The sequence below is a fragment of the Cupressus sempervirens genome, chromosome 6 (assembly GCF_028749045.1).
Source record: "Cupressus sempervirens isolate cs-2001-9-10 chromosome 6, ASM2874904v1, whole genome shotgun sequence".
NCBI classification, from domain to species: domain Eukaryota; kingdom Viridiplantae; phylum Streptophyta; class Pinopsida; order Cupressales; family Cupressaceae; genus Cupressus; species Cupressus sempervirens.
Window position 1 is genome coordinate 613,219,930 of NC_143123.1, and position 288,358 is coordinate 613,508,287.

At 34.9% G+C, this 288,358-nt stretch overlaps 1 protein-coding gene across 2 annotated transcripts; it reads right to left on the bottom strand.

Moving 5' to 3' along the window:
• Window positions 1–28,526: 28,526 nt before the first annotated feature.
• LOC149553730 (mitochondrial adenine nucleotide transporter ADNT1-like) lies at window positions 28,527–236,959 on the bottom strand. Of its 2 annotated transcripts, XR_016353148.1 has the most exons (9): window positions 236,419–236,959; window positions 152,748–152,796; window positions 132,506–132,669; window positions 78,484–78,521; window positions 70,834–70,946; window positions 70,571–70,684; window positions 29,503–29,847; window positions 29,016–29,350; window positions 28,527–28,916 (listed from the first exon to the last, which is right to left on the bottom strand). XR_016353148.1 is itself a non-coding variant. In XM_089789094.1 (8 exons), the coding sequence occupies exons 1-8, from the start codon at window positions 236,634–236,636 to the stop codon at window positions 29,267–29,269; spliced, it is 1,125 nt and encodes a 374-aa protein (XP_089645220.1). In that variant the 5' UTR covers window positions 236,637–236,959; the 3' UTR covers window positions 28,527–29,266. The 2 variants fall into 2 exon arrangements, 1 of the variants encoding a protein (XP_089645220.1); XM_089789094.1 differs by having other exon boundaries at window positions 28,527–29,350.
• Between the last annotated feature and the right edge of the window lie 51,399 nt (window positions 236,960–288,358).

Below are 288,358 nucleotides of genomic sequence, written 5' to 3' on the forward strand. Positions count from 1 at the left end.
TATCAAAGTTGTCAACCAACTTATAGCAAGTGACATCAATAAACAGTAAACATGAAATTAATTTGCATCATCATAAGCATCCACACAATTATTTAACATGGAAACCATGTAAAGGGAAAAACCACCTAGGAACTGGCAACCCAAAATTTTCACTTTTTTGAAGTGAGCTATGTTAGGACCCAACCTTCTTAAAGGTTACATACACATTATTAATGTGACCTTCTTAGAGGATTTTCACCAAAGATCGTCTCGACCTTGCTCATTCTTTGACACTTCTAAAGAATGGCCTTCTCTAAAGGACTTACAAAATAATCAATGAAATGTTACCATGTAGGATTTTAAAATACTATTAGGTCCACTCAATTAAGATATTTTTCTGCTACAATGATTAGAGAGTAACAATAGAATGATTTTTTAGGTTTAGCACTACCTTGCTTGTTCAAATATCTTCTTCACTCAATATTTTTCTTATGATCCCTTATTGGTTGACTCATACACTTTACACATCAACTTAGCACTTCCTTTGCTTGATCTTCTAAATATTGTTCTACCCAATTCTCTTTCTCTCTTCATCAACTTAATCAACAACAATCAACTTAATCCGTGATACCAACAATAATAGAAATTATGTTCATCCTTTAAAGATAAAATCTTATTTTGTTCCTCTAAAATCTTCTAGGTTTTGATTCTTAATCACAATCACTATATCTTCATCAAGTTCATGTACATTGAATCTAGATGCTTGGGAAATATACTCTCACCTTGAACTTTGTGTTCTCTTTCCAATTGTTAAATCTCCTTCACTAGATATTCTTTGAATTTCACCAACTGTTGATCTCAAACAAAATTCATCCTTATCTTCAAAAATCCTTAAACAATATTTATTTTCACCAAATGCCAGCCTTAGATTAAATCTTTTCTTAAACTATTCTAGGTCTTTTTATTTTTGTTTAACATTACATCTTACCTAGTCAACACTAGGCTCGACTAACATTGAAACTTCTCAATTGACACTAAACATCCTTCATTTCTTCTTTAGGTGCTCACTGAAAACTATAGTAATTTAGTTAATATTGTAGTTCTTCATTCAATGACCGAACTATTTTATTTATACATGATTACAACACTTAATCAAATCATGTAACATAATCAAACCAACATTAAATTATTAGAGACTAACTCATTCAAGTTCCCTTAAATACCATACACTTATCAATACTTACATCATCATACTTTCTTCAAAGCCTCTTCATCAATCAATGATATGGCACTCTATTGAATTAGCATAATATCTAACCAACTAAAGCTCAACATCAATGAAAATATAACAACTGATATGAATCTTTCACATACATTAACAATATTATTAGTTAGGGCTAACAATATCCCCCTTTGGCATTGATGGAAACACATAAACATATAATATATTATGTTACATAACATTACATTATGAAACATCAAATACCAACACATCTTCATCTATCTGACTTTATTTAGGTTCATTGCAATAGATTCAACATTAGGTTCTTCAACTCCATCTTAGTGTTCACATTGACATCTTCTCCCCCTTTGGGTGTACTCCTCATGTTCAAAAGAATCACCAATCAACTATGCAATTACTTCCCCCTAGGATATCATCTCAATATCTCTGACTCTTTCACTTTTGACAATAATCTTCAAACACTCTTGTTTTATAATCATGCTTCCAATCACTCGCAATCACTTTCAATCACTCCCACTTTGACAACAATGCTAAAGGTGACTATAAGTTTCAATGAGAAACCTATAAAACCTTTTAGTAATACCTTATACCTTGATTGTACTAATTTCATCTATTTCATTACAATTGTATTCACAAATTTAGGAAACAATCCCTAAAGAGTGAACTCTTGCATCAACTTTATTAAGATATTCTCATAATCCATGAATGTATGCAACATGCATATTCTCCGAGTGAATCTTGGATAGGGGAAGGACCTCTAACCTACCTCTCAAATACTCAAAAGTATCCTTGGGCAATGCTTTTCATGTGAATATATCTACAATTTTTGCCTTAGACTTCACATAGTCTAGTCTCACTTGTTTCTCTTGAACTTTCTCCCTCAAGTAATGATACTTGATAGATGTGTGTTTGGTTTTTGCACACATCACAAGATTCTTTGATATGTGTATAGAACTTATGTTATCACAATATATAATAATATGGTTGGTGACTTATTATTGCATACCTTCCAATAGTTTCTTAATTCATACAATATTTGAACAATTAATAGTAGGAGCAACATACTCAGCTTCAAAAATAGACAAAAAAAAATGACTTTGTCTTTTGCTCAACCAAATAGTCGATATTTCTCCTAAAAGAAAGCTCCACTACTAGTAGTCTTTCTATCATCAATATTTCCTACCTAGTTAGTATCAGTATAAATTCTAAGCTCAAAATCAACTTGTTTGTACCATAGTCCATACTCTTATGTTCCTTTCAAGTATTTGAATATCCTCTTAACTTTATTCATTTTTTGTCTCCTTAGGATTAGATGAAGATATAGCAGCTATTCTAACTGCATGTAAATATTAGGTTTGTTGTGTAAAACATATTGTAACTTCCAAATCATTGATATGTATTTTGTCTCATTCACTTTAGCAGTGTTTCCTTCCTTGGATAATTTGCATCTTGTAACTATAGCTATTTTAACTAGCCTTGACTCATCCATACCAAATGTCTTTAGTGTGTTCTTTATGTACTTAGATTGGGTCACATATATACCACCTTGTGTTTGATGAACTTGTAAAATAACCAAAAATGCAATCTCACCAAACATTGACATCTCAAATTCTTTTCTCGTTTCATCAAAAAATGATTTGCACAACAAATCATTACCACCAAATATTATATCATCAACAAATATCTCAGCTAAAAGAACCATTGTGATATTGCTATCAAGATTTAACTGTGTGATTTTTGAGTCAAACTCATTGACCCATGTTTCATGAGTAGTGATTCAACATGAATACATCTCTCATGAGAATAAATGGAACACTTAGCACTCATTGGATCTAGGTGATGCTCATAGGGGTGAAGCACCGGGACTTCCCAGGAGGTCACCCATCCCAGTACGACTCCAGCTTGAGCGCACTTAACTACAGAGTTTCCTCCATGGTTAAACCCAAAGCTTGCAATCCAGCCCTATGAGCATCACCTAGATCCAATGAGTGCTAAGTGTTCCATTTATTCTCATGAGAGATGTATTCATGTTGAATCACTACTCATGAAACATGGGTCAATGAGTTTGACTCAAAAATCACACAGTTAAATCCTGATAGCAATATCACAATTGGACTTGCTGTGGAAATTATCTCCTACTTATTAAAAGAACCATGTTTTTAGTTTTATATAATATTTTATGTGTTGATGCAAATGAGGTAATTCTTTGATAAATTTCTCTTTGAATGATTGTGCAAGTAAAAATGGTAAGTAGTTAATGATGTGAACATGAATCAAGGTTGTCCCTTAAATACAACAAACTTAATGACAAGTGCAATGCTTGATCAACACACAACAATCAGCAAGAAAAATTAGGTTGATCCCAAGTTTAAATCTAAATATTCAAAATTCAAAATTAATTCCAAAAAATTATAATATTGACTTATACTAATCTTTAAAAAATAAGAAATACAAATGAAAATATTAATAATATTAGTTTTTTTTTTTTTCATTTTAAGAAAAAACATATTTTGCAAATTTAAAAAGATTTTTAATACTATGTGCAGTTAAAATCAAATGAAAGACAATTTTTTAAAATAAAAAATAATTGTTTATATACTTATCATTCCATTACAATAACCAAATCAAAATTAGTTAAAATTTAAAAATCAAAATTTAAAAAAAATTGATTACACTATATGCATACTTGCTTTGAATCTAACTTAATTGATTGGAAACGCTTGATAGAAACTTTAGGCATCTATAGATTGAAATTTAGACATTTTTCATGTCTAAATACATAGATTGATACTTAGGGCCCCCTCCACAAGGAAATCCCGTTGCAACCGACACAAATTAGTTGACTTTGGTTATTCTTTTTAAAAAGAAAAAAAAAACTATACATTATAGATAAAAATGCGGATCTAATTTAATTGAGGTGGAATTTGACATGTAATTTTTTTAATTTGGTTTGGACGTGTTGAAACAATAAGACACCCACTTACAAAAGTAATAGATAAAATAATCATTTTTTCTTATTATTATTAAATTTATTTTCCCGTGCTTTATACACGCATTTTAAAAAGGAGTCAAATTTGTGTTTTCATTGAAAGAATTAAAGCCATCGATCACTTTGTTGAAAAGGAAACATGGTCACAAAGACCATGATGAATTATTGGGAAAAATTAACTAATTTGTCAAACTTTGAATATTATATTATTATTATTATTATTATATTATATATCCTAGTGTTTTATGATTTTAGTTTGTTTTCAAATGTATCTTATTTTTTAATTATTTGAGTTTCATAAATCTTTAAACTTTAATAATACTATTGTTTAAAATACTCATTGGGAAGATTTTTTCTCAATAGAAGACTTAACGATTATCTTTTCATAAAAGATTAGCTGCACCTTATACAACATATAGCAAAATTTCAAGCAGAGAATTCCTTATCTAAAATTAGGAATTCAATCTATTAGTTTACAGACATTCCTCTTATTCAAAAGTTTTAAAGCTTGGAAAAAACTGTTCACTAATAGTTTTTGGTGACTCTGCTAGGTAATGAGATTGAAAAGGATCAAGTATGAACTTAAGATCTCTGGTTCTATAGACTAGCTTTGAGTAGACCTAAACTGAAAGAGACACAAAACAGGAAAGACACAACAGAATGACCAAAAAAGCAACAAAATAGGGGGAAATAGGTATTTACAATGAAGGCGGCAAGGAGACCTAAAACTTAAAAAGCTTTAGGTCCTGTCCATTATAAGACAGGGGAAATCATCACCATTAAGATATTTCAATTTGAATGCATTAGAGCCCAACTCTTCTAATATGACAAATGGTCCCTTCCACAAACTTTCAAATTTGGTGTGTGCTCCCTTAGGTTCTTTTCTTTTATCCCATAGCAACACTTGAGATCTCCTTCCATGAATTTTTGAGGCCTTGTTTTCTGATCAAAAATCTTCTTCACCCTTGCTTGATGATCTATAATGTGATCTACCAATTCTCTTCTCTCCTCAATCTTTTGAAGGTACAATATGTGTTTTTCAATAGAATTGGAGAACACCTCATCTTCAATTACTTTTTGCAATTTTAAAGTAGCCAGTTCTAAAGGCAATGACTACTATGCTTCAATTTCATAAACCAACTCAAAAGGAGTCATGCCAATAGCTCTCTTGGGAGAGTTTCTATCAACCCAAAGTGCTTCATACAACTATTTATGTTAGTCTCTCGCTCTTTCATCCACCAATTTCTTCATGATATTAATTAGGTTTTTGTTTGTGGATTATGCATGCCCATTGCCTTGGGGAAAGTAATTAGAGGCATGTAATAACCGGATACCATGATCATAGCAAAATAATTGAATTTTTTGAGACGAAAAATTGTGTGCATTGTTAGTTACTATCTTTCTTGGTACCCTGAAGCGAGTCAGAATATTTTTTTGTTAAGAATTGACATACTACCTGTGACGTTGTGGCTTTCATAGGAATCACCTCAACCCATTTGGTGAAGTAGTCTGTGGCAGTGAGAATATGAGTATGACCGACACTGGAGTTTGGGTCGATTGGACCTATAAAGTTCAATCCCCACTGTTGAAAGGGTTCTTCTATAACCATTGGCTTCAAGGGAAGAGCAACTAATTGTGGTTTACCAATTAGCAATTTACATTTTTCACAATTACCTACCCATTTATAAGTAGATTTGAACATACCTAGCCAATAATATCCACTCCTTAAAATTTTAAAGGCAATCACCATGGATGAAAATTGTCCTCCACAAGCTTCGTTATGAAAGGTTCTGAGTAGCTTCCCATGTTGATTGGTATTCACACATCTCAAGAACATACCATCAAGGCCTCTTTTATACAAGATATCATCAAAAGATAATTGTTAAGTTCTCTATTGAGGGAAAATCTTCCCAATGAGTATTTTTCTAAAAATAATGAAAAGTTTAAACAATCAATTCATAAAAGGGAAAAGAATGTGCAAATTGAAAAACCACTTAAATTTTATAACCAAGATCATCCACATGATTAATCCCTATAGGTGAAAATGATTTAGAATCCACTTTTGTCACTATCAATTTGAATTCTGTCAACCTCAAAAGCAAGACTCTAAATTGAAATAAGACAATGTAAACCTTTCCACAAATGACCAATCTCCTCAAGGATACAAACCATTACAGAACAGACAATATTATCTATTCTGAAAAAACTTCAACACATAAAATTGCAGAATCTTATATTTCCTTATCACAACCAAAATTTTGCGTCAAAGTTTTCTTTTCAGAATGCAAATATCAAATCCAAAAATATTTTTGGTTTTTCATTCACCGAGAGAGTTCCCTATTTACAATAGAATTTCCTACTTTCAAAGAAATCCTACCCAAGTAGTTTCTCTACTAACCTAACTCCCTTTCTTTAAAGTCCATTTTCCAATCCCATACAAATTTTTCAAAAATACCTCCTATTACAATGATAATTAATTCTCTTAAAGAGTTAATCATTTTAAATCCTCTTTCCAATTTGCCCTACCAACAATAATAAAAATTAATTCTTTAAAAAGAATCAACTATTTTAACATTCCTTTTCAAATATAATTTGCTCCATCAACTTACCCAGTTAACTCTTTTACTTTCACCCTCATATTATTATAATAATTAATTCTTTATAGAATTAATTATGTGAGAAATTAATGTTAGTTTCAATTAATTTGATATATAGTTATTTTGCATTTAGATGTGACAATATTTAACTCTTTTAAAGAATTAAATATTATATATTGCAAAATAATCTTAAAATGATTTTTGAAGTTTTCTATCTTCAATTTTCCCACACTATTGAGTTAAGAGGAGGGATACTTAGGGTTTTAAAACCCTAGGTAATAGATAGAAACTTTATGATTTTGTTTATATCAAAAATAAAGTTTAAAGTTTTGATAGAAACTTAGTTTCTATCGAAACAAGCTAATTAATGGTCTTCTCCAAATGTTAGAAGATTTTCAATTTTTTCATGGCTTCCATGTTCAATTACTAGGTTCAGATGGAGCATTGAAGACATGTTATTTTGCATGATAGAAGTACTCTAAATGAGCTTTCTAATGACTATGAATTTGATACATTTTGAATTTTTTAGGTATATATATTTTTACGTGAATTGAATAGAGGTTCATTATAAAAAATCTCTATATTAGATGCTCATGGAAATATAGTAACTAAGAGATTTTTTTTTTGAAAAATAGCTATAGTCTTCATATTTGAGTCCTCTTTCAATTAAAAAAAGAAAATTTTGAAATCAAGTAAATATATAATAAGTTACATGAGTCAAAAGCCACATATGTCCAAATTAGTTTTATGTCAACTTTAAACTCCAATAAAATGTGAAATGCTAAGGATAAAGACATCAAACCACCTGTACGGTTTCAATATGGATGTTAGTCTAAATTTGAAAGAATCAAATTGTGTGTGTCAAAAGTAGTGCCACTCTTTCAAAATAAGGTTTTTGATAACATACTAATTTTCTTGGGAGAAAAAATAATTCCAAAAAATCAATTCAAAAAAAAATTAAAATATATTTAGAATCTAGATAGAAAATCCTTAAAAACTTTAATTTACTTCGTCTTTAAATTCCTAACTGTTAAATGGCAATTTGCATTTGAAAGTGAATTTTTTCTCAAAAGTTCACAATTCAATGTCAGTTTAGGCAAACAAGTGTAACTTGTTATTGTGGGTCCACCTAGTCTACATGATCTAGAAAATATGACAAGGAATGAACTGATATTGAACCTGAGAAGGGTCAACAAGCCAAGAAGCAAGAGATGAAATTTGGAAGATTATTGGTATGTATCTTTTGTTGGAAATGTAGTATAGACTGAGTGACTGAGAGGGGGGGTGAATTAGGAACCAATAAAACTTATACTTTAATTCACCAATTAAACATTCACCATGTAATCTAATCTAATTGCATTCATGAAGGACGGAAAGCAATAAAATATTCATAACACTTGACACAATATTTGGTAACCCAAAAACCTTCCAAATAGAAAGTAAAACTAAGATTGGGATGATAACCACAAGCTTTATTACTACAGTATAAAGTTAGCCTATTAAAGCTTACAATTGATCACTTTTGATGATCTTCCCTATTAGGAGCAATAACGACTACTAGGTCCACCTTGTAAAAGGATTTACAACATACAATGAAGTATGCACTCTAATAGGAGATTTGGAAAAGATTGTTAAGTCTACCTAGTTAGAGGATTTGGCTAATACACCTGTTAGGATGAATCAGTCATTGATCTCTGATCTATAACTCAGTTTGTTGAATGACATTTCTTTGAAATACAATGATCACCAAACTATGATACATAAGACTTTTATTTTCCTTATACTTCTTGTAACCTTCTTAATTCACACTTATACTGCTTTTTCAATTCACCTCTATGTTATGATTCCTTTGGATATGAAAAGATATATATATATATCAATCCAATAAATTACCTTCTAGGCCAGCTTAAATACCAAATTCAAACAATATTCACAAAGTCAGCTCACTTCTATAACTTGAGTTCTAAAGACCACTCCGGTGATGTTCTGATACTTGACAACACTTGTAAAACTTTGGGACTAGGTTGATGTAGATGCTCGGTCCATATTGATCACTTGGGGTAACAAGAACTCAATTAGCACTAGATGACTTGACGAACACTAAAGAACTCAGTAGACTTAGTTGACACTAAATGGCTTGGTCAATACTACCTTTGTTCACTTCATTAACATTGTCAGCTTGGTAGACACTACAAAGCTCAATTAAAACTATACTTTGCCTCAATTGCTTGGTAGACATTTATGAAGCTCGACATGAACTACAATCAAATTGATTAGCTCAGTAGCAGCTAAAACACTTGGTTTGCACCGCTAGCATATGATTAGCTTAGTAGAAATGTAACCAACTAACTAAGTGCTAAGTCACTAATAGGAAAATGATTTTACCATCAGGTCAACATCTTTATCTATGCATAGAATGATTTTTTGGGAATCAATAAAGTGAACTAGAATCTAGATAGACCAATCATTCATCATATTAATGAATACATAAGTTAATTGGGAGAAAAGTTCAATACAATGATGTGGACATATTTCAAATAATTTTGGGAGAAAATCCAAGATTAGGATTCCACCTCATATTGTGGAAAAATATAAGAATGATATATATTTTCTAGTAAATACAAGTTTATGTATAATCAAGGTTGTAGAGTTGAAAACATCATAGATAGTACCCGTAGGCTATCAAGTGAATGAAAATGAATTAATAACAAGAATTCATCAATTACTAAGTCTTCCTAAGGACGTGGAAGCAAATAGACTTGAAACATATGAAGAAGTGTACAAAAAGATAGCATTAGAAAAAAAAATCAAAAGACGAAACAGCTAAAGGAAGTACAAACACAAAATGGTAGAAATCCACAACAACACCTACAACATATGATAAGATAAAGAAGAAAATAGCTAAGATGCATGCTACCAACATAAGACCTAGAGAGGATACACCTACAAGAAGAACAAGATTTAAAACTGCAAGGGCTACTAGATCTCAACCTAGAAAAAGGACAAGAAGCCAAACATCAACCATTACTAGTACAAGGAAAAAGAAGAATTAACCTATTAAAGATAAAGTAAATATTAAAATTCCTAAGTCAGCTACCAACATAGTTGAATCAATAAAGAAAGATGGAACTATAAGAGTTATACATGAAATAAAGTATAGACTATGGTTGAATGAAGATAAAAATATCATAAAAGATGCAATACTATCTAATTTTAAAAAATTCAAAATATTTCCAAATGAACTTAGGTAGAATATTCTCAAGGAAATACTTGACATAATCAAGGTAAGATGGGAAGAGGTTGTTGAACAAGAGAAGGAGGGCATAGACATATCATTAATCATTACTAAACAAGAGATAAGTGTTGAATAAATTGATACAACAATGGAAAAGTATAAAAAACATATTTTCTACAAAGAATATAACTACAAACATATTGGTAGGATTAAATCAAGTAGTAGAAGATGAAGCATTGTAAATTTCAAAGATAATTCTTGATCCAAGCATACTAAAAGAATAAGAATTTGAAGAATCACTACAACTTGGATAAATGTATGAAATGAAAAATATAATTTAAAAAAATGTTAGAGATGAAGTAAATATTGATTTAACATGGGAACAAGATGATTTTTATACAAGTATTGATATGTCAATAGTAGAAGATATTATTGAAACCGAATATGGATAGGAAGAAGATCAACCATTGAAATTCAAGATGGAACTGATCATGAGAAAATAGAGAATATTGAGGAACAAAAATGATTAGAAGTTAAGGACATAACAGAACCAAACACATGTACAAGTTATAGAACTGAGGAAGCACAAACAATCGATAAGACCTACATCCAAGGTACCATCAAGAAACAAATAGAAGGTACCAAGAAACAAAAGAGCAAATGGTTGAAACAAAAGAAGTAGAATTTGCAAGAACTTTATAGGTCATGATTGTGATTATAGATGAACAAGAAAAGAGAAAAAGAAATGTTGAATCAGATGAAGAGGATAAATATCTAGACAAAGACCCTAAATATGCCATTTTGAATGGAAAGCCAAAGGAATTAAGCTAGAAAGAGAAATACATATTTGTGAAAAAGTTTGAAGAAAATATTAAAAAGGACAAAATGCAAAGAAAGAGGTAGAAGAAGAGAACTATGGGGAGAACTATTGAAACATTTTTTGAATTACTACTAGACATTGCTATTAATATGAATGAACCATTCATTGATCAACTAAAAGTATTTATAGATATGTTTAGACATATCAAAACACAAATATAAAGTTAGAAAGAACAATGGATAGAAGTTGCAGAGAAAATGGGATAATAAGCTACAACAAAAAATTGTAGAACTTATGACAACATTATCATAGAGAATAAAGGAAATAAAATAAATTTTGATCGAAGCTACTAAAATATATAGGAAGAGGTGTACTACTAGATATTTTAATGGAAATATCAAAATATTGTATATGATAAGACCTTTCATGAATATGATGCAAAATCAATTAGGAAAATCCATAGAGCTACTTAATACATTAGGATAGAGCCCTATCGAACATGGAACAAAATAGGTAATAAAAGTTACAAGCAATATAACTACATTGCACCAACTCAAACATGTATGGAGAAAAAAATTCATGCATCTCAATGACAAGTACAAAACTACTTTTTATAACAAATGAACAAGTCTAGTGCCCCAACCTACACAATGTTTGATATGATCTTTGGTATTGTTGCCAAAAAAGAGGGAGAAGAATGAAAACTTCGGATTTGAAACAATCAAAAAGAGGGTGAAGTAGAGTAAACAAAATTTATAGGTAGGGAACAAGAGAAGTGACACTTTACAGGGAGAGAAGTTAAGAGTTAAGAGTTAATCATAAACATAGGGGGATCAATATAACAGGATCAGAATATGAAGAATACATATAGCAAAATTTGACAATTTTTTTGCCATCAATATTAAAGGGGGATATTGTTAGTTGAAAAAAATATCTACAAGTTATTTATGAATATTTTGAGATTACTTGTCATTTTTGGTGAATCATAAAGGAGAAAAAGATCACTATTAAGAAGTTGAGGCAATAGGTGAATTGGTTAAGCACACATGTAAATACATAAGTCATATTGGAGAATAGAAGACACTATCAAAGAAGGAAGAAAGGAGAAGTGTTATCAAAATACTAGAACATAATAAAAAAAAAGGAATACAATTGGATCAAATGAGTACAATCAAAACAAAGGAGAAATGTCGATGAAAAACAAATAGAACAATTAGGTGAACAAAGGAATAGTTTTGAACGTTAGAGGCACGATCATCAAAGCATAAGATTCATTGAATCTAGACAAAAGAAAAAGTGAAGGACATGATTCAAGGAAACATGTAAATTTATTAATAGAAATAGGTAAAGTGATTTGAGAGTTGAATTTGAGGAAGGTTTAGCAAATGAAAATAATTTTTTTATTGGGGATGACGACACAAGATATAAGGACAACATATAAAGGTCAAGATGGTTTATGATAGATTTAAGAAGAAGTCTCATGGAACCCTAATTAGATTTAGGAAATAAAGGACAAGGAAGGATATAAATTTAACTAAGGAGAAGCTGAATATATATGATACGAGAAAGAATGCCAAGAAAAAAAAGGAAGTGAAGAACAAAGTTACAAAATTGCGAAACAATCAAGAACAAAGTAATTGCAGAGCAAAGAAGTGTTGGCATGAATGCTTAAGGGAGATTTATGAATGCCTTATAGATTTTTTTTAGAGATTATTGAGTGTTGAGTTCTTATGTGTTGAATTTAGTACTTTGTATGTCATTGATTGTTGGAAATAACAATGGGAAAGTAAGTTTTGACAGGGGGGGTGAATTAGCACTTAAAACTTTTACCTCTAAAATATATCGCCTTCACCTATCTCTTAACTTAACATGTAAACTGAAATAACTAAGCATGCATTGCATCAATAGCATAAATTAAAGAACACATAACACAATAAATTGATTACCCAAAAACCCTCCAAGGACTAGAAGGTAAACTGGGGTGGGGATGACACCCAAAAATCTTCACTACTATAGTTGTAAAGTGTAGCCTATTGTGGCTACACCACTTTGATCATAAACTATGATCTACCATGTGACAGGTATGTCCTATTAAAGGAATGAAAAAGACTATTAGGTCTCATCTTGCTAGAGGATTTAAACTCATAATAAAGTAAGTTCTTGGTTAAGAGATTTACAAAAGCCTATTAAGAGATTTACTTTGTATCACTTGTTAGAATGATCCAACACCTAATCCTTCAGATATCACCTTACTTCTTGATGTCAAATATCCTTTTTAATGATTATCTCTTGATCCTCTTGATCGTATCTATCTTCTCTAACCTTTCATTACTTGTTTGTATTCCTCTTAGACTGATTCTTCATTGTAAAACTTTGTCTTAGCCATCTTCTCCATGCTACCTTCACACCAAATACTCTTTTTAGTATCCCCCTTCGTCACATTATGTTACCCTCAGGATTTTCTTTTTTTATAAACATCATGGAGATGAAATTAGGTTAGAATCAACGGTTGTGGTTGATCCATATTTCTGCCTAAAGCTTCCCTTAATCCGATTGGTTGCATGCATAGCATAGGGATGTGTAATATGACTCCCTCCTTATTCCTTATAATCAAAAATTCATGTTAATGTTAGCCAAAAATGGATTACATAGAAGTTTGTGCCATTACAAATATCTATGACAAAAACTAGTCACTCAACATCAGTAGGCTCTGATGCTCAGAATTCACTATGCTCTATTTATTGATACTTGACTTTTGAATAACTCGGCACACTCTATTTCCTCGGCACCTGAATCACTTGGCACACTCTAACTGCTTGGTACCTAAGTGAGTTGGTACACACTTTCTACTCAACACATATTAGTGCTCAGTATTACTTTTCATATTACTCGACATATATTATGAGGATACTTATGCTTGGCATGCTCTATTCACTCGGCTCACACTAATTACTCAGATCACTTATTCACTATTGAATAATGACTAAGTGTTTTGTCACTGCCTTGTCCAAACCAAAATGAGATTGACAATCTCCCCCTTTGACATGAGTGGAAATAACACTTTTTCATGGCATATACATACTTGTCTCATGCATAAGTCAGACAATGTATCTTCTCTACTCAGCTTGTATGCAAAAACTTTAAAATTTTAAAATTTGCAAAAATGTTGAAATCAACTTGTGATTTTACTCCACCTGAGTAAATGCTTCACTTTTTTTGTTTGACTCCTCTTGAGTGATTATCTTCCTTGACAAAAATCTTCAAATTTTCAATTCAAAATTGTATAATCCCCCTTTTTTGACACTATGTCATGTGGGTAGTACACTTACAGTGTGTTTGTCCAAAAATGGATTGTGTAACTCCAAAATAATCTTCAAAGTTGTATCCCAATTATCTATTGTTGTATCTAGAGATTGAACTTGGATTTCTAGTTGTGCATCCAAATCAACTAAGCCTTCATGAGTAGAAAGATGGGAATCTTTTTTCATCAATGTTTCTACATAGACTAGTTCCTTTTTCAAAACTTCCATGTGAGGTGTTAGCATGGATTGAATATTGATCAAAGTAGATCTGATATTTGCATCTTTGACTTGCAACTCAAAAAGCCTACTCTATGTCATCAGTAACCTCTAAAAGTGAAATTTATTGTTGCTCAAAGATTGGTTCAATGTGGTACATGTGAGTTGTAAATTTCTTTGTAGTTGGTCAATAACTTGTTGAATCTCCTTTGGGAATAGGTCACATTGTAGAGCTTTGTATATAGAGCTAAAATGTACTCTAACACCTTTACATTCTCCATCTTGGTTGTTAAATCAACTTATCTAAGTGCAATAGCACTAGATATCTTTTGTAGAACCTTTGTATAAAATTTTCTTTCAGACCATTTTAGCAATTTTACATTGGTCTCTAGGTCTTCATCCTTAATCTTGTCCACTATTTTCAAAAGTTACTCTATGATAGGCATGTCTACATTTGTATCTGGGAGATTCAAAGCATCAATAAAATATCTTTAATTTCATGCAAAACTTTCTTTTTCTTGTGCTCCCTTCTTAAGATTTCTTGTATTTTCTTCCTTTGTAGATTGTCTTGAAGAATGCTCATTTATTCAATTGTGATTTTTTTCAGAACAAACTTGGGTAAAACAATCACCTCATCTAAGCTTACATCCTCAAATGATGTAGCATCAGCACTCTTGGGTCTGTTGGGACTTAGCCTTGATATTTGCAATGGAGTAGCTCATGTACTCATCCTCTAAAAAGTCTAAGTACTGAGAGGAAGTGTAGAGACTGGTAAAGTGACCAATGTCTATATGGAAATTTTCTCCTCAGGTGCAGCAGTCAACTTCTCCTCTTCTTCACCTTGTGATGGTGGAGTGGGTATAGGACTAGCTTCCTTACCCTTTTTCACTTCATTTCCATCCTTATCAATGATCACAATGGTTCATAAAATTTAATTTCTTAGACTCAAAAAACTTGTAACTGATGGTTGTGTCTCTATCTCTTTCATCTGAATGACTATATTAGGCATTGCAAATGGTGTCTTCGAAGCGTCATCTTTCTTTTCAAGGTTTACACTTTGATCTATTTGTAGATTGCATGATTCTTTATACTTTACTTCTGTAGCTAATGGGGGCACATTTGGTGTAGCTTGTTGGTTCTCCTCTGTAGTTGCAATTTCTACCTTCTAAATCTCATTGACTCTCACTAGTATTGGTTTATTGCATGGATTTGTTGCATTGGTAGAGTCTTGTTGCAATTTCTGCAAATCATCCTTAGTCAATGGATTAACATTCTGAGATGTATTAGCAAGAACATCTTTAATAATCAGAGAGTCCTATTGACTCTCTTGGTCTTCATGTGGGGGACTGGTGCCCGAAAATTGAACATCTTGAGCATCTTATAGTTCTTCCTCAGCTACTTCTTTTGTTTCCTCTAGAATACCTTCCTTGACTATCTCATCAGTTCCTTTCTCTTATTTTCCTTCCTCTACTGATGTGGTCAACCCATAGATAGCTTTCCATAATAGGGTGCTCACGTTTACAACCTCCTCTACTGGTTTCTTCAAAATATGAAATGCTCAGTATTTTGGAGAAACAATCCCTTTATGCTTTTCCATTTCCTTAGCAATCATCTACTTATCCAAAGCAGGCATAACTTGGGCCAATGTAGCCTCTATAATTTGTCTTTTAGTTGTTAAACTAAATTTCACTTTTGCTCAACTCTATCATCTAGGATTTTTGGTATAGAGTTAGTAATCTCTATTGGAGTGGTCTTAAAAGTATCCATCATATCATAAATAGCCTCTTCTAGATTATGTTTCTCCTCACTCCCTAGCTTCAAAAAATCAATATGTGAAAAAATAGATAAATCTACAATGGTCTTTACATTTTAACATAAGTTATCAATGTTAGATGAGAGATTGTGGCTTACCACTTGGAATTGACTTAAGTCATATGACTCAGTCTTCTCTCCATCTGAGTTCTCTTGAGGTATCTGCTTCCTCAAATTCTTGGCAGACTAACTCAACTCTGCTGTGACACTCTCTCTTTTGTCTTTAGCCTTTGTCTCTTTGTTTTTTGCAATGGCAGCCCTTGTGCTTGACCTTGTCAAAGGTACAACTAACTTTTCTTGTGACTTCTTTGGTTTTTCCACTGCCTTTTGCTATGTTTTTTTCTTTTTTGCTTTTCCCTTGGATGCTTGCTTGACATCATCTTCATCATCATCTTTATCTTCACCCAATCCTTGTGTTGGTTCCAAAGGTCCTTGACCTTCTTTCTCTTCTTCATCTTCTTTTTCTTCTTCTTAGGCTTCACCAAATTTTTCTTTAAGCTTCTTCACCATCTTTTTTTAATTTCTTATAACTGTAGCAGTCTTCAAGTCTATGGTGATCCTTGAATTGGCTTCATCATAATCTCCAAATTGTGTAGTATCCTTATCAACTTCTTTTGCCAATAATGTAGTAATGGTTGTTGAAGCCTCATCAACATTAATTTCATATGGTAAGGGTTTTAACCATCTAACTCTTGGTATAGCTACATGTACATATGTGTAATCGGCATCAACTAGAAAATAGACATCATTATAATGTTGTTCAACTAGTGACATAGGAATTCTTGACCTCTATTTCATGGAATTCTTAAAATATTCAAAATAAGTAGTCATTACAGACTTAAAATTATCACCCAATTGCTCAATGAGATCTCCTATCTGTTGAGTAACAGATCTATTTGTCTTCCATGAAATCTTGCCAAATGTAGGAAAAGTATTTTACACATAAATGAATATGCACATGATGAGTGAGACAAACTTACATTGAGAGTTCTTGGCCTTCTTGATAGCTTCCAATTTTTTTGATAGTTTTTGTAGCTATAACTCGAATAGGTTGTAGGAATGATCATGCTTCACAATCTTGTAACCTAGGTCGACCGCCATACAAGATACATTTTTTAGTCAGCTAGATTGAAAGAGCTTGTGTGCAATCACTCTTACTATAAACACTACAATAGGATCTTTGATTGTATCAATAGGCATTCCTCATTTGTTCCACGCGGCTCCAATGTTCTTCTCGATTGTTTCCTTTGCATCATTTCTCATACTTTTCAATCTATCTAGGGTAGGATACCTTGATACCTTGTGAATGATTCTCTTAGAGATTATGATAGGTCCACCTTCCAACCATATTTTATTGTCATGTATTCTACTCAACACAATCCTTATCCATTTAGTCTTAAACATTTGCAGGAAATATAGGGCACACGTCAACTGTTTCTGCTCTACAATATGGTTTTCTTCCCTCAACACACTATTCTCACACAACTTTTGATAAGTTACTCTGATTTTCAAGCACTAGCCTCACCTACCTTGCAGGTATAACAACATCACACATCTTGGACCATTAAAACCTTTGGTGGTATCATACATAATGCACCAGATGGATCTCCTTTATAAATGATCGTAGGGATGACATCAAATGGAGGCTTTCTCGAATCATTGCTAACTAATTAAACATTGAAAACCTCCTTCCTTTCTTTCCTAATTGTTGTTCTGCATTTTTTCACCACAAAATGTAGGTAATACTACAAAAAAAATTCAATCTAGTTCGCATCTCTTTAAGTTGAATTAGTTATTCAATTTCTTAATATTGATCAATCAATCAAATCCAATTCGCATATCAAATTCTTTTACTGAAGGCTTTCATCAAGTCTTTTTCATTTTTTTGTTTGTCGACCCTATGCTTGATTTTTGAGGCTTTCATCATCATTTTCTTTGTTTTTGGGTGTGTGTTTGTTGGTTTTTGGTCCTTTGGTCTTTCTCAAGTCATTGCTTTTAGTTTTCCCTTTGATTTAATCTAATCTAGAGCTTAATCAGAGGTGTCAGTCAAAAGATGTGGCCATTTTAGTGCCCACAAAGTGGGCCGTTTTTATGCAACCACACGAATTAAAAATATCATGTAATATTTCTAATTTGAAATTCGCTTTTTGAAAAATATAACTTAAATTCACTTTATGTTATGTTTTTAAGTTACTTTATCAATTAAATTTTCACTTAAAGTAACTATAGTGCACTTTATGTTATATTTTTAAGTTGAGTTTACTTTTTGATTTTTCACTTAAGTGACTATATTAACTATATGGTTTCAATTTAATTTTTAACATTTCAATAAAATGCCTAGTAAACATTACTTATTAAATGATATTTACATGTTATATTGTTACTATGATATGTAATTATGATTTATGTCTCATTTAAGCAATACTTTGTTGAAATTAAATTGACATGTTCTAATTAACTCACTCAAAGTCATCAAAAGGGGACTTTTTTCTTGTCATTACATGAAAATTTCAACTTAGAAGTATAAAGTCATCAAAAGTGAACCTTTTTTATGCCATTGCATATAAGCTCACTTAAAATATGCAATGACATCAAAATGGTGAGCTTTGCGTTGATATGTATATGCATGTTTTAAAATATGCATTCACCCCCAAAAGGTGAGCTTTTTTTCACATCCAAAATGTGAGTTTTTAAAACATGCTTTTACCCCCAAAAGGTGTGTTTTGCATCTTGGCATGTTTTTAAAATATGTAATGACCATGAAAAGGTGTGTTTTGCATAAAATCTCATGTTCTTACCCTTCCAAAACTCGTATTCAAGAAAACACATGCAAAGAACTTTCAAGAACCCATTTTTGAAGATTATGATCGATTTCCTTCATGGTTTTTCTTGAAATCTTCTCCAATAGGGTCATTTTTTGCTAATCCATCAATTTTCAAACAATGAATATGGATTTTTCTTGCTAAAAAACACTATTTTTAACTCCTTTCAAGGGCATGTTTTGGAGAAAATCACCAAAAATCCATCATTTTGGATCATGTTTCGGCAAGAGGAGGAATCAATTTGGATTTTTTAGTGATTCTCATTGCATCTTGGCTCACGTTTTGGCTTTTGGAAGCCAAAACTTTTTTTTTTGCATACTTTGGAGAATCATTTTGTTTACAAAAATATCCCATGTGCATGACAAAGTCAAAAACATTGGGATTTTGATCCATTTAAAGGTGCATTTTTGGCATTGGTCATTAAAAACACCTCTTTTTCTACCTTCTCTGGATTCCCTTGGAAAAGTTTGAAAAGGTCCAAGTTTTTTGAAGAAAATTTCAATTTTGGAGCTTCTCCCTCCTTCATTTTTGGTAGTTAATCATCATTTAAGTGAACATATTATTGTTATTTAATTTGTGCTTATCTTACTGATTTTATGCACATTTTTGCTTGATGATTGCCACTTGTTGAAATTGATGCCATAGAAATGTATTTTTTCTTTTAAAATGATGAAATAGTTCATTATTATGTTTTTGGTTTTTCCCCAAACTCCAAATACGAAATTGCATATTGAAGTGCTTTTCTTGTTGACATGTTTGATTCATTTGCCAAAGGTAGATTTTTCTTTTAGAGTTTTTGTGTTTTGTGTGCTTGCTTTTCAGTTTTCTCCACTATGGAAAAGTTGTAAGTTCTTTCCCAAGAACTTGAGCATGTTTCATTTCACTCCATCTTCCATTTCATGTGAAAGCATCATTACATTTCATTTCCATCTTTCCATGTCACAACGCTTCACATCTCATCCGTTATCGGCACTTACATGTAAAGCTCATCCTCCATCTGCATTCGCATCTCATCTTACTTTTCATCCCTTATTACATGTTGCACTTACATGTAATCAATTTTCCATATAATGATGTCTTGAAATCCTAACTCACGTTTTTGAAAATCAACAATCTTATTTGCATGCATTCCCATGAATTCCACCTTCATGCCTTAAACAATATCCATCTCCTTTCATTCTCACTTCACCTACCATTTTCCATCCAAATACATATGCTTTCCCATCAAGAAGGCACGTTTTGAATCTCAAGAAGCAACAATTCATTTGATCTTCAACTTAAGTTTGTGTGGGAATGCGCAAGGCACTTTTTAAAAAAATAAAAAATTAAAGGTGTTGATGAAAAGTTATCCTAAGTTTACATCCAGACACCATCAAGAAGGTTTTCAAAGTGTTAGAGATTCTAAAATGTGTCAATCTACAAAAGAGAATTCACGACAACTTGAGTGAGAAAAGTTTAATCACATCGAGTTTTCAAATTGCAGCAAACAATTTGTCAAAGAGAGTTAGAGGCTATCAAAAGACATAAGACCATGGTTATCAAGGTGAATACAGTGACACAAAATAAAGGAACTTATGATCCTATGATCATCCATGATTACATCACCAAGTACAAGGTCCTTTAAAACAATCCCTAGGATTATTTCAATTCTCTTTCATCTTTCTTTTTCCTCTTTCATGTTTGTAAATGAAGAGGATGCATTGCATGAAAATATGTAATTAAATGTAATGTGAGTCACATGTGCAGTGCAAGTTGCATGTGCAGTTGCATGTAACCTAATAATTTATCTTCTAGTTTGACTAGGTCAAAGTTTGTTGAGTTGCTCCCACTTTTTCCTCCATTTTTTTCTCAACTCTTGTGCCTATATAAAGGAGTTCCCCCTCATTTTAACATCATCTTTTATCTTATATTGTATGCAAGAGAGCTCTAGAGAAATTGCAAGCAAAATTTTGTTTGTGTAGCGTTATTTTGAGAGAAAAATGAATACAAAGGAGTAATTTAGACTTAAATTTGATTGAGTGAGATACTTGTGTGAGTTAGAAGCTTTGTTTGTAATTCACATAAATTATCTTTGATTCATGTTATCTTGTGTTCTTGATAATTGAATATAAAAGAGTTAAGAAGCAATTAGAGTCGGAGCTTTCACTAGGAGCAATTGTGGAAATATATAACTAGAAGCTTTGTATATAGCTTATATTTCTTTCCTAATTCGCAAGATAGTTAAGATATCTTTACTTTTAGAAGTTTTTGTGCCCTATTAGTAAAGTTTTTCCATATTGAAGTATGACTAGACCTAGAGCCAAACCAGTACACTTTTAGCTAGCCTTTGAGTTAGTGTTGGTTTATTGTTATCACCATTTCCATCTTTAAATATAAGTTTAGTTAGAGATTTCACCCTTCCAATTACTTGCTCCATGAGTAAGTGAATTCTTTCTTGAAATTTAAGAAGATAGAATATTGGTAACACCCTTTTTTAAAAATATCTTGACTTCTTGCTTACCTTGAGGTGATCCAAGGAATGGTGAGAAGGGGGAACCTTCCCTTTAAGATAAGAGAGACTGTCTCACATGTTGTGGCTGGTCATCCTATTTTGTGACTGGATTTTTACCTAAAACTATTGGTTGCAAAATATCCACCCAACATTGACTTCTATTGAAGAACTAGCTTCCATTTCAATTTGTTGAGGTTTGCAAAACATGAAATAGTGTAACTCAGCACAAGTTAAAAACCTTTCACATCTACTAAATGTTGTCGAGTTGCAGTAGAATCCCTTTTGCAAACGCTTGAATCTCCTTTTGCAAATCACCTTTATGCTCTTCAAACCATGGTAAGTGAAAAATGACTTGAAAATCAATTATATAGCCATTAAAACCTTGCATTAATTGCTTGTTGCTTATACAGCTATAAGCTTGGTCGATAAAAGGTTTCCAGTATGCTCAACTAACATAGCAACTCAACTATCACTAACATTTCTCTTCTACTTGATAGTCACTGCAATACCTTAAATGCTCGACAACAACACATAAAATAGTATAACGATAGATTGTTTCATACTTGTAATCACTTCATTGCATCTTGATTCATTCTAATATTGTCTTTTCATACCTTAGATATTTGGAACTGACGTAAAATATATTGTTTCAAGTGTCAATTCCACACATACCTTTGATTTCGTAGTTGGTGGTGATGTGATCACTTGATCCATTGGATGAAGTGACCTCATCTTGGATTGAAGTTTTGCAACCTTCCTTCTTTTTCCATGTCTTGTTCATCTATATCTTCACCTTCTCAGCATCAACCTTTTATTTACCTTTTTTGAAATCACTGCTCAATGTAGGTGACCAAGTTGGACAATTTTTTCTCACATGATCGGTCTTAAGACAACTAAAGCATATAACCTCATTCAACCATCTATTGTAATTACCTCTGGAATGTCTCTTTATGCAATTTTCAAGAAGATGACCATACTCACTACAATAATGACAATTGCACCTTGTATTGTAATCCTAGTCATAAGTATTCCCATGATGATGTACCTTGGTTTTCTTGTTTGATGTCCACTTAGGTTTAGATCTATTTCTATATCCCATGCGTCCATACTTTTGATAGTTATAATATTATTCTGCAAATCTTTGAGTGTTGATGGTCTTAGTCATGCATTCATTTGCTTGATGTCCTTTCTTTTTGCATTTATGGTAATGTCCCTTGAATTTTTGCTTAGGATTTTGATTTCCAGTGTTTCTCCTATAGACATGTGATGTGTGACCCAACTTTTTGAAGTGATGACAAGTGGGCTTGATGTTATTTTCCATATAGTTCATTTGTTCACCACTTCTAGATGATTATCCTTTCTCGGTAGTAGAATAACCCAAACCAGTAGTGTCATTGTTTGACCTTGGTGTTTCCATCAGTTTTTCAAAATACTTTATGGCTTCACTGGGCTTCTTAAGCTTCTCTTTCTCAATCTTCAATTAATTCTATAGTAGGGTATTCTACGTTTCCAAAGTTTTAATCTCAATGTCTTTCCTATTTAGTTCTTGATTTGTAATCATTAGTTGATTCATTAGATCTAATTAAATGCTTGATAACTTTTGCACATTTAATGACTTCTCCTTAAGTCTATTAGCTAGTAGTCTTGTGTCTTCTTCAATCATGACTCTATCTTCTTCAAATTTCTTTTCTAGTACACTTGTCTCACACAACAATACCGACTAAGTTTCTTGTTCCCTTTTCAGATTCTTGACTTCTTCATTTAGGGCATTTTTGTTTTCCATGAGATCTGCAATAGTTGCATCAAATTAATTTGAGTTTCTATCCTCAAATAATCTGTAGTGTCTTCTTCTTGATATTGAGTGTCATTTTGTTGAATGGCCAATTCCTTTCTTCTTTTCAATGAATGTTGCAATTCATCTCTTGTCTCCTTGAGTTGATGTAGGGCAAGCTATATTTCAATCTTCTAGTTCTCAATAGTCTTTCCCAATTTGTAGACTTCCATCTTCAAGATATTACCTCCAAAGTTGTCAAACTTTCCTTTCTAGAGAACAAATCTTTGATATCAATTATTTGAAATAAAAATGGAAAAGAAAAGTTCTAAGAGGGAGGGGTGAATCAACACTTTAAAAAAAAATTCTCTAAAACATATCACCTTCATCCATCTCATAAATTAACATGTGAAATGAAATAACTAAGCATGCATCACATCAATAGCATAAAGTAAATAACACACAACACAATAAATTGATTGCCCAAAAATTGTCCAAGGAGAAGGTAAAACTGGGGTGGGGATGACACCCGCAAATATTCACTACTGTAGTTGTAAAGTGTGGCCTATTATGGCTACAATGTTTTGATCATAAACTATGATCTATCCTATGAGAGGTCTACCCAGTTAAAGGCTTACAAAATAATGTTAAGTCTCACCTTATTAGAGGATGTAAACTGGCAATAAAGTAAGCACTCAGTTAAGAGATTTACTACGTATCACATGTTAGAATGATCTAGCACCTAGTCCTTCAATTAGCACCTTACTACTTGATGTCAAACCTCCTCTTTATTGGTTATCTCTTGATCCTCCTAAGAAAATCAATTTTTTCTAACCTTTCACTGCTTGTCTCTATTCCTCTAAGACTGATTCTCCATTGTAAAAATTTTTCTTAGCCATCTTCTCCATGCTTCCTTCACACTAGAAACTCTCCTTAGTATCCTCCTTCACAACATTAGGTTACCCTTAGGGTTTCCTTCTTTTATAAACATCATGGAGAAGAAATTAGGTTAGAATCAATAGTTGCGGTTGATCCATATTGCTGCCTAAAGCTTCCCTTAATCTAATTGGTTGCATATATAGCATAGGGATGTGTAATATGACTCCCTCCTTATTCCTTAGAATAAAAAATTCATGTTAATGTTGGCCAAAAATGGATTACATAGAATCTTGTGCCATTACAAACATCTATGACAAAAACTATTCACTCATCAATAGGCTCTGATGATCATCCTTCACTATGTTTTATTTACTAATACTCAGCTTCTGAATAGCTTGACACACTCTATTTGCTCAGCACCTGAATCACTCAACACACTCTAACTGGTTGGCACCTAAGTGACTCGGCATGCACTTTCTTCTCAATACTACATTTCATATGACTTATGCTCGACATGCTCTGTTTGCTCGGCTCACACTAATTACTCAGATCACTCTATTCACTGTTGAATAATGACTTTAAGTGTTTTATCACTACCTTTTCAAAACCAAAATGAGATTAACAATGTCAATATATCATCTTTTTGGATAGTTTTGGCTGAGTAGTAGTGATAGTAGTGTTTGGTGAGGTTAGTGATAGTTGAATTCATTTGCGTTATGGAATTTTTGCAGAGGACTATTTGTAGGATAGTTTACAAGAAATTGTAATTTTTTGTTCATGATGTATCTTTTCAGCAAAGTTGAAGCTTGGTTAGTGAACTTTGACTTTGGTCAAAGACGTGTTGGTGAACTTATGTTCAAGATGGTGGAATTTGGTTTTCACTCTATGAATAACTGTGAAGGATAATTCATGGATTATTCTTTAGAAGCTAACTGAGTTTTATAATTGATGTAAATTGTAATGTAACATGTAGAGCCTAATTGTAATATGTTATAATGGTCCTATATTATTCATTGTACATTTGGGAAAGCCTCAAGGTTGACTCAATCAATTATTAGGAATTGGTATAGAGGAAAGTTCTTTTCTTTGTTGGAAAATATGCATATGTGGTCATATGTTATTGATGTTATGTTATGTGACATTTGGATGTGGATTTGTGAAGGTGAGAGCAGTATTTTATGCTAAGGATAAGTGGTGGAATATAAAGGAACTATATTGGAAATATAAGAAGTTTCAATCGGTTCATTTTTCTTGGATAGGTTATCCTGAATTGGTTAGTGAAATTTGTTCTCAAGAAATCACTCTTCACATCTTCTCAACTCTTCTTAGCCTTCTACTTAAGTTCACCAATCAATAGCATCAAAAATTTCTCCAACCTTTGAGGTCTTCACTAGCTCTATCAACCTCAACAACCTCTAAGATTAGCCCTTGTACCTCCTTAAATAGGTAATTCTAATATTTTTCACTTAAACACCATCGTAGATCTTAGGGATAGGTCAAATTCAATGAATCATTCCAACATTTCATCTCCTCTTTTCTCTTCTAGAAACTTTCCAAACTTCTTCTTGAATCCTTGCACATAAATTCACAAACATGGTTTCCCTTGATTCAAATGTTTGTCGTCATCCATCCTTATTTTCTACATGCTTTACATATTCCAATAAATCAACTTTGTTGGCTGAAAATCATGAATTCCTCATAAACTATCAAAATGGTGTCCCTCAAACAACACTGTGTTCTAATGCTCGATTATCACTGGGTCACTCAATCACTCCTAACTTTTTGTTTTGTACATATATTGACACTCAACCAATATTGATGATTGGTAAATATAAACGCTCAATCAACACTTCTTCTACTTGGCACATATTGGGGCTTGATTGATACTAGCATGACTAGGCAAATATTGCAAGTTCCTTAATCTTCTGCTTTGTTGCTCAGTCAAGCCTATGCATTTGGTCAATCTTTGATCACCTCTTCAAGGAAAGGAACCTTGTGAGAGCAAGGTTTCTTTCCTTTTGTTTGAATTATTTGCACCTCTAGTTGTTGATTTGGTCCCCTTTGGTGATGTGATCCCTTCTCTAGTCATTATTTCTCTTGATTTATTCCAACATTTGGTTGTTGAGTTTCAATATTATCAACATTCTATTTCTAGTGATGGTGTTCATTCTCCCTTTTTTAGGGTTCCACCACCTCACCTTTTTGGTGGGGACCATTCTAAAACTATCCTCTAGACACTAGGCTACTTTAATAATAATAAAAACATGTCCTCCTAATATATAAATATTTCATTTATTTGTCCCTGAAATTAATGTTCAATTTAAAGGCACAAAGCAAAATAGTTCACAAGGGACCAATTGTGAACCCCAACCACATTGAAAATGTTTTCATGAGATTATAAGGCCGAGAGTTTAAAAAACGACTTATAATTTTTGGACTACTTTTTGCCATGCTACATGTATACATATCATGATTCATCAAGTCACTTTTTATTTTTGGGAGGCTCTATTCAAACATAGTTTGGAAATTTGGAATTTTCTTACAATGAACTTTTTATAAGGTTATAAAACCATGCAAAACCTTCAACCATTGATTTTTTTTTTTAGTAACACATTACCAAGTTTTCTAGATAAAATTGTGCTTCACATGTACTATATCAAAAAATGAAAGTGGAAAGAGATGGGATATAGATGTATGCACAATCAAGAGTACATTTTATGGTGAAATAGGAATAATGTTGCAGTTAGTATTATAAAATAAATAAATACTTTAAATATACTCATTTTTCTATTTTTTTATGTTTACTTAAGTTTTGGTATTTTTGAAAATTTTACCCCTTCACCTTAATTATGATAATAATTTATTTTTTTCCTATTTCAATTTATGATGATAGGAAAAATACTTTTTAAACTTTTTTGATAATTTTACTTATGTAGACTTGCAATGAAACAAATAATACATGTCAATTCCACAACACAATAAAAACATGTACCTTTTATAAATAGAGATGTAAATAGACATACTTTGTAGGAGTTTTATAATTGATGCTTCATTTTACTAAGAAGGATATGTTCTAATTATTTATACAATAAATCTATATAATATATTTTACAAATCTTGGAAATAGTGTTGAACAAAGATATCTTTGCTACAAAGACTTCTACTTTTTCATACACTTCCAAGAAAGGTATATTGTATTCAACTATTCAATAACCTAAACTTTTAGTACTTTATTATATTTAATAAGCGACAGCCTCCTAGAATAATTTCAAGATGCCAATCAATGTGGCTTTTGGAAACAAAGATTGGAAATTAAAACCTTTTTTTTAGATACTCTAAATTCTCCAAATACATTAAAAGGGGGTTGTTTAGATATCTAATTGTGTAATGTTCCTTTTCCATAAACCTCTATAAATGTCACTTTATTGATTCGATAACAATATAAAATATATTTGAACAAAAGGCTCATATGTGAAGAAATGGAAGCAATTAAGAAAAGGCTCATATGTGAAGAAATGGAAGCAATTAAGTGCTTAGCCCAAAGAAAGTTAAACAAATTTCTAATAACAAATTTTATATAGTTCATCAACAAAGATTTATGAGTTCATAATCACAATTTAGTAGTCATTTTGAAAATTGAATCTTATTAATATTTTAATTCCTATTTCAAAAAGAAAATGAAAAAATAAATTTGAAACTTGAGTCTAACCATTATTCACTCACAAAATCCTTCATTTCTTAAAAACAAGGACTTGAGATGTGCAGCAAGGCAGAAAAAACATTTCTACATGTCTGGTCATCAATTCCCTGCATGAATAACTTCTGCATAGCCCCCATGGTATACAATCTATATGTATCAAGGAAAATCCTTCTTTCAAAGGTTGATGCAACAATATGCTTACCATACAAACTTTAAACACATTTCAAAAGGTCTTATATCGCACACTTTTACAGTAGCTCATAGGATATCTTTAGATGAGGCATACCGTCAATAATCTGTTCTGGGCAAGTTAAACCTGCATGCTCTAGAAAACTTGCAAGTAGCTTTTGAAAACTTGCTAAGCTATGATTAGGTCCTTATGGCTAATTTCTTGGTCAAGCTTTTTCTGTGAAAAAAATTCCACAATTTCTCCATTTCTTAGCCTTCCAAGTGTTTTGTATTGTAACTTTTCTCTATAGTCTGCACTGTGATTTAATGCAATTTGTTCAGCTCCAATTGTGAGATAGGAAATTACTATATCAAGTTTAATCCAATGCAACATTCGAAATTTTGAGTATCCAGTTCATTTCAATATGTATTCTCAGGAAATGCAATTTCTTATGCTCGTAAAGATGATCGATAAATTCAGTCAGACAGAAACATGTTACTCTGCAAGTAAGAGGCTGTAATGTTAAATAAAGAAAAACTGAAAAGTAAACAAAGTATAAAATTTTACAAATTTTCTAGCCTTTGGGCCTTGTGAGAGTAGAAGCCCTCATGTAACCCCTTTTATCTTATCCAAAACAATGTAATGAATACTTTCTGAAAAGTACATTTTGGAGAAGAATTAAACGAATAGAAAGAGAAAACTGTCATTTTGGAAATTTATGTACGCAGGTCATCATGTAATAAGGGCTACCCATGTAAGAAATAAGAAAATGCTAGAAATGCAACTGTTGTTTGGATTTTAAGTATTGCAAAGGCTGAGATGGAATTGTTGATGGCTGCTACATTCTGGAAAACTGCATGTTTCAGAACATTGAATGAAGTCCCAAAAACCCTGTAATCCAGCAATAGAATGCACTTATTCAACAAGGATAATGGAAATCTATATGACCATACTCAAATAATAAGACAAGATGGAGCCTACAATGCATACACTCTAGGCATTAAGTTGGTGATCCAATAATGTTGAGGACTACTGGCAGCAACTTATTTCCCCCATTAATAGTTTCAACTCTTATTGCTCAAATTGAATGGTCTGAAGATGACCTTATCAGGATTCACAGCCAAAAATGTAATTCTCATCCCTCCCTCTACAAACAAATGCCACAAACTATCTTTCTGAACATTGACAGTGGTCTGTCTGCTCAAACAATAATTGATGTTGTGATCAGTGAGAAAATCTTCTTAATCTGAAATCTTGAAATCTACACCCATTAAATCTCTTAAGACTTCATATGTCACAAACGCAATTGCTATGGAAGGCACCACCTGCAAGATAAGAAAATGCAACTTGCTGAAAAATTCTCTTGGTTGTCATCTTTCAATGATTGGCAAAAATTAATCATTAAGAAACCATAGGTAAACATAATGCAAAATAATCATTCAGAGAATAATTGAAGTTCAACCTATATAGGACTCACCTTAACTGAATTTGGAACCAATCCCCTGTACAATGCAATAAACCCTTCATTCTGGACTGTTTTCCTAAATGCATCAACCATCCCAGAGTATTGGACAGGCGCTGTAATTCTTCCATCTCCAGTTACAACAGGAGCAGCATCTTTCCATCCAACCATTTGCATCCTCCTGCGTACGACATCCAAAGGATAAGCCACAGTCTGCCCAACAGTTCCTGCAGCGGCTCCACATGCCAATTTAGTTACCACATTCAACTCAGAGCCATCTGACAACCCAAAAGTTTTGTTCTTTGTCAATATGTCCTTGAGAGTCTCATACACAGCAAAATTCAATCCAACATATGGAATCTGCACATTATCAGATGTCAGCTCCACAACTCAAATGTGTCGAAATATAATTTAGATGAGTGAACAAACTGGTATTATAACATTTTACTGAAAATGGATATTATACAACAAACTATCTTAAATCAACAATTAGGCCTTGCAAATCAAAGCAAAAATACTATCTCTTAGTCAAACCCATATCAATATATTTTCTTATAAATCAAGACCAACAGACATACATGTACAACATACAAATAGTTCCGATCGTACAATCTCTCAACCTCAAAATGTAAAGGAACAGTTAACCTGCTACCAAACTTCCTATTAACCAAATGTTCAAATAAGTACTTAAACCTCTACACCAGCCTATGATTTATTTATTACTGCAAGATATTCATAAACAAATAATACAAAAAACATCATGCATTTCAATTTTGTTCTCCAAATATGCAAGAGCAAAAGAGATTTGGAAAAGCCAAAGATGCTAAACATTCTTCCTGTCGATAAAATGAGGTAAACATGTCCAGATTTCCAAGCATATAAGTAAAAAGCTTAGTTGCCTTTGTGTAGTATCCTTCCCCAGAGGCAGAGGTGCAGGCATTCGATTCTGATGCACTGCGGCCCTGTTGATGTGCACAAAAAGCGCATCCAGGATTCATTGGGGATCCTTAGTTGAGCTTGCAGAGTGCATCTGAATGCCTTGGATGTACTTCTTGTACTCATCCACAGGGCGTCCAGGAGCATCCAGACGCCTACGCGCAGAAAAGGCCCAGTCAACCTTTTTTATGACACAAAAACAACTTAAAAGCACAATAGAACATGTACAATATATCATTTTTAACATATTTTTTGCTCGTAAAACCTGAAACAGTCCTAAAAAAGGTCAATAATGCACTTCTTCTCATTTTGTTTGCAGCTGGGCTCTCTTCTCATTTGGTCTCCATTTTCACATTTCGAAGGCAAAGTGATTATTTTTTAAGAAGCTCGTTCATGGGTTGTCAGATAGCTTCCACAAAGGAGTTCTAAGCATCTAATGTAAGCATTTGATCCCATTGTTGAGTCCTTTAATGAAATGATTTTGAGACTTTGATGAATTTTTTCAAGTTTGGGAAGAAATTTTGCAAGTTTGTTTCATTTTTTTTAAAGAAGTAAAGAAACAAGTTTAACTATGTATTTTAATAATTTTCTATCATTATTTTGCACTTGTATGCTTGATGTTCATAATTGTTTTCTAATTTAAATAGATTTTTCTTGTAGTGGCAAGAAATTAGATTGTATTATGCAAGAATGACCAAACGCTAACTTCGAAATTGATATTGGGTATCCTTTATGGAGACATACCACAAGATTATCACAGGTTATAAGAGGTGGATCAAACCATTCAATAGCTCATATTCTCGGGTCAAACTTCATTTTTTTCACTTGTATGCTTGATATTCATAGTTGTTTTCTAAATTAAATTGATTTTTCTTACAGTAGCAAGAATTAGATTGTATTATGCAAGAATGACCAAACAACTTCAAAATTGATATAGGATCTCCTTTATGGAGACATTCCATAGATTATCACTTATCACAGATTACAGGAGGTGGGTCATACATTTGGAAGTGTAATATAGCATTATAAACCATTCAATAGCTCCTATTCTAGGTTCAAAGTTCATTTATGGGCCCTTCTGGTAAAGAAATGGGAATGTGCAAAGGAAACAAAGATGGGAATGGAAGCACTAATGCACAAATAGCAAGATTTATAACAGAACAAGAACAAGCTGGTAAATGGATTAGAAGATTAAAAAAATCTTCTTTTCAACTTCCATCTAGTAAGAAGAAAAATACAATTGCCCACTAATCCAATTGCATCCTCCAAACATCCATTCTTGTGAGTACCTATACAAAAAGAGGAAGAGGAAGAAGTAGAAATCATCGTGTAAGATCCCTCCTCGTATGTACTTGTTAAATATGAATTCATTTGTTGAATCTGTTATGGGAAATCAGAACAGATATGAAGTAATGTTTTGTGTTGTGAATGTCCTAAATGAAATTTAGAGCAGTTGATATATCTATGTTTTAATACCCAGTGATTCAAGAGCTACTACATTATCTCGACTATTGAAAACTTTAAAATTTCATTAACGATGATATGAGGTGTTTTCACCCAATGATGATGACGTTGATTATGGTACCTCGATGTTCAAAGTTTTATGTTTTCAGATATTTGGTTTAGTTATTTAACGCTTTATGAACATGTGTACTAAAGTAAGTAAATGCAAAATTAACACATTGATTATGAAATTTTAATGATTGAGAATATGAGTAGAGCCTGATAAAACAATTGAATTACTTGAAAGATGAATGTTTTAATTTATGAGTTTTCCCTGATATGCTATATACATATATGCATGTGATTTTTTGGAGCTATTGTTGTGTGCAATGAGTGTGCAGGGTATTTTAGCAGAGAAAACCTAATGGAGAGACGAAACTGAACCCTATGTACCATTTGTGGAAACCCGTTGTTCGTATTTTATTCGTATCATGAGATGTATGAATGTATTGTTCTGTATTCAATAAATGTTAATGTTTTGTAATAGTATTTTTATAGTGTCACTCAACACTCGTGGATTGTATGTGCATTCCAGCATGCTAGTTAAGGTGAGCTGAGTAACCTATAGACCTAAGTCAGACTAAGTTAGTGACCTTCTTCGCTAATCTATTTTTAATCGAGTTTAGTTACCCCTAATCCGGATTGGTGCTTAATCTGCTTTTTGAGTTGTTAGATAGTCCTAAAAATTCATAGCATTTGTTTGGTCCCAAATTAATTCCTTAGGCCTAAAAACATGAAATCTTAATACCCAAGGGGTATGGGTATGGGTTGGGGGCATTTTCCACCCCCCAGCCCCTTTTGTTGACTTTTATGGTCACTCAAAAACCCAATTTTTGCTTTGTTGCGAAAATTGAATGATTCCATCATGAGTTGGATGACCTTAACTCCACTTTGAGGTTAGCCTTAGGTCTAGTTGTGTTAGAAGCCTCTAGAACTTTTGGGCAAGTGTGGGAGTTATTGCTTTGAGAGGTGGTTGAGTTTAAGAGATTACTTAGAGACAATTTTGAGAGGGTTTGGGTTGTTCACCCAACCTCTAGTTTTAGAGGGATTTTCAGAATTGAAGGAAAGGAGAGGAAAGCTAGCTCTTCTCAAATTTGTTCATTGCCATAACCTGTTTTCTTGAAGGTAGGAATACTTTACCTCATTTTGGTTTCATGTAGTGCTTCATGTTTCAGTTTTATTACTTATGTATGTGTGTATGTGTGTTGAGTATGTTGGGAGGGATTGGAAACAGTTTTTCTTCAATGTTTTTCCTTTGTGTTGTTTGAATTTTAAAGTTCTCTTTCATGGGTGTTTGGCATTACTCACCCTCGGATAGGGCAGAAGTGGCCATTTTCGGGAAAAGGTCTTCAGTTGGACTCCAACAGTGTAGAGTCTCTTCTCAGGACGAGAAGAGGGAGAGAGGGTAGGGTGTTATGGGCCCCTACCTGTCAGCACAAACCATGTATGAGTTTGGTATGTAAGAATGGAAGAACGGAAGTTCTTGAGTTATAGCCCCTATTGGGCACCTGTTTTGGTGTTGTGTCTGACATCTCCTGTTGGAAAAATCCACCTTCTCCCAAGTTTTGTTTCAATGTCGAATCGGTTGTGAAAACCCGATATGGAAATGAATGTCTGATTTTGTTCCTTGTTATGCTTGTTTGTCACCTGGTCAATTTTCATTCCCTCCACAATCTCAACGATGCATTGCAGAAAATGATATGGATCCCTTGATAAGGGCCATGAAGGAAATTTAAATTGATTGTTGAAATTAAATTATGTTCGAGATTGAAATCCTGTGTAAAATGTATTTAAATTTATTGTTGAAGTGGCAATGAAGTCGGGTTTTCTTCCTAGTTCTTTCCCGGCGGAGCCTTTGAATCAGGTGGTTCAAAAAAAAAAAGATAAATTAAGTAATATCCTTGCATATGATCTTTCTTGTGATTTAGTTTATACGCATATGTTTATCGGTAAACGGATGCAATGGTGTTTTACCCCTCCTATGGCATTCTTATAGTTCAAGTTGTATTCATTGGGATAATGCTAGTTAGACAAAATGATGATAGATATAAATTGATGCAATTCGATACTATATTGTGTTTAGAAAATTTAATGATATGATTAGTACTTCCTGGATATTTCGTGATTATTAGAAAAGAAAAATAAAATAAAATGCACCTTCATTATTGAGTCAACATAAACAATAACCTCTAGGTTATAACTCAAAAAGATGAAATAGTGCCCTTTGCCATGAAAATATAATTTACAATCAAATTCTACACTTCAAAAAAAAATGGGTCTTAAGAAAAATTATCATTCTTGGAGCTAAAAAGCCCTCTGCCCTTTGTATGGGGGAAGTTGATTAAATCTCTTATAACAGAGAATATTCTTTTAGATCCTTTTTAAATATCTTGATACTTTTGTTTATAATAAAATCATATAACTATTAAATCAAAAAAATTAAATTTAAAAAAAATGGAAATAAATTAAGAAGAGATTTCCTATCCTAACCCATGTCTATCCTAACCAACCCCATTGTCAATGCATTTATAGGAGTGACATCATCCCTCTAACCCTATACTGACCCACATGGCATTTGAAAGAGGACAAGTTTGTTTGATTTGTGCTATGGGAGGAGTAATGCTATGTGAGGAGGTCAAGAAGTTCGGCGCCCAAACACGTGTGGCGTCCTAGCCCTGAGCATCTCTGCCATGAAGCAGGCCATCACCCTTGGGCAGCGCACCCTGCACTTGGGAAAGCGTCAGGCCTTTGGGAAGCGCTCCCAAGGTGAAGGTAAGGGAGGGCGATGTGAAGGGCGAGGCCCTTTAAAAGTTTGCAAGTTTTAAAAAATCAAGTCCCCTCCCAATACCACGTACCATGCTAGAAGGCGACAACATACTATCTTGGCTGCAAATTTCCAACCTCGGGCAGCATGTGCAATCACCTTGGGAGGCGCTTAACAGCCTTGGGTTGTGTGGAAGCCAAGTGAGTGGCTAAGGATAGAAATCAAGGAGTTTGGGAAAGTTGGCATGTGTGCAGTGGTTAGTTTGGGGTTTTTGGTTAGTAGGGTTAGTGACTAGGTTAGTTAAGGGCTAGTTAAAGTTTTGGGGTTAAGTTAGAAAGTTAGTGGGGTATGGGTAGTTAGTAATGATTACTTTAGAATTTAGTTTTAATTTTTTTTTGTAGTTAGAATTTAGATTTTAGTAATTAAATTGTTTAGTTAATGATTAGGTTAGTAAGATTAGTAGCAAGGTTGCTTTAGTAGTATGTAATTAAGTTGCTAAATAAGTATTAGATAGAAGTTGTGTTTAGTATTGGCAAAGTTTTTAGATAGTTTTTAAATGATAAGTTATTTAATTAATGTGTTGTTTTTCATTATAAAACATTAGTTAGTTTAATATTTATATTGATTTGTAATTTGTAGTAAAAATTGTTACAAAGCTAGGAATGTTAATGTTTTATTTAAATGTTAATTTTATTAATATTGTGAGAAATGTGTTTATTTAGAATAGATTATAGATTTAAATTTTAGCAGCTTAGAGTGAAGTTTCAACAAAGTTTAGTTATTATTTTTGATAGATGCTAAATTAGTAGTTAGTTATTTAGAATTTCGTTGTTTAGATTAGTTAGTCTTGGATTTATATAATTTCTCATTAGAATGAATTAAAAATGTATATCAATCGACATTTGACTGGTTGAAATTGTATATTTGTTAATAAGATGTTTTTTTAAAGTTTTCATTTGAAATTTTATAAGTAGATTATAATGATAATAATATATGGTTGGAAATTAAATTAAATTAAATTATTCTTTAAAAAAAAAAAAAATTGGTGTGTTTTTGTCCTGAATTTTGGGCATGACACATCGGTCACAAAAGAGGTACATTGGACACGAAATTTAAAATGAAAAAAGGAGAGCTTGTTGATCAAGTCATTGTGTGTTGCCTCTATGCAAATGATATTACTTGCAACTTGGTGAGATAATCATATTGGAAGGAGATAGTGGCAGCCATCAATAAAGCACTAGCTGATTACATAGGTTCCAAGTATGAAAAGGTGTGTACCACCCTATTGCAAAAAGAGAAGACTTATGTAGAGAAAGAGCTTCAACCAATTAGAAATTCTTGGAAAACTCTGGATTTTTCTATAGTTTCTGATGGATGGAAAGACATAAAAAGCCAGCCATTGATTAATGTTATGTAGTGTCCCACAAAGGGGCAATGTTTTTGCAGGCACTTGATTGTCAATGGGAATTTGGACCATGCATCGTACACTCTCTCAACTTGGTCATGCAACAAATTGTCCTCAAATAGATTGGGTAAAGCAAATATGTCAAGAGGGGGAGGAGATACAAATGTTTGTGATGAATCATCATATGTGACAATTGGTATTCAGATCATTCTCCAAATTGGATTTGCTGAAAGTAAACTCAAATTGTAATTACTAAATTTAGCATATTTATTTAAATTTAAGTTTTTTGATAAATTGTATAAATATTTGCTTAACATTTATTGACATTGTTATTAACTTGCTTAGGTTGTTGAGGCCCGATTTGCATCTCATGCTACAAGGGGCAATGAGCCAAATGGTTATCTCCAACCAATTTGGTATGTGGACAGCTTTACGTTTGGAGAGTGCCCAAAAGGTCAAGGCATTGGTCTTGGATGACGGTGTGCTCATGTGCAACTTGTATCAGACTTCATTGATCTTGTCATAACTATGCTCCACTTTGCTAATACAAATAAACCTTGTTGGGGGAATGTGTATGATGGCATAGACACAATGGTCGAGAAGGTAAAGCTTGTCATACAAACACATCAAAATGACCCCACAAAATGTGAAACCTTGTGCAATAAGGGGGAAAACATCATTCATCATCTGTGGGAGAAGATGACCATTCCATTGCACCTCCTTGCATACACCCTATCTCCGAGGTACTATAGTGAGGTAAGTACTTGCTATGCCAGATAGAATAGCACCATATGCTGATGAAGAAGTTGCTATTGGGTGGTACAATGTTTTTGCACAAAAAAGTTAGTACAAAATTTGGCTTATTTGCCTCAAAGTTACTTGGTCCAGCTGCACTAAAGAGCCAAAACAACATGGAAGCTATCATATGGTGGTACCCATAGTTGGCATAATCGCCGAATAATCGGCGAGTTTTTACTAATCGCCGAGTTTTTCTCAGATTTAATCGCCAGAAAAAATCGCCGACTAATCGCCGAGTTTTTGCAAAAAATCGGCGAGTTTTTCAGAAAAACTCTTTTTTAAATTTTTTTTTTTTTTAATTTAAATTTTTTTTTTTTTTTTTTTTGGTTAAAAAAAAAAGGCAAAAAGCCTATATATATTATGTAAGATAGAGAGTTACAATATGCTAGTAGAGCTAGGAAGAGGAAAATGTGATTGTAATGATGTTTTTACTTCTAGTTTGACACAAATTATTTACTATTATGCTTCCCGCCATCAGCATTCAGCATGAGAATGTGATTTTGTACCCACTATGCATTTATATATATCTAAAGAACTCATTAGATGCATCTTCTCATTGAAATTTGCAAAAAAATGTATTTTGAATTAAATTTTAGCGGTTTTTTTAGGTTCCCGAGTTTTCCCGAGTTTTTTTTTTAAATGGCCGAGTTTTTCCCGATTAAACTTTTGGGGGGCTCGGCGAGTTTTTGGATTTGGCAAGTTTTCCAACTATGGTGGTACCTCTATGGTCAACCATTTAAGCATCTACAACCTCTTGCAATCAAGGTCCTCTCACAAGTAAGTTTCTTTTGTTTTTTGCTTACCACTCGTATTTTACAATTCTTTAATTTGCTCTTCATTTTTAATATTTATGTTTAATTTTGTGACCGGTCAGGCTCAAAAAAAAGATGAAGACTTCGTATACATTCATACCAACTTGCATGTTTTGTTACGTAAGGAAGATCACTACAAGGAAGGCGCAGTGAGCACAAGGGTAACATTGAGATGTAGAGCCTGAATGTGCAAAATTGGATGCAACAATTCAAGATATTAGTATAATGGATGATAACAATGATAACATCATGACACATGGTGCATCTAGCACAAGTGAAACCATTTTGGCTTCAAATGATCTTGAACTTGCAATAGTTGAAGCACTTGGAGAGGATGAGGATTTTCTTGTGAATTCATATGATTCAGATTTAGATTAGTGAATCTTGAATCTTACATCCCTGATTGATGAACATTGAATCATGAGCTAAATTTTGATTTTGTAACATAGACGTAATATGATATGACTTATTAATTATTTCACTTTGAACTATTATACTATCAAATGATTAAATTTTGTATAAGCTTCAACCAAATGATTACAATTGATCAAATGTTTGAATGGTCTATTGGCCTTAAACATTTGATATCTATCCTACACTATTATTATCATGGAACATTACTATTATTGATAATAAGAAGTGTGTGTGCATTGATGTTTTGTAGCTTTTGTTGAATAAATCCTATCAGACTAAACTATTGAAGATGAAGATTTATATATATATATATAATACTATTAGGAGAAATTAATATAATAATGATTCAAAGATATTAGATGTATATATATAGTTACATAATCAATTGTCATTATATTAATCTCATAATAACAAATAGACATGTCTAATGAAGGGACATGTCTCTCCTTGTCTCATTCTCAATATAAATGCAACAGAGATTGCTGCATCTGAAAAACACATAATCACAGGCAGTGCTATTACATTTACAGTGATCCTAAACTTAAGATGGTATCAAAGCTAGGCTGCAAATGTGAGAAAAAATAGAAATAATATGAAGAAGAAAAGAGTAGACTGCAATGTGTAGTCAGCATTCAAAATCAATTAAACAATTTAATGTTCAACCCACCATTAATAACCAATCAATATAATATATTCTTCAGTGTTATATGCAAATAAAGCAGCATCATGTGCATTGATTTCAATTCTAACACACATTTTAAGTATAGCGAGTGGCCATTATTACTCTCCCTTGAAAGGGTATCCTTACGTGGTTATCCGCTAAGCTGAGCCATATACTATGATCAACATGACTCATCAGCACCCACATTAGCATGATGTGGAGTACAAACGAGAAATATGAGCAAAGACAATGCAGGAAAAGCACGAAGTAAATGAATTGGAAGTGTGTATATATATGTAAAAAAGGGTAAGAAGAGTGATACCCCCATGTCGACCTACTATCACATGGGTAAAATATATGTTTGAAATTATAGGTGGCACACGTCATACATTACCTTTGTGGGTGTTGAACAACTTATGAACATCTCTATAAGATACCCCATGTAGAGAAATGTGAAGAATAAGTATGTAGAATAAAAAGTAAAATCAGAAGTGAGTGTGAGGCGGATAACAAGCAGAAAGAGTAATAAAGCAATATGCATATATGTATAAAATCAGATTTCAATTTGATATATGTGTGTGTGTGTGTGTGTGTGTGTGTAAAGAGCAATGGGGAGAGAATAATAATATAATAGAAGGTTATGCACATATATATATATATACAAATTTAGTGTTTGTCTTGGAACTTATTCAAGAATACTAAAGAAATGGGAAATGTGTAAGTTCCTCACTATAATATCTTACGCAGATTTGAGTAAAGGATGCAATGCAACCTATATCAAGGATGATGATGTGCAGATAAGTATTTATTATCCTTAAGTATTATATTTGTCTACTTATTGTTGCCTCTCTCTTATTTCTATTTCTAGATACACTATAAGAGCTATTTGCCTTGATCTTTTCCTTTCTCTCAAAGAATGTTCTTGCAGGAAAAAGAAGACTGATATCAGATTCAGAGAATCTGACAATTCATGAGAGATAAATTTGCACAAGGAGGTCAAAAGGTCAGTGTTTCTTCGTGAAGGAGAAGTTCAAAGTACAATCCCTTGTAATACATTCTTCTCTATTAGAGAGAGAAGTTGAGGTGAAAACCCTTATGCTTTGTTATGGTTCATGGTGGATGTCATGACAACACCACATGAGAGTTTTTGTGGTGACTTTATGTAAACTTTTGATGTCATGTGTGTATGGACCTACCCCCTATGTACGTCATGAGGAAGTGACGACTTCCAAATGATTATCACTTGAATTTGTTAAAGTTATTGGAAGTTGACAATCTTACAATAAATTAATCTTCTATTATGATGGATACCTTATGATGTCTAAGCAGATCATGATAGATTATATCTTGCACGGTGGATTAATTTCCTTAAACAAACCATGAATATAATGCTCCCATGGTAAGTATTATTGAGGATATGTGTGCACATACCCTACGGACATTTTGAATATTTGGTGAATATCATGCGACTTGATATTCAAAAGGCCATTACTTAGAGTTCTTGATGAATATCATGCAACTTGATATTCTGAAGCCATTACTCCTGATATCATGAGATGATATCTAATGGTGAATATCTTCTAATAAATATTATGCTAAGGTAATATTATATCTTGTGTTTATCCTCCCTAGCTAAAGAGGGAGTATTGATGTTTTATAGCTTTTGTTGGATAAATCACACACACACACACACACACACACACACACACACACACACACACACACACATATATATATATATCACATGATAATACCTTAAGAAAATATTATTTAATAGCTAATGAGAATTAAAGAGACACGTCTCTTTATATTATATACATATTTATTGAGAAGGTAACTTGAAACAAAAAGAAATCAATAAGTGCTACTACAAGTTGTAACAAGCTTAAACTTTAACATGGTATCAGAGTCAGGTTCCTTTCCACCCTGTGAGGTTTCACAAATAAAGGAAATGGTTGTCTCTACCAAGGTTGATCGACAAAGCTTAAAAGTTGCAAATTTTGGAGTAATCTCAATGACATTTGAGCTTCGTCATTTCTTGCAAACCAATGCTCATAGATTGGAGTTCGCATTAAGATTCTTGTCTGATTTTGGGTAGACTACTACTGGTGTTTGACACCTGTGATTGGTCAACACAAAACCTAATCTAACTCTATGGGTTTCTCCATTGTGTATATGCATCTATTGGCAACATCATTCTTTAAATTCTTCTTGTTCTTGTTGGTTATCAACAAGTGTGATAAAGAAGTTTGAAACGAAACACTCACGAAACTGCCAATGATGTCCATTGTGATGTGGAGTCGTCTCCTATGAGACTATCAAGTTGGAGACTATGTCAAAACGAGGATCTTTGTAATGCATGCGTGGGTTGGGAAGCCAAGCTCTTTGCCTTATGTGGGTGCTATATCTTTGAAGATTGTTGTGGTTGTGTGCTCTGGTGCAAGCTTGATAGACAAAAGTTTATTAGCTCTGAATATAGAAATCGAGCTCAGCAGTGGAATCAATCTAGAGCTGTGATAAAAAGAAATCCATGCCGCACTATTGGAATGTCTATCGTGGATATGTGGGGCTAACTGCAAGAGTTGGAAAAAGCCCATTATAAAAGTAAGCCCATATCTCTCAACATAAGAGACATCACAATTGTGGTACGTGGTGGAAACAAAACATTGTAGAGCATTTCAATTAAAAGGCTTTGTGGTTTTTTTTAATAGATGCATGCAATGGATGCAAAGTGAAAATACCAAACTTTATTAAAGGATTTACATCTCTGACATTATCTTTGTAGAGTCTTGTGGCCGACACATGAAAATATGGAAACATGCAGCAAACAATGTCAACAACATCACAGAAACATTTGTGCATTAATATGGTCATTAAAGGCATAAGACCAGTTGTTACAGATTAAAGTGAAGTGCGCACTATCTGAAGTGGAATTCAAGATATAAGATCATATGATTGCAATGTTACGATGTGCATAAGAATACTTTTTCACACATTACAATATCACCATGGAAAATAACATTTGAAATATATTATAGGAGGATAATGTTCATTGTGGAAGAGTTTCCAAGAGTGATACTCAAAAGGTATGCAAATCTGCTATGTGGGTAAGGAGCATAGAACACTAGAGTGAATGTATTTTATGAATATTCTAGCTATGGTATAGAATTGGACAATATTGCTAAGGGATGCCATGGCATGACACCTTACTCTCAATTCTTGAAGGATAATCTGTGAACTAAGTTTCAATCGAGGATTATGTTGAGTCAAAAGATATTAATCAATTATCCATCCTACTAGAAGTAGATGTTAATTATCATGTTCGACACTAATGTTAGCTTAACTGTTATGTAAGAGTCTTGCATCGTGTATGGAATGAACATGGATGGACTCAAAATATTTCTCATAAACATGTTACTCTCACAAGCCATAACTTGACTTATATCGTGGGTAGATTATATAACAAGCTATGTTTGGAATCAAGTCAATATTGTTGGAAGTTAAACTCTCAGCTATTGTGTAGAATAAACATAAGAAATTGTAAGCAATGGAGAAGAGGGGGTGGCAACTACTTGCAATCTACCTCTTGACTTGATACTATCGAGAGACCCACTTTTATCATCAACATCAAGTTTGTGATTGAATATTTTTTTTTATGTTTGCAATCGTAAGAATGATCAAACATTGTTAATTAAAGACAATGTGTTAAAGATATGATCCATTAATCTGTTTTGTAACTTGTAATAGCACTTGTGAATATTTTATGTGTTTTCCAAGTTACTATATGAATGAATATATATGTGATATAAAGAGGCATGTCTCTTGAAGAGACATGTCTCTTTAATATATTAACATACATTAGTTATAGTTATGACACAAGTAATATACCCTCAATATATATATTATATATATATACTCTTAACATAAGTTAATTATTCCTTATATAATATTTGGCACATATTATTTATATATCTCATATATATAATATAATTTATCCAACAGCATTATAACACTAAACACTCCCTCTTAATGAAGAAGGATAAAACACATAGATATTACACCATAGGTAATATTTCAAGAATAATACATATAGGAAATCTTTGATCAAAAGATTTCTAGTATATGATATCATATAAGTATTGGCCTATTAAAATATCAACACATGATATTCACCAATTACTATTTGATATCGTATTAGGTAACATGGGCATTGGCCTATCAAAACATCAATCAAATGATATTTACCAAGTACTCTGAGTAATGGCCTATCAAAACATCAACTAAATGATATTCACCAAGTACTCAATGCAGTAATCGCCTATTAGAATATCAAGGCAAGATATTCACCAAGTACCTAAAATATATCTATACATACAACTTGTAGATAGTCAAATTAATGACATCTAACACCTAGTTGTTGATTTATAAGATAAAGCCTTTCATGATTTATTTCAACATTTACACAAAATGTATATCATGATACAAGTTATTGTAAGGTCGTCAACTTTCAATAACTTCTCCAAATACAAGTGACATCATTTGAAAGTCATCACTTCCTCATGATTTACACAAGGGGCTGGCCCATACACACATGACAAAAAAAGTTCACATGAAGTCACCACAAATACTGTCATGTGGTGTTGTCATAACATCCACCATGAAACATATGAGAGAATAAGGTTTTCACCTCAAACTTATCTCTCATAGATAAGAATGTAAGATTGCACTTGGAACTTCTCCTTTACGAAGAAATACTAACCTTATGACCTCTGATATTAACTTTTCTAACCTCTTAATACAAAATTCTCTCTAATTAAGAGTTAGAATCCCACTGAATCAGTACAACCAAGATCATCAAAAGTTTGACTGAAGCATATTTTCTATCTGCTCCTTCTCTTTGTCCAGGTTGGCTCTAACAAACTGTCAGAGTCCCTCTCATAATCTCAATCATCATGGATATTCTCTTCAATAGCCTCACTTTATCCAACCTAATCATCAGATGATTAATGAATACTAAATCACAACTTCTTCGAAGCTACTATCATAAGATTGAGTCTACACAATATGAAATAAGTACCAACCATCTTTTCCTGCAAGAACATTTTAAGGATAAGAAATACTAATCTGTACAACTTTGATTTTAATCGCTACAAGAAAGGATGGTTCAAGTGGGAATGAAACAATGGTTATTGTTGTCGGTAAATTCTATATTGCAGCCAACGGGTAGAAGTGTATCCGAAAGGGCGCATGACAGTTGAGTCACCCCTTTGAGAAAGTATATATACACCCTCTGGAAGGGACTATTGAGACATCATCATAATCATATTGTAAGCATTGGAGTACATATTGCGTATATGAATAAAGTATTTGTTATGTGTTATATCTTATTGTACTACATGTTATAAGTATCCATTTACCCTATACAGTAAACATTTGGCGTCATTGCTAGTCGAACCTGGAACAAAGGAAGTGTTATGAAGATTAATGTCGAATATGCTTTAAAAAGATAGGAATAAGATAAAGGATAAGGATGAAATACACACAGCATAGGAAGTTTTAATTTTAGCACAACAGGCGGAGCACAGACAGAAGCTTTAGCAACTTACCAACGAACACCGAACGAGTGAAGGAGCACAGACGGAGTGAGTGCATTCACCTAGCAGATTGAGGAGTGTTGAGGAATTTCTAGAAGAGACACGACAACGATTGAATTTGGTGGAAGAGATAAGGGAGGAGTTCCTTAACTTGTATACGCCGAGGGTAGAGAATCCGAACGAAAGGGAAGTAACTCGCATGTCTCGAAGTGCCGAAGGAGCATGAGCGTGGAGTGAACTCTTCATTCCCGATACACCCGATGAATGGATACAAGCAGAGAATTGAACAACTTCGCTTGAGGAAGATCTTTTCTCACCGGGTATCACAGTTGTCCAAAGTAGGGCAGTCGTTCGAAGCAATGCAGTTGTGTAGAATAGCGCGGGTGCTCAGAACAGCGCAGGTACACAACAAGTACCACAGAATCAGAAGAAAGTAACAATGGTAGGACCAAAGGAAAAATTGCCAAAGTTCAACAATGATGGGATGGCAGATCCGATCAGACACTGCAAAAACATACGAAACAATATGGACAAAAAATGGTGTAACAGACCAGATGACTAGATCCGACAGTTCCCGACCACCCTGCAGGGTGTAGCGATTGATTGGTTTGCGAATGTTGATCCTTAGAAATTAACTACATGGGCGAAAGTTAAGAAAGAATTCGTAGTAGAGTTTCGATTACTAAGGGACGATAATGAAATCATAGTAAAAACATATAGTACGAAGTAGGGAAAGAATGAAATGATTCATGTATATGCAAGAAGGCTAAAAGAATTGGTGGGGAAAATGGAGAGCCCACCATCGGACAAATTAAAGAAACGATGATTTGTTGAAGGGCTACAACCGACACTAAAGAAGAGAATGAAGAATGTACCTCCAACATCGTACATAGATGCATATAATCGGGCAATGGATCTCGAGAGAGCAAAAAACGAGCAAAAAGAAGCATAAATTGTCGGAATCAAACGATTCGTCTTCCGAAAGTAGCAACAGCAATGAAGAATCAAATAAGAAAGTTTAAGCATTGCAGAAGGATATGCTACGGATGATGGAGTTTAAAAATCTGAAAAAGAATCTTGACTCAGTAAAAGGGGAATTGTGGTGTACGGATTGTAAGGAGGGCCACACAAAGGGCTCCTACTTGAAAAAACAATTTTGCAATATCTGCTAGACTGCGGGACATTCCACGAAGGAATGCCCGTTCAATATCAAGATGAAGGGACACCAGCAAGTATTACTAATGCAGAAAGTGTCTACTGCAGGAGCAAGAACGAACACAAACAATGATGCAACCTCAAGAGGTTATCGGAACAATAACCGACGTGGACGAGGTGGTAATAATCATAATAACAACAATGGAGGTCGAAGTTGGATACAATACAACTTGAGTGGACGGTCGACGATACAATGTCATGTGTGCAACCTCTAGGGGCACTTTGCTAAAGACTGTACCACAAAGGAAACACCACAGGTGTTATGTAGATGGTGTGGTCCGAGAGACCACAAAGATTTGAAATGCCCGAAGCAAGAGGTGAACCTATTAAGCATTGAAACATATGATGAGATACTAGCCATCACTCACGAACAAGCAAAGAAGGTAATATACCTAGATGCAGAGGAAGAAAAGAAGAGGTTGCAACAAGCACGAAAGGAGTTGGAAAAACAAATGGAAACGAAAAAGCTACAAACCAAAGACACTGTCGAAACCTCAAAGAGGAACCTGGCAAAACAAAACATGATAAGGCAGGTAATGCAAATGGAAGTTCCTATAAAATTAAATGACCTTACAATGCCTCAGTTGCGGATGACGATACTGAACTTGACACCACTCCTGAAAGCAACGGAAGAGATAGGAAAGGATAGTAGTAGAGTGACTGCAATAGACCCAATGCTATTGTCACTCACTGCAAGAAGACATCCCGGAGTAGTAGAGATGGGTATCTTGGGAATCGTACTCACGAACACAATTGTCGACGGAGGGTCAGGAGTAAATGTACTACTAGAGGATATATGGAAAAAGTTGGGACAACATACGTTGTGGCCACCCACATTTCAATTACTCACTGCAGATCAGCACCAGATTAAGCCCTTAGGGACCCCAATGGCATAGCCTGTAACTATCGGCACACAACCATTCTTACTAGATTTCATGGTTATTCCATTAAAAAGAAAAGGGTACAATGCCATCCTCGGACGAGGTTGGCTGGTGCAGGCAAAGATGAACATGATTGGAAGCCAAATACCTTGTCCATGGAAGGCAGAGGCCAGAGATTTATATTCGACCTGCACACACAAATGGTAGGTGAGGAAGCAAGGTCATCAAATTCCAAAGGCAAAGGCGAAGGTGACGACGAGGGAAAGAAGAAAATGGAACCTGACAAGGAAGGAGTATTGAGACTAGGAGGGTCAAATGATGACGACCTGGACACGGTGAATGACTTACTCCATTGGCAGATGGAGGATTACGAGCTCTTTCTAAGCTGTAACATGTTGGGAGTCGAAGAGGGAAAAGAAGGGAACGATTTTCAGGAGGAGTATAGCAAAGTAAAGGAGGGAGAAGCACATGTAGATGAAATGTCAACGCATACGTATAATGATGACAAACCTATAAAGTATGAAGAGCCTACAATAAAAATGATGAACTTAGGAGATGAAGCCAATTTGAAAAATATCTTTGTGGGAGATGACTGGAATTCAGTCCTAAAGGCAACATTCAAAATATTTATAGAGTACAAAGACATGTTTGTATGGACATATAAGGATTTGAAAGGAGCACTGCCAGAGTTACGTGTCCACTGGATACTGTTGATAGAAGGTGTAGTACCCATACGGAAGTAGCCATACCGGATGAACAAAAATTATGCCGCACAAGTCACTGATGAGATCAACTGGATGCTGGAAGAAGGAATTATTTTTAGGTGCAAAAGGGTGAATGGGTATCACCGATTGTGATATCTTTGATAAAGGACACCACACAGATAAAAATATGCGTAGACTTTGACACATAACTGCAGTAACGATTAAAGATCCATTTGAAGCCTAACTGCAGGAATGATTAAAGATCCATTTCCGATACCATCCGCCGATACCATTCTGGAAGAAGTTGCGGGGCATGAAATTTATTCATTCATGGATAGGTTCTCCGGATACAACTAGATATCCATGGCCGAAAAAGATAGGGTGAAAACAACATTCATAGTGGAAGATGGAGTATATGCCTATAACAGGATGTTCGGATTGTGTAATGCTCTAGCAACATTCCAAAGAATTATCCTACATATTTGATAAAATGTCTGTCGAAAACTTTAAGGCATTCCTAGATGATTGGTCCATTTTTAGCACAGAGGATAAACATATTAAACCACTCGGAGAATGCATGGAGAGATGCAGACAGACAAGACTGGCACTGAATCCCAAGAAGTGCAAGTTCATGGTGCCACAAGGGAAGCTATTAGGATAGATAGTCTGCAAAGCACGATTGAAGATGGATCCTGATAAAATCTGTGTAATTTTGGATATGCCAACGTTGACAAGATGTATCAGAAGTAAAATCATTCCTTGGACATATTGGATACTACCAGAGGTTCATCAAGAACTTTGTGAAAATATCCTACCCGCTGGACAAACTTACCTGCAAGGGCGAACTGTATAAATGGGAACCGGAGCAAAATGAAGCTTTCGATGGACTAAAAACGAGGTTGGCCACAGCACTGATCCTAGCTTATCCGAACTGGGATAAGGAGTTCAACCAAGCCAATTAATTTTGAAGTATAATGGGTAGAACGAGATCAGCCCAAGAAAGTTCAAAATGAAGTGGGTAGGGCCATACAAGATACGCGAAGTTGGCGATAATGGAGCAATCAAATTATGGACGTTGGACGGGAAGGAAGTGCTTGATGCAATGAACGGGTCAAAGTTGAAAATCTACCATGAAAGAAATAATGTGCCTCTGCATCCGAACAACTCAAAGAGAATATAAATAATAGATAAATAATGTATATATGTAAAATAAATGTAAATAAAGTATAAGAAAAGAGAAATTATAATATGTGTTGGAGAAAGAGAAATTATAATATATATTGGAGATTGAGAAATTATAATATGTATTGGAGCAAATAAGCTAAAGACTATAAAAGAGATAAACAATAATATGTAAAAAGGGAATATACCATACGGTATCAAGAGCAAAGGAAGGCATTCAATTCCTAATACTGTACAGTATCAAGAACAAAGGAAAGCATACCATACGATATCAAGCCAGAGAACAGAAGGAAATATGAATTCATAATGTACGGTCTAGAACAGAAGAACATTTCAAGAAAAAGATATTGTACGGCCAAAAAACACATCGTACCGTACGACATGGAAGGCAGATAGAAGGAAAGACCACCGTACACCGTACGGTAGACAAGGGAAGGTCTCATACGGTAACAAAGAAGCATAAAGGGAACAAAAAAATTACTATATGGTCAAAGGAACAAGTTAAGACAAGATATAGTACACAGAAGCTGAACCGTACAATCATAGGAAAAGAGTTCTTAGTATCCTTCAAACACCATATAGCCACTTCAGGAAGGAGTTAAGGGAAACTTCGTACATGAGACATATTGTACGGCTAGCTAGAAGGTGACTGTGAAAAGGTCGTACGGCTGTACGGAAAAAGGGTGGGCTAAGAGCAAGAGGCATAAGAAAGCACAAGTGCTGCTGTCTATTACACCTATGGAAATGATTAAGGAGTTGTTCTAAGGAAAAGAGTGAATACTGTATGGTCTTGGAGGACACCGTACATAGTAGGGAGAAGGCACTAGATAGGGCAACCAGAAGATTAGACACGACTGAAAGGGAATGAAAAGAGATAACCGTACGACAGAGTGAACAAGATATATCATACAGTGATAGGAAGTAGGAAATAGTGTTAGGTTGTACATTTGTATGGCAAGCAACAACTAATCCATGTGGGAGACAAAATACAAAACACAAGTAAAGAGCAAGGAAATTCGTACACATAGATGGAAAAATCGCCGAATACTCGGCGAGTTTTAACAAATCGCCGATTTTTTCAGCTTGGCGAGTTTTTCACCACTTAACTCGCAGGTCTAAAAACTCGGCTGCACCATGTTTAATCGCCGATTACTCGGCGAGTCTTTTTCAAAAACTCGTGAATTGCTTGATTTTCAGATTTTTGCTTAATTTTCAGCGGGAAAAATGCATTAATCTGTTCCTCAATGCTTCATAAATTTCGACAATGTAGAAATGCTTAGTTGGAACGAAAAGGGGCTTATAAAATTTGTCAAATAATTTCATTTGGTCTTTTCAATCATGGAGTGCATACTGACTTTTACATAAAATGCTAACACAAAAGAAAAATATCATAGTGAGGAAGTAGTGGAGCATTACATTAAGACATGCATATTCTAGCATGTATTTAAAGTATTAATGTATTAACAACTGCTAGAGATTGAATGCATGCCTATTCAACTATCATTGTTTGCAACTTTGCACAATAAACTGCATTTTATTGCAATCTTAATCTTTTTTAGCTTCAGTTAAATATGCATTTGATGTGTATTGTATACTCTGCTGAGTCCAGTTATGTTTTAACAATTTTAGTTTCCTTGCAGTTTGATAGCTAGTTTCTTTGTCTGACTTCTCCATGCATTTGAATGCATGACATATCTCCTTATTAGATTCATTAGGTAATAATATCTTCTTCTATTTTAGTTCATCCACAGTCAAGACTTCAACTGCCTCTCTTTATTTATTGAAGCTACTGATACAGCAGTTTGTAAGCAATTCAAATCAGTACAATTTCAATTCTTTTAACTTCGCAATTTAATATCTCTGCTGTATGCACAGTGAGACCAATCTATTGAAGTTTTTTCTCTGTATTCTGAAATTGGTTGTGGAATTCTTTTCTGATTTAATCTTCGGCATAGCGTAAGAGCTGTTATGTTTTTCTTTTGTATTCTCTTTAATTAACTTATTAGATGCATCTTCTCATTAAATTTTGCAAAATAAATGTATTTTTAATTAAATTTCAGCGGTTTTTTAGGTTCCCGAGTTTTTTTTTTAAATCGCCGAGTTTTTCCCGATTAAACTTTTGGGGGGCTTGGCAAGTTTTTGCATTTGGCGAGTTTTCCAACTATGGTCGTACATAGCATGGAAGCAATAAACTTTGACAGTAAAAGAACCTGCAGGATAAGTGGTAACGAGGGGTGAGCAACTGACCTAACTGTTTTTTGTCTTCTTTATGCGAAATGACAAAAAGGTGATAGTATGCATTTAGCGGGAAAGAGAGTGCAGCATTGATGGATTCTTCAAAGGCAAGAGGAATAAAGAAATCTGAGGTGCTAGAAGGACATTGGTGCTGTCTGATGGATTTAGTGAAGAGTGGACTCACTGGTTCAAGGAGGGCATCAAACATTTCATTTTTGCAAGTAACCATGATAAACGGTATCATGAATGGCATAGTGTATGATTGGACATCCTTGCTGGTTGAGTGCATGCAAGAGTTCATGTCGTTGCAACACTACGCCATTGGTCTATTTCTTGATGCTACCGCACAAATGATACAGAATGATATACTAAAAATCAAGCCAGGTCCGAAAAAACCAAGGGGGCCACTGATTATGCGGTGGAGGCACCTTGATACTCCTGGAGGGTAGAAGGCCATTGCACATAAAAGAATGCGACAGCAGATAAAAAGTGTTGAGCACGGGAACACAGATAGTGGGAGACAGGACACCTCTTCCAAGGACAGTGACTCAAAGGAGGAAGTGGAGGACAAGGAGGATGAAGAGGAAGTCAAAGTTATTACAGCACCGCCCCTACTATTTCCAAGGACCCTCACAGCTACTTCCAACTTGCACTTAGTCCCCGCAGGCGTTTACATTCCTAGGTTCAAACAATTTAAGCAACCTATTGTCATGACACTAGTCACTGTAGCAGCCAGACCAGTAGCATGGCTAGCACCACCGCTAGCAGCACAACCAGTAGTAGCACCTTCAAGGAGTACTGAGTCTTCAATCGCAGTACCTGATACAACCGTACCAAAGGTAGCCACGGGTTTATCTGGAGGAGTTGGCAAAGAGGGCTTGCCAACCATACCAGCGGCAGAGGCTAATATAATTGTTCCAGAGAAGAGATGGACACTCAGGAGGGAGTGATGGAGATACTGGCAGTCGAGGGTTTGAGGACATCGAGTGTTCATTTCGAGATAGTGGGTTTAGATGCAATGGTTACCGTGGATACAACATTGTTAGCATCACCTGAGGAGCCAAACAGGAAGAGCAGAACTTAGAGGTTGAGAACGTACCTAAGTACGAGGTTTCACCATACACCAACACCTCGAGCATCATACCTTCACATACCTACGCAAGAAGTTGCTCTGGAGGAAGATCCTCTACAGGTGGAGCATCACCAGACACTGATTGATAGACCACCACCAAGTGTTGTTGAGCAGATGGCAAAAGCAATAGAGACAGCCATGGGTGCCCAGCATTGTTAGCATCACCTGAGGAGCCAGATAGAAAGAGTAGAACTTAGAGGTTGAGTATGTACCTAAGTACGAGGTTTCACTTATACATAGTTACACTGCCCTGGGAGACGGGGGGATGAGGGGACGGGGGGAAAAGTTTCCGAGACGGGGGGACTGAGGGGCCTTGATTTGGGGATGGCGGGGGGACGGCGGAAGGGGACAGGGGAGTGGCAGAGGGAGTAGGGGTGTATATACTATACAAATGATACTTAAAATGCTAGTTATGAAAAGATGTACGACAATTATACAATATAAGATACACAGATGTAAAAAACTTAAACATTGAACATTGCACTGAAGTTTTCAACTAGAATGTCATGATTCATGATCAAATAAGTTATAACAAACAAACAATGAACATTGAACATTGAACATCAAAAAATAATAAATATTAGTCTATATATCAGTCTTCAGATCAATAGTATGAGTATCTAGATTCTACTATCTAATAGTAATCAATGATCATATGTGTCATGACTCATGACATAAAGATGATTACAATAAGTATCATGTACCATGAGTCATGATATCAAAATAAGTATTTAATGCAAACAAAAACTACAAGTCTCCAAGAGTCCAAATCAAAATGCCAAATCAATGATCAATGATCATCCCCTGGAGGTTGAAACTCATCACCACTGGAACTATCAGTCTCTCCAAGATCAAGAGCTGAAAAGGGAACACCAACTAGCCCTGTGGCTGGATCTAAAGCATCCTCCTCATCAATCTGCGATGGCTCCTCAGGCTCTACATCCCATCGTGATGTTGGGCTTTCCTTTTACACACTTGTGGTGCGGTCATTGATACGCAACACACTGTGTACAGCCACTAGCTTCTTTGCTCTTTGAGAGGTAAGTCTATTCTTCTTAAGAGAGTGGATGAAGCTATATGTAGACCAATTCCTCTCAGAAGATGAGGAACTAGAAACTTGAGATGGAAAATAATTGGCCAATGTAAGGCTCGGGAATTAGAAGTTGAACAATGATCATTGAACAATGAAAAGTTAAAAGTTGAGGAACTAAGTACCTAGGACAGCAAATGAATAGCTAGTGTGGTGGTTGTAGATTTCGGTCCATAAGCTGACCACCATAAAATGGGATCCTCTTGTGCCATAGTCTTGATATCCGCCTTTGCCACTTGTTTGTAACCCCTAAGAGTAGCAAATTTGGTCCACTCAATGTGAACCTTAGCTGCTGTCTTAGGGTCATACATCCTATCTATGCACTTGAAGAACCCTCCCTTCACCTGAAAAAATTTAAAAAATACAAATTATTAGCAAATAGAAGAATCAAGATACTAGTAATGTAAATGATTTTAATTTATAAAATGATAAGAATCTAAGTCCTAAAGTGTTATATAATATAAATCACCTCATCATCATGAAGTGGTGTAACTCTACCAAGCCTAGTCATGTACCACCTCGAATTCAATGCATATGCAGCCATGTGTAAGGGTGCGTTAAGTTTGTCTCATCTACGCTGAATAATAGGCCAAATGTGATCATTGTAGAAAGCTAATGTGGGGTCCTTCTCTCGCACAACTGCCCTCATCTGCCCAAGCATAGAATCAATGCACTCATACACCTCTCCAAGTGTGGGCACATCCCCATCTCCATACCTGATCACCTCAAAGACTGGCCTAATAATAGAAACAATGTATTTTGCATCGCTCCAAAATACATCACTCTTAACTATATCCTTCACCCTCATCCCCTGCTCTGACCTGGAACCATCCCACCTATTCCATTCATTCGTCATAACCATTAGTTGCAGTGGCTCCTGCAACTCAAGCATTCTCTCCAAGAGAATGAAATAGGATGCATATCGTGTCTCAACTGGTTTTAGGAACTCCTTGTTGGCGAAGCTCCTAAACAATGCATGTGAGGTGTGGTGGTTGCAGATATACATCTGCACATCTCTAGCATCACTCACCACTCCCTTTATCCAACTAATCTTCCCCATGTCCTTTAGAGCATTGTTCATAGCATGCACACAACAAAGAGTCCACCAAATATGTCGATATGTGGCCTCAATAAGCCTCCCTGCAGCTCTGCACACATGAGCTGCATCTGTCACTACTTGGACCACATTTTGTGGCCCAATCTCCTCAATGGCTTCCCAAAGAATTTGAAACTGAAAATCAACATCTTTTCGATGCCCTGAATAATCAACCACCCTAAGAAAGAATGGGCCCTCTGTACATGTGACTATGACATTGATGAGTGGATGGTGTCTAATGTCCGTCCACCCATCCATGACAATGCTGCACCCCAATTCCTCCCAAACAGCCCTCATGGTCTCCATGGACTCACTAATCTTGGCATACTCATCATCCAAGATTTTAGTCCTCAATTTGTGCTCACCTGGTGGCACATATGATGGTAATCCCTCCTTCGCTACTTTTTGAAATGCCTCCTTAAAATAAAGAGACCGAGCAATGTGAAGTGGAATGCCACTGGCAAATAACATTCTCCCAATGCATGCATCTAACTTCTCTCTCATCTGGGCTGCAAACAATTCTGCTATAGGGTTGTTGTCACTAGACTGTGCCCTGCGTTTCCCATTTCTCGTCTCAGTTGTTGCTACACCTATAGAGCTATAATTAGAGGAAGGTGCGGAGGCTGCCCCTAGCAATGAAGTAGATGAAGCTCTATGTTGTGGTCTAGAAGAAGACATGCGTCAATGTTGTTGCCCCTGTATTTTTTGCTCATGCACCTCCTGTATAGTCTGAATCTGTTGCCTACCAGCCAAAGTAGTAGGCACTGGAAGGCCCAAGTCCTTTGGAACTCCCCAAAGCTTGTTGAATTCCATTCTAATCTTCAAGTTTTTGGATTCACTCAAAAACTTACATGGTTGGACACCTTTACCTGTCCAAAAGAGGAAGTGTGCATTCACACAAGTGATGCTACCATACCAATCTTCAGCACAAATATTGCATCTCCACTTTCTTGTGCCACCTGTTCCTTGTCCGCTTGTTATTCTAGTGGCAAATTGTTTTAAAGGAGATTTTGGATCAAACTTACCCCTAGCCCATTGTGCCAAAGCTGGGGAGGGGCAATCAGTAGATGGAGTATCAGATAGTATAAAACTAGTACCCATGGAAGTGGAACTAGTTTGGGCCCCTTGCTGATTTGGCCCAACTAGAATCGCAATGTCACTCTCATGGTCACCCCTCTCAACAGTGTCATCATCATCCTCAGCCCCAACCTCAAGCTCAGGCTCAGGCTCATATTCTGATTCACTACCACTATCTAAATGAAATTCCATCTCATCATCACTATGAGTATTCATTGTGACACTGCATTTCACAAAATGAAAATACAAAAATTAATAAAGCTAAATTAAAAAACTGTAAAACTAAAACATCAAGAATCTTAATCTATTATTGAAATTTATAATTTATAAGTGATAATCATAACCATAACAAAATGAAACAAGTTAGAACCAAAGAACAAAAAATTGAAATAGGCAAGGCTTATTGTTTATTAATAATAATATAAATAAATAATTTTTTTAAAAAAAGTATAAAACAAAAATTGACTTCAAATGGTTCCGTAGGATTTGGGCTTTTCTGAGCTGATTTCAGTATGTAAGAAATAACAAAAAAAGTTAAAATATATATATAAATAAATAAATTTTAATTTATAAATTTTAACTTTTTCTGTTATTTCTTACATACTGAAATCAGCTCAGAAAAGCTCAAATCCTATGGAACCATTGGAAGTCAATTTTCGGTTTATACTTTTTTTCTTTTTTTCCTAGATATAGTTTAAAGAGAGTAGAAGTCGTTGGTTTAAACAATTGAATATAGACATTTCAAAGAGTCTAGAGATAATAGAGGTCGTTTAAACAAACAAAAACATTCATAAACATGCATTTCAAAATCATACAAATACGCTAGAAACCCTACCTTTTGCTTTAAAAACTCCAACAAGATTCGGTAAACCCGGAACCACCCTCTTCTTCTTCTTGCTCCTAGGCTCTCCTTTTTCACTTGCAAACACTTTCTTCACTCTTGCACAAACCCTTATCTCAGCTCTTCACTCTTTTTCTTCTTGCTGTTGCAAACAATGAGAAATGCAAATGTGAATCAAAATGAAGAGTAGAAGGGTTTTAAACAAAGGAGGAGAAATGGATGGGCCCCACAATCCAATACAATAAATAAGAAACATTAAAATATTTTAAAAATGAGTTCAACTTTTTAATTTTTTGTGTTTTTTTTGCTTACCGTGGGAGACATCCAGGCGTCCCCCCACAACGAAGGAGACTCCTTAGCATCCCCCCACACCCATCTCAGAGACATCTCGCCGTCTCCGACAGCGGTGGTGCTTTGAGTGGCGTCGCTCGAAACGTCGAAACGCCGTCCCCCCATCCCGGGGACATCCCCGTCTCCGAGACGGCCCAAATTTTGGGGGGGACGCATCCCTGTGTTACACTGACTATACACCAACACCTCAAGCGACATACCTTTACATACCTATGCAAGAAGTTGCTTTGGAGGAAGATCCTCTTCAAGTGGAGGAGTGTCACCAAACACTGACTAATAGACCACCACCAAGTACTGTTGAGCGAATGGCAAAAGCAATAGAGACGGCCGTGGGTGCTAGCAGCAACACATAGTGGGGCCAGAGACAACAATAAGAGAGGTTATGGAGACATTCCTCGCTGATGTAGTGACTCTGGCTCGCCAAGTGGTGGCCTCTACACAGACAATTGCCCTGGACTCGGTGGTAAAGGACCTAGAGCATGTTGTATCCTTCATGAGGGTAGCATGTCCAGCAGCCTTCACAATTTTCTTTGAGGAGCGCACATGGCCGAGTGTAGAAACTATGAAGATGTGCCAAGATTGGGCCACTACAAGAGGGATGGGTATGGAAAGCCGTATAGAGGCTCTAACTAAGGAGACAGTTCGACGACACAAGGAGGCTTATTATACCCTTCGGAGGAGCCAGGTCCACCAGGCAATCACAGAGAGGGCTCGGGAGGAGTTAGCTGCCAAGGTAGCAACAATGAGAGGAGAAATAGATGCAGAAAGAAACCTGAGAATCTGAGCGAGCAGTACTCTTGGCTCGACAGAGTCAGCTACAAAAGGTGACAACAGAGAAAGAACAGGTGGCAGATGGGAAGGAGAAAGAGCTTGAAGAGATTGCTAGGATGATGTAGTCAGCTTTGGAGCTTCAGATGGAGGCTGAAGTGGAATTGAAAGTACGGAAGGAGCAAGTGTATAAGCTACGAGCAGAGCTCAACAAGCTTAGAGCATGGACGAGTACTACACCAAGGACACATATTGATGTAATTAATTGCTTTTGTTGTAATTTAAGTTTTGTTGCAAGGGTTGTCTCTATTTTGTCATCCAGAGATGACTTTACTTTTTAGTGAGGGGATGATGTTGTCGGTAAATTCTATATTGTAGCCGACAGGTAGAAGTGTATCCAAAAGAGCGCATGACAGTTGAGTCACCCCTTTGTGAAAGTATATATACACCATCCGGAAGAGACTATTGAGACATCATCATAATCATATTGTAAGCATTGGAGTGCATATTGCGTATATGAATAAAAGTATCTGTTTTGTGTTATATCTTACCGTACTACATGCAATAAGTATCTGTTTACCGTGTACAGTAAACAGTTATAATTTTCACCAGAATGTAAAATTCCCACTCTTATATTCTTGAACAATTTTGCATTGCATCAAGTATGACAAACTTTTTTTTTATTCACCAAATGTTTCATGTAACTTCAAATTTCCATTCTTATACGATCTCAATCTTACTAGGTTGGTCAATTTGTCTTTACGGAGTCACACATTATTCTGCATCAATACCCTTTTGATCTTGAACTAGATGTATTAGCATCCTCACGTAACTATATTAAGAATCCATTCCCCCATTCTATTAATTGTAAAGGATCGCAAGTAGAAGCCACACAAAATCAACCCAAGAACCAATGGGTCACACATGCATCAAGCTTCCCATAGTACATTACACTAAGCCAGACACTGATTTGATAATATGGGGTTCTTTCCCACTCATAGGCAACACACAAGTTGAGCTTCTCAATGTAGAGCGTGGATCTCACATAATTGGTTTCATTTGGATCAAATGTCACACAAGAGTCACTCTTCTCAGCACGCACCTGCATCCGATTTGAGCAAAGAACAATAAAACCCCAAGCTCCTCTATAAATTTGTCATCCACAACTATATAGGTTGCCACTCCAAAAAATGAGTATCCACCAAAAATATCAATGTTGCTTGTAATGCTGGTAGGATCTTCATGTAAATATTAGGGTTATCAAATCCAAATTCTTCCATAGGTATGTTGTGATTATCGAACCCATCTCCTATGAACACAATGATGCTCACATCAATAATCACCAATCCCTATATGCATTTAGCAGAATTCCCCTCAAAAGTTTCCAAAGATGGTATTCATTTTCTCTTAACAATAATCGCCTTTAGAATAGATTGAGATGTAGATTATCTTACTCGATCCTCAGTATCCACACACATAATGAGAATATTGTTGTATTGATTTGCCATACGAAAATCACAAGCCAATGGTGTTTGAATGAAATTGTTAATTCTTTTGGTAGCTTCAGTCAGTTAAACCTATGAACCAATATAAATATACATACATAAATACATATAAGTGTATCTATATCTATAGCTATATATAAGTGATATATATAATATATATATTTATATTTATATGTATATGTATATGTATATATATATTTAATATATGAGATATTATATATATTAATTATTTTATTAATTATAATGGATAGACATGTCTCATGAGGAGACATGTCTCTCCATGTATCATTTGCAATACATATAAGAGGAGACTGATGCATTTGAAAAGCATTTAACAAAATGGCAATGCAATTACATCTGCAAGCGGTCCTAAGAAATTAACATGGTATCAAAGCCTTACTTGCAGATGTAAATCAGAATGAAGGAGTTGACAGTGACTATTCATGTTGATGAACAAAGGGTGATTTGTTGATTCAGCAAAATGACTAGTTAGCAAACAAAACATTGATTCATTGCTTGGTGTGACTTCTGAAACGATACAACATAGGATTGACAGGGTTTGATACAGACGTATACTTGAAGTCTTAAAAGTATGTCCAAGTGTACACTAAAGATTAGTGAGTTATATACATGGCTTGTAACAAAGATTGATATAGGCCAGAACAATTTTCTTCCAATTGCTTCTCTTACTATTTATTGACAAAGGTGAAATTATGATCTGCGTAAGACCACATTTTAATATGATTCTATGGAGTATGCATTATAGAGTATTGAGAAGGAAAAATCAGTCAAGTCATACAATTATGGAGGCCTGATTGTTATTATATTTTATGACAACACTCTGCATAAAAACCAAACTGGATATAATTGATCATTGGGAAACATTATTGCATTCATTTTGCCTTGCAGTGATGGGTTATCACACAGAAATAAGGTGTAGATTGAGTACAATGTTGGTATGACCATGATTAATATGCTTTCATCTACCCATATGAAGAATTATGAAATAACGAGTTGGGTCGCAAGAGGTGATTTGCAGCATTTCCTACTAACCCAATTGCCGAGATGAAAATGGAGGATATGATTATCGAGGAGAGGAGATGACTTCAAATATCGAGGCTACATGTTGGATAATGGCAATACAACAATTTGAAAGCTTCCACGAATCAAATTCATAAGCTACCTAACCCTGCTCGGAAAATTGAGAAGCTCATTTTACTACTGCCACATATACAGAGGGACCCACCATGTAGGTAAAGTAATAAACAAGGTATCTCGCATAATATGAACATGAGTTTCAACAAAATATTTTACTATTCCCTCCAAACAAGGTACGTAGAATTATGTAAATCTTTATCATTATTTAATAATCTAAAATTGTTAGTAATATTGTGAATTTCTAATATTCTCATGAGGAATATAAATGGAATGAAATTGAAATATGATTATAAGTATTGGTTTGAGTTAATAATAAATAATAATGTCATCTTGAATAGAGTATTTATCTTATTCTAATGGAACAACATTACACTATTATGATTATTATGAATATCTGATTATTCGTCATATTCTTATTATTGAATATTGTATCAATCTTTCTTTTGTATACTATAAGAGCTAGTTAGCTTATCTTTTCTCCTAGAATATTATTGCAGGAAAAGGGAGATTGATTTCAGACTCAGCGGGAGTTTGACACCTTCAAATGTAACATTGGATGAACAATTACGAAGATTATTCAGAGAAAGTCTAAAAGTCCATGTGTGTGACTTCATGTTTTTAATGGGCCTACCCCCTATGTACATCATGAGGAAGTGATGATTTCCAAATGATCATCACTTGTATTTGCAGAAGTTAATGAAAGGTGATGATCTTTCAATAATTTAATCTATTATGATGGATATCTTATGATGTTTATGCAAATCATGATAGATTATACTTTGCATGTGGATGTTCATATGGTATGCATTATGAGAATGCCTGTACACATACCTTATGAACATTTTGAGTACATGGTGAATGTTATCCATATTAATGTTCAAGAGGCCATGACACAGAGTACTTGGTGAATATCAAATGAGTTGACATTCTTCAGACCATTACTCATAGTACTTGGTCAATATCTTGCTACTCAACATTTAGGAGGCCACTGCTCAAAGAGTACGTGGTGAATGCCAAACGAGTTGACATTTAGGAGGCCATTACTCCCAATATCTATATGTTACATTGAAGTAACATATGGTTGTATGTTTATCCTTCCTAGCTAAGAGGGAGTGTTAATGTTTTTGGTAGCTTCAGTCGGTTAAGCCTATGAGACCAATATATGTGTGTGATATATAATATACATATATATATATACATATATATATTTATTATTTTATTAATTATAATGGATAGACATGTCTCATGAGGAGACAATTCTGTCTATGTGTCATTTGCAATACATATAAGAGAAGATTGGTGCATTTGAAAAGCATATACCAAAATGGCAATGCAATTACATCTACAAGCGGTCCTAAGAAATTAACAGAAATGACACAACTTATGTGTTTGATTTCCTTATCAAATGGATAATACCCTCCAATGCAACAAGTGATAATATTCTTTCACGATAATCATAGCAAGTTTATATTTAGCATAGTTACACTGCCCTGGGGGACGAGGGGACAGAGGGGCCTTAATTTGGGGACGGTGGGGGGACGGCGGCAGGGGACAAGAGGGGTGAATATATCTATGCATATGGTACTTAAAAATGCTAGTTATGAAAATATGTATTGCAATATAGGATATAAAGATGTAAAAGAGTGAATACTTGAACATTGCATTGAATTGGAACATCGAACATTAAACATAAATAGTCAAATCCACAAATAGTGAATATTAGGATGTCCCCATCCTCGGTGGAGGTGGCGGAATCTGGTGGCGCCGCTGGGGATGGGGAGACGGAGTCCCCAAGTCTCCGGTGCATTGAAGTCTCCGAGACGTCGGGCAAAAGGGGGGGGGACGCGTCCCCTTGTTAGTATGAATTTAGTCACCGAGAATTAATCTAGTGTAAAATCACCATTTCTTTCCACTTCTTTCAATATCGTATGTGATTGTAGATTGGATGGTGAGGAGTATGTTGCTGTAAATTGGAAAGTTAGTACTCATCCATCAAAATAATATATCTAAGAGATATATCGGCAAACAATATATTCCACACATGATATAGTCTACCAACCATACAACTTAACAATCCAATACTTTGTCCGCTGTAACTATGTGATTATAATCCATGAAGTTCAAATCCCGCTCATGTTCTATTGCCAAAAATTCTAAGTTCTTTGTTGATTGAATCAATATCTTCATCTGATAGAGGATCAATTGATGATAGCGATTGTTTCTTGTTGTGCGAAACAAGAGTTGACCCCTTGGTTAATTCATGCCTCCAAACCATGGATCCCTTGTAAATGGGAGGTGTTGAACCACGTGAGACTTGAGATTCAGGTGAAGTTGGATCCTCACTGGCAGCACAGTCATGGGAATAGTGATGAAGAACATCTGACGATTTACTGGATATTGTGGGAATCTCTTCTATTGCATATGAAGAAAAACCCATTTTCATCAACCTGAAATATGACTTCTTCAAAGAGACCATGCATAGTTGCAAACTCAACTTGGGTGCAACAAGAAAACATTTTGGGCATGTTCACGACCAAGTAGTGAGACCTCAAATATTCCAACCAAAAATTGTCTAATGAGATTTAATTGCCTTCATCGTATATTGAGCACTGAAAGCCAATGAATCAATACAATTCTTTAATTGACCTCTCAAGAACCAATAAATTAGTTGTGTTAGAAATTTGACATTATAGCTTTGCATGATATGGATTCTATCTTTTCATGGTTGTATCTTTATTCACATTGCCTTCTCTATTGTAGAATCAAACCTCATGTCAACAAGAAGTTGACATAATGAATGCATAAAGCGTCCTTGCCTATGATGTAATACAAATTCTTATGGGACACCAAGTGCAAAAATGCAGAATATCATGTATAAAAAACCAAGTTATGAATTGTATGAACATATTCTTTGCCAAGTTGGCTCTCTATAAGGTTGAATGTGACTTAGTGTCTCCCCTGCCAATGAACATTTCATCAAACAAATCATGTGTATTATCTGTGTTGTCACAGAGATAGAAAGATGGATACAAAAATTGAAGGAGAAGCAGCTTTTGAGACTTCATTTCAAGTGAGAGAAGAAGAGGAGAATGATGTCGCCCGTCTCTTAATGTCTCCGAAACATGAACCATTCAAGGAGAGTGTTCACATGGCTCCCCTTCAATCGGATCCACAGTCTTATGACCAATCTGAACTCTTCAATAATTATACCACTTGGAATACCTCGCCATGGCATACCCCTTAGCAATCATTGGAAAAAAAAATTCTCTTTACACTTAATATGTCATGGCAACATGATAAATAAACTCAGACCGCCTTCAACTATAATGGTTCTCTAAATATGTAGCAGGAGTTGTTATTGGTGGAGTTATTCAATCTAGATAGAAATGCTATGCTTTCTAGACAGCATAAAAGGCTTTTCAATAGACATTAAAGACGTACACTCATCTGTCCATCCATATACTAAATGTGACAACTCCATAATGAAGCATTAGACGAATTTTATGAGCCTATCAAAATAGAATGCTCCAACCATGATAATTTTTGAGCCAATCATTTGAACACAAATTTCCTTTAACCATGTCCCAGGATCAAAAACTGCTCTGATACCATGTTAAAGATATGATCCATTAATTTGTTCTGTAACTTGTAATAGCACTTGTGAATACTTTATGTGTTTTCCAAGTTACTATATGAATGAATATATATGTGATATAAAGAGGCATGTGTCTTTAATTTATTAACTTACATTAGTTATAGTTATAACACAAGTAATATACCCTCAATATATTATAATGGTCATATATATATAGACACACACACACACACATGCACACACACACACACTCTTAACATAAGTTAATTATTCCATATATAATATTTGACATATATTATTTATATATCTCATATATATAATATAATTTATCCGACAGCATTATAACATTAACACAATGAAATAGTGGGGCGTTGTTAACTAGTGGAGGATAGTCAAATAGATTCCTTGTCTACTACTTAACTAGAACTGAAAATAATAGGTCACACAAGCTTTTGCACACAAAAGTATATATCCGATTAGGGGTATCTATGTTTATTGGCACTCATGGCAAGAAATAAATTAATGCCAGTAAAATTTGGAGATTTGTTAATTTGGAAAACCCATTAAATATTTGGCAAGTAAAAAAAAGAACAGAAAGAAGTTTACCACATTTGATGTGATGCAAAATTGTTCAACAATATAAGAGTGGAAATTTTACATTGCGGGGGGTAATAATAACCAATGTTCAATTCCCATTTGAACCATCAGAGGGGAGATCTCAAAGAAGAGACACTATCAAAGTTCCAATTTGAACCATCCTTAGAGGGCAAATGATTCAAAAGGAGATGCCTCTCAAACAATCTGAGAAGGCTTTTTCTGATTTTATGTATAGGAACCTTCATTGAAGCAACTTGTATCAAGGATATGCAGGAACGTTCTTGCAGGAAGAGAAGAATAGCGCATTAGGAAAGCTTCTGAGGCATTGTTGCAGCTGATAACATCCAACATTATGAAATAAAGTCAAGACAAGGGGCTCTTCAGATGAGAGAGCAAATTGCGATGAGATTTGGCTCCAATATCAAGACGGTCATATAACTATTTTCTCCGAAACTTGATCTTATGATAGTAACTCCAATGTCTTCTAGGATCTAGCACCTTCAGCCACATATGAATCATATCAGATAAAAAGAGACTCTTGAAGTAAGATAGCTTTGATGATTGAGATTATGAATACTCTTATATATCAAGAGGGAGCTTGACATTTCATTAGGTGCAAACTTGGACGAAGAGGTCAAGAGGTTGATAAATGTACTTAGTACCACATTATCTTAATATCTGATGTTGCTAAGCCTGAGGATAAATCTACACTTTAGTAAATTCACTCTTGTTGCTATGAATCAAGATATGCTTTCATGACAGAGGGAGCAGATAGAGGATATGCTTCAATTTACGTTTGAGGATCTGGTCACATTGATTTAGAGGGGGTAGACCATGTCAAAAAGAAACGGTAGCAATCAAAGGACTATGATTCATGAGATAAACTTCCATATATGTAAGTTGAAAGACCTTTATGTGAATGCCTAAACCATAGATTAATACCTCAAATGCTATACATTAAGAGTACATTATCACTAAAGATCTAACAACCAATATTTTCTCCAAAGCCTTTAGCCAAAGTGAAGTTTGCACACTGTTGAAGACAAGCTTAGAGTTATGGATCACACCCCTTACTAAGAGGGAAACTCAACATCAATGATTGCCTAGGATGTATCATAATGCATCTCTTCTTTATGAGAGAAAAGCTTGACGTGAAAACCCTTGTTCCACCATTTGGGAATATTCATGGTGAACCCACCCTCTTGTTGGCATAACTATCAAAAGTTCAAAGGACTAACCGGTGGAGATACCGATGTAATCAGTTATGACTAAGTTGTCATTGATGTCAAGGAAAAGATAGATGTCGAAGATGTCGACCGGTGAGGCATAATGAGCACATAGGTACGACTCTAGTTAACTAGTGTAACCGAAGGAATGAGAACAAAAAAAGGCACTGATAAAGGATCACCACCCTTGGACAAAGTCATGTTAAGTATGAAGAATGATGTTAGGAATACAAACAAGGTTGGTTGTGTGACCGGTAGTCATGAAGAAAGGTTAAGATGTGATAGTAAGAAGAATCTAATGGCAAGATACCCGTAACTGACACATCACAAAGCTGATAGAATGTAGTCGACATTGCATTTAATGATGATGGCACTATCACATCGAGGACAATAACAGAATTCAAATGTGAATTCTTTCCAACAGAGAAAGTCATCGAAGTCATAGAACATTCGCGACTACATACATGATACATTTGACAAGAACAGTGTATGACAGTAACAGGAGTACAAGCTAGGCATAGGCTTGAGAATTCAAAATTTGAATTTGCAGATTAGGGTTTTGAGCAAAGCACATAAAGATTATATAAGAGAATGTTGTCCCAAGGAAAAAGTTAGATTGCGGATTGAATAGAAAAAGTGCCACAGAGCCAAGCTAAGAGTAATCTCAAAGTGAGAAGGGTGATGTTGAGAAGTCATGACCAGAGTGTGAAAGAGTGTGCGACCGTGTCTAAGTTGCAAAGTTGACGGAGAGCAGAGAAAAGTTGCAAATAGGTCCGAGGACCATCAAAGTGATATATAGACAAGCTAAGTAAAGTAGTTATTCCCATTAGATCATTCCTTGTAATCTTCTAACAGAGATAAGCTCTTGATTGGGCAAACTTTGTGAGGATTGTTTCACACACTGTGGTTTCTAGGAGATAAATACTTGTTTTATGTAATACTGTGTTTGTCTTTATTGTTTTGTTTCAACCTAACCGCTTAAGTTATAGCTATCACTAACAAGTAGACTAGTGTGAGGAAAGATAGGTGATAAAATCTTATCTAGGACACACTGATTCACACTCCTCTCAGTATATTCACCTATGTGAACCAACATCTCTGATATGGTTCGCAGTGGATTTCATGTGAGTTATTATATGATCTTGTGAAAACTTCTTGCAAGGTCACGATCTTTCAATAAATTTACTTGTGGTTACTAATGTAAGGTGACCATCTTACCAATACATTAACATTCTATCATGATGGATATCATTTCCTTGATGTCCTTGGAGATCATGATAGTGCATATCTCATGTAATTGAGTTAAAAGTTTCCAAGATATAGCATGGTGTATACTATGAGACTTAGTATATGGAGACACCATGTGCAAATAGTTTCCTCAATATGCAACATGAGACTTGATGCCAATGCACATCCTAAGGAAGATATAAGTATGTATTGTGAATATCTTTTGGTTGATATGCATGGCTGAAACATACTTTTGATGATAACATAAGATAACATCTAAATAATGGACCTATGTTAGATATCTTCTATGGTAGACATCATGAGACATGATGTCAATGCACGTACCAAGAAAAGATGAGTATGGTGAATATCATATGGTTGATATTCTTGGACATACCATACTCCTAATGTTACCATGAGGTAACAGTTGTACACTATGTTGTTTTATTTGGATAGAACAACATACCTTAAGAAATACATTACCCATCATGATCATATAATTGATTGGAAACTATTACAGGTGAGAGAACTAGGGGTGGTAGAAATAGAACCACTCAGAATACTCGAGGTGTGTAAGCTACACTTACAAAATCAAGAGGTGACATAATGTAAGGTCCAGTGGGATCACTATGCAGAGGATAATGCCACTTGGGAAGATTATCACAAATTTTTCCAAAAATACCTTCCTCTTTTCTCATGAGCTGGAAACTGAACATGTATTTTCTTTTCTTAAATTAAACTGATTAAGTATTGTTTAAAGTTTTTTGTGATATTCATCGGGGACGATGAAAAATCTAAAGGGGAGGCCATGTTACATCCCAAATTTTTGACCTAATTTTAAACTTGTTCATAATCGTTGGATTTAATGAATTATTCTTTCATGATCATGTGAAATAGGCAGTTATTTATATACATTGTATTAACTATTAATGAAGATCGTTGTTAACCATTATCTGTTATTAGATGATTAGCAATTGCTCAATTTAAAATAATGATTATTATGTTTATATGAAAATATTATGGAATTATTATTATGGTGAGAGCATTTTCATGGGTGACTGTAGGAGAAGATGTAGAGGAGGGAAGCATTGCTAAACAAGATCATTAAAATGGGATGTTCGCTTAGTTCAGTCATCAAGATCAACAGGTATGACCTTAAACTTCCTTGGAAAGGACACAACGACTTGATCACAGGATACATTTTTGGGACTACATGAGCTATTAAGAAAATAATCTAAGTCAACATAAAATAATCTACTTTAAAATATAAAACATACCTCAAGAGATTTTTAATTGATCTTCATCATATTATTATAATAAATACTTACATACATACATATAAATATAAAAATGAAATGGCACCAATAAATTATAATAACGTAATTTAATGATGTCACCCCGTTAATATACTTACATGAATATATATGAGTATATATTATAATATTGAATCTTATAATCCTTCCAACTCTTCTTTTCAACTTTTTATTTTATTTTTCTTTCCCACTCTTTTCATTATCGATTTATTACTTGGAAATTTGAATCGACTATAATCTTTTTGTAACCGATGGGAGCCAAGAAGTCATGTTCGCTCTCCATTTAATGAAGTTGAGAGGGAGAGACAAGATCACCTTTTTCCTTGGTGCCCGAATTTCTTCCTACCTTGCTACATTCCAGATTTCCCTTGTTTCATTTACCAACTCGTCCCTACGTTGTTACGATTGCATCTGCCATTGAAACATCTTACAATCTGCCATTGAAACGTCTTATAGTCTGCCATTAAAATGTCTACAATTGCCATTGATACATCTTACCATCTTTCATTGATACATCTACTATTTACCATTGTTAAAAACCTTGTTCAGATTGTGTGACTTCAACTTCAAATAATTCCGGCTAGGATGCTGAGGTCAAGCGCTGAAGAAATTAAGAAGCCGATCAGATTGCAAGTTCCCCAAAGGATACATATCAGGTCATGAGTTACCCTTCTATATTTTTGAATGAATATTCTCCTGCAGCCGGCTAAGCTTAGGAGTCTCTTTCTTTAAGACTATGATTATATTATGCAATTTGCTGACTATACCCTAAGAATTTTAATGAGCTTTTCTTTTTATTTTTCATTGTATCCAGAACCATCTTTTCGAGTAGTATCTCTTAATAAGGAGTCTCAAAATGTGTAAAAACCTTCATGAAGTTACTGATAACAATAACAAGTCTTATGTTGTCTCAAATTATGATAAAAGATAATTAGGAGCAGATTACTCATAACCTTTCCAAAACACCTAAGATTCACCGGCAATATAGCTATGATATGGTGAAGAGGTGTAAAAGGGCTGAGTGCTCATAATTTTAATATGCCTGGGAATCACCGACTATGTAGCCAAGTATGATGAAGAGGTGGAATAAATCTGCAAAAAAACAAAAGAGAAATCAAACAAGAATACCTTAAATGAAATATATTTAATAGCTCATGCTCATCTTTGTTATGAATCCTGTTGTCAAGTCTAGCGGTGGTGATCGGGTCGTTGAACCCAATCAGAAATATCCTTGGCCAAGGTAGTTTATAGGCATGTTTGCCATCTATTGATCACTCAATGTCAGTAGTGCCAGTTATGTAAGCATGTTCGTTTCATAACTGAGCGGACACTCAAAACACCAGGATGCTCAGGTGGTTGGACTGAACATCCCAAGCCCGATCCTGAGGTAGGGAGGGCCATTCTAATTTGATAGAATATGTGGGGATAAATATGGTCCGAAGTTGGGAGGTTAAGCCTATGTCAATGCTTCTCCTCTCACCAAAGCCAAGGCTTGCACAACCAACTAAAGATCCTCCAAAGATACTTGTATGTTTCTTTCTTTTCTTTCTTTTCTTGTTAAGCATTTACTTTACTTGTATACAATTGATCGTTAATGTTTTTATTTCAGCTGAACATGAATACAGTTATGAATAGTTAATCATTAACCTAGTTGTTACAGTTGATCATGAATACAGTTATGCTAGTTAATCGTTAATTTATTTATTTCAGCTGAATATGAATACAATAATGAATAGTTAATCGTTGATCTAGTTATTTCAATTGAACATGATTTCAATTATTTTTTGTTAATTGTTAAAAGCAGTTAATGTCATGTGAAAAGGATTCAGTTATCTATATAAATGTTGGGAGTTTTAGTTTAAACCATCTTTAATTTAGATATGAAAATCCGTTTTGTTACATTGGGAAACACAAAATGTCTAATTCCTCTGTGAAGCTTTGGAGGGAGTCTTGACTAAGGTGGGTGAGAACAATGTAGTGCAAGTGGTTACAGATAATGCAGCAAATGAATGTTGCTACAATTAGACTATTGATGGATAGGAATCCCTTACTTTTTTGAACTCTATGTTTTGCTCATTGCCTTGAGCTCATATTGGAGGATCTTGGCAAGATTCTATGGCTCAAAGCATGTGTGGAGATAGCAAATAAACACTTGTGAATTCATATACATATTCCACCCTAGTTGCAGATGAGAATTCATACACATATTCCACCCTATTGGGCTATACACAATCATAAAGTGGAGGATGCCTGATTTTTAAGGCATATTTCAAGTTTAAAAAATAGAACTTTTCCTCTTTTTATACTTATAATTATTGAAATTTAAGTTGGAAACAAGATTGATTTGTTTTCTTTTTCTCATTTTAGATGTATGGTGGGAAAGATTTGGTGCTAAAGTGCCAAATCATCAAAGGATTGTAGTTCAACCATGTAGTGCTTCAGCTTGTGGGTGCAATCGGAGTATGTTTGAGCACATACAATAGACTATCAATGCAAAAGTTGAATGATCTAGTCTATGTTCATTACAACCTTTGCCTTCACCATTGATGGATTTTGGGCACTGACTTATCATCCATTGCATCACAGGAGGTTGATGCACAATCCTATTGGATTACAAAGGTTGAGGATCCTATATTTGATTATGGGGACCTTGATTGGGTTGACCAGGTGAACAGAGAGGCAGAGGCTATAACCATGGAAGAGGAGATTAAAGCATGAGCAGAGAGCTTGGACGTTAGTCTGACTGTCATTGAGACACAGACAAATGTCATGGCTGCATAATCATCCAAGATATATCTTAGACACCCACACAAAAGGGCTGAGTTATGTAGGCTTGTCTAAGCCACAGATTTATAGCTTTTATATTGATATTAAGACAATTTGGTAACATCCAAACAGAGTACGCCGTAAATACAAGTATATCATTTAATTTGCCAAAAGACTTTAGCAACATGTAATTGTTATATGCCAGGAAACAGAAGTTTCCAAGTTACTTAAACTCACCACTCCAATGACTGATGGTAACCAGCCTTTATATACTGCCTTTGGGCCTTCCTCACGAATAATAGTTGACAAGCCATGGACCAGACCACGATACTTGTTAGGAGAGTTCTCTGTCTGCACTTCAAATGACAACCAATATGTAAATACTACCGCCTAGCAGCTAAAAAGACATCAATGCATGAGCTTACAATCATTTAAATTTCAAAATGTGAACATAAAATCGTGAAGAACATCTGAAAGTAACTTTTATATGTTTGATATACCTGAACAGTCAGTCTCCCACGAACCATGTCCATTGGGTATGTAGCAGACATTGCAATTATTCCAGCACAAGCCCCTGCTGCAAGGCGGGACAAAGGTGTGTGTTCTGCATTTTCTGTGTTGTGCACTTGAATTAGCTCTAGTTCACTAAAAAAGCTCACACTTCATTTTGGCATCAAAATGAGAAACCAAACAATATATTCTACCACTGCATACATGAAATAGAATTTGAAAGAAGAATTTTTTTGACATTTAATTTGTAGGGAAAAAAAAGTGTACCTGGAAAGCATAACACAAAAATGAAAATAGTTAAATAATTATTACATTATAATCAAAGAGACATAAAATGGTAGTAATAATTTAGAACTACTGTCCGCATCTTTAAAATACCACCAGATGACAGAGCCATTTATGCAGTTCTCAAAAAATAAACAGGGGCAAGGTACAAAGAAGATTGCTATAAATGCCATGATAACTCTGGCTTCAAAATATATGTGATTGATATTGTCCTTCTAAATTGGCTAGGAAAGATATAATTTGATTGAACGGATTTATGTTGCAATCATTTGAGGGGGGCCTTCAGAACCATGTGTAGAGGACATTAAGCTCATTTATGACCCTAAATTAGAGAATCAGAAAGTTATTTTACATTAGCTTAACAGGAAATCATTTTCATTGATCAATAAAAAATGACTAAATATATCACTTGAAATACAGTTACTATTGCAATGAATTTAGTGAGAAGTAGAACACAATTTTGTACAGAAGTCCATAAAGGTATTGATGGTTTTGAGGTCATTCTAGCAAATTCGAGTAAAAGAGTGTAAATAGATTATTCAAAAGAATAACATAAAACAGAGTATAAAAGAAAGAAAGAAAAAATTAGAATATAAAATAGTCTCATCCACAACAAAACTGTAATAGCTAGTATTTAAATAATATTAAAAAAAACCTTTTAGAATATAAAAACCAAATTTTAATCATTCAACTGAACATAAGTAAAGTTTTCCATGACAGTAAATAAATTATATCTCATGATAGATTGCTGATTGTTGTACAATTATAATGATGCAAGAACAGTCATGTCTAGGTAGTAGCAGAAAAAGAGTAACAGAATATCCAATATTCATCTCTTTGACCATGTGTATGATTGTAATAATCAAAACAAGACATCTAAGGTGACAATAGAGTTGCAGAAAGCATTACTTTGCAGCCTTTGATTGTTGTTTCAATAGCATAAAAATAAGAACTGCATACATGCAAAAGTAAATATGTGTTGATAAATCATACATTGGAACATCCAGTGCAATAACACATCAACTTATGTATAGAGGCAAGTGGCTAACTTGCAGAATCCAAATATTGCCAAATAAACATATGAAATAGAAGAATTAATAACTCAAACGATGGCAGGATACAGTCCCTCTGTATAGAGAACTACATGAACTGAAAGCCTGCAGCACTGATCGAAATGGATTATGGAAAATCTATTTATGACCCTCTCATTGGCACTTGGAAGTCTAATGTGTCTATTCTTTGCCATCCTTGGTCTCTCGTAAGCTAGTTGAGGTCTTCCATGGTGTGCCAATTCCAAGCTTTGAATGAGAGTTGTACAAGTGTTGCTTCCAGCAGTCATGTGCATGACAAGGAGGTGACATTGCAGGATATAATTAGCTGGGGAGAGGCTACTGGGTACAGGGTAGGTAGTTGTGGCAGGCTGTTGACTTTTGGTCATTAGTTGTTGCCCGGTTCTATTGTAAGCTTGTAAGTTTTTCAAGATTCGGATCATCATTTTTAAATCGCCTTGCAATTCTTTTAGGTAAGCACACCCCGACAGATTCTGTTATGTAAGACTTGGAAATAGGCATGAAGATCACTCAATGAAGATGATGGTTTGGTAGGCTATGGGCATTGGAGAACAAGGCACACAAGATATTTTCAATTTGGGATAAAGTGAACATCAGGGATATCTTTGTTCAATACGACAAGTTCTTTAGAGACACAAAGTAAGCGATAGCTATAAGGGCCAAGACAACTGAAAACTTCCTAGAGTGCAAGTGACATTTCCAAGTGCTTTGATTCAGATAAGTATTGAAAACCATTAATGATAAATGATATTGAAAATATTATATGTATTGTTTTTACGTTATTGAACTATGTAATTGTGTTAATTATAGATTTATTTCATTTTGTAATGTCCCCACTATTAGGGTTATCTTGGAAAAAGTAATACTTGCAATATATGTCTCAATGTTCAACAATAATAAGTTTAAACATACTATTCTACCGTCTAACTTGACCCCAAACTTAAAGACGCCTCTAGATTGGGTTTCCTAACCCTTAGTTATTCTACCTTCTTCTCTAGAGCACACCCCTTAAGGTTCTTCTTGGATGACACATCCTCTATCCAAGGCCAATCATATATGCATATGTTGACATCACCAGAATACTTTGGCCACTATCCATTTCTCATTTTGCTAGTCATACAAGGTTACTCATCTCGCACTAGCACGATAGCCATTCATATGAGTATCTCACTTCCTGCATTGGCACTATGAGGTTCCATTTATTACTCATCTAGCCATTCATACGTGTAAGGAAGCAAAGGTGCGCGGAATTGCTTCCTATGCTAATCTTTGAGAGGACGATTATGCAAATTCAAGTAACTATTGCAAAGATCTCAAGAAATGCATAATAACATAATCAAAATAACAAAAAACACACAACACAATGATTACCATGGGGAAACCCTTCCGGGAGAAAAACCCCACCCTCCAAAACTCGCACAATGTATTATCAAACCAAGATGATTACAATACACTTGCAATGCAAGTTCTTACAGGAGCGCATCACCACAACTCGAATTTGGAGGGACTCCTTCTAGCACCAGTCTTGCAAACTAAACTCAATTACACAAACAACTCCCCAAGCCCTCCTTTTATAGTGATTTTACAACCTGGAAACCACTTATGATTTTACAAAACCATGAGCAAAACTACCATGCCACATGTTACCCATTTTTGACATTTACATTTCCAATATGGAAAAACAACCACGTTAAAAATAGTAATCCCGTCCACAATTTTGTCTCTTAGTCTAAACCCCCATAAAAGTCACAAAATGAGTCATCAAGGCTCTAAAAATAGCCTACCTATATTCTACTAAGGACAAGACTCATTTAACAACTCACTAACCACTTTCCAATGCATAAACAAGTGGAAAACTTCCACAAACAAATTCTGAAATTTTCCAAGAAAGGATTGCAAGGTTGAGACACATGTTTCTCAACAATACGGGGTTATACTAATCTCTTGAACTGGCACAATAGCCATTCACATGAGGATTGTAATAACCTCTCGCACTGGCACTAAGAGATTTCTTTTATCCATTCATATAGAAATAACCTCCACTATATACTGGCATGCAGCCATTCATATAGAGATGGATGAAATTTTTATACTAACACTAGGAAGTTTAATTAATTACTTAGATTCATAAAGAATTATATCAATATCTTGCAATATAACGACTAAACATGATATCAAATTATTAAATGTTATTTTGAATTCAAATTTAATAATATATATAGACACACGCACACACAGTCTAATTAGTAATGGTTTTAAGATACTCTTTAATTCGATGGTTTGGAAGGGATTTAATTATCATTTGTCTTCACTTGCTCCTATGAAACTTGCCCTCTTTATTTCTTCCCTTGTTTATTATGTAGGTCCCTTGTTCTTCTATCCACATGAGTTGTGCCTCCTTAATATTTGCCCGTTTTATTTCTTAATCATCACCTTGGAGTTTGTTATGTCTATTGGCTGATATTTGTTTCTTCTTTTATTTTCATTCCCACTTTAAATGTTTTTTTTTTCCTCAATATTTTGTCTACTCCATGTCCATTCCTAATTGTTCTCTATGCACCTACATGGCAGGATTTATTTCATCGCCGGTGGGGTTGGGTGATATTCAATGTCGAAGAGTAGGATTCTATATCGCCTAACTACCCGTGCGAAGGGTCGTGACATATAGTAATGTGGGATCACCTTATTAGATAATAGGTAAAATGTTTTTTGTATTTAAGACTTCAGATATCATTAATAATTCTTAGCAATTTAATAATTGATTATTGTGATTAATTATATTAACTCCATCAACCATAAATTATTACTTTTTGATAGACATTTACTTACATTGTCCAATATTAATATTATCTAATTAAAGTGTCTTTGAATTGTATATTGTTAATTAATTTATTATATTATTATTTAATAATCAATTAGCTATGGCATAAATATTATTTTGGTCAATACAAGTAGGAATTATCAATATTAGATTCTGTTAAGGGGGGATATTAAAGTCCTAACCTCTCAAAATTGCTTGTCCTCAAGCAATTACAATTTTTATTTCATACATTAGATCTTAAGGAACTCTTAGAACTTGTTCCATTTCCCTTGTTTGAATAGTATATATGAGTAATTCAATTTTGATTATTTATATGCTAATGAGATGGACAAATATAAGATGGATTCCTATTTAACGTTTTGTGATTGATTGAACATTATTTATGATTAATTTGTGTTTAATGTCATACAATGACAATTCATAATGTCAAGGTCACTTCACGTTAAGTGTACTTATATATTAGCAAACTTCTTTTACTTACCCAAATCTTTGAATATTATCAAACTTATATATTACTTTCTCTCTAATAGATAGGTTGATCAGTTTGTCTTTACCCCACAGGATGTCAAGATCATTACGATATCACTGTAATGTCCCCACTATTAGAGTTATCTTGGGACAAGTAATACCTACAAAATAGATGTCAGAGTTGAATAGTAACAAGTTTAAACCTCCTATTCTACCCTCTAACTTGACACCAACCTTAAAGAAGTCTTTGGATCGGGTTTACTAACCCTTAGTTCTTCCAGCGTCTTCTCTAGAGTGCACCACTTAAGGTTCTTGGATGAGACATCCTCTATCCAAGGCCAACCACATATGCATATGTTGACATCATCTAAATATTCTGGCCATTATCCATTTCTCATTTAGCCATTCATACAAGGTTACTCATCTCTCGCACTAGCACAATAGCCATTCATACGAGAATCTCACTTACTGCACTAGCACTATGAGGTTCCATTTATTACTAATCTAGCATTCATATGGGGTTATACTAATCTCCTACACTGACACAATAACCATTCATACAAGGATTGTAAAAACCTCTCGCACTGGCACTAAGAGATTTCCTTTATCCATTCATATAGAAATAACCTCCACCCTATACTAACACGTAGCCATTCATATAGAGATGGGTGTAATTTCTATAATAACACTAGGAAATTTAATTAATTACTTAGATTCATGAATATTTATATCAATATCTTGCAATATACCGACTAAACATGATATCAAATTGTTAAATGTTATTTCGAATTGAAATTCAGTTATACATGCATACATACATATATGTGTGTGTGTGTGTGTGTATATATTCTAATTAGTAATGTAATGTTAAACCTATATAATACATCTCTTTCCCTAATAATGATAAGGATACCTTTTCTTATTAACAAAACCTATTATTTAAATGATAGCACATACCTCTTATTATTCACCCCTATAATTTCAGGTTTTTAAGATCCTCTTTAATTCAATGGTTTAGAAGGGATTTAATTATCCTTGTGTCTTCACTTGCTCCTATAAAACTTGCCCACTTTATTTCTTCCCTTGTTTATTATGTGGGTCCCTTGTTCCTCTATCCACGTGAGTTGTCCCTGCTTAGTAGTTGCCCATTTTCTTTCTTAATCACCACCTTGGAATTTGTTTCCTCTTTTATTTTCATTCCCGCATTTAAATGTTTTTTATCACAATGATTTTTTTGCTCCTTGAACATTCCCAGTTGTTCTCTATGCACCTGTTCTTTATGCACCGTATGGAAAGATTTATTTCATCGCTAGTAGAGGTGGTGATCTATTCAATGCCAAAGAGTTGGATAATATATCGCCAAAGTAACGAGAATCGGAATCGGATTGAAATCGGCAAGGTTGAATCGAATCGTGAATCAGCCATGAATCGGCGAAGAATCGGCAAATTTGAAAAAACCCTTTAAATTTAGAGATATTAACAATTTAAAACTTATTTCATGCACCCTTTATTGAATATAACTTAAACACACTATAACATCATCAAATAGAAGTTAAAACATAACATACATAAACATGGAAGTTTGGAACATAAAATCCATCACATACGTAACTATGTTATGTAAAATGTAAATTGTAGGCTAGCTGAAGTAAATAGAAATCAAATGATCATAACGATTCAAATTATAGAATGTATGTAAGATGAAGATCCATAAGACATCAAATTATAAATGTATGTACAAATCTAAGATGAAGATCCATGAAAGTTTGAAACGTATGTCTGTCAGTGATTCTCTTCTTCTCTCTCACTTTTCCTCTCTTCTACTCATGCCTAACAATTAGAAGGCCCTTTAGGGTTATAACAAAGAGGAAAGGCTAAAAAGAAAACAATAAAAATATGTTTTTTTTAAAAAAAATTGAATGCAACTTTATGGCTACCACGGCCGATTCATGATGGAGATTCATGCAATTTTTGGCATGAATCGACGATTCAGGCGATTCATCCAAAAAATCGCCAATACGATGCAAGATTCACAAAAACTCGGCTAGGTTGAATCATATCGCGATTCACACGATTTTAGGGCGATTTTTGGAACTATGTATATTGCCATATCATTAATAATTTTTGGCAATTTAATAATTGATTATTATGATTAATTATATTAACTCCATCAACCATAAATTGTTACTTGTTGATAGACATTTACTTACATTGTTCAATATTAATATTAGCTAATTAAAGTCTTAATACAATTTGTCTTTGATTGTATATTGTTAATTAATTTATTATGTTATTATCTAATAATCAATTAGCTATTATATAAATATTATTTTGGTCAGGTACATGTAGGAATTATCAATATTAGATTCTATTAAGAGAGGATGTTACACCTTTAGAGTTTTTACTAAGCTATTACATGTTTTGTTTACATTGGTTATTTATATCTATTTTAATGACATTAGATTTAGTAAATTATTTTAACTCTAGTAATAACTATATCTAATTGAGCTGCTTGTATTTAATTGACTTTGGGGGTGGGTGGGGCGGGGGCGGGGGCGGGGGCGGGGGCGGGGGCGGGGAAGCCATCAAAATAATAATAATAACTCATATATAAAATGACCAACAAAGGAAGCTTCATTTGCAAAAGTCAAGCATGGATGAACAAAGTTGTTCTGAGATTGTAAAATAGTAAATACACCTGGTGTAGTTGTTCCTATAAACTTATTTTATCGTGTTAGTATGCTTGTTTAATGCAAACCAATGGATAAGAAACCTAGAAATATGCCAACTAATAGAGTACCTTGGTATAGACTACAACAAAAGCTCTTGATATGAATATATTTTTCCATTAATGTAAATCATCATCAGATACCAAATAAAGTGTACAATAAAGCTCTTTTACTTTTGGAATCAAATGTCAGAGCCAAATTCACTTTTTGCTGAAAATAAATGGCATAAATTGATAACCCTTGTGTACAGATATTTTAGTATCTTACCATCTCCTGTCCGTCGTCTATAAAGCCACAGGATTGAACTGCAAACCAATAACATAGAATGAATCAATAAATATGTAAAATAACTTATATAGTGTACTAGTCACTTTTTTAACATTCATTTTTTTGAATTGATACAATTCAAAGAAACATGAATTCAATCACAAAGTTTCACTATTTTAGCGAAAGATGACCATATTTAGAATAAAGGTTTTGAAAATTACTAATTGGATACAAAGACTCAACCAACAAATGAATATTACTGCATGCTATATGGTATATAGAAAGCATGAAAAAAGAATTAATGGAAATATTTATAGGCTTCAATTGATCAAATCAGTTTAGTGGGACATGTTAGCATTTTAATTTGTCTTCTTTACACACAAACCAGATCAGTACATGTTACAGTTTTGACATCTTCACATTATAAGGGGAAGCACCCTTCTTTATTAAATTAAGAGCTTAGCACTGTAAACAACGGAAACACTCTGTTTCTTATGGCTCTTGAGCAAAGGCAGAAGGCTATTAGGCACTTCTGTTTGAGATGACAGATTTTTGTGTTTTTCTATCTCCAATGCAAGCACTACACTAGCTGAGAGACATCACACTTTGAAGATAATACAGAGAGATAAATACAAAGCTTAAAATGGAGCAAACACAAGATTCAACACACTGAATATAGGATATCGTATTCAATGAACCTATTTGACTTTTCAAATCAACATACACATGATCACACAAAAAGCTTCAACGGTAATTTTAGGAGCATGTACTCATTAAATAACTATATCCCATCTAGGTGCATAAAGCACTTAATTTATAAGGCTTACAATATTTTACATGCAATTTATTCATCATAAATAAAATACATGCAATTTATTCATCATAAATAAAAAACAACCATTGAAGTTCCTACATCAAAAAAAGTTTGCTTGCAATCAATGCAAGTTCTATAAACAAAAAAAAAAGAGGAAACCTTAAAATAGATTTCGGCAAAAATATACTCTTGAAAATAGAGCTTTTAAAAGTTAATCGAAAAATATACAACACAAAAATGGTGATAGTTAAAAATAGTGACTCTGAAATCTTGTCTGACATGCCTGGGGCATGGTAGCAGCAGCATCCTGGCTATACCAAACTCTTTGAGATATGTTAATGAACCTATGAGTCTGTATACATCAGGCCTAAGTCACAAGGGTCAGGTTCAAGTTCGAGTTCAACGACTATGAAGGTCGGATGAAGTTCGACAAGTAAAAAAAAATCGAAAAAAAATTGAAATTAAATTTGCTTTATGTAATTTTAGAAAAATAAAGTTCTAAAATATGTAAAACTAAAATAAACGATAATAAAATGCAGTCTTTATAAATAAAATATAATCTTTAGTATTTACAATTTAAAAATAATTAAAAAGTGCACTAATAATAAATTAATTAATAATCATAAATAGTTTATAAATATTTTACAGATTAAAAATAAATAAATATACATGTTTTCCTAGATTTAACATACATTAATGGAATATTTTATAGAAAATATATTAAGTTTTCCTATATTTTATATAAAACATATGAAAACATTAAATGTAGAAAAATATAGGATAAACATTTTATTGAAGTAATTGAAATATACAAACTATAAATGTTTTACTACATTTAATCTTTCGTTAATAAAAACTAATGAGAATAACATTTATTATTTATGATTAAAATCTTATAACATATGAAAACCTAATAATACAAATACTATTTATTAAAATATCTTATCAAAGATTAACATAAACAAATAAGAGTCTGTGTGTCGTCGAACATTGAGATAGCAGAAGCAGACCATGCTGGAGCTGAAAACGCAAACCACGCTCGAGCTGAAAATGCAAACCACAGTCGGAGCTGACATCACAGGCAAAACTGGAGCAGCAGATGCCAAATGCCAGATGCCAGATGCCAAACACGCAATCGTTTTGACCTTTTTTTAGCAGAGAAAGGGCATGATTGAATACGTTTTTTTTGGCCAGAAAACTCTTAAATATAGTTGAATATTATATCATTTCCTGCAAAATGACAAGAAAACTGCTCCATACGAATTTAATGGCGAACTGGAGCGATTTTTTAATTTTTTTAATGGTTTTGCCAATTTTCGAATCTGAAGCCGAAAATTGGTGGACCCTGTGAGGACCCTGCGACTTAGCATCAGGGAATAGCGTAGAATTCATATAAAAAATTGAACATCTTGGACATAGTATTAGAGCATTAAATTATTAGGAATCATAATCACAATATTTATATATTGTTCTAAATATAAGGCTTGCCGATTCTCTAATTCAGGCATGCAAATTGGATCCATGGATTTGTGAAAAGAAAAATCCCATTATGATTCCTAAGGATTCGTGTGTGTAGAAATATACATAACTCTAAAATTAAAGCATTTTATAGTATGAACCTATGATTCTTAAAACCTTGGCCAGCACGTGGATCCTCACAAATTCACGCTAGATCCTTGATGATTCAAAGGATTTGCGCCGATCCGGACAGGATCCTTGTTTTACACTGTGGATCCGTCCAGATTCGGGGGCCTGCAGATCCAGATGGATCCACAGTATAAAACAAGGATCCTGCCCAGATCGGCACAAATCCAAATCCAGATCAGATCCAGACCCAAATCTGGCCTGCTGGGCATGAATCCGGCAACTAAGGTTTTTTTTTTCTATAGGTAAATTGTGGAAATAGGACCCACTCACAATATATAACAAATTAAATTCAGACCTGTATGTCCCCTCTTCTTCGATTGGATAATAAACTTATAACCTCTTGATCTGCACTGTATGAAATCTTCTCAGAATTTGAACTCTCAATTATTAAGTTATATCTTATCTATTATAGCAGGACTACTTTCCCAATCCTAATTTATATGTTATGATGTCTGTGTACTTTGTTACTTAATCTCCGTGATACTGTAATTTTAATTCTTATACTCGTTAATATCTTCCCTTTGGATCATTGTCTTTTTCAGCCCACAGATGAATTGCTCTGAGGGGAATTGATTGAATGCTTTTTTTTGATATTCCAATAGCTTCTCTTGGTGTTCGCTATTCAAATTCATGTTGTCTGTCTCTGCCTTTAAAAGATTTCCTTGTTAGTCGTCTTGATTGCTCTCAACTCTATTTTGTTTGCGACTCCCACTCATATTGCTGCTTACTTGGCGGTGACTTAGTTTGTCGTCTTTCTCTTGTTTGTGCATGTGTTAGTTGCTGCCACTTACTTATGTTCTCCGATATCCCCTAGTTTTATTATCCTCTCTATATATCTTCCAATAAAGAAGTTCCTTTTTAAGAGGCACGCCTTATCACATCTTAAGTAACTTACACCCATTCATGACAACTTTTTTTGTTATGGAAATCAGGTATCTTTGTGACTTTGTTTCTAACCTTGTTCAATGACACTTGTCTAACTCTTCTGATATAATGGTAACACGAAGAATACAGTGAATATGTTAATAGCGATCCCTTAATGACATGGTGAATAAGAAGAAGCAATGCATTTAGCAATCCCCCTATCAGATATTAACAATAATACTTTGTATTTTCATGCTAGCTATTAGTGTCAATACTCTCAGTAGTCTATTGTCTTCCATCAGTGAGGAGAGGAGTGTCTTATCTGGTCCTATCTTATTTGACTGTCAAGAGAATTCCTAAGATGTGATTCAGAAGTGAATAACTTCCAACGCCTCCCCTTTAACTGATCTCCTATTGAGTTACTAATGATTTATCTGAACCATGGCTTAATTAGTATTGGGATCGATTATAATCTCGTGCATCCAGGCGAGCTTAATAGAGTAGCATGTTGGCCATGTTATTTGTATTTCATGTTGGAGAAAATCGGATTGTTCATCATATTTACCGTTCTGCATATTTACTTGGTTTTGAGGATCGCTTCAATCTTCTATGCCCATGGATTATAAAGACTCTTCTTCCGTATGGGTATTGATATAATTGGCTATCAGTTTAAGTAAATACCCAGCCATCTGCTTCCTAAGGACGTATCAAGAATGAGTAGGGTCTTTGCATACATATTTCGTTAATGATTGCTGTTATTAATAATCTGCATATTATTATTATTATTTATCTCTTCTCTGAATATCGTCACCTCTTATTAGCAGATGTGTGATATCTATAACAATCAGTTTTTATTTATATTTGATCTATTGGTGAAATTGAATGGCTCCCAAAGAGCCCACTAGAGATCAAGTCTTGCTGAGTGCAAGGCTCCAACATCATAAGGGATGAGGCCGGGATTGTGCCCCGGGTGATTTTGATGGCATGGATGCCCCTCAGTCCTTGGCTCTAAGCTGAAGAGGTTTTAGGAACAAGTGGGCCCGTATAGGGTTCCTAAAATGTCTTCGCTGGTTGGTAGCTCGCAGGCTTCATGCCTCGCTGGGCTGCCTCGCAAGTCTGAACCCTCCATCAAAAAAAAAGTATTGTTTATTATTTCTTTGGCCATCCTTATGAATAAGGTTTTATTTGTTCAACAAAGAGTTCAAAGGAGCTATAGTCCTTGTCTTTTGTGGGAAATAAAATATAGATTTATGTTGTGTAGAAAACAAGAGATGTTCTATCTGTTAGCATTCATATCCAAGTTAATGCACTAATTATAATTAAATTAGAATATATATAATTAGATATTAATATTTTCTTACAATTAGTTTAGAACTTCAGATAATTAATATTATTTTTATATATTTAAATTAAATATAATAATTGCATAATTAAAATGATTTATATAATTTAAGTTTTAAAACTTTAATAAAAATAAAACATGAGTAAAATAAAACTTTTTAATCAAGATTATAAGCTCAATCATCAATGTTTATAATAATTGAATTTAAATATAGTGAAAATCTTAAATAAATTAAATTTAAAAAATAAAAACACACTTCAAATAAATTATTTTAAAATAAAAAACTTACACCTAAAATGAAACTTGAAATCTATTAAGAGTTAATATATAATACATTGTGAAGCTGAAATTTTGATTTTTCTGCCTAAAATTATAAGTAAAACTATAAAATGAAATTATTAAAAAGGTAAAATAGTTTTAAATTGCATATGTGATATGTGATATTTCATAGTTTTAGATTAAAATATAATTATAATTATTTTAAGAATTTTTTAAATCAAATAATTAATCATTTTTTTAAATAGAATCATAATGCAGATTTATAATACTCTTAAATTAATATAATTTTTTTAAAATAGATACTACATTGAAATATTGTTAGACTTCTAAGAAGTAAAAATAAAAATTGTCTTATATTACATGCAATATATAATACTAAACAAAACAAAATATAGATATATTTAAAAATTGTGTACTATTTATTATAAATTGAATAATAAAATATATTTAAAAAAGTTAAATTTGCAATTAGTGTATAAGAATAAACTATTTCATGATTTAGGTATAATATAAATGGTTGACCATTGAAATCTAACTATTTAACCAAACATTTTAACTATTACATGATTGTTGTATATATATTTTAATAAATAATATAATATAGTTTATATCAAAAACATTTTTTTAAGTTTTATGCACATAGATGTTAATTGAGTATAAATTAGGTGGATGTGTGATGTGAAAGAATCGATATCCTCCACATAAATTATTATTTGTAAGCGTAATGTTCAAGAATCTCCAAACCATATTTGGTGGAAAGTAATAGATGAAATGGGCTTAAACAGTTACAATGGTGGTGTAATGAACGGATTGGATGTTTGCAATTTTGCTTTTTGATTTTATTTTTTAAATCATCTAAACCCTAGCAAAAATGCTATGGACCAATCAAAAAAAAGAAATTTCTACACAAATTATTTTTAAAATCAAATGGTCCCAAGCATTATGGATCAATAATTTTTTGATATTGGAAAATTTTATGAGATCTGCCTTATAGATAATATGTTTGTTATTTTATTATATATGTATTATAACATACATATGCATAAGATATATATATATATGGCCTAAGATGAAAGCCAGCATCTTTTTCCATTCCAAAGACCAAAAAATTTTCAACAAAGTATGGCCTAGATGAAAGCCAGCATAGATTTTCGGCTCGGATGGAGAGGAATTGTTATGGACCATAACAAAAATTGGCTTCTTAATTACCTCAGAGGCCTTCGATTCCTACATTGAACCAGGGGTTCTTTCGAGGACCTGAACATATTGGATTTCATTTTGCCAAATTCTCATAAGTACAGCCGAGAGAAGACAGCTTTCGTTCGGTCTCCAACAATTGAGCAAGTTGATATTGAAGAATTCAACGATCTCATCATGGTTTTTTGAGAAACTTGAAGATCAAGCTTCCTAAATCTTAGTTCAGTGCTAGGGATTCGAACAACATACTATAATCATCAATTAATTCTGACATTTCAAAACTTAATTAACATATTCTTTTCTCAAGTAGCATTTTCATCACAATATGGACTGGCTAAATGTTCCCGGAATATATTTCACACTGATCTCATATCTTCTGTGATCAGGCATGGTTCACATCATCTCAAACATAAAATTTAACAACTAGGATTACTTTCACCTTATAAAGACTGAGATTATTACTTTAGAAATTGCAAGATATTAAAAAGTGTGGGTGGAACTCAACAAAAGGGCTCAGTTATTGATCTTTCGTCATTTTTTGCAATGGCGACATTTAAATATATACACTATCACATATAGGCTTTATAACATTAATGAAGGGTATTGAAAGTATAAAACAAAAGGAAATTCTCCAGTTCTTTCTAAATTAATCATACAAATTCAGGCTTTCATAGTTTTACACCCGATGGGTCTCTTTAACCCAACTATGTTTATTCATATGAAGGATGGTCATGGGCAATCTAAAAATGTATAAAAATTTAATAACACTCACATAGGAAGATTTTAGTCTCATAGTGTATGGAAAATACTTTCCCATAGATAAATGATATAACTATTTTGATGCTAACATAACGCTAACCATTTCCTAGAGTAGTGGCTATTAATGAACTTGCAGATTGGTAATGGGTAACCATAATATCCAAAAATATGTCCAGACTACACTTTCGAGCAATCATTTGCAACACACGGGATACAATTACTTCTTTAAAGAATCAACTCGGAAGTGTCGTCAAACATAGCTTTTTACAATAAACCCCGACAAAGGGAACCAATTAAAAAACTTTATGTAACAGGCTTATTTGATTGTAAAGATGAAACATACTAACTGGGGTATACCCCTTTCATTTATGTAACAATAATTGGACCTTGGTCCCAAGGAAAACTGGAGGTTTTCTTCTCCGTTCTTTCCTACCAATGCCTTTTTGAACGGAAAAAAATTTGTATTTTAGTTTCATATATAAAATATAGGGCTTCGGCCTTTTACTAATCCAAATATATATATATAGAGAATTACATTTAGTTTTTTAATTTTCTTAATAATTAAATTTTGTTTTTAGTTATAATATCATATTATTTGTTTATTTATTTATTTATCTTAATATTTATTTATTTGTTCAATTAACTTATTATTTTTAAACTTCACTCAGAAATAGAGGGCAAATCATGACCCAAGAGTGGAGAGCACAAAGAATCAAAGCTCACAAAACATCCTAAAGAAAGCTCAAGAAACAACTGGAAAATTAGAAAACAAGAATGACAATAAAGGAACCAAGCTACTGCAGTCCCGAGAGACCAAAAGTCATCAAAAGTTGACCATCTTGCCCTTTTGGCTAACCTCTTCCTCTTGCTTCTAGTGACAAGGGCATCCATAGTCCATTGAGTTCCATTATCAACCACACCCTAACCTTCTATAGGATACTTCTCTACTACAAATTTGTGCCCTTTCTTCTTCCTTTTGATTGGTAAATTTGGTTTGAATATGGCACTAGTAGTCTAGGAAATGGAGAAATTCTTGAGAGGGAAAAGGCACTAAATTTAATGTCTCCATTTTTGCTAGCATCGAAGTTTCAGGTATTAGCCTATTATTGTGATCCTCGTACGCTAATTATTGTGGATAGAAGGTCTTCTGAGGCAATGGCTTGGCTTGGGAGGGTCTTGTCTTCTCCACAATTCAGTAAGCTATAGGTTGGTCTTCATTTGGCTTAAATTGAACTTTCTTTGGGCTTAGTTTGTGCACTTACTATTTGTGGTAAGTTGGGTGTTGTTTGGGATGGACCCTTTCTATTTTTGTAAAATGCATTTGGTCACATGGAGAAATAATAGGTATAACTCCTATTTCAAACGTCATATTTAAATGATGAGTATTTTGGGAGTTATTATATTTTTAGTGGCCAAATTATTATTAATTTATTAAATGGTTTATTATAAAGTTAAGTTTATAATTTCAATTGAGTTATCATTGGAAAGAGTTGTTTATTAATTAGTTAAGTCAAATCAAGTGAAAGAATCTAATGGAAGCTTCTAATTAATGTTGTGTGGTGCAGCTTCTTGAGTGAAGTTGCATTTTGGCAACAAAAAGGTCATTTGGAGGTTATAAATACAAGCCCATTTGTTGAGAAAAGAACGCTTGAATATTTATTTTCTTTTGTTGCCTTTGTGGCTTTCTAAGGTTGTGAAGTTTGTGCCCTTGCTGAAGTGTAAGGGTTTGTTCTAAGGATTTGTTATCCGTTGCTGAAGTACAGTGGAAGATTGTTTGAAATTGATAGTGCAAATTACTGCTGTAAGTATAGCAATTTAATTTGTCTTCTCAACTACATTAACTGTGCAAGAGAAGATGATGTTTGTGAGTGAACTGGTCTGATTCGAAAAGGTTTGGAGAGAGAAATTATAAGTTACGGACCTGCATTTTCCCTTCGAGTTTGATGTTTTCTTTATTGAGGCAACGTCTATTACATGCTAACTTTGATTTGCCTTAATTTGGAGGGAGCATACTGTTGTACATTGTTCCTCGTACAAATCTGCTGCAATTTGATGTCTACAGTAGTCACCTACAAGTTCTTCATTTAATTGTAACTTTCATGAGAGTTGTAGTTATGCGTTTCAGTCATTGGACTGCATGCCAAATGTTTGTAAAAATGTCTGTTGGTTGTAGATGCACATTTCAAAAGCTGAAATCATATGTATGTATTTGAATGGTCAAAAAAGATTGCATTTGTACTCTAGCTTCTTTGTTTGGACATCTAATAACCATTTCCATGTGTCTAAATAAAATTTGAACTATTACAAGCAAGTGGAAGTAATCTAAAGGTAAAAGACAGTGAGATAGAGATTTCAAGCAAAGTGTTTGACGAAATGTCAAAACATTAATCTTGTGAAGAAAATTTGATGTTTAATTAAGCTATCACCTGTTGAGCGTTATTACAACAAAGTTGTGGGGATATTACCCACTAGAAGAGGACAAGATCCATTGGGAATAAACAACCCCAAGAGCCACACTCGTCGATAGAGAAGAGGGAGAAACCGAAGGAGAAGAAACAATCGTAGGAGCCCCAGGAACAGGACAAGACTTTGAATTGGTGAAAATGAATTTACCTAGTTCTACCAAATAAGATCTTCATTTGGGGTTCCAAACTTTCGAAAACATTTTCTCAAATTGCAAATTATCTAGGACAGCCAACACTCTTGTGGCCAATCGTATCACAAAAAAGTATCTGAAGGGAAGATTTAAAAATTGGGTCCAAGTGCCATGGGAGGAATGAATGGCAACAGAATTGATGCACAGGTTTTGAAATATCAATGATGGTGCACACCCTTATGTATCTTTCATGGGATACCCCTAAATCAACATCCATTGTTGTCAGTAAATCTATATTGTAGCCGACGGGTAGATTAGTATCGAAACGGTTGCACGATGGTTGAGTCACCCTTTCAGAAAGGTATATGTACACCATCCGGAATGGATATAGGGATCATTATAATGAATCATATTGAATATTGTAGTATCTTCTGAATGCATGCGAATAATAAAAGGAATACTTCTCTATTACATGTTCTTGTCTATTGTCTGAATGCATTAATAAACCATTTACCTTGTACGGTAAACATTTGGCACCTAGACCCCTAGTCAATGCAGTTATCAATTGTGGGAAGTGTGACTAGTTGATGAGACCTGGAGCTGCTATAGGCATGGAGGGTCTATTTGCCAGAGGTGGAAAGAGCACTAGAGCAAACCTTTCGAGAGGGGTACTACACTTTGAGGCACTCAGAGTAGGTGTTGGACGGGAGGTTGTCTTGGTGGATGCATAGAGAGCTCGAGAGGAGCTGATCATCCAGTTGGAGGCAGTAGAGCGACACTTGGCTCAATGTACCCAGGAGTTGGAAGCAAAGAAGGTGGCACGAGTGGCTATTGAGGTCAAATTGGCTAAGGTGACAGTATTGCGCTAGCAGAGGCTACAGATGCAGCATGTTTTGGAGACCAGTTTGGTGTAGGCACGGTACGAATGTGAAAGTGGTGTGATGAAAACAAATCTATCTTGTTATAGTTAGTCAGTTAATGTATTATGTTTTGTTAATTGTCGTCCGGAGACGACTTTTCTTTTGGGGGGGATGATGTTGTCAATAAATCTATATTGTAGCCGATGGGTAGAATAGTATCGGAACAAGCAGGTGACAGTTGAGTCACCCCTTCGGAAAGGTATATGTACACCATCTAGAATGGATATTGGGATCATTGTAATGAATCATATCAAATATTGTAGTATCTTCTGAATACATGCGAATAATAAAAGGAATACTTGTGTGTTACATGTTCTTGTCTATTGTTTGAATGCATCAATAAACCGTTTACCCTGTACGATAAACATCCACCTTCACAAAAGAACAAACTTTGATTAATCATATTTCTAATTAGCCCAACACCTCACATAACAAGAGAAAGATTATACAGTCATATCCATATGGGAACAAATGTGGTTTTGGCAGTAGCAAGGTCAAAGAAAGGAGATCAAGGAGAAATGAACAAGCTTGACTTGCCATAAAACCAAGGACAATTCTACATCACATGAAATTGATGGATTACACCCTATGGACTCATATTTAGTGTCTAAACCTAAGAAAGCTTAATAATGTGTGTGAAAAAAAGACATATCGCACAAGGATAATAAAAAAAACCTACACTACCATCAAATGAAGACTTTTTCTTTTCTTCTAATATTTTGCCAAAATTATTTATGTTGTGAGCTAGAATGTTCTAAAATTTTGTCCAGATCCTTAATGGCACACTGCAAGGGTTATTTTAAACAATTCTTTTAATTGTGATATTGCTATCAGGATTTAACTGTGTAGTTTTTGAGTCCTACTTATGAATTCTTTTAATGTTTCAAATGTTTGGATGGAAGCGCTAATGTCACATGCTTTTGGCAACAATGGGCATTTTTTCCCCTTTTGGAGAAATTGGTTAAGGTGCATACAATAGTCACTTTTAAGCAATTTTGAGCTGTTTCGACAATTCGGAACCACAGGTGATCTCTTTGTTATAGCTCCCTGTATGGCTCTATGTACAACTTCATGTGTCAAATCCTCTTCCTCCCATACAGCCAATCCACATGGCCTCCACCCATATGGCCTTCATCTATACAACCCCCTAATGTACGGCCTCCTCCATCTGCACAGATGGCTCCACTATCAACTTTGGCACCATTCAATGTAGCAGTCATTCTTGTAGGGGTATGAATTCTACTACTTGAGATGTCTCCCATACTTCATTGTTTTGGTATCCCATAGCTTCATTTTCTCATGCTACCTCATGTGCCTTTTGTGCCCTAGTGCGGTCCCTACTTCACGGTTGCATGTGGAGCCCTTCATCCTCCAAATTGTCACTCTCCAAAGAGGAGTGTTTGTGTCTCTTCCGCTTTTGTTTCTCCCTCTTCCTCCTCGGAACTGCCAACCTCCTCCCCTCCTTCCTCAGTGCTTGTTGTAACCTCCTCTCTAACCATTTTCCTTAGTGATTCTAGACTAGTAGCAGTAAGGGTGTCAAAATGGAGCCACGTGCATGGTAGGCTTGTAGGGTTCAACGCGGTTGGCTGGAACAAATTTCCTCATGTACTCTGTTGGTCTGATTTTTCACAATATAAAAAAATTTCTGATATTTGGATGAAAAATCATTTAAGTCTTTGAATTATGTAGACTAGGGCCTTATTTCAAGTGATTCTGAAGGTTTTTAGATTGCTCTAATTGTGCCTTGTTCCATGTGTTGTATTTTCCTTTTAAATTCTTAGGGTTTGTCTCTCAAGTCATCCATGAAAAAACACTAAGTATGTGAGAAACCCTTATGCTTGTGTTTTGTGTTGCCCTAGTCTTTAAAAAATTCAAAAAGGTATGATTTCAAATTTATTTTGGCAGGGCATGTTTATCCTAAAGGTTTATTTACGTCAGAATAACCTTTTAATCTTTTGATAAACTTTATAGAGTTGTTTTAATTGCTTTATTTTATTGAAAGAGGGGCCAAATCACAGTATATTTTCATCAACCGTGGATCTTGTTTAGATCTACGGTTACCGCATTCCCGCATTATGAAGATGTGAGGTTTTTAAATATGCGGGGAAATGCATTTGTGACACGTAGTCCCTGCTGACGTTCAAAACTCAGTGCGCCGCAAAAGTTCTTGTTTGCCAGAATTGGTCAGAACCTTTTTGCAGACTTGTCAATACCCTGTGCACATTTTATTTTCCTGCGCTATTATTGGTTGTTCAATAAAAAAGGTTTTACCTTATGATCAAAGTTCATCTACCGTGGATCTTGTTTAGATCTACGGTTACCGCATTCCCGCATTATGAAGTTGTGCCATTTTTAAATAATGCGGGGAAGCAGACAGTTGACACATAGCACAGAGTGACATCATGGGCCCGCCTTTCTTAGAAAAGTAATAGTAGTGTGTCTTTCGTGGCAAGCTGTCAAATGACATGGAACGCAGAGGAAGTTTCTTATGGGTCCGTTCAATTGAATAGATGTGCAATCATTACAAGATTTGATCACCGTCGATTAGGGTAAGATCGACGGAGCCCGCATTCCCGCAATATGGAATTGCTCGATTTTTAAATAATGCGGGCAAGCAGGCATGGTGGGACCTGCACTAAGCTTTAGGAAGTACGCCGAGTCATGCCACGTTGGAAAAGATTAAATGTAATGAAGCGCGCTCATTGGTGGTAGGTGACAGGTGTGCCAAGATGGAAGTGGCAATTGTCATGGGCGCAGAAACTTTAATTACTGTAATTAAACTTGTCAGAGCACATGGACTAAAAGGTAACTTTTCATTGATCAAGTTAGTTCAGTGGGCCGCCAAATAAAAAGATCTTGGTTCACCGTCGATCAGGGTAAGATCGACGATGTCCGCATTCCCGCATTATCAAAATACGAGGTTTTTAAATAATGAGGGCAAGCGGGCTTCTAACACGTGGCCGGGGGTCTCAAATTTTTTAAAAGGCTTTTTACTTTTGAAACAAAGCCGTCCGATCTATGGGAAATCAACGAGTAAAATTCAAATTTCAAAATAAAGCATGAAAATAACGGTTGCAGGAATTAATATGATACAAAGTTTCCTTCATGCGACCTCAATGCTCTGATATAACATATAAATTTGCCATTATTGATGCACAGATTGCAGATTTTCTCAAAGTGAAAGGATTTCCAGAGCTAGGGCACAGAACTCCTCAAGGACTTCAGCGAATTTGCAGAGAAAGTTGCAAAAAGAAGAGCAGATCTTAGCAGGTAAGTGATCTATAACCAGTGAAGATCAAGAATTTGCTGAGTAAGATTTAGAAATGCCTCCACGAAAGAAATTTTCTGGGCAAACTGAATATTCAAAAAGGGGTGTGCATGATGATTTTCTGGAACAATTTCCTTTGTCAATACATGAGATAACTAAGGGGAGGGAGTTGATTCCTAAAAACCCTAGAGTAGCCATAGAAGAGGGTTTCTATGACAAGGCCATTGGGTACAAGATGCTCAGGTCTCCATGGGAGGTTTGGAATTATTCAGAAAATGGTTTTCAAAGCGAAGACTAGATAACCCTCTGAGCAATGTCTAGGAGTTTGATATTGGAAAATTAATAGTCCCCACAGTTTTCTTCGATAGTGATTTATTAGTGGACTTGGCCAAGAAGTATGATCCAATTACAGGGTGGGTAAAGAATTATGCTGGAGTAAACCTCTTTAGGATTTGCCCTAAATTAATTAGAGAAGTCTTCAACCTTAACTCTAACCATGCTATGCATGAAACTATTGACATGGGTGACTTTCAAGCAAGGTATGATGCACAAAAAATTTACTTGAAAAAAGGGCTGCTACAGGAGCATGCTGCTAGAGTTGGTACTTTGTCTGTGATTACTACTAGCACCCCAGAGCCACTACTGAAAAGACATTTTAACATTAGGGCTCAGGCATTATATATTTCTCTTTGTAAGATTTTTGGAGTGGATGAAGTAGAACAAATCCCAAGCTCAATTGTCCTCATAATGGCTCAAACTCTTCAATATGGAATGAGCACTATTCTGGATTTCGCAACATTTCTTGCAAGAGAAATTCACAATGGTTTGGTGGGGATAGCAAAGGGAAAAGTAGATAAACCTTTCTGTGGGTATTCAATGCTTATGTATATATGTTTGCATAAGGGACTTGCCTTCTTTTCCAAGGGTATGGAGCTCGAGACAACTAGGGATGGAGAAAAGAATCCAGTACAGTTATGGAGTGTGGATATGACCTCAGAAGCCACAGATGCCAGTTATGTGAGGTTTGATAGGTATTTTGCATCAAAGCTAAGATTGCTTTTGAGAGGAGACAGCCCTAGAATTCCACAAGCATTGTTAGAATTGGTTAGACCCAAGGACCATACTAAAGGGCTACTTGTCAATCATAATTGGGGGGATATAATTCCCTACAATGTTTCAACAGTGATAAGAGTATATGGCTTTTTGGGAAAGCCTCATGTGCTACCATTTCATGTGCCTTTGAAGAGTAGGAAACCATCCTTTCATTTTGTTGAAGTTGGGTCCAAATGGTTTACTTATATAATTGATAATGGGAATTAGCTGATCCTTAGGTCATGTGAGTATTATCATTCTAGTATTGAACATTTTGTTGTTCAGTAGTTTTTAAACACCAACATACTCTAGTGCTACTTGAGTGTGTTACGCCTATAAGAATAGGGCAAAGGTGTGGTGCGACGTGTAAAAAATTTTATGCTTCAGCTGCAAGAAATCCTTGATGCATTCAGACAAGACTTTTACCCAACTATAAACCCTCCCATTAGTGAGGACATTCATCAACCTTAGCATCCATATAGCAATTTCCAATGCATTCATTGCTCCTATAAGCTTGTTTTTAAGAAAATCCATTATACACTTCCATTCCAGGAAAGTTATAAAAAAATTCTTCAGCCCCTTGCTATAACTATTGGTCCACAAGTTGTCCCATTGTTGCTCGGTGAAGTCAGCCCTACATATACTTCTTATCTTCTGTAAACCTCTTTGACAAGGGTTTCATTGCTGAATCCCCTTTGGTTGGTATGCCAAAGACCTTGTTGAACTCTTTGGGTGAGTACGATATCACCGTTGCCTAAACAAAGCACCTAATGGAGAACTTGTGAGTATTCTGGTCATATTCATAGACCTTAGTGAGCAAAATAGACTTGAAATCCTAGTTGATGAACATGGGCATAAAGATGATTTTATCTACCTCTTCTTTCCCAAGTGAATCCTTCAAAGGGTGGTTATCTGAAGTGCTTTCCCACCAGGCCCTGCACTCACTTCCTGTCACACTTTTAAACATTTGATTCTTTGTGGTAAGTTGTTCACCTTTTTGCATTTTACATTGAGCTTTTTTCTTGCTAGAAGTAGCCACGGTTGTTTATAACAGTTTCTTCTTGATTGCTACATCTTTATAGTTAATATCATAGCTACCCTTTTGGGGGTTTCCAAAACTACCTTTTACCATGGCGCCTTCTCCTTCTTGAAACGCCCCTCTTAATTCACTGACTATATGTTACCATCCTTGTTGTTTGTTTAAGCACAACTTGTAATGTTGTCTATATAATCTATATGGCTAGGATTATTGAATATGGTCAACTTTTTTCTCTATCACCATACATTGTATGATCCCCTCCACCAAACTTGCTTTCTCCTATCAATCTATACACAATATGGTCTGCTTCTACCTTTTTGTCTGTATGTTGTGTGATCACCTCGCTCCTTACACCTTTACTACAGTATTGTTTCAATTTACCTCCTTCCTCCATATGTCATACATTGTACAGTTGATGTCTTTGTTGATATCTTTGATGTTACTTGTTTTTGTAGTATTTCCTCTACTCGTTCCACCTTTGTACAATCCATTTAATTTTCTTAAGGTACTTTTTCTTTGTTCTTCTTGTCATTTTATCTTTTACATCTATCGTTTCAACTTTTGGCCTCTTTTGAAGTTCCTTAAATTCTTTGCTTCAACCACTTTTTATGCCTTTCTCTTCACCAGAGCAAACTAATGGAGGTATTGTCATTGATTTCAAAGATTGAACAAAAAGAAGAGTGTAATTTCCCTTCTCCAACTTTTATGGAAAATAAGTACACTTTACCGAAGATTGTCTCTTTTATTAAAGATTGGATATCACTTTGTGAAATTGATGATCATGAGAAAACAATGCCCTTTAGAAGAAAATGAATTATATTTCTAGAATTGAGATATGTTATCTTTCACAATGATTGGTTGTTATTTCTTATATGTAGATTTAATCTTACAACTATGATAATGGTTGTCCTAGCCTTAATATGCTATAGATATCTGCTTATATTTCTCTCTGACCAACAATACGTTCCTTTCTCCAATATCTAAAAAAGACTATAATTTATTCATTTGTTGGGGTGGCTATTTTCCTATATATATTTGACACCCCTCCAAGTCGATGACTTTCTACACTTAGAATATATATATATATATATATATATATATATATATATCATTCACAAACGTTCTCTATAATGGGGGGGTTCTTAATATTGTTTGCTATCACACCAAATAACTTGTGTTCTTATGCTTACCATTTTTGGAATGTTTGGGTGGGATATCACAATGCTGCATTAGATATTTGGTGTCATCTATGTTCTTTGCCAGTTGCTCCCCCCTCTCCAATGTGGTTTTCTGGTCAAAAAATGCAATTTATAACCACCTATATAATGGACGTTTATTGTTTAGCTAAGGCATATATCTAAGATTATCGTCTTGTAATCGTTGTTGACTGAGGTTCCAATCCAATTTAAATAACCTAATTCCCTCTTCCCCCCACACACACCTATTTCTGTCTGCATCTCCAATATATACGTGTGATAGGAGTGGATTTGAAGGGACACGACTCATCAAATCTTCTCAAATATTTTGAATACTCTCTCCAATCGTTGCTTTTCCAAGCAATAGACAACTTAATGAATGTCTTCTTTGGTTTTGGTGAGTTCTTGTCTATTCCTCCTTCCACTACTTGCATAACTTATGAGTAGTAATCTCCTCTAATCTATGCTATCTATAATCCTATTCCATCCTTCGTATGCACATGGCTACTATAGAATAGTAATGAATGATTGAATTCCTTGAGTTACTACTAACTATCAACGAAACATCTCCAGTTTTGGGTGTCGCTATAATTTCATTCCCACGGGGTCATTTGTTTCTTCTTCTATTACTTTCCTGTATTACAATTCAATGCTCTTGTTTCTTGTATTATGTTCGTTCTCTGTATTGTGTAAAAGTATCGATACTACTAGTTTATCAATTTATTTAGATATGTATTATACTTATCATTTATAAAGTGATTTGTTACTAACTTTTGTATTAATTTAAATTATTATTATTTACAATCCATTTTGATATTATTAATATTAATACTTCGACTCAATTATTATAGCTTTAACTATATTTAAGATTATAACTATATATTTCTTATTATTTTAATCATTTAGTCTCATATTTAAATTATTATTATTGTGAAATGCTATTCTAGAAGGGGGGGCATTGCAGTCCGCCCTTCACAAAATTGCTTGTCCTCAAGCAATTCAAGCCTTCCAAAGTGAGTGGTGATTTTTAATATCGATATACATCCACTGATACTGAAATGGTAATTTTAACTTTATGTTAGAAATACGATACCTTAATAAATATAAACTTATCAATTTAAAATATTTCATCATATTATTCAATTTAAAACAATTCAAAAGATTAATTTATCTTGATTTGGTGTAGCACTTCCATGCTCCTTACTATGACTTGCCTTGTCCCATGATGAGTCCTAATGAGTAATCTTATAATTTCTCAAAGAGACTTTATCTCGTCTAAGACCTTATGGATACCCTTTAAGAAAATCCATTTTTATAATCCTTAAGAGAGACTTTATCCTAGCCTAAGGCATCTATGGATATCTATTCAGGATTATCCATCTCTATATTTCTTGGGAGAAACTTTATCCCTTCTCAAGCCTCCATGGATATCCCTTTAGGATGATTCATCTCTATTTAATCCTACGGAGAGACTTTATCTCTCTAAGGCCTCTATGAGTATCCCTTTAGGACGTACTCATCTATGTGATTCTTGAGAGACTTTATCTCATCCCAGGTCACTGGGGATATCCCTATAGGAGTAACCCTCTCTTTTTAATCCTAAGGAGAGACTTTATCTCATCCTAAAGCCTCTTCCTTTTGGATTACCCATTTCTATACTCCTTGGGAGAGACTTTATCCCTTCCCAGGCCTCTAGAAGTGCAAGATCTTTTTGTAATTTCATGCAAGGAGTTTTTGAAAGGTTTGAGTTTAAACGCAACTGAATATTTGCTTATTACAAATTTTCATTTTGATTTAATAATCAGTTGCTTGTTCACACATCTTACTTGTTGATCCTAAAAAAATAGGTATGAATAGTTTGAATAACTTGAAGTGAATAAATTCCTAATTTCTAAGCCATTTTATTTCCCTTCTTCTCTAGCATTCCTTGCAATTTCATTCTCAAATTTATGCATCAAGTTGAATTTCTTTAAAAGACCATTGCTTCTCTCCTTCATTTTGTGTTGGGATACTATTGAGATCTCTTGGATCATGTCTTGCTTTCTTATGCAGCTCTTTTGTTTCTCTCTTGGATGTTGCTTTTGTTCTATTCATTTGATTCCTTTCGCTACACTTGTGTCCTGATGCCCATGGTTCTTTGCACAACTTTTTGCTTGAGAAGATCCTTGTCTTGGCATTGATGCCCAACACTCCACTCCCCTTTGCAGAAATGTTAATGTCATGGATCTTTAGCAAATGTTTACACTCCTACAAATGATCCTATTTGGGTAGATTGCTAGAAGAGAAGACTTATGGATTTCGGTGTGTCTTCTAATCTGCCATCTAGCCCTCCCTTATACCTAACTCAAGGGGCATGTTCGTTGAATAGACATGTCCCTCTCTAGGTCGGTCTACTTGAAAACATGATTGTTTCCTCAAGATTGGTGCCCATTCCAAGAGTTACTAAGGGTTAGTAACTAACTAACCACACTAGTAAATAAGAAGGCTTATAAAAGCCACAAGGAAGATATCGATTTGTCTAGAGGGGACAATATGTTCTAGTGACCAATACTTAAGGGAACTCATGCATCCAGATTAGACTGATATGAAAATCAGAACACTTGTCTCTTCAAAGTTACAAGGAATTAACACTCCCTCTTAACTTGATAAGTGATAGAAACATATCTAGCAACATCAATAGAGATGACTAAGCATAGATATACACTCTACCTTTCTGAATTTCAAGCATGATGTATCGTTATACAAATGATACCTAAAAGCACATCATATTACAACTCTTGTAATATGAGTTATCACCAAAGCTTGTGATAACAGTATTGCATAGAATGCAATACTCAGGATAAAGACTAAAGAATAATTAAATTCTCCCTTTACCCAAGTTGTGACATCTGGAGTTTTAGAAATGTCACTGTCACAACATGATCTTGATTTCGTCCAAAATCTAGATTCTACCAGCAATCCATTACTAGAATGCCTTACACAAGATAAAATCCGGAGAATAATTAAATTCTTCCTTTATCCAAGTTGTGACTCATAGGCACACAACATGATCCTGAATTAAGATCTGCCAGTACACTGGATAAAATCCGGAGAATAATTAAATTCTTCCTTTATCCAAGTTGTGATTCATAGACATAGAAATGCCTCCATCACAACATGATCTTAAATTCATCCAAATTTGCCAGTAGTTCTCTACTGGTCAGAACATTATCTCAAAGAATGTCACCTCTTATAATGTCTTTATACAAGTGTTCATTATTTCAGAGATCGTCACCTCTTAAATAACAAACACAAATGGTGAAGCCCCATAATAGTCAATATCCTGACAATAATATAAATTATCATAAGAATACAAAACAATTCAATCATACCTGGATCTTTCCTGAGATTATCACTCTCAGAGAGGTTTGATAAGAATACCTACTTTCTAATTTTCAATACATAAGGATAAAGTCTAGAGAAAATTCTCTCTTTATCCAAGTTGTGATTCACAGACATCGAAATGTCTCTTTCACAACACAATCTTGAATCTATTCAAGATTTGCCAGTAGTCCTCTACTGATTTAAAACACCATAAGATCATTTGCTATCACTACAAATTCGTGTTGGAGGATTGTTTTCTATTATTGAAAACTAATGTTGCAAGACTGTTTGTTGAGAAATACTTCCACACTATGATGTTTATAAATGTAGGCCCATCAAATGGTTGCTTACTTTAGATTTTCCACACTCCTACTGGATATCAAATCTTCTAAGCTCCTTATTCAAGGTTGCCTTGATGAGATGTCAAACTTCCTCTGAATCCAAAATTCTTTCCTAGAAGAACATTCTTTAGAAAAAAAAAAATCAAGGCATATACTCATCTTATAAAAAATACAAATGAAAGATATTATAGACATAAGGTAAAAGAAGAGCTCAAGTACAATAGATACTTATCTTTCCATTATAACCTTGATGAAAGCTTTTGTACTTTATGAGTACACACCATCTTGACATGGTACACTCAGTCTGAGTTTGTATAACCTAGATCCTAGGGAGTCAACTCGATCTTCTAGGTACTCTCTCTAACATATAACCTTCTTATAAGATGATACTTATGATTCTCTGCTACAAATTCTTTATTACTCGAGAATCAATAAAGCATGGTCTACTCCCTCTGAGTCAAGATTCACCATTGCAGATCATTTAGCTTCTCCTTTTGTCAGGAAGGCATACCATGCTAATATTCATGATCTTAGTGTCACATCATGATGTCACTTTATTCCCTCCTTTCTAAGAGAACCAATACTAATAATCTGAATAGTCATAAGGTTATATAGAATGCATCTTTTCTAAGTCCACAATCATTAACACTCCCTCTTGGACTTGAGGGAAGATCAGAAATGCCTTGAGTAAAATGTTTATCTTAATGATTTGTAGTCTCATGATGTAATCTTTATCCATGTGCATCTCATTAGTGATTCTATCCACGAGTTATCTTCATTGATGAACTCCCTCTCAAACAAAATAATCGAGTTTGTCTAAGATGATAGAATCATTTGTTCTTATTCCAAGGTTCCCTTTTATAGTGGATCAAACTTATTCTGAATGGGAGTTTCCTTTCAGTAGAGCGGCATTCGGCTTACTCACTGTAAATTCTCCAAATGTCTCCATATCCTACGATTAAAAAAATCAGACTCTAATTCTGAATCTTGATGGATGCCAAGAAAACTTTCTAACTTGATGCCATCTCCCCTTCTGGAAGAACACATAAGCAATTACCAAGAACTGACAAACAATTCCATATACTATTGATCACAAAATGGAATTCATCAATCAACCCGGTACATCAATCAATCATTACCACTTATCTTCAATCATTCTCTTAATCTGGTTATGTTTTGTTGGTTTTACAATGGGTGTCGATTAAATGAGACCATTCCCACAAGTCTCACCATTTCACATATCAAAAGTGGCTCTCCTCTTTGCTAGTTTAGCCCGACATATAGCATTCAATATTTTTCAAAATACTATTTACTTTTGAAAAACTTTTTACCATTTCATGTAAGACCCATATGTTACTTTTGAAGAATATATGGTACCTTAATAAACTACTAATTTTGTTTTACACCTGTCAATGATCATCTCAAATCTGTCTACAGCCAATATTGATAATGGAGATATTATCGTTTTCAAGAAATTTGTATAAAGGCAATCTACAAGTAGGACAAAAGTCAAATTCATTATGCACATCGATACTTCAGATTTTGCTAAATGTTATTACAAGTCAAATAGGCATTCAATCAGTACACATGCATACCGAATAATTTTGCTCTCCCTTTTAAATTATAGCTTGTAAATTAAACAAGGTCTTTTCCTGCATGTAGTTGTATCCCAAAATTTTAATTTACTGACATGCCTGGTTTTAGATGTGTCTGTGATCACCTTATATATATATATATATATATATATATATATATATATATATATATATATATATATATATATATATCTGGACATAATTGTCGTCTTGGCAAAAACATTATTCAGCCGGATCATATAGTTCCTATCTTAGCTGCGTTAATTTCATTAAGAGACGTGCATATTATATACTTACACAAAGGGAATATATCCAAGTCTCATGACTTTATACCAACTCATCACTCTGGAATGAAGAACCATGCAATTGAATAATGAAGCGCTCACTGTTTCAAAGGTAACAACCGCTTGCATTTATATGAAGGTTTCTAACCCTTCTTACTGCTCCATTCTATGCGCACATTTGCAAACATTTCACATAATAAAACCATACTTTCTTGGGGCATTTTCAGCGGGTCTAGTACCTATTTAAGGAGAAGAATGAGCACTTGTTGAACAGAAGAATCTGATTCTATTGGTCTGCGAGCAATTAGGAAGTCAAATCTGATGTGGCGGGTGGAAGTACATTCACCTAATTTCCCAACATTTCACATTGGTAAGAATCATATTATGTTTTAGAGAATCGTCACCGATGGACTCATGAACAAAATATTTCTTATTATTATTCATATCTTAACCCAAGTCTTCTTGAGTCACTCTCAAAACTCAATTTAAATCTTATATTAGAATAGAATCTTTACATCCACAAAGCAAATATTTCCATCTGCAAGCATTCTCCTTATTTTCTTCGTTGTGTTTAATGGATTGTGATATGATAAAGAGATGTCACTGTTATGACAGTATTCTTAAATCGATGTTGACTTAAGTAGAATCGAGCCTTCAATAATCGTTATTGATTACTCCCTCATTATCTGCCCGATCAAATTTCTCTAGACGTTGCTAGTCTCCAATCTTATGGGCACTCGGTATCGTGTATATATTCTGTTATCTTCTTTTCTTACAATCAATGATGCCGACCATGATTCAAAATTATTTGCAAGCAATCGAATATGGAAAAATGGGGATTTCCCAAAAGATGCCAATACCATCTTGCCTATTTTCCTCTTGCTCCCTGCGTTAACTTTGGACCTTGAGTGGAACTCCATTTCTTACGTCAATTTATAATATTCTTTTATGGTTATCTCCATTTTCTTTTCCTTCTCACATTTGCAACTAGGCTTTGATACCATGTTAATGTCATGGATCTTCTGCAAATGTTTACAATCCTATAGATGATCCTATTTGGGCAGAATTCTAGAAGAGCAGACTTATGTATTTCGGTGTGTCTTCTAATCTGCAATCTAGCCCTCCCTTATACCTAACTCAAGGGGCATGTTCATTGAATGGACATGTCCCTCTCTAGGTCAGCCTACTTCAAAACATGATTGTTTCCTCAAGATTGGTCCCATTCCAAGAGTTACTAATGGTTAGTAACTAACTAACCCCACTAGTAAATAAGAAGGCTTATAAAAGCCACAAGGAAGACGCCAATCTGTTTGGAGGGGACAATATGTTCTAGTGACCAATACTTAAGGGAACTCATACATCGAGATCAAACTGATCTGAAAATCAGAACACTTGTCTTGTCAAAGGTACAAGGAATTAACAGAAATAACATTCATTTTCTTTATGATTTTTTCTTGAGTCATTGTTTCTATGTTCTATCGTTGCTGAAAAATTTCTTAGATCTTTCATTTGAAGGATTTGATTCTACCATTTTTGTTTTTCTAATGGCTTCTTCCAAGTTTTGTGGTTCATGTGGTATAACAAAGTGCCTGGTGGAGTCTTTTAATCCTTCTATAAACATCTGAGTGAGTCTCTTTTGGGAAAGATCTGGAACCATAATTGATAACTCTTGAAATTTACGACCATAGTCTTCCGCTGTTCCAGTTTGTCAAAGTTGTGTTAGTTCTTGGAAATACCATTCGATGTCCTTATCATCAAATCTGTTCATGAGCTTTTGGGAGAATTCTTCATTAGATTTTAAATCTTTATGTCCCAATGAGATACGCCGATGGGTACACCAATCATGTACTACTCCCTCTAGATGCACTATAGTGAGTTGCTAGGCATCTTCTTCCATCAAGTGATTTAGAATAAAAAATGTGTTTAATTTTTCTAACCATTGGCGCGATGTAATCTTTTCTTAGCCATCAAAATTTGGAATCTTTATTTTGTTGATATTGTGTTTGAGTTCTTCCTTTACAATCCTTCTAGATGTCTCCCATCATTTATCATCACAAAATTCTTTGAATGATACCACTTCTCTAATGTTAGGTTCTAGAGCTACATATGGCCTTGCAATATCTTCAATCCTAGTCATTTGTTGTTCTATTCCCTCTTCTTCTCTTGGTAGCTCTGCTCTATGTAAGAATTATGGTTGTGGTAATCCGATTGCAGAAAACACATTCTTATTTACTAAGTGAGGGAAGCTAGTCTCTCTTGCTTGGTTGGGTTGACCTCTCAAACTGTTGATAGAACTTCACATATCTTGCAATGCTTGGAGAAGTGCTTTATTTGATTTTTCTTCCATTTGATCGAATACAGTTTGGTTGGTTTGGTTGTTTTGCTCCTTATAGGATCTCACCTCATTTGCTAAGTCATCCATTGTAGTTTTATTTGACCTCCTCTTGTAAGTTTCCATAAGCCTTCATGCACAGGATGGTAGGATTATGCTTTGATACCACTGTAATGTCCGTTCTCTGATTATTATGGAAAATAAAGACACTTTACTGACGATTATCTCTATTATTGAAAGATTGGATATCACTTTGTGAAATTCATGATCATGAGAAAACAATGCCCTTGAGAAGAAAATGAATTATATTTCTAGAATTGAGATATGTTATCTTTCACAATGATTGGTTGTTACTTCTTATATGTGGAATTAATCTTACAACTATGATAATGGTTGTCCTAGCCTTAATATGCTATAGATATATGCTTATATTTCTCTCTGACCAACAATATGTTCCTTTCTCCAATATCTGAAAAAGACTATAATTTATTCATTTGTTGTGGAGGCTATTTTCCTATATATATTTGATACCCCTCCAAGTCAATGGCTTTATATATATATATATATATATATATATATATATATATATATATATATATATATATATATATATATATATATATATATATATATATATATATATATATATATATATATATATATATATATATATATATATATATAAAACAAATGTTCTCTATAATAGGGGTGGTTCTTAATATTGTTTGCTACCATACCAAAGAACTTGTGTTCTTATTCTTGCCGCTTTTGGAATGTTTGGGTGGGATATCACAATGTCGCGTCAGATATTTGGTGTCGTGTATGTTCTTCACAGTTGCTCCCTGCTCTCCAATGTTGTTTTCTGGTCAGAAAGGCAATTTATAACCACCTATATGATGGACGCTTATTGTTTAGTTGAGGCATATATATTAGATTGTCGTCTTGTAGTCGTTGTCTAAGGTTCCAGTCTGATTTAAATAATCTAATTCCATCTTCTCCCCTGCCCCACACCTAGTTTGGTCTGCATCTCCAATATATACGTGCGATAGGAATGGTTTTGACGTGACTCAACTCATCAAATCTTCCCAAATACTTTGAATAGTATCTCCAATCGTTGCTTTTCCAAGCAATAGACGGCTTATTAAATGTCTTCTTTGGTTTTGGTAAGTTCTTGTCTATTCCTCCTTCCACTACTTATATAATTTTTGAGTAGTAATCTCCTCTTAATCTATGCTATCCATACTCCTATTCCGTCCTTTGTATGCACATGGCTAGTCTCTAAATAGTCATGAATGATTGAATTCCTTGAGTTGCTGCTAACTGTCAATGAAACATGCCCCAGTTTTGGGTGTTGCTATGATTTCATTCCCAATGGTCATTTTTTTCTTCTTCTGTTAGTTTCTTGTATTACAATTCAATGCTCTTGTTTACTGTATTATGTTCATTCTTTGTATAGTGTAAAAGTATCGATCTTACTAGTATATCAATTTATTTAGATATATATTATATTTATCATTTATAAAGTGATTTCTTACTAACTTTCATATTAATTTAAATTATTATTATTTACAATCCATTTTGATATCATTAATATTAATACTTTGATTCAATTATTATTATAATAATTTAACTATTATAGTTATAACTATATTTATGATTATAACTATATATTTCTTATTATTTTAATTATTTAGTCTCACATTTTAATTATTGTTATTGTGAAATGTTATTCTAGAAGGGGACATTACACCCTATGAGTGTTTCCATTTTTCGACTAAACAGTTACTATATTTAATGTGAATTTTATGATCCCTATAATGACTCAATATTCCATTTTTTTTAATCTAGTCTTTCTATTTGTACAACTGGTCACACTTGTAACACTTATTATTTTGAATATATTTAACTTGCTCTTTTCCTGGAATATAATTCTCCTCTTCGATGATTTCCGGCTTTTGACTCCTTCCCACTATTATCACAAGTGAACGTCTACTGCTACCAATTTGTTTAATATCTGAGCTGACTCCTTATATCTCTCCTTGTTTTAGAGTGCGTATATTATGTCCTAATTGTCATTTTTCCCTCGACCGATACCCCCAAATGGTTGACTATGATTCTTTTATATATCTTTCCATTGAATAGATACAAAAGACATGTATATTCCTTGCACGTGATCGCACCTTTACAAAATGCTAAGGGATTACTATTAGTCATAACTGATTCTTAATTGTCAGTCGAAGGCTGTGAATGTAAATTAAATTTATATCATATTTGATTGAATTCTAATCTCAAATTTATTGTCTGCATATTCTGATCAGAATATGATAGTCTTGATAAGTTTCAATTGTGTGTGGTATATATTCAATATTTATAAACACTGAATTTGCAAGATATAATATCAGAACTCACAGTGAAAGCAGAGCAGTATGAATATTCACGTTCTCTTGCCTAGCCGATTAAGAGCATATATATGGTTTGAGTAGACTATGTCTTGAGTGGACGTGTCTCCTCAAAGAGGAGACAAGTCCACACAAGACATGCCTCTTCCCTAATCAGTGATTTGTTTATGCAAACAAACTGATTACCAATCGGTGTCAGTTATAATTGGTTTGAACTTAATCAAAACCTTCAAACAAAGACGCTGATCTCCAAGAGAATTTAATCAGACTTCAATCTGATTACATATATGCAAGTAAGCAGTTTACATGATCATGACTCGATCAGTATAAGAATATGAAATGTTATATAATAGATTTGTATGAACAAATTGATATGCTTGGAGGAGAATACAGATTTCATGGATGGTATAACAACCTACATCTAATATGTGTATGAGTGATAAGAAAAGTGTATTATGTGTGCATGTATGTTATTTAAATATTGTTCAATTTATCTGAACAAAGCTAGTCAGCAACACTCCCTCTTAGCTAGGGAAGATAAAGAATCTAAACAAGTAAATATATATCATAATAGGCTAATCTATTGTGAAAAAAGATATCGCCTAACTCGTGATGTCGGAGGATACAATATGCTCAAGAATATCATGTCACGTGAAATTCTTCTTATATATATCCAAGTTATGGTATGTGCATTGACATCAAGTCTCATGATCTTTACCATAACCAATCATGGCATATCCATGGAAACACTTATCCACCATGACTTTCTCATAAGGAACAAAATGATCTTCAATTGATATCAAGTCTCATGATATCTGTCAAAATGTCCAAGAGATACTTAACTATCATGACATGTTCACGAATATCAGGTCACATGATTCATCATGATAGGGAACTAATCATTGTAAAGTCATTACCTTACAATGATAGACACATATTATCTGAAAGATCATCACCTTTCAATAATGTACACAGGGGGCCCATAAAGTCATGGAGTTGAACACATGACAATAAAAGATTTTACATGGAGTCGTCTAAGATTCTCTCACATGGTGTTGTCATGCATGACATCCATCATGAACCAAATCAAAGGATGGATCCACTATGGCTCAGTCCATAGGATGAAAACAATGGCTTCCACCTCAAAACTTCTCTCTCGAAGGAAAGAATATACAAGGATACAAATAATAGATCGCTGATGTCAATTTCCTTTTCAGCTAAGGCTTCATCTCCAACGCATCAAGCTTGTCCTTGAGGTACATAGAAGTTCTCTCTAGCATGAGGCTTGGCGAGAATGTCAATCATCTGTTCTTCAGTGATAATGTATCTCAACTAAAAGTTAGAGAAACCATCTTGACATGGTCTACTCCCTCTGAATCAATATCACTAGATGTCAACAAATGTGGATCCTTAAATTTTTCCCTTTGTCACAGAGGCATGTCCTGTTCATATACTCCAATCATGGAAAATATCTTGCTCAAGGGACTCATCATCAAGCACATGATTTATTTATTATTTTAATAATCACAACATTGTTCACAAGAGAAACTTTCCATATACAATTGTACTTGTCTTATTCCATAGTAACGTGAATGAATGTAATAAATTGTGGCTTTATCACCAAATTTGGCTACATCAGGCATTCATGCTAATTTGGCTTCCTTTTAAAGCTCCAAGTACATTCATCAACCTCTTGACCTCCTCGTCCAAGGTTGCTTGTAATGCAATGTGAGAGTCCGTCTAAATGCTATTTTCCTCTTCTTCGAAAAAAAATTCAGCCATCAACTTAGTCCCATAACTGTAAGCATTTAAGTATCCATCTATCCTCGAAGAACAATTAAATCAGTTCCTTTAGTTGCTCCCTCTTGTCATAGAAACATATCCTTGTCATAATTCCAATCATAGAGGGTAATTTTCTTTTATAGACTCACATCTTCCAGCATGATCAAGATATACTAAGATCCAAAACCACTTTGGAGCTACAATCCTAAGAATTGAGTTCTCTACAATGCCTCGGCAGCATACCTAATCCACCATTCTTCTTTTCTTGTAAGAACATCCCTGGACACAAAGGGAAAGATCAAGGCAAATAGCTCTTATAGTACAAACATGAATAAATATAAGACAGTGTCTACAATAAGCAAATAAATGTAATACTTGAAGGATAATAAATACTTATCTGTGCATCAACATCCTTGATATAAGTTGCTTCCAACGAGGGTCCATAAGCAACAAATCAGAAAACATCTCCATATAAGCATTTTTCAAACAATGGGAATGGAACGTTGGTTATTATTCCCCCCCACAATGTCAAATTTCCACTCTTATATTGTTTGAACAGTATTTCAACATATCAAATATGGAAAACAATTTGAACAAGAGACAAATGTTAAGAACCACTGATGAAATGAGAAAGTATTCACTTTCCATGATTGTTTCATCTAACTTATCAAGACTTCTGCATTCCAGTGTAATTTTCAAAGCCTTTTAAAACTATAATATTCAAAAAAAAACATTAAAATAACTTCAGTAACCATACATATCGGTATTAAACTTCGTACATATTAGTATCCACACTTTACAACAGCAATCAGAATACAGAGCTTTGAACAAATGATGTATTCCACATTTGAGCGTCAAATGATCACAAGTATTGCAGGCTCTCTAGTAACGCTAAATGACAACATGAACAACAATCACATACACTGTTCTGCAGTACTGCAAAGAGAATATAGTCCAGAATGTTCCTCTACATGTTTTTAATGAAATCATCATCCCTATTGGCAATAGTGAAAACTGTGACAGTCATCATCCTTTAAGATCATGCTCATCATCAGAAACTCCAATTTCACCATTCTACCATGTTTCACAGCTCTAGAGACTGCCAGAGCATACAAAACTCACTTGTTGATCTATGTCCTATTGCTCATTCTAATTTCATCTAATAATTTTGAGCCTTATAAGATGTGTAGTCTACAGAGGCTCCAAGTGTTGTGTTCACTTCAACATATACACAACATCTAGTTCTTCAATGTCAACCCATAATGATAACTGAAATTGCTGCGCTTATGTTCTTTAGTGTTAAAGGCTAAAGCAATCTTTGATTGAATACAATATGCTAGTCACTGTATGCTTAAACACACAAAAGGAGATGCACGAATGCTTTGTTGTTATTCAATAGACTAATTGCTTCTAACATATGGTAATGACTTGAGGTCACTGTTTACCATCTATTTCTTGTTCCCAACTCCTTTCCCGGGACTTGCATTTATCTCTAAGAACATACAAGTATTTCTTTGTACTAAACAATTCTCTAATCACAAAATTTCTCCTCGCAAAAGTAATTACTATTATTTCATTCTATGCACAATGCTACTGTTGTTCTTAACAATGGAAGTTGGGCTCAATACTCGACTACACATTCCAGCAATGGTGCCTTATACAATGTTACAATTAAGCATAGTACTTAGATCATTATCACCACTCCCATTGTAATACCAATTTTACACGGTATAATCTTTATCGAGAAACTCGTGATTTCTCCCACCTAGACTTCACCAGAATGGCAGGAATTTTCCAAGCTTGGTTTGGACAACTGGTGATTTCCCAGTTGGTGGGTATTGTTTCAAAAAATTTTGGTTAACAAACACAGGGATGCCCAAGGACGTGACCATACACCAAAGAGGGAGTAACTGAATAATATGCAGAGGTAAAAATAATGCCGAGCGTATAACAGGGACTCACAGAGGCCATGTGCACACCTTTGAAATAATAACTAAGCAGAACCAATTACAATTCAACTAAATTTAAGTTGTGTCAAGCAACCTCTCCTTATTTTGACGTTTAAAATGCCACCACTACAAAAATGGATCTGCTGCTGCTGAAAGATTGACCATAAATGCAATGCATCAAAACCTTGAAGGACAGACCAATGGCAAAAATATAAGAGGGCCAATTAAGAACCTGTTGGAAAGATCTCACCCAAGATGAAAGTGGTCACTAATTTATGCAACCCACCAAACAAATATGTTTGTAGAGAATAGAGGCGATGGAGAGATGAGTTTTAATACACATTACCCACAAAGAAAATGTAGAGCTCCAACACTATAAAAGGGTTATGGCTAAACTCCACAGAGAGGTATTTGGTCATCGCACCAATAAAAATAAAAACTCTAACTACTGGGGTATCATTGGATGTGTTGGCCCTACAATTGTCGCACCAAGAAGCCTTCCTAAGCCTACGTGGGTCTTATTTTATCCGTCTTGTATGAAACTCACAGAAACATTGCCCCAATTTGTAATGCAATTGGTTTCAAATATATCGCACACAATTATTTTATAGCCTCTACAAATAACAGTCTCTGCACACAAAATGCTCAATGACAAACTTCCATAAGCCACAATCACCCTCTACAACTTCACCCTCTACAACTTCTCCCCTTTAATCCATTATTCGGTTCCTCCTCTCAGATTCTTATAAAACTAAAAACAAATGAAGTTCAATTAAAGAATGAGGCGACTATAACTTCCTAGGATGTGACGAATAAATAATTCATGTTGCCTTACAATCAAACTGCTACCATGCTTTGCTACTGAAAATGTATCATCTCCGTAAAATAATAATTTAACAGACTACATGCAGAATGACTTAAGCACATTCTTTCTTCTCTGAAATATTAAATTTATCTGATTTGATTGATTTCTAATCTCTGATTTATCAGAATATGATAGTATTGATAAGTTCCAATTGTATGTGGTATTTATTCAATATTTATAAATACTGAATTTGCAAGATAAACTCGCAGAACTCATGGTGAAGGTAGAGCATTAATGAATTTCGATGCTCTCTTGCCTGGCCAATTAAGAGCATATATATGGTTTGAGTAGACTATGTCTTGGGTGGACATGACATGTCCACTAAAGACATATCTCTTCCCTAATCAGCGATTTGTTTATACAAACTAACCGATTACCAATTGGTATCACTTATAATTAGTTTGAACTCAATCAAAAACTTCGAACAAAGATGCTGATCTCCAAGGAAATTTAATCAGACTTCAATCTGATTACATACAAGCAAATAAGCAGTTTACATGATCATGACTCAATCAGTATAAGAACATGAAATGTTATATAATAGATCTGTATGAACAGATCGATATACTTGGAGGAGAATACAGATTTAGTGGATGATACTATAATAACCTGCATTCTAATATATATGCATATGAGTGGAAAGCAAAGTGTATTGCGTGTGCATGTATGTTATTATACTATCGTCCAATTATCTGAAAGAAACTAGTCATCAACAAAGGCAATGAATTTAGTAATTATTCTCTCCCAAATTTGTAATTTATTACATTGCTCCATATTAGTTATTCTCTGATAATTCATGATTCCTTGATTACTTACCTTATTGATCTTCACTGAACAAAATTAGATCCGTTTGCCAAGATAATTATACGTCTCCATCGATAGCACCACACAGAAATATTGCAATGGCCATAGAGGTCTATGTCACTAAGGCATTGTAATTCTGAATATATTAGATCCATTTGCCAAGATAATTATAGGTCTTCGTCGATAGCACCATACAGAAATATTGTGATGGTCATATAGGCCTATGTCACTAAGGCATTGTAATTCTGAATATAATTGGCGGACACATGGCTGGACATTGTGAATATAAGGGAGTGAGCAACTTGTTAATTGTTCACTCCCTTGAATTTGTTTGTTAATATTGTAACTTCAATCAGATTGATTAAATCATAAGATATATTGCTATGATTCTGATTAGTAATCATTAGACAATTTGTGTGTGTGTATGTACGTATATATGTAAAGTATATATGTATATATGTGTGTGTGCCTATGCATGTGTGTGTGTATGTATATATACATATATTACATATACATATGTATATATGTATATATGTATAAGTATATTTATGCATACATATATATATATATACCTATACATATATATGTATATATATACACACACACACGTGTTTATACATACATACATGCATACATACATACATATGTATAATTATGTATTTGTACATATATATATGTATATGTATAAACAACTGTGTGTGTGTGTGTATAAAGATCATTTACATATCGGATGCTCCTTAAGAGCAACAATTACAACTTATTCAAGCTCCTTTCGAGCAATCACACTAGAAACAACAATCAGAAGACCAAGAATCACAACTTAGAATCCACTTCTTACAAATGAGATGAATACAACCAATAGAAGACCAAGAGTCACAACTTTGAATTCCACAAAGATGTCCCTCTTGGGATTTGAACCAAGGTGTCCACAATGAGAACTCATTGCTTCAACCAAGCTAAACACCTTGGACATAAATACGTACATATACGTATATACATATGTATACATATATGTGTGTGTGTATACATACATATACATATATACACACACATATATATATATACATATATATATATATATACATATATGTGTGTGTGTGTGTATACGTAAATATATATACATATCTATATGTATATATATACACATATGTATATGTATGTGTGTATGCGTGTGTGTGTGTGTGTACATGTAAAAGACAATTGTCTAATAATCATAAATAATGAAACAATGTGTTAATAAATAGATGTGACCCATGCAGGGACATGTCTCTCCTTGTCTCATCCACAACATAGATACTAGAGGTCACTGCCTTTGGAACACACAGAAATCACAGGCAGTGCTATTACATTTTCAGCAATAATACCTTAACATGGTGTCAGAGCAGGTTCCCTCTGGGAACTGGAAATGTAGAATGAAATTTAATCTATTGAGATTTGACTGGGGGCAAAGGTACATGGAGGCCTCTATTAGAAAGTTGACATCATGCAAGCCATAATTTTAACAATGACTGCAGACTGCATTCGAGATTCATATTCATAGCATGGTCTGTGTTGGCTTTGTTACTCTGGCCTTGTTTTAGGCTGTGAAAGGAAAGGAGTTGTTAGCTCATGACATAACATTTGCGAACATTGCCAAAGAATTACAAAGACAGTACATAGAGGGAGAACAATCTGATAAACTATGGATAACAGCAGTTATATTGAATAGAATATTACATTTGTGAACATACAGAGATTGGCCATGTTCACACAGGGAAGAATTAAGAGGATAGAGAATGACAGCGAAGTATAGGAAGGTATGTCAAAGTAGATTTTAGCAGTCAACAAAGGCTACAGCAATAAGAATCTTACGAAGATATGACAGACGACAAACTCTAAGAAAAAGACGCTATCAAACATACATGACAGGGAAGCCAGGAGTAATGTTAGAGAGGCCCATTCATAGTACACAGTCAGTATTACTGAACGGAATGGACGAAACATTGCCATCAATGTAGGGCTTAGAGAAGAGACATATAATGGAACATTCATATGAGAATACATAGTTATTGATAACAATAAAGATTCGGCACTGCTTTGTACCTACTTGGCATAACTCCCAATAAGAGTCTTACAGAGATAAATGGCACAAACGCACCTATTCAACAAGAGCGAGATTTGATCATTTGGGGATTTGTTCAACGATACAAGCATTGGAATATATAAAAGATCTACCCATAAAAACTCTTCCTCTTGATCACAGAGGAATGTTTCATTTTTTCATGGAGAAATACTACTACACATTCAATCCAACATCATAGAATGAACAGGACTTAATTTATACACAGCCATCAGTACACGGGATATCTGAAAGGACGAAAGAGGTTTAGGGTGATAGCAGATCAAATAAAGATGCAGACCATGCAGTTGCCATTTATTCATAGATATATTTAGACCTAGCATACTATCTGACAGGGAGTTGAGTATTATTAACTAGTATATCAACAATGAGGACTAGCGGTTAAGACTTACAATACTCATCAGTAATAGTGATGGATTAATGAGTGATAGCATTAAGAATAACAAGTATGTTCATGAGATGGGACGATTAGTCAATGAAAGGAATTATACAACAATCATATAATATGTTTTCTTTCACTAGATCCAATATAGCTATTGGACCAAAATTAGGAATGTTGAGTTATGGCAATAGAAAGAAAGTGGCGAAACGGACTACTGTTTATGTTATAACTAAGGGCATACAAAGTTTTGGTCACAACTCCATGTATCTGTTTGGAAAAATACTCTCTTCGTAAAGATTCAATTTTTTTCAAGGTCTTATTCCTGATTATGTGAATAACTCTTGTGGCAGTAATTATTTGGACTCTCAGCAGATTGCTACTGTTGCTATTATTTTCCAGAAAGAGGTCACAATCACTCTCTTGAGTATATATCTAGCATAATATTGATCAATCCATAACTGCTATGTTTTTAAGTGGATCTGCAAGTTAAATCTCAGAAGTCAACAAGTTTGATGTGGATAAACAAATAAAGAAAGAGAAGATATAGAATAAGATTATGGAAACTTCTGTAAAAACTTGTGATGATAATTGTTTCTCATGGATGAGTATCTAAAGATGTGAAAAATGTAGTTCAACCACTTCTTAATCGCTGATGGAAATGACTGATTATGATAGTGATGTTATTGTCGACCAGAACTGAGAGCTCAGCCTGATCGCTTCTTTTGCGTCCTCCCATAGTTCAAATAGACAAAAGTTTTGTCTATTAAAGGAAAAAAGGGGGTTTGCCATATTTCATGTGATGCAAAATTGTTCGACGATATAAGCATGGGAATTTTATATTGTGGGGATTATTGATTATTCTTGACATTATTGATTAGTTTCTAGTATTGTGAAGAGAATTTTGTAAGGATTGATGACAATTCGTCCCTGATAAGGGATTATCATTTAATGAGCTGACCAATCATGATGCAATTTTATGTGTCCTTTAATCATTGACTGTACGGATTAGAAATGGGTGTCAAGACTGATTTTGATTCTATTCCTTGTGTATTAAGGGACATATTTTCTATCTAGTATAGTTATTTAAAGAACTCTAAGATAATAGTAAACAAAGGTATTAAGCTTCATCATAGTATCAACTTCAATACATGCTAATTTGTATAATGTTAAAAAAATCTTTATTGATTATTGTTTTCATGAATTAATTTATATTTGTGGTTATAAGAATTTGATATCAACTATTATTTATATATTTATTATTTGTAATTACATTATTAGTTATTATTTATATGTAGATTTAAAATATATGTATGTACTAATTTCTTTGTATTGATATTTGTATTTTTATTATTATTATTACATTTTATCATTATCATTATTATTTATTTGTCTATTAATCTTATTTGTATTATTTAACATCGAATCCTATTTGAGAATAGAGGATATTACAGTCCGCCCTTCCTAAAATTGTTTGTCCTCAAGCAATATGATCCTTTGGTAGGTTGCCCTCAACAGATAGGGTGCCCTTAGCGGTTCTCCTTCACTTACAGCATAGTAGGGTGCCCTTACCTCAGCTCTCTCTTAAATGCTGTTATAATGGGGTGCCCTTCGCAATTCTCCCTTAATTGCAACCTGGGTCTCTTTCGCTATAGGGTGCCCTAGCGATTCTCCCTTAATTACAGACCAGTAGGGTGCACTTATAGTGGTTCCCACTAATAAGCTACTGCAATAGGATGCCCTAACAATTCTCCCTTAATTCCAGCCTCGAAAAGGTGCTAACAATAGGGTGCCCTAACATTTCTCCCTAAATGACAATGCAGCAGAATAACCTTATAATAGTTCATCTCACTACTACTATAATTGGCCAACACTTTGACTTGTGAAATATCGCGATATTCGTGTTATATCACCGAAATTTTGAAATATGGATCCACCAATCACATGTTGCTCCTTCTAGATGGAGTATTGCGAATTGGCAAGCGTCTTCTGCCATCATAAGACTTACAATAAAAATGTGTTTAATTTTTCTAACCATGCATGAGTTGTAGTCTTCTTTGATCCATAAATATTTGGAATTGCTACTTTGTTTACTTTGTGTTTGAGGTCTTCATTTACATGTCTTCATTGTTTCTCTCTTCACTTATCTTCACAAAATTCCCTATATGATAAAAATTCTCTAATGTGAGGTTCTAGAGTTGCATAAGCTCTTGCAATGTCTTCAATTATATTCATTTGTTGTTTTGAATTTTATGATCCCTATGGTGATTCAATATTCCATTTTTTTTAATGTAGTCTTTCTATTGGTTCGATTGATCACACTTGTAACACTTATTATTTTGAATTATTTAACTCTACTCTTTCCTTGGAATGTAATTCTCCTCTTCGATGATTTCTAGCTATTGACTATTTCCCACTATTATCACACATGGACGTGTACTACTACGATCTTGTTTAATATATATGTTGACTACTTATATCTCTCCTTATTTTAGATTGTGTATATTATCTCCTATTTGTCTTTTATTCCCTTGAAAGATGCCCCTAAATGGTTGGTTGACTCTAATTCTTATATCTTTCCTTTGAATGGCTACAAAACACATGTCTATTCTGTACAAGTGATTGCACCTTTACAAAATGCTAATCAAGGCATTACTATAAGTCATAACGGATTCTTAAGCATTAGTCTAAGGCAATGAATTTAGTAATTATTTTCTCCTAAATATATAATTTATGATTTTGCTCCATATTAGTTATCCTCGAATAATTCATGATTCCTTAATTAGTTACCTTATTGATCTTCATTGAACTAATTACATCTATTTTCCAAGATAACTATACGTCTTTGTCAAAAGCACCATACAAAAATATTGCAACGGTCACAAAGTTTTTTGTAGTCATAGTAATTCTGAATATAATCGGCAAACACATGGTTGGACATCGTGATAGATTTCTTAAAAGAGACCCTTCTTATCACAGCTTGTTAATTGTTTGCTCCCTTGAAATTGTTCCTTAGCTGATGACACTATTGATTATTTTCTAGAATTATGAAGAGGACTCTATTAGGATCGATGTTAATTTGTCCCCAATAAGGGATTGTCATTTAAGGAATCAACCAATCATGATGCAATTATGTGTCCCTTATTCATTGACCATATGTATAGATTAGACACGGGAACTTTGATTCTATGCATTCTGTATTAAGGATGTATTTTCTATCTAGTATGGTTATTTAATGGGCTCTAAGATAATAGTAAACCAAGTTATTAACCTTGATCATAATATCAACTTCAATACATGCTAATTTGTATAATGTTAGAAAAATCTTTTTCAATTATTGTTTTCATGAATTAAGTTATATTTGTGGTTATCAATATTTGATATCAAATATTATTTGTTATTATTTTTTTCTTTTCTTTTTTATGTATCTCAAATTCTTACTTTTATCCCTTTCGGTGGGGTATATAGCTTGTCACTACCTTTATTCTTTTGAAGGAAAGATAATTTGTGTTTTCGATGGTTCGAAGTTTACACTTGGCAGGAGATTAATGCCGCATAAAAATTGCTCAGATCCTTGGCCTTTGGGAGTGTAATTTAAATGTCCTTCCTTATTCTCCATGTACGTTTTTCTACCATGTAATTACTCCTTGTATTATATGATTTGGAACTCCACTTTAATTCATTGTATGATCATTATGGTCCACAAGGTGTGCCCCTTTAAACCGAACCATCTTTATCCTTTATTAATTATAATTATATATTGAATAGTAACGTCTATTAATAATTTCATATTACTGGCAATCTTAACTAATAGCAATGATAATTTGTGTTGATATGGCTTATATATATATATATATATATATATATATATATATATATATATATATATATTATCGATAATGGGTCGAAGCATAGATTAGTTATTATTTGTTTAAGTTAACTATTATTATATGTTAAGCTAAGTAGGCTCGAGCCCAAGACCTCGGGCATGAGAGGCTCACAAGTTATCGTTGTGGTGTATGCTCTTGCCTGATATAGTTTATTAATATTAATACTATACTATTAATTATGTTGATTATCAATGGTCTATCTATCTACATTGGATATACAATTTGTATTTTAATTAATTATTTATATCGATAATTTGTGAAATATATATGGACTATTTATTGAATATATAAACTGTATTTTAATAGACTAGTTATGTATATTGATTATAATGGACTATTGTTATCTAACATTAATTAATTGAACATATTATAACACATTTGATTAATTCTTATCTTAATCGAGGGTCATTACAAATTTGCAAGAACAAGAAACTAGCTTTCTATTATCTCCAATAAAATAGAATTACAACATTAAGAAATATGACATGCACAACCACATTGGCATTTTCGTTACAGTAATTTGTAGTACAGAGCCACCGTCTACATTCTCAGAATTGTCCTAGACAACCCTACAAACTTCAATATATAGACAATTTTTTAAACCACCCAAGAAGGTTCTAGAAATTTGAAACCTAAACTTTGGGGTTGACCATCCCTAAAAAATTATTATTCATATTTTATTACATTAGAGTAGGTGCCATTGAAACTCAAAAGAAAATTTTAAGGAATTTCATTTCATTCTATTTTAGGTAGCCCAACTTTCAGAGACCATAACTCATCGCCAATAAATGTGATAGACTATTATAAACCCATTTTAGAAACGCCATGAACCACTCTACAACACTAGACTCGCACAAGCTTCAATTAATTGAGGTTTTTCTTCTTTCCAGAGCTTATAAAGCCTTCAAAATTGAGTTCAAATCTTTTGTACCTTACAGCCAATACCAAAAAAAGTCAACAGCTTCAAAACTAGACTTGATCTTGCAATAAAATTTTATAGGCAGGCTGATATATCCAAAATGAACCTCCACGGAAGTAATTAGAATCACTTGAGCTCCACTGACTTGCTTACCAAAAATTAGTAAGTTTCCAAAAATAGCAACTTTGCACTAAGATAGCACTTGTTGACAAGAAAAAACATAATATTTTTGGGTGATACAAGATTGCCTATATATCCAGCCTCCTCCCTTGACAGTCACAATAAATCTTTAACAGTCTTACTTTCCATTTGACTATATATTCTTCATATGTCATGTTTCTTGTGCTTCTGCCAACATTACTATCCAAAATATCTTCAATCTCTTATATAGTTTTAGAAGTAGTTGAAATATTCCAATGTGCTTCTGTGTTCTCATCTTTATCACTTCCTTCATGATACGCTGACAGAACCGAACTATTAAACACTAGTGAAATATTGAGCTCACTAGGCAAGTCTACTTCATAAGCATTTTCGAATCATGCTTCTTTAGTATTTTGCATGGCCCAAACTTCTTCATCCTTAACTTATTATATATTCCCACTAGAAATCTCTCCTTCCTCAAATGAATCCTAACTTCGTCTCAAATCTAAGATTCCTTATACCTTCTTTTCTCATATGCCTTAGCCTTGTACTGTGTGTTCGTTTTAGTAATGTGTTTCCTCACCTCATGTAAATTATTCAAGTGTTCTGCAAAGTATTCAGCTTCGGCACTACTTTTGTCCTCTCTATCCAACTTCCTTAATTTTGAAGCATTTATGGGGCTTCTTCCATATACTATCTGTAATGATGAATTACTAGTGCTCCTATTGACAGGATTATTATATGCAAATTCCGTCTATGGTAAAATCAAATCACATCCCTATGGTTTATCTCCAACCAAGCATCTCAGTGGGTTTCCCAAACTTCTATTCACCACTTCCGTATGTCCATCAAGTTGAGGATGATGTGTTGAACTGAAGTTCGATATGTCTTTAACTAGATCCGCAATGTTCTCCAAAGATACCCAATGAACTTGGCATCTCGATCTAAAACGATGCCCTTTGGTAGACCATGTAGTCTCACCACTTCTCTAAAAAACAATTATACCACATGAACAATATCATTACTCGTCTTAAAAGGAATGAAATGTGTCATCTTTGAAAATCTGTCTACCAACACAAGAATTGAATCGTCCTCTCTGAGTCCTTGATATGCCCAAAACAAAGTCCATATTGATTTCCTACCATGATTTCTCCGATACAGGTAATGGCTGATATAACCCTGCATTCTACTTGGAATGCACAACTGACTACCCCTGAATAACATACCATCTAGAATTATGACGTCCAAAAACTTGGTTTTTTCTAGAGAAACAGATTCGTACAAGCCCTCCAAGTTTTGCCAAAGTCAGGATCCTCAAGGTACAAACTCTTCTTGAACTCCTTGAACCCAACAACCTTGGTTTGCATCTCTGCCAACGAAATGTCTCATGGTACAAGCATCTGCAACCATATGAAACTTCTCACTCTTGTGTTTCAAAACAAATGTGTAACTCTACAAACACTCAACCCATTCAAATGCCTTTGATTCGACTTTTCCTGACTATTCAAATATTGATAAGCTTGACGATCAATAAAGAAAACAAACTCCTTAAGACAAAAGATAATGTCCCCACTTCCTCAATGCTTCAACTATAGCATAAAATTCTTAATCATAAGCATAATATTTTCTTATAACATCATTAAACTTCTCACATAAATAAGCAATGGGTTTACCTTCCTAACTCAAAATACCACCAATAGCATTACCACTAGCATCACAATACACTTGAAACACCTTATTAAAATTTGGAAGTGCTAAGATAGGTTGTTCCGCAACTTTCTTTTTCAAGGATTGAAAACTCTTGTTTTCTCCTATAGTCCACTTCAATTCCTTCCTATCCTCTCATTATTTCAGTCAAGGGTCCACAAACACTATTGTAATTTCTGATTAACATTCTCTAAAAGCAAGTCAAACCATGAAAAGATCTTACCTCCATAGCACTCTTTGGAGTAGGTCATTTGATGCAGGAGCATCCAGAGGTATAAGGGCAATCCTATGTCACCCAAAAAATGTACTTATACTTAGTTTCTGTTTCATGTGTTTGCATTTTTGGACACCCATTTGGGTCAAATAAAGGTTCCAACTCTCACAGTTTCACTATCAGTGAGCTAGAAAATCCTAAAAAAATAGGAGCATGTAATTGGGCCATCATTTTGGTAAACTGGAAGGTGTGAATTGGCCAGATGAATGTAATTGTGATTTAGAACATTCCAGAAAAAGAATAAGGTCAAAAGGCCCCACGGTTTGAAAGTTATTGCAGTTTTTCGAGTTTTGGAGACCTCCTAAGAATGCTTCAAAGTCAGGTTAGGGGCATTAAATGACCTCGAAAAGGGCTGAAAAATGGGAGACGAGCGAAGCTGATCCATAGGACTATAGAGCGCTTTGAGAGCTTTCCGAAAATATAAACGGTTCGTCAATCGGAGCTACGGTTCAAAAGTTATGCCTCCCGAAAGTTCGGTTACCGTTTCTGAATTCTTCTAGATTTGCGTCGACCTCTAACGCAGCTTTTGGAACCTTCTATTTGGTTGGTGGATGCCTACTAGCACTTTCTAAAATGTACTCCTAGTCCTTAACCCTCCGGGGTCTATTTAAGGAGATTTCTAGCATTGTAAAAGGCAGTTTGGAGTGGAGTTTGAGAGGAGGTACTGAAAGGAGAAATTATCTCCACATTTATGCTATTGTAAGCCCTTAGGGCATGTTTTGAAGTTTATTTTCTCTGTACTGAATATACTAGCTTATTTTTCAGTTAATACAATTTCCCTTTTCTGTTGTGTCCATTCTGTTCTTAGGTTGTGTACCCATCAAGTGGTATCAGAGCTGGTTTTCCTGAGTGTGTAGACAGAGCGCTGACTGTGAGGTAGTTTGCACCAAGACTGTGTGGTTGTGCGTTTGAGTTAAGAAGATGCCTCCACGAAGAGAGCGTGGCGAAAGGGCCAGAGCTATTAATCCTGAGGAGGTTAGAGCCCTCCAAAGGCAGGTACAAGCATTGCAGGAGGAGCTCCGTAGAGGAGCAACTGTGGCCGCAGGTGATGAAAGTGAAGATGACAACGAAGAAGATGAAATTGGACCAAAAGGGGAATTTGACGGAGAAGTTCTGAATCATGCAGAGGAAAGGCTTTTTAGGGCCATTACTAAGTTTGGGAAAAGACCTACAATTGAAGTGAGTGTATTTTCAGGAAATCTGAAACCAGATGAGTTGATCGATTGGATCAATGAACTGGAAGAATACTTTGAGTATGAGGATATCACGGACCCAGATAGGGTTAAGTTTGCAAAGGCCATGCCAAAATCTGGTGGCAAGAGGTTCAATTGGAAAAAAACAAAAGAGGAAGGGAGAAGATCACAAGATGGGATCGCATGGTGGACAAATTGAAGAAGCAATTCATTCCTGTGGACTACGAGCTTGATTTGTTTAAGAAGATGCATGGGTTAAAGCAAGCAGAAAGATCAGTCCAAGAATATACAGAGGAATTTTACCGACTCTTGATTAGAGCGGGGCATGCAGAAGCAAATAAGGAGAAGGTTGCTCGTTATATCAGTGGGTTACGACCTAGCATCCAGGAGGAATTAAGTCTGGTAAGAATGACCAGCGTTGAAGAAGCATACCAGTTTGCCCTACGAGTTGAAGAGAAGTTGAATAAAAGGTTTGAAGGAAGACAAAGAGGGCGCGGTCAAGGAGGAAGGGGAAGCGGTAGATCATCTGGAGGCCGCAATGAAACCCAAAAGAAAAATGAAGATGTGGGTACTAGCAAGAACCAGAGGAATGAGGGTTTCAACCGCTCCCATTATCAAGACTTTGGAAATCAGAGAGGAAGAGGTAGAGGACGTGGACAAGGAAGAGGACGCTTCCGTGGTACCTGTTTCCATTGCAATGAAGGTCATCGTGCCTTTGAATGCCCTCAACGACAAGGAAGGACAGATAGGAGAGCTGAGGGCCAAGCTAGGGTTGCTCATGTGGATAAAGATGCACAATCATCACATTCAGAGGATGCAAAAAGAGGAGAGACCTCAGTAAATGAAAGAGTCCTACTAAGTGGTGAGATTGAACCAGGACAACGGAGGAGTTTGTTTCGTACCAGATGTAAGTGTGAGGATACATGTTGTGACGTGATCATTGATGGTGGTAGCACTGATAACTTGGTATCAAAAGAGATGGTCACTAAGCTGAAGCTCAAGAGGGAGAAACATCCCCAGCCCTATCGGATTGCTTGGGTGAAAGATGATTATAAGGTCCTAGTAAGTGAACAATGTTTAGTAAAATTCAAAATTGGGAGTTACCATGATGAAGTTCTCTGTGATGTTATTCCGATGGATGTTTGCCATCTATTGTTGGGTAGACCATGGCAGTTTGATAGACATGCAGTACATGATGGACATGCAAACACATACTCTTTGACAAAGGATGGAGTTCGCCACAAATTGAAACCCATGAAAAAGGAAGGTGAAAAGGTATGTAGCAGTGCTAGGATTTGTCTTGTTGATGAAAGGAAGTTTATAGATGGCATGAAACATCAACATATGTGCTATGCTTTGATTCCTAGGAAAGATAAAGAAGGTAGTAGTGAAATACCACTTGAAGTCTCAGATTTACTAGTGGAGTTTGGAGATATTATCTCTGATAATGTTCCAAATGGATTGCCACCAGTAAGGCAAATCAGTCATCAGATAGATCTGATTCCAGGAGCTAGTTTGCCTAACAAGGCTACTCACAGGATGACTCCTACTGAAACAGAGGAGCTAAATAGACAAGTTCAGGAGCTGTTGAGAAAGGGCTTGATTCGAGAGAGCCTGAGTCCATGTGCAGTACCTGCAGTACTCGAACCAAAGAAGGATGGAGAGTGGAGGATGTGTACAGATTCTCGAGCTATAAATAGGATAACCATCAAGTACCGGTTTCCTTTGCCAAGGATGGATGATCTTATGGACTACTTGAGTGGAGCTCAATACTTCACAAAGATAGATCTGAAGAGTGGTTATCACCAGATACGGATTCGAGAAGGAGATGAGTGGAAAACAGCCTTCAAGACCAAGGAGGGTCTTTATGAGTGGTTAGTCATGCCCTTTGGATTGACGAACGCCCCAAGCACCTTCATGCGGCTCATGAATGAGGTACTTAAGAAGTTCTTGGGAAAATTTGTTATTGTCTATTTGGATGATATTTTAATTTTCAGCAAGACTTTGGAAGAACATTTACTGCATATTCGTAGTGTCCTTGAAAGACTAAGGGAAGAGAAACTGTTAATTAATCTGCAGAAGTGTAACTTTGCAAAAAGGGAGTTAGTCTATTTGGGGTTTTTTATATCACCCAAAGGTCTCAAAATGGATCCGGAGAAGGTAAAAGCCATCTTGGAATGGCCTACTCCAAGGTCTGCTACTGAGGTAAGATCATTTCATGGTCTGGTTAGTTTTTACAGGAAGTTTATTAAGAATTTCAGTGGCATATGTGCACCCCTAACTGATACAATAAGAGGGGATAGAAAAGAGTTCAAATGGACTGCAGCAGCTGCGAGAAGTTTTGAATTGCTGAAGAAAAAGGTAACAGAACAACCTGTGTTGGCACTTCCAGATTTTAGAAAGGTTTTCCAGGTGGATCGTGATGCCAGTGGCAGCGCTATTGGGGTTGTATTAAGCCAAGAAGGTAAGCCTATTGCATATTTTAGTGAAAAATTGAATGATGCAAAGAAGAAGTATTCTGTTTATGATCAAGAGTTCTATGCAATAGTTCCAGCCTTAAAGAAATGGAGGCATTATTTATTGTCAAAGGAATTTGTTTTGTATACTGATCATTAGGCATTACAGTACCTAAATAGCCAAGGTAAATTGAATCAGAGGCATATGAAGTGGGTAGAGTTCTTGCAGAGCTATACATTTGTGTTGAAGCATAGAAGTGGAAAATCTAACAGGGTTGCAGATGCACTAAGTAGGAGACAGTTGTTGCTTACAGTAATGCAAGTTGAAGTAGTTGGGGTTGATGAACTCAAGAATTTGTACCCCGAGGATCCTGATTTTGCTGAAGCATGGAAAGCTTGTAAAGAACCTGTTGCTGTAGATAGAACCAAGTGGTTAGACTATTTTATTCAGGATAGCATGTTGTTCAAGGGTAGTCAATTGTGCATTCCAAGGAGTTCCATGAGGGAAAATCCGATTAAGGAGAAACACAGTGGAGGGATGGCAGGACATTTTGGTCGAGATAAGACCATTGCCATTCTTAGAGAACATTATTTTTGGCCCCAAATTTCACAGGATGTGAAGAAGTTTGTACAGAGTTGCCAGGTTTGTCAAGTTGCCAAGGGGTTTAGTCAAAATACTGGCCTATATCAGCCATTGCCTGTTCCATCAAGGCCATGGGAGGACATAAGTATGGATTTTGTTCTTGGATTGCCAAGGACACAAACGGGTAATGACTCAGTATTCGTGGTGGTTGATAGGTTCTCCAAAATGGCACATTTCATTCCATGCCACAAAACTCATGATGTTGTCCATATTGCAGACTTGTTTTTCAAAGAGGTGGTAAGACTACATGGTCTTCCAAGAAGCATAGTTTCTGACAGAGATACTAAATTTGTGGGGTATTTCTGGAGGACATTGTGGAAAAAGTTAAGAACCGACTTGAAATTCAGTTCCACGCATCACCCACAAACTGACGGCCAAACAGAAGTGGTAAACAGAAGTCTGGGCAATTTGCTGAGATGTTTAGTTGGGGATAAGCCCAAGGGATGGGATTTGATTCTACCACAAGCAGAGTTTGCTTACAATAACTCTATAAATAGGAGTACTGGAAAATCACCATTCCAAATTGTATATGGGAATAGCCCAAGGACTGCACCAGAATTAAGGAAGATAGAGCAAGGGGAGAGGACAAGTGCTGAAGCGGAAGAATTTGCTGAACATATCAAGCGTCTACATGAGGAGGTTCACGCACACATTACCAAGATGAATCAAGAGTATAAAGCTAGGGCTGATCAAAGGAGAAGACATAAGGAATTCCAAGTGGGGGATCTAGTCATGGTGCACTTACGAAAAGAAAGATTTCCAGCCGGTACTTACAACAAGCTGAAAATGAAGAAATTTGGCCCCTGCAAAGTTTTGAAGAAACATGACTCAGGAAATGCATATGAGGTGGAGCTGCTAGAAGGTATTCACATTTCTCCCATTTTGAACATTGCAGATTTAACAGAGTATCATGATGATGGTGCAGATGAGGAGCTAGTGTTAGAGCCATGTCCGATTCCTGCTTCTAAGAAGGAGGAGATAGAAGACATTCTAGATTATCGTGTGGGTAGGAGTACCAGAAATAGGCAGTATGAAGAGTATTTGGTCAAATGGAAAGGACGACCGATCGAGGACTCAACTTGGATTTCAGCAGCTGAGGTTTCCCATTTGGGATTTCCTCTACCATTTATAAAGTGACAGGGTCACTTTTCAATCTACCCTGGGTGTCTGATGCAGGAGCATCCAGAGGTATAAGGGCAATCCTGTGTCACCCAAAAAATGTACTTAGACTTAGTTTTTGTTTCATGTGTTTGCATTTTTTGACACCCATTTGGGTCAAATAAAGGTTCCAACTCTCACATTTCCACTATCAGTGAGCTAGAAAATCTCGAAAAAATAGGAGCATGTAATTGGGCCATCATTTTGGTAAACTAGAAGGTGTGAATTGGCCAGATGAATGTAATTGTGATTTACAACATTCCAGAAAAAGAATCAAGTCAAAAGGCCCCACGGTTTGAAAGTTATTGCAGTTTTTCGGATTTTGGAGACCTCCTAAGAATGCTTCAAAGTCAGGTTAGGGGAATTAAATGACCTCGAAAAGGGCCGAAAAATGGGGGACGAGCGAGGCTGGTCCATAGGACTATAGAGCGCTTCAAGAGCTTTCCGAAAATGTAAACGGTTCGTCAATCGGAGCTACGGTTCAAAAGTTATGCCTCCCGGAAGTTCGGTTACCGTTTCTGGATTCTTCTAGATTTGCGTCGACCTCTAACGCAGCTTCTAGAACTTTCTATTTGGTCGGTGGATGCCTACTAGCACTTTCTAGAATGTACTCCTAGTCCTTAACCCTCTGGGGTCTATTTAAGGAGATTTCTGGCATTGTAAAAGGCAGTTCGGACTGGAGTTTGAGAGGAGGTACTGAAAGGAGAAATTATCTCCACATTTATGCTATTGTAAGCCCTTAGGGCATGTTTTGAAGTTTATTTTCTCTGTACTGAATGTACTAGCTTATTTTTTAGTTAATACAATTTCCCTTTTCTGTTGTGTCCATTCTATTCTTGGGTTGTGTCCCCATCATCATTCAAGGATAGCCTTCACCTTCTTTGGGTCAATTTTAAGACCTTTTGCTAAAACTACAAACCTCAAATACACTAACTCCTTTTTCACAAAACTGCACTTCTTCAGATTAATCAACAAATTTTTCTCCCTTAACTTCCCAAAGACCCTACGAATATGTGTTATATCCTTTTCCAATGTCTTACTGAAGATCAAAATATCATCCAAAATTACAACAAACTTACCAAGAAACTATTTCAATACCTCATCCATGAGCCACAAGAATGAGCTGAGTGCATTTTCTAGCCCAAAAGGCATGACTAACCACTCATACAAACCATCCTTGGTCTTGAAAGTTGCCTTTCATTCATCTCCTTATCTAGAGGATTTGGTGATATCTACTCTTCACAAATATATTTGTGAAATACAGAAATCCACTCAAACAATTCATAATATGATCCATCCTTGGCAAGGGAAATCTGTACTTGATAGTGATCTTATTGATAGCTTCAAAATTTGTACAAATCCTTCATTTTCCATTTTTCTTTGGTACTGATACTATTGGTACAACATGGACTCAAACTCTCTCAGAATCAACCCCTTCTGCAATACATCTTGTACTTGTTTGTTCAACTCTTTACTTTTTATTGTGTCGCCTTACTTGGCAAACTAGACCCTAGAATCAAGTCCATCTAGATCTTTCTTATTGGTGGCAATCCATCAAGCATATTATCAGATACAATATCTTGAAACTCATCCAACAAATATGCAACTTTTGCAAGGATATCTTCTACTTCCTCTTTACCAACTTTTGGAATTAAAGCAAAACACATCTCATACCTTGTAGATGTTGAAAATAGAAGATATTGTTGGCACTTGGAAGTGTTGTAGAAAAATTGTACTAATGTCAAATTTTGTCATTAATGTCAACATATGTTCTTTGATTCATGAGATACTCAAATTCTGTACATCGCAGGCTAGTTATCATTTCTGTTAGACAGAGGTTGACAAATTTGGATATACAAGCTTACATTTGTGTAGAGGAATGAGTGTATATAGTATATACATCATGTCTATGTTCATTGTACATTATAATATATGCTAGATGAATTATAGCTGATTGATAGCAAACCAAGGTGCATGAAAGCATGACACAGAGAGTTGCAATATTTTTGTCATATCATGATGGCGAGTAGGAGTTAATGCTAGCGAGCAGGAGTTAATGTTGGCAAGCAAGAATTAATGTTGGCGAGCAAGGAAGATGGTAGAACACTTATTCATGCGAATATGTTCAAATTTGAGAATCCTTTCGCTTACTTTGGAAAGGTTGTTGATGTGTAGTGTGCAATGCATTTCACTGGCAGCCAGCGAATAAGCGTGTGAATTATCACTGGCAACTGTTATATTCTTATTGTAATGTGTGGGACACTTGATGTAGAGTCTCTATAGATGCTCATGAACGTGTGTATGCCTTAGCATGGTCTTGTGTAATTAATTGTACATTGGAGAGGCCTTAATAGGCCGACCTAATTAATTATGTGTTTGGAAAGTGTGAATGGGATGTCTAGGAGCAAGCCTTGATGCTAGATTATTAAAGAAAAGCAAAGAAGTTGTTTGTATGCTTGTGAAGAGGTATAAATAGAACCTATCATTCCTAATGGATTTCAACGAAGCTATTTTAGCAAGCTGCAGATCAGTCAATTCATGCTTGTTGGATATGCTATCCTGAAAGAATTATCTTTCACTTTTGCCAGAGTATTTAGGCAATGGGTCTACTTGTTCTCATCAACCTTTAACTGAGATAGAACCTTCTACAAGGGTTCAAGGTCTCTTAGTAGGAATTTGTCCTTTAATAGGGACTATTGTACTAAATGCATTCTATTTGACTCTTAACAATCACATCCTTTCACAAGACACTTATCTATTAGTACACTATTTCGTGGGTGTCATCCCCATTTGGTTTCTCCTCTGATTAAGGGTTTTCCTTAAAACAAATATCATTGTGTTACGGTGTATGATTTCTTATTGTTATGCTTCACTGCTTTAATTATTCGTAATCATTTTTATTATATTTGCTCACAACTGATTCACCCCCCTCCGCCCTTTCAGTTGTGGCATGTGGACTTTACTTTTTAACACTAGAAGCTTCCTTCCATCAACTGAACATAATCTGGCATTACTACATTACCGTTTCTTTTCCTTCTTTCAATGGCTTCAACTTGTGTTGAATTCCATTCTTTATCAAAGAATAGGTATTTGCACACCCATCGCAACCAAACAACTAGGGCCTCCATTATAACAAATGACAAATATCCATTGGCATAGTATCATTCAGCACCTCACCATGATAGTTCCCAATCTTGAACTTTACCAAACATTTTCGTTAACCAAGGCATTATGATCCTTTTGCAATCAAACATCTGACGAGGATTTGGATGCTTCTTTCTTTCTAACTTCAACTTATCAACCATTTCCTCTAAAACAAGATTATTTCTACTACCACTATCAACAATGACATTGCATACTTCACCATTACACTTACAACTCGTGCGGAACAAATTCTTCCTTTGCTCAGGTTCTCATTCTCATCACTCAGCAAGACTCTTCTGGTAACTAGGACTTCTCCTCTTTCAGCATCTTCAAAATGTGATGACTTGGCATCTTCATCCATATATGGAACTCGTGCATTAGCCTCTGGTCTTCTATTTGTTCTCCCTTGATGTTGAGCATACTCATAAGTTTTATGTTTTTCTCTACAATGGAAACATGTCCCACAAAAACCGCCTCTTCCTGATCCTTGGCCTCTTTCTCTTCCTCTCTAATCCCTATTATTTTGATCAGGAGAACGATTGAAACTATTTCCACTCTAATTCTAACTGTAATTTTTCTCACCATTCTTTTTTTAATCTTCATTTCAGGCTCCATTAGACCCTCAATTGGATCTTCCACCACATCCTCGTCCACCTTGCTTGCTTTTGAACTTCTTGTTCAGCTTCTCTTCCCCCCTTGTGGTATGCTTCTTCAATATTGGCCATTCTAACCAAACGCAACTCTTCCTAAATAATTGGCCTTGACCCATTAAGGTAACATATAACTTTTTCCTTATCAACCTCCACATGGTTTGTTTTGATGAGAATTCAATAGAACTCTTCCATGTAATCTTGAACAAGTCTTCCCGCTTGCCTCAACCCTTATTTTCTTCAGCAGATCAAACTCATAATCAATGGGAATGAATTATCTCCTCGATTTCTCCACCATCCAATCCCATCTTGTGATTTTCTCCTTTCCTCTTCTATTCCTCTCCAACTTAATCTTCTATCACCAACTTTTCGCATGACCCTTCAGTTTGGCCTTCAAAAATTTGCCCCTCTCAAGATCTTTGGCATCTTCATACTCAAAATATTATTCCACATCATTGATCCAATAAATAGGTTCCTTTGGGTTAAGATTTCCCAAAAATGTAAAGACTTTGATCTTGGGCCTTTTTCCAATCCTGGAAATAACCCTCAAAAACATATTCTCCTTAGACCGCTAGCCACTTTTGTTGCTTTGTGTTTGTCCCTCAAATTTGTACACAAAAAAATCAAGAAATAAAACTTTGAGGCCAACCATCCCTAAAATATTATTATTCATATTTTATTACATTAGAATAGGCCCTAACACCCTTTGGAACTCGAAAGAAATTTTGAAATTATTTCAAAATTTTGAAAAGATGACCCAATAGGCTATAATTTCTTTATTTTAGAAAGGGCACAAATCGCTCTACAATGCCTATCTTTTGCAAAGTCCAGTTAGTTGAGGGTTGACCCCTTTTCATAGCCTATAAAGCCTTTAAAATTGAGTTCAAAGCTTTTGTACCCTACTACCAATACCAAGAATTTTCAATATCTTCAAAACCCAACTTTATCTTTCAATGAAACTGAAATGACAAGCTGATATATCCAAAGTGAACCTTCAAGAAAGAAACTAGAAGAGAGCTCCAACGACCAACTTACCAAAAATTAGTAAGTTTCCAGAAATACACTCTGAACTAAGACAACATTTATTAACAAGACAAACCAGATAATATTTTTGGTTGATGCAAGATTGTCTGTTCACCCAAGATGCTTCTAAATCAACCTCCCACCCATATCCCCTCTCAACATGACACATGCTCTTTATATGCCACAAGGTCAATAAACCCAAACTACCTAAAACTTTAGACAAGTTAAAAATATAAAAGGCCAAATTCTAAAAACAGTGATGTTACAAGAAGGCAGCATTCCTGAACAAACAACAAACAAAAGCCAAGATAAAAGTATGTGAGCTGATGGATATCACGTTTCTAGTTTACCAAATATCATGAATACTTTCCAAAACAAGAATCATTTTTTTCTGTTCATAGACAACCAAAACAAACAATGAGAATAATAAGAACACAAAGTTGTTCTATGCACAAAACTACAATATAATATTAAAGAAAAGAAGAATGTAGTCTTGTATAAGAACTAAATTGACAACACTATGTAAACCATAATCATTGTTAAATACTCATGCTTTTGGCCAAAACATTTCAGAGGCCATATCATCTACATGTGCCCCCCAAGTTAACAGCAAGGAGAGTATACTAGAATTTTAAAAATACCCATGCCTCTAAAAAAGGGCACTATCGAAATAACAACCAACAAAAAGCAAAATGTAACTGAACCATCCTAAGTTACTAGGTGTGCACCCCCTGCCCCTACATCCTAGTGTGGATGTGTTTGGGTGTGGATGCGTTCAGATGCACTGTGGTGCATCCAACCATTTTACTCACTTTTTCACTCTAAAAAAAAACACATTTTAAAGAGCAACAATCCAAGAGAAGGGCCAAGAGGCATGGATTCAAACACTATCTAAGCTCCCACAACCAAGTCAATTTCCATGCTCATCTTAGTTTTTGCATTATGCAACATTGCTACAATGTTTGGTAAGCGCATGGGTGGTGTCATTGCCATTGCGATAGTGTATGACATACTTTTGTTCGTGAACATAAGAATTCATAAAATAAAACATGCATACGTGGATTCGAACTGTTAACTTAGGAAGCATCTATGCATCAATGTAAACATATGAATTCATAAAATATTTAGTAAAAGCACGAATATATACAAAAATGGGTATTAAATAATTTCAAATATCCAATTCATATGTAAATTAATGATCTTCATTTCTAAATGCAAAAGGATGTGCAGTGGTTGCCTTTTGAAGCATAGGCCCAGGTTCCAACTTTCCTACCTCCTTAGGGAAGGCTTTTCCTTGCAACCATTTTGTTAAGCTGGTGTAATCCTATCCTATTGTTCCCAGTTGTGATATAGGATTTTTTTGTTAAAATTCATGCATGTATATGTTGTTAAATACAAGACAAGAAAGCAGTATTATAATAAAAAAACAGAACTATTATATCATAGAGAATATGGAAGAGAAATTTAAGTTGCTTGCTTTTTATACACTAAGTCAAATTTGAATAAACCAATTAATTTGGTTGTCCTTTACTAACCAAAGAAAATCGAAAGCATTATGTTTAAGCCAAAAGTAGAACAGGAAACAAAATAAAAGGCTACCTAGATGCTTGCTCATAGCTATAGAATTTGACAGCAGAATTGGGTATTATCCTGGCGCAATTGGCACCATTTCCTTTGAAAAACCCACGTATCCCTTCTGCATTCCATATATAACGCAGTCCTTGAACTGTCCCAATGTACTTAGGATTAAGAGGGTTTTGAACCTAACAAAAATAAAACAAAATAAAATGAGATGCTAAAGAAGAGGTTCACTTATAACTTGTTGAGAACACATCAAGCATAGATTCAAAAAAATGTGAAACCATGAAATCTATCCATCTACAAAAAAATTAAAGCATTTTGATTAGAAGCAAATATACCTTCAATGCAAAATTTGCATCCAAGGCTTCATTTCTAGTGCTGATTTCTCAAACCATTGTTCAGATGCAACAGACAGAAGAGAGAAAAACTTGCCAAAAACATTTGCAGCAACTTTGTAGTCCCCCACTACAGAAAAACAGGGATTCAGCAAAAAAGTTTATTTCAAGCATACAGCACTTTTTTATTCAACAGCCAATAGGCATATTTCTCTTGGGCAAAGGTCATTTCAAAATAATACAAACTGGTGTAAAGTTTCTGCCAAATCCTTATCTCTTAATCAGACTTTTAATCCAATCTTATATGCTGAGAATGATCTTCTAAGTAGTATGAATATTGACGAAACTAGTGCTTATTATAATGCAGAGCCAGATACAATACTGAATATTTAACCTTTTATTGTGATAGAGAATCTCAGATATAAATTGCAGGATATATAATGCTTATAGGAGCAGACTGCTGTAACTGTGTGTCCTATAATCTGCATTTACAACCTACTTATATATCCTTTCTAAAGGGTATGTCCCTCAAGGGACATAACCCTTCCTAACTTGGCACCTATAGGAGAGATATATATATATCATTAAATGCCAACATTAGAGATAGATTACTATTAAGAGAAGTACGGTTTGTACTGTCAGACCTGTAGGTTTATCTTCGTTAATATTCTTAACACTCCATCTTAACCTAATAATCCTACAGAGAGATCATATCTAGCAACACCAATACAAATGAATAAGCAAGAATTAATACTCTATATCTGTTTGTCTCTTCTTAGTATGTGGTATCATAGAACACATGATACAAAGTTATATTACTAAACCTGTGATATGACAAATCACAGCCACTAGTGATATTATACAAGATAAATCTGAAGAGTAATCTCTTCATTTATCCAAGTTATGATTTCATAGAAACTGGTATTTCTATATCACAACATGATCCTTAGTTTTAAGATCTACCAGAATACTAGATAAACCTAGAGAATACTAAGATTCTTCCTTTATCCAATTTGTGACCATGAACATAGCAATGTCAACATCACAATATGATCTTGAACTCATCTAGATCTTACAGTAGAACTCTATTGTTTAGCACATTATCTAAGAGATCGTCACCTCTCATAATGTTACAAGTGTTTATTATTTTCAAAGATCGTCACCTCTTAAAATAATGAATACAAATGGTGGAGCCCATAACAGTCAATAGCTTGACAAAACAAAATTATTTTATTAATAATCAAGAGAGTGCAAATGGATTACAACTCAACCATACCAAGTCTCCTCCTGAAGTGTTCTATCTTCACTCTAGATAGAGGTTTGGTGAGTATTTTTGATGTCTGATCCACAATGCAAATGTATTCCAATTTTACAGAATTTCTATCTACCATATCTCTTACATAATGGTAAAGAATTTCAATATGCTTGGACCTATCATGGAAAACTGGATTCATTGAGAGCTTGATGGAACTCTAATTAACACAATGAATAATCATGGGATTCATAGCTTGCCCAAATAATCCCATAAGTAACTTCCTCAACCATACTACTTCTCGGGAGGCCATTGTTGCTGCAATGTATTCGGCTTCTGTGGAACTTTGTGCTACTGAAGATTGCTTTCTACATATCCAAGATATCATTGCTGATCCCAAACTGAAACAGCATCCTGAAGTACTTTTCCTATTTTTAACACTTCCACCCCAATCTGAATCAGTGAATCCATGCAAGTCTAAAGCAACTTTCTCATATTTGAGTCCGAGATTAAGAGTGCCTTGTAAGTATTTCATAATGTGTTTAACTGCAACTAAGTGAATCTCCTTTACTTCACACATAAACTGACTTAAGGTATTAATTGCATAGCAAATATTTGGTCTTGTATTTACTAAGTACATAAGAGACTCAATCATCTGTTTGTAGAGAGTAGAATCTATGGATGGTGATTCTACAATTGCTTCCTTAAGTTTATGTAGATTAGTCTCCACTAGAGATCACATAGGTTTGCAATTCCACATTCCAAATTTCTTTAAAATATCTGATGTATACTTTCGTTGATTGAGTATGATACTGTCAAAATTCTGTCGTACTTTCAGTCCTAAAAAGTAATGAAGGAGTCCCAAATCTTTCATCTCAAATTCTCTAGTTAGATTTTTCTTGCACTGATCTATGAGATGATCATCACCTGTTTTAAGTAGATCATCAACATACAGTATCAGAATTACCATATCATCTTTATCTCTTTTATAATATAAATTTGGATCAGTGTCATTCTTGGAGAATCCTAAGCTGGTGAGATACTTATCAACTCTTTCATACCAGGCCCTGGGAGCCTGTTTAAGCCCATAGAGAGCTTTCTTGAGCCTGCAAGCAAAAGCATTAGGATCATGAGTTGCAAATCCTTCAGGTTGCTCCAGATATAGTTCTTCTGAAATCTTTCCATTTAGGAATGTTGTTTTCACATCCATCTGATGCACCTTCCATCCCTTTGATGCGGCAATTGCTAAGACTACTCTTACAGAGGTATATTTGGCAATAGGAGCAAAGATTTCTTCATAATCAATCCCTTCTTTCTAAGAAAATCCTCTTGCTACAAATCTGGCTTTATACTTCTCAATACTACCGTCAACAATATGCTTTATTTTAAATATCCACTTGGAAGAAACAACAGATTTTCCTTTAGGTCTTGGAACAATTTCCCAAACATCATTTTTCATGATAGATTGGTATTCTTCTGTCATAGCTTCTTTCCAAGCTATATATTCAATAGCATCAGAGGGATTGGCGGGCTCTATTTTGGATAAATCACTTATGTTAGCTGTATAACCAGAGAATCTTTTAGGTCTTTTGCTTTCTCTGACTGTTCTGAAAGGTGCAGCAAAGTCTTGAGCTACTTCAACTGTTTTAATGGCCCAAAGTGGTCTTTTCTTTGAATTTTCTTCAAGGTTCATATTTTGAATTTCATCTTCGATTTCTTCTAAGTTCTCCCTCTGGGACCTAGATTCACTATTTCTTTCAGAACTAGATAAAGGAGAAGCTTTATCAAAACTTATGGCTCTTTTGAATGCAAGATCTTCTTCAAAGATTACATCTCTACTAAGTTCAATAGTTTTCTGTCCAGGTATGAAAATCCTATATGCTTTAGAAGTTTCACTATACCCTACAAAAATACCTTTCCTCTCAGAGGGTTCTAATTTGGTTCTCTTTTCTTTTGGAACATGGATATATACAGGACATCCAAAAATTCTAAGATGACTTATATTGGGTTTTACTTTAGTAAATACTACTTCAGGTGTTTTATTTTTAAGATAGGAGTGAGGACTTTTGTTTTGAACATATATAGCATCTGTCCAAAGATAATATTCTACGTTTTAGTAAAAAATCATAGCCCTAGCAGCTTCTATATTTGTCCTATTCTTTCTTTTTGCTACCCCATTCTGCTCTAGGTTATAAGGAATAGTGTACTCCCTCTTAATCCCTAATTCTTTACAAAACCTTTTAAACAAGTCTGAGGTATATTATGCTCCGCTATCAATTCTAAGGGCTTTAATTTTATGTCCTGAAAAACTTGTTGTTAATGCTTTGAATTCTTCAAGTCTTTGTAGGATTTATTCTAATTCCTTGCATTTTAAAAAGTAAATCCATGTTTTCCTAGAGAAGTCATCTATGAACAAGATATAATACCAGAATCCTCCAAGAGAAGGAACAGATATAGGTCCACATAAATCTGAATGAATTAATTCTAGTACATTATTTATTTTCCTAGTACTATCATAAAAGGGACTTCTAGCGCTTTTACTCAGACCACACCCTTTGCAAATACAATACTAGGGTGGTCTTTATTTAATTTGGGTAATCCAATAACCATCTTTTCCATAGTTGATAAAGTTTTAAAATTTAGATGCCCTAATCTTCAGTGCCATATTTAATTTGAATCTTCAGCTTCGTGGACTAGGGCTTGAATGGATCGACTAGATTTTGTATTCAATTCATACAAATATCTCTTTCTTTGACCAATTAACTTTGCTTTCTTGATGGAAGAGTTCTTAGCCCAAGTTAATATTTTGCCATCCACGAATGCAACATTGTGTCCATCATCTTCAAGTGTTGTAATTGAGATTAGGTTTCTTTTAATCCCTAGTACATAGAGTACACCTTTAAGAAGAAAAGTATTTCCTAATTTTAGTTTCAAAGTACAATTTCCAATTCCTTCAACGGAGTGTGCTGAGTTATCACCAATGGTAAGTTCACCGTTCACCTTCTCTGATAAAGAATCTAGAGTTTCTTTGTATCTCATTATATGTCTAGAAGATCCACTATCAATTACCCATGCTTTATTTGAAATTTCATTTGATAGAGAGGAATACAAACACGATTCTCAGGATCATAAGTATCTTCTTCTCTAATGACATTTGTACAATATCCCTGTTGTTTGGAATTTTCAGAACAATTTGATCTATAGTGTCCAAATCTTTCACATTTGAAACACTTTATTTTACATAGATCTTTCTTGGGCTTTCCATTCTTTTGATTTCCCTTTTTCTTCTTGAAATGCTTCTTCTTGCCTTTATAGGAATTCGTATTAAGAATGTGAAGTTTTTCGTCTTCTACTTTTGGTTTCCCTCCTTTCTTTAGTTTTCTAGATTCCTCTTGAAGACAATCATTCTTGAGTGTGTTAAAGTCTGCGAGCTAATCTCTGGCACTTATTCCTTGTGCAAATGTCTCCCATGAATCTGGCAATCCATCTATAGCCATAAGTGTTATTTCTATGTCACTAATGATGGTTCCTATGCTTGATAGTTCATCTCTAATGCCGGCAACTCTTAAGAAGTAAGAACTGATCAATTCTCCTTTCTTTATTTGAATGTGATTTAGTTGCCTTTTTAGTACAAGAACCTTGGTTACATTGTTTACTTCATAGGCATTTCGTAATGCATTCATCATATCAAAGGCAGTTTGATGTTTTGTAAGCATAGGTAGAATATCATTTTTAACTCCATCCAAGATGATTTGAATAGATTTTCTATTTCCTCTGCTCCAGATAGATTTGTGAGGTTCAACTGGGAGTTGTTTGCATGCTCCTTCAATGAATTGTTTTACATTGTTCTCTTCAAAAATCATCATGATTCTGAATTTCCAGGCTTCAAAGTGCTCTTTCCTATCAAACCTGTCCTCGGATCTGATCATGTAAACCATGGAAGATAGAAGATTGTTGCTTGATGTGTACAAAGTCTGAATACTGAAATTTAGCAGAGCCTAGGTTCGATTACCAGAGATGTGATACCATGTAAAGTTTCTGCTAAATCCTTATCTCTTAATCAGACTTTTAATCCAGTCTTATATGCTGAGAATGATCTTCTAAGTAGTATGAATATTGACAAAATTAGTGCTTATTATAATGCAGATACAACACTGAATATTGAACCTTTTATTGTGATAGAGAATCTCAGATATAAATTGCAGGATATAAAATGCTTATAGGAGCAGACTGCTGTAACTGTGTGTCCTATAATCTGCATTTACAACCTACTTATATATCCTTTCTAAAGGGTATATCCCTCAACGGACATAACCCTTCCTAACTTGGCACCTATATGAGAGATATATATATCATTAAATGCCAACATTAGAGATATATTACTATTAAGAGGAAGTACGGTTTTTACTGTCAGACCTGTAGGTTTATCTTGGTTAATATTCTTAACAACTGGCTGCAAATTCCTAAGCAAAAGTGTAGTTCTGTATACCCAGCTCTGCAGCAGACTGCTTTTTATATCAGCATAAATATCTGAATACTGTTGTAAGCTAAGTTGCTGGAATTTGTGATTTTCCAGTTTTTTTTTGGTTCATTGTAGTTGCTGTCACTGCCTGTGCTGTTTTGTTAATATGTGTTCTGTTAAGGCTGTACCTTATTCGCTCTGAACTTGAAATCTAACACATTTTAATAAGTTCTAAGTTGCATTTGTTACTGCTATGATATTCTGGTATGCAATCCTTGGAGTTTGTTGAACCATTTCAGCTATATCACTGTCTGGTATGCAAACATTGTCTCAAGGAGTTGCCTGCAAGGTTGTCACCTGTGAGGAAATTCTCACATCAAATCGATATGATTCCAGGAGCTAGGCAAGTCAACTGAATGGATACAAAGATGACTCGAGAGTTGAACGCGCCAAGTACATAATTTATTAGACAAGGCCTATAACGAAAAGCTTGGTTTGTGTGCATCTCCAGCAAGTCTAACACAAAAGGACAGTGAATAGAGAATATGCGTTGATTGGAGGACACTGTCAATAAGATCACCATTCAGTATAAATTTCCCTTACCCAGAATGGATGATTTATTAGAATATCTAAGCGGTGCTAAATAATGCTGTCTGGTAATTACTATTTGTTAAAACTTTGTCAGGGGGTAGTTAGTTGGGTGGTGGTTGCCGAAAGTTGCTGACGGCTGGCACTCCCACCCCCTCAACACCTTTATAAATGTTCATGTAATTATCTCCGAGATATGTTGTGGTTGTCATCATGAAGTAGAAGTAATGTTGGTGTCAATTTGAGATACATTGCTAGCATTTATGAAATTAATAAATATCCATATGTGATTTTATCTTATATTTCATATGCTCTGTTACATTTACTTTACATTCTCGCAGCTACGGCCTTCCTCCTCTTCTTACACAGGTTTTCAGCAATGGCTTGGGGTCTCTTCCTGCACTGAGGCCTATCATTTTGTCTTGGATTTCTTCTCAGTTGCTTGGAGCATGAGTGGGTTCGGTTTCATTTAGGTTTGCAAGCTCTTGCTTTTGTTCTATTTTCTTTCACCGGCCACCATTTGGTGCTCATGATGTAGGCTTTCTCTTTGTCGGGTTTCTACAGTTCCTTGGACACTCTTGTTGGTCTTTTGTTGGACATTAATAAAAAAATCTTATATTTGTAGACATGTTGTAATAACCCCAACAAGTTATAACTCTATCAAACACAAAGTCTTCTTTAATTCGCTTGTTTGACATTTTGTCAAACACTTTGCAAGCAAGAGATATATTGCATATCTAAATTTTGATTGCTTTCTAAATGCCAAACATTAATAAATATGCTTGCAAAGAACACACCAAACATCTAACAATGAAGATGCAATTGCTTTTGTATAACACAGATTACAAATAGGAAAATAAGCATCTACATCCATAAGACATTAGGGCGACAAATTCTAATATAAAACTCTGATATAAATCAGAGTACAACGGATTTTACAAACACTACCAATGCCCTAAATATTACTCTCGAACAATGCAAAATGTGGTATATTAAAACTTGGAATTGCTCCAAAAATATGAATTTTCCTATAGCAAATTACTATAGCAATGACACTATAGTAGTGTCACGGTAGCAGCAGTACTATAGAAAAGTTACTACAGCAGCAATACTATAGCAAGTTACTGTAGCAGTACCACTGTAGCAAAGTTACTATAGCAATATCCAACTTATTCCTTACTCCACAAATCTGGCCCTAGGCCACAAATTTGGCATAATGAAAAGACTAATTTGTCTTCTCCAACAGTCGCAAACCTTCGGAAGATATTTCACCACCTCAATTATGCAAATCAATGGGAGTGTTTATTCGCAACGATCAATGTAGCAACTACAGAAACCCTTGGCTCCACAAGTTATCCGAAAGAGTAGATGGCAACACATTCAGTGCTCAACGATGAAGTTGCCCTCCCTATTTATTCTTTTCCTCCAATAGATGGACCTCCTTCTAGAAGAAATAAAATAATATTGAATTCCTCCTTCTAGAAGATTCTTTTAATTTAATTATTTAACTTTAGTCACTTTTAATTATATTAATTAAATATAAAGTCACCTTTTAATTTTAATTTATTTAATGACTTTATAAGAAATTCATTTAATCAACTTCTCCATATTTTTCCACTCAGCCTTCGAAGAATGTAAAAGCTAAGAACTCCACTGAGATGCTAAAAAGATGGGCACATTACACATGTAAAAGTGGTCAATGCCTATGGCCGCCCTCTTTTTTAACATGTCTTCTATTTTGCAATATTGTGTCATTCTTCTATGTCATTAACCACTAATTGTTGTTGCTAATTTACATTATTTTCAAATCAATTTGAGATTTTCATCATGTCCAATCATGTCATTTTTCATCATGATTCATCCTTATAGGGGTAAATAACCATTAAATTATCCCCTCTTCCTAAGTCCTAGCTTTGATAAATAAGCAGTGTAACACGGGGACTCGCAACACCCTCCAAAACCTCAAAGTACCCGTCCCCAAGACGTCCCCGCACTGGGTACTTGAGTGCCCAAGTACCCCACCTCCACCATTCCGCAACCATGTTGTTGTTAGGATGGATACTTGAATTTCTATTTGAATTTTGATTTTTGAATGTTACTATTGGGTATGTAATATGTTACTATGTTGAATGTTCATTGATTCTAGTCCATGTTGCAATTTTGCTATGTTCGAGTTTAACTACTATTTTGTGAGAAAAAATGAATTTTTAAATTCAAAAATTCTCTCCTTTTCCAAATGGGATTTTATCCCTTATTCGTGTTTCACCCGCTTTTCTAGCCTCCTCCTTTTTCGATAATTGTCATAGTTTATGACAATTTTCCTTTTTACTTCTGTCATAAATTGTCATAGTTTTTTTACAATTTACATTTTCCTAATTTTCCTTTTGCCATAATTGTCGTACTTTATGACATTCTTTTTTTTTTATTATTTGATTTTCAATTGTCCATTAACTTGTCCTAAGTTGTCATTATTTGCGACAAATTTCCTCTTTCAAATTTGTCAAATACCGAAGTCTATGACAATTGCCCTTTTGCACACTTAATATGACAATTGCCCTTTTGCACACTTAATTGCTAATTTTCAATTCCTCTTGAAAATTCTATAAATTGAGATCATCTCTCATTTTTGTGAACCATTGTCTTTCAAATTTTCTCGTCATTATTGTCAATTTCTTGCTTTCATGCTATAGGTGCATTTAATCATAATGGGGGCAACATTACAACATTTGGAGAAGAAAGAAAGGACATAAGGAGTCCCATTGAGGGAGTGTTTGCATTCAATTGCTTTATTTTATGCACTTTATTTCAATTTCTCTTATGTTAGGATAGGGTTGTTTTGCATGCTTTTATAGGTTTGATGGTATTCCTTGCATACACGTGTTTCCCCTTCTTCCTCTCCTTTGATCTTATCTTATCTAGTAGGTGTTAAACTTTACCCTATAGGGCAAACAAATAATTCTCTAACATTGATTTAAAAAGTGGATATCATCAAATTAAATGAAAGGGAAATCGGTTGAAAATTAACTTTAGAGCTAAAATGGATTATATGAATGGTTAATAACACCCTTTGGCTTAGCCAATGCCCCTAGTAGATTCATCAGATTATTAAATCAGGTACTAAAACCATTTATGGAGAGATTTGTTGTGGTTTATCTTGATCATGTACTAGTATTTAGCAAAACTAAGGACGAAGGATTGAAGTCTCAACTTAAAGATGGATCTTTCAAAAATAGTTGTAATAAGGGAGTAGTCTACGCTGAAAGGTGCTATTGAGGTAAGAAACTTGCACAGATTGGCTAATTTTAATATAAAATTTGTAAGACATTTTAGTGGAATTTTTGCACCATTATCCTAGTGCATGAAGAACATATTTAAATGGATAGCATAAACAAAATGAAGCTTTGAGATTTTGGAAAAAAAAAAAGTAACCAAACAGGCTATTAGGAACCAAGTAATTTTGAGTTAGTAGTTCAAGTGGGTTGTGATGCAAGTGGGAAGGCTATCGGAGGTGTGTTAAGTCAAAAAGGTGGACTTAAAACCTTCTTTAGTGAGAAATGAAATGAGATAAATCAGAATTCTTATTGTTATGACCCAGAGTTCTACACCATTATTCAGGTGGGCTGAATATCAACAAAGCCATTCTTTTGTTTAGAAACAGATTTTGACAATCAAATAGAATAGTTGGTGCACTATGTCTAAGGATATTGATTTTAAGAAAGTGTTTCAAGAGGGTTAAGATGTGGGTGTGAAGACTGTTGGAGCTGTGTTTAGTCAAGAAGGCATACCTATAATCTTCTTCAATGATGAATTAAATAAAACAAAAACAGAAGTATTATATTTACAACCAATAGTTCTATGCCATCATCCTAACATTGAAGAAATTGAGGCACTACTGATAGCCTAAAGAGTTTGTTCTCTATACAGATCACCAAGCATTAAAGTAAGTCAATAGACAATTGAAATTGAATCAAAGACAAATGACGTGGGTTGAATACCTACAAACTTATCCTCTTGTTTCAAAACATAAGTTTGGACAACCAAATAGAGTACCTGATGCAGTAAGTCTAAGGATATTGCTGCTAAAGATTATGGAGCTTGAGGTAATTGTTCTTGATTATTTAAAAGATTTATATAAGGATGATTGTGAATTAGCTGAGATCTAGGAAGTGTGTCAAGATGCTAAGGAATCTTAGGATCTCTTTATTCAATAAGGGTTTTTTAATTTGTGTTTCAATGTCAACAAACATGTATAACCCAACACTCTATGAGGGAGGATCTCATGAAGGAAATGAATAGAGGTCCTAGTATTCATTTTGAAGGGACAAAACCTTTCCAAAAGCGTTTTGTATATTTTTACCTACTGCAACTGGACCGTGGAAAGATATTGCTATGGATTTTGTTTTGGGACTATCATTAACTCAAAAGGGAAATGATATTACTTTGTAGTAGCAGACAAGTTCTCCAGTATGGCTCACTTAAGACTATGTGACAAACCCAATGATGCGTCAAACATTTCTAGATTAATTTTCCAAAATGTGAAAAAATCGCATGTTTTATCTTGAAGTGTTACTTCTAATAGGAATACTAGGTTTATGAATAATGTTTGGAGGATGTTATGGAAAAGAGATTTCAGTCTTGCTCATCATAAATTGATAGAGAAAGGTAGTAAATAAGAGTCTTGGCAATCTACTTAGAAGTTTAGTAAGAGATCAACCTATGAGTTGGACTTGGTCCTTACCCAGGCAGAGTTCACATAAAATTATTTAATTAATAGGTCAACCAGCGATCCCTTGTTCCATATTGTACCGTGGCAGATCTCCAAAGCATATCATAGATTTGAAAAGGTGATTGCTAACAGGACAAAACGCAAGGCTAAAGACTTCACAAAATATATTCAACAATTGCATGAGAAAATTCAATAAAGTAATTTAAAATACAGGGAAAAGGCTGATGAGAAAAGAAGAGTCAAATTATTTATAATCAATGCTTCAATCATGGTGTTTATATGGAAAGAAAGATTTCCCAAGGGAGCCTATATTTATTTAAATACATGAAACCTGGACCCTGCAACATTTTGCAACAAAAAGGAATTCTAATTATGCATATATGGTTGCTCTTCCACTAGGAAAATATACTTCACCAATATTCAATGTTGCTAATCTACACTCACATGCAGGAAATGATAGTGCTGCTATAGATTTTGAGAATATTACAAATGTCATGTATTAAACTGACCAAATCCCAGAAGAAGACAGAAAATAAAAGATTGACAAAATACTATCAAGAAAGGGTTGTGAAGAATATCAAAGAAGTATTTGGTAAGATGGAAAGAGAAACGGTATCCAGAAAATTAATGATGATCTAAAGCAAAATTTGCCCATTTGAGCATAAGATCAGTTCAGTTTGTAGAGCTCTAAGAGCAGAAGCACTTTTTTATGTAAATTGGTATTCGATGTCAAGCACCCTGAGGTCTAAATGTGATTTGCATGAAAAAAATCCAAAATAGTTTTTGCCCTAGTGGCTTTTTTCTGTAGTTTTCCAATGTGGAATAGCGAATCCCAAGCTCAAACTTTCTTATAGGATAGGTGATGCAATAAACTATCTTGGATGTCTTAATGTCAAAGAAAACTTCTAATTGAAGGACAATAAAAGCAAAATAGATTTGCTTTTCCCAAATTCAAGAAGCTTCCAAGCAGTGGAATAGGGCCAATTCAAAAAGGATAACTATGCAACATTCAAGACAGCCTCCTCTACCTATAATTAAAGGACTGCCTCCATATGTCTGTAACATGAGCACATGTTTTTGTAAATTGGTATTTGATGTCAAGCACCCTTAGGTCTAAAAGCGATCTGCATGAAAAAAATATATGAAATAGTTTTTGTCCTAGTGGCTTTTTCCTGTAGTTGTCCAACGTGGAATAGTGAATCCCAAGCTCAAACTTTCTTATGGGAGAGGTGATGAAATAAATTATCTTTGGATGTCTAATGTCAAAGAAAACTTCTAATTGAAGGACAATAGAAGCAAAATAGATTTTCTTTTCCCAAATTCAAGAAGCTTCCAAGCAGTGGAATAGGGCCTATTCAAAGAGGATAACTATGCAACATTCAAGACAGCTTCCTATACCTATAAGTGAAGGACTGCCTCCATATGTCTGCAACAGGGATTTTGGCCCCATAAGTGATCCACAGTAGGGATGATTGGTACACAGTGATCACCAAAAGAATAGACTGGCTGGAAATCAATCAGCAGAAGTATAGATCTGAGCAACCAAGTTAAAGCTAAGTGTTTTCGTTATAAGCTGAGAGCTCTACATGGTGTTGTTAGCTAAGGTAAATTGGTACTTTTGCAATTTTTGTTTTGGTTAATTGTGATTGCTATCACTGCCTGTCTGATTGTATTGTTAAGGTTGAACCCCATTGGCTCTCAGATTAAAATCCAATATTCTAATGAAATGTGAATTCTATTTGTTGATTTTGTATATCTCTGGTATGAACTGCTTGGGATTTGCAGAACTAATCTAGCCACTACACCACATTGACAAAAAAATGTCGACTGAATGCAACTTGAGCAGGTTTATAGCAGCCCTTGCCACTAAAGCAGCCAACGATGCATTTGACAAAGCCTTCATTTAACTAACAGACCCCACCATCAAATAGAAGCTAATTTGAATTGATATTTTGATATTTTCAATCAATTTCCTTTTAACTTGTTTTTTCATTGTGTCTGCCTTCTCCAGTTGTTAAATTTTCTTCAATTTAGATTCATGGAATGAAAAATAAAGAAGGAATAAATGAAGAGCACTCATTTCTCCCTTTTTCCATTTCTTGTTCTACAATGCACTTTTATGTTTTTTATTTATTTTTAACCATTAACCATGTTCTTCCTGATAGTTACCTATTTTTTAGATAAAAACCTTTGAATGGTTTTAAATTTTTTCGTAATAATTCATCTTAGTTTATTTTGAAACACTAAATTAATTTTCCATTTATCTGTTATTGTCATGCACTTCAAATTATAGATTGTTATAATATTGAGCCTAGTTATAAAGGACTTGTTGGAAACATGCCATCCCTAGAGGCTAAGAGAGAAGAGTTGGAATACAAATTTTGCGATGTTAAAATAAGTGTTTGAGACATTAATCGATAAAAATAACAGTTCACACAAATTGTAGTCCAAGATGTAACATTGTGCCCATGTGTGCCTATTAATGTTTGCATGAGGTACAAAATAAATTAAAGACCTTTAACCAAAGATCTTAAAGATAAGCAAAGAGAAAAAAGGACAGCCACATATGAAGACTTATTTTTTTATTCCTTCATTCCTTGAATCTGCAAAGCACTAGTGACAGTGCCAGCTAGTGCTAGTGTTGGGCTTTCTAGTTTAAAAAGTCAAATTGGTTTCATATATTGTACCACATACTACTTAAAGTTCCCACTGATCATTTGAGAGCATACTTTAAAATACAAACAAGCATGATGCAGTAACACATGAAATCAGAGACGTTCTATTGTACCATTCTATTTGACGTAGACGAATAACTAATTTTTAACTTTGTTTTGATTCTCAATTTTAGAACTTCTTTATTTATTTTCATTGTTTTAAGTCCTTATTGGCAAAATCTAGCAAATAAAATTTCTATTTGTTGGGGGCAGGTTTGAAGACCCTAATGTGGAGAGAAATGTCTCAATTATGACTCAAAGAATGATCTTTGTGTAGGTTAAAATTGACAAGCTGTTATGACATGGAAGAGGAAGCATTGCACAATTATAACTGATAGTTGGATAGATAGGAGAACATGGCACTGTTGTATCTCGTTGTATCATTCTTATGTCATACAATTTTCTTAAAGTTCATTGATTTGGTGATTAAGATTTCAAACCTGTATTTGTAGTTATTAACATTAGCATTTCAATTTTTCTTATTTCTGCCTTGGGTGGGCATAGTTTCCTCAAAATTCACTAATGCTTAACAAAAAATTAAAAATGTTAATTTCCCTTGTCTTCCAAGTTTCACAGTAAGTCATATCTACAGAGATAAAAATTAAAAAATTAATATCTATAGATAAGTCATATCTTTAAATTTCACAATCAGTCATATGTTGATGCTTTATAAAAATTAGAAAGTAAATATCTATAGATAGTTACAAACAATGTAACATATTATGTTACTGCGAGTAAAATGTTACTGCGAGTAAGCTACTGATGAATAGACACCCATCCTTATTGCAGACTACTTGTGCTACTCATAGCATTAACCTCATATTAGAGGATATCAGCAAAATCCTTATCAAAGTATGTGTGAAGCATGCTAAAAACATTTGCAAATATATTACGAACCATGCTTGGGTTGTCATCTTAATGAGGCAATGCACAGACAATAAAGAAATGGATTCTCTGGGAATAACCTACTTTGCAACGAGATTATTACATTGCAATCTTTTGTTTAGTCAATAGCTACCTTTGGGTGCATGTTTGTTAGTGATTGTTACACAAGCTAGATGATCGAATAATGAGATATTTATTAATAGTGAACGGAAATGTTCTTTAACAATGTACAAACAAGATGCTTTTAAAAACAAACATTAATTGACAAATGACAACATAGGAAACTTTCCTATACAGACCAAAGATGACTGACTATATGACCATTAAAGAAACATTCATCTTGGAAGACATTATCCTAATACCCTCCCTTAATGGTCATTGTATAGATGTTTGAACACCCTCCCTATGTTTGCAAAAAGTTAGACCAAGAACTTTTGCAGAAGAGTACCACAACTCATAACAGACTACAAGAAGCCACAATTTTTGTCATAAGAAATGAAAAAACCCAAAAACTCAAGTTTTACAAGGAATCATATTTTTTAAACCGTGAATCCCACACAACTTTGTGTATTACAGAGCCTAAAGAACATGTTTTGAGGAAAAACTCAACAAAACCAGAAAACAAAACCTCACACGAACATCATGGATTACAAATGATTGAATACGATTTTTGAGGAAAAAACAATCAAAATCAAATTAGCACAAATTTAAAGAAACTGTTTCGACTACGCTAGAAAAATTCGACGAAGACACAAAAGATCTCCAAAAAACTAGAAGGAATCTGAAATCAGAATAAATTGACAGCAAAAAAATTGAGGCACAAAAACCAAGGTGCCCAAAAAAATCTGACATTGACCTAATTGAGATCTTGAAATTTCTACTGCTAATTTTTAGTTAGTTTTTCAAACTAGAATGAAATAAGAGAGGTCTAAATGGAATCCTAGCCAACTGGAAAAAAACTCAAAATTTGCACATAAGCTTAAAAGAAAGCTACATGTACAAATGGTCATGTGAGTTGCAGACAACTAATGCAGATAGAACAAGCAGACCCACAAAAATGTTGCAAGCTGATTTTTGAAGATAAACCCTAGACGGATCTACGAATAAACGGATTTTAATGGATTTATTTCGAAAAAGCTAAAGAACAAAGGATTTCATAATGAAATTCTTAATTTTTTCAAAAAACATTCCTAAGCTCTAATACCATGTTACATAGGCCATATGATGTATAAATGAGATATTTATTAACAAAGAATGGAAATGTTCTTATAGAATATACAAACAAGATGTTTCTAAAGAGAAACATACATTTACAAAAGACAAAATAGGAAACTTTCCTATCAAACTAAGGACAACTAGATGATCATTAAAGAAACATTCTATCTTGGAAGTTATTATCCTAGTGGTGTTGACTAGTCTATTATTTTATGTGTGAAAACCAATGCGAAAGACGACTTTGACTATGATTTCAATGGGTAAATCTTCTATCTTCCAATAAAGATAATTGTACATGTAAGTTCATATTTTCATTCTCTTTTTGTTCATTTTACTAGTTTATCATTTACATTACTTTATTGTTTTTAATTTTGATGTCTGTTCTTTAATCCATTATAACACTTACTCATGTTAATTTTCAATAAAGAATACAATTCACATAACCTCTAGTTGTCTTACTTTGAATTATTGATGGGAAGGAACCCAAAATGGCTACATTTATGAGGGCATTAATGGATCCAAGGAGGTCATTAGATTCATCTAAGGTGGTTGTAGAGAAATATCATCTTCCATAGGATACTACTAATTAATAATGGTACCATGAATTTTACATACCCTTCCATGAAATTGAATATCTCTTGAATGCATTCCAATTTTACTCAAATTTTGAGGTGGATGAGGAGATTTTGTTTGCACTCTACACAGTCATAAAATGGATGGATCTAGCTTGAAGCGGAGATGACCTCTAAGATTAAGATCTACAAGCTTACATAAAGATGTCTCTTTACATGTGATATATGTAAGAAATCTCTAACCTTATGACCAAGGAGTCTATTACTGGTATACTTCAAAAAGTTAACATTTTTTGCATTACTATTCAAACTCGAAACAACCTATGACTATGTAGTTAAGCGTGCTCAAGCTAGAGTAGAACTGGGATGGGTGACCTCCCGAGAAGTGTAGGTGCTTCACCTCTGTGAGCATCACCTAGATCTAATGAGTGCTAAGTGTTCCATTCATTCTCATAAGATATGGATTTGTGTGAACCACTACTCATTAAACATGGGTCAATGAGTTTGACTCAAAAACTACACATTTGAATCCTTATAGCAATATCACAATTTTACTTGTAGTGGAAAATATCTCCTACTCATCAATTGATGAGCTCAAGGAGCTTTCTAATAAATGGTTCATAAGGAATAACACTTGCAGGAGGTTTTACGAATGGTGTAGCAAGTAGAGTGAGTTTAACCATGGAGGAAACTTCATAGTTAAGTGCGATCGAGCTGGAGTAATACTGGGATGGGTGACCCCCTAGGAAGTCCCAGTGCTTCACCTTTGTGAGCATCATCTAGATCCAATGAGTACTAAGTGTCCCATTCATTCTCATTAGACATGGGTTCATGTGAACCACTACTCATGAAACATGAGTCAATGAGTTCAACTCAAAAACTACATAGTTGAATTATGATAGCAATATCACAATTTGACTTCTTGTAGAAAATATCTCCTACTTATCAATTGATGATCTTAAGGAGCTTTCTAATGAATGGTTCATAAGGCATAAAATGTGGAGAAGCTTTTGCAAATGGGATTGCAAGCAGAGTGGATTTAACCATGGTGGAATCGCCATAGGCAAGAGCGCTTGAGCTAGAGTAGTATTACAATGGGTGACCTCATGAGAAGTCTTGGTGCTTCACCTCTGTGAGCATCAGCTAGAGCGAATGAGTGCTAAGTGTTCCATTCATTCTCATAAGAGATGAGTTCGTGTGAACCCCTACTCACGAAACATTGGGTCAATGTGTTTGTACCTATAACTCCATAGTTGAATCCTAATAGCAATATCACAATTTGACTTCTTGTGGAAAATAACTCCTTATCAATTGATGAGCTTAAGGGGCTTTCTAATGAATGGTTCATAAGGCATAACAATTGGTGAAGGTTTTGCAAATGGGGTTGCAAGTAGAGTGGGTTTAACCATGGAAGAAACTTTGTAGTTAAGTGCTTGAGCTGGAGTAGTACTAGGATGGCTGACTACCTAGGAAGTCTCGGTATTTCACCTCTGTGAGCATCGCCTAGATTCAATGAGTGCTAAGTGTTCCATTCATTCTCATGAGAGATGAGTTTGTGCGAACCACTACTCATGAAATATGTGCAATATCACAATTTAACTTGTGAAAAATATCTCCTACTTATCAATTGATGAGTTTAAGGAGAGTTCTAATGAATAGTTCATAAGGCATAACTCTTGATGAAGATTTTGCAAATGGGGTTGTAAGTAGAGTGGGTTTAACCATGTAGGAAACTTTGCAATTAAGTGCACTCGAGCTAGAGTAGTGCTAGGATGGGTGACCTCCTGGGAAGTCTCTATGCTTCACCTCTATGAGCATCACCTAGATTCAATGACTACTAAGTGTTCCATTCATTCTCATGAGAGATGGGTTTGTGTGAACCACTACTCGTGAAATATGGGTCGATGAGTTTGACTCAAAAATTACACATTTGAATCATGATAGCAATATCACAATTTGACTTGTCGTGGAAAATATCTCCTACTCATCATTTGATAAACCTAAGGGGCTCTCTAACAAATGATTCATAAGGCATAACACTTGGTGGAGGTTTTGCAAATGGGTTGCATGCAGAGTGAGTTTAATAATGGAGAATACTTTGCAATTAAGCGCACTCGAGTTGGAGTAGTACTGGGATGGGTGACCTCCCGAGAAGTCCCGCTACTTCACCTATGTAAGCATCACCTAGATCTAATGAGAGCTAAGTGTTCCATTGATAATCATGAGAGATAGGTTTGTCTCATGAAACATGAGTCAATGAGTTTGACTCAAAAACTACATAGTTGAATCTTGATAGCAATATCACAATATTTTACAAATCTTTCCATGAAGAAAAGAGGAAGACGTGAATAGAAAAAAAATGACGTGCAAGAATGGAGAACCACTCATTTGAGTCACTAACATTTGAAAAACCTTTGTGGGTATCATTGAAGAAAGTACAAGAATGGTAGTAATTTTGAAGCTATTTGGCATTCAACGGGATATATGGCAAGCAACATTTTACAATGAAAGGAAGTATCAATCTCCTTAATTATTCCAAACTTAACAAAGTAAAATGATGAATCTAACTTCATTTCAGCCAACCAGAAAATAACCTGGAAAAAATGGATCCATAAAATTAGCATCAAGTGCTCTCTCCTATATTTGGGTTTTGGATTTTCTAGGCTTGAGACAAATAAGTCTGGTTGCTAAGCTAAAATGGTAATTAGATATATTTAGTAATAATGGCGTTAGCTAGAACTTGTCAAGATGCATCGACATTCTAAGGCATACCTAGAAACAATTATTTTTCACATTTAAAAGGTCCTTCAATGTTGCATGTGCATCTTATATATTTTGTGCCTTTTAGAACTAAAATGAAAGTGCCCCCTGGAAGCCACAGGACTCCTTATCATACCAAGAAACAGTTATTTTTCAGATTAAAAAGGCCCTTCCATGTTACATGCACATCTTAAATATTTTATGTGAAATTACTTTTTTTAAACTAAAATGAAAGTGCCCCCTGGAAGACAGGTCACTGTCTCTACTAAATACCACAGATATTTACTAATGATTTTTGTAAGACTGCTGACAAAGGTGGCAGTATATGTCTATCAATTGTTCTCTCTCTATATATGTCCTTGAAGAAGAGCGATCAATTGACTAAGTCTACAATTTCTCCTCTCCTATATAGTGCTGTCCTCACAAGGGCTCCAAAATACTGACCCCAATAATTGTAATAAAGTTTATAAAAAACAATATGATGACAAAGAAGAGTAAATTTTGCTTGGCGGCATTATACACAAATAAGCTAAAGTTAGGTCTGATCATACCAATATTGATGATAGCATAAACATGACTAGTAATAAATAAGTGATTTTCAACTTGGAATATGCCAGCATGAAAACAATTTGCACCAACAAATCTCTGCCTTTAGTGGAGGGATAAAAGAAGCCACTGTAGAATCAACAATTGTGAAGAGAAAGGTCATACACCGCAAATTATGATCTAAATACAGTAAAGAAAAACATACCTGAAGCAGAATTTTCAGTCTCTCTAAAGGCGCCACGGCAGTTCGAGACCTGAGAGCAGAAGGTTTATGAGATTTATAATGCCTTTCAAAACACAATAAACAATAAATTTTGCTATTCCATAGACAGAGAAATATAATTCTTTAAAATGAAGCAAAAAAACAATTTACACTAAGATGGCTCATCAGATTTAAAGTGCATTTTTTAAATTCAACAAAGAACTTATTTCTTTCATAAAATTGAAGGAAATTTTCACTTCATCAAAATTATGAAGTGAAAATATTAACAGAAGAAAGCTTATGAAATCCATACAACACTTGTAATTGATTCAATATGCAAAACAGTACAAACTAAATTATCTACAATAATGACAGTTCAAAAAAGAAATAATATTAATTAGCTTATTGTATCTTAAAGTTCAAATATATTTGTTTGTTGGTGTTTGAGTAGTTATCGGAATCAGTTGATAGATGGTTGTGTTCTACTTCGCAACCATCAAGTTCTTTAAATAAACTGTGTAGTCAGGAAAAGTAGCTTAATCCTTGGTTGTTCATCTTTGGTCTACTTCTGTAAAAACTTCATCTGTGAATGAAGATATATTTTACCACTCAATCGCTTCATTATTTCAAATCTTAGGTTAATTAGAACAAAGAGAAAAAAATTGGATTCATTGCCTTAATAGAAATCAAGTCCAGTGCAAGATTTTCATGTCTTCAGATGCCAATAAAGGCTGGACAAGACCAAGTGATTAAGTGATCTTTCAAACTAATAAAGCAAAAAGAATGGAAAACAAGACTAACATGTTGAAGTGTGTAGCTGCAACAGAGATCTTTATCTCTGCTTTTATAAAATGGAAACATGTTTGTTATGACCATTATGATCACCTTCAGCTGAAAAAGATATTTGTGAGAATATTTAAGTCAATAAAAAAGGCATGTGTGATATGTCATGTGAAGAGGCATGCACATGAAAATATTAAGTGACGTATATTGGAAATTTGAATGGTCTCACATTTGGGATTTGAAGAGACCTTCGTATGTAAGACAAAGAATCAAATGCAATCTATTTATGTGATTGCTCAGTGTATTGTAATTAATCAAGTGAAAGTCTTATACTTGAAAATTTTAATTATCAATAAAAGTGATATTTTGCTGGTGTGGCTGGGTTTTTCCCTTCAAGTGGAAGGGTTTTCCCAGGATAAATGATTTGTGTATTTTGTGTTTTGTTTCTGCTCCTTGATTACTGTTTATCCATATTTCTGGGTCAAAACTTTAACAAAATAGAGGTAGCAAAAGACGCTCTAGTAGTGTAAGCCCATCCAAAAGCAAAAGTAAATCAAAGCCATCGTCAACACAAAAAATATCATAACACTCAACACACTACAAATTGTTGAAGTATAGCATCAGTCAAAGTGATCTACTCATTACATTGAGTATTTGTATTCATGGTTTATATGAACATTGTTTTATGTCTCATATTATTGATATGTGTGTGTGCGCGCATGTATAGATGTCTATGTATTCATAAATTACTTAGCTAATTGGGCTCTTATAATCAGAAGAGACTATTGTGTTATGAAAATCTTGAATGTAATTGTTTCACCACCACATGTCTCTACGGGACATGACTTTGTTGTAGCCTCTATCAGATTGATTTTATCAGAGCTACCTCATTGATGATAAATTATTCTTAAGATAAGTATCTTTTATTTATATATATATATATATATATAATATGCATTATTATATTATTATATTATTATATAATAATATTATATTATATTACATATATGGTTAATATATTAATATTATATATATGTTTAAAGGTGAGTTATGCATATAGTTATTTATTAAGTAAATGGTGATTAACTATAGAGACATGTCTCTTCATGTATCTTGCAGAGACATGTGTCCTCCTCTCATATTTATATGAGATTCAAGTATGCATTTGAAGATCATCAATTACAATGGCTATGATTCTACATTTGCAGAAATGATCTTAGTTACTTTAACATGGTATCAGAGCCAACTATATATGTATAAGGCATACACAATATGGCCCTCTTAACAGCCACAAATACATTGGACTACACGTAACATATTCAGTGAGGCCTTTGACCTCAAATAATGATGGACAAAATGCAATGGTGTTAAGGATTCCAACAATAAATGGAACATTTGATAACAAAATAAACTAGGTCTGCACATTGAATAGGAAGGAAGAAAATATAACTATAGACTGGCAAGGAGAAGAATTTAGGCAGCGTAGAAGGACAAAAGTCCCAAACAGATATTGTTGAGAATAGAAGCAGTGCAAGTCAAACATAATATAAGCAACCATCATGGAGAAAAATTCATAGTAGAATCCAGTCAGTGGAAAGATCACCAGAGATTTGAAGGAAGGTATGGATAGGTAGACACTCAAAAGAGAGTTTGATAAGTGTAAAGGGAACCATTTAGAATTTGATCAAAATATATAGTTAAATCTATTCAACACAAGCAAACACAAAGAGAACGGTGGAATTAATGTATTACCACAGTTACATGCTTCCTATTGGAAAGCAACATGAACCATCAATTATTTCTAAACAAAGTTTGGCGAGAATCGTTGTGCTTAAGATATTACAAATGAAGTAATAATGTGTATTTGTGAGAATATATTAAAGATTGGGGTGGATGTCGTGAAAACTATTTGACAATGCCAATAAGGAGTTTGAGGGTTATTAAATCTTGTTACTGTTATGCTACATAATAATCAAATCCACTAATAGAATATTAGAAGTTATGGGAATAAGGATTGCAAGTGTCGACAATCTTCACATTGGTACCCCATAAGGAAATTGCCAGATAGGGGATTAAGATAGAGGTGGTGTGGCCTTCGAAAATATGCAAACTAAAAACAAATAATAATCGCAAGGAAGAATTAAGATTTCGTCACGTAACATCCATAGATAAAGCAAGAACTATCCATAAAGGGTTTGTCTCAATTACACGGGGACATTGGGTCATTGGATAGACTACCATATCATCAAGACATTGCACATCACATTGATGGGATAGTAAACACCCCCCGCACATGCACCAAGTGACAGAATGAAGGACGATCCATTATATAAACCTGATCCCATCAAGAGAGTACATAATTTAGACAGTCCCGGCCAAAGTAACCACATCGACATAAGAAAGGCAGGTCCCCAACAATATTGAAGGCATCGAGTAATGGTATGTATATGTGGTATATTTGAAATTAGTTTATTTATAAAACTAACAAATATATGATATATAATGAAATCAAGAAATTATACAATAAGTTCTTTTATTATAATGACATGATGAGTAATGGTACAAATCTTACTATGTAATAAGACATTGAATGATATAATAAATAACTAAAAGTAAGTCTTGGTGGAGGACATGCCTCAAGAATGTCATAACATGGTCTGATTATTCTTAGTGGAGAACATTCATTATGAATGTTAATTTATTAGAAATTAGATGTTCATCAATAGGACAAACAGTTGTAGAAAAAGGAAACCATGCATGAAACTTATCATAAAAAGTGCTCGAAGAAGATGCAAAAGAGTGAGAAAGTAGACCACGTGATGCCACAAAGCCTCCTTATAAAGATGATCCTTATCTAAAGTATCATTCCTAGAACAATAGAGTATTTTACAAGGGAAAAATCATATATATAGAAATTAAGTATTTTGTTATCTTAATTTTATTATTCTATTATTGAAAAATAAAGAGAGATGTTATGATCCTTTATGTTGTTGGTAGTGATGGTTATGAGTTAAATCACTAACAACGTAACTAATATTAATAGTCTTATTTGTACAAATGAGAATTTATTATCCTTAAGTATTTTATTTAGCTAATCTTTGTAATATCTCATTTACTTGTATTTTTGTATGAGCATTTTCCTTGATCTTTTCCTCCGAGAATGTTCTTGCAGGAAAAGGAGGATTAATATCGGATTCAAAGAGAGTCTAACACTTTGTTAAAGGGAAGTTTATTTTAGAAGCTTAGAAGAGGAATTCTAACACATTCGTCAGAGGAAGCATATAGAGGATATGGTTTCATCAATCATATTGATTTAGCGAGAGTAAACCAATGTTGTGATGGAATCTTCAGTGATCGATAAATTGTAAAAGTCAAGAGGATTGAAATTCATGCAACTATGTGAATGGGCCTACCCCCTCTGTACATTATAAGAAAATTGTGACTTCAATTAAACTATCTACAAGTCTTTCTTTGATAAATGAAACTTGACATATGAGTTGTAGAGTCATTCAAGTGGCACAAATCATACTCAATCAAGATATTGGCATATTGTGGACTAGTTTCTATTAGCATCTACTATTATGGTTGATGAATGTTTGGAACTTCAATGGATGAAAAGAGAAAGTTGGAACTTAGGAAGAAGTTGTCAAACTTGATGTGATGTAAAAGTGTTCAAACGATATAAGAGCGGGAATCTTACATTGTGGGGGGGATAATAGGGAATGTTTCATTCTCACTTGAACCATCCTTAGAAAAGGAGATATTCCATGACCCTCATGGGCAGATAAGTACTTGTATCTTTTACATTTATCTATTCATTTATTTTGTAATTCTATACATACTATTTAAGGGTTATTTTCTTTGATTTTTTCCTTTATGTTTGAGGATATTCTTACAAGAAAAGAAGGTTGGTACTTTACATATGCTACCAAATATTTGGTAGCATATGTAAAGTAGTTCCAAAGACCCTGATGATTAAGACGGATAAAGTGAGGCTCTTGAAGAAAACAACTTTGATGATTAAGATTATGAGATTCTTCTACATTAAGAGGGACTATGACACTTCTTCGATGATAACGTAGGAGCTTAGAAGATTTTTACTCAGAGGGAGTCTACAAATACATGTGGGTGACTGCATCATGATGATGTGCCTACTACTATGTATATCATGAGGGAGTAATGAGTTCACCAGGCATCCTTGGGTAAGGAGAGTTTTTAAGGAAGTAACTAGAGGACCTGACTTTCTAGGATCGATGTTCAAATGGAGAAATTTTGAGATGCAATCCTTTGTGGATGATATCTTCTCTATGAGGAGAAGTTCTAAGAGAAATTATTTATAATGCGCTCTCTTCTATGAGAGAGAAGTATAAGGTGAAAACTCCTTTTACTACCCTATGATTGGGTTTGTGGTGGTTATTATCACACTTATGATATGTAATGAAAGGTGATAATCTTTCATTGACATATATAAATAGAAGGTAACCATTATAAGATGAGGATCTTATAATTGGTAGACCTTTTATCGTGGTTCTTTGGGCTGGATTTTGCCGGACATCATGATAACGAACAGACAGAAGGTAATCTTTGTAAGATGACGATCTTGCAAATGATAGGCTTGTTATCATGAGAACTCTAGATATTGTTTCAGACAATTAGAGATCATTGATAATGAATGCATTATGATTACTCTAGATATTGTTTCGGACAATTAGAGATCATAATATATGTTATGATAGTGTTTTTAACATTGTGATTCTAGTTATTTGAAAAGTCACTATTTCAGAGTGTTAAAGTCAAATAATATGTTGTGTATAGATATCTTTGATACTGATATCTCATAAAATGTTTTTGTCACTTCTCCCTTGCTAAGAGGGAGTGTTTAAGTGTAGCATTAGTCAAAGTGATATACTCATTACATTGAGTATTTGTATTCATGGTTTATATGAACATTGTTTTATGTCTCATATTATTGATAAGTGTATGTGTGTGTGTGTGTGTGTAAACGTCTATGTATTCATAAATTACTTTACTTAGCTAATTGGGCTCTTGTGATCAGAAGAGACAATTGTGTCATGAAGTTCTTGAATGTAATTGTTTCACCACCACATGTCTCTAAAGGACATGACTTTGTTGTAGCCTCCGTCAGATTGATTTTATCAAAGCTACCTCATTGATGATAAATTATTCTTAAGATAAGTATCTTATATATATAATATATAGTATATATATAATATAATATATTTATATTTATTATGCATTATATTATATATGTAATATATTATGCATTATTATATTATTATATTATTGTATAATGATATTATATTATATTACATATATGGTTAATATATTAATATTATATATGTTTAAAGGTGAGTTATACATATAGTTATTTATTAACTAAATGGTGATTAACTATAGAGACATGTCTCTTCATGTATCTTGAAGAGGCATGTCTCCTCCTCTCATATTTATATGAGATTCAAGTATGCATTTAAAGATTATCAATTACAATGGCCATGATTCTACATTTGCAAAAACAATCTTAGTTACTTTAACACAAATAACCATTTAAAGGAAGAATAGGTGGAAATAACAGGATGTCTTCCATTACTGTACAAATCATGTGTCAACCTTTAATGTTCTTGGTCACTTAGTTGGACAATTGTACAGATACATCCATCCTTCTTAGGAGAGATTACTCTCAACCTAAGCCCTAAGAACTACCCTATGTATGTTCATCCTATCATATGCATATGTTTAATTCTTTTAGTATACTGACCTTTTAGAGATGTTCAATCTCTGTTTTTCTTCAATTTGACATTCACTATTGAATTTCTTATTGAAGCCCTTCTGAGATACTTAATTCTCTATCTTAATTCCCAAGGGAATGAACTCGTTTTCTATTTGCTCCTTCTAGGAGCAGGGAGTCTAGAATATTGTCCTTTAACACAGGGTCTTTCTTATCGTCACCTAGGAAGCCTGCTATCTCCGTACATACATCTAAAAAATATGTATTTTTTTGATATATAACAGATACAGAGAATGTTTGTATTTATCATATTCCTCCACTTTATTGTTGTCGGTTTGTGCTCTAGTATTTTATGACAAGATTGTTTTAGGGATCTGATACTAGTTTGAAAATGAATTTCCTTGGAGACTTTCTATGACTCCTATCGGCCGGTATCCTGCTAACAGTTTAGATTCTACCCGGCTCCTGTCTTTCCCTGTTGACTTGAATGAACAGAGTTATATTCTGATCATGTGTCTTGCAGGTGCGATTTTGAATTGGCTATTGTTGTGACTGGTATTCCTGAACAATGGTGGTCTTTTGTCAACTCTATTCCTTCAGAAGTTCTCTATTTAGTCCATGATTTTCTGCTAAGTATTGAGGTGCCTGAGATTATATGTATCTTGTTGAATTCAGTAAATACTCTATTTGTGATTCCTGTATCAGTATCGTTGGGTTCTTGGTAATTGTTTTGTATTCCCCGATTGCTCAATGGTGATTCCAATTTCCCTGTCTCCACATATGTGCAGTTTCAATTTGTGAAGTGCTTGCCTCGATTGTAAAACGATTTCTGCTATGCCATAATTTCTTTCGTGATTACCGTGACGATCAAGCTTGTCTTGCCTATCTAAAGTTCCTATCTCCACAATGATCACTAGCTCAAGCTGTTGTATCTGGTATCTGTTTTTTCTTAATTGATTTCTTCATCCTCCTTATTGACTGTGTGTAACAACAAATTTTCCTAGGTCTTAATTATCAACTAACATATCCAAAGAAATACAGTTATTACTTTATTTACATAGGAAGAAAATTAAATTAGTTTCATTCATATGAGAGATTGATGGTTAAAATCAGTTAAACAAAATTTCTTAACTAAGAACTTAAAACGCCATCAATGAATTTAATATAGAAATTAAAAATCCACATACCATGGTATTTGAACCAAGAAATCAGTGTAGGGATGCTTCTGCAACCACCTAGGTTAGTCCACAAATACTACTATAACAATATCAAATAACAACTACCATCCAATACCGCTATATCAAAATCAAATGATGATTACCATTAAACACCACTATGTCAGTTAGGGCATCACATACCACTATATTAGTTAGGGCATCAATTACCATTGGATCACTTAGGGCATCAGATACCACTATATCAATTACGGCTTCAAATACCACTGAATTAATTAGATCTTCAGATACGACTGTATCATTTAAGGCTCCAGATACCAACGAATCAATTAGGGTTTCAAATACCACTATATCAGTTAGGGCTACAAATACCATTGTATCATTCCTATCCTTCTGATTGGTTAACTGTGGCAACAACATAAGATTAGAAGATATGCTCATATTCAATATTCGTATAAATGAAAGACTGAAATAACAATCCATCAGATAATCTATCTCTCGCAACTAAGTGTAAATAACTACAATGATGATATAACTCAATTAAGCTTACCTTCTTCTTGCATATACTTCATAAAAGTAACATTACCTGTTTCTGACAAACAATTGATTGCATAGCTTATCTTTGTTTGTTGTACGTCCAACAACTTGGGAAAAGGTGAAACATTGTCAAGGGCTTAACCACCCAACCTCAAACAAAAAATTATCCCCACACAATCTCTAACGAGAAAGGCCCTCCCTACCCAGAATAGACATGGAACACTTTGCCATCCACTGAGTATCCTGGTATCTAAACACACCATTTGACTTGACAGTAGGAAGATAAACATGTTCATGCATAAGCTATTAAATGATTCCTTTTAAAAATGATGAACATTGTTATGTCATAACTGATACTATTTTCATGTTATTGCATATTCCTTTCTCTCACCTCTTCACCCTTTTCCTTGGCTATACAGCCAAGTGAGTCCCAAGTGTTTGGAATTCCTGATCAATCTGCTCTACGCATGAATTCTAAAAGGATTTATTTATTAGTAAATCTTATAACAAGCTGTGACTTAGAAAAATATGTTCTTGAAACCAATTGAAAATCTTATTGAATTCTGATTTCCAACCAGAATATTTCATTCAGGTTTTATTACATTTAGGAAACCCTTCTTTTAAGAGATACTATTCAACACTCTTTATTATGATTCTGGAAACCATGTGAGTTAAGAAGAAATTTCATCATAATTTACAAGGATCACTCAACTAGTAAAGGAAATAGCATGATCACAAGCAAAGGATAAGCGATTTCCATGCCTAGCCGGCTGCTATTGAAATCAAACATAATAGAATGGTAACTCATGACCTAACAAGGATTCGAAATGCTTTGATGATTTTGAAATCTACTTGACTCTCTCCAATTGCTAGAGACGTCACCTTCAATGCATACCACCTCCAATTCTTAGCCAAATTACTTGCACAGGAAAGGCAAGTATAGTTCTGTTTGCTCAAAGTTATAAATCATTAATGGCAGGGTACCAACAGGGATAAAATTACTGAAAACTTGACATGAATTGGATATTTAGAAAGTTGGAAATAAACAGCAGAAAGATTTTGAAACTGTGGAAAAACATATGTAAAATAGCAATGATGTTCGCTCCTCACGGCTTCCATATAAAGATACAAGCCATGACTTCTTGGCTTCCATAGGTTAAAAGATTATTGCCAAATAAGAACACCAAATGTTTAATCGGTTAAATGCAAAGAATATTAAAATGGAAAAATAAAGTTGGAAGATTATAGTTCGAATATTATTATAATTCAAATGTTATTATATCTTAAATATTACTATTATAATATATACTTGCATACGTTCATGTAAGTAGATCAATGGGGCGACATCATTATATTAAGTTATTATAATATAATAGTGTCATTTCATTTTTATATTTATATGTACGTATATAAATATTTATTATAATATGATGAAAGATCACTTAAAATCCTTTGAGGTACGATTTATATTTTAATTAGATTATTTTATGTTTTTCCTAGATTATTTTCTTAGTAGCTCATGCGAGTCCCACAAATGTATCCTGTGTTCAAGTCGCTAAGTCCTCGACCCATTTGCCTAGTGATGGTGATGCTCTTGTGCCTAATTCTTTTCTGACAATGCTTCCACCCCTTCGACATGCTTCCTACAAGGAAATTCTCCGCAGTTAAATCATATTATCATAACAAGTTATAAATAATCATAATGGTTAACCGCCTATTCAATTTCATGAATTCGTTATAAATAATTATAATGACTAACCATCTTACCATTTCGTAGAATTATAACAAATTTAACTATCAACTGACTTCATGTGAACCTCAATGGCCGTATTTTAAATTAGGTCAAAATTTGGGATGATGATGATAGATTTCAATGACGTCCACAAGGCTAAAGTAGCATATGGGACCCACATGATCACCCCCTCAAGGCAGGAGCAAAACTAATCTAGCTGCAAGGTTTTTGTTAACTTGTCTCTCCTTCTCTAAAGTTTGATAATCAGAGCCGCCGTTCTCTTCACTTGATCTTCCTTGAATAAGTAGTTGAAGTCCTTGTTCTACAATATCTCTGTGTAACCGGATCTGATGTCACTGTATGCCAGGCAATCTTTGACAAAGTGTTGCTCCGTCTCTACTGCTCCCATATTACAGAATAAACACGTTTTGTTCGTCCACTCTTCCTTTGGAACTTGCTATCTACCAGTTTCACATCACAGCCAGTGTAAACTAGTTCTGAGTTGTGCCATCAGCATTTTGGCTTTCCAATTAATAGGTGCTCTTATATAGGTCTTTTCATCATGACTAGAAGTGGGGTTAAATTCTTTAATGTAATAAGATTTTTTCCACCCTATGTGCCTTGTCCATAAAATATTGCGAAATTTTTCCATGAGAAACTTCTTTATTTCTTTAATGTTATCCGTGCAAGTATGGATGTTGATATCCCACTTTCGCATCCATTTGTCATTTTGCTTCATCCATGTGTTTTTTCCATCTGACAAGTTTTTCCTCTACGACTAGCTTGGGCCAGTGATGTGCTTCTAGACCTTGGGTTTTCTTTAAATAGCTTAGCATCCGAACCAATGCAACGGCTTCTAACAGAAAGGTACCCACCTCCACCAATAAGATCTCATACGACACCATGGACTTCACTTGAAGATTGCATGTGATGAAGTGTTTTTTAATTTTTTTTACTGGTCGCCATTTCTATTCGGACATACTACCACCACACACCACATCCGTATAGAATAACCAGAGTGACCAGTAAACCAAAAAGAGTTTTCATGGTCGTCCAATCACATAATTTTGCGTTCCTGCACCTGTTTTGTAAAGAATATAACGCCTTCCAGCCCCCTTGAATCCTTTTTGATCTGCATGTATCACAATTGAGTTTGTTATAAAAATCTATGCCCAAGTATTTGTACTCCTCCACAATCTCAAGAGGGTTACCCTCAAACAGGAACTCGTCTTGTATACCCCTATTCTTCTTCAGTGAGAAGATCATAACTTTGGTTTGAATGTAACACTGAGTGATGCCGCCTATATATGCCGCATTTAAGAAAGGTTGTGAATATGACTAGCCATGTTCGCTACTTTCTGTAATAGTTGATTGTCAATTGGTAAATATTATTATTTGAAAATTTGCTAAATCATTAGCTCTTATCTTCTTTTCCTTAATCAATTGAGTGATAATAATTGTAAATATCAATTATTATTTAATTATTTAAATAGTTTGTCATTATTAATAATTATTATTATTATTTGTTATGTGATTAAATTATTAATTGATTGATACTACCAACATTATTATTAAATAATATTATGCCAATTAATAGTTTATGCATTGATTAATGATTTATTATGTTACTCTGATTAGATCCGAGTTCACATAATTGGAATTTTGAAAGCCATAATAATAATTTTATCAATTTTATTGAACCCTATTTTTCAAGGGTCATTACAAAACCTTGCAGACCAAGTTCTATACAAAGAATCCATAGAAACTCCTCTACGCAAGGAAAGTCTTTGTTGGAGACCAACTCTTTTATAGCCAAAAAAAGGGAAGCATATGAGAGAAACTTCTAAAGTGTCAAACAGTTGCTGATAAAAGCTGAAACCAATCCAAAAACTCTAGTGCCAATGGTTGGGGAAGACAAAAGAGAACCTGAAGGTGAAAGGAGTCGGAGACATGTTAAGGTTACAAGAAGAGAGTAGAGGATTACCACGTCTAAGAGTCCTAGAGGAGCACAAGAACATCAAATCAAAACGCCCCAAGGAATAGGTTCTAAGCACTAAGCCTACACAAAAGTAAAGCAAGGGTAAATCCACCATCAAGCACAAGAGTAGAAAGGCAGAAGTACCTAAATTTATAGGAAATGGATCGAAGGATTCCATAATGTATTTTAAGAAGTACCAAATAATTTGGTGAGCAAATGGTCAAGACCATAAAATATATTGGCTCCGATCTTTTCCCAGGCATCTTGAGAGGTAGGCTATCAACTATAATACATCAATTGAACCAATCCACTGAAATATGTGGAAAAAATCAAAGAATTCAAATTGCTTCAAGATGTCAACTAAATTGTACCTAAATTTAGGTTACAAGACAAGCTAACTACAAAATGGAAAGAGATTATTGATCATATTATCAAAAAAATTGAAGTTGTGCACTGTAACATATGCAAAAGTGTACAATAGGGCAATGGACATACAAAATGAACATCAATGTCTTCATGAACTAGAAATAAAAGATGAAGATGAAAGAACAAATAGCTGCAGTGCCAGTGACAATGAGTCATGAACACAATAACCACTTAAGAGGGACATGCCTTAAAATGATGAAATCAAAAATGAGAAAGAAATCAAGAATGAACCTAAAGAACCATGGTATACTAATGACAAAAGTAAAGGTCACACCAAAGTTACTTTTCCCAAGAAACTGTTTTTTGCTATTTGATAGGTTATGGATCATTCAATACACGAGCGCCTATACAATCTAAAGACTTGAAGCATGGAAATGTTGTTCACACATGGAGAACACGATGCCAAGCCCTCCACTGAACCACAACATAACATGTGCATCACCAAGCAAATACCAAAATCAAAGAGATGGAGGTGGAGTTAGATATGGTATGACTCTAAAGGTCACCTATTATACAAAATCAACAACACGATGAATGGGAACATTTTACAAGAGATTACAATAAAATTCAAAAGAAGATAGGGTCATTGTACAAATGGCATGGACCTAGACATCATGAAGATATTGGCTGTCCTAATCAAAACGACATCTTTAACAAGATTAATGTAAAAAAACATAAAAATATATTCGTCGTTAAATCCAAGACAAAACAGCTATGTACCCAAACACATACAATAAAAGACTCTTGAGGTAAGACCAAAAGTAGAGCCCTTTATAGAAAAAAGTTTTTTATTCTCCAATGACCATCCAAGTCCTCCTACAAAGAGGCTGGAGTTAAAACAATCACACAAGCATTACATTATATTGTACTAGTCAAGACAATAGAATACAAAGCATCCCAAAACATAGGACTACTATTGCCACTACAGCAATAGAAAGTGGTATGAAAGAATGAAGTGTACTCTAGGAGGAAAATAAAGATTTAATAAACATACTTCCAATTCAAAATGTCCAAGTAATAGATTTGATAATACTGGCAGTTATAGGCACAAATTGTGCTATGAATACTTAAATAAGAATTTAGTTAATTAATAAAACATTGTTCTGAAGGGGTGTCAGTTGTGTCATCAGTTGCTAAAGGTTGGAGACTTAACTAACCATGTTGAGTCTATTTGTATGAAATCTGGAACATGTGAGGTTATGGAAAAATGTTGAAACTATTATGCTATGAAATACATATCATTCTGTCATTTATGGTGTAATGTGATTTTATGTTATTCATGCTATTGTTGTATGTTATTTCTTTGGTATTATGCAATTCAGTTGAATCTATATATTATATGCAATCTCTCTCATCTTAGGCATCCAACATTTTGGTGGCATTGCCTAAAGTTTGAAACTAGAGTTTAGAGTGGTGATAGGTGAAAAGATGGAGACATAATGGGTTGTACATTCAACCAACAAGTACTGATAACCAATAGTGACATCAAAAGGAGGAAGTAACTAGAGAGAATAATCTCATAATAAAGTAATTAAGTAGTCGTTAGATAAGTTTGTACCAAAGGTCGCGTCAATTGGTATAAGTAACCAACCCGAGCACTATATGTAGTATGCAGATGGAATAGAATGAGATGGTAATTTTGGGGATGATCATTGGTTTTGGTATGTAAAGCTCAATTGGTACAATCAATAAAGACATATTTCATCATGTTGTGTATTCTTAGGTTTAGTAGAATGTATGTGATGTTATTATTGTAGATTATATCTCAGTCAGTAAGAAGTCCAATTGGCAACCTTCTTTGTCATATTGGCATAAAAAATTCTAGCGTTATTGCCTAAGTAGAATCCAAGGTACAATAGATGGAAGGAAGATGGACATATAATGGGCTAACCATTCGACCAATAAATAGTTATAATTGATAGCAACATTGAGGAACAAGAAGTGACCAGAGAGGATTAGTTGAGACTAGACCTCGTACTCACGTGAGAGAAAGTGGTAGATGAGTACGTCCGACGAGAGGCAGAGCACAAGGCTCTCCCCACCAGTATGGTATGTGTTGAACTCAAAATGAATGAGGTTGTGTATGATCTCCTAGGAAGTCTTCCAAGACTGCTCACACGGAGGCTGGTAGCAATGGAAGAGCAAAGGGAAGCAGATCTGAGAGAACAAAGAAGGCAATAGACATTGCAACATCTTCATCAAAGGACCCATAGAGAGGAGTCCAGAGATACTAGTAACCGTAGAACGAATTCTCAATGGAGGAACCGAGGGACACAAAGAACCACAAAAGTAACTACTCCCTCCACATTTAATGCCCCTCCTTTCTATTGAAGATAGACGACATCGGAAGGAAACTCCATTGGAAATCACCGAGGAGGACGTAAGGCAGGCATTGTTGGCACATCAACAAGTGGAGAGGAGGCGGAGATTACACGACCTTGCCCAAAAAGAACAAAGACTAGAGTGTATTCTCAGTGAGACCAAGGTACAAAATCTAGAAGGAGAAGTAGCAAAATTATTGGAGAGTACGATAAGGGGAATAGAAAGGCTAGAAATTTTGAAGGCATTGATCATAGGGTACACAGAACCAGAAACCCCGGGAAGGTGGGAATCCCACTTCCACCAAGGTAGAGGAGGAGAAGAGCGTGGGAGTAAGCAAATTCTGCAAACTCCTGGAGGAAGAGAAGAATGAGAGAGAAGGATCCTGGGAAGTCAAGAAGGAGAAAATTTGGAGCAAATCAATAAAAGAAAAATATGGAACACACCGGATAAACAAAAACTTCCTAAGTTAAAAGGTGAGGGATCAGAAGACCCCATAAGGCATTGTAAGACATGTGTAACCATCTAGGAGGCAAAAGGCCAAGATGATGAAGATTATTGATTAAAAGCCTTTCTTGTCACCTTGCTGAGAGTCGCAATTGACTAGTACACAGATCTAGCTGATATAGAAAAGGCCAAATCGGATGCTCTACGGAAAGCTTTTGAACCAGAATTCAAATTGTTAAGGATGATGATGAGGTGGTAGCGGAAATATATAACACTTGCCAGGGAAAAAAAATAAAGTGTGTGGGTATACCTCAGGAGATTAAAGGAATTGGTAGGGAAGCTGGAGAATAAACCAGAACACGAACTGAAAAAAGGTGGTTTATTGAGGGATTAAGTCCCTCCATACAAAAGAAAATGTAGGTGGTACCTCTATCCACTTATTAAAATGCAAGTAACAGAGCTATGGATATGAGAGTGAACATAAAAAGTCCAGGAGTAAGTAGAAAAATAGTGATGCCGGCAATGAGGAAGAAAGCGAACAAGAATCAAACACTATCCAAGCCCTCCACAAAGACATGATGCGTGTTATGAAGGAGATCAAGGGAGAGAAATAAGTTAAGGGGGTAAGGAAGTTTGGTGTACAGAATATCGGGGTGAAGGGCACACAAAGGCTAATTGCCCAAATAATTTGTTTAGTGACATTTGTCAAGTAGCAGGACATTCCCTCAAAGAATGCACAAACAACTTGAAGGTGTGAAGTGCACAAGTAACACAAATTTTGATGCCTCCCCAACGGCAGAACTCGAGATGAAGAGGCAACAGTAACACCGACATGCCGCGCAGTCTCATCCAGTACAACGAAAAAGGCCGCCCAATGATCCAATGTCAAAAATGTAATGAATGGGAGCACTTCATGCGGGAATGTCAAAATGGCCGAGGAACAAGCTATGTAAATGTTGGAAGGTAGTGAACATGTTGGAAGTCACGGAAACGGAAGAACAACTATGTATTGTCCCTTGTCAACTATCTTAGGAAAATATACCAATTATGGTAATTTTCTCCCTCGGCCAAACAAATCGTAATAGCTGATCTTGCTCACACATTTACGCTATTGGTAATGATAATAACTCCAATGGAAAATATATAATGAGTTGCTAGTATCCCTCTTCTAAAGAATGTGATTTATGTTTATTCCCAATTAACTATAACATTAAATGCAATGTTATGACTTTGCAACAAAAGGCAGGTCAGTTTTATATCAATACATATCACTTGTAATCCACTATGATGTTTTAAGGAAAAAAAAAAAAAAAAAACTAGTAGAGTGACCCCTATATCAGTTTAATATGCATCTGGGTAAAATTATTGCTGAAGGTTACTATTTCTGTTGTTCTTTAAACTGAGATCAATTTGGATGCCCGGTTCTTTGCTTTCCCTTCTTAAACTTCTTCTATACGTTGTGATCAAAGATGGCTGAGTGTTCTCCTGTAGTTTAAATGTTTGAAAACGATGTGTGTTTGGGACGTTAGGGTCTGATATTTCTTTGTTCCTACTGAAATAGTTGTGTAATCTATTCTCTGCAGGGCTTCTTTCTCCTTAATGTTCTCCCCAATCTCCAATAAAAAATTCAATCTTCAGCAATGTATGTTCATTTATTGTATGAGGGCAGTACTATGCCGTTGTCTTTGATATGACCACTGACAAATGTGTATCAAAGTCGATGCTGTCTACCCTTAGTGTATCTCCTCTCTAATGCAATCTCCTTCTTATCATGTTTTTAATACTCCCTGAATATTATATTGTAAATGGTGCATTCAATACTACAGAGATCTCTGCTCAATAATATGTAATAGAATTGTTTGATGTGCGGCTCCAGCTATGAGAAGAAGAGCTAAGTTCTGATTGTTCAGGCCCCTAGCTCTCTCAATATGGAATTCTGTTTTAGTAGTCTCTGATTGAGATTTTCTGTCTACCATTCCAACCTGGATGTTGTCAATGCTCTTCTACTGCCGTCAAGACTATGAGCCCATGACCTATATGTAATGCTTCCTTCAAATTTTCTATTACCCGCTCTGTCTGGAATGTTTCTTTCTGATATTGTTCAAAGCTATACTTTCAGATTGTATTTTATATGAAATCTGTTCATCCTCTCCCTTAATTCAGAACCTCCATTTAATATCTATGTGAAGGGTGGTGTCTCCTCAAAAAATCATTATAATGCCCAATATGTTTAGGTTTTGTTATAAGATATCTTTTGATATGTTATTTTTAATATGCTATTCATATTTAATATTTGGTATGAAATTTATTAATGTTTGATGTAAGTTATGTTGATTATGAATTATTCATATATATATCTATATCTGTCTATCTATCTATCTATATATATATATCAAATTTATAATAATGTCTTTATTTATAATTATTTAATAGTTGTATTATTTATCATTATTTTCTAAGCTAATAGGTTTCACTATTATATTATTTCTTTATTCTAGTAATGTATTATATTAATAAATTATTATTACATTTCAGTTTTATCACTTTTTAATTTTTTTTTGTATGGTAATTAAAATTTTATTAATGAACTATTAAATTTTGTTAAAAATAGAGGACATGACAAACTAATGGTCGTCACTTATCTACAAGCCAAAAAAGCTTCTTACCCTAATCCTCAAATAGTGAAGGAATGGCTGAAGGAGGCATGGATGGCATTGGAAGAGGAACAATGCCATAAGGTAGCTAACCCTTCCATTCAATCCACATCTGAAACCAACATAATAAGGCAGATGTTTCAAGTTACAGTACCAGGGAGGGTAGCTGACTTACTGGAAACATTGCCACAATTAAAGGTACCAATCTCCAAAACAGGTGAGGATAACATCAAATATGGAGAGAATGGTTCCAAGGAAGGAGATAGCAAAATGGAAGGAGCGTCAAAGGATAAAAATGATTCCAGAACCAACATTAATTGCTGTGGGAATGGGAAGAACTTCTATTGTGGTGGAAATTGAAATCATAGGACACAAGCTGACAAACGCCATGGCATGGAGGGTATGGAGTGAACGTACTTCTTGAAGAAACTTGGAAACCATTGGGCAAGCCCACACTTTGGCAACCTGCGTTCCATTTGGTGGGAGCCGACCAACATGGCATCAAACCTTTCGGTACACTCATGGGCCACAAGGTAATTATAGGAACACAACAATTTCTTCTGGACTTTGTAGTTATCACACTAGAGAAAAAAGGCTACAATGCCTTACTAGGGAGTGCCTAGTGCTAGCCAAAGCCAACCATTATTGGAAGTGCAATACATTGTCCATCAATTACAGACCCAAGCGGTAAGTCAAGAGTTGGTATTTGACTCAAAATTGGAAAGCAGGGATTGTGATGGGAAAGGAGAAATAGAACCAGATGAGGTAGGCATCCTAAGACTTGGGAATCGCTTAGAGGACAAAACAAATTCCCTTAGGGCCCGTTTGGCAGCGAGAATTAGATTGGATTAGGCATATGTTAATTCTTAAAATTTCTATTCCTCCGTTTAGCTGCACCAAATCAGAATTGAGAATAGGAATACGTATTCCCATTTTGGCCCAAAAATGAGTATTTGCAATTCCACCTAAATAGGTGGAATTGGAATATGTATTCCTATTCCAATTTTACTTTTTCATATTTGATGAAAATTTCAAGTCCATGCCCATGAGCACAGCCACCAAGAGCCCCGCAGTCATGGAAAATGGCCAATTTTTAAAACTAGCATTGTTCTTGCACAAATCATTACTAGATCAAAGACATCGATTTTGAATACTGAGATCGCATGCTAAAACCTCAAGTCCACGTAGGGATATGAAGTGCTTTATGACCTCGTTGACGAGGAAAATCATGAGGAATTCGTACATCCCCTGCCTTTTTCCCTTCATGGATACTCTTGGACTCGTACACAATGAAATCATGAAAAAATCTCAGAATGTGATTGTTATTACAAGGTAATTGGTAAATACTTGCTTATTAATAACAGAGACTGAAAGGTCAATTTATAAAAAAGGAAGAGACGATGTTTCCTTAGGAAACGATCGTAAAGAATAGAAACATTCTATTCCAGAGAAAGCAAAAAACGAAAGCAAACTAAAGCTAAAGATATTTACAAGATAACCATTAACTAATAATAGACGTCTTATCTATTATTGTAATACCCTCCCTTAATGGTTAATCTATCTAACACACCAAGCTGTCCTCTGAATTTGACAAACTTATCAGGAACAAGAGGCTTGGTGAGAATGTCTGCAATCTGATCTGAGGTAGGAACATACTGCAGATCTATAGTCCCGTCTTCAACCAGCTGTCGTATGTAATGACAATGAACATCCACATGCTTGGTTCGTTCATGGAAGACTGGATTTCGTGCTAACTTGATAACGCCTTCGTTATCAACAAACAGAGTAGTCGGTCCTGCTGGTGACATCTGCATATCCCCAAGCATCCGACGAAGCCAAACAGCTTCACATCCTGCCTTAACAGTCCCTCTATATTCAGCCTCTGTAGAAGACAGAGAAATTGCCTGCTGCTTCTTGCTGGTCCATGTGACTGCACCGGATCCCAAACTGAACACATATCCAGATGTTGACTTTTTATCATCAACAGAGCCTGCCCAATCTGAATCTGTGAACCCACTGAGTTTAGGATTAGAACTCCGAGAATACAGAAGTCCATAATCAGAAGTGCCTTTCACATAACGAAGCACACGCTTTGCTGCCATCCAATGATCAGCCTTAGGAGCTATCATAAAGCGTGAAATATAGCTGACTGCGAAGCTGATATCAGGCCTAGTAGCAGATAGGTAGATGAGGCTGCCTACTAGTTGCCTATACGTAGTATCATCAACGGAACGAGAATCAGACTTGGCTAATAACTTGAGACCTTTCTCCATAGGTGTAGATGCAGGTTTGCAATCCTGCATTCGAAATTTGTCTAACAAAGCTCTGGCATATTTGGACTGAGAGATGAATATACCAGAAGACTGTTGCCAAACTTCAACACCTAAGCAATAATGCATGAGCCCAAGGTCAGTCATATCAAAAGACTGGCATAAGTGTTGTTTGATTCCCTGAATCAAAGATGCCGAACTGCCAGTGATGATCAGATCATCCACATAGACAATCAGAAGGATGATGTCACTGTCAGTAGTCTTGATGTACAGATTTGAGTCTGAAGAACTCCTCTTGAAGCCTTGATCACTGAGGTACATATCAATCTTGATGTACCATGCCCGAGGGGCCTGCTTCAAACCATAGAGAGCTTTTACCAATCTGAGAACCTGATGGTCTTTACCAGCAACCTTGAAACCAGGAGGTTGCGTCATGTAGACCTCTTCATGGAGATCACCATTCAGGAAAGCACTCTTTACGTCCATCTGATGGACCTTCCAGCCAAACTGTGCTGCCATGGCTAGGACTAATCTGATGGTGCTCATCTTTGCAGTAGGAGCAAAGGTCTCCTCATAATCAATGCCCTGACGCTGAGAAAAGCCCTTTGCCACTAAACGAGCTTTGTACTTATCCAAAGTACCATCTGATTTGTATTTGATTTTGTAGACCCATTTGCAGCTAATGGGTTTCTTCCCTGGGGGAAGATCAGAAAGGACCCAAGTGTTGTTCTTCAGCAAGCTCTGGTGTTCAGATTGCATGGCCTGTTCCCACTCTGGAATTCCTTTAGCCTCGGAATATGTTTGAGGTTCAAACACACTGTGAATGTTGGCCATAAGAGCAAAGTTAACAGAATCTATAGTTTTGCTCTTTTTTCGAGTAGTTCTCCCATCAATGAGCTCATCATCATGAAGATCAGCAAGTGTCTTAGCCCACCACTTAGGCCGGAGAGGAGAATGACCAACAGTAGTACTAGGAAATGCTTGATCAGCAGGATCCTGATCAGAAAAATTTGGATCAAACTCAGGTGAAGCATCTTCAAAACGAGGTGATCCTGCAGGAGAAGCCGGAGGTGGCTGTACAGGTATCACTGGCAGGACTGGAGCTGTAGGAGCTACTGGAGCCCTCCCATCAAGTGGACCTAATGGAAGCCAAACTCCCAAATCATGAACCTGCATAGGCTGGTCTGCTGGATCAGGAACAGGAGAAACAGGCATGAATGGTCCTCGCTGCTCATCAAAGACTACATCGCGGCTGTATATGAGACGAGATGTCTCAACATCAATAAGGCGGTAGGCTTTGTTAAGACTGCTATATCCAGCAAGCATCAGTTTCTGACTCTTGGCATCCAACTTGGTGCGTGAAGCATCAGGGATCCAAACAAAAGCAAGAGAGCCAAAAACCTTCAGGTGACTGATTCTGGGCTTGCGACCTGACCATGCCTCTTCCGGAGTTTTACCTTTGACCGCCACTGTGGGTGACCGGTTCAACAGATAAACTGCAGTGTTAACTGCTTCTGCCCAAAAACGCTTCGGAACATGTCTGTGTTTGAGCATGGAACGAGCCATCTCGGTGATTGTCCTGTTCCGACGTTCAACTACACTGTTCTGTTGTGGCGTGTGGGGTGTGGTGAACTGGCGTTGGATGCCATGTGTATCCAAGAAGCTGGAGAAAACATTAGAACAAAATTCCCCCCCATTGTCTGATCTAAGAGTAATAATAGATTTCCCAGACTCTTTTTCAACCAAGGGTTTAAACTTCTGAAATACAATAAATGCATCAGATTTCTTTTTAAAGAAATACACCCACATTTTTCTACTGAAATTATCTACAAACAACAGAAAATACTTGTACCCAAGAACAGAAGGAGTGGCCATAGGGCCGCAAATATCAGCATGAACAAGCTGAAGTACTTGAGAAGCTCGCCAAGAATCGCCACTGGGGAAAGGTGTGCGATGTTGCTTCCCAGTCTGACATGCGTCACAAACTCCAAGGTGTTGGGTTTGAATCTCTGGCAAACCAAGAACAAGCTCATCCCGAGCAAGTTGTGAGAGATAATGCACATTTAAGTGCCCATATCGCTGATGCCAAAGTGAGCTGATGGAAGATCGCCGAGCAGCCATAGCTAAGTCCTGAGAATCACCAGAATCAGTAAGTCTGAAAAGACCATGATCCTCAAGACCAACTGCAATAGTAGACTTAGTCGCCCGATCAGTGATGGTGCACTGATGTGAACTGAAGGTGACTGCCAAGTGTGGAGAATGTCGCAGCAACTGACTGATCGAGAGTAGATTTAGTTCCATCCCTGGAACGTAGTACACATCAAGGAATATGAGTTTCCTCCCAACAGACTGAATTTGAATGTTGCCTTTACCAACAACCGTGTACTCTTCTCCACCACCAAAGATAACAGAATCTGAATAAGGCTGGTAGTCAGTAAACCAGTCTCTGCGATGAGTGAAATGTCGAGAGGCACCTGAATCAATGTACCAGGCAGATGACTGTACATGATCTGCGGGTCTTTTAGCCATGAAGGCATAAAAGGCAGATTCCACCTGCTCAGTGTGCTCTGCACTGTTCGCTTTGGGTTGCGAACCTGATTGCTTAGACTGGGCAGCTAAGCGTTTCCGACATGCAACCTTCATGTGACCATACTTGTGGCAATAGTTGCATTGAATGTTCTTCTTTTTGGTACCATCGGATGCTGGAGCAGAAGACTTCTGCTGAGATGGTTGCTGAAACTTGCCCTTATCCTTCTGAAAGGATTTCGCAGCAAAGGCTAGCTCAGTGGAGGTGGAACTGGAGCTGCTACCGAACTGTTGTTTCCACCGATCTTGCTGAAGTAGCAGGGTGCAGAGATCAGTGAACTTTAGATCAACACCAGTAGATGTGATGTTGAGAGTCTCGATAAAATGCTCATAGGAATTTGGTAAACTCCGAAGAGTGATTACCACAATATCCTCTTCCTCCATCTTGCGACCGATGGCAAGTAACTGATCACGGATTTCCTGAATCCGATTCAGGTGTGCCTGGAGCGAGGTGCGCTCATCCATGACAATAGAAAACAGAGTGTTTCTCAGAAAGAAGGCTCTGCTCTTGTCGGAAGTCTCATGAAGACCTTTTAGATGTGTCCAGATTTCGGTCGCTGTCTTGCCAGATGGAATCTGAGAAAGCTAGTCATCAGCTACGGATAGTTTGAGAAGCATTACTGCCTCTCGATTGTTCAGATCCCATGTATCTTGATCAGGACCCGGAGAAGTCGGACGCTGCTTAACACCCAGAACAAGTTGATCGGTGTTTCGATATTCGAAGATTGCAATGATGCGTTGCTTCCAGGTTCCATAATTGCGACCATTGAATTTGGAATTATGCTCGAGCAAAATATTTGTCAGAGATGCCATGGCACGTTTTTCAATGAAAAACTGTGAAAATTTGTGAAGGCACGTTCTTCGAGGCAAAAATACGGAAGACCCAGAAGAATCAGAGAATGACCCAAAAGAGAGCTCGAAAAACCCAGAAGGAATCTGCTGTCGTTTTCTGAATCCGCTGGCTCGAAAATCGAGGCACAAAAATCGAGGCACCCAAAAAAAACGGACGACAACCCAGTTGAGCTCTCGAAAAACCCACCAAGAATCTCCAAACAAAAAAAAATTTTCGACCCCAAAAATTAGGGTTTCGAAAAAAAACGGCCCTAGCTGAAAAAAGCTTGAAAAAACTTCAGATTTCTTGATGAAAAATGGTCAAATCTGCTTCCCAGAGCACGATGACAGACTGAGACGGCTAAGAGCATGAAGATTTGATATAGAAACATGCAGATTTTCACCCCAAAAACGCAAGTCTCCAAAAAATGGCCACGATTTCCATGCGATTTGCAGACCCGTAATTCGGGAATTTCTCCAAGCAGAAAAACCCTAGGTGGGTTTTGGAGAAATTAGCTGAAATAATTTTGGAAAAATTTAAACAAATAATTTCAAGAAGAAATTATAAATTTTTCCGAAAAAATTTAAGTATTTAGCTCTGATACCATATTACAAGGTAATTGGTAAATACTTGCTTATTAATAACAGAGACTGAAAGGTCAATTTATACAAAAGGAAGAGACGATGTTTCCTTAGGAAACGATCGTAAAGAATAGAAACATTCTATTCCAGAGAAAGCAAAAAACGAAAGCAAACTAAAGCTAAAGATATTTACAAGATAACCATTAACTAATAATAGACGTCTTATCTATTATTGTAATAATTGTATGGTTTCAGATCGTTGTATCGACATTGTTCGTTTACTATTCAAACTCCAATTTCAATTTTGTCTAACCAAACAGAGAATACGAATACATACTACTATTTTCTATTCTAGAATAACAATTCCTATTCCCACAGCCGAACGGACACTTAGTGAATTGTTTCATTGGCAAATGGAGGAATATAAGGTGTTCCAGCCAAGCTAGAATAGGCTGGAAATTGCCAAAATAGACGAAAAGGAGACAAAAATAAAGCCCGAGTACAAGGAGGAAGGTTCAAGGAAACCCCAAAAGACAACACCAACAGAACCAATGAGACATAAAAATTACGAGAAATAGAATTTTCCTTAAAAAAAATCATTAAGGAAGAAGGCAAGCTTGTCATTATAAAAGGAAGAGGCCACTTGAAGACTCCACATAACATAAACCAAAGTATTTACTCTAGGAAAAGGAAACATAAAGTCTGTCTAAGACATTGTAAAGGCAATACGCGATCAGCATAGAAGCCTTGTACACATAGGGAAGAGGAGAATCACGTACGCAACGTATGCCCAAAGTTTTGTGGAATCTCATAAGCGGAGGAGATAGTTTTGTTTGTGGCGTATGCAAGGGAGCCAAGGTCACGTATGCAAGAGGAGAAAGCTCCACATACGTGGGAGTTAGAGCCACGTACATGGGAGGTAGAGCCATGTATGTGGGAGGTAGTGTCATGTACACCCAAGGAGGTATTGCCACATATGCAAAAAGAGGATAAATTGCGCGTATAGAAAAGTCGACACGTGGGTAGCTATTTATAGCCACAATTGTGTGCCATACATTTAAAGAATGGTATAAAGGAGTAACATAGAGGCTCAACAACCCTAAAGCGACCATTATTGAAGAAAAGAATAAAGAGACAAGGGGAGGAGAGAAGAAGGCCAAAATAGGAAACAACATGGCCATAGAAAATAAAAGCCATAGGAGTAGAGGGAAAATGGAAGAAGTATTTGCTGCAAACATCAATTTCGAAGTTGTTGCAGGATCCAAATGTAGGAATTGTTGGCAAGGGACAAACAATCAACATCCATTGAAGGCCACATTGACAAAAGTTGAAGCAGATAAGATTGTATTCATGCCTATTTTTGATCTCAAGGAGTTTGAACCAATACTATGAACCCTAGTACATGGCTATGACAAGAAAGGCCATAAGTCCAGTATCAAATACTTGCAGCAAAACGTGACATACTCCTATGCACCCCAAAACTTCACAAAGGTGTTTGGAGTACCTAATAGAGGGCAACCGGCAGCCAAAGCTCCAAAAATGATAGTGGAAGAAAGAACACATTTAGTAGAATTAGCACGCAATGAAAATCTGACACAAAAAATAGTGGGACAGCATTTGGAGCTGCAATAGAGGTATCAAGAAGACTTTTGTCAGGAATGTGGAATGGTGGTGTGTAGCGAACTTGATCAAAAGTAAACTAACAGGAGGGAGCTGGACATCAGATATTGCCATTTCCATGCTTCAACAAGTGAAAGGCGTATATGAGGCTAAGGTTTATAACTGGGCACAGCTACTTTCAGATAGGCTAAAGGAATTTTTCCTATTAATGCACAAGACATTTTATATGCCTCGTCACATTATAGCACTATTTCTAGAGGCTCTACACACACAGGTTGCCTATGAATATTGGGGAAGTTTTGTTCCAGTAAATAGGGCTCAGCCGTATAAGCCTGTCATGTTTTACTAGCTGCATATGGACACTATAGTAGGAGGAGGAAGTACCAGAGCTATTAAACCATGGAAGAATATGGCAAGACAGGGTGAGCCCAACACAAATAACTCAGGCATGGAGAGCAGCCCCAAAGAAGAGCAAGAAACATCATCAGAAGAGAAGGAAGCTAGCAAGCAGGATGAAGAAAAGTGTCAAACTTCACCAATAGTTGCGGCAGATACATAGGAAGATATTAAAATGGTGGAGGTCAATAGCAACAGGCAATATGCAAAAGAAGGTTAAGGATGGTGTCCGTAGTCACTTCATACGTGTGCGGCCTCCAAGGGAAGCACAAGTTGTACAGGCACCAAGTGTAAATGCATGGAAGGCATAGGCAGGAAAGAGATAGGGGACATAAGGGAGGAAGAAGCAACAAATGGACTAACTCCGGCAGATTGGGATGCCAAACGGATAAATTTTGCACCCTGCCAACTCTCACAAATGGCTCATCTTGTTCTTGTAGACATGATATCAGGAACTAAAATAGTGGATTTGAGATCCACTAAAGTGGGAAGCCATACATTAAGGATCCCTACAGCTCAAGGGATCAAGACAAGAAAATCGATCACATTATTGGTTTCACCTACAACAGTACCACCAAACAAAGAAATGGCGGCACCCACTCTAGCACCATCTATCACCACTGCTACGGCCTTGTAGATGATAAGTAGGCCACAAAATCGAGAGAAAAAGAAGAACGATGGGGAGACCATGGAGCAGAAAGTTAAAGAGGTTGATACCTTGTTGACACAATTTCAGTTGGGAGTGGAAAATATACCACCGCCATCCCTACATTTGTTGGGAGAGCTCACACTACTTGTACTGGAGGAAGGACCCCTATAGCCACACAAGGAGACTGAAGACATTCAGATGGAGCCGACAAGTATAGAGGAAGACAGCCAGCTTGATGCAAGAGAAAGCATATCACCACCCGATGACGAACACACTCAAAGGATCTTGGCCGAGTTGGAAATCATAACTAAGGTAACACAAGAAATCAGGCAGCGAGCCAAGGAGGCAAATATTATTACCATAGTCTCTCAAGCTGAATCCTTTTTACACTTTATGAGGATGGGATGCCACAAAGACTGTAAGAGGACATTTGCAGACCAAGGTTGGCCTATTGAGGAGATGGAAGTAAGGTCTCAACAATGGCAAGCATCACGAATAATATAGTCAGGTGGGCCATTGGCTCCAGTTTTATCTAAAATGGAAGGACCTTTTCGGGCCATATTATTTAACTTACACAAAGTCCATTAGGAATTGGCAAAACCGAGGGTGATCAGGTAATTTTGACAGAGCAAGTCAAGAGGTTGGAAGCCAAACTTAAGGAAGAACACACTACACATACAGAACAGCTGGCAGCGACAAACAAAGAGAGAATGAATGCACTAAGGCTCCAACAAGGTGCATACTAAACAACTTGCAACAGAACGGGATGTGTAGCTACTCAACAAATAATTAGCCCGTCTCACAACCTCGGCCACTCCAGTTGCAGCTTCAATTTTAGCTTCAGCTCCAGGGACGTCCTCTCATCCCTCTTCTTGAGCTTGTTAGTCCTATGGAATCGACTTCTTTTTTTTGACAGGGGGATAATGTAGAGGATAATCTCATAATAAAGTAATTATGTAGTCATTAGGAGAAGTTTTACCAAAGGTCACGTCGGTTGGTATTAGTAAACAACCCGAGCATTATATGTAGTACGCAAATGGAATAGAAAGAGATGGTAATTTTGGGGATGATCATTGGTTTTGTTATGTAAAGCTCAATTGGTACAATCAATAGACATTTTATCATTCTGTGTATTACTTCTATTTAGTAGAATGCATGTGATGTTAGTATTGTAGATTCTATCTCAGTACATCAAAATTCCAATTGGCAACCTTTTTTGCCATATTGGGATATACAGTAACTCGAGACCATCAATTGACACAAGCATAGTAACACGGAGACATGTCTCCCCCTTTTTGCCCCACATCTCAAAAAGGAGGACTTGAGGACTTTGTCCCCCATCCTTAGCAATGCCCCCAGATTCTGCAACCTAAGCCAAGGATAGGGGAACATCCCAATGTTAACTATTTGCCAATTTGAGTATTTATGTTCAATGTTCAATATTCCAATTCAATGCAGAGTTCAAGTATTTACACTTTTACATCTTTATATCTTATATTGCAATACATCTTTCCATAACTAGCATTTTTAGTATCATATGTATAGCATATACAACCCCCCATATCCCCTGTTATTGTCCCCCCACCATCCCTAAATTAAAGCCCCCTTTGTCCCCCTACGTCAGAAACTTACCACCCTATTCTATCATCCCCCACAGTTGTGTAACTATGGACACAAGACCTCGTTTATTTGTGGATGTAGCGATAGACAAATATGTACGACAGGAAGCAAAGCAGAGGGCTCTCGCCACCGATATTGTACATGTCAAAATCATCATGAACGAGGCAATGTACAATCGATCTTCTAGGAAGCCTTCTAAGGTTACTCACACGCAAACCAGTAGAGGTCAAAAGACAACGAGAAGCAACACAAAGAGAACAGCGCAGACAACATATATTGCAATAGTATGAAGAGAGGAACCAAAGGGAGGAGGAACCACATGACACTAGCAAGCGTAAGTAACTCCAACAATTAATGCCCAACCTACCAAACATGGACAAAAGACAACCACAAAGGCAGAGACAAAAGAAGAGAAAGAAGCCGAAACTGTGGTACGAAGGTCTCTGCATATCCAAGAGCAAGCGAAGAAGCCGTCAACGACTACATCAACTAGTGAAACAGTTTGTCTGTCCCCCACTATGGGCACAAGGCAGAAAAATACAACCATCAAAAAACGAGTGGGAAGAGATCGACAGAGTACTACCACTCCCAAGCAATTCCTGGGGGCACCAAGGATCTAACACCAACAATTAGGAAGGCGGTAACTCGATACCGACCAAACCATCTGTACATTCTGAAGAGGACACTAGCCAAGAAGGAAATCTTGAAGGGAAGGTAGCAAATTTATTTGAGAGTGCCTTGCGAGGCATTGACAATCTCATTATCTCGGAAGAATCAAGAATAGGATGAATAAAATCAAAGACTCCAAGGAGAAGAGAGTATTAGTACCACTATGAAGGAGGCATCTAGGACATGAATGACAAAGGTGGAGAGGTAGAAGACCCGCGTGTAGCCAAAGGTGCTGAAGACGCAGAGGTATGTGAAGGATGAACCAACCCACCAACATCTAATAACGTGCTCGATACCTATCGTACATGGAAAATGGAAAACACCCCAGACAAGTAGAAACTGCCCAAGTTTAGTGGGGATGGATCGGAAGCTCTGGTCCACCACTATAAAACATGTGTAACGATATGGGAAGCAAATGGCTAGGATGACCATGACTACCAGTTGAAGGCTCTTCTTGCCACCCTACAAGGGATTGCAATACATTTGTACACAAACCTGCCAACAGAGGAAAATGCAACTTGGGATGACCTGAAAAAAGCATTCCAAGAGGAGTTCAAAATGCTCTGTGATGGTGACGAAGGGAAAAATGAGACCCTACAGTCCTAATAGCACAAGTTAAAAGGAAGCATATGCAAGTTAGACAACGAGCCAGCAATGACTTGAAGAAAAGGTGGTTCATCAAAGGGCTAAACCCCTCCCTCCAAAAGAAAATGAAGGTGGTCCTGTCATCCTCGTACACAGAGGCCTACAATCAAGCAATGAACATTGAGAGTGAAAACAAGACATCAAAAGGAAACCAGTTAACTAGTGATGATGATAGTACAAATGGTGAAACTGAAGGTGAGTCACACAATACAAGCCCATCATGAAGACAATGATGAGGATGATGAAGGAAATGCAAGAAGAGAAGGAAACTGCCAAGGAAGGGAAAGGCAAGGAACTATGGTGTACTAAATGCTAAGAACGAAGGGCACACCAAGGTTAACTATCTCAAGAAACTATTTTGCAACACCTGCCAAATACTAGGAACTCATTTAAGGAACGCCCGTACAATTTGAATGTGAGTACTCAAGTACTCTTCACAAAAGGGGAATAGGCAACCTCGCCGACCATATGGCCAAGGCCCATAAATTCAAATACCTTGTCAAGTAGTTATGACAACAACTAAAGGGGCAACAACATTAATAGCAACAACAATACACCGAGTCACATTAAGTACGATGCGAAGGGATGACCCATGATACAATGTCACAAATGTTGTGAATGCGGTCACTTCGCACGAGACTGCCAAAGCGAGCAAGGTGGTGGAAGTCTTCTATGCAAATGGTGTTGTGCTGACAACCACGAGGATGTTGATTGCCTGAAGGGTAAGGCGGTGAACATGATAGAGGTAACATGTTCTGAAGATGAAGTCCTTGCAATTACAAGACCTCAAGCCAAGAAAGCCTTATATCCTGATTCACGTATGACGAAGGAAAGATAGACCGAAGCCAAAGTGGGGACAAAATTGGCAATGGAGGAGGAACAAAGGCAGGCACATGGAACAACCAGTACACCTGTATGATCAGCAACCAAAGAAAACATCATACAACAGTTGTTACAATCAATGGTCCCAGTATGAGTAGCAGACCTACTAAAGATACTACAACAATTGAAGGTGGCAATCACTAGCATTGGTGATACACATGGTGGTTAAGAGGTTGGTGGCCAGGTGACCAAGGAGAAAAATAAAGAAGAGTCCCAAAAAGCCACTTCCGCCAGTGAGAGACCCGTTGTTGTTGGTTGTTGGTAGTTGGTGTTGGATAAACCCCAACAATGGTGGAAATGGAAATCATAGGACGTACACTCACCAACACCATTGTGGATAGAGGACCTAGAGTAAATGTGCTTCCAGAGGAGACATGGAAGGCCCTCGAGAAGCTGACAATTTGGCAACCAGCTTTCCACTTGATAGGTGTCAACCAACATGGTATAAAACCAGTTAGGGCACTCACGGCCCGGAAAGTAATTATTGGGACTCCACAATTCTTCCTCGACTCTGTGGTCATCTCCCTAGAGAAGAAGGGACATGATGCCCTCCTTAGCGAAGGGTGGCTCATCATAGCTAAGGCTAACCACAATAAGAAGAACATCCTCTCCATCAAGAGTGAAGCAAAGGAGTATGTTATTGACCTCCGAAACCAAAGAATGGGCCAAGAGTTGGCATCAAAATCTAAATCCGATAAAGCAGAGTATGTTGGGGAAGGAGGGATGGAACTCAGTGATGGGAGTATTGAGACTAGGGAATTGCTCCGAAGATGAAACCAGTTCACTCAACAGACTAATTCACTAGCAAATGGAGAATTATGAGATATTTTAACTTGTAATCTCCTAGAAGCTATAACCAAAACCTGAAATTTTTGGAAGCTATAACCAATGGCAGCGTGTAGGGTTATGAAAAATACTTCTAACAGTACAAAGATAGAAAATGGATGTGAAATAAAACATGCAAAAATACAAATTACTCAAATAGAAACAATAGAGAGGAGGTGTAACAAGAAACCAAGGACACCAACCAAGGAGAAAAGAAAGGCAAGAGAGAAGCACATCAATATCAGTTGGGATCAAGGATATTTAGGGAGGTACTCCAAACTCATGTCGTATAATTGTGTGTATGGAAGAAGTCATCCAAATAGCAAGAAGAGGTACGTGAAGATATTCGTACGAGACCAAAAGAGGTCATACAGTGTAAACAGGCCAAGTAGAATACCATACAATGCAAGTGTAGATCCTAATGCAGAAGAAGTACAAACTCACAAATTTTAGAGCAAACTGATTGGAAATCGTATGCAATCCGTACAAGAAGCACGCAAGCCTCATAGAAATCGTACATCGTACAGTGACAAAGAAGAGTACAAGTCGAACAACAGTCATACAACTTATGATCAAACTAGTTGTAAGTCATATGGGAAGTTAAACATCCACAATGGTCCTACATTGTACACTCAAGGGAGTGGGTCGAGGAATAGTCACCATACAATTGTTAGAGGAGATAAAGATGAGTCGTACGGATTAGACAAGGCAAGGTCGTACGGAGGAGATAAGGTTGGGTCATACAAAGGAGGAAGAGAAGAGTCGTACGAGAGAGAGAGAGAGAGAGTGTATTGGGTCATATGGAAGAGCCATGTCAGGACTACAAAAAAGAAGAGGAGAATCATTTGGAGGAAAGAAAATGGAACTGTATGACAAGACCAAACCATACGAAGAAAGAAATTATTCATACAAGCAAATAAGAGTACCACACCATGTAAAATAAAGTTGCACACCATACATGAACTCTCTAATTTCTAGCTCCTTCAACATTATTTTTAGCATAAAAAAAAATCAAGAAAATGGTGTGACCCATAGAGTTTTGTGTTGTTTTGAAGGTGCTAATTTGGTCTTGGTGCCGAGGGCACTGCCCCTTGATTCCACCCTATACAATGGTAGGGGCATTGTCCCCAAACCCCATTGAAAGCACTACTTGCCCCAACACCCTCATTTGAGTTTGTGTAGTACAAGTCAATATCTACACTCTTGTCATTGGTCTTCCTTGATATTACTTGTGTATACTTGTCATCTAGAAGACAGCTTTTTCTTTAGGGGGGATGGCATAGGCAGTAATTGTGACATGAATAGTTAAATAAGACTTTTGTTAGTTATTAAAACATTATTCCAAAGGGGGTCAGTTGTGTCGTCACTTGGTGACAGTTAAAGACTTAACCAACTGTTTCGAGTCTATTTGTACGGAATCTGGAACAAGTGAGGGTATGGAAAAATGGAGCTATTATCCTACGAAATATAAATCATTCTATAATTTATGATGTAATGTGATTCTATGTTACCCATGCTATTGTTGTATTTCATTTCTTTGGTATTATGCAGTTTTGTTGACTCTATAAATATTGTGCAATCTCTCTCAACTTAATCTAACAGCAGTCAACATGGCAACAAAAATAGCAATGGTAAATAGGAAGACACTCGAGAAGAATCTTACTCCTGCAATCATCAATGAAGGACCCAAAATAAACATGCTTCCTAAAGATACCTAGAAAAGTCCAGTCAAATTGACCATTTAGCCTCCAAATTTTCAATTGGTGGGTGCAAACAAACAAAAACTCAATGTGCTAGGAGTTTTAATGGCCCAAAAGGTGCTTAATGGAACTCAAATATTATTATTGAATTTTTCGGTCATCTCATTATAAAAGAAAGCATGTGATGTACTGTTGCGTTGAGGGTGACCAATGATAACCAAGGCGAATCACAATGGAAGAACACCCTCCATTCAAAAAGGGCTAAAAATATAAAATAGAATCAAGCAAAAAGTGAGAAAGTAGCTTCCTTGGATTCTTCAGATTAAAACTCCAAAGAAGAATAGAAAATCTATAATTTTTGTTATGTTCAATAGAATTAACAAATTCCCTTCGTCGCATATGTTTTATTGGTAGATTGAGGCCCATCGAGTATTTCCCTCCAACTACAATTTTATTGAAGTTGGAAAGATCAATGAAGAGCAACAAATAAAGAATGATGTTAAATTTTTGAATGTTTTAGGACTGTTCAACGAAGTAGAAAGTTTGCAAAAGTCAAAAGCTTTGAATATGATTGAAGTCAATGTTTAAAGAACCATGTTCATGTTGTGCATTTCACCCCAATATTGAAGGAAAATCAAAGAAATCTTAACCAAAAGTCAAACAAAAAAAGCAATAAAAGGAAAAGAACCATTCAATAGTTGAAAAAGAGATTACTGGATGGGCCTCATTAATGCAAAATGAAAAAATTAATAAATAGCATTCAAGCCTTTATAATGTAGGAAAAGGACAAATTAAAAGAATGACAAATAGCAAAATGCCTTTATTTGTGGTTGTAAGGCAAATCTTGGAAAAAATAAATAAATATATTTAGAGTATTGATTCCAATCGAATGACAAGATCTACCAAAATAAACTAACCTTCAAAAATTTAAAACCCCTTCAGCTATAATTGTACAATGACCATTAGGAAGAAAAAAATGAGTATAATAAGAAAATTACCCTCTTTCATAATGTAAGATCGAACGATCCAAGCATTGTACAACATAATAGAAAGGATTCAATAAAACGAATGATTCTCTATCTTTAACAATCAAGCAAAACATATCACAATATTCACATTCATCAATTCTTAATTGTATGACCTTCTATTATACACACAATAAGCTCTCGTCACTATAAAGCAATTACAAATAATTCAAAGCTAGAAGATATGGCTTTTACAATGATAAAACCCCATACAAAATTGTCAATCACTACTCAATTTCTACATTACCCTATATATTTGTTGTTGCAAAGCAAATTTTGGAAAAAATAAATAAATAAATTTAGAGTATTGATTCCCATCAAATGACAAGATCTGCCAAAAGTAACTAACCTTCAAATTTGAAAACCCCTTCAGCTATAACTGTACAACGACCATTAGGGAGAAAAACGAAAAGAGAATAATAAGAAAAGTACCTTCTTAATGTAAGACCTTTCACAAAATGGTCAAATGATCCAAGCATTGTGGAACATAGTAGAAAGGATTCAATAAAACAAATGATTCTTCAACTTTCACAATCAAGGGAAACAAATCACGATATTCACATTCATCAATTCTTAATTGAATGACCTATTGTACACACAACAAGCTCTTGTCACTATACAACAATGACAAGTAATTCAAAGCTGGATGGTATGACTATTACTGATATATTACCCCATACGAAATCGTCAATCACTACTCAATTTCTACATTGCCATATATTATAACTTCAGCTATTGAACATCCTTCCACAACTTTCCTTAAGTTTTTTATTAATACTATTGTTGTTGTACAATCTAGGTTGCCAAACTCAATGCTCATGTATCCTACTCAAGCCACAACCTTCTCTCTATATTTTAGCACACTTTGACCCACTACTAGAATTGTATTATATATGTACCCTATTGGACTACCCAATCAACCTTTTGTTACATATGTCTGTCTTCTTTTGTAGGGACTTTTTTGTACTGGTTATACACCAACTATGAGGGGGATTCTATGTATGGAAAGCTCCAATTGTATATCGAAAAAGTCCTATGTCCAGGAAAAGGTAGCCTTCTTCAAATCACAATATTTCACCATAGAGCGGGAAAGTGTCCAATGGGACACTACTAATGAGTCAACAGCTACTTGGGAGGATGCTTCTAGATTACAGGATTTATATCCCTACTTGTTTATGTGCTTCCAAGAGTAAGCCTAACTCTAGGGGAGAGGATATAGTGCCTGCCCCCAGTTTGCTTTCTACTATATTGTCAAACTCTTTTAGACCAGTTTTCATGCTTATGTGATTTGATTTAGTGGTACTTGATTACCTGATTGGTTGATACTATTTTCATGAATTGATCATATATTTGATGGGCTACTTTGTACCTAAGATATTTCATGCATTATTGTGGTTCATGATTATTCCTTTGATGATGTTTTAAATGCTTTTATATAATGACAATAATTATGTTCATGATGATGATTATACATAGATTTTGGGTACTTAACCTGACTTGCATGTGTATGATGTAAATTTGTGTTTTACTTTACGATTGACGTATCTGATGTGGTTGAGGGAGGGAGTCGTAGTCACTCACGAGTCAAAATCTACACGATGTATCATTGCCTGTTTTGTTTAGATATATATGCATGTGTACATGATCGACTTTTCTACATGTTGAGGGTAGTTTTCACAGCAAGTCAAATTGCGATATTGCTAACAGTATTTAACTGTGTAGTTTTTGAGTCAAACTCGTTGATCCATTATTCATGAGTAGTGATTCACAAGAATCCATCTCTCATAAGAATAAATGGAACACTTAACACTCATTGGATCAAGGTGATGCTCACAAAGGTGAAGCACCAACACTTCCCGACTTCCCAGGAGGTCACCCATATTAGTACTACTCCAGCTTGAGCACACTTAACTACGAAGTTTCCTCCATGGTTATCCCCATTTGCAACACCTTCACCAAGTGTTGTGCCTTGTGAACCATTCATTAGAAAGCCCCTTAAGCTTATCAATCTATAAGTAGGAAATATTGCCAAGATGAGCAAGCCCTATCACGGGATCTCAATGGTAAAAGAGGGGAGATAGTTTTCAAGTCCAAATCCTAAACCCAAGCCGATGTTGTCCTGAAATAAAGAACAAATATCTGATTTCTCTACCCTTCTGAATTCGTCAAGGTGACGTAAATTTGAGAACTTTACCCTTGAGTTTGACTTTCATAGTTTGTCTTTTATTCAAGTTTTCTTATTAGAGTATGTGGTGTATTTTGTGATTTCAAATATAATTCTTCAATCAAAGAAATTTATTATATAAAAAAGTTAAATTTCAAAGACTTAATTAAAAATCTAATCTTGGAATTAAAAGCAATTAAAATTACTAAGGCTAAATTTGGCATAATTATAATTATTTAATTTCACAATAATTAATTTAGAAGTTGCATTAAATAATGAGCTCTAAATATTATAATGTTAAAATAATAATTATGTTTTCTAAAAATATCATTGTAAATTAAACAAAGTGGGAATAATAAAATAAAGTATTTGTTGATATGAGATTGCTTTGAAGAGAAGAACTTGTAATGTGTTACAATCATTGTTTTGTCACTAATGTCAAACTTGCTATTTGTTGGTAAGACAATTGCCTAGTTGATTTGAGTACTATCATTTGTTTGATTGATGAGAAGATTTTGATCAAATGTGATAACAAGAGCACCTAGAGAAAAGGTTGAGTTATGGTATGAAAAAGGAGTACAAAGATCAGTTAAGGCAGTGATGTTATAGTGTATTGATTATCCACTTAAGGCTGCAAAGGTTGGATACATTGATTAACTCTAGAAAAACAAGTAAGAAGAATTGAGTCTGCCAAGCTTGACGGAGTGGACAGTAGGTGCCGAGCAAAGATAGTGCAAGCCGAGCAAAAAATCAATTGGAGCATCCACTTAAGGCTGCAAAGGTTGGATACATTGATTAACTCTAGAAAAACAAGTAAGAAGAATTGAGTCTGCCAAGCTTGACGGAGTGGACAGTAGGTGCCGAGCAAAGATAGTGCAAGCCGAGCAAAAAATCAATTGGAGCCGAGCAAAATGAAGATTCAATGTATGCCAAGTGAACTTAGTGTAAGTGGAGTAAAGTTTAGTTGATGTTGAGCAGTGTTTGTCGAGTTAACTAATTGAAGACAAGTGGAAAAACAGTATGGAAGCTGAGTAATAGCATATTGATGCCAAGTGCCAGTATTCATGTTAAATCGTAGATTTGACGAATCTGGGCCGACTATTTTGTTTTTTTGAATTGTGTGAAGCGTGTGGAAGATAACTATGATGAGTTGGTGGCACAGAATTCAAGGTAAATCATTTTGTGGCGAATTCAAAGAGGATTGAAGAAGTTTCTAGCAAAACCAAATGGAAAAGTGGGTAGATTCATTGTATCCTACCTAATCCTACCTAACCATAAAATGGGCAATTGATCTTAAATCTCTATTTATAGAGAGTTGGTCAAAAGCAAAGGTTGTCATGTGCAAGAACCTAAGGAAGACAAGGAGTCTAGGGTATTTGCTTCATTCAGTAGCCAAACACAAGAGATTGCTATTGGCAAGCAAAGCAAGAAGGCTTAAGAGTATAAATGCTTGAAGGGTGAACAAGCTATCAAAGTTAAAGTGTGTGAAAGCCAAGAAAAATGGAGGACAAAAACAGCAATCTGTAATCTGCAAGTAAGTTGTAATTTGTTATCAGACCAAGCTTTACTGTTACTTTTTAATCATTGTATCAGTCTAGGGTAAATCCTTTGGATTAAGGTTGACCTAACAGTCATTTGTAAATCCTTCCACTGGGTGACATTCCAAATGAATGATCTAAAGTTCTCTAACAAGGTTCACTCCTAATAGGGTGATTGAAATCCTCTAACCAGGTTGCATTTAATAGTGTGTATTGTAACCTTTAACAAGGTTGTCTTTTACAGGGCATCACTTAAGAAGAGTGAGAATTAGTAGCATGTTACTGGTTGTTTTTCTCAAATTGGGTATCCACGTAAAATCCATGTGTCAAATGTGTTATTGAATTTGTTATGTTTCATGTTTACATTTTTGCAAATTTATTTTGACGTAGGACAGTAACCTGCAAAGTTTAAGCATTGTATGATCTAATGGATGCATGCATAATTGTGTTTTATGGATATGGGTTCACTAAGCTATGAAAAGTTTTATTTATACATCTGGACCTTGGATAACTAATTCACTCCCCCCAATTATTCTCAAGAATTCCAACAATTGGTATCAAAGTTATATGCTTAAGAGGACTAGTTTGAAGGTACTAAAAGCAAAAGATCAAGATATCAAAAAGAGAGGTTCCCAAGCTTAACAAGGAGAACTTCCCTGTATGGAAAAGTATGATGAAGCTAAACCTAGGAGGCGTTGGAGACCATGCACAATCTACCATCATCACTGAGCATGTTGATCCTGCTGGAGCCCCAACTGCTGATGATTTGAAAAAGAAAAAGAAAAACACAATCAAGCAATGTTGGAGATTGTCTCTGCCCTAAGTTATACCAAGTTCGATGACATCAAGGATTGTGATTCTGCAAAGATGTGGGATACCTTGCGCACTATTTATGGAGGAGACACAAATGTCTTAAGAGCCAAATCTAAAAGTCTTAGAGGCAAGTTCAATGATATGAGGATGCAAGAAGGTGAGAATATTACTCAATATTGCTCTAGAATAAAAGATATTGTTAATGCTATAAGAGGAGCTAATGGTATTTATTGATGATGATACTGTATTGAGTAAAGTACTGAGAACATTGTTGCCCATCTATGCTATTAGAGTTTCTGCCATATAAGAACTAAGATGTATACCAGCTTCTAATTTGACTCTGAAAGGTTTGGCAAGTAGGCTCACTACTTTTGAGCTCTCTAATTTTGATGATTTCAAACCTGACAATGTTGAATCTACTTTCAAAGCTAAGCTGTCATTGAAGGAACCTAAAGAGAAAATGAAAAAGGTCAAATATGTTTCTAGTGACAGTGACACAGATGAGGAAGATGTAGAACAGCTTGAAGCATTACTAGCAAGGAGATTTCACACAGGAAAAGGCAAATTCAAAGTTAAATTACCTATCATGTGTTTTAATTGCAATGAGGTTAGTTATATTGCTGCTAAATGTCCAAAGAAGAAGAACAATAGAAGTGGTGACAAATACAGAGGTAGAGGACATGAGGACAGCAAAGGTTACAAAGACAAAGGCAAGAAGTCTTGCTACATTACAGAAGAAGAAACCAAAGATGGATTTGATGATCATGATGATGAAGTGGTGTATGTTGCAAGGAAAGATAATTCTGATGAAGATGAGGCAACTGCACTGGTGTCTTATATGAACAAGAGTGACAGATGGATCATTGATAGTGTTCACATCACATAACTGGAACTAAAAGTAAGTTCATTACCCTAAATTATAATGATGAAAATAGTGTAAGGTTTGGTAACGATGCACCCGTTCTATAAAAGAAAAAGGTCCTATCATACTCACAAAAATGATTTTGTGTGACAATGTTTATTATTTTGAAGGACTTAACTATAATTTGTTAAGTGTGTCACAACTGAATAGTTCAGGTTGCAAAGTTGAGTTTGAAAACAAAATAGTTAAGATATATGATACTGATGAGAAACTAATTGGAAAAGGTGATCAAACTCGAGGTGATCTAGTTTATCTTGATATGAATGATGCTACTTGTCTTGTTGTAGAATTTGATGATGTGTGGTTATGGCGCAAGAGGTTATGTCATGTTAATTTTGATAACTTGATTAGTATCAATAACATGAGAAGAGTCAGAGGTCTGCCTAAGTTGAATAAACCTGATAATATAATTTGCAAACAATGTTAGTTAGGCAAGATGACAAAATATAGTTTTAAAAGTAAGACTCACACCTCTAAAGGAATTTTGGAGACTGTTCATACTGACTTGTGTGCACCAATTGAAGTGCAAAACTACAAGGGTTATAAGTACATTGTGCTATTTGTTGATGATTATTCTAGGATGATGACAGTTATATTTCTAAAACAGAAATCTGATGTTTTCAAATGTTTAAGTGGTACTTGGCAAGAGTTGAGAAGGAGATAGAAAAAAGTCTGAAATGCCTGAGATTTGACAGAGGTGGAGAATTTACATCAAATGAGATTGAGATGTTCTGTAATGACAGAGGAATCAAAAGACAAACATCTGCACCTAAGACCCCTCCACAAAATGGAATTGTTGAAAGGAGGAACAGATCTGTAATGGACTGTGCTAGGACACTCATGATGGAGAAGAATGTTGCTTTGAAACACTGGAGAATGTAATGGACACCTACTGGTTATAACTTCGTGAAACACTTTGTAATCAAGCTCTGATACCACTGTAATGGATACCCAGGAGTGCCCAAAAGCTGAATCAACTGCTGAAATTATATTAATTCTAAAAATGCTGCAATCAAGTACAAAGAGATGTATTCCAAAGGCCAAACCCTAAGGGAATGACGTCTAGAATGTTACAACAGAGAATAAACGTCCTCTATTGCCAAAAAATGAGTGTGATTCACACATCCAAGCTCTTATCAAATGCAAGTTATAATCATCCGATACAATAATCTCATGCTAAACAATGAGACTCTCACCCCTATTTATCCTATTCCTTCACCCTTCTAGAAAGAACTAAAACATTAATTAATTGCAAGTACTAGAAGCTTCCCCCTTCCAATAATTTAATGCACTCTCTAGAAACTCCTCTCTTGCAATAATTAATTGTGCTTCTAGAGGCTTCCACCTTTCCAATAATTAATACACACTCTAGAAGCATCTCCTTTGTAATACAATAATTAATTAAATTAATTAAATATAAAGCCACCTTTTAATTTTAATTTATTTAATGGCTTTATAAGAAATTAATTTAATTTCTTCTTATCCTCCACTTAGACTTTGGAGAACGTGAAGGCCAAAAGATGGGATCATTACAGAGAAGTTGTAAATACAGTTGTCTATACCTTGAACCGTGTGCAAGTCAAGAAAGCTACTCATTCAACACCTTTTGAATTATGGTATGGATACTCACCCAATGTAAAATATTTTAAGGTGTTTGGAAGCAAGTGTTATATTCTTAAAGATTTCAGGAATGGTAATTTAGATGCTAAAAGTGAAGAAGGTATATTCCTTGGCTATTCCACAAGAAGTAAAGCTTATAAGTGTTTAAATACTACCACTAACAAAGTTGTGGAAAGTGCAGATGTGAAGTTTGATGAAAATACAAAGGTGCATGAGGCTGAACCTATGAAGGAACCAAAGGAATACAAATATTTTGCATACTTTTATGAAGGTATGCTTGTTGATGAAGATGTTGTAAATCAAGTTGCAAATCAATAGCAAGTTTCAATGACTACGGAGTCACATACAATGAATGCTGAGTTGCATTCAAGAACCAAGTTGCAAACTAAAGCTGAGACACATTCTGATTCTAAGATTAGTGTACATGAAAGAAATGCTAAGTTACCTGATAAAGATGTACATAGTGATTCAGAAGTTGACAAACCTAATGAGGAAAGTAGAGCACAACCAAGATTGTCAAAGTATGTCAAAAGACATCATTTTGCTAAACAAATTATTGGGGACAAAGATGTTAGACAAATGACAAGGAACAAGCTGAGAAATGATACATGTTTGCTAAGCATGCATGAACCTAAGTCAGTGAAAGATGCCTTAAAGAATGTGGACTAGAGTAAAGCCATGAAAGAAGAGATTGGACAAATTGAAAAGAACAAGACATGAACTCTATTTCCCAGAACAAAGGACAAGAATGTGATTGGAACCAAGTGGGTGTACAGAAAGAGGTTAGATGAGAATGGTGAAGAGATTAGTGTACAAAAGGTATGCACAAGAAGGGATAGACTATGGAAAAATATTTGCCCCTGTTACAAGATTGGAAGGAGTAAGAACTTTGCTTGCTTACTCTACATACAAAGCTTACAAAGTTTATCAAATGGATGTGAAATCTGCATTTCTGAATGGCATATTAGAAGAAGAGGTCTATATAGAACAGCCAGAATGATTTGTTGATACTAACAACAAGAACAAGGTATGTAGACTACACAAAGCTTTATATGGTTTAAAGCAAGCCCCAAGAGCATGGTATAAAAGGCTTCACAATTATCTTTTGAAAATTGGATTTGCGAGGACTGATGATAGCAGCAATCCATACTTGAAGACAGAAGGAGGTAAAAGTATTTTACTAGCTGAAATTTTTGTTGATGATAACGTATTTGGAGGTCAAGATGGATTATGTAAGGCATTTGCAAATGAAATGACGATAGAATTTGAAATGTCTATGTTTGGAGAGATCAAGTTATTTGTTGGTTTGCAAGTATATCAGATGAAATATGGTATATACATCACTCAGTCTAAATATGTAAAGGAAATATTGAAAACTTTTGGATTGGAAGAGTCAAAACCAATTAGTGCACCTATGGTGACAAGACACAAGTTGTCAAAGAATGATGATTCAGCTAATATGAATCGAACATTGTGCAGGTTTGTGATTGGAAAATTGCAATATGTAGTACATAGCAGACCTAGCATTGCATTATCTGTTGAGATAGTTGCAAGATTTTCTGCTAATCCGGAGGAGAATCATTTGATGGTTGTTAAGAGAATAATGCGATACCTGAAAGGAACAGAAGACTATGATCTATACTAAAAGAAAAATGAGAAGTTTGAGTTGAGAGCCTACACTGATGTTGATTGGGCTAGAAACATTGATGACAGAAAGAGCACTAGTGGAGGAGCATTTTTCTTAGGAAATAGGTTGGTTACCCGAACCAGCAAGAAACAAAATTGCATATTTTAATCTATTGTTGAAGTTGAATATGTTGCTGTTGTAGTAAATTGTACAAACATTGTATGGATCAAACAGCTACTCAAAGGTATGAAGGAAGAAATCACTGAACTTGTGATACTTTATTGTAATAGTACAAGTGCTATAAATATATCAAAGAACCTTCTGATGCACACAAAGATTAAGCACATTGCAATCAAGTATCATGATTGCAAGAGTTAATTCAGTACAAAAAAGTGAACATGGAATATGTGAATACAAAAGAGCAGATAGCTAATATGTTCACAAAAGCATTATCTAAGGATGTTCATGAGTATCTAAGAGGTAAACTAGGGGTGATACCCCTATCCAAAACTATTTGAGAAGCATAAGTAGTGCCCTACATCAACCAAGTTGAATGTTGTATCTTACAACTTGATGCAATGGATCTTACTTTAAGAGCTGCCTAAAGTAATCAAAGAGTTGGAACAGTAGATCAGTTACAAGGGAGGTGATAGAGGGAGAAACTGAAATTGTTCAAATCTGCATAATGAGATGACAAGCCTTTGGCATTGTTGTCAAAGAGGGAGAAATATGAATGAAGAAAATAGTAAAGGTGTTTACTGTACAGGGTAAAGATATTTAACGCATGTAGTATAGCACGATATAACGTAAAATAGATACTTTATTCATATATGCAATATGCTTATTACAATAACTCCAATGATTACCACGATGATCCAAAGTCCATTTTGGATGGTGTACATATACCTTCCCGAAGGGGTGAGTCAAGCGTCACGCACCCATTCGGATAGTATTCTACCCGTTGGCTACACTATAGATTTTACCGACATCATCCCCCCAAAAGAAAAGTCGTCTCCGGACGACAATACAACAAAACTCAAAATAAACTAAGTACATCAATGCATAAATACTAAAGAGAGGGATGCGTCTCTGGCGTAGTGGCCGTCTGCGCCCTACACTCATTCAGCTCTACCCGTAGCTTGTAGACTTGCTCTTTCCTAACCTTCAGTTCTGCTTCTGCTTCCATCTGAAGCTCTAGAGCTGATTGCATCATCTCTGCAATTTCTCCCAGCTCTTTCTCCTTTTTTGCTGCCACTTGTTCCTTTTCTGCTGCCAACTTCTGTAGCTAACTCTGTCTGTCTAATAGGGCTGTCCTCTCGGATTCCGAAGCCACCCTCTCGGATTCCCAGGCTGCCCTCTCTGAGGCTAACCTAGCAGCTGACTCCTCCTGAGCCCTCTCAGCTACTACCTGATCTGCCTGGCTCCTCCGCAAGGTGTAGTATGCCTTCCTGTGTATCTCTACTATTTCGTGAGTCAAAGCCTCTACTCGACTCTCCATACCAAGATCTCTCGTCGTAGCCCAATCCTATCGCATCTCTGCAGTCTCCACATCCGGCCATCCTCATTCCTCAAAATAGACTATAAAGGCAACTGGGCATCCTAATCTCATAAAGGATGACTCCCTCCAGCTCCTTCACTGTTGAGTCCAATGCTTAAGTCTCTGCCAAAGCTAACACCTGGCGAGCCCGAGTCGCTAGAGCTGCTACATCAACAAGAAATGCCTCTCTCATCCCTACCTCCTGCGCTACTGGATGTTCCTACTGCACACCCATAGCCCTCTCCACTGCTTCCGCCATACACTCAACAGCGCTATGCGGTAATCCCTTAGCCTGTGCCTGCCCAACCTCCTGTGTCTGCAATGGGTTCTCCTCTGAAACTGCTTCTCGCTTGGGTGTCGGCAAGTACATCACCTGAGGTGTTGGAGTATAGTAGAAATGCATACTCAAGTAAGCACTCAGCTTCTAGGTTCAGCTCTCTCTGTCTCACTCAGGTGATGCTAGCAGTGTCGTGTCTACTGTAACCACTGCATCAGAACCCACTATATCCAATTGGACACCTGATGCCCCCAACTCTTCGCCTGCCGATACCTACATTACCCGTCTCTATGTCCATCTCTGTATCAAGTACCAATGTCTCATCTTCGTCTCTGGTAAAGTCTCACGAGCTGACTCCATTGTTACCCTCGAAGCGGCTATCTCTGTTGGTGATGGTTGTGCCCTCCACTACTGCCTCCAAAATAGCTTGTGTCTCTACGGCAAGTTGCGTCACTGCTAAAACTGGTGTCATCACCACTAGCTGCCTGAACTAACCAAACCCTGGAATGCCATGTATGCCAACAAGAGCCAAATGCACTATAGCTAAAAGTGCAGGCCATGGGAATCTCAATGGCGTAGCTTTAATCACCTCTACCTCCTCATCCTCTTCCTCTTTCGCATCAATCCCACTCTCCTCTGAAGAAGTCTCCTCTCGACTACTATTTGTGTTTCCACTGTCTGGCCTCAATCGTTTTTGTCTGATGGTTTTGGTGCCAAGTGTATCCAAATGCCTCCACTACATAATCGATGGTTCGCCACGTGTGAGTGGTCCCGGTTTGGCCTCCAGTGCATCAGTGGGGATCATCCGCGTTGTTGCCTCCACAAATAGGCTGATAGCATAATGCGGCATGTAGAATGTCTTGTGCTACAATGTCATGAATTTCGACATCCATTCGGCCAACAATGCTGCCCAGTCATATACCTTGCCATGCAAAATCCTATTCATCATCGCTACATGTGGAAATGAAATATCTAAGGCGCAGCTAGAACCTATGAGGTAGCTCTTCACGATGTCCATCATACAGCGCCAATGACCTTCCTGAAAAATAGATTTCTTAAACCCCTTGCCATTTGATGTGTCTAAAAGAGCCGCCTGCGACAAGTCCCCACACACGAGTTGTATCAATTGCATCTTCACTTCCCGACTCATCTTTGTAGGCATACTTTCTATTTTCCTTCTGCCTTAACTATGACTAGGTATCCCAAATACCCGTGTGAAGTGGGCCAGTTTGAATGACACTACTAAGTTGCAACCAAGATATTCAAACATACTGGTTTGAGAGAACCTGTCATACGTTTCTATCATTATGCGAAGAAACCCTTCACAGTCTCTAATACAAAATACTGGCATTTGCACCACCCATTCTACCTGTGCTTTCCAGATACTAGCCTTCACCTGGTGGTTGTCTAGAGTCTCCTACCACCACTTCCAGCATTCTGCACCATTTAACCCTTTGAATGTAACACTCTGCACTATAGAAATATCTGTCGTAGCCTCTGTTTTGGTTGCTTTCCTTTCTTCTTACTTGGACCTAATTGGTTTCTCCTACTACACGGACTCTGGATGGTAATGTCTTCACATTCTTGTTCATGGTTGAGTCTTCGTCCAATTTCTTTTTCCAAGCCCTTTTGCCAACTGGCTGCATAACTGTCACTTCTTTGTTGTTTTGCAGGATAGATCACAAATTGTTAGGTCAGTTACTTCCCCGTATAAACTTCTTACAAAATTCCTCTCCTCAGTTAGCTTCCATACGGATCCGTACAGCCCTCCTTCAAAGCTCTGTGAACGGATTCCCTTGTATGGTTTACAATATTGTACAGCTTGGGCCTCCCTCTGATGTTGTCGTATGATCTCTGAAGGGCAATTCTCCTTGCCTTGCTATGATTTCTTGTGTTCCTACCAATTGCGTTTTTTCTTTGCTCCCTCAATCACTCAATCCGTACGAACATCCAGGCTATTACGGATAACTTTTGTTTCCTGTCCTTCAGTGCATGAATATATTTGTACGGATTCCGTATGGTCTTTCTCTACCCACACGATTTACCAGCAATGACCTCCTCTATGCATTGCCGTATGGCAGTATAGTGCATAATGTCCTTTCTATGCCGTATGATTTCTCAAATTAAGACCATACGAATACAAGCTGCACGGTGCATCATTCTTCCTTTGACCGTATGGTCTAGCTTTTATGGAGTTTAGTGCCTATAATACCGTATGATATTCTCCTCATTTAGTCTGTACGGTGATGAATTTGTTCCTCCCTTTCGCCTTATTGAGCCATACAGAACAATTTGTCGTATGGTCTTTAGTTTGCACCCTTCCGATTTTCTTTCACTGTACACTATACAGTCTCTGTTATTAGCTTTTAATTGATTGGCTTCTCCTCTAATTGTCTTAGCCGTACAATAATTTGGCTCCCCCTTTCGGTGTACAAAAAAAATGGCTCCTTTATGTTACGCCTTGGTCGTACAACCTTTGTGCGTTGTATCTCTTCCACTCATCATCCAATGTACGGTCTCTCTACTCAGTCTCTCCTTTTGTTGTACACTGTACGATCTTGCCTTTATTATACTTAGCCTTTCTTGTCGTCATACACCATATAGTCTTTGCACCTTGTGTCACTGCTTCCTACCTCCGTACGTCATATGGTCCACAAACTTAGCTATTGTTTTCCTTTTACTAGTCGTACGGTGGCTTTAATATACGTGCAGGGTTTCCATACATTGCAATGCTATCTGTCCAATCTTACTGAGTCATTAACCTACTCCTTAATGTCATATAGTGCAATCTTTCCACTAATTGTTTTAATGACAACTATTTAATTTAACAATCATGTACCAAATTTGTTGCTTTCGTACTCCTTTAACACTCTGATCTTTTATTACGTTACACTAAAAAATTATGTTCCACTATATTTTATTTACTTATCTTACATATATACAATATTTACAGTCATTCTTCTCTCAGTTGTTCGTTGGCGGAGCAACATTTCTCTCATGATATATTTTTAACTTCGACCCATTTACTACATCTGGTGTTTCTTTCCCATCCAGTGTCCATAACTTGATTGCCCCATTATCCCCAACTTCCCATATCTTGTATGGTCCAACCCATCTGACTTTGAACTTCCCAAGTCTGATTTCGTTTCCTCCGTTATATTTCAACACTAACTGGCCCGGTTGGAACTTGTTTAATTTTAAGTGCTTATCATACCATGCCTTCCACCTGTTTTGCGTAACTTCAATGGCCCACTTGCCTGCAGCCATCGCTCATCGAGTTTGTTCAAGTTATACAATCTTTCCCTTTAACTTTCCATGTCACCCAACTTGTTCTCAATTGCTATCCTCAAACTCAGTACCATGAATTCTGTTGGTACCACTGCCTCCTACCCGTACATCAGTTGGAATGGAGTATGTCCAATTGTTACTTTATATGAAGTACAGTACACCCATAAGGTTGATGATAACTTCTCTTCCCAATCTTCTCCTTCAACTACACAAGATATATAAATCACTTCGACCAGGATCTTGTTCGTTGCTTCGACTTTTCTGTTGGCTCTCAGATAGTACGGGCTTGACAATGAATGATAGATTTTAAATTCAATAGTGAGCAATCAGATGACATGATTAACAAAGTGTCCTCCCCAATCACTTGTCAATTGCAATGAAATGCCATACCTGGTGATGATTTGCTCATAAATGAATCTTTTTGTGCTTACTGCCAAGTTATCCGGTAGTGCATGTGCCTACAACCACTTAGTCAGGTACTCTGTCGCTACTACAATGTATCGGCACATTCTGGTTTTGCTCACCTTCAAAGGTCCGATGAAGTCCAATCCCCATCTTTCAAAGAGTTCCTATGCATGCAAGGGATTCAAAGGCATGAAGTCCCTCTTTAATGGTTTCCCAACTCGCTGACATGTGTCGCATGCAACGACCCACTCCCTGGCATCGTTGTGTACGGTTGGCCACCATAGTCCTGCCAGAAGTATCTTTCACGCAGTTGTGTCTGGCCCCATGTGTCCTCCTGTCAGTTCTTCATGCACTTCCTTTAGTAACTTTGGAATTTCCTCCTCTAGGACGCACCGCCTTAGAATCTAATCAAGTCCCATTTTTATAATAGCCCATTGATTAATTGAAACATTCGGCTCCTGAGCACCAGTTTCCTTCTCTCATTTGGTGGCATCTCGCTCAGGAACTGTCCCATCGATAGATATTCTTCGATACGTGTGTACCAAGATGGTAGTACTATAACATGAAATAGTTGCACACCTAAAAAATATCATTAACTCCCTCTGGTGGCTCCCCCAATTTTATTCTCGACAAATGATCTGCACTTACATGACTTTTCCCTGGTTGCAGCATGATCTTAAATGTGAACTCCTGTAATAATAGCAACCATCAACTTATTCTTCCTTGAATAATCGGCTTATTCACCAAGTATAGCAATGCCTGATGATCTACGTAGAATACAAATGACGTTGCCAACAAATAATGTTTGAACTTTTGTACTATGTACACCATGCCTAACGCCTCTCGCTCCGTCGTACTATAGTTTTTTCTACCTTCGATAACAATCTGTTTGCAAAATACACTGGATAGTCCAATCCGTAGACACCTACCTACGCCACTGTTGCTCCAGTGGCATAATTTGATGCATCTACATGAACATGAAATTCTTTGTCCCAATTTGGATAGGCTAGAATCGGTGTCGTGGCCAATCTTGTTTTCAATCCCTCAAAGCCTTCATTCTGTTTGTCTTCTCATTTGTAAGGTTCACCCTTGCAAGTGAGTTTGTCCAGCAGGTAAGAAACTTTTGCAAAGTTTTTAATAAATCTCCGGTAATAACCGATGTGCCCTAAAAATGACTTTACTTCCGATACATCCGTCAAGGGTGGCATCTCCAAGATTACGCGGACCTTGTCCGGATCCATCTCCCTGCTTTACAAACTATGTGTCCGAGCAACTTCACCTGTGGTACCATGAACCTGCACTTCTTTGGGTTCAACACCAATCGCTCATCTGCACCTCTCCATGCATTCTCCAAGTCTCGTTATGTGTTTATCCTCTTCGCTAAAGATTGACCAGTCATCTAGGAATGTTTTAAAACTTCCAACAGACATTTTATCAAATATATGTAAGATAATCCTTTGAAATGTTGCCGGGGCATTGCACAATCTGAACGGCATCCTGTTGTATGCATATACTCCATCTTTCACAATGAATGTCGTTTTTAATTTGTCTTCCTCAGCGATGGATATCTGATTGTACCCCGAGAATCCGTCCATGAATGAATAAATCTCATGCCCCACTACTTCCTCCAAGATGCTATCCGTAAATGGTATCAGGAACGGGTCTTTAATTGTTACCGTGTTTAAACATCAAAAGTCTATGCATATTCTTATCTGCGTTGTGTCCTTTTTCAGGGATATCACAATCGGTAATACCCACTCACTTGTCTGCACTCTGAAAATGATTCCTTCCTCCAGCATCCTATCGACTTCTTCTGTGACCCGTGCCGCATAGTTTTTATTCACTCAGTACGGCCATTTTCGTACGAGTGTTGCACCTTCGATCAATGGTATCCAGTGGACACATAGCATTGTTGGCACTCCTTTTAAGTCTTTATACGTCCAAGAGAAAATATCCTTGTACTCCATAAATATTTTGAACGCTGCTGCTTTCAAAACTGGGTTCCAATCATCTCTTACAAGAATGCTTTTCAGATTTTCCTCATCACCCAAGATCATTGTTTTCACCGTAGGCTCTTCATACTTCATCAATTTATCTTCACTGAACGTATGGGCCAGTGTTTCATCCACCTGCGCTTTTCCCTCTTTCAATTCACTATACTCCTTTGGAAACTCATTGCCTTCTTTTTCTTCCTCAACACCCAACATATTGCAACTCGGAAAGAGCTCGTAATCTTCCATATGCCAATGTAATAGTCTTCACCAAATCTAAGTCGTCATCAGTCAACCCTCCTTCCAATCTCAACACCCCTTCATCTGGTTCCATCCTCTTTTTTCCTTCGTCATCACTCTCGCCTCCGTCTTTTGAGTCTGACGACACTACCTCTTCCCCTACCATTTGTGTATGCAAGTCAATTATGAATCTTTTGCCTCCGCGCTCCATGGATAGGGTGTTCTATTTCCAATCATTTTTTACCTTTGCTTGCACCAACCACCCCTGTCCGAAGATGGCATCATACCCTTTTCTCTTCAGTGGGATGACCACAAAATCTAGTAAAAATGGTTGTGTCCCAATCGTTACTGATCATGCCATCAGAGTTCCCCATGGTTTTCTCCCATGTTGATCTGTCGTGAGTAATTGGAAGGTAGGTGACCATAGCATGGATTGTCCTAGCTTTTTCCAAATATCTTCTGGTAGCACATTCACGCCTAATCCTCCGTCTACAATTGTATTTGTTAGTGTAGTGCCCAGAATGCCCATCTCAACTACTATCGGATGCCTTCTTGTCATAAGTGTCAATAGCATCGAGTCTCCTGCCGTTGTTCCATTACTATCCCTTCTTGTTTCCTCTGTCACTCTCGGGGGCAGCGTCATATTCATAATAGTTGTTCGCAACTGTGGCATCTTGAGGTCATTTAATTTAATAGGAACTTTTGTTTGCATTATCTGCCTCATCATGTTTTGTTTTGCTAAGTTCCTTTTCGAAGTTTCGACAGTGTCTTTTACTTGTGATTTCCCTGTTCCCATCTACCTTTCCAACTTTGTTCATGCTTTTTGTAGCCTCTCCTCTTCTTCTGCATCAGGGTATTTTGCTTTCTTCACCTGCTCCCGTGTGACCGCTAGGACCTTCTCATCACATGTTTCAATGCTTAATAGATTTACACCTTGCTTATGGCATTTTGAATCTTTGTGGTCCCCCGGACCACACCATCTGCATAGTAGTTGCGACGTCTCCTTCATAGTACAGTCTCTAGCGAAGTGGCCCCAGAGATTGCACGCACGACACTGAATCATCAGCCATCCACTCGTGTCGTACTGTATTCGACTCCGGCCTCCATTGTTACTATTGTTATTGCCACCCCTTTTGCATCTATTATTGTTGTGATATCCTCCCAAAGTTGCATCGTTGCTTGTGTTGTTTCCGGTGGACACTTCTTGCATTAGTAACATTTGTTGGTGTCCTTTTGATTTCAAGTTAAATGGGCACTCTTTTAGGGAATGTCCCACAACCTGGCAGATGTCACAAAACTGTTTCTTCGGGCATAGACCCTTTGTATAGCCATCTTCTTTACAGTTTGTGCACTACAATTCTCCCTTCACTGTGTCTGGATTCTTTTTCAAATTCTTTTATCATTCTAAGCATATCTTTCTATAATGCTCGAACGCTCTTGTTCAATTCTTCGTCACTACTGCTACTTTCGGATGACGAATCATCTGAATTTGACGACTTATGCTTTTTCTTCTTACTTGTCTTCTATTTCCTTTCCAAATCCATCACGCAATTATATGCATCAGTGTACAATACGGGTGGTACAATCTTCATCTTCTTTTTTAGAGCCAACTGCAGCCCCTCCACAAACCATCGTTTCTTCAATCTGTCCATCAATTGACTTTCCATCTTCCCAACTAGCTCTTTCAGCCATCTAGCATAGGCCCGGATTGTTTCATTCCTTCCTTGCTTGGTGTTGTATATCTCCGCCACTATTTCATTATTGTCCCGTAGCAATCGGAACTCTACTATGAACTATTTTCTAACGTCCACCCATGTAGTTAGTTTCTAAGGGTCAGCATCCGAAAACCAATCAATTGCCATACCCCATAGGGTTGTTCGGAACTGTCTGACCCAATCGTCCTCATCCGTCATGTCATTTGCTGTCCTTATGGTTTTGCATGTCTTGCAATGTCTGATTGGATCTACTATACCATCACAATTAAATTTCGGTAATTTTTCTTTGGAACCTACCATCGCTACTTTCTTTTGATTCTGAGGTACCTGTTGTGTACCCGTGCTATTCTAAGCACCCGCGTTGCTTTAAGTACCCACGCTATTCTGAGCACCCGCACTATTCTGCACAGCACCCATGTTGTTCTACACACCCACACTGTTCCGAACAATCGTCCTACTTCCAACAACCGTGTTACTTGGTGAGAAAAGATCTTCCTCAAGTGAAGTTGTTCGATTCTCTCCTTGTATCCTTTCATCAGGTGTATCGGGAACAAAGAGTTCACTCCACGCTCGTGCTCCCTCGGCACTTCGAGCCGTGCGAGTTGCTTCCCTTCCATTCGGCTGCTCTACCCTCGGCATATACAAGTTAATGAACTCCTCCCTTGCTTCCTCCACCAAATTCAATTGTTGTCGAGTCTCCTCCAACAATTCTTTGGTACTCCTCGGCCTACTAGGTGAATGCACTCCCTCCGTCTATGCCCCTTCGGTGGCCATCAGCAGTCTGCTGAAGCTTCTGTTTGCACTCCGCTTGCTGTGCTAAAATTAAAACTTCTTGTGCTATGCGTATTTCATCCTTATCTTTTATCTTATTTCTATCCTTGTCAAACAAATTCGGCATTAATCTTCATAACATTCCTTCATTCCAAGTTCGTCTGGCAATGGCGCTAAATGTTTACCATACAGGGTAAAGATACTTAACGCATGTAGTATAGCACGATATAACACAGAACAGATACTTTATTCATATATGCAATATGCTTATTACAATAACTCCAATGATTACCACAATAATCCAAAGTCCATTTCAGATGGTGTACATATACCTTCCCGAAGGGGTGACTCAAGCGTCATGCACTCTTTCGGATGCTATTCTACCTGTCAGCTACACTATAAATTTTACCGATAACAAAAGGGAGAAAAGAAATATGAAAAATCTACTCAGAGGGAGATAGTGTACCTGATATGAATGAAGAATAGTAAAGGGAGAAAAGAAATAAAGAATATCTACTCAAAGGGAGATAGTGTACCTAATGTTTACTAAAGAGGATGAAATGACTACAAGCAATACATCTACCTAGTAAGAGGGAGAAAGTACTGAGGGAGTCATAAGGAAGAGTTGATGAGTTGATTGTCTATTGATCTTTACAGAAAATTTTGTAGCCTATACAAAAAATGAAAGTTGTCGATAGAGGGAGAGATTTCAATACAAGGAATTATTTTCTTTTCGGTATTTGTTTGCCATCAATGCCAAGTTTAAGCATTGTATGATCTAATGGATGCATACATAATAATGTTTTATGGATATAGGTTCACTAAGTTGTGAAAAGTATTATTTGTACATCTGGACCTAAGATAATTGATTCTTGTAGATGTCTGAGTTAGAAGATGATTGATGCATATAAACAAATCTTGGTCTTCAATGGTTTGCTTTAGTAAATTTATTTCTTTATGTCTAGTTTGGAGACAGTCAGCAGTTGTCAGTAATCAGTTATCAGTTTGTGCAAATAGTTATCAATTATCAATTTGTGCTTTGCTGCCATAAGAAAAACAAAGTCTTTTAATCTTTCATTGATTGCCATCTAATATGTTTGACGCAGTGCAAGCCAGAAGAATCCCCAAAGGAGATGTCCTAGCCCCCACCAAATAATCACAAGACAGAAACACAACAACAATGCAAGATCTGCTACCAAATGCAAATCTTTATTCATAAAATAACTGATTACATGCAATGTGCCAAACTGTAAGGCCTTCCCGGTTATGGCCAAATACAATAGCAATTAACAGTTCTACAAGATCCCTCAAGATCCAACCCAAACACTAGCTAGTCCAGATCGACACTCTGGTAGAAACCTCCAAGGAATCTAAACTTGTGCTCGCAAGCCCACCAAGCAATCTCATTGTTCCTAAACCGCAACCACTAGCCCTTCTCAAAAACTCACAACTCCACCTCAATCCTACTGTAAACTGTCTCACATTTGGCACTTTGTCCGCAAACTCAAGAAAAATCGTCCTTCAACTATTCCACGTTGAACTCAGGATCCACTCCCTCTGAATGAATGAATCACTCCATGAAATGAAATGCCTAAAGACTCCACAAGACCCTTTACTTATACCCAACTGAGCCACAAGTTGGCCCACCAATTACAAATTAAATAAAACCCCTTGCATTAAATGCATATTTAAGCCACAAATCGGCTCACAACAAACATTAAATACAAAATGTTAACCCTCGCATTAAGGACAAGCCCCAAGTTTACAACCAAGATTAAATGCACATAGGAGAGATGACCAAGACCACAAATAGGTCCACACAATCTCCTAGATCGATCCACATCACAATCACACGCTACATGCATTAAATGCACCAAGGACTCTAGTCGGCACCAACATACTGCCGAGTGTCCACAACTAAGCCGAGCATCAACAAAACCACAAAAAATGTCGAGCTCCAAGACCATGCAGAGCTCTACAGACCATATCAAGCTCCACGACCATGACGAGCTCCATAGCGTATGTCAAGCTCCCTTCAAAGACAGAGCTACTCGGCCAACACAAAACCCAAAAGCGACCGAGCACCACTCCTTCAACCGAGTACCAATCGAAGCACCCTACAAAGCAACTACCGAGCCTCCTCCCATGAACTCCAAAGTAGTCACCGAGAAAACCCAAGATGCTCCTGCATCAATGTTAAAAAAATTATACGCTTGGTCATACAGAAGTTTAGGTACTTGGTTGGTTACAACCTTCTAACTGTTGATAGTTGGAAGTTCCCATCGATCAAGAGAAAAAGAGTTGTTCCATTTATTCAATTGTACTAGTTATAAGTAAGTGGTATGTTTGTGAAGGTTGTGGTGATCAGGTTTAAGACACAATATCTCTAATATGTTGTGAGAAGGGAACTTTGTTGTCTGAAGGCTCAATCAAGAGTCATGTGAAGTATTGCCAATGAAGAATTTAATTAGAAGATTTAAATGAGACAGTAAGAAAGGTGTGTGCAGCGGTTAAAGAATATCTTTGTCATGATCAAGTATAAGCATTTCTTTTAAGATTTTTCTGAGGTTGTATAAAAATGATCTTGACAATTGCTAATAACAGAAGTGTTTGATGTTCATTTGAAAGTGTTTGATGGTTTGAAATTTTTTATTTATTTATTTATTTCATTAGCCCTTTTTATCCTATGTTTAAATAAATATTCATTTATTTAATTATTTATTTCCACTCCTCTTTCCTACTATTAATTGAATAAATACCTTTATCTAACTGATCCCTCATCCTTGTTTTCTAATCTCAATCAATCAATTTCAACTCAAATCAACTCTAAGTTCATAGACATGTGACAAATGACACTTGTCTCTTCATTTGTCCTTATTCACCAAATATGTCTAGGTTCAATGAATCTTGTCAAGTATTACCAAAAGTCATCAAACTCTTTCCTACCACTCAATCTCATCCCTCCATCTCCAAAAACCTCTTAATCTCCATATTTCTCATTATTTCTCTATCAATCCTTACCTACTCTCTTATACTAGTCCTTCATTCTTCCACCTCTTAATCTCTATCCTTGATTTGTATGAGGACTTCTATAAAACAACAATTTTTTTGTCTCATTTAAATCCTAATGATGTTATGCATACTAGCATACAAGTGATTTGGAGAAGTAGTGCATCCTACTATCATCTTGCTATCATTATCACCGTGCATCAATCAACCACACTCCATTTGCATGTGCTTAAAAATCTGAGAGCAATTATCTTTCAATACAAGACTCTTGAAGGATAGCAGAGTAACGAAGTAAACGGTTTCGTGCATGTGATGATACACTTTGGTTTATTTTTTGTTTGCATTCATGGATAAGAACTTCATTGATCTTGCAGTTGAATTTAATTTGTAGACTTTAGACCAGGGTTACTGGAAACGCCACCCCCCAACCCTAGACACGCGTATTGCCGTATCTGATACGGATATAGATACGAAAGGGCACAAATACGGAGGGAAATTCGTTTCCACCTGTATTTTGAGAGTCGTCTTTTTCAGACCCGTGCCAGAAACGTTGATTGCAGCTTGCTTAAAAATTAGAGCCGAATTTAGGGGAAAAAAATGAGTTACCTATAGTTTTAAACGGCAATAACTTTGGCAAATAGAAGAACAGTCATTTTTCAAAGAGAATAAATGCCGTATTTGGAAACAAGGAATACAAATTGAAAGAAAATAAATGTTGTATTTGGAAATAGGGAATACAAATTCTATAAAAAAATGAATCGAACTTGAAAATCTCAAGTTAACTACAGATTTAATGAGAAAAATCAAAGAACAAGTTGTTATAAATAAATGCTTCATGCGATTGAATAATGAATTACGATTGTTCCTGTTCTGTTCTGCATCGATTTCTCTGGTGATTTGTGTCTAATTTAATTGTTCTTTGTGCATCCAATTTCTAAGCTGAGTTTTTCATCTGTCTACGTGCGTCCGTCGTTTTTCATCGAGCTCACAGGTAATGTTATTTTTAAATTTGGTTTGATTTTTCATTTCACTAATGTTTGTCTAAGTTTTATAAATTACTTTTAATTTTTTTTAATACGATTCAATTTCATATAGTTCAAATTTAATTTCTTATAATAATATTGATAATTAATCAATGAAATTATTATATTAATATGTAGTTTAGAAAAGTGAATAAATAAATACAAAGTATAATAGTTTAATTTTAATATTATTTAGTTTTTAAATTAAGTTGAATTTAAAATTAAAATTAGAATTTTACAATTACTAAATTTTAAATTAAATTTATCTTTATATTTTTATTTATTTTTGTTTAAATTTAATTATTTAAACTTTATAAAAATCATTAAATAACATTAATAATTATATAGATATTTTAACAAAATTAATTAATATTATAAGTATATTTAATTATTATTAAATTATAAAATAATTTAGATTCAAGTTTTAAAGTTATATTCTTGTAAAATTAAATTTCAAATAAGAATTATTTGACTTGTATTTAAGTTAATCATTTTATAAATTATAATTTTAAATTTGTACTTTATAAAATCAATGTAAATTTGTTTTTATTTCATAATTTTACTAATTTTTTATTTTTTTCAAGACCGTAATAATGGCATCATCGTTAGGGGATGTCAGAGCATCAAAAAATGACAAGTGGATCAAACCAAATGCTAAATATCCATTATGGAAACATGTAACCATCATCGAAAAATTTCAAGGTGGCGGAGGTTTTAAATGGAGGTGTCATGAGTGTCTAATTGATTATAATGGTTCTTATACGAGGGTTCGTGGACACCTTTGTCACATAAACGGTACAGGATGTGAAGTGTGCCCTGGTCCAATGGTTGATGGTCAACCAGGGAAGGGATTGTCATGTGAGAAGATTACAAACTATCAAAAAGAAGAGGACGAAGCTAATAGTCAAGTTCAAAGTTCAACACAAAGGTCAAGTCTCAATAGACCTCCTTTGCATCCAACTTCGGGAACATCTACTGGTGACAAGAGGCACAATTTAGGACCTCTTGAAAAGGCATTTAATTTGCAAAATCGAGAGGATACGGATCAGAGTATTGCACGTTGTCTATATGCAAATGGAATTTCATTTAATGTGGTTCACTCCCCATATTGGCAAGAGATGGTTAGGTCTATTAATGAAGCTCCAAAAGGATACAAAAGCCTAGGGTACGAGAAGGTCCATACTACTCTTTTGATTAAAGAAAAAGATATTATTGATAGACAGTTGCAAGTGATCGGAGATTCATGGAAAATTTCAGGGGTTTCCATCATTTGTGATGGATGGAAGGATGCTAGAAACAGGCCACTAATCAATGTGGTTGCAATAGCCCAAAGGGGGCAATGTTTTTGAAAGCAGTGGAATGCAAAGCTGAAGAGAAAGATTCACAGTTTATTGCTAACAGTCTAACTGAAGCAATTGAATCTGTGGGGCCAGAAAGTGTTGTTCAAGTGATCACAGATAATGCAAAAGTATGTAGAGTAGCCGGGTTGGTCGTGGAAGCAAGATATCCAAAAATTTGGTGGAATCCTTGTGTAGTTCATTCTTTGAATTTGATACTACAAAAAATTGGCAAAATTCAATGGATACAAAAGATTTATGAAGAAGCCAAAGAAATTCAAATGTTTATTTGTAATCATCACATGTCACAAGCCATTTATAGACAATTCGCCAAGCTGGAGTTATTAAAAGTAAATTTATTGTCTTAAAAATTAAAAAATATTCAAATGTTTTTTTATTTCAAATGTATTTATGATCTATATGTTTTTAAAAATAATATTTTTTGATTGAAGGTGGTTGAAACACGCTTTGCCACACACTACATTTTTCTTAAAAGGCTTGTTGATGTCAAACAAGCTTTGAAAAGTATGGTGATTAGTGACATTTGGGCAATATGGAGACAATCACAAACAGATATAGCAAATAATGTAAGGACATTAATTCTTGATGAGGATTGGTGGGCGCAAATAGATTATTTACTTTCACTGAGCCAATATACACCCTCATTCGTCGGTGGTCGGTGTGATACTGATAAGCCAATATTAGGTGACATCTATGATTGCATAGATACAATGGTGGAGAAAGTTAGAGATATTATTATAGCAAAAGAGCAAGATCCCTCTGAATTTTTTTATAAGCAAATATATGAGGTAATAAAAAAGAGATGGGATAAAATGACAACTCCTTTGCAACTTTTGGCATATGCTTTAAACCCTAAGTACTATCATGCTGATATGTTAGCATTGCCAAACAGGACAGCACCAAATAGGGATGTTGAAGTTGTTGAAGCATATAAACAAGCTTTCAAGAAAATGTTTACAGATCCTAGAGTTGCTGCAGAGATTCGAGATGAGTTTGGGACATTTGCTTCCTCTAATGGAACTTATGCAGATGTTGATGCAATTGCAGGTAAAAAAGAAATGGATCCTATAAAGTGCTGGAGTTTCCACAGTGTCTTGACTACACATTTGCAAAAGCTAGCCATCAAACTTCTATCACAGGTCTGATTTTATACTAATTATTCTAATAAGAATTATTTCTTATTTCAATTTTATTTTATTGTTTGTGTCTTTGTAACTTATAATATAAACACTTTTATTGTAGGTTGCTAGTTCTTCTGCATCTGAGAGGAATTGGAGTACATATGGTTTTATCCATTCTATGAAACAAAATAGGTTGGCAGCCAGCAAAGCAGAGGACCTTGTCTATGTGCATTCCAATCTTCATCTATTGTCACATTCCTCCACAGACTACATCAAAGGACCCAATAGACTTTGGGATGTACAACCAGAGATAAGTGACATTGATGTATCCATAAATGCATTGACACATCTCAACGTCAATTTTGAGAATTCTGACAAAGTCGGAGGCTCCTTAGGTGAATCGTCAATGGGTTCTAAAAATCTAGGTGGTGGTTGCACTCGATCCAACTATCCTAGCTCTTTAGATAATCTTGATGATCTAGATCTCAAGTTTCAAGAGAACAGTGATGATATTTTTGATAGCATGTGATTCTGCCAAACTATTAGTATTTATGTATTTGAATCTCGTTTTAATAATAAAACTATATCTAACTACAATATTTTGGAATATGTCACAATTATATGTTCATAATGCTTTGATTATAATGAAAATCTTCTTTAATGACTCAGAAAATTTGTTATATATATAAGTGTTTTATGAATGTTGTATACTGTCATTCCCAAATGAGAGGTCCCAAAAAATAGCCGTACCCGTACCCGATACTGTACCCGTATCCGATACTGTATCCGTGTCCATGCAACCTTGCTTTAGACTTGTGCTTGGGTAAGATTAGGCTTACATTCATTTTCAACATCATCACAGAGTTCATGGATGAGAACTTCATTGATCTGTAGTTGAATTTAATTCGTAGACTTTAGACTTGTGCTTGGGTTAGATTAGGCTTACATTCATTTTCAACATCATCAAAGACTACCAACCATCAGAAACTACCAAATATCAACTTGCACAAAGTCAAGAACTAATCTCCTCAACTACAAAACATAGAAAATGTTTCTTTAGTCAACTATAACTATACTTGCAAACTACACTAAGGAATCACCTATTAGGTTGGAGGTTATTAATATGTATCTGATGAATTCTACGGTTTTGGCATTGATGGAACAAGTTCATTCCCCAACAGCTTTCTTCAAGGACATCAGTTTGATGATGAAAATTTTGGTTACTTCATTCATTGGGGAGTTTTGCAAGTGGTTAACAACCATACTATGCATGTTCTGGGGATGATAAAATCATTCATACTTTATATTGTACAGAATTCCAGAATGATATAGGTGCTTCCAATGTAGCTCGTGAATGCCATTGAGAACCAAGTGTAAAGCCAAATGTCTAAAAGGAAGACATCTCCCTCAAAAAGTGTGGGTGTGGTGCTCAAGGATGTGTTTGACATTCAACTATACATCTGGCTTTGGGTAATTTATGTTCGCTATATATCTCCTAGTTATTATAACTTTCCATAGAGTTTTCATAATATGAAATTAATTTACACCAATCTATGGACAGTATAGGTGATTATCTGACTAACTTGTTTCTAGCTGATTCACCTATTCTTGGGCCGTTAATGCAATTCTTATTTATCTCTCTGTCTAGTGAGGATAGGACCCTAAATAGAATCCCTATATTGTTGTCTAAATTAAAGTATTCAAAAAGTCACTGATTCATTATATTGTATACATTCTGTGTTTTATTGTGCATCCCATCATAGGATTCAAGGCATTGCCCTTGCTATAGGACATAGTGAGAGCTAGTGGACTCCCATGAAGGAATTTGATAATGAGAGCCCTCGAGCAATAAAAATTGGCCCATACTTTTTATTCCCATTGTATTGAAAGATCACTTAGCTATTCTTATGCTAATGTGCCTCTAAATACTCTCACATTAGAATTAAGCAAATATGTGAAATATTTTGCTCTGTTATGAACAATTGAGTTCATACTACGAGCGTTGTTAATGCATGTTTTTTCCCAAGATTTCCTAGGGTAAATTCTGAGCATGGCATTATTTCTTTCTACTGAATTTTAAGATTTTGTTAGAACTGCTCTCCTACATAGTTCTATCAATATTTTTTGTCTTCGTGTTAAACATATGAAGTTTTGAGCATAAGAGACTTCTTAGAACACTAAAGATATATGGCAAGCCTGCAAGTTACAAAGAGTACAATCCACAAACTAGGAATATTCCTACTTAATTAATCTACAAATTATTTTTACATGAAATGGAAGCAAGTACAAAAGCACCATTCTACATTCAATAGAGACGAGATAGCAAGAGAGATTCTTCTATTCATTCTAAACATGATATGATATAATGGGTACAATGAATTGTTCTTATGGTCAAACACTAAGAAAAAATTATGAACATCAAGAATGTGTACATACCATGGACTTTGTTCGTGTCCAATCATTATTCCTCTCATTGTTGGGATCAAGACAGTGCAAGATATAGGACATGTCTTATATGAGATATGAGGAGATGAGAATTTTTATTTATTGAATCAATTCCAAGGTGTGTGTATTTAAACACATCCAACCCAAGCAGAATGGCATTGTTCACAATGCTAGTAAGAAGATTTTTAGAGCAATGGTGAGGCTGAGCATGTAATATCCCCCTCTAATAATGAAATTCAATATTAAATCACAATAGTTGACATCCCTGAGTAATTGATTAAAGAATGAAATGATTATTAGATATCTTGATTATGTTAAGAATATAGCTACCGTCGGATTGATTTTATCTTAAGATGCAATGTTGTTACACACACACACACACATTACATTTTATTATATATATAATATACGTCAATTGTGATATTCCCCATCTATAATAAATTATTGATAGCTAAATAGGCTCAAATACTTCATTATGGAATATATTAATAATTTAATAACTAAATAGTCATTTAAATATTTTAATCAATTTAGTTAGCAAATAAACAACTAGCAATTAATAAGCAAATAGCTACTCTAAACAATTAACTAATCTCTATATAAATAAATTAACCCCCTAAAACACTTTAAAGCAAATTAATAAATATAAGGGTGATGTATCAAAGGACACGACCCATTATGTGTATAAGCGATATATATACCGCATCATGTTACATACCAATTTTTGACCTAATTCGAAATATAGCCATTGACGTTCACATGAAGTCAATTGGTAGTTTAATTTGTTATAATCTAGCGAAATGATAAGATAGTTAGCCGTTATGATTTCAAGTGAAGATAACATGTTAGTTGATCATTAATCACGAATTCATAGAATTAAAAAGATGGTAAACCATTGTGATTATTTAAATTATTTATTATGATAATATAATTTAACGGTGGAGAATTTCCTTGTAGGGAGCATGTCAGTGGGGTAGAAGCATTGTCAAAAAAGAATTAGGCAAGAGCATCACCATCACTGAGTAAATGGGTTGAGAACCTAGCGACTTGAAACAGGATACATCTGTGGGACCCGCATGAGCTATTTAAATAATGAAATTGAGAAAATAATTGGGTTAAAAATATAAAGTATCTCAAAGGATTTTAATTTATATTTCATCATATTATTATAGTAAATATTTAAATGCACGCATTTAAATATAAAAAATGATTTGGCATCATTATAATTTAATAATTTAATAAAGTGATGTTTACATGTATATATAAATCTAAGATTACAATAATGTTCGGAACATAATAACATTCAAATTATAATATTCGAATTATAATCTTCCAACTTTATTCTTTCTTTTAATCGATTAACATTTGGCATGATTAATTGATTTTATATTTGGCAATTCGAATTGTTTTTCAATCTTTCTAACTTCTCTTCCAACCTTTTTATTTTTCTTTGAATTTATGATGTATTTGAATGGTCATCTTGGAATTCGAATAGTTTATTATCATGAATCCGATGGTAGCAGAGGAGTCTTGGAATTCTTTATAGTACACCGTGTATCAACCCAGCAGTATGAACCTTCCTCCATGTTTTGCTATGAATTCAATTAAGCTGTGAGACCCATTTTAGTTGAAACTTCCATTTTCGTCTGCTTTTGTTTCATTCTATTTTTACTCCTGATCCATCTACACTTGCATATCAAATCCGTCTAAACTTGCATATCAAATCTCAAAGTTAGCGGGTAAAGTGATTTGCCAACAAGGAGGTTCCAGCCAAAGACAGAGGAGCCACGTCCATACCGACTGATATCTTAGTTCAGGTCATGTTTAAACGCCAACAAAGTTCATAGAAATTCTTTCCTTACGGTGCATGTGGCTAACTGTGGTCAGCTATGAGAAATAAGACATATGCATTGTGATTCATAGTTCTTTATTTGATTTCTGCTGGGTACATATTGATAGAGCTGAAAATAATGCAAAAAGGGTTTTCATATTCCTAACCTTTTTCTTTCCTCGTTTGAATGTTCAAACCATAGCCAACTATACATTAATAGGTTGAAACTAGATTATAACACCTTGTTGTTGGTTTTTTGGCTTAATATAGAATTCATTGAAGATCTTCATTAAATAACCTTATGATAACTCTTAAACTTGAATGTATGAATGAATCAATATCAATGATCATGTTTTTATAATCAAGATACTTATTGAAACCACTAACACCGAGGAATTCACCGGTAAGAAGCCTTGAATGGTGAAGAGGTGTAAAATAAATAGAATGATCGTAATCTTTCTGACCACAACTGTGATAAGCATACCAATCAGCGAATCTTATGAATAAAGTAGTTTGCAGCAAGTTTCAGCATTTAACATAATGATATCTAGTTTGCTATCTTGATTGAATTTACAAATTAACTTCTTTAATTCAGCCCAGTGCATGGCAAGAGAAGCCAAGAAAAACATAGTATGGATCCATAATCATTATGCCAAGGGATATTAGAATTAAACAATCAAAATTCTGAATTTTTTAAAGAACATAATCATGAAATCACAGATTGTGAGATGCTGGATGCATGTAATCCTCTTGTATAATTAACAGAATCGGTTGTTCTGAGAATTTCCGAACACCTGGGATTCACCCGATTGTGTAACCAAGGAAATGGGTGATGAGATGAAAGAGGAATCTGCAATAACGTGAAACAGTAATCAGTTGTGACATATCAATGTTTATCATTTTAATATGAATTATTTAATAGCTCGTGCATGATTCCGTTCAATGTAAACTTCTGCTGCCAAGTCGTATGGTGTGTTACATATCAGGATGCCCAGTGGTTGGCAAGAAGACCCGTCTATTCTGGGTAGGGAGGGTCTTTCTCGTTAGAGATCGTGTGGAGATAAGATTTGGTTCGAGGTTGGGTGGTTAAGCCCCTCAGAATGTTTCACTTCTCCATAAGTTATCGAACGTGCATCAGACAAAGATAAGTCATACATTCAATTGGTTGTCGGAAGCAAGTGTTATCACTTTTATGATTAATATGCAAGAAGGTAAAGACTAATTGAGTTATTTCATCGTTACACCTAGATGCAAGAGATAGATTCTATGGATTGTTTTTCATTTATATGAATATTGAATATATGTTCTAATCTTGAGTTACTGTCATAGTTAAGTAATCAAAAGGAAGGGAATCTGAAGCCCTAATTGATTGAGAGATGACTGGAACTCTAAATGATACAGTGGTATTGGAAGCCCTAATTGAATCCATGGTATCGGAAGCCCTAATTGAATTCGTGGTATCAAAAGCCCTATTTGAATCAATGATATCGGAAGCCCTAAAAGAGTCCAATGGTAATCGATGTCCTAATGATTACAGTGGTAAGTGATGCCCTAATTTTATATAGTGATATTTAATGATAATTGTTATTTGATTTTGATTTAAAAATATTGGATAAAAGTCATTCCGTTGTATTGTTATAGACGTATTTGTGGACTAACCTAGGTGGTTGTAGAAGCAGCCCTAGTTTTGATTTCAACCTCAGTTTCCATGGTCTGTGGATTTCAATTTCTGTAGTAATTTTATTTGATGGTGTTTTTAGTTTTTAGTTAAGAAATTTTGTTTAAACTGATTTTAACCGTTAATCCCTTTCATATGAACGAAACTGATTTAACCATCTTTCTATGAAAATGAAATTATAATTGTATTTCTTTGAGTATGTTAATTGTTAATTTAGACCCAGGAAAACGGTATGTTACACATCACCCATGGAATAAGAACCCCACTCAACGGGCAAAAGGACTTGGAGCAGTACTATCATTACTGCCAAAAAAGATAAGTAAAACAAATGATATTTGAAAGGGCAGACCCTCACTAGCCCAACCCCTTAATAGATAATAATGAACAAAAGGCAATATATTCAAATGGGCAATCGACCCATATCATATGACAAGGTAGAAGCATGGAAAAACAATAATAAAAAAGAACCAAAAAGTGTATATAAAAATCATATTTTAAAATACAAACATGTGAGGAATTAATATCTACTGTCACCCATTAACTTTGAAGGAATGAAAATAATAAAGTATCAGAGGAGTTCATTCAATTTTACTAGGTGTTAAGGATGTAATGTCCAAATCACCAAATGTAGTAAGGTATTTGGATGGCCTACAAACATTGTAATTATAGGTTTATATAATATTAATTTAATGTTGATATATATAATGAGTGTATATACTTTCTAGGATTCTAAATTATAAGGAAACTGAAATAATACTTGTTTAGATATGAAATTCTATCTCTTATCTTATGCTAAGATATTTTAAGGTAGGAAGTTTGTGGAAGGGAAAGGCGGGGTGATTTCAGGCACATGACGGATTATCCCAATACTAGGGTTAGGCCTTGAGGGATGCTGCTTGTAGTCTGTTTCACATTACCTTTGCACAGTAATTCTATTAGAAATAATCTTAGCCTTAGGGAAAGATATAGAATAACATATAACAAAGATCTCAAAACGGTTAGCTTAAAGTATATTAAATTATGACTGTTAGCTCAACACTTTTGCATTTGCATTTCATCACTAAAAATGAATAATGATAGTTAATATGGATCAAATTGTTTGGCTAATATGAATGATTTCCTAACGCAATATCCCTATTTGACATTATTATGATAATAGGTCAAGGATAATAAAAGGCATAATTACAATTGACATATAATTGAGATATCTAATAATGATTTCAATATTATCGACTATTCTGATTTAAAATTGAATTCCTTTATTAGCAGGGGGAATATTACAGACCAAGCTATTCAGTCACAACCAATCAAGCATTATGCTATTAGCAGGGCCACTTCAATTGTAGCATCAACCCCAATGGCAAAAAGATCATGGTATTTTGACAAAAGTAGCAAAAATCTTTCTCGGGAAAAAATTGGCAACCCAAGTGAATTGTTTCAATTAATTGTATAAATCAACTGGGGAGAAGTCAGATTAGGATCTGAATTATGTTTTCAATAAATTGCAATATACAATAAAAAACTAACAAAACATGTGATTCCAGAAACCCTCAAAGATCTGTCTTAGCTGGTGCTCCTCTTCTCTGCTTTCTGGTTTTTCCTGGGATCTTTTGTGTCTTGTGCTGGTTTTTAGCTGCTGTTTTCTCTGTCTTATCTGTTGCAGCCTATTTCGTCTTAGTTTTCTCTTTGGTGCTTATATAGTATTGTCTGATTATATGTAAGAATCTTCTCTTTAAAGGGTTTCAGGTCCCTTCGAAACCATTTTTTTTGTAATGTCCTTCTGCTTAAAGGGTTTCAGGTCCCTTTGAAACCATTGTTTTTGTAATATCCCTGGAACCTAACCACTGTCATATGTGTCTAGCCTTTGCATTCCCTGAGGATAGCTAAATAAATAAATATTAAGGGAATGGGCCATGACTGGATAAGACGACCTTGCCATCCAACCGACTCATTGACTTCCTTGGCAAGTCGGAGTGAAAGATTAAATATTTAGTTTCCATTTCAGCAAACTGGGAATAAAAGAAAGCAAATTTTTTGAGCCGCTACAGTATATATTGGAAATCGCATGAGTTGAAGAGATTCATTCGAATTTCGATCATTTGCATTTATTGTTATTTTAATATTTTCTCTCACAAACCTTTCTAAGGTTTTCTTCCACGATGCCAACCCTGAGAAGACCGAGTTTCTGGATGGAACCTCAGAAGCTTGTCGCAGCAATATATATATATACAAAATAAGCTCAGGCCCAGATGATAGTCAACACAATCAACAGAACAAAAAGAAATCGGAAGGCTCTGTGCAAGGGTAATTTACCCAGCTGAGGACTCCAAAAACAAATCAAGTGGAACACAATTTCTGCCGTTGGTAGTATTCAAGATTGAAGACTACAGGTGGCAGATTACAGCAGCTATTCGGTGGTATCATAAAAAGGAAATCCGCTGTAGTATTCAAGATTAAAGAGTCCAGGTGGCAGATTACAGCAGCTATTCGGTGGTATCATAAAAGGGAAATCCGCTGTTAACAGCAGCAGTGTAAAGTTTCCGCAAATTCTATAGGTTCAGATCTGAGATAATACCTTTAGTCTTTGTCAAGGTTGCATGGACACGGATATAGTAATGGATAGGGGTACGGTATCGGGTACGGGTATGGCTATTTTTTGGGACCTCTCATTTGGGAATGGCAGGATACAACATTCATTATAATCAAAGCATTATGAACATACAATTTCGACATATTCAAAAATACTGTAGTTAGATATAGTTTTATTATTAAAACGAGATTCAAATACATAAATACTAATAGTTTGGCAGAATCACGTGCTATCAAAAATATCATCATTGTTCTCTTGAAACTCGAGATCTAGATCATCAAGATTATCTAAAGAGCTAGGATAGTTGGATCAAGTGCGACCACCACCTAGATTCTCATAACCCATTGACGATTCACCTAAGGAGCCTCCGACTTTGTCAAAATTCTCAAAATTGAGGTTGAGATGTGTCAATGCATTTATGGATACATCAATGTCACTTATCTCTAGTTGTACATCCCAAAGTCTATTGGGTCCTTTGATGTAGTCTATGGAGGAATGTGAAAATAGACAAAGATTGGAATGCACATAGACAAGGTCCTCTGCTTTGCTGGCTGCCAACCTATTTCGTTTCACAGAATGGATAAAGCCATATGTACTCCAATTCCTCTCAGATGCAGAAGAACTAGAAACCTGCAATAAAAGTGTTTATATTATAATTTACAAAGACACAAACAATCAAATAAAATTGAAATAAGAAATAATTCTTATTAGAATAATTAGTATAAAATCAGACCTGTGATAGAAGTTTGATGGCTAGCTTTTGCAAATGTGTAATTGAGGCACTGTGGAAGTTCCACCACTTTATAGGATCCATTTCTTTTTTATCTACCATTGCATCAACATCTGCATAAGTTCCATCAGAGGAAGCAAATGTCCCAAACTCATCTCGAATCTCTGCAGCAACTCTAGGATCTGTAAACATTTTCTTGAAAGCTTGTTTATATGCTTCAACAACTTCAACATCCCTATTTGGTGCTGTCCTATTTGGCAATGCTAACATATCAGCATGATAGCACTTAAGGTTTAAAGCATATGCCAAAAGTTGCAAAGGAGTTGTCATTTTATCCCATCTCTTTTTTATTACCTCATATATTTGCTTATAAAAAAATTCAGAGGGATCTTGCTCTTTTGCTATAATAATATCTCTAACTTTCTCCACCATTGTGTCTATCCAATCATAGATGTCACCTGATATAGGCTTATCAATATCACACCGATGAATGAGGGCCTATATTGGCTCAATGAAAGATAGTAAATAATCTATTTGAGCCCACCAATCCTCATCAAGAATTAATGTCCTTACATTATTTGCTCTATCTATTTGTGATTGTCTCCATACTGCCCAAATATCACTAATCACCATACTTTTCAAAGCTTGTTTGACATCAGCAAGCCTTTTGAGAACAATGTAGTGTGTGGCAAAGCGTGTTTCAACCACCTTCAATCAAAAAATAATTATTTTTAAAAACATATAGATCATAAATACATTTGAATTAAAAAACATTTGAATATTTCTAATTTTTAAAACAAGATATTTACCTTTAATAACTCTAGCTTGGCGAATTGTCTATAAATGGCCTGTGACATGTGATGATTACAAATAAACATCTGAATTTCTTTGGCTTCTTCATAAATCTTTTGTATCCATTGAATTTTGCCAATTTTTTGTAGCATCAAATTCAAAGAATGAACTACACAAGGAGTCCACCAAATTTTTGGATATCTTGCTTCCACGACCAACCCGACTGCTCTACATACTATTGCATTATCTGTGATCACTTGAACAACACTTTCTGGCCCCACAGATTCAACTGCTTCAATTAGAATGTTAGCAATAAACTGTGTATCTTTCTCTTCAGCCTTGCATTCCACTGCTCTTAAAAACATTGCCCCCTTCGGGCTCATTGCAACCACATTGATTAGTGGCCTGTTTCTAGCATCCTTCCATCCATCACAAATGATGGAAACCCCTGAAATTTTCCATGAATCTCGAATCACTTGCAACTGTCTATCAATAATATCTTTTTCTTTAATCAAAAGAGTAGTATGGACCTTCTTGTACCCTGAGCTTTTGTATCCTTTTGGAGCTTCATTAATAGACCTAACCATCTCTTGCCAATATGGGGAGTGAACCACATTAAATGAAATACCATTCGCATATAGACAACATGCAATACTCTGATCCATATCCTCTTGACTTTGCAAATTAAATGCCTTTTCAAGAGGTCCTAAATTGCGCCTCTTGTCACCAATAGATGTTCCTGAAGTTGGATGCAAAGGAGGTCTATTGAGACTTGACCTTTGTGTTGACTTTTGAACTTGACCATTAGCTTCGTCCTCTTCTTTTTGATACTTTGCAATCTTCTCACGTGACAATCCCTTCCCTGGTTGACCATCAACCTTTGGACCAGGGCACACTTCACATCTTGTACCTTTCATGTGACAAAGGTGTCCACAAACCCTCGTATAAGAACCATTATAATCAATTAGACACTCATGACACCTCCATTTAAAACCTCCGCCACCTTGAAATTTTTCAATGATGGTTACATGTTTCCATAATGGATATTTAGCATTTGGTTTGATCCACTTGTCATTTTCTGATGCTCTGACATCCACTAATGATGTGCCATGATTATGGCCCTGAAAAAAATAAAAAATTAGTAAAATTATGAAATAAAAACAAATTTACATTGATTTTATAAAGTACAAATTTAAAATTATAATTTATAAAATGATTAGCTTAAATATAAGTCAAATAATTCTTATTTCAAATTTAATTTTACAAGAATATAACTTTAAAACTTGAATCTAAATTATTTTATAATTAAATATACTTATAATATTAATTAATTTCGTCAAAATATCTATATAATTATTAATGTTATTTAATGATTTTTATAAAGTTTAAATAATTAAATTTTAACATAAATAAATAAAAATATAAAGATAAATCTAATTTAAAATTTAGTAATTGTAAAATTCTAATTTTAATTTTAAATTTAACTTAATTTAAAAACTAAATAATATTAAAATTAAACTATTATACTTTGTATTTATTTATTCACTTTTCTAAACTACATATTAATATAATAATTTCATTGATTAATTATTAGTATTATTATAAGAAATTAAATTTGAACTATATGAAATTGAATCGTATTAAAAAAAATTAAAAGTAATTTATAAAACTTAGACAAACATTAGTGAAATGAAAAAACCAAACCAAATTTAAAAATAACATTATCTGTAAGCTCGACGGAAAACGATGGATGCACGTAGACAGATGAAAAACTCAGCTGAGAAATCGGACACACAGGAACAATTTAATTAGACGCAAATCACCAGAGAAATCAAGAAATCGATGCAGAATAGAACAAGAACAATCGTAATTCATTATTCAATCGCATGAAGCATTTATTTATAACTTGTTCTTTGATTTTTCCCATTAAATCTATAGTTAACTAAAGATTTTCAAGTTCGATTCATTTTTTCTTTTAGAATTTGTATTCCCTATTTCCAAATACAACATTTATTTTCTTGGAATTTGTATTCCCTGTTTCCAAATACGGCATTTATTCTCTTTGAAAAATGGCAGTTCTTCTATTTGCCAAAGTTATTGTTGTTTAAAACTATAGGTCACTCGTTTTTTCCCCTAAATTCGGCTCTAATTTTTTAGCAAGTTGCAGTCAACATTTCTAGCATGGGTTTGAAAAAGACGACTCTCAAAATACGAGTGGAAACGAATTTCCCTCCGTATTTGTGCCTTTTCGTATCTATATCCATATCAGATACGGCAATACGCATGTCTAGGCTTGGGAGGTGGCATTTCCGGTAACCCTGGTCTTTGTTGCTGTTATGATCTTCTTCCTCTTCAAAACATAAAAGTTAATTTTCAGAATATTTAATGTTATTTTGAAACTTGTTTGTCTCTGCAATAGTTCGTATGGGGCAGTATTGTTTTAAGGAGCAAACGTCAATGTATTGTGTGTTCTTAAACTACAATAACACTCACCTATTATACCATGACCAAAGGGCATGTCCCTTAAAGGGACATGACCCTCTCTAAGTCGGCCCATACTTCACTTATAAAAATCGGCACCTAAGAAGGAGATAACACATATATTAACTAACATAACCATTAGTTATAGTTAGTGCATAATAATGTTATTGTCAAGGATCACTACCCATCCTTATTTGCCAAGTGTAAAGTATATAATGCTTTCGAATGGTATACAAGGGGAGAAGATTAGAGTTCGGTTTGCACTCTCAGACCAGTATAAATATCACTGTTATAAATTTAACACTCCCTCTTAACTTGATAATCATACTAAGAGATAACATATCTAGCATCATCAATTACGATGAATAAGCATAGATTGATACTCTATATCTATTTGAATCTTCTGAGCAAATGGTATCATGGAACACATGATACTGAGTCATACAACCATCTTGTAATATGACTTATCACTTATAATAGTGATGTCAATATTGCGTGTAATGCAATACACACAGGATAAAATTTGAAGAATGATTAAATTCTTCATTTATCTAGGTTGTGACTCATAGGAACTAGCAATCCTATATCACAACTTGATCTTGAGTTAAGATCCACCAGAACATAGGATAAATTCTTTCTTGATCCAAGTTGTGATTCATAGGCATAGAAATGCTTATGTCACAAATGATCTTGTACTCACCTAGATCTAACAATAGTTCTATACTGTTCAACACATTATCTGAGATATCGTCATCTCTCATAATGTCTTTTATACAAGTATTCATTACCTCAAAGATCATCACCTCTAAAATAATGAATACAAATGGTGGAGCCCATAATAGTCAATAGACTGACAATAAAAAATTTTATTAATAATTTAAATAATACAAATGAATTACAATTCAACCATACCAAGTCTTTTCCTGAAGTGATCTATCTTCACTCTAGAGAGAGGTTTGGTGAGAATATTTGTTGTCTGATCTGCAGTGCAAATGTATTCTAATTTTACAATATTCATGTCTAGCATATCTCTTACATAATGGTAAGGAATTTTGATATGCTTGGACTTGTCATAGAAAATTGAATTCATCGAAAGCTTGATGGGACTCTGATTATCACAATGAATAATCATAAGATTCATGACTTGACCAAATAATCCCACAAGTAACTTTCTAAGCCAAACTGCTTGCCGAGAGGCCATCGCTGCTACAATGCATTCGTCTTCTATGGAACGTTGTGCTACTAAAGACTATTTTCTACATATCCAAGATATCATTGTTGATCCTAAACTGGAATAGCATCCTAAAGTACTTTTTTTTTCTTTAACACTTCCACCCCAATTTGAGTCAGTGAATCCATGTAAATCTAAGTCAACTTTCTCATATTTGAGCCCAAGATTAAGAGTGTCTTGTAAGTATCTCATAATGTGTTTGACTACAACTAGGTGAATCTCCTTTGGCTCACACATAAACTGATTTAAGGCATTAACAGCATAGCAAATATCAGGTCTTGTATTTACCAAGTACATAAGGAACCCAATCATCTATCTATAGAGAGTAGAATCTATGGAAGGTGATTTTGTTGCTGCTTCTTTAAGTATATGTAGATTAGTCTCCATTGGAGAAGACGTAGACTTGCAATCCCAAATTCCATATCTCTTCAAAATATCTAATGTATACTTCCCTTAAGTATAATGTTATCAAAATTCTATTGTACTTCCATACCTAGGAAGTAATAAAGGAGTCCCAAGTCTTTCATCTCAAATTCTCTAATTAGATCTTTCTTGCATTGATCTATGAAATGATCATCACCTGTTATTAGTAAATCATCAACATATTGTATCAGAATTACCATATCATCTTTATCCTTTTTACAATATAGATTTGGATTGGCGTCATTTTTGGAGAATCCTAAGCCGGTGAGATACTTATAAATTCTTTCATACCAAGCCCTTGGAGCCTGCTTAAGCCCATAGAGAGCTTTCTTGAGCCTGCAAACTAAAGTGTTAGGATCAAGAGTTTCAAATCCTTCAGGTTGCTCCAAATATACCTCTTATGTAATCTTTCCATTCAGGAATGTTGTTTTTATATCCATCTAATGTACTTTCCATCCCTTCAATGCTGCGATAGCTAGGACTGCTCTTACAAAGGTGTATCTAGCAACAGGAGCAAAAGTTTCTTCATAATCAATCCCTTCTTTCTGAGAGAATCCCCTAGCTACAAATCTGGCTTTGTATTTTTCAATGCTATCGTCAGCAGTATGCTTTATTTTAAATATCCACTTGGAAGAAACAACAAATTTTCCTTCAGGTAAAGGAACAATTTCCCAAACATCATTCTTCATAATAGATTGTATTCTTCTGTCATAGCTTCTTTCCAAGTTGTATGTTTAATAGCATATGAAATATTGGTTGGTTCTGATTTAAATAAATCATTCATGTTTGTTGTATAACTAGAAAATCTTTTGGATCTTTTGCTTTCTCTAACTGTTCCAGAAGGTGCAGCGAAGTCTTGTGCTTCCTCTACTGTTTTAATGGCCCAAAGTGGTCTTTTCTTAGAATTTTGAGTTTCTTCAAGATTAAGGTCTTGAATTTCATCTTCAATTTCTTCCATGTTCTCCCTTTGAGACTCAAATTCAGTATTTCTTTCAGAACTAAGTAAAGGAGAGGGTTCTCCTGAACTTAGGGCTCTTTTGAATGTTAAATCTTCTTCAAACATTACATCCCTACTAAGTTCAATATTTTTCTATCCAGGTATGAAAATCCTATACGCTTTAGATGTTTCACTATACCCTACAAAAGCTTTCCTCCTGGAGGGTTCTAACTTAGTTCTTTTTCTTTTGGAACATGGATATATACAAGGCACCCAAAAATCCTAAGACGACTTATATTGGGTTTAACCTTCGTAAAGACTTCTTCAGGAGTTTTATCTCTAAGGTAGGAGTGAGGGCTTCTATTTTGAATATAGACAACAGTACAAGAGGCTTTTGCCCAAAGATAATATTCTAAATTTTGATCAAATATCATAGCTTTAGCAACTTCTATAATTGTTCGATTCTTCCTTTCCGCTACCTCGTTTTGTTGTGGGTTATAAGGAACAATATACTCCCTCTTAATTCCTATCTCTTTACAAAACCTTTTAAACAAATATGAGGTGCATTCCCTTTCATTATCAATTCTAAGAGTGTTAATTTTATGTCCTAATAAGTTTTCAATTAAGGTTTTAAATTCTTTAAATCTCTTTAGGATTTCTTCTGATTTTTTGCATTTTAAGAAGTAAATCCAAGTTTCCCTAGAGAAGTCATCTATGACCAGAATATAGTACCAAAATCATCCAAGAGAAGGAATAGAGGTAAGTCCACATAAATCTGAGAGGATTAATTCCAAAACATTGTTAGTTTTTCTAGTGCTATCATAAAATGGATTTTTGGTGTTCTCACCCAGAGCGCATCCTTTGCATATGCTTGAGTGATCTTTGTTCAATTTAGGTAAACCAATAACCATCTTCTCTATGGTTGATAAAGTTTTGAAATTTAGATGTCCTAATCATCTGTGTCATATTTCATTTATGTCCACAACTTCATGAATTAAGGCCTGAATAGGTCGACTAGTTCTGAATTTAATTCATACAAATACTCTTTTTCTTTGACCAATCAATTTTGCTTTCTTAATTGAGGAGTTCTTAGACCAAGTTATGACTTTACCGTCCATGAATGCAACATTATGTCCATCATCTTCAAGTGTTGTAATCGAGATTAGAATACTTTTTATTCCCAGTACATAGAGTACTCCTTTGAGAAGTAGAGAACTACCTGACTTCAACTTCAAGGTGCAATTTCAAATTCCTTTGACGGAATGTGTTGAATTATCACCGATGGTGACTTCGCCGTTAACCTTTTCTGACATAGAGTCTAGTGCTTCTTTGTATCCTATAATATGTCGAGAAGATCCACTATCAATCACCCATGCTTTACTTGAGACTTCATTTGATAGTGTCAAATGCAAAACGCAATTCTCAAGATCATAGTTATCTTCTTCCTTAGTGATGTTTGTACAGTTCACTTGTTGTTTAGTATTATCAGTGCAATTAGATCTGTAGTCCAAACTTTTCACATCTAAAACATATTATTTTGGATAGATCTTTCTTAGTTTTATCATTCTTTTGATTACCCCTTTTCATTTTGAAATGCTTCTTTTTTTCCTTTATAGGAATTTGTATTAAGAACATGAAGTTCTTCATCTTTCGTTTTTAGTTTTCCTCCTTTCTTAAGTTTTTTGAATTATGCCTGAAGATAGTCTCCCTTAAGTCTATTGAATTCAGGAAGATTATCTCTGGCACTTACTCCTTGTGCGAGTGTTTCCCATGAATCTGGTAATCCATCTATAGCCATCAGTGTTAGTTCTATATCATTAATGGTGGTTCCTATACTTGAAAGTTCATCTCTTAGGCTAACAACCCTTAGAAAGTAAGAATTCATCAATTCTCCCTTCTATAATTGTATGTGATTTAGTTGCCTTTTTAGTGCAAGAATTCTAGTTGCATTGTTAACCTCATATGCATTTATTAATGCATTCATCATATTAAATGTTGTTTGATGTTTCGTTAGCATGGGTACTATATCATTTTTCACTCCATCTAATATGCTCTGTATGGCTTTCCTATTTCTTTTACTCCAGATAGATTTATGAGGTTCAACAATAAGTTGTCTGGATGCTGAATCAACAAATTGTTTTACATCTTTTTTTTCAAAAATCATCATGATTCTGAATTTTCAAGCATCAAAGTGTTATTTCCCATCAAATCTGTCCTCGGGTATGATTGTGTATGCCATTGAAGATAGGAGAATGATGCTAGATATATATCAAGTCTGATTATTTAACTTGCAAAGCCTAGGTTCAACTACTAGAGCTCTGATACCATGTAAAATTTCTGCAAATTCTATAGGTTCAGATCTGAGATAATACCTTTAGTCTTTGTTGCTATTCTGATCTTCGTTCTCCTCCAAATGTAGAAGGTAATTTTCAGAATATTTAATGTTATTTTGAAATTTGTTTGTCTCTGCAATAGTTTGTATAGGGCAGTATTGTTTTAAGGAGCAGACTTCAATGTATTGTGTGTTCTTAAGCTACAATAACACCCACCTATTATACCATGACCAAAGGGCATGTCCATTAAAGGGACATGACCCTCTCTAGGTTGGCCCATACTTCACTTACAGAAATCGGCGCCTAGGAAGGAGATAACACATATATTAACTAACATACTATTAGTTGCAGTTAGTGCATAACAATGTTACTGTCAAGGATCGCCGCCCATCCTTATTTGCCAAGTGTAAAGTATATAATGCTTTCGAATGGTATACAAGGGGAGAAGATTAAAGTGCGGTCTGCACTCTCAAACCATTATGAATATCACTGTTATAAATTTAACAAGCAGCAGTTTGGGAACTCATTACAATCAGTATTGGCATGTGTTTATCCAGCTTGCCCAGCATATTTTGTTAGTCTTATGTTGAATGCTGAGGTGATAGCCATTGATATGTACTCAACTTATGTTCTAAATTTTAAAGATCAATTCCAGTTATAATCATGCCCCAATAAGACCCAATATAGCAAAATAGTATTTATCTGTGTGTGACTAGCAGCTTTGGTTAACAAGGATATTTAAGTGGTATCAAAGCAAAGAGAACCTGCCAGCCTGTACAGGTTGTGGATGCATGTCTGCTTCTTCTTCTTTCAACTACGTGATCAGTTATATCAATGCATGTTACCTATAAACAATTGCATGGTGGTAATGGTCAACCAAGTCCACAAGACATTATAGCACACATGGCACAACAACAGCAGCAGATGATGCAAATGTTTACTCAATCTCAGCAATAGTTCCTTGCTCAAATTGGAAATCTAAGAATCCAACAGCCACATGAACAAAATCTGGAGGCGGAAAGAAATGATGCTGGAAACAAAAACCTATCAGAAAAGCTTCAAAAGTGGTTAGAACTGCAGACAAAAGGCCTGATTGGCCTTATAGTCTTTTAATCCAGTCTTCTTGCCAAGACCAATTGAAGAGAAAGCAAATGTTACATCAAAAGAGATGATGATATTGGTAAGTTTGATCCAAGGAGTGACGAAGGTATGTTTCTTGGCTATTCGTTAAAAAGTAAAGCTTATAGATGTTTCAACTATAGAACAAAAAACTATAGTAGAGTGCGCAAATGTTAAAATTGATGAAAAATCTAGCACCAAGGAAAAGACAATGGACTATAACTCTGATGGAGCTGTTACTCTGAAATGACTAACAGAAGTAATGAATTATTTCTCAAAACTAACAATGACTTGCAGAATAATGTGCAAATTGAAGATGTAAAAGAAGAATAGAGGATAGTGCCTGAAATAAGAGTTGAAGTAGCAACTCCTACCCCAAATAGGAACATGATAAGACATCATCCTGCTAACCAGATAATAGGAAGTAAAAAAAAGGGAGTAATGACAAGGAGCAAAATTAATGAAGAACTATGTCTCATATCTCAAGTAGAACCAAGAAGCGCAGATGAAGCAATCAAAGATGATCATTGGATAAGAGCAATGGAAGAAGAACTCCAGTAGATAATTAAAAATGACACATGGGAATTAGTTCCTAGACCTAAGGACAAAAATGTGATTGGCACAAAATGGGTATTCAGAAAAAAAATGAATGAACAAGGAGAAGTAATAAGGAATAAAGCAAGACTTGTCTGCAAAGGCTATTCTCAACAAGGAGTTGATTATGAGGAAACATATGCACCTATAGCAAGGATGGAAGCAGTTAGAATGTTCCTGGCATATGCAACAAACAAGAATTTTAAGGTACATCAAATGGATGTTAAGTCAACATTCTTGAATAGAGAACTTGAAGAAGAAGTTTACATTGAACAACCAGAGGATTTTCCTTTAACAGAAGAGAAGGATATGGTTTGCAGACTAAAGAAAGCATCGTAAGGATTAAAGCAAGCACCAAGAACCTGGTATGCAAGGTTGGACAAATACTTAGCAAAGCTTGGATTTACTAAAGGAACAGCAGATAGTAACTTGTACTTGAAGAAAATAGGAGATGATTTGCTAATAATCATTGTATTTGTTGATGACATCATTTTTTGTGGAAATGATGAAGCCAGTAACAAATTCTCAGAAGACATGAAGAATGAGTTTGAGATGAGCATGATAGGAGAAATGAAATTTTTCTCGAGATTGCAGATTGTTCAGAACAAAGAGGGTATCTTTATCTCTCAGACCAAGTACTTACAAGATTTGCTGAAAAGATTTGGTCTAGAAATTGTAAACCAGTTGGAACTCCTATGGTTAACCGGTCACAAGTCATCGAGCAAGGATGAGACACCTACTGTTGAACAAAAGAAGTACAGATCTATGATTGGAGGATTGTAGTATCTAACTCATAGCAGACCAGATATAGCTAATGCAGTTGGAATTGTGGCCAGATTTCAGGCTGATCCTAAAGAATACCACAATGCAGCAATAAAAAGGATATTCAGATATCTGAAAGGAACATCAGATTATGGCATTTGGTATGACAGAAGCAATGACTTTACTCTTTGTACTTATACAGATGTTGATTGGGCTGGAGATAGGGATGACAAAAAAAGCACCAGTGGAGGAGCATTTTTCCTTGGAGGAGGACTAGTTTCTTGGCTCAACAAGAAGCAAAATTGTACCTCACAAAGTACTGCAGAGGCAAAGTATGTTGCAGCAGCAAACAACTGTACTCAAGTCATGTGGATGAAGTAGATGATGACGGATATTGGAATTACATTCACAAAACTTGTTATCATTTACTGTAATAACACAAGTACTGTTAACATGTCTAAGAATCCTGTTTTGCATTCTAAGACTAAACACATTGCTATAAAATATCATGTGTTGAGAGAGAAAGTTGCTAAGAAAGAAATCAGACTGGAGTACATTAATACTAAGGAACGGATTGCAGACATTTTCACAAAGGCCTTGCCAAAGGATACATTTGAGTACCCGAGAGGAATGCTTGGGGTTATGCCCCTACCTAGCTCAGAATAGAACTGCAAAATGTGCATCAATCTAGGATATATAGCACCATTGTTAGACTGGACTGTATGTTGATGCTTCCTCAATGGGAGAGTATCTGTGATGAACAGAGTTAGTCAACGACTCTTGGAAATAGGTAATTTGTGTGCAACAGTGTCTTTAGACACTTGTGTTGTTTATAGAAAACTATATGCAAAAGTTGTAAAGCAACAAACCGACTTGTGGTCATGCTGATAGATTGTTGTATGTTCAATTTTTGTGTAATCTTTGACATTGATGTCAATGGGGGAGAGAGTGACATGAAAAACATTAGAGAAAGTTTGTACTATGGGGGAGAAGTGTTGCAATAAAAGATTTGCATGAAGATTTAAGTGATGAAGAAAATTGTTGGTATTCTTGGAACTAGATGTTTTTCATCTATGTTTCCATCAATGCCAAAGGGGAAGATTGTTAGCATGTATGCTAATGCTATAAGGGAGTATTGCAAAACATTGACATGATGTGTATAGCTGTGTTTGTCATTGATGACAACATAGTAATAAGTTAGTAAAAATTGGCAGAGTAGCAAATTGTGATTCTTGTATTAAGGACAATACATTGCCTATCTGCTTATGCGCAGTTACCGGCATATACTACAGCATGTATGTGACATGTGGGCAAGTGCGTAGAACCTGAATCGACAGCAAACGAAAGATATTGATGATTTACGGAGAACTGCAAGGAAACAGAGCATTGGGAAAACAGTTTCTATTGAATGATCGATATAGCACATTGTATTTGGAATGAAGGGTTGCGCAATTAACCAGAGGTAGTACATTGACCACTGATGATGTGGTAAGTGCGCAAGTATGGAAGTCGCATGTGTGAAAGTTTGTGTGGTATTGAGCCGACTCAAGGAATTAATATTGAGTATGGTATAAAGGGAAGATGTTTTCCGAGTTTCAGACATCATCACTGGAAATCAAGAAGCAGCAAAGACTGGCGAATTGCAAAGGAATCTGCTAATGCGTGACCTCAAGGGTTACTGTTGATGGATTCAGAGTTCCAGATCTAATTGCATGATCTAAAGGTGAAGAAGTCTGACATACTAGACAGAGGAAGAAGCAAAAGATATCTCACATCTATTATTCTAAAAGGAATAGTACCGAGATCAATTGGACAGTGGTTTTGTTGATCTGATCCTGAAGCTGTTTGGACAGTGGGTTCAGCTGCCTTCTACAACTCCTAACAGAGTTGGAATCTCCTAACAGGGATTCAAAGTCTCCTAACAGGGACTCTTTGTACTAAGTGTTGTAACAGACTCCTAACAGGGTCCATCCTCTAACAAAGAATATTCAAATTAGTACATTATTTTGTGGGCATCATTCCCACCGGGGTTTTCCCTTTAATCAAGGGTTTCCCTAGTCAACATATCTGGTGTAATTGTGTATGCGCATTTCTTTATGATTGTTGTTTACTTTGGTTGAATAATTAAGAATTGTTCTAGATTAATATATAACTGATTCAACCCCCCCCCCCCCCCCTCCTCTCAGTTATATTGGTGATCTACTATTTCTAACATAAGTACAACTTAGTCTTTGGTGATATACAAGCACAGCATAGTCTTTAGTCGTTATCCACTAGATTGTGGGTTTGAGCATCTGATTGAAATGGAAGAGGGCGTAGAACCAGTAATTACCACGCCCTTTCAACAGCCACGACATTTCAAGGAGGAAATAGAAAAGACAATCAAGGAGCTTCTTAGCATGAGAAATTGAGACATGTACGACAGACAATCAAGGAGCTTCTTAGCATGAGAAATTGAGACATGTATGACCCAATTTGAGTCCTTTTGCCCCATCGGTGGTCCTAGTGATCTGCCCCAGGACTTCAAGTGATCAGCTGCATCATTTGGATGTGATATTGGGTATTATGGAGGCTCAATCACTTTATGTTAAAGCCTCTAAATTAGAATTCAGAAAGACAGAGATACTGTATCTGGGACATATTATTGGCACGGTGTGAAACTTCATCAAGAAAAGATAAAAGCAACCTTAGACTGGCCGCCACCTAAGAATGTTGAGATATTTTTGGGGTTGCAAACTTACTATCGAAGGTTTGTTAAAGAGTTTTCACAGTTGGCTTCACCCATGACAAAATTGGCTAAAACGGGGGCATTCCTATGGTCTAAGGAGGCACAAGTAACTTTTGACAATCTCAAGAAGGCTATGAGATCCTGTTCAGTGTTAGCATTGCGAGATTTCACACAGCCATTTGTTTTGGATCGTGATCAATCAAGACAAGGAATTGGTGCAGTGTTGATGTTACATTTGAGAGCAGAAAATTGAGAGATTCAAAGACAGTGTACTCTACATATGATAAGGAGATGTTAGCAATTATGCAAGCACTAGCCAATTTCAGACAGTACTTGATGGGATCTAAATTTGTGGTCAGAACAAATCATAATAGCCTCAATTGTACTTCCTAGAGCAGAAGGGCTTACATGAGCAGCAACACAAATGGGTGAGTAGAATATGTTGAAGGTAAAACAAATGTGGTCGTTGATGTGTTATCCAAGAAACCAACATTCTACTCTCTCAAATAGATTTCGTCTGATTAGAAGTCCCAGCTGAAATCTGAGCATGTGAAGAATGCTCTTGCTTCAGATTTATTGGGTTGGAAGACACGGGATGATGGATATTCAGTGATTAACAATATCATTTATTACAAGAACAGGATTTTCCTCGTACCGGAGTCTAAGTTGAAGGCCAAAATATTGAGGGCATTGCATGATGCACTCCTGGTAGGTCATAAAAGCTTCTACGAAACCCATCTTCAGGTATGAGAGAGACTTACAGGGGATTAAAAGATGATGTCCTGCAGTATATTCGAGAGTGTCTGACTTGCCAACAGAACAAATCAGAGCACATTTTCAGCTGGCCTTGAAAATATTTTCATTGAATTCATTTATTCGATAAAAAGCGCAGAGAAATAATTATGAAAACTGGTAAATAATCGGAAAAGGGACCATAGTCCGAAAAGCATATACGCCGTAACATATTTTCAATAACCTTAACTCCCACATAAAAATGAATCAAGCTCCAGAGAATGGAGAACTTTGACCAGTTGACAAGAGCGAAAGGAAGTTGAATTCCACGAAACAATGAAGAAACCAAATCAAATTACAGGCACGGAATAACAAAATATTTACAGCACTTTAGATATATGACACCTAAAACACGAGGCAAAATTTACACTCGGCGCATGTTAGTAGAGTTGAAGTGTATTTAACAAAACCTTTCTGAAGCTCTCATGTCGACTGATCTAATTTCGATATTGTCAAGGACTAAAGAACCTGGAGTCTACCTACAAGAATTAAGTCTCGACAAGCATTTATATATTTAAATAAGTTAAACTCTATATATTAGAAATCAATTTCAAGAAAGCAACTGCGGTCACTCTGGATATAAATAAATTTATTACGCACAACTGTAGACTGAGGACCTCTTAAAATGATCTAAATTTTTCAAAAAATCGACGAAAATGAAGCGGAATAAATAAGGCTACGAAGGCTTACACTCCTCCAGCAATGCCACCAGCAATGAGGGACTTGCAGATGTTAATTACGCCTTTCTTAGGTGTCTCAACTTCTGTCTTGCTAACATTCGGCCCTTCTTTAACATTCACAAACGTCGTCAGCGGAGCTTCCTTGCCATCACTGTAAAAAGGCCGAAACGCTTCATCAGATTTCCCAACATTGTTCTGCAGAGTTGTTGCTTCTGTCTGAGCAACCATTGAATTCGTGCTCCGCCTCAACTGCGCGAACTAAATAAACCGCGAGTCAAGCAGGGACCACCTCTTAAACCCGCGAGGCTCGTACCGGTGACCTCCACTACTCGAGACAAACCCTATAACCGTCAAACCAAAACGTTCAGGGTGGCGTGAATCGAACCCACGACCTCCAACAAACCTTTCAAAGGCATATGCAACTTGCTCCGGACGGAAATTCTTTTATTTTGAACTTCAGCCTGTACAATTGTTCATAGTTTATGTTGGAAATTTGGAAACTCTGTGGTTTCCTTCAATTCTGTTTTTTCTTTTTACTTCTTCAGTTTAGACGGCCTTTTTTTACGTTTAATTTGTACTTGTGCTTGCCGGGAATGCTGAACCGTACTATCTCGTACCCTAAGTTTAGCAATCTGACGGCCATCGTTTCACAGAGAAAGCGTAGCCGTCAAGGTTAAAAGTTAGGGTTACAATTGCTTTCTCCTTTGTTAGTTAGCAAATTGTCCAGAAAAACTCAACATTTCTGCTATTATACGTTGAATTTTTACGATCTAGCTCTTCGTTTGGATATGAATGGTTAGGGATTGTGCACGTGTCAGAATAGAACAAATTTTTAATTTCGACTTTTCTAGTTTTCAACTGGTTTGTTTCGTCTGTTTCCAATTTTCTACATATAGATAAAGTTGGAGTGGCCAATGATGGAAAGGGAAGTTTCTGGAAGGAAAAAATTCATATATGAGTTGTCCACATAGAGCTAAGAATAGCATCGTCGTACAGATTACTATGAGAATCTAAATTTGCAAAGTATAAATTTAGTCATATGTCTCCACTATACTTTTAAAGTGCAAAAAGATCAGTTAAACACATTTAAGCCATAAATTATCTGTACAACAATCCTAACTATATTTCAGTTGGTTGGATGATCATTTTTCTCTCAAAATTAAGTTAATGATGTTTACTTTTTTCTTTTTCTTTTTTCGTAAATAAGTTTTAAGTATCAAATATGGGCTCACGTGTGCCAAATTAGCTGATCCTTATTTTTTCAATATGAAATTTTTTTTAATATTGTATATATTTTTTTGTATTCTCCAATATAAACAGTAAAATTTTATATGTTTGATGTTTTGAACATATAAATGTTTTGCTTATAATTGGAATATAGTCTCACCAAAATAATCATGTTTAGATAATTGTGCAAATAAAAATATAAAGCATATATTCTATAGTTGTTATGATCATTTATTTTTATATCTAATTTTTATAATTTTCTTTTTTTCCCATTGGTCAACAAATTAATGTAATGTGGCATCGGTGCAATAAATTTAAAATTTAAAAAGCATATAAGAAGTATTTAGCCGATTATTTGATTCACATCGAAATTTTAAAACTATCTTAAAAGATGGGTGGGGAAGAATGACATAAATATAGCTAAAATTGTAAAGAGCAACATAGTTTTTTTGAGAAAACTGGTTATGCCTTTTTTATACTTGTATTCTGCATTCTTATTTATATAATCTAAAAGACTTCGGTCGTTTACCCATTAGAAAATACATATTTAGACGATTTGTAATTTTTATCATATTGTTATTTAAAATATTTTTTTAACTTTTTAATTCTTAGATGTAATAATATAATTTTAAAAAATTAATATTTATTTATTCTTCAATATCTAAAAGTCATTTTAATTAATAAAAATGTTCATTCATGAAACAAATATAATTTTTATTTTAATAAATTAAATTTTTAATTATGAAGAAAATATAGAATGTAAAAAATTTAAAAAGAATTAAAAATTTCAAACCTTTGTCATGAATATTGACCAATTCATAATTTATTATAAAAAATATCATATTAAGTTTATAAATAAAATAGACAAGAGTCTACAACAACAAAAATTGTGAGCCACTTATATGAGAGGCATTGGGTTCGACTCTCTAAAAACTTAGTAAATAATAATAGTTAATGACTTGGGCCTCTTATCCAAATAAAATAATTTCAAATTAAATTGAAAAATATTATGTCATGTTTAGAAGTTTTCTTTTAAGTAAACAAAAAGATTGTAAAAAACAATTAAGGCATTTTCTTCTTGCAATTGTTTAGATTCATAGTATATATTTTTGTTTATTAAAAGATGTAGAATAAGTAGTTGAGTATTGTGAGTTAATAAAAAAAGTTTCAAAAGCAAGATGAAAGAAAGAATAAAATCACCATGATTAGCCAACCTGGCACCCATAAATGAATATCTCTTGTCTACTTCCTAATTTTTCTCATTTTTAATTTCTATGAGAGGAGTACAACTATATCAATTAAGTATTGTTCTATCATATTTTGACTTACTTTATGGTTATTAAATTATTGTACTCTTATAATTAAATTCTTTTATTTTGACATAAAGAATTTATCTTTCTTAAATTTTCAAAATATTTCTCTTTCTTATATTTCATTTGAGGTGATTCACGATATCCATTGAACTAATTTTATAGAATATTTCTCGTATTAATAATAAATTAAATAGATATGTGAATTGTTTAAATTTTTTTTAAATAAATTAAAAGGTATATTATATTGATTATGAATATTTAGATTTTTTTTTTTATTATATTTTTTTATTGGAGATTTAAAGAAATTATAAGGTATTTAATATTTTTAATTTAATACAAATGTTGTTGTTGATTGTTAAATTAAAATGATAATAATTCATGGAATAATTTTTTTAATTAAGAATTTTTAATAGTTTTATGTTACCAAATTAAAATATTTTGATTTAAATCTAAATTGTTAAAACTAAAAGTAAGATATTAAAAATGAAATATTTGACTTCAATAATTTCCCACTTGTTTTGTTACAAAATTTATAAAAATATTTTCACTCACAGTAAATATATACTATTCTTAAACTTATTAGGCAAATACACTCTTCATAATGACTATTACTTTATAATTATATAATGCACTCTTATAGTACTATATAATGTTTGTTTTGAATAATGACTCAATAATGAATTAAAATGATGAGTATGGATGTCATATTTATGTTTGCATGTTCATATATTGAGTTATGGATGAATTACCATATGATTTGTGAATATTGGAAGACTTTTGTATAGAAAATAATTGAAGAGACAGTTTGTAGCATAATTTTCATATTGTGAGAGCAAGATGGAATTGATGATAGTGAGCATGGATTATGGTTGAAGACATGTTCAGGCTATTGAGAATTGTGTCTCAACCTTGCAAGCTTTTTTCAAAAAACTCTAGAATTTTTTTAGAAAATTCTAGAATTTGTTTGTGGTAGTTTTCCACAATTTGTTTGTGGTAGTTTATGAGTTGGAAAAAGGTATATGAGTTGTTAAAATGTGTCTAGTCTCTAGAACAATGTAGAAGGGCTCTTTTTAGAATGTAAACAACTCATTATATGACTTTTATGGGGGTCTAAACTAGAGGACAAAATTATGGACGAAAATGGTATTCTTGGAGTTACAAATCACAAGTGGGTAACATGTGGCATGGTTGTTTTACCTATGGTTTTGGTCCATGGTTTTGTAAAACCACAAATAGTTTTCAAGTGGAAAATCACTATAAAAGGAGGGCTTCGGGAGGTGTTTGAATAATCGAATTTAGTTTGCAAGACTGGTGCTAGAAGGAGTCTCTCTGTGTCCGAGTCTAAGTTCTAGTTGTGGTGATGCGCTCCTGTAAGAACATGCATTGCAAGAGTATTGTAATCTTCTAAATTTGAGAATACATTGTGCAAATTTTGGAGGGTGGGGTTTTTCTCCTGGAAGGGTTTCCCCATGGTAATCATTGTGTTATACATTCATTGTTATTTTTATTATGTTATTATGCATTTCTTGAGGTCTCTACAATAGTTAGTTGAATTTGCATAATCATCCCCTCAAAGATTTGTGAAGGAAGCGATTTTGCGCACCTTAGCTTCCTTACACAGGCAACTATGTTTGTGATAGAAAGCCTTGGATGTCATTCTAAATTTATTACTAGTATGAAACATGCAATATTATTTACTAACACCCTGTAGGGTTAAGGAAATTTACTATAAAGTGCAATAATTGTATAGTAGTGTGTGAAACCTTAATGTAATGTTTACAATGATGCTTATGAGGTCGTGAACTCCTTAGGATGGACCTATGTAATTAATTACATATTGGGGAAACCTTAACAAGCTGGCCTAATTAATAATTGTAAGGGGAATAAAGAAAAATTGTTTTCTAGCTTGGATGCATTGTATAATATAGTATAGAATGTTCATGAATTATGTGTGGCATGTGATATGTAATGTGTAGATGCAAATATTTTCTACATGATTAGAAAAGAGCATAGATTGATTTGGTTTATCAATTTGAGCTTCAAAGGAACTATTTTGGCAAGCGAGTTGTAGATCAGTTAGTTTAGTATTTTGGATATGTTATCCTAAAGTTTGATCTAAATAGTTGCTGGAGTATTTAGATAGTGGGAGAATTTATTTCTTTATTAACATTTAACAAGGTTAGAACCTTCTAACAAGGGTTCAAGGTCTCATAACATGGATATGTACTCTACAAGGATTGTTGTACTGAATGCACTATAATTGGCTCCTAACGGGGTCACGTCCTCTAACAACAACTTATATATTAGTACACTATTTTTTGGGTGTCATCTCCACCAAAGTTTTCCTTTGATCAAGGATTTCCCTAGTTAACAAATCATTGTGTTATGGTGCATGATTTTCTCTTAGTGTGCATCATTATTTTAATTGTTAATGTTGTGGTTAATCAATTTAGATTAAAGTTTAATTTGTCACAACTAATTCACAACCCCCCACGCCCTCTTAGTTGTGTGAGGACTTCACTTCTTAACTGAAAGAAGCATAGACATGTCAAGATATGATGTTTATTCAACCAAAAGTGTCAAGAGATTATTGTGTAGAACAATGAATAAAATGCAAAGGTGTAACTAATGAATGAAGAAGAAGATCAAATACTCGAACCAGTATTATCAAGATATGTGAGATTGAATCATTCTACTAATTAGATAACTAGAGATAATAATGAAGGTGTGAAGACAAGAAGGAAAATCAGAGGAAGTACATGTTTGATTTCTGAGATGGAACTTAGAATAGTAAATGAAGCCTTGGAGAATGATGATTGGGTTAAAGTTATGGAAGATGAACTCGATCAAATAAAAAGAATGATACTTGGAATTTAGTGCCCAAACTAGAGAACATGAATTTGATTGGTGCAAAGTGTGTCTTTAGGAACAAAATAAATGAGGATGGAAAAAATTTCAAGAACAAAGAAAGATTGGTGTGTAATGGTTATGCTCAAGAAGAAAGTTTGGATTATGGTGGAACTTTTGCACCAATAGCCAAACTTGAAGGTGTAAGGATATTACTAGCATATGAAAATTGTAAGAAGTTCAAAGTTTACGAGATGGATGTGAAATCTGCCTTTCTAAATGGTGCATTGAAACAAGAAGTCTATGTAGAGAAATTGAGCGGGTTTACTCTATCTAAGGATGAAGGAAAGGTTTACAAGTTGAAGAAATATTTATATGGATTGAAGCAAACTCTGAGAGCATGGTGTGAAAGGTTAAACTCATACTTAGTGAATTTTGAGAGCATAGTATGAAAGGTTACATTTATACTTAGTGAATATTGGTTTCAAAAGAACAAGTAAAGATAGAAATGTGTATCTAAAATTAGAATGTGACAATTTGTTGATGGTTGATTATTGTTTAGTATTTGTGGATGACATTATCTTTAAGTGATGATAACATGAGTATTGATTTGCTGAAGAGATTAAGAAAGAGTTTTAGATGTTCAAGATTAGTTATATAAAATTCTTTATTGGATTATAGGTAAGGCAAATGGAAGATAGAAATTTTCATTTGTCTATCTAAATATGCCAAGGAGGTGTTGAAGAATTTTGGCATGGAAGATTTAAAACTAATTGGTACACCTATGATCACATGTTGTAAATTGTCTAAGGAAGATACTTCAAGTTCAATTACTAGAAATCTTTATAGAGCCATGATTTGCAAGTTGCATTATATTATTCATAGCATATTGAGTATTGCCATGATTTTATCTTGAAAGTGTTTGCTGATGTTGATTGGGTAGGAAATGTTGATGATAGGAGGAACACGAGCGGTGGAGCATTCTTTCTTAGAGGAAGATTAGTTTCTTGGATAAGTAAAAAATAGAATTGTATATCTCAGTCAAAAATTGAAGCTAAGTATGTTACTGCCTCAAATAATTGTTCAAAAGCTATTTGGATCAAGTAATTCTATGAAGGTATAAATGAGAAGGTTATTGAAGTGGTTACTATTTATTGTGATAACATAGGTGCTATCGATATATCTAAGAATACAATACAGCATCCTATGATAAATTATATCGCAATTAAGTATCATTTTCTATGGAAAAAGGTACAAGATGAGGAAGTGAAAATGAATTATGTGACATCAAAGGAGCGGGTGGAAGATATATCCACTAAACCATTACCTAAATATACTTTTAAGTATCTAGGAGGTAGGCTATGGTGTTGGAATAAAATGGTAATGAGAGTGAAGTGAATTAGTATAAAAAGTGAGACACTAATTCAAACTATTGATCAAAATTTACTAGCAAAAACACTTATCTAGAATAATTGTTGAAATAAAACAATCTCAATCCACCTATCAATCACAAAATCAACACACATAACACTACTATTTTGGTATTATAGAAACACTTTTTAGAGGGTTAAACCCATGATGGGTATGATATCCACAATTCTTTCACTATAGTTAAAAGGTTTTCCTTGTTAAGAGCTTACAAATATCCTTTCTAAGGGTTCATCCTATTAGGAGAGATTTGTACATTGTTGGGAGTATAGAAGATTCACTAGTATTCCACCCTATTAAAGGATTTACACAAAGAGACTAGTTAATGTCCACCCAATTAAGGGATTGATCTTGCTACATTTGTTAGGAAACAACATGTTGGATTATATATTTGTAGCGCTTATTTATTGTTAGATCCTTTCTTCTCTACTCACATTGTTGCTTCTCTCTGCTCAATCTCACCTTCACCACTTGATTGTACTTCTTGTAATCCCATACACTATGTTCTCTCTCTTAATACTTCTCATTACGACTTCTCTTATTTTTCAATTGTAAGAAATAGGTACTCATTCTTTTTGTCACTTAATCTACACTATTCATTCCAATTAAAAACTTCTTGGACTCATGCCTTGTTTAATTCACATGTCCCTATGTCCTTCACACATTTTTGACCACTACCTTGATAGAGATTAGTTTTTCTTGTGCAACTCCCTAGGATAGTTAAATGTGTTTGACCTTTACAAGCTTTGTATTGAATCTTCTACCCTATCTTGGTTTCATCTTGTAATTGCTAGATCATCATTACTCCATCCAGTAAAATACATCATCACTTCTTTGTCTTTGACTGCATTGATCACACTAATCATATAATTAACCTTATATAATAGGTAACTTAAGAACATATATTACCAAATCATCTTTTGTCATGTATATTATTATTCACCTCTAATTTTTATGATTTTATATCATAAAATTAATCTTAAGTTAGGTAAAATTGATATTTACCACTCCTCTTCTTTTAAACTACAACAAATAGGTACTCATTATTTTTGTCACATAATCTCCACCACACATTCCAATTATAAACTCCCCACATTCATGAGTTGTTCAATTCATATGTACATATGTTCTTAACACATTTTTTACCAGGACCTTGATAGACATTAGTTTTTCTTGTGCAATTCCCTAGGATAGTTAAAGTGTGTTTGAGCTATACAAGCTTCATTTTGAATCATCTATCATATCTTTCTTCCATCTTCTAATTGGGAGATCATCATTACTCCATCTAATAAGATACATCATCACTTATTTGTCTTTGACTGCATCAATCACACTATTCATCTATTTAACCTTCTATCATAGGTAACTTAAGAACATATTACCCAACCATCTTACGTCATGTATATTATTATTCACCTCTCATCTTTACAATATTCTATCATAAAATTGGTCTTAAATTAGGTAAAATTTATCTTTACCACTTCTCTTATTTTCAATTGTAACAATTTAGTACTCATTCTTTTTGTCACTTTATCTTCACCATTCATTCCAATTACAAAGTTCCTACACTCATGCCTTGTTCAATTCACATGTCCCTATGTCCTTAACACATTTTTTACCACTAACTTCATAGACATTAGTTTTTATTGTGTAATTCTCCAAGACAATTAAAACGTGTTAGACTTGCGCAAGCTTCATCTTGAATATTTTATCCTATCTTGCTTCCATCTTCTCATTTATAGATCATCATTACTCCATCCAATAAAATATATCATCACTTCTTTTTCTTCAACTGCATCAATCACACTAATCATCTAACTAACATTTTATCATAGGTAACTTAAGATCATATTACCCAATCATCTTCCATCATGTATATAATTATTCACTCTCATCTTTACAAGTTTCTATCACAAAATTGACCTTCTAATACATCATCATATCTCCTCCTTTGATCGCTCCACTTGATTTGTACTTTCATATGATCACTATTCATACTTTCTTATGATTACTACAATAATTTCCTCTTAATTTTTGTGTTTCCTTAACACACCTGTCATGACTAAGTTTCACCGACCCATATACATTGTCTCATTGATTAGTTATGCTTTCTTCTATCACTGATTTTCCATCAATGACAACCTATCACCAAACCTTTCACCAATCATATTTGTCTCCATCTTAGCTAGTCGATCTCCTCTAGTTAATGCCAAATGCCAATAATCTCCCCCTTTGGCATTGATGTAAAAACTTCATATACCAATGTGAAAAAATTCCTATAGTGCAATTGCTCCCCCTTTCTATTTGTATCCTTCACAATTCTCTCCCCTTTGTGGTCTTTTCATTTCTTTTATTTTTACTATTATCTCCCCCTTTTTGACAACAATGACAATGTTAATTCACAACATATAAAATACTTCTTTTAAATATTTATTGGCTCTCTCCACGGATTCCTCTAATGACTTCTTCAAGTATGTTAATGTGAATATTTTTCCATGTCAATTAGTTGTTCTCTCTTCCATTGAGTTTAAAGTACTCATGTCAGGTAGACTAAGTAGTTTTTCTTCTTCCCTTACACTTTACTACATTTCCTCTAATCTAGGCGTTAGATAAGATTGTAGCTTCATTAATGTAGTAATCCTCTATTCTTTTCCAACTTGCATCTACTTATCTACTTAGTGATCAACTTTACCTTTGAGTTATACTCTAATGATGAGATTAAAATTGGTTTAAATTGTTCAATCAATGAGTTCATCCCCTTTTATGCTATATTTTTATATTTCTCCAAATCATTTTTAAATTATGATATTTTTGACACTTCAAGCATCAGTTGTCCAACTTCCTTCATTATGTTCTTTTCTCCATCAACTTCTTGTGATAGTGATATCATGTCTTTTTCTATTGTTTCCATTAGTTGTGTTGTCTTTTTCTTCTCATAGTTTTCCTTTTTCATCTTGAGTGCTATTGTCTCCAACTTTGGAACTTCCTCTACAATAGCTTTGATCAAGGTGTCCATTTAATCAATTAGATTTGCATCTGGATCACATGCAACATTAGGTACTAGTTCTCTAAGAATATCTCTAGTTGCTTCCATTATTCGAGCTTTCCTTTTCTTTTCTTACATTATGTCCTTAATTACCTTTCTATCCAACTTCTTAGAATATTGAAGTAACTCCTTGGGTTTCATTTTTTTTAAGTCCACATTCTTAGTGTTTCAACTTCTTCTTTATCCCCTTCTTCATCTATAGTAATCTTATAAATAGGTGAACTCTCTCCTCTTTCTTTCATTAGTGTTGCTAAGACTTAGCTTTCTTTTCATTGTTAGTGATCCTTTTGCAGTCCTAACACTTTCCTCCTTGTGTTATGTCAAAAATTGAACCTTGGGGGTATGATCAATCTCTTCATGTGGTATATCTTATATTACCACTATATCATCACTTGTATGTTTTATTTCAGGCTTGACATGTTCTTGTGTTGGTGTCCTGGACTTGACTTGTCTAATAACTTCTGATGAAATGTAGTTTTGAGCTAGGGCTGGTTTTCTCATTATGCCTTCATTGGTCATATCCATTTCCTCATTATCTTTTTCAATTTTCTTTTGTTTAGCTATCATTTTCTTTAATTTTTCTACAATCTCATCATGCACACAAAGTATTTCCTACTAAGAGTCTTTGTACCATATTTCTAATTTTGAATTTTTATTTGTGGGTTGTAATAATTATCTAAATTTTTTCTAGGCTTTGATCTATAGTTATTTCCATGATCTCTCTATCTATATTTAATGTTGTTCTCCATCTAGAATCCACTAGCTTGTAAATTTTTGTAGTTAAAATCCCATAAAATTCAGTTGGACTCTTGTAGAAGTTATGTACACTACATCTGGTTGCTTCTTCAATCAACTTTTTCTCTTATTCACTACATTACTCATAAAATTATGATGTTCCCAATCTTCCACTCTCCTTTATGTTTTTGACTATAAGTTCCAATTTGGGATTAGTTTGTTTGTCAATTTCCTTGGATTCCTCTTATTTCTTCTCAGGTTTAATTATTTTTTCTACTTCTTTATCAATTTCTTCTTGTTTTCTTTTCCATTTCTTAGTTTATCTTGTATTTGTAGCTTCATGTGTTTTTTTTCCTTTTCTCTTATAGGTCCTTCCTATTAAAGGTGTTTCTTGTGTTTCTTCTCTAGTGTTTAAATCAATAAGAGTTGATTGCATATTCTTTAATTGTAACTACTGGTGTGCTTGGTTCTTCACTACCAAACCTTTCTTCTAATATGCTCATCATCCTTCTTGAGTTTTTCTAAATCACAAGTTTCTTCAACTCCATTTTGATCTTTGAGAATGCTTCCTCATAAGTTCCAAATCTTGGTGTTGTCATGTTTATAGGTCTAGTGAATGTTTCATTAGAATAAGATCTTGTTATTCCTTCATCTACCTCATATCCCATAGATTGCAACCAAAAAGTTCTAGGTTGAACTACTTGTAAGATACATGTATTGATGTCAACTAGAAACATATGTCTTCCTTGTACTCCTCAACCACATTTGTAAGAATGATTTTTCTCTTATGCATTCTAGAATGGAAATATTTGAAGTAGCCCCATGTGGCAATAGTGAATCCTACATCTCTAATGAATTTATTTATTTGTATGATAACTAGTTTTTCTTGTGACCATTGAATGCTTACTTCTTTTCCCTCTTTACTCTATCTTTATTTGCAAATAGTTGTCTCCTCAACATTTCACTCAAATCATAAACTACATCTTTTTAACGATTTTGTATTTTGCATAAATTGCTCCACCAAGTACGATCTTTAATCCACTTGATTGGTAAACTATGTCACCTATTATCAGAGATGCATATCTCACCTCTGTATCTTCAATATTGCTAATCCTAATGGCTTGTGAATCTAATTTATTATTGGTTAATAGTGTAACCAAACTTGTGGATTTTATTCTTGTTGTAGGCAATTCACTAGTTGTGCAATGTCTTGTAGCTACACGAATATTTTCCTTGGTAATATTGTGTGGTCTATCCAACCAAAGAAGTTCTTTGTGCAGTCTACTTAACACATATCTAACCCATTAATGGTGAAAACTATGTATTACATTAACCATGTATGAAAAATATTTTTTCTTTAGATGTTTTTGTTCATTCTTCAACCTATTTTTAACATAATTCTTCAAATGATTTTCTTATCTTTTCTACTCTGAGGAACAACTTCCACCAATAATACTCTAAGAGGTATCAAAGATAGGGCTCCTATTATATGAATCTTGCTCACATTTATCAAATGTAGCTTAAATATTGGATGAGATTTTTCAATCACATCGATTAGAATAGGAATATCCACCTTCTTCTCCATGATTACTTCTAAACAAAAAACCTTGACCTTGTTATTATTCATAGGCATGCTTCAAAATCTATTGGTTCTTGTGTTTCATAGATAAATCCTTATTTCTAGTTTGCAACTCACTCTTATCATGATATTAAACACAAAATTTGCAGTAGATAGCTCTCTTAAGTGTATTCCTAAATAGAAATGTGAAAAAAGAACTCATCTACCCTTAGTCATTGACAAAAGTAGTCATCTCACCTCTTCAATGGTGAATAGTACTTTCATTGGTTAATGTTATTAGCTGTTATAACCTTTCTCTTACATTGGTTAAATGTTAACCTTTCAATGCTATCACTTTGTAATTTCTTGTCAACCTTGAAACTTAACTCATTGTGGTCTATTCATCATGTCATATCTTCCTATGTACATTTTAAATTGCCATACATACCTCTATGGGATCGATTAATGATATTTCTTTAAATACTCCCCCTAAGTTTAGTATTAACTTAGATTGATGAAGAATCCATCAGACCTAGGGTTGATGGTTCTTGATTCTACATCTTAACATCTTCCTTGCTATCTTCTTTCTTTTTCCATGTCTTATTCATTTCACCTCCTATTGTCTCCACATCAACATATTTATTTTAGTTATCTTCCATTGACCAATTGTGTGACCAATTATTGAGTCTAGAATCTCTTGCAAGATGTCCAATCTTGCAATAAACAAAACACATCATACAATTGTCTTCTAGGGACCTCATTACCTCTCAATGTTCTCATTCTAAAATTAATATCCATGTACCCAAAATGACCACACATTGAATAGGTGACATCAAATTGTTACTCTCTAGCCAATGTAGTCACTATTTTAGCCAGGGACTATAGAACTTGCACACTTGACCTTGCAATATTGGTTTCTATGACCATATTTGTTGCATGCATAATAGTGATCATCAATTCTAATAGTACTAAATTTACTACTTATATTGGATCTACATTCATATGCCATGTGACCATACTTTCCACAACTATAGAAATGTCCATTAAATACTTGACGGTAGTGCGGATATGCACCTTCAAACATTTTTGATAAGACAATTTTTTTCACTATTAAAATATCTAGACTTCTTTGGTTTCTTACCAATAATGCTTGATTGCACCTTTGGATCTTGTTGAGTCTTCTTTGGCTTTGATGATTCTCTAGCTTCAAATGTTCATTGAGTAGTGTAGCCCAAACCCATTGTTTCTTTGTATCTCCTTTGAATATTCAGTTGTTCATCTAGCTTCTTTGATATTTAATTGTACCTTTTCAATCTTTAATTGTTTTTCTTATTAGTTTTTAATTTCAATTTTAGATTTCCAACTTCTTCCCTCAATTTTTCATTTGCCTTCATGACTTTCAAGTTTTCATCAATAATATATTGCCTTTGCCTTTGCACTAGTGCCAATTCTTACTTTAGTTGGTTAATTTCTTCCTTTTTTTCCTTAAATGTGTCTTTAACCACTTTCTTTGCATCTTTCACAAATCTTTTTACTTCAATACATTCACACACATTTACAACTTATCCTTCAAGTTGTCTTTTTAGATTTTAGATTTTTTCTTTCAGCTTTTCATTTTTCTCCATCAATTCCTCAATGGATTTTTCTTATTCTTCAGACATGGCTCCTTCATATAACTTCTCTATGTAGTCCTAAATTTCATTTATCCTTTCACCAATCTCTCTTCTCACTGTAAGAGATTTCCTCATCTTCTCTTATAGTTCATGAATCAAATTAGTTGTTCCTCAAGCTCTCTCTCATACCTATACTTGTCCATCTTCAAGAATATTTGCCTCTAAAAGTTAAGCCTATCTTCTTGAATACCTAGTCTTTGATACAAATTATTCGTATGAAATGATACTAAAGGGGGAGGTGAGGTGGGTGAACAATTATAACAAGGTTAGACACTAATTGAAACTATCGATCAAACTTTAATACCAAAAAAATTATCAAATAATTGTTGAAATAAAATAAAATGAATCTATCGGTCAATCACAAAAGAAACACATATAACATTGTTTTGATAAAGTAAAAACAAGTTTTAAAGGACCCGAAACCTTTTACAAAAACTCATGAGAGAAACAAAGAAGAAATCTATAGAGAGAGCTATCTAGAGCAAACATGAAATACACCTCAAAAAAATACATCCAAGAGGTCACTCGAAGGACTATTGGAAAAGACAACAAAAAGACAACAAAAGAAATAGCAAAAGGCCAGCTAAGAAGACTTGATCAGATCAAGTACCTGGTTTGCAAGGATGTGCATATTTTCAGCCACAACCTTGACCTCATCCATTTTGCTCGTGTCCTCAGTCTTCTTTGAGTGAGGCCTGGTATGCTTGTTGGGACCTTGAATCTCAACAACCTTAGGGGATTCCTGACCTTTCTCATTCTCCACTTTCTTCAGTAGAGTGCTAATATTGTCAACAATCTATTTAACCAATTTTTCCAGATTGCTCATCTTGGCTTCCAGTTTTGAGATCTTCCCCTGGTTGGCACCAAACTCTTCGTCCATCACCCTATTCTTTTCCTCTAGCTACGAGATCTTCTGCATGAGGTTTTTGACCCTTTCTATGTTCCCAATCACCTTCGATAGTCTATCAATATGTTGTCCAAGTGTGCATTCGCCACAAACCACTTTTCCAGCTTGCTCTATCTCTTTCAAAAGTGCTTGCATATCCCTTCCAACCACCTACATTTATTTTTTCATAGCCCCAATCTCCTTCAGTATTATGCCAGGGTTACCATACAACCCTTTCGTAGACCCTAGCAAACCTTCACACTTATCAACAATATCAGGATGTAGCCCCCATTCATTAGCCTCCTCATTATCCGCCTCCCCATTATGCCTAACTTTCTTTTCTTGATGTCTTGAGGGATATCTCTTCCTCTCCATCCTATGGGCCAAGGGTTCATCATCCAAGGAGGAAGAAGACCTCACAACAATAATGCCCTTAATCTTCTTACCCTTACTGTCACTTTTCTTTTTATAATCACTCACCAAATCCTCCATAAAATAACTTTCCTTGTCTAAATCAAAGTCAACAATCACTTTTTTCTTCTTCTTTGAGCTACCCCCAAAGCCCTTGTTCAAATTCTCCTCACCCCCCTCGGCTTCATCCTAGGTTTTAGAATCATAACCCTTCTTCGGAACGCTACCTTCCATATCATAATCAACAACCTCTAGAGAGCCTCTAGGCTTTATGATCTTTGTGGACTTTAAGACATTCATCATGAGAACCATAAGACCCTCATGGAGGAAATGTTTGCCATTCAGGTCTTTCTGAATAGCTTGGATAAATATGCTAAGAGACTGCCTTAAATAGTAAGGAAAATTAATTTTAACATTGTGCCTAAAGTGGTTGGCCAGCATGAAATGGTACCCATAACATTTCATAAATCTCCCATCAAGAGTCGGGTATTCCATAATCACAAACAACACAAAATGCCATGGGCGAGAAATAGAGGCCAGATTGATATAGGAATTGCCTATTTTGACTAGATAGTTCTTCTCATTCTCAGACTCCACAAATTCCTCAATTGCTTTCTCTGAAAGTTTTTGCGCCCTATAGAAATTGATGCCATCCAACTCCAAGCCTGTGGCCTGAGCAATCACATCTTCAGTGACCTCCATATGCTAATTACCCACCATAACCGAGTCTTCCTTCCAGGTTTTTATAAACTGTTGTATAATGACCAGGTTATTACCATTTAACCCCTCCATATACCCAGTAAAATTACCACGCCTCAGAATATCCCACACCTCCTCCTTCTTCATCCACTCTGAACAACTAACTAATTACATCCTTTTCCTCTTACCTCCTATTTTCCTCTCACCAAAATCACAATTCTTCTTCCTTTGAAAGCCCCAAATGAAGCTAAAAATAAGAGTCTCGCAAAAAATGAAGAACAAAATGGCAAAACTGACCCAAAATCTATGCGAATAAATGCTCATATCACTGAAAATCATGACCTGATGCCCATGGCCACATATCCTCACATAATTACATGGTATTGACACTATCATATTTAAATTTTTTTTTGCATAGACCTCCATTTATCATGATGAAAGAATTGGCAACCATCCAGAGGTAAAGGATCATAATGTTCCCAAATGATAATATGATCACTATGGCATGTAACATTCATTGCCCAGTCTACTGTACAATTAGCTTCTCTAAAATTATGAGTTATAACACAAGAAACAAAGGATTTAATAATATTAATAGCCTCAAAGATAATATTACTAATTGTCCATGAAGGTTTATAAGTTTTATTAAGGCAATTAATAATATTGAGTGAGTCCCCTTCCACCCATATTTTTTCATATTCATTTTCTTAGCATAAATAAGACCATGAAGAGAAATAGAGGCTTCAACAACATGATTTGTTTGATTTTTGATTAGGATAGCCATACTTTCCATATTATCACCATTTGAATTCCTTATCATAATACCACACCCTGCTTTTCTCGGGTTTCCTTTCGAAGCCCATCAAAGTTTATCTTAAACCAATTCTCTGGAGGACAATCCCATCTTGCATATTCTCTGGGATTAGGTCTTTGCACACCCATACACAAAATTTTTAAATTCCAATTATGAAGAACTCAATCTTCCCACTCATTAACCAGAACCAATAGTTTTAATATTCTTAATTATAAGGACCTTTATCTTATGGAAAACCTGATTAGGATTGGACTCCACATCTTTGAAGATCCTATCATTGTGCTCCTTCCAAATACCCCAACCCAAATATGGAAGGATGAAATCCCATAGTTTAGCAATTAGGGTATTCTTAAAGGGGGCCTTCCAACTAGTAAAGAACAACTGAATAATGGATGGGAACACCCATTCAACATTCAATAAGTTGCAAATTTTATCCCAAATCTTCTTGGTAAAAGGACAATGCAAAGTGATGTGGTAAATGGATTCCCCATCATTCTTACAAAGAACACATCTATTAGTAATAAGAAGCCCTCTCTTTTTAAGATTATCTAGAGTTAGGACTTTATTCTACAAAAGGATCCAAAAGAAAATATTGACTTTGGGAGTCATACCTTTCACCCAAGCCTTAGCCCAGCACGGTTCATCATAATCACCAAAGGAATCATCATAGGTAGAAGCTATAGAAAACACACTAGTGGGTTTAGTTTTCCAAATTAGTTCATCCTTATTTTGATTTAAGAAGAATGCATTCAGGCACTTACTAAGTTCACCCAAATTGGGGTCCACTCTATTGAGATCCAAACATTTACTCTCTTCCCAATAATCTACCACAAGAGATCCAATTTGAGTCTTACAATGCCCCATATACCTATTTCATCTTGGGTCATCACATAGTGGGTAATCCAAGATCCAAATGTCTTCCCAAAACATAACTCTCCTACCACTATCTACCTTCCAGTTTACCCCTTTTCTAATAATATTTTTGAGTTTCTGAGCATTCTTCCAAATCAAAGACCCTCCTTGATCCACATTACTATTAAGGAAATGATTAAAGTCAAGGTTATCCTTGTTATATTTATTAGTCCATATATTCTTCTATTTCCCTAACTCTTTCTGCCATCTCCATAAGAGTTTTTCCAATAAGAAATCATTCATTGATTTGACCCTTCGCAAGCCAAGCCCACCCTTCTTTCGAGGCATACAAACATTTTCCCAAGCAATCAGAGGAAGTCTTTTTTTATTCTCCGTACCCGTCCACAAGAAATTTTTCTGAGTCTTCTCTATAGCAAGAGCATATTTTCTAGGAATTTTGAAAATACTCAAAGCATAAAGTGGGACACTTTGCAAAATAGACTTTAAAACAACAACCTTACCTACCTGACTAAGAAGAGATCCTTTCCAACTAGCAAGTTTCGAGTGGATTTTATCAATCAGTGAGTTCCAAAAGTTGTCAAGAGGGGATAACCCCAAAGGTAGTCCCAAATAAGAGCCAGGTAAAGAACCAATCTCACAACCAATAATCTTTTTAATCTTAGTTTGTTTGGCTTCACTAACATTGATAAAATAAATCAGACTTTTATTCCAATTAAGAATTTGACCTGTAGCATTCCCATAGTCCACCAAAGCCTTCTTAATATTCCTAGCATTCCTCATCAAAGCCTCTCCCATAACAATTGAGTCATCAACAAATTCTAGAGTAGACGAGGAAGGATTAAGGCCCACAAAGTCCCCTTTAAGCACCATATTATCCACAAATATCCCCAAACATTTGGCCAAGATGATGAAAAGAATAGGAGAAATCGGGTCTCCTTGTCTAAGACCCCTGGATGCCTTAAAGAAAGAAGTGGGAGAACCATTCACCAGCACTAAGAAGGATGCCAATGACACCAACATAAAGATAAGATCTCAAAATCTCTTATTGAAATTAAACGCTTCAAGAACACGAAGAAGAAAATGTCAATCAATTCTATCATAAGCTTTAGAGAGATCAAGCTTCAGCAAAAAACCTTCCTTTTTAGACACCGACAGAGAATGAATGTTTTCATGCATAGTAATAATGGAGTCCACAATCTACCTACCTGGAACAAACTCTTTTTCTTTTCTAGAAATAATGAAAGGTAGAAGAGACAAAATTCTAAGGGTGAGAACCTTAGAAATTATCTTATAAAAAGAATTACATAGATTGATAGGCCTGAACAAATCCATACTATCTGCACCTAGCTTCTTTGGAATAAGAGCAAGAAAGGTACCATTCAACTCCTTAAGGATATTCCTAGACCCAAAAAATTTCTTCACACCATTACAAATATCAACACCAATGATATGCTAGTACTTATGAAAGAACAAGAACATGAATCCATTAGGACTAGGGGCTTTATCTCCTTCAATAGAAAAGACAACCTTAGAAATCTCATCTAAAGATGGAATAGAGGAAAGAAACAAATTTTGATCCTCAGAAACATAGGAAGGGATGCACTCAAGGAACATATCCTGCTTCTCCAAGTCCAGATTGGTACCTTGTAGTAAATTTTTTAAAAATCCACCACCTCCCTTTTGATAGTCTCTTCATTATTGGTTAGAACCTCAACTGTATAGAGCTTAGAAATTCTATTGGCCATCCTATGCTTGAGAGTAGTCACATGAAAGTACTTAGTATTATAGTCTCCATCCTTCAAAAAGACCTTTCTAGAGCACTGTCTCCAAAACATTTCCTCCTTAGAAATGATGTCATGAAGTTCAACCAATTTTCCACTTTCCTCTTCCCTAGAAACCACCTCATAACCCTTAATCTAAATCCTATCTTGTATGTCTTTAAGTTCCTCCAAAATCTTTTTTTTGTTCTAAAAAATGTTGCCAAAGGTATGTTTATTCCATTTCTTAATATTCTTCTTGACATTCTTCAGTTTGGCCACAACTCTAAACATAGTTGTACCTTCCACATTAATACCCTACCACACCTTTATGAGAGTCTCTAGGTCTGGATGGGTAGCCCACATTTTCTCAAACCTGAAGGGAAAATTCTTATGAAAATTAAGTTTTTTAGCAATCAAGAAAATTGGGTAATGATCCAATCCCACCCGAACTTGGGCACTAAGAGTACATTTGTACTTTAGGAGCTAATCATTACTAATGAGAACATGATCAGACCTTACCTAAATAAGATCCTTTCTAGATCTTCTATTAGTCCAAGTGTACTCAACCCCATGCAAATCAATATCATGAAGAAGATGATGATCAATAAAATCCATAAGATCTAATCTATTGTCGAAATTAATCTGGTTTCCCCTTGATTTTTCATTTTCTTTTAGTGGAGTATTGAAGCCCCCCATCACAATCTAGTTGTCATCAGCAAAACATTTTTTCTGATTAGAGATTTTTTCCCCCAATGCCTTTCTTCCCCATTTGGAGTTGGGGGCATAGACATTAGTAAGGACCCAACTAAAGTCATATTTAGAGTTTATGAATCTAACATTCATCATATTCCTATTTTGTGATATAATCTCCTCTTGAATCCATCTATTTGTCCAAAAAATAGCCATACCACCTGAGGCTCCCTTAGAATCATTTCCAATAATCCTTTTGCCCTTAAAAATTGGAAGACATTCCACCTTATCCTTCACCATCTTAGTTTCTTGAATAATAAAAATATCTAGCCTATTGTCCCTAATCATGTTTATGAGGATTATTTAACCCTCAAATATTCCATGAGATTATCTTCATAGTTTATGGAAATTGTTTGCTTCAAGAATGGTTCTCTGACTACCATCAGCAATGCTCCTATTGGTCTTAGTTGTTCTTTTCTGCAAGTTGGAAGGTCTTCCCATCAAAGAGGGGGAAGAACCAACATCTCAATTTGTGAGGGTAGCCCCAAGAGGTGTAGCATAATGGCCGCCAAGTCTACCCTTTAGAGTCTCCCCTTTTGCCTTGGGTCTTTTCTCAATATTCTTGGTAGACTCCTCCTCTTTTTTCCCTCATTTCTTTTTGCCTTTGGCCTATTTACCCACTGGAATCCAATCAGCAACAGAGCCCTACTCTTCCCACATTGCTTCCTCATTATGAGAAAAAATAATAAGGTCCTCAACTTCACCTCTAATAAAGTTTCCTTCCAACAAAGTCACCTTGGTTGAAGGCCCCTTAGGCACCACCGTCTCCATATGAATCCCATCTCCAACATTACCCTTCTTGTCCTTGGGAATGATATCCTTATTAGCTGGGGTCTACTTCAAACTATCCCTATTAGAGATCTCCTATCTATTCTGAGCATAAGCCTCCATATCTCTCCCCTTCTCTAAAGGAGAATCTAATCTAAGTTGAGCAGCCCCCACAACACAATTTATACTTTCTTGCTATGACTAAAGAGGAGCCCTCACTTCCTTAGTCACACCACTACCCACAACATTATTAAAGCCATTAGAATGATCCTTCAAAGAGGCATTCTCACCTAAAATCACCTCATCAATCTTAGTAGTCTTTGAAACCTAATGTTGATTTTGTTCCTGTGAAGAAGTAGTCTCGCTTGAAACCACCCCAACATCCTTCAAAGTTTCAACAACCCTATTTTGATCCTTTCACACCCACACTTTCTTAGCCTTTTTGGACTTGACTTTTAAAGAGGGACATTTCTTGGCCCAGTGCCCACCTTTTTTTCAATGAAAGCAAACAAAGGGGATAAATTCAAATTCAATGCATTGATCCCATATCCCTAGTTTGGATTTTAAAGAGATAGATTCAGGCATATCCACCCCTTGTGAAACTCCAACACAAAATCTAGCATAGTTCATCATTTTTTGAGAAACAATCACTGGATCTAAAGAAAGGAGCTCCCCAAAGGTATTAGCAATGCCCTGAAAAACATCTTCCACCCAGAATTCAAGGAGAAGACTAGGTAAATGAACCCAAACTAGGGCTTGAATAACTGAATCATCTAGAGAGTAAGGTTGGGAGTCCATTTCTGTAGAATCAAAGTATGCCTCCCCATCACCCAAGGGCTACTACAAAGGATATTTTGTTGATCCTCCTCACAAGAAAAGTAGAAAGAGAGACACCCTTTAGCCATCGCAGAAATGTCAACTTGACCTTTCAAGCTCCATTTCTTACAAATAAATTCCCTCACATCATCAATGTTGGGTCTAGCCCCAATAAATCTCCCAACCAGAGCCAAATCCATACTCGAAATGTTTTTATCAATAATCTAATCAAGGATATCGATGGAGAACTTACCTTAATCCCTCTCTAAAATATCCCTAATTGGCAAAAAGATAGATTTGCTAGTAGGGCATATGCCAAACAAGCTCGACCACTTTTTGACCGGCTTGGGCCCTCCACCCAAGTCCTCCAAAATTCCACCCCCTCCCAAGTCCTCCAAAGTCCCACCATCCTTAGCATCGCTAGAGTTAGAGGAATCTCCAACTAACAGAGATCGCTCTCCTAGCACAAATCTCGTAGAATTCAAATTCTCCTTCCCGCCCAAACTGTTCACTCCGCTTCTGCTCACCATAAATTCCAAAGAGGGAGATTGTTGGAAACTACAATGTGGATAACACATATAACATTGTTATTTTGGTATCATGGAAAGCCTTATTAGAGGTTGAAAGTCGCAATGGGGATGTGATGTAGTACAAGTCAAGATGACTCCCAAAGGAGATGTCCTAGCCCCCAACAAATAACCACACTATGGAATATAAATAATAACACAAAGATTTAGATCCAAAATAATGCCAATTATCATAATAGAATCATAAGAATTTTATTCAACATGGTTAGTTGTAAGGACTTCTAGGTTATGGCCAAATACATAAGAAAATTTAGCAATAGTTTTGCAAGATCTTGCAAGATCCAAACTCTAGCTAACACATACCCACAATCTAGTAGAGAACCCCAAGAAGAATCCAAACTTGTGCTCACAAGCCACCAAGGAACCTTCTTGTTTCCCAAAACACTTAGCAACTAGCTCTTCTCAACTTCACTCATCTTAGCTACTCCATGCTAAAATGAATAATGACTAAAGACATCTCAAGACACCCTACTTATACTAAACCAAGCCAAAGGTTAGCCTAGAAAATTACATTAAATAAACACTCACATTAAATAACCCTCAAGCCACAAGTTGGCTTCACAATAGACATTAAATACATAAAATAACTAAATACTTAGGACAAGCCCCAAGTTTACAATGCACAACTAACTCATAAGACCAAATAAGAGTAGACACTCTTAGACATAGGTTCATGTACCATCCAACAATCCAAATCCAAGAGTGCATGAGCCAACTGCTAGGGATCAAAGCTTGTGGAAAAAATCTCCAAAGTCTACTAGTAAATCTAGAACATACTACTAGTAACCACCAAAATAGATCTAACTCCATCCCAATTACTCCAAAATTTATGCACGCTTAGGAAAAGGTCTCCCAATGTGACTTGAACACATCCCCAACTACGTGAGCCATAGGTCCACAAATTTGTGCTTGATGCTCCTGCATTAGACACCCCAAGTGTGAATAAAAGATGTTCTTATCAGCTGGAAGAACATCTTTTAGGGTTGAGAATACAAACCCCAAACTGGTTCTTCACATACATGTCCTCCAAGTTACCAACTTATATACTTTTTCCTTTGTTCCACTTCTGTAATTACTTTCTTGTGACTGTCATCTTCATAATTTTCTTTGGTGTGCTATAAGTTTGTTTTCCATGCTAATCTCTAGCCCTTCAATAATCCTTGAACTCAACTCGACTACCAAAACCCATGTTTATTCTTCCAAGTTCTACATTATGCAAAGGAATCAAGGAAAGCTTTCTGCCACCCTTCTCAACAATAAACACATTCTTGACACACTCTTGCATTGCCTTGCAATCATATTGTAAAGGTCTACCAAGTAATATGTGACAACTACTGACATCCACAATATCACACAAGACTTGATCTACATATTGTCCAATATGAAAATTAACTAGAAATTGCTCCCTCACTTCTAAAGCATGTTCATCTTGCAACCAATTGATGTTATACTGAAAAGGATGTTTCAATCTCTTCAAACCAAGCTTCTGAACCATCTCCTCAATAACCAGGTCATCAGTACTACCACCATCCACAATTACATTCCACTATATACCTCTATATTTGCAATGAGTCATGAAAAAATTTCTCCTTTGACAAGGTTCAAGTACCTTCTTACCAAGAAACACTTGCTGAACTAGAAAGTTCTCCTCCTCTTGCTTAGGCTCATTCAATGAATCTACATTTTGATGTACCACATCAACTTTTCTATCACTATCCTTTTGAGAACATTTAAAATCTCTATGTCCTTCTTCACCACATTTGAAACAAGTACCTTTAAATGCACCTCTACCTATTCTCTTCCTTTGTTCAATAGGTTTTGGTTCATCCTCAATAGTTTGTTTGTCTTTCACCTACTCATACTTCTCTCTAGAATTACCTTAATGTCTTCTCTTCAACTTATTTTCTACCCTCAAAGCATACTAATAAACATCCTCAACCAAAGCAATATTTAGCATACCATTCTCATCCTAAATATTGAATCTCAAAACATTAATATATCTAACTACATTTTCTTTAGAAAGTTCTTGATGCCCAGACTAAATAGTCAACTTATAGAATTCCTTGGTGTAATCCTCTATAGTCATATCCTTATATTTCAAATTCTATAACCTTTTAAACAACTCAAGTTCATAATCAGTAGGGATGAACTTAGCCATCAATTTTGTTACCATCAACTTCCACCTACTGATATTCATTTCACCATCCTCTTCTCTATCTCTTTGCAACTCTTTCCACCATAAAGTAGCATGTCCTTTCATCTTAGTCCATGCCAACCTCATTCTGAGTGGATCTCTAATATCTTCTAATTCAAAGTAGTCTTCTAGCTCACTTATCCAATTAATTAGGTCTTTAGGATTCAAAGAACCTGATAAATTAGAAACATCGATCTTGTGCTTTAACTTCAACTAAGCTCTTGACCTATCCAACTAACAAGTTAATTCTTCCACAAATCTCTCCATTCAACTAGTTTCATCTTCATCGCTAGATCCAATAGCTTGAAATTCTTCAACAACTTCTTCATAACCATCTTCAATACCCACATCCCTAGGTAATCTAGTAATAGCTATCATTATCTTAGCAACCATATTAGTCTTCATCAACTCCATCTCATATATAAAATCTTCTTTAACCTTATCTAAAATAATAATCTCTACATGTATCATAGAGATCTACAATCACCATATGGTCTAATATTCTTTGAGGCATCTTCCAAGATTTTTGCAAACCCAAGGTAAAATATCTATAAATTCAACCAACTCTGATACTACTCGATGCAGTACAAGGTAGAATAATCCCCAAAGGAGATGTCCTAGCCCCCAGCAAATAAACAAACCACAAAATATAAACAACAACACAAAGATTTAGATAAAAAATAATGCCAATTCTCAAAATAAAATTCGTCCAACATGCATGGCTATAAGGCCTTCCAGGTTATGGCCAAATGCATAAGAAAATTTAATAAAAATTCTATAAGATCTCGCAAGATCCCAGACCCACAATCTAGTAGAGAATGTTGGAATTACAAGAGGAAAGGTAAACTTCTGGGGGGGGCGGTGAATTAGGATTTTAAACTTGGATCCATAAAACTTTCACCATAAATTAATCACATGCATTCAATAAGTAATTTGAAATAACATGTAAAGCATATGCATCTAAATCACATAACCATGCAAGCATTCACACACATAACAACAGATATGATTACCCTAAAACCCTCCAAGTGAGAAGGTAAAACTGGGGTGGGGATGACACCCACAAATCTTCAAGATAATAGTAATAAAGAGTATCTAGTGAAGGTTACAATGATTTGACCATCAAACATGATTTTCCCTATGAAAGGTATGCCTTGTCAAAGGCTTACAAAGACTCTTAGGTCTCACCTTGTTAGAGGATTTCAACACCTTGTTAAAAGTGTGCCTTGTTAAAGGACTTCAACTTACAACTAAGTAAGGACCATGTTAAAGGATTTCATACAACTTGTGAGGACTACTTTTTAAAGAAATTTAATTGAAATCACCTATTAAAATGTCTCAGCATAGATCCTACAATTGGCACTTATTTACTTGATAGCAAATCACCTCAACACAATATCTTCTTGATCCTTACTGATCAGATCTATTAATGTTGTATCCTTTTCTCCATCCTCTATTCTTCTCTAATAGATTCTACAATTCACTCTTTCTTCTAAGTCACCTTGAATGCTCTACATGCAAACTAACTTGTTCACACCTTCAATTCCTTACATACATTGTCCTCTCTCATAAAGAGTTTAGGGCTTCTATCCTCCTTAAGAAGACTTAGGTGGCTTAGGGTTAGGTATAAATCTACGGCTAGGATTCATCCATTTTGTTGCTTAATCCTTCCCATTTTTTGATTGGTTGCATGTAATTGTATAGGGAATTGAAATATAGATTCATCCTTATCTCTGAAATAACAAAATAGAATCTTAAGTCAGCTAAAAAATAGTTTACATAGTTGTTTTCCATTACAAACAACTATGCCAAAATTGTGTCACTCGGCATATGAAGTCTCTAATGCTCAGTATGCACAGTTATTTATACTGATACTCGACACATACATTACTTGACATCCATTGTTTACTGGACTCCTGAATCACTTGACATGGTCTATCTACTCAGCACATGAGTGACTCAACACTCGTTGTAACTTAGCATGATCTAACATTTACATGTTGTGCTCAACATGTATTACTAGTTCGACATGAACTAAGTAAATGGCTTAAGTGTGTTGACACTCACTTGTCAAAACCAATCTGAGATCAACAATCTTCCCTTTTGACATGAGTGTCAAAAACACTTGAATATACAATGTCATCCTTAATCTTCTCAAGCGTAACATATCCATGACTCAACTTATATAGAAAACTTCAAATTTTTAAAATTTTGCACTAACTTGTATATCGCAAAATTTTTGAACTCCCCTTGAGTTAATGTGTCTTTACTAATACACTTTGACTTCAATTTGCTAAATCTAATACTCTTTCATGTGATATGCTCTCTCTTAGCTGATATCTATCCTTGTTTGCTACTCTCTCTCAAAAACTGTATATCTCTACTCTATTGCTATGCTCCCCTTTTCTTATTTCTCCCTTTGTGTTCATACTCCCCCATATGATATTTCTCCCTCAAAAATATATCTCCCCTACTTTCTAATTTCTCCCCCTTTTGACACTTATGTCAAATGGGCTATACACTTATTGTGTGTTTGTCCAAGAATAATTTATGGACATCCATTATTATCCTTAGAGCTACATCCTAGTTGTCACATGTAACAACTAATGACTTAATTATGGTTGCAAGCTTGATAGAAAGGTGTACTAGACCATCTAAAGTAGAAAGATTGGGGTCTTTCTTCAATAGTGTTTCGGCATAGCCTAGCTCCTTGTGCATTATCTCCATAGTGGGGTGAGGGTAGCCTGAATACTTGTCAATTTGACTCTAATAAGCCTTATCCACTATTAAGATAGCTAATTGACTTTGCATCTGAAGTAATGTTCTAAAATGTGTCTCACTCTGTGTTGGATTTGTAGGTAGGCTTGCACCTGATGCAAATATTTTGCTTTCTAGGCTTAGAATGTGACTTTTGGTCTCTTGGGTGAAGAATATAGGACTACATAGCTTTGTTTATAATGAGAACATATTCTCAAGTAACTTCTTCGCTTCCTCAACCTTGGTTGCCAATGTAACTTGTTGTAGTGCTATTTCACTAGATATATTCTCATTTGCTTTGCTTTGAAACTTTTTTCTAGACCATTCTAAAAGTTTTGCATTTGTATCAAGGACTTCATTTTTGACCTTCTCCACTATATCTATCAGTTGCTGTATTAGTGGCTTGGTCTCATCAGGAGTTGGCAGACTAAATGCATCTAAAAAGATGTCCTTGATATCTTGGAGCGCTTGCTTTTGCCTATGTTCTCTCCTAAGCATTTATTGATGCTTTTTCCTTTCTAAGTCTTGTTGTAAAATGCCTATTTGCTCCAATGTCATAGCATCATAGTCATAATTTGGAGTAATCATTTCTTCATCAAGGCTTATGTCTCCATAGTGTAATACCTTGTTAACCTTTGATGAGATAGGGCTTGGCATTGAGATCTGCAATGGAGTAGCATCTGTGCTCGACTTCTGAAGAGTTTTTGGAGAGGGAGTGGCAGATGTTGGTAAGGCTACCAGTGCTTGGATGACCACTTGCTCCTTCACCTTTGGTTCCATCTCTTTAGGCTTTCCTTGGTCTATTACTATGACTTGGCTAACACCTTGTGCTTGTGTTGTAGGTATAAAAGAATCTATCTATCATCTTTCCTCCTTTTGTCTTGTAGTTATGGCTTCTTTTGCTTTCTTTTCAATTGTAACAACCTTGGTAGATGTATCTATTGTCATTTGGGTCAAAGGTTGTGCAAGAGTAACTGAAGGGATGATGGAAGGTGGTTCTTGTGGATTCACCTTCTCCCTTGTAACATTAGTTACTGACTATTACAATTCTTCAACACTAAACAAAATAAGATTACCACATAGTTTTTCTTGCAGAGTAAATTGGTCTAAAATCTTCTTCAAATCTTCTATAGTCAAAGGATTGATGTTCTAAGCTAATGGATTAGAGACATCCTTAATAATTATAGTTTATGTGGTTTTGACAGTGTCATGAGGAGGACTACACTCGACAATTGTGTGTTATGCACACTTTGTTCTTCTTGCTGCTCCTCAGCTACTATCGTGTCATTATCTTGCTTCTTTGTCTCTTCTCCAATTGTATTATCTTTATCATCATCTTCATTATCATCTTCTATTTTATCATCATCATCTCTACCCTTTGTAGGGTCAATTTCTTCTTGCTTAATAGTGGTTAACTCATAAATAACCTTCCATGTTTGGGTTGATTTCTTAACCACGTCTTCAATATTCTTTTGAAGAATGCTAAAAACTCTATATTTGGGTGTGAACCTAACATCATATTTCTTCACAGCCTTAGTAATTTGTCCCTTTGTCAACTCTAGCATTACTTGGGCTAAAGTTGTCTCCCTGATTTGTCTTTCCAAATTTAGACAATAATGTCACTTTTGCTCAACTAAGTCATATAGACTTTTAGGTATTAAGTTGGCAAATTCAAGTGGTGTGTTCTTAAACTTTGACATCATGGCATATAATGCCTCTTCCACTTGAGTTTTCTCTTCTTTACTCAATTTATCAAAGTCAATATGTCTAAATCCTGATAAATCAACATTGTTATTGACATTTTCACACAAGTTCTCAAGATCAGAGAGAGGGTTGTGACTTACCACCTTGAATTGGCTGATGTCATTTAATTTTGTCTTTTCTTCATCAGAATTTGGTTGAGCCACATATTTCCTTCTCTGTCTTTTATGCTCTTGTCCACCTTTTTCTATTGGCTTTGATTTTTCCTTGGGCCTTTGGGTGGTTGCTCATGTGGAGGCCCTTGTAGTAGGTGTAGTAGGCTTTGGTTGGCTTGGTTTCACAATCTTCTTTGGTGCTTTTGCCTTCCTCTTCTTTGACTTGGCAGGAGTAGGTGCTTCCTCAACTTCTTCTCCCTTGACACCTTTAGTCTCTTCCTCTTCTCTATCTTCTCCCATGCCTTGAGTTAGAGCTAGAGGTTCTTGAGCTTGTGGCTATTCATCTTCTTCATCCTCTTCATCTTCTTCTTCTTCCTCTTCAACAACATCTCCAAATTTTTCTTTTAGCTTACAGACAAGCTTATCCTTCTTCTTGATTGTGAAGGCTATCTTCAGTTCCATGGAAATCTTTGATTTTACCATCTCATAAGTTCCAAAAAATTTGGCAATCTTGTCTACTTCTTCTACAAGTAGAGCTGTTATGGTTGCTGAGGCTTCATCTACATTTACCTCATATCCTAAGGGTCTCAACCATCTTACCATTGGTGTGGTAACTTGCACAAATATATAGTTAGCATCAACATAAAACATACATCATTATAGTGTTTCTCAACTAAGGAAACTGGAATTCTGAGTCTTATTGAATTCTTGAAATCTTCAAAATAGCTAGTCATTATAGATTCAAAGTTTTCTCCTAGTTGCTCAATGTAATCATTTATCTGCATTGCAACTGATCTGTTTGTCTTCCATCCTATTTTTCCAAATGAGGGAAAAGTGTTCTATACATAAAAGAATATGAAAACTAGTATAGAACCAAACTTACATTGTGCACTCTTGGTTTTTCTTATTGCTCCAAGGTTCTCCATAAGTTGTTGTAGTTGAAATTCTCATAGATCATATGTATGATCTTTCTTAACAATTTTGTAACCAACATCCATAGCTATGTAGGGTACACTATTCAATCTACTAGATTGATGGAATTTATGTGAAATTATCCTTATAGCAAAATTGATAAGAGGATCTATGATGGTATCTATAGTCATACCTCTCTTATTCTTGACTGCTCCAGTGTTCTTATCAATCACTTCTTTGGAATCACTCCTAAGTGTCTTGGTCCTATCTAGGGTTGGATAGCCAGTAACCCTATGAATAATTCTCTTTATTATTTTGATTAGTCCTCCTTCCAGCCACAAGGAACCATCATGAATTTGGCTCAGCACAATTCTTATCCACTTAGTTTTGAATACATTCAGAAAATCTAGGGCTCATGTTAAACCCTTTTTCTCAACTATTTTGTATTCTTCTTTCAAAACACCATTCTCACACAATCTATTAAATGAATCTCTTATTTTCATGTCGTTGATGCTTCCTATCTTGAAATTGTAACACTTCCTCGCATCTTGCACCATTATCACATTTGGCGAGATCATAGACAATGCACTAGAAGGGTCTTGTTTATAGGCAATGTTAGGAATGGCTTTAAATACAGGTTCTTTAACCTCATCACTAACTATTTGAAGATTTAAAACTTCTTTCCCTTCAAATTTTTTTGAACTAGATGCTATACTAATAAGCTAGGGTTTATGAAAATTCAAACTACATAGCTCAGATCTCAATAAATACCTTTGAAATCTAATGAACTAGTGATGAGTCTCTGCAAAAATCTTTTGCAATCACTTCTGATGGATTTTAGTTCATTTTTGGCTCTTCTTGCTCTTTCTCAATTTTTAAATGATGAAAAATGAGCTCAAATCAATCATATACCCTTTGAAAACCTTGCATTAAATGCTAAGTGCTTACATAGTTGTAAGCTCAACAATAACCAATTTTGGGTTCATTCGACATCCATTGACATTTCCATCACTCGGTAGCTACTATGAGCTCGACATCAACTATCCAGTCTGACAACTCGGCATCAACTAGCAATTCACTCGACACTTATAGGAAACTTTTCATACTCGACAATAACATGAAAAATTTAAAGATTTGTCTTGAATTTCCAATAACATATTGCATCTTTATTCATGCTAATGTATTCTTTTCAGTACTATCTATTTTTGGAACTAATGTATGATATAATATTTAAATATCAATCCCTCATACCTCTTGTTTGCCGAGTTTGATGAGGTGTGATCACTTGACCCATTGGGTGAAGTGAGCCCTCCTCCATTTGATGTGTTGCAAACATCTTTCCTTTTTCATGTCTTGTTCATCTCATTTCTGATTTGTTCAACCTCTAACTTGTCTTTACCTTTATCAAATTCACATCTTGGTGCCTTTGACCTTGTTGGACAATGTTTAATGATGTGACCAATCTTCAAATAGCTAAAACATGTAGTTTGACTTAACCATCTTTTGTAGTTGCCATTTAAGTGTGTCCTAATACAATTCTCAGGAATATGCCAATATTCTTGACAATAATGACATCTATATCTTGTATTATAATCCCAATTTTAAGAATTCCTTTTTTTTTTTTTTATACCTTTGTTGACTTGTTTGATGACCACATGGATTTGGATCTGCATTCAAAGGCTCTATCTCCATACTTTTGACAATTGTAGCAATATCCTTCAAATCTTTGTGTATCCATAATTCTAGTTCTACATTCATGTGCCTGATGACCTTGCTTGTTGCATTTATGAAAATGAGTCATGTTCTTTGGCTTGACATTTTGATTTGTAGTTTTGCTGCTGCACTTATTAGCAGTATGTCCTTTCTTACCACAATTATGACAAGTAGGTTTGGAGTTCTTACTTTTGGAGTTTCTTTCTTCTGCAACTTTGGATGATTCACCTTCTTCTGTGTTTGTGTAGCCGAGTCCTAATGTATCATTGTTGGATCTAGGGGATTTCAATAATTGCTCAAAGTATTTTATGACTTCATTTGGCTTGTTGAAACTTTTAGTAAATTCCTTTTCTCTCTTTAGATCATTCTATAATTGTTCATTCTGCAACTTCAATGTAGTTATCTCAATGTCTTTGACATTCAATTCATAGTTGGCATTCATTATTTGACTCAGGGTATCCAATTGCATGTTGGAAATCTTGGTTAGCTCTATGACTTCTCTTCCAATTTGTTGGCTAGAATTCTTTTGTCTTCTTCAATCATAAATTTTTCTTCCATAGCCTTCTTCTTTTGTTTAGTCACCTCACATAGTAGTATAGCTTGTGATTCTTACTCTAACTTGAGATTTTTGGTTTCCTCAGCTTGGACTCTATTCTTTTTCATTAGATCTACAACTACTACATCAAATTCATTGGAATTACCATATGCAAATAGCTTGGTAGTGTCTATCTCTTTGTATAGTATTTCATTCTCTACAATAGCAATCTCTTTCATTCTCTTCAAGGATTTCTTCAATTCCTCTCTTGCCTCATTCAATTGATGTAGTATGAGATGTATTTCAATCTTGTAGTTTTCAATAGTCTTTCCCAACTTGTAGACTTCCATTTCAAGATCTTTCCTCAAAGTTGCAAAGCTTCCCATTTAGAGAACAAAGATTTGATACCAATTGTTGGAATTACAAGAGGAAAGGTAAACTTTTAAGGGAGGGGGAGGTGAATCAGGAGTTTAAACTTGGACCCATAAAAATTTCACCATATATTCATCACATGTATTCAATAAGTAATATAAAATAACATGTAAATTATATGCATCTAAATCACATAACCATGTAAGCATTCACACACAACACCATATATGATTATCTAGAAACCCTCCAAGTGAGAAGGTAAAACTGGGGTAGGCATGACACCCACAAATCTTCACTACTATAGCAATAAAGTGTATCCAATGAAGGTTATAATGATTTGATTATGAAACATGATCTACCCTATGAAAGGTCTACCTTGTTAAAGGCTTACAAAGACTATTAGGTCTCACCTTGTTAGAGGATTTCAACACCCTATTAAAAGTGTGACTTGTTAGAGGACTTCAACTTACAACTAAGTAAGCACCCTATTAAAAGATTTCATATAGCTCGTTAGGAGTACTCTATTAAGAGATTTAATTGAAATCACTTGTTAAAATGTCTTAGCATAGATCCTGTGATTGGCACTTGCTTACCTAATAACATATCACCTCTACATAATATCTTCTTGATCCTTACTGATCAAATGCATCAATGTTGTATCCTTTTCTCCATCCTCTATTCTTCTCTAACAAATTCTACAATCCACTCTTTCTTCTAAGTCACCTTGAATGCTTTGCACGTAAACTAACTTATTCGCTCCTTCAATTCCTTATACACACATTCTCCTCTCTCATAAAGAGTTTAAAGCTTCCATCCTCCTTAAGAAGACTTAGGTGGCTTAAGGTTAGGTAGGAATCTATAGCTGAGATTCATCTATTTTGCTTCTTGATCCTTCCCATTTTCTAACTGGTTACATGTAACTGCATTATTAATCTGAATATAGATTCATCCTTATCTCCAAAATAAAAAAATACAATCTTAAGGTGGCTCAAAAATGGTTTACATAGTTGTTTGTGCCATCACAAACAACTATGCCAAAACTATGTCACTAGTCATATGAATTCTTTGATGCTCCACATGCACTGTTACTTATATTGATACTCAACAACTACATTACTTGATATCGACTATTTACTTCTCTCCTAAATCACTCAGCATGGTCTATCTGCTCAATACTTGAGTGAGTCGGTACATGACTGACTCGGCACATGAGTGACTCGACACTCATTACAACTCGACATGGTCTAACATTTACATGTTGTGCTTGGCATGTATTACTAGTTTGGCATGAACTAAGTAAATAACTTAAGTGTGTTGACACTCACTTGTCAAAACCAATATAAGATCAACAGAGAACCCTAAGAAGAATCTAAAATTGTGCTCTCAAGCCACCAATAAACCTTATTATTTCCCAAGCCCACACTTAGCTACTAGCTTTGATCAACTTTTCTCCTCTCAACTACTCCATGCTTCTTCCATGTTGAAATGAATAATGACTCAAGACATCACAAAACCCCCTACTTATAAAACTAAGCCACATTTCATCCTAGCAAGTTACATTAAATAAAAAATCACATTAAATAATCCTCAAGCCACAAGTCATCTTGAAAACATACCTTAAATACATGAAATGACTAAATAATTAGGACATGCCCCAAGTTTACAATGCATAACTAACTCATAATACCAAATAAGAGTGCATGCTCTTAAAGAAAAATTCACATGCCATCTAATGATCCAAATCCAAGAGTGCATGAGCCAACTCCTACAGATCAAATCTCATAGAAACAATCTCTAAGGCCTACCAATAAATCAAGAACACACTACCAACAACCACCAAAATAGTTCTAACTCTAATATAATTACTCCAAATTGTATGCACACTTAGGACAAGGTTCCTCAATATGCCTCAAACACATCCCAACTACACAAACCATAGATCCAAAAATTTGAGCTTGATGCTCCTGCATATAGGATGTCTAACTACCCTAGGATGCATGCGAACTCCCTCAAATCAAAGCTCACAAATACAATGTCCAAGGTCCATCTAGGAAATCAAGAACACACTACCATCAACCATCAAAAAGGCTCTAACTTTAACATGATTACTCCAAACTTTATGCGCACTTAAGACAAGGTTCCCCAATGTACCTCAAACACATCCCCAATTGAGAAAACCATAGGTCCACAACTCTGAGCTTCGTAGTCCTACATACAGGATTTATGACTACCCCAGAATGCTCTTGCATCAGGATGACACCCACAAGCCTTTCACTATAGTTAAAATGGTTTCCTATTAAGAGCTTATAAATACCCTTTTTAAGAGATCAAATTTCCACAATCCATAGCATAAATAAATTGATATATTTCTAGATTCTATTGTGTAAAGATTTTTACCATCAACATTTTGAATCACACTACGTGATCCATCATCAGGATGGAGAGAGCAAGATATGTCAAACAAAAATTGTGATTTGAAATGTTGATGGTAAAAATCTTTATACAATCGAATCCAGAAATATATCAATTTATTTAATACCCTTTTTGTGTATTCATCCTATTAGGAGTGATTTGTACACTATTAGAAGTACAAGAAGATCTACTAGGATCTACCTCACTAGAGGATTTAGATATCCTCCTAAAAATCCACCCTATTAAAGGATTTACATAAAGAGACCAGTTGAGGTCTGCCCAATTACTAGATTTCCCTTATTGTAACTATTAGAAAAAAAAAGTTCAATGATTTGTGTGTAGCACTACTTTCTTGTCATATGCTTTCTTCTCTACTCACGTTGTAGCTTCTCTCTCTTCAATCTCTCCTTCACCACTCAATTGCACTTCTTGTAATCTCATACACTTCATTGTCTCTCTCTTGATAGTTCTCATTACCACTTCTCTTCTTTTCAACTGTAACAAATAGGTACTTAATATTTTTCTTGCATAATATTCACCATTCATTTGAATTAAAAACTTATCACACTCACACTTTGTTCAATTCACATATCCCTGTGTCCTTAATACATTTTTTATGATCTCCTTGATTGACAATAGGTTTTATTGTTAAATTCCTTAGGATAGTCCAAATGTGTTTGACATACACAAGCTTCATCTCAAATATTCTTTCTTGTCTTTCTTCTAGCTTCTTATTGCCAAATCATTACTCCATCTAATGAAATACATTATCATGTATTTGTCTTCAACTACATCAATCACATTGATCATATAACCAAGTTTTTGTCATAAGTAACTTATGAACATATTACCAAATCATCTTTTGTCATGTAGATTATTGTTCACCTCTCAACTTTATTAGTTTCCATACTAAAATTGATCTTCTAAGACATCATAGAGTCTCATCCTATTATTGCTCCACTTGATTCATACTTTCTTGATTATTTATTTTTCATGTGATCGTTGACTTTCCATCAATGACAACCTCTAACCAAACCTTTTGTTAGGTTTTGATAGATCTAGAATAATATAAGAATAAATAATCATATGCAAAAATAGAAGAAGAATACAAAAATGAACATGGATAACACATAGATTTAACATGGTTTACCCCAAAACTTGGGCTACATCTACCTACATAGGCTTCAACCTTTCTATTATCTAGCAAAAACGTACACCAACATTATAATGAATTATGCATCTCAACCACATATAATAGCATTTTAGGGAAACCTCTAAAATTGACCATTTTAAGGTTTTACAATGTCTATTTTCTTTTCCTAAAAAAGAACAAAAAAATTCTAGTGTTGCACGCTGGCCAAAGGTTTGGGGCTACCACCCTTGATCTTCGGCAACTAAATGAGTAGTCGCCATGACATCAACACCCACAACATGATCAGTCATCACAATATCAACACCTTTCATCAATTATATTTTATTACACATATTAGCTAGTAAATCTCCTCTTGTTAATGAAAATTTCCAACATAGAGGTCATCCCTTTTCAGATTAGAACTCAGATGTAATGGTTGCATCAATCTGTAATGCACCACTCGAGAACCCAAGAGAAATAAACCTAACATGTTACAATGTTTACTGAACTATTTTTATTTATTTATTTAAAAGTTTAAACAACATCAAGATAACATTAATGCGGAAGCAATAAGAACATACACATCAAATACACATTTGCAATTACAGATATAGTTTCAATTCCTCAAGGGCTCCTTTACATTGAGTCACATTTAATAATTTAAATTAATTAGTTTAAGTTCCAAGTACAATGTCTCAAGATTATAAAGAAATAACAGATACATAATCGCATAAGCAAAGCATAAGTATATCTAATACAATGAAAGTACATCCACTAAATAACATCCACTGCACATGTCGCAGGGTATGTGAAAATAGATACTATACATCAGAATACATGATAACATATATACATCATCTGAAAAGAAGTCTCTGAGATAAGAAATAAGAATGATAAAGGTACATCTTCTGCAACGAACATCCAACAACTGTTAATGTGAGGGAAAACCCAAATGGTAAGAAGGCACTACCTCCCGACTGCATGGTTACCTAGTCAGGCTTCCACTCCCACCGTGCAGGGAAGATAATGAACGATCCACATACGGCTATCAAACATAAAACATTCCTAGGCATGGAACTCCTAAAAGCCACAACTATCTCAAAGGTAACACATGCTACTAAAGAAGATAAGATAATCCAAAAAGGAAAGAAAACTCAATCCAATACTGACTCCACATAACCAACATCATACACAAACCAAGTATAAACCAAATACCAAGATCATAAGATAAAGTCAATGAAAGATATCCACCTCAAGTCAAAAAAAACCACATGTCAAAAGAACATCATCATGAAACACCAATCATCATCAATGAAAGTAAATATCCACAATAAACACATCCAACAATAAGTACACCACCAGAGGTACACAAAATCTACAGAGGAGACTCAGGCTACATACTAGGGAGTGTCATCACATGGCTGCTTGAGTTACCCTGGACTGATCTCTTAATAGACCTCGGACCCTCAAGCGTTGAGTTACCCTGGACTGGTTACTCTGAACCCCAGACCCTCAACATCACACATGTGGAAACCAAAAAGCCCTCTCAAGAAGACAAGGCACTCATCCCATTCCCATCCTTAGTCTATATAAGCACTCAAGGCATGGGTGGATCAAATCTCTAACTTATATTTTTAGTGTGTTTCCCCCCATAAATTTTAATTACTAGATTATCACTTATTACATAACTTGCATTAGGTTACCCTGGCACTGACCACTTTGGGTCCCGGACCCCTATGCAAGCCACTCCCAAAGTCATGTACCTAGACAACATTTCCTAAGAACATAAAACATGGTTGTGTCCCATACCACAACACCCATAAAGATCAAACTCGGTTCCTTAATAGGCAACTTGATAGTAAGATGGTTCTCCCATCCAAGTACACATAAATGCTCCTCAAGTAAATCTCATAAATATAATCTCAATTCGAATCACAAGACATATCATGACATCCAACCACATAAATGGTATAAAAGAAATTCCATTAAAACCACTGGTGTACGTCCCAGGCTAGTCGACATCTACTCAACACCAAAATCTAAAGCATAGACAATACAAGCAAAACAATATAGTTTTATAGTTTGAGTTACAAGTAAAGTTTTAGTTTTGTGTTCAAAGTACGTTTTCAAGTATACAAGATTCTTAGTATCGCCCTTATAACTTAACCCAATCATTTATTTGAATAAAGTATAGAATTACCCCTAATTGATTTAAATCAAATTTTAGTAATAATTTAGCATAACTATTTACTAATATTATTAAAGCAATATCTATTGATCTTTGAGTAAAATAATTGTGATTTTATTAAAAATCAATGTCATTAATTAATAATAAAATCAATTCACTTCTTCTTAAATAATTTCCATTATTTAACAATCTCAAATAAAGTAGCAATTATATTACTATCATTAATTTATTATTAAATTATTAAATGTTAATAAGATTTATCAATAAAATTATTAACAAATAATAATTTAAATTTAACATAATCTAAACTTAACAATTTAAATTTAATAATTTATAATTTTTTTAATATGATTCAAATTTAATGATTTAAAAATCATTTAATAAATTAAAAATTAATATAATATAAATTTAATAATTTATAATTTTAATTTAATTAAAATTTAATAATAATAAAATTATAATAAAAATAAATTTATAAAAAAAAACACTATATATAATAAAGCCGCTGGCTTTATATAGCCATGTGGTCAACCTTAAAAAGGTTTCCGCATGCTTTTAAAAGCCAAACCGTGCGACAGTTTTAATAACGCCACCCCAAACGCATTGCAGTACACTGCGATTCCTGTAGGCGCATGGGGAGTGCCGCCAGGGGTAGGTAAGTGAAGAAAGGTAATTGTTATATATATATATATATATTTTTTTTTTTTTTAAAAAAAATTTTTAAATTTTTTTTAAAATTTCATTTCATTTAAAATGTAATGTGAAATATATATATATATTTTCTGTAAATCATTATATATGAAGATTAAGAATTGTTTTATAATTTATATATTTTATTTTATTAAAATTTATGATACTCATTTCATTCTACTCTACGATAATATATTTTTTAATAACATGTACATTATTACTCTGATAGGAAAATCAAATTTAACAATTCAATTTCTAATTCAAAATTTTCTTTTCATTTCAAACTTTTTCTCAATTTAATTTTCGTTCTTAAAATCCATTGAAAGAGAACGTTTATCTTTTAAATCTCAAGCTTGATTTCAATATCCAATAGATTCTCGTATTTAATTAATTTCTTATTCAAATACAATCCTCTAAAATAAACTCAACAAAGTATCCATCTAAGCCATGTACAGATATTTCTCAAACAAGAACAATTATTGCATACCAGAAAAACAACACATGCAAAAGACACGGAGCAGACAGAAACTTGAGTGAAAACCACTATATAGTCAAGTCACGAGATCCTACTTGGATCTGATGCTAACCTTTGACAACTAGATGCAAATTCCTACCACAAGCAAAATCTTTCAAAACACGTACAATTCTTTTCTTTCCAAACCCTTCTAGTTGCTCTCCATAAACCTCTGTGTGTAATAATGACCCGAAAACCCTCTAATATAGAATCTAATTACCTTTTAGGGTTTCTGTCACCACCACTTCTAAAATTATAATTATTTTATTTAATTAATTCTTTAACGCACAATTAACTTGCTTTTAATTAAGACAAATGAATTATTAAATTACTTTATTTAATTTTCCACTTGACTTCACTTTAATAAATTTATAACTTTAATCTCATGCGCACTTTATTAAAATATCTTAATCAAGTTCACATATCTTTATTAAATTCACATATTTTATCTCTTGATTAATTTCCTATATTATAGTCTCATGTAGGCATCATGCGAACTTAGATCTTTTTCATAAATTAATATCTTTTAACTTCTTAATTTATTTTTGAAAATTTTAATGTGATAAATATTTATTAATTTACATAACAATAATATTTAGCATTTACTTAGAAATGAACTCTAAATATATTAATATTAAATTGAATAAATATCATCACGTTCTAAATTTAATCTTGTAAGTTTTATCTTCAAATTCTATTCTTTATATTTAATTAATTTCTCAATTAATTAAATATAATTAAATATTAAAAAGTCATAATAATTTTCATTAAATTAAATCATTAATTTAATCTTTTAATTAGACTTAATTAACAGAAACTTCATCAAAGACTCACAAAACAACATACACACAAAATACTGACGGGTTTTAAAAAGGGTAGATAGTCTGTTACGAGTCCTCCTTGTAGGACAAGTATTTTAGGCTATGGCTAGGATTGGACCTGATCATTATCTTCCCATTCTCACCATTTGAGTATTTGTTATAGGGCATGCTCATCCTGGCAATTCAGGGAAGTCGATGCCCAGTACCTGCATCCTGCATAAAAGACGAGCATGTACATATATATAATATATATAAATTAAATAGGCAATGGCGGGGAGTGGTTCATCGTGTAGATCCAGACTAGCAGGTGACTACAACTCCCTCCCTTAACCACATCAAACATGTCAGATGAAAAGATAAAATAAACACGCTCACCATACACATGCAAGTATGGGGTAAGTATAAAAAAATCACCAATCTAAGATCAATGCTTAGTTGTACTAATGCATCTCTAACAATATAACATAATCATCATTAAAGACATCACGTTAACATTGTTACTAAGAAAACAAATTTACTAATTAGGAATCATCAAGACATCATTAACCACACGTGAAATGAAATCAACTAAGTAATCATCACTGATATATCACTAATCCAAGCCATGAGATAATATCATGATATTATAAATCCAGTATCTCTAAAACTAATCAATGCATAAAATCAGCCTAAAAGAATTTGACAATGATAACAGAAATGTAATCTAGGGGCAGGCACTACACAATCCACTAGACATATTGTTTATCTTTCTATGGATTGGTATGATGAGGACTACATCTTAGGAAAGAATAAGTAGTTTGTTGGTCTAGTAGTTGGTTGTCAAAAAGTTTGTTGGAGATTCAAATTATGAAGGTGGAATCATAAATGAGTGATGAACCCTTGACATTTTTGTCAAAGGGGGAGAAGAGCTATAAGGAACAACAATAAGAATTGACAAAAAATGTAGAAGTACAAAAGAGAACCAAAAAAAGGATAGAAAAACAAGAATTTGGAGAAGAACTTAAGAACATAAAAAGAACTACAAAAGAAGCACAAATGGAGATGAACATAAAAACAAGGGGATTGTATTCCCCAGGGGAAAAATGTCATGAAGTACATGGAAAAAGATGAATCACGCATGGGGGGAGCATTCAACAATGTTGTATTAGTTATTGTTGGTATTATGTGGTGTTGTCATCATTGGAAAAGGGGGGAATTATTAATGTAAATGATGCAAAGATCTTCAAGAGTTGATAGGGAAGTTTGATGATGTCTTGAATCCCATGTTAATAAGGGTTGAATCAGTTATTGTGTTGTTATTTATGTCAACTTGGTATTTTATGTTGAATCATTTATCAAGAAGTTAAGCTTTTACTGTGCAAGTGACAAATCAAGTGTGTGGTTGATTTGTATGATGATTTGGTGTGTGTGTGTGTTTACTACATATAAATATTAAGTGAGTTATGTATGATTGAAGTTAAATAGTTTAGATTGGGTTGGTCAGTTTATGATATAAGTTGTTTTTCAATTGGTTTATCAAATTTGTGATGTTTCAAGAGATGAAATCTAGGGTTTATGAAGGCTTCTTAGTTATTAGATAAATTTTAGAATTATGATTGATTTGGTTTATAGGAAGACATGTTTTGGATCAATTGAACAAAGTTTGTGAGGAATATAAAGAATTGGTTGAGTGTTTAAGTCCGATCTTGAACCGATAACATGTAGGTCATTTCTAGTAGATATTTCAAGTTGGTGAGATGGTTGATGATGTGGAAATAATATGAAAGCAAAATTATTTTCAATGGATCATTTATACATTGAAGATTATGATTAACTTTTTTGGAACTGTGTTTATTTAAAAAAAGTGAAAAGGACAGATGTGTGATATTAGACTAATGCACAATGGAAGATATTGATCATGTGGTATTAATTGGTGTTGGATTAGGGTTGTGTAATACATTTTGGTCGAATGTTATTGGATTTATATAAGGTTTAGGGTTACCTTATGATGAAAAATATATCTATATGGAAGAGAGTTATTTTACAAGTGTGGGTGAAGGGTTGTGATTTAAAAGGGTTACACGATCAAGTTGGTAGTTGAATGCTTTGCAGGAGATGCAGATGATGAACTAAAAAGGATCTATACAAGAAAATTGAAAGCTTTATTTATAGATCATTCTACTCGGTTAATCCTAATAGGTTGACATGTTAAAAGCCTCTAACAAGGCCACTTTTAACATGGTGAATAGGATCTAAAGTTAATTCCTTTAACTAGGTGGCTCATTTATTTGAGTTAGAAAAATATTTCAAAAGGTTATTCCTATCAGGGTAAATCTCCTAATAGGGATAGAGGTGAATCCCTTGATCGAGTGACTCCTAACAAGGTTTATTCTTAATTGGACATTATTTTAAGCTCATAATAAGGATACACTCTTAATTGGACACATTCCAAAAGAGTACAAAATACTTGTGTTATCAATTCCTATCATGATTTTTCCCTCTAGCCAAGTTGGGTTTCCATGATACAAATATTTTTGTTATTTTGTTACTTATGTGGATGCTTTTATGAGTTTCTTTATGATTAATTTTCACAACTTAACATGAATGGATGCATGAATAAAAAGATGGTAAGTTTAGTTTTGGTTATTCATTTTGATAAGTTGTGATTTGAGTTTGAATTCGGTTGATTCACCTCCACTTCTACCTGTCAATAATGTACAACCTTGGATATATTAACAAAAATATTAAACAAACCATTTTGAAAACATATATTCTATTGGAAAATTCTTAAAATAAATGAAATCAATTAATAAAAATGATGGTGAATTGAAATTCATTTGACCAAAAATTTACATAGTTGGGGTAATCTGGCCACCCCATTCAGTCCTACTTATTCTACAATTTTAAAACTACAAAATCTAAATATTTTCCACTAAAGTTTTCCTTGGTCTCATTAGTGCATCTTCTCTTGCAGAGCTTGCACTTATTTTCTTGAGGTCCTTAAAATCCATAGTCCTGGTAGAAATTGCCTCATGTTCGGTGATCTGTCTACACACTCAAGAACTTATATGTTTGTTGGTGTAAATAAGTATTTATTATTTACACTCTACTTAAGTTTACTTAGTATAATGTATATTCATATTAGTTTTTATGTATTCACCTAGGAGTTTTCATATTCATATGAGCTGTCATGTAGATAATATAGTAGTTTGTACTCCAATTGAGCACATGTTGTCTACTACATCTCTTTATGAGATACACCTTTACATTCTTATCCTCTCATTGTTTCACATACATTCATGCACAATGGAGGATAATCCACTCTTGGTGGACATGTGCTTAGTTGTTTCTTATCTCTTTGCATGTCTCCTAGTCATCTTGACTGCCTTTATATACAAGGCACTTCTATGATGTATTCATCCAATTATTTGATTAATCTTTTCTTCTTTGATCATAGCTTGTCTCTCTTGTGCTATCTCTTGAGCTTCTAGATCTTAGCATTTCATTCTTGCCTTAGGCAAATTCTTACATGGTATTAGAGCTATACCAAATTCTTACATGGTACCAGATCTATAGGAGTTTCATTACATAACCATTGGAGAGTTTTTTTTTTTGTAGGTCAAGATTGGAGCTTTCTAGTGCAAATTAGAAGTTGGCATCACATTCAGAAGGTCAAAAAACCCCTAAATTGACACTTGTTTCATCAAAATTAGACATCTGAGGTCAAATCTAGAGTCATTTTTTTGGAGGTGTGATGGCGGCAATTCAAGAAAAATAATTATAGAAGTTGTTTGCAATCCCTATTCTTAATTTTTTTTGAAAATCAAAAATCTTGATTTTTGCAACTTCAAAGGCTTAGTTCGGGCTCATTTGGACACATATTCAAGTGCTATTTTTTTTGAAAGTGCATTTTTTTTTTGTCTTCTTTCCAATTTTGGTATTAGTTTGGAGTAATTCTTAGTACACGTATTATTTTCAACATTTGGTCATTTTTGTCCTATTTTGGTACTTGTAATTAATTAGATCCTTGAGAGATCTTGTTTCTTATCTTGTTGAGTTTGATATAGATTCATATTTGTTATTGTAACCATCAAAATTAGAAGTCCACTCTAGTTAATTTTGACAAGTGGTAGTTTTATACGCACTAAGTATAAAGTGCTAAAATCATCTATTTTGGGGGGTTCTTTGATTGAGTGATTTGGGGGGGGGGGGGGGGGGGGGGGTGTGTCTTGAGTGTTTGCACTTATCTTTCTCTTGTCTTCTTTTATTTTGCATAACAAAGAAGAATAGATTAATCACAACAATAAGGTTGCTATTGGTACTTTGAGGAAGCATGTACATGAAGATCTTATCTTCCATATTGATAATTGTAAAATAGTAAAGGAAGCATGGGATAATTATGCTAGCTTTTATGCAAAAGTAGACAAAGCTAGGGGTTTTGAACTTGATGAAAATATGATGTTATTAGATCCAAAGGAGTTTGACACAATTCAAGACTATATCACCAAGGCACATGAGATAAGGTCAATGGTTAAGGATTTTGGAATTACCATGGAGGATGAAAAATTGATCTACAATTTGACCTTCGGTTCTTCCTACACCATGCCTTCATTTGATTCCTTCACAGAGATGTTGATGGTAGAACAATCAAATTTGATGAGCATGGGTATTCTCAAGTCTTCAAAGTCTAAAGTATTGGTGGCTAGTAAAGGGAATCAAGGAAAATGGCCTAACAAGAAGCAAAAATCATGGCAACAAAATTCACAACAAGAGAAAGAACACTCAATCTCCTCACCACAAGACAACTCCAAAAATATGGGAAAGTCATCTAAGAAGGAATTTCTTACTTGTGCATATTGCAAAAGAATGGACATGAAGAACATCATTGTTATAAGAAGGAGATAGACGAACTCAAGAATCTTCTTAAGAAGAATCAAATTAGTCTACCATCAAGAATGACTACTTCATCATCTTCTTCACATTTAGATTTTTTTAAAGGAAAGGATCACATGGGAAAAGGTCAAGCCTTGGTAGCTACTTCAAGTCAAGATTCAGGGAGATGGCTTCTAGATTCAAGGGCTTCTCATCATATGACATGTTCACAGTCTATGTTTTCATCTTTTAATCCTTGTTATACTCCACCTATTTTGATGGGAAATCATGCTTACATGAATGTTGTTGGGAAAGACAATATTGATAAAGGGGAGGGATACTTCAAAGATGTGTTGTGTGTACCTCACCTAAGTCATAATCTTCTTTCCATCTATCAACTCACTCATGGAGATAGAAGAAGGACTACGAAATTCACACCTGATTTAGTTTTTATCAAAGACTTAGAGACTAGAAAAATCATTTCTACAAGGGTGGTTGATCACACATCTAGGATATACTACTTCTTAGATTTTTCTAATGATGATGACAGTGATTTCTTAGTAGATTCCTCAGTAGATTTTGATCACAATTCTATTGTTGATTCAGACTTTGATGAGAACTTTAGCTACTTGAACTTAGATGTTCTCACCTATGATCAAGTTCTTGACCCTTCCATTTCTTCTCCTCCTAATGATATTCCATCTACTAATGTTCTTGATGATATTTGTATTCACATAGCCATGGATTCAAGTGATTCGGTACAACATGATACTCATTGTCTTCCAGACTTAGTTTCATGGGATGACTACTTGACAAATATTTCTAGTTTGTTTGTGGAGTCCTAGATTTTAGATTTGGGAGACACTATTGATGACATTCATATTCTCTTTGGTGAAGATGGTCCTTCTTCAATTATTGTGAGGAAGCATGCTAACCCTCATCTTCATTCTCTACTTGATCAGTCTTTCGAGCTTGACATGATGGTAGATCCTTTGATACCAAAATTGGAGAAGGTCACTTTCTCTTTAGAGGAGACACTTGAATCTTTGATACATGTTCTACATTCATCCTCAGTTGAGCCTAATTTGACTTTTTTAGTAGAGTGGCATAGTACACATGATTTGGAGGAGGCATCTTTTAGTATTGACATGGGGACACTTGAGTAGGTTTCAAATATTTCATACATTTTGAGGTTTCTTCCTATAGATGGGAGAGGCTTCATTGATACACCTTTCATTTTGTTTCTTCCTAAGGGTAGGAATGTTGTTCTACACTCATGGAGGAGTTTCTACATTGAGCATTGCGCATCTACCACAAGTGTACATTCTACATTGAGGGGGGGTTACCTGGTCTATCTTCCTCTTCTTCTCTCTTATGGGGGGATATTTTTCTCACATGAGGTCTTCTTCTCTCTCATTTTCTTTTATTGTACTTATCTCTCTTTTTGTAGAGGTTTTTTTCCCATGTGGTTTTCCCTTTTTCTTCACTTATGAGAGATTGCATTGCATCTATCTTTTGCACTTTCATATTGTACATGGGTATCTAATATGGCCTAGTAGTTGGGACCCATCTTGCATTATTATATAGCTTTTGTGAGCTTAAGTACATTTCCCTAAGTTGCACATAAGGGGGGGGTGTTGGTGTAAATAAGTATTTATTATTTACACTTTGCTTACGTTTACTTAGGATAATGCATATTCATATTAGTTGTCATGTATTTACCTAGGAGTTTTCATATTCATATGAGTTTTCATGTAGACAATATATTAGTTTGTACTCCAATTGAGCACATGTTGTCTACTAAATCTCTTTATGAGATACACCTTTACATTCTTATCCTCTCACTGTTGCACATATATTCATGCACAATGGAGGATAATCCACTCTTGGTGGACATGTGCTTAGTTGTTTCTTATATCTTTGCATGACTCCTAGTCATCTTGATTTCCTTTATAAACAAAGCACTTCTATGATGTATTCATCTAATTATCTAATTAATCCATTCTTCTTTGATCATAGCTTGTCTCTCTTGTGTTATCTCTTGAGCTTCTAGATCTTGGCATTTCATTCTTGCCTTTGGAAAATTCTTACATGGTATCAAACCTATACCAAATTCTTACAATGGTTATACCACTTAATGAAGGACACTTCCCTTAATAAATCAAACACACTCAACTCAACACAAAAATAAATAAAAAATTGAATGAATTAGATAATTTCAAGAAATACTTTCTTTCTATTATCTTAATGACATGACATTACAATTCTTTTTAAATAACACTCTATAACTACATAGGAATTTTCATTACAATAATCTACAAGAAATAACTACAAATTACCCTTCTATAACTAAGCTTGAGACCTACCATCATCCCTCATATGTAGCACCAATAAATACCTTAGAAAATTGTATAAAGTGAAAATTCCTGATTGTGGCGCCTAATGGTTCAATTTCTTATTTAAGTGATTTTTATCTCTTCCTTTTTATTTGAAACTCAAGTCTTAATGACTCAACTTCCAAGAGCCATAAATTTTGAACTGTGTATTGATTTTTTATTATAACCACTTCTCAAGAACCTCTCAAAATGCTTTACAACTATAATTGTGCAATGTTGTTTGGGACATTTTTTGACCCATTTTGGAGCCTTTGAGGTCTAGGTTTTCATACCACCCCATCAAAATAGAGAATTCAATATATTCAAAACTAGACTTGATCTTTCCATGAAGCATTACTAACAAGCTTATATATCTGAAATGAAAATCTAGGAAAGTATTTCAAAAAATGTGTCCTCTAATGAAAAAAGTTATTTAAAATAGTAAACTTGCCAAAAACAATAACTTTGTCCAAAATTTAGCCCTTATAAGGAAACTAGACAATATTTTGGATGATGCAAGATTTATCATACACCATGGATGCTCCTACATCATACACGTAAGGTAATTTGAGAAGGGATCTATCAAATCTTGAGTATGTGAAGGAAAACCAAAGTAGTCAATATCTTCCTTTGATAGTCATTATGAGTTTTCAGTTAGATAACTAGGGGTGGGGGGTGAATCAGTTATGTTCAGTTATCCTACAATCCATTCAAATAATTTTAGTACCAAACAACATCCATAAACATCATGAGAAATTAGTTATATTCAGTTTACCTTTGTATTTACCTTTTCCTCTTGACAACCTTCTTGCAAGAAATGCTTCAAGTTCATCCAGATCATCCTTAGATTTAGAATCACTTTCTTCCTTACTTTTCTTTTCTTTCTTGGAACTTTCAATTGTTAGTGAATATTTAAAATAATTTTGAATTGTAACCACACTATTGTCATAATTTCTCAATTCAAATGCATTCAACTGACCAAATAAACTATCAAGTGTCAATACATTATTAGACATAGCTTTCACTTCTTGAATTGTAGAAACTTTGATAACATAAACAAGAAGAAGAGTCTTGAGAACTTTACTTACAATTTTTGAATCAATGATAGCTCCTCCAACAATTTTGATTGTGTTCACAACTTCCTTAATTCAATTTACATATTGTGTAAATTCTCACCTTCTTTCATTCTCATGTCATCATACTTTCCTCTAAGACTTTCAACTTTATCTATTCTTACATTATCATCTCCTCCATGTACAAGTGTCAACTTATCCCATATCTATTTGGGAGTAGTGCAATCCTTGATATCATCAAACTCGACATCATTTAGTGTAGAAGCAATCTCAATCATCAAGCTATTGTGATTCCTCTTCTCATTCATTTTCTCCACAATTAGAGGACCAATAGGGGTGGCATATTCATGTTAAACAACCAATGTGTGACATTATCTCCAATTCTAGATATATGCAACTTCATTCGATCTATCCATGATGAGAAGTTCTCTTTGTTTAGTCTTGGTACCTCTCTCTTATACATCTTTAATCTTTAATCTTTAGCTCAAGTTCCTTTAGAGTTCTTTCTCCAAGCACTATGCTTTGATAGCAATTATTAGATAACTGAAAGAGGTGGGTGGGGGTGTGAATAAGTTATTTTCATTTGTCCTATAGTCCCTTCAAACAATTTCAGTACCAAACAACATCCATAAAAATCATGAACAATTAATCGGTGTACACATTCAACTTCACACTTCACTCTTTCAATTACTTTACTCTAAACTATGTATTCATTATTTTTTTATAACCAAGTAACAATAATATAACTTAGTAGTAACCATCCATTAACTTAGTTGTTACGGAGTAGTAGTAAAAAGAAAATAACATGTAAATCAACTTGCAACATAACAACATTAACACATTTGACAGCAATATTTTTAATGTGGAAACCATGTAAAGGGAAAAACCACTTGTGATTGACAACCCAAAATTTTCACTCTTATGAAGTAAGCTTTGATAAGATCCAACCTTGTTACGAGTTGCATATACTTTGTTAATGTGACCTTGTTAGAGTATTTTAACCAAAAGATCATCTAGACCTTATCACTCCTTGATCTTGTCTAGACCTCTAGCTTGCATTCTAGTAACAATATGAAAATGTGTTTTACCAGTACTCCTATTCACATAATTATTATATACAAACTCATCTTGTACCAATACCATATCCTAGTTACTTAGTTTATTCCTAACTAAGCCTCTTCATAAATTATCCAAGACTTTATTCACAACCTCTGTCTATCCATTAGTTTTTAGAACTAAAATTCAACTTGGTATCCATTTTCTTCCACAAAGTCTTCCAAAACTAGCCAACAAACTTACTGTCTTGGTTAGAGATAATGTTTCTCAGCAATCCATGTAATCTAAAAACCTCTTTGAAGAAAATCTATACAACATGCACTACATTCGATGTCTTCTTACACACTATGAAATGTTCTATCTAGAAAATTTATCCACAGTAAAATCATACCTCTTGCTATCTTAGGTAAGACAAGAACAAAATCCATACTAGTGTCAATCCAAGGTTTCTTAGGAATAGAAACAAGTGTATACAATTCAATATTTTGACTTACTCTTTTTGCAACTTGACAAATCCTATAACTCTTTACAAACTTCTGAACATCCTTATACATCTGTGGCCAATTATACTTGTCTTTAGGAAAACTTAATGTCTTATCAATACCAAAGTGTCCAACCAATCCACCATAATGCTTTTCCTTAATCAAGTTAATTCTCATATAACTTCTTGTTATACACAATTAAATCCCTTTGAACAACATACCTTCTTGAATAAGGCACTAATCATACTTACTCGATGATTTGATAGATTCAATGCTTTGCACTCTTTCCATGCCTTAGAAAAATTAGGGTTACAAGCCATTCATCTCATCAAAGCTATGAACTTCAACCTTCATCTCAATCAACAAAGAACGCCACCTACTGAATGCATCTGCAACACGATTAGTGGCTCCACTTTTATGCTTTATCACAAATATGAAACATGCAAGTACTCAATCCACTTCAAATGTCTCTGATTCAACTTATCATTAAAGAAAACAATAGGTTTACCTTCTTGACTCAACACAACTCCTATTGTTTTACTAGTTGCATCACATTCAACTTGAAATACCTTATTGATATTAGGTAAAGCAAATACAAGTAACTCAACAACCTTTTGTTTCAAAGTCTCAAAACTCTTAACAGTTTCGTGTGTCCACTTGAAATCCTTTTTATCTCCTCTCATTGTCTTAGTCATAGGATTACAAATAGGATTGAAATTCCTCATGAACTTTCTATAGAAACTTGTCAAACCATGAACTAATCTTACCTCACTCACATTCTCAGGTGTAGGCCATTGAAGAATTACCTTAACCTTCTCATGATCCATCTTCAAACCATTAGCTGAAATAAAATGCCAAATACACAATTTTGTCTTGCATGAATGAACACTTCTTCAAATTGATCAATAACTTCTCCTTCTTCAATCTCTATAACACTTTCCTAATATGCTTAAGATTTTCTTTCCTAGTCTTATTGAATGTTAGAATGTCATCCAAATAAAAATCCACAAACTTTCACAAGAATCTCTTTATAATGTCATTCATCAACCTCATGAAAGTACTTGGTGTATTAGTCAAACCAAAATGCATAACCAGACATTCATACAACCCATCTTTTGTTTTCAAAGTAGTCTTCCACTCATCACCCTCCTTGATTTTGATCCAATGATGACCACTCTTCAAATCAATCTTGGTAAAGTATTTTGCTCCAATAAAACAATCCACTATGTCATCCATCCTTAGAATATGAAACCTAGATTTCACTATTATTTTGTTAATAGTTGTGGAGCTAGTACACATTCTCCATTCTCCATTCTTCTTAGGTGCCAATATAATAGGTACAACACATGAACTCAAGATTTCTCTTATCAAACCTTTCTATGAAAACTCCTACACTTTCTTATTAACTTTTTCATTCTCGATAGGTGTTGAACTATATAGTTCTTTATTCAGAAAACCCACTCCAAGAATCAAATCTATACAATGACTTATACTTCTTACTGGTGGTAAACCATCATGTAAATCTTTTGCAACAATCTCCTTGTATTTTTTGGGTTGTCATTTTGCACGATGCTTAACGACAGGAATCCTTTTGAACTCCTCTCTTGAAAAGTTAATTTGGGATCAACTCCAAGGTTCTAGGTGATCTTGCAACCTACTGGAATCTACTCAGTAGAAGATAATTGTGAGTGTTCATGAGGAGGCCTTTTTTGGTTTGAACAATTCAGATAAGATATAGAATCTACTTGTTATCTCAAAAGAATAAAACACAAAAATAAATATATTTTTGTATTTTTGTATTTTTTAAATGAATGCAATCTAACAAT

Coding starts and splice junctions, on each gene's coding strand:
- LOC149553730 (XM_089789094.1), bottom strand. CDS start 236,636: ATGGTTGCTCAGACAGAAGCAACAACTCTGCAGAACAATGTTGGGAAA. Junction 152,797..236,418: donor GGTGGCATTGCTGGAGGAGT/GTAAGCCTTCGT, acceptor TTCTGCTCTCAG/GTCTCGAACTGCCGTGGCGC. Junction 70,685..70,833: donor GTGGGAGACTGACTGTTCAG/GTATATCAAACA, acceptor TTTGAAGTGCAG/ACAGAGAACTCTCCTAACAA.